Source organism: Semicossyphus pulcher, unplaced genomic scaffold (genome assembly GCF_022749685.1).
Source record: "Semicossyphus pulcher isolate SPU_LCO1_2020_fin unplaced genomic scaffold, fSemPul1.0.p SCAF_13, whole genome shotgun sequence".
NCBI lineage: Eukaryota > Metazoa > Chordata > Actinopteri > Labriformes > Labridae > Semicossyphus > Semicossyphus pulcher.
This window is the reverse complement of record NW_027211637.1, coordinates 20,154,002-20,396,098: the sequence shown is the minus strand read 5'-3', so window position 1 is coordinate 20,396,098 and position 242,097 is coordinate 20,154,002. Positions and strand designations below refer to the sequence as shown.

General features: G+C 43.6%; 6 protein-coding genes and 1 long non-coding RNA gene across 16 annotated transcripts; 3 read left to right on the top strand and 4 right to left on the bottom strand.

Annotated features, from left to right (window-relative positions):
• Positions 1-585: 585 nt before the first annotated feature.
• zbtb46 (zinc finger and BTB domain containing 46) lies at positions 586-61,818 on the bottom strand. 2 transcript variants are annotated; one of them, XM_069660590.1, is made up of 9 exons: positions 61,367-61,818; positions 41,137-41,360; positions 40,072-41,005; positions 16,401-16,682; positions 11,975-12,318; positions 10,247-10,289; positions 10,028-10,144; positions 6,508-6,683; positions 586-4,963 (listed from the first exon to the last, which is right to left on the bottom strand). In XM_069660590.1, the coding sequence occupies exons 2-9, from the start codon at positions 41,320-41,322 to the stop codon at positions 4,520-4,522; spliced, it is 2,526 nt and encodes an 841-aa protein (XP_069516691.1). In that variant the 5' UTR covers positions 41,323-41,360; positions 61,367-61,818; the 3' UTR covers positions 586-4,519. The 2 variants fall into 2 exon arrangements, with proteins under 2 accessions (XP_069516691.1, XP_069516690.1); XM_069660589.1 differs by lacking the exons at positions 10,028-10,144; positions 10,247-10,289; positions 11,975-12,318.
• Positions 61,819-82,030: 20,212 nt separating this feature from the next.
• Positions 82,031-98,963, bottom strand: uckl1b (uridine-cytidine kinase 1-like 1b). 5 transcript variants are annotated; one of them, XM_069659818.1, is made up of 15 exons: positions 98,888-98,963; positions 93,489-93,682; positions 92,848-92,954; positions 91,601-91,771; positions 90,299-90,370; positions 89,034-89,223; positions 88,823-88,884; positions 87,104-87,120; positions 85,166-85,264; positions 84,989-85,082; positions 84,459-84,521; positions 84,196-84,318; positions 83,834-83,941; positions 83,597-83,753; positions 82,031-83,480 (listed from the first exon to the last, which is right to left on the bottom strand). In XM_069659818.1, the coding sequence occupies exons 1-15, from the start codon at positions 98,959-98,961 to the stop codon at positions 83,401-83,403; spliced, it is 1,611 nt and encodes a 536-aa protein (XP_069515919.1). In that variant the 5' UTR covers positions 98,962-98,963; the 3' UTR covers positions 82,031-83,400. The 5 variants fall into 5 exon arrangements, with proteins under 5 accessions (XP_069515919.1, XP_069515918.1, XP_069515921.1 ...); XM_069659817.1 differs by lacking the exon at positions 87,104-87,120 and adding an exon at positions 85,930-85,949; XM_069659820.1 differs by lacking the exon at positions 98,888-98,963 and adding an exon at positions 95,772-96,106.
• An 886-nt stretch (positions 98,964-99,849) lies between these two features.
• Positions 99,850-127,205, bottom strand: znf512b (zinc finger protein 512B). 5 transcript variants are annotated; one of them, XM_069659973.1, is made up of 18 exons: positions 126,971-127,205; positions 126,253-126,473; positions 124,442-124,576; positions 114,754-114,833; positions 114,463-114,591; positions 113,966-114,141; positions 113,567-113,850; positions 113,392-113,463; positions 112,549-112,674; positions 112,043-112,170; positions 109,482-109,574; positions 106,155-106,253; positions 105,360-105,605; positions 104,891-105,226; positions 104,627-104,728; positions 104,418-104,480; positions 103,920-104,018; positions 99,850-103,683 (listed from the first exon to the last, which is right to left on the bottom strand). In XM_069659973.1, the coding sequence occupies exons 3-18, from the start codon at positions 124,572-124,574 to the stop codon at positions 103,339-103,341; spliced, it is 2,511 nt and encodes an 836-aa protein (XP_069516074.1). In that variant the 5' UTR covers positions 124,575-124,576; positions 126,253-126,473; positions 126,971-127,205; the 3' UTR covers positions 99,850-103,338. The 5 variants fall into 5 exon arrangements, with proteins under 5 accessions (XP_069516074.1, XP_069516073.1, XP_069516075.1 ...); XM_069659972.1 differs by having other exon boundaries at positions 126,253-127,205; XM_069659974.1 differs by lacking the exons at positions 126,253-126,473; positions 126,971-127,205 and adding an exon at positions 126,111-126,197.
• Positions 127,206-132,911: 5,706 nt separating this feature from the next.
• On the bottom strand, positions 132,912-185,870 carry samd10b (sterile alpha motif domain containing 10b). Its single transcript, XM_069660601.1, has 5 exons — positions 185,759-185,870; positions 163,726-163,910; positions 150,138-150,306; positions 141,895-142,035; positions 132,912-133,003 (listed from the first exon to the last, which is right to left on the bottom strand). The coding sequence occupies exons 1-5, from the start codon at positions 185,769-185,771 to the stop codon at positions 132,981-132,983; spliced, it is 531 nt and encodes a 176-aa protein (XP_069516702.1). The 5' UTR covers positions 185,772-185,870; the 3' UTR covers positions 132,912-132,980.
• Positions 185,871-201,947: 16,077 nt separating this feature from the next.
• On the top strand, positions 201,948-215,491 carry prpf6 (PRP6 pre-mRNA processing factor 6 homolog (S. cerevisiae)). The gene is made up of 21 exons (XM_069660803.1): positions 201,948-202,151; positions 202,721-202,883; positions 203,034-203,152; positions 203,272-203,350; positions 203,443-203,619; positions 204,088-204,201; positions 204,293-204,387; positions 204,488-204,644; positions 205,433-205,595; positions 206,390-206,508; positions 206,636-206,854; positions 207,647-207,769; positions 207,892-208,013; positions 208,168-208,306; positions 210,215-210,334; positions 211,378-211,554; positions 211,671-211,804; positions 212,783-212,874; positions 213,361-213,475; positions 213,602-213,728; positions 213,961-215,491. The coding sequence occupies exons 1-21, from the start codon at positions 201,964-201,966 to the stop codon at positions 214,111-214,113; spliced, it is 2,895 nt and encodes a 964-aa protein (XP_069516904.1). The 5' UTR covers positions 201,948-201,963; the 3' UTR covers positions 214,114-215,491.
• A 313-nt stretch (positions 215,492-215,804) lies between these two features.
• LOC138590282 (uncharacterized) lies at positions 215,805-217,727 on the top strand. Its single transcript, XR_011307940.1, has 5 exons — positions 215,805-216,092; positions 216,242-216,376; positions 216,642-216,698; positions 216,936-217,076; positions 217,221-217,727. It is a non-coding gene; the product is annotated as an uncharacterized lncRNA (long non-coding RNA).
• A 464-nt stretch (positions 217,728-218,191) lies between these two features.
• aar2 (AAR2 splicing factor) lies at positions 218,192-221,134 on the top strand. Its single transcript, XM_069660502.1, has 3 exons — positions 218,192-219,287; positions 219,389-219,618; positions 220,251-221,134. Exons 1-3 carry the CDS (start codon positions 218,522-218,524, stop codon positions 220,416-220,418), a joined length of 1,164 nt encoding a protein of 387 aa, XP_069516603.1. The 5' UTR covers positions 218,192-218,521; the 3' UTR covers positions 220,419-221,134.
• Positions 221,135-242,097: the final 20,963 nt, after the last annotated feature.

The window sequence follows — 242,097 nt, the reverse complement described above, 5'->3', positions numbered from 1 at the left end:
ACTCAATCCTCTGCTTCTTCTTCTTCTGTGCTCTTATTGTTCGTTGTTATTTTTCTCCTTGTGTTTTTACTGAGCCATACACTGGCTGCTGTGAAAACATGCTTGTTTTCCTTCTTGTTTTCTCATTGATTGATTGATTGATTGTCTGGTTGAGTTTGAGGTTGTTTTGCATGTCTAGCATCGCTCTTTTTTTTCCCCTGTTCATTTTTTTTTCTGTTATAGGAGATAAAACACTGAAAGGTTTATGTGTTAGATTTCCCCTTTCAGTATCTGATAACCCAAGGCTGATGTTTTCCCCCTCTTAAAGTAAAAGAGAATCCTCCTCGCTGCCTGAAACACACAACGGCGTTTTGAAGGAAACGTGACGTCAGCCTTGGGTCGTCACTGGAGGGCAAGATTTCTCCAGCGTGTGGGCTCTGCCTCTGCTCTTCATCAGCGGTCCCACGCACACGGAGGAAGCACTTTGTGAGGAGTGGTGCACTCAAGGAGTATTTGTGTGAATGTCAAGCCTATAACTAGTGCTCGAAAAGATGGATGACCATGTATGATGCTGATAATGTGATCTATGTGATGTAATGTGATGGAAAGAAAATAAACCTGAATGGAAGAAGAGGGCTGCTCTGGTTCTTAATTTATCTTTAATGCGGATGAATGAGTGCAGGATGTTTATAATCGAGTAAGATCGATAGACAGGATTCATCCTTTGTGTCTGCTTTCTTTGACTTGTCTATTCCGCCCCCTTGTGGACAGCAGCCGGTAATGACACGGAAAACAAAAGGCACAGCACACACGTTTGGTCACTTCTTTACAGCAGCAATTTCAAAATTTATTGAGACTGATTGGTTTTTGCAAATAATAGTCAAGCTAATTCTTCCACTAAACATGAAGTTAGAAAGAGGCTTGGACGGCCGCCGGGCCTGCCCCAACATCAAAACAGGAGGCTCATGGTTGGCTGTAAAAATGTTTGTGATCAGTACTATCAACCGAAAAAAATATCTGCACAAGAGCACTTAAATCTGCCCGGAACAAAAACAGGTGTAAAAACAGGACAGGTTTTTTTGATTATTTAACACATTTTGTTACAAACACAGGTTTATGATAATCATCAATATAAAGTCAGTATCATATTGAACAATATTCCCAATGAAAATAAACAAAGCTCAAGCTTCAAGTGCGACCTTTTACAAATCAAAGACCCTCTGAAACTTGAGAGAGAAATAAATAATATATAATAGTAATATAAATTCATATATATGAAGGTATACACACATCACTCTTAGTAGAAGAACAAAATCTAAAGTAAAAAGCGCCAATTTTGAAATATAGTATAATATAGATATACCCATATCTATGGCTTCATGATTTGCACGTGTGAATCAAGCTATACAGGCTAAATGAGGATTGCAATTTGTACACGTCTAAGAATACCCATATTCATCTGCAAGAGAGAAAACAGTTCCAGTTTTGCATCGAGTGGAATGAGACAGTTGTGTGCAGATGCCGAAGACGTCGCTTTGGTATGACAAAATGAGCACAGGCATGCAAGTTAAGACCACAGAATCAGGGCACAAAAGGTCATCAAACACACGGTGGGAAGGAGAATCGAGTCGCCCATCATGATTTGTCTCTAAAAACTTTTTGCACCTCTAATCTGATCAGTCGCTATTTTTTGTTTTCTTTTAAGTAAAATCTCTATCCATCGTCGCAAACACGTCTCTCGGAAACAAACACTCGCACAAGCACACAAGGTGAAATGTCATTGAGGCACATATTGAGGGGTTGATGGCAGACGTTTTTTTTCCTGAAGTAACAACCCAGTATGAGGAAGAAGACGTACAGCACAGGTCGTGAGAAGAGCGCAGGGCCGGGGAGTCACACATTCATCCACATGTCTCTCAGTGGCCACAACAGCACCACAGGACAGAGATTTGTCACCGATCATGGGCTCCTTCCACACCCACCTTTGACATTCATTAAAAAAATCCTACCCCATTGTCTTTACAACTTTCTGATTAATGGGTCGAACAAGAACAGAATAAATAACACGATTAAAACAAACACAGTTGCCAGAGATGAAGAAATCAGATTGTGCTGAGGGTTTCTCAGCGGGGGTTGATAGGAAGTGCAGTCCATGGCAGCTGATGTGTGCAACCAGCACTGGCAACAAAATGTTTCCCAGAGTTAACTGCTGCAGTGCTCACTTTCCCCATGATGAAGTACAGCCAGTAAAAGCACCGGCAGATAGAAATACAGCATGCAGACTCAACACGCGCGCGTCTCGTCTGCAGGCTGCATTTCTGCTTGATTGTGTTTCATGCGAGGCGTGAGACAGAAGAAACTAGAACCTAAATTTAAAGTCTTCTAAATCTAACTCGTCCTTTCACACAGCCCTTCATATTCACAACACCGTAACATGTGCACTTTTTTTTTTTTCAAACTGTGACAAATAGTGACAGGTTCAAAAAAAATAAAAACAACAACAGAACTGGTTAACCACGGCAATAAATCCAAAAAAGTCACCTGCACACACAGAAACAAAAGCACTTCATGTATACAAGGTACTAGATTGTTTTTGGTTCGATAATAATCAATTAGTGTACATTAGTGATGCAAAAAAGCGTGTGCGGAATATATGTTTCAATCAATATCTAACAGAGAGGTTCGACAGTGACGTTGTTTTTCCCCTTGGTAAAAAAAGCAAAAGTACGACAGAAAAAAGCGTAAACTGGCACGAGAAAAGGTCGATAAAAGCCCCATGGCTTGCTGTCCACAACAAGGCAAAGTATAAAAGCTTCTTTTTTCTTATACAAGATATAAAATATCAAAAAAAGAACACACAGTAAAGCTTAGCATCCAGCACTTAATAATAATTAATAATAGGAACATCAACAACAGTAATCATAGTTCTGATAAGAATAAGACTTCTGCCTCACTTCAATTGTCAATAACATAACAGGAAATAATCTGAAGAAATCAATAGACTTTTTTTTTGGGACACTGGACGCTCACACATTCTCGCGCACACACACACACACACACATCCCGTCCGACCACACACACACACACACACACACACACAAAGAAAGAAAAAAAGGAAGGAATGACTTCTTAAAAAATTAGGCATCCACAAACAGACTTTTCAATAAATAGCTGTTAAACAAAACAAATTAATATTACACTTTTTTTACGAATTTCAAGCACAATTTTTGATCCTCTTCTTTAAACCTCACAAAGCCGGAGAAAATATACCACCGAAAAAAAGAAACCATAGAAAGAGTCTGCATATTCTGTGTCGACGAACTGGAAATCACATGACTGACCGAGAAGAAAAAAAGAAAACAAAAGGCTGATCCTCCTTAGGTCCGATTATCACGCCCTCCGCTGTGAGAGGAGCTTGCACCAGAGACGGGGAGAGAGACTGAAAGAGTGTGTAGGTCGCGTGGATCGAATGTGTGCTTGTAATGATTTTTCCAAACAGGGACGCAAAAAAACTGAAGTCCACTTTTTCCATATAAAGAGATTTAAACACTGTAAACGTCTCTTTCAATCTCTCTCTGTCTCTCACACGCTCCTCTCCCCCTTTGAAATCCCAAAGATCGTATGTACATTGGTCAAATCTTTGTATTTGTTGGAATGGATTGATAGAAACCGTGTGGTAAACTTAAGTGAAGAAAAGATTAAGGACCCCACTGAAAGGCATAGGCTCTATAAACAGCAATCTGCACAAAGATTCAGTGATTTTTATATCGTGATAACAGTCAAGAGGACATAAAGTATATCCTTAAAGGTAGGTGCGGTCACCGAGTTGTTTTAGGTAAGCAAAGATCGGATCAAAAATGTAAACCACGGGTTCAGGGCTTTGATAGGAGTCAGTTGTCGTTAAAGTGCAAGTCTGTGGCAGTAGGACTCTGCATCAACAGTGTGCCGTCGGGCTGCCCGCTCCTCTGACACACGTAGCATTGCAATAGATTCAGACTCTCCCTTCACTCGCAAGAGAGACGTTACAGCCTCTCCGTTCCCTTTCTGGCTATTTCCCTACACTGTCAGTGATCCTTGGTTTCCATGGTGATTGTGATGGCAAACATACAAAGTTGCAGTCTTAGCGTCCTTGGCAGCGTCCTCGTTGATTCCTGTTGTGACAGAGTAGAAAACTACCGGACTCTGGCCTGAACCCTTCGAGAAAAAGAAACACGAAAAACACTGCATCAGAAGTAAAGGAGGTAAGCGGAAAAAGCCTTGCACTCGAGCCATCTCTTCTCCACTCTTCTTCTACTATGGCAGTCAAGGAAGAGAGTGGCCTAAGTGTGTGTGTCTGCGTGTGTGTGTGTGTGTGTGTGTCTGTTCTTCATGATGGTTTTAGATCATTGTCGCGCATCACCCAACAGCGTTTCCGTTCAAAGGAAGGCCTTTATCGCCACGCTGGGACGAGTGGGTAAAAGGAGCAGAGGATTCTGCTGTAAAGATCGTTACAGATCTTCAGAGAAGGTCGGAGGAGGTGCCAACAGGAGCCGGGCGGATTCTAGGAGATCCAGGCGAAGTCCCTCTCGCTCCCGTTCTGCTGCTCCCCCTCCTGTGCCGAGGAGTCGCTCTCCTCCTTCTCATTGTCCAGTGCTCTGTGTGCCTCAGCGCCCATCCCTGAGTCCTTCCACTTCCCCCCTCCCTCCTCCTCCCCCTCGCCCATCATCTCGCCGTCCCCCTCCACCATCATCTCCTCCTCCCCCTCTCCGTCACCGTCGCACTCCGCCTGGTCATCGTGGAAACGGTCGCCGGGATACAGCTCCTCCTCCGGGGAGATGTCTCCTCCCACTTCCCCGTTGTGGTCCAGCAGGGCGGCCATCCCCCGGCCGGAGCAGTCGGCGCAGACGCCGTGGCGACGCGAGCCGTGTTTGATTCCCACGCTGGCTGCTGACATGAAGACGCGGCTGCACACTTTGCACACGTACTTCTTGTCTTTGCTGTGGACCTGTTGGACAGAAACACATCATTCAAAATAAATTTACACTTCGGTTTTACAGCAAGCGGCAACCTCAGGGGCTGAGAAATGAAGCTAATGTGGAAGTGCCAAAAACTGCAGTTCCTTGAGTGGCCACTCGAGGCTGGTTCAAACAGTGAGACAATCCCCATTAAGCTTCATGTTAAAATGCCCATTTTTACAGCAGAAATAAAATGTACGGGAGGTGAATTCTTATAACACTCACCTATTTAAATTATATTTAGCCTTAAAGTTGCCCATAATAAGAAGCACTGTCGCTTTGAATGTCAGGCCGGTGCAGCTAGTAGTCTGCTAGACGTGAAAACAGCCAAACAGTCACTGAACTGAAAGTTTGTGCTGCTGCCATCATGCAAATATCAAACAAATTAAATGGCTTTGTGAGCTGTTTATGGCACCGACCGTCCGAGAAGTCTGTGTTTCAACCTTTTTGGGGAGTGAAAATCTAGTATTAACTCATTAGCAGGTATCGTTGTCAGCGCTCACTGAATCTGGCCTGTTATCTTGTTCAGTCTTTGTTATATATAGATATATATTTGTTCCGGCTGATTTATTCATTCTCCCACAGTTTTGGTCAAGCAAACAGCGGGTCCTCTAAGTTCAACACGCTCTCGTAGCTTCTTTAGTCTAATAAATAAACAACTTAGGTTAGCGACCATCATAAATAGAATCTCATTCTGTTGGAAACACGGTAGTTAAAGATATATTCTCGAAGTTCTCCGTTTTGTTCAATTTGGCGGCACCTAATGGCGATTAAAGGCTATTACAGGCGCATACGTCCCAGATAACCAGACGTATAAGGTTGGCTCCCTTTGTTACCGTTGTAACTCTTGATTTTCCTCGCTGACGGTCGCTTTCCTTGTTTGCCTTCATCTGAGTGTCAAACTTTTTCACTTATTTGTGAAGTTGTATCTGTAGTCATTGATCTTTTCTTTGTTTGTTCAGCCATAGAAGATTACTGTTTACTCACAACACTTGCAGAGAGCGGAAAAGCAACCACCAACCACTGCTGGGTGATGGAAGACACGTCACTAACTGGGCGCAGCTTGTGATTTTTTCCACCCAGTCCGTAATAATACTATATACTGCAAATGCAAAGGCTTTCATCAGTGGGCCGTAGGCTCAGTCACCATTGTCTAACCTCACTCAGCGATAGTGACTTAACAGACATTTATTTAAATGAAAATCTTCGAGATTATATCTTTAATAAGCCAGCTAACCAATGAGCCATGGAGGTAGACTGTTTAACTTTTGAGAACTTTTGGTGTTTGCCAACCCCTCGCTCCTCTGGAGTTTCACACTCTCATCCAAATACTTATTATTGTATTAAATAGTTCTGGCTCCAATAAACCAACATGGCGGCGGCCAAATGCCGACTTCAAGGCCTCAAAAAGGCAGTTTGACAAACCAATGAGTGACATCACCGCCATAACGTCCATTATTTATATGGATTATATGGTGTCTGGTTTACAGTGTCACTTACTGCCCCCTAGTGGTGGTATTCGTGCTGCACTCACCAGCGTGTGTCTCTTCATGTGCTCCCTCCTGGTGAACTTCTTGCCACAGATTTCACAGGGGTAGGGCCTCTCGCCGGTGTGGGAGCGCATGTGCCTCTTCAGGATGCACTGGTGCATAGCAGAGAAGCTGCAGTACGGACACTTGAACTTTTTACGGATCACCGTGAAGTCGTTCACTGCGGAGACACAAAGGAGGGAGGGCGAGGGAGAGGGAGAGAAAAAAAAAAGATTAGTGTTGAATGAGTCTCGTTTAAATAAACCCAGACGTCACTTTTCAGTTATTACATTTAATTAGCAGCATGGTCTAGAAATGTACCATCAATTCCCATGGCCACCCCGATCCCAGTCAAAGCTACAGTTGCCCTGGCAACAGCTCTTCCTCCATACTAAAGCAATAAAGGCAAAGAGATACTATAAACACGACACAACAGTCAGTCTGCCTCGGTTTACTCTGGAAGGTCTCTGCTATGGACGGCAAAACACAGACAGAGAGACAAACACAGACGACGACAAGGAGGCTGAAGGCTGGGAAATAAAACCACACACACAAAGGGAGGCTTCAGCGGAAAACACAAATAATAAACAAATCATTTTAATACCGTGTCCCAGTCTAATGTAGTGGTCTGGTAAGCCAATTATCTCAAGGTCTAGACTTAAATAGTGTTTAAGCCAGGTGAAGGGCACCCGAGGAAACAGGTTGTGTGTGTGTGTGTTTGGACGTGTGTGTGTGTGGTTTACTGTATGTGGCCATGAGAGATCAGGACTGGATTTATAAGGGCACAAGCACAACACACAGTACTATACGCACACACATCTACTGTCCATAAAGGAGGGGGTCCAACACATTAAAGGGTTATAAGCTGGAAGTGACACAATATAATTACCTCCAACTGCAAACCGACTTCTGCTCCGAATAAACTCACAAAAACACGCAGGCACGCATCAAACAGGTTTAAGCATCTTTTTTCACATGTTTCATATGCAAAGACAAAGAAAGGAACGACTGTGCGAGCACAGGCGCCTACAAAAGAGACGGAAACTACACACAAGTTTGCATATTTTCCATCACAGTTTAATTAAAGCATCAGAACTACAAGCAGAATCTCATTCTGTTAAGAAAACGTACATTTCTGTGTACAGTACATGTTTTTTTCCAATCAGAAAAAACATAATCTAGCCTGAAACATCTTTAAAATATTTACAACACATATTCAAACTGAAAAAATGCCCTCGAACAGCCACGCGGCGTCTGCTTCAACCGCCCTCGGTGGCTGAGTGTGCGGAGTTCCTGATTGGACTTCCCCGAGCCTGCCAGTCTGTTTCAGCTGCTGGACAGGACTCGGTGTGCTACCTGAGAAATGGGATTTTATATCAGAAAGGATTTGGCATTCGGGAGTTCCCTTGGTATATAAACACAACAGCATGGGTGGGGGCTGGCGGGGGGATGTTCCCAGTAGACACCAGTTCTGCTTTGAAGGAGCCCCGAAGAATTTGAGTTTCCATGTACAGGAGTGACCGTGGCATAATAGAGAGAAACACAGGTGGATGTTTCACAGTATGGGTATACACAATGAACCTTTTACGACTGAGCTGTATCACGAACAAGCTGCAGGGGATCGGCCTGCTGTAAACTCAATTTGTTTTAGGCAGAAATTGGTGTGAGTTCACATTAGTGATGATTTTGAAGCCAGTTGATTGAAAAATATTCCGACTCTGTCTTCACCATCCTCTCCCGTTTCCCCCCCCCCCCTCTCTACTCGCAACCACATCACTATCAGCCTGAGGCGGTGACATCACTAAGCTCGTCTAGTTTAAAGCGCATCATCTGGCCCCTCGGCCCCAACTTCCTCTTCAGAGGAAAGGTCAGGGGGTTAAGAAGGGCCGGAGCCATGAAGGACCAATTACTGTCCAAGCTCCAGCCACGCTCAGCCTCTCCAAGACTTACAGATCTGGGACGGAGGAGATGGACGCAGAGAGAGGGAGAGAAAACGACACCACCCAACCCCCCATCTGAGCCGCTACTGCTCCATTGTTTCTGCATGCTTTGTGTCGTTCGGTGCATCCCCTCCATCTGCACTGATCTGACAGCACTGACCGGAGGTAAGATGACTTTCATGTCTCCAGTGCAGGTTACAGAATTACCTTTTTAACTTTCTTTTAACTTACAGAGTTTTATACGTATAAGTGTTGTTAAAATTTTGCTCCATTTCTGGCAGGAGAAATATTCTGATATGGGTCTTCTGCTCCCCTCGCTGCAGTTCCACAAACATCCTGCAGGGGGTGTGGTTGTGTGTGTAAAGCTTGTGCCTTTCTAAGTGTCTTTGTGCCGCCAGTGATGCAGGGCTGGACACAAAGATAAAGATCCCTCTGCCTAAAAGGGAGAGTTTAGTCAGGCTGGTGACTGGCGACAGAGAACCAGACAAGTGGTTTGGGTCTGGGAGGCGGAGAGACGTCACCCTCCCCTGTCTCACCTCCCAGCCGGCACCGACACGTACAGTAATTCACCTGTTTGAGTGTTCAGAGATTAGACGCTCAAACTACTCGCACAAAAACAGACCTACATACGATTTGAGAGCAGCTTTGCATAGCAATTGTGCATTGTTGACATGTAAGCTGTCATTTTTATATTAAATCACCTCTTAAAAAATAAAATAATTACATGAAATTGACAAGTTGTAAAATAAAAAGACTCTATAACTATTTATAATCATGTCAACAGACATTTAAAGTTAAGTCGAACGATTCTTTCCAAGTGCAATGACACCACAGTGCTGTTTTTTTGGCATGAGCGAGCGTCCAACGCGCGAGGGTACGCTGCTAATTGATGGGTATTAACGTGCGCGCACAAGCCTGCAGTTTCAATTTTCCACATTGATACTGAGATTATGATCAACTTTCATCTCATGAGAAAGCCTCCACAGAGAATCAATAACCCCCCCACCCTGATACATTTCCATCCCGCCGCTTCCTCCCAGCACGCCTCCCTGCCCCGACCCCATCTGGCAGCACACTTTAACGTGTGTAGCCAGGTTCTTCTGGGTGCTAAAAGCCTTGGCACAGGCCGGGCAGGTGTGTCCTCTCTCTTTGGAGTGCACCGAGGACAGGTGCCTGTGTAGGTCTGTGCGGTCTCGGAAGTGTTTCAGACAGTACACGCACTGCATCAGCTTCTTCTTGAAGTGGATGGTCTTCTCGTGGCGGTCCGCGTTGGATTTGAGGGTGAAGCTGGCCGGGCACTGGGAGCAGAGGTAGCGGGCGGGCGCGGGCTCGGCCGCTGATGGGCGGTAGAGAGACTGGTGCAGGTGGAGCGGCTGGGGCTGCGGCTGATGAAGGGACTGGGTAAGTTGGTGCTGCGGGCCCTGCATGCTCTGCCAGTCCAGAGACAAGGCCATAAGAGACATGGTGTGGCGGTACTCGTGTTCCCTGAGATGCTGCAGGCTGCTGAACAGCCGTTTGCACAGGGAGCAGGCGAACCCCTGAGAGGGCCAGGCGCCGGACTCTGGCAGGATCCTTTTCTCTTCGCCCAGCACCATCAGCCCTTTAGACCTTCTGGCCACTGACGCAGGCACTGTGGAGCCACCAGTGCAGCTCTCCTCGCCCATCTGATCACTCTCGATAGGAGACTGGTCACCTTCCAAAGCTGAGAGAGCAACAAGGCGAGTGAGAGAAATACAAGCCACAAAAGCTCTCTAAAGCTATGTCGACATGCCATGCTTTCAAATCCTAACCTTTTAAGACATACCTGTGCTGTTTTCCTTCATGTTTTCTTTGTCTTTCACGCCTTCCTGTAAGCACAAAACACGCCGTTATGTCTCACACACGCACATCTATACACTCTGTATGGAATGTTGTCTGGGCATGCAGGTGGCAGGCAGGTGAAAGAAGCTGTGAAGGCAACCTTTATTCACACGTACGGGAAAAACAGAGAAACAAAGACGTGAAAACAGAAACGTAGGACAGAAAAAGAAAAGCACACATCAGAATGATTTATAGACACGTACAGTTTGTTAAGATTCAAAAGCAAACAGAAAGAAAGTCTTTTAAAAGGCTCCTAAACTCCTCCCCCTCTCAGGTGTCAGCAAGGTGCACCAAACACCTGTCCCCCCCTCTATCTCCATCCCATCTAAACTCCTCCATATACTCCATGTTCCTGCCATTCCTTCACCCCCACCCATTTCCTCGTCCTCTACACCCCACCTCCTCCTCCTACTCCTCCTCCTCCTCCTCCTCCTCTCTAAGAACAGAACACCATGCACTGGGCAAACAGATGGCTTGTCCGTAGAGATAGGGAGGCTTGTTGGGAGGCAGGTCCGCTGAAATCAAACGCTGCTCCTAAATGCTCACACGCACACTAACACACACAGACTGGCACAAACTCATGCTCATACTGCCATGCTCACACACACGCCCACACTCTTCCTCACACACACACACACACACACACACATACACGCCGAGCAGAACAAACAATTTCCTGGGCTGCGAGAGCAAACCTCTCATTGTCTACTTGTATTGATTCTACTCAGTCTCATCTCACCACCTTGCCCGTTATCTGCCATCTCTGAGCACACGCCGCCATTGTGACTGGATGTGTCATCTCTAATGTAACCACTATAAACTACATTACCGCTAATGCTGAGCAAAGACTCCCGGCTTTGACGGTGAATTCGGGTCTGGCTATATTAAAAAAGATTACGTGAGTGAAGAATTGGAAAATCTGAAAGCAAACACAACACGGAGAAAAAGAAAGACAGACACAGGAAACAGCGTTTCTTCTAGAAGGAAAGATGTTAGAGTCCTTACAGAGATGACATACAGAGAGGGGTTGAGCGCTGATGTGCTTTGACTGTTTTTAATGGTAAAATAACCTCATTAAAATCCGCTTGTCCTCATGAGCAGGGGCGTATCCAGAATCTTTTGGGGGCCCAACTGGGGCTTTGACTTCTGCAGGGGTGGCCCCAAGCAGAGAGCGCGCACAGACGCATGTATGCACCATTTGTGTCTCATAACAATGAGGTTTCATACAGTTGCTACATACCTGTGTATAGTTTTTCTTAATGAAAAAAAATAGCACCAAAAACATAAATATTCTATAATATTTTTCAAAGGACTCAAAAAGAAGCTGTAGCTCCAAAACTGACAGTAAAAAAGTAGCAACAGAAGCTTCTCGAGCTTGTTGCAACAATAAGTTTGTTTGAACTTAAGTCCCGCCTCCGACTGGGCAGCTATCCAATCATAGTTGGGGCCATGCCACCCTAGGCCACCCATTGGAAACACCCCTGCTCATGTGTCGTCCATCACTTCCTGTTCTCCATCAGCTCAACCCCCGCTCTGTGTGTGTGTGTGCAGAAACAGGGTGAAGCTGCCCCCTTGGATGCTAACTCCACTCTAACAGTTTTATCTGCCTGGTGGAGCCGTACCCAGAGAGCAGCCCCGCCCTGGAGAACAGCCAGGCTGTGTGTGAGCTTACCTCAGGCAAGGTGGAGGGCTCCGGGCCCTCGGGGGCCTCTTCCACTTCCATGTCCAACCCTTCTGAGCGCAGCGGGGTCACCCCAGCCCGCAGACCGGGGGCCTCCAGGGGCCGAGGCTCAGAGGGGTGCAGTGGCGTGGGTGGAGTGGGTGGGCAGTATGCTGATGTTGAAGATGATGATGATGAAGATGGCGGCGGTGGTGGTGGTGATGGTGGAAGATGAGGAGGAAGAAGAGGCAGAGGAGGAGGAGGAGGAGGAGAGGAGCCAGCCCCCTGTTTGTTATGAATAGTGGCCCCCGTGGCCCCTGGCCGGAGTGTGCTGCAGTAGTTGTTGGAGCGGAGCCCTGAGGAGCACAGGAAACGAGTCTCACCCACCCACTCACGTACAACTGCAAGTCTGCTAGCAGCTGGCCACCAGAACACAGCGGGAGAGAGTGGGCAGGGGGGCACACAGAGGCTGCCAGTGCTACGCTATCAAACACTACGGAGAGGGGGAGGAAGAAAAACTCTGAAGTTTCACTTTCCACCAGCCGAGGGGAAAGGGTTAGGGCTTCTCTTCTCTCTTTCTCTCTCTATTTCTTTCGCTCCTCTGCTCTCCTTCTCCTTCCACCCACATGCGTGCGCAGAGGATGGCAGCGTGTGTGTGTTTTGTGAGAGAGTGTGCACGTAGTTGTGTGAGCGGGTAAAATGCATATAAGGAAGAGGGCTTGAGGATCCTGTGTAGCGTGGAGGGAGATTGTTTTGGAGAGGAGCCATGTTGCAGCTCGAGTGAAGACTTTTTGTACACGCAGGGTAAAGGACAGCTACATGGACCGTGTAAGATGTTTACCAGCAACAAGTTAAGGCCCGCTGGATGCAGAATTTTAAATTTCTTACAGACCCTTTAGCACTCAGAAGCTTTTTCTGCTACATTAATATCACCATTAGCTGCTACAGAGAGTGCATCTCTGTCTTATGATGAATCAAAGCATAAAGTGCAGGTTATTGCGGATTGTGTGTGTGTGTGTGCGTATGAGCATGTGCATGTGTGGGCAGTGTTTTGGGGAATGTCTCCAGAGTTATGCAGTGGGTTAGCCATTCATCGCCCTCCTCTGCACAACGGACAGAATCACACAACCATGAGGCTCGACCATGGACCGATTCCTGGAATGTGAGAGCTACCGCGCCCGACACTCCCCACTCCCACTTACTGAGAACACACACAAACGCTCAACTCCCCATCTCCTCTTTTTTTGTCCAAACCCCCCCCCCCGGCAGAGACGGGAGGAAGAACATTAAGAGGGAAATGGAGACAAGGATGTGCTACAGGTGAGGGGGAGCGTCTCATTAACAAATAGAGCACTGACAGAAGGAGAGGAATAAATATGTTCAGCAGTCTCGGTTCAAAGCTCCTGCAGGATTCAAAACATACGACTGTAATTTTTGCAATCTTGTCTCGGTGAGTTTAATATTGCGGTCGTGTCTGGACAGCTGTAAAGAATACAAATAACAGCAGGCTGACTCACTGCAAAGCGACAAGAGTGAGAGAAACAACCAAAAGGATAAGATGCATGAATGCAGATTAACTGAGTTGTACTGCAGAGGGAGGGATATGGAACTTACGTGACCTCCACCTCCCCGTCAGGACGGGGTTACTATAAGGAGACTGAACTATTGCCAATAGCTAATCAACTAAAACTTGGTAAGCCTGTTAGGAGAAAATAGCCACGTAGGATTGGACCCTGAGAGTTTAACTCTCCTTTTATTCCTTTAAAAAACATTAAAATGGAAAAATCCCTCCTTTAATTCTCAGACTTAAGTCTTTTAAAAAGGAGGGAAATTTTAAACCCTTAAAGTCTCGCGCACCGCAAAATTTGTGTACGTAAAAAATGAGCTTCAAAAATGATCCGACCCAGACTCTGGAGCCGCTCGGAGCTGCCGTACAGTCAGCGCGAGAGTCCATTTTCAAAAGTAGCTGTGAAGTGAGGGAGAGAAAAGTTCAATAATGTCAGAATGATCCCGATACTTAATTGGATGTTCTCTACAGCCGGTACACGGTGGCACTGTGGACAGGTGCGCAGGGGATGGTCCAGCAAAATCCATTGTCTGGCATTGATCGTCTAAGGCAAAAAGGTGTGGCAGGGGCCAAATCCAAGTGACCTTAATTGGATTCAGGAGTCTGATTGACAAACAGGCGGGTTATGCAGGATTTAGGCATTCCGAGCGCTGGGAGGAAGTAGCCCGTGACCCATGCAAAAGACGGAAAAATAAAGGAGGCGTGCGTCTGAATCTCACGACCTGTCAGCAGAGTCTGGGTCGGATCATTTTGAAGCGCTTAATTTAAAAGGAGACATGTGTTCAGAGTGAAAGTGCACAACATTGATTCACCGTTTGGATGTATGAATCTTTAGGAGGAACATGTTTTATTAAAGAGTCAATTACACGGAAAAGAGAGAACGAGAGAGAGAGAGGGGGAGGAGGGGGAGACACGAGGTAAGTCAAGGCCTTTTCTCTCTTGAATTGGACCAGGTGACCTTGCTCTACCTCCTCTCCGCATTGATCAATACTTTCCCAGGATTTCAAACCGACACACTTTGATGCCGCACAGCTGAAGTAAAAGTGGGGGAAAGAGACAGGAGTGAGACAAATACGGAGGAACTGCAGGGGCCGGCCGGAGGAGGAGGAGGAGGAGGAGGGGGTGAGGGATGGGTGTTAAGGAGGGGTGAAGGAGAAATAGATGGAAGGAAGCGGGGAGGGATGGATGGCGCGGGGGGGAGTACGGGAGGGGAAAAGAAGGACAGGAAGGATGTTAAGCAGGGGTGAAGGAGAAACAGGGAGGAGAACAGGAGGAGGGGGAAACAGGGCTGAATGGAGAGAGGGAGGGAGGGAGGCAGGGAGCAGCGATCTGTCAAAGCAGGCAGACTTCTCCTCCGCCCAGTAATCTGAGGTACAGTGTTTGTTTATGTTCTGTCCTCATTTAGACACAGGGACAGACTCAGTGGGGAGGGAGGGAGGGAGGGGGAGGTTGTTGGCCATCTCGACAAGCCCTTTTCCCCAACAGCTATTGTGTTGGGAATTCAAAATAGGGTTCGGCTAACCAGAAAACCTCCCCGAGGGTTCTCTGGTGACAGCTGAAATGCGGCTATAAGACTCATTTAACATGTTTTCTTTCCAGTGATGGGAGCAAATGATTAACATTCTCTAAATTCTCTCCGAATCTCTCTATTCATTTAGTCAAGGCTGGGTGTATCTGTAAAGTGTGTTTCGAAAAGCCTCTTCTCTTCGGCGGAGCGTGTGAGGCTGTCTATCTGTGCTGTGACAGCATCTGATTCTGCTCTTTAAGCCAACAGAAACATCTCAATCCCACACACTTAACACTTACACAAAAGGGGTGATGCGATGTGACGTGCATGCGCAATGCGAGCGCCCGATGTGCGACTGCAAACGTGTGTTTTGGCCTATTCAGTCTTTTATTTTGAAGGTGAGTGGGGCTCAGCTCAAAAGGCATGACTATGCTCCGAGTTGTACCCTTCCTTTGCTTTTCTTCCGCTCACAAAGGCAGGCAGAACTCAGGACAAAAGATCCAATTACTAGCCAGTAGAAGCAAAGAAACACAAACACAAGAGTTGTACACACACACACACACACAAAATGTGCCCACGCGGACATGGACTCAAGCAAATATACGCTCACGCTGGCACACACACATGAAGACACACTGACAGTTTAACACCCTCACTGAAGGGAAAGAAAACTGACTGCAAGAAGAGAAAATGTCTTGTTAACGTGGGCAAATCAGGCACAAATGAGGATGTTTATCAGCCTAATATTGATGTCGTTATAAAATAAGAGTTTATTCTCAAGTATTTCACATTTGAACATTTGAATAAAGCTTTATTTATTCTTTATATTTAAGCATTAAAATGATTCTTTTCAGGCGTACAAATGGAAGAAAACACTCTTTATTTTGAAAGTGCTTCTGACCGGAAGTCGGCGTTCGTGCTGCAGTTGAGTCGAGCAAATCGCTGCGTCTTTTTTGTGTGTGCGCGAATAATAGTAAAGTAATGTGCTGCGGCTCTGTTGTGTTCTGTTGCAGCCGCAGACCCACTGATACGCACAAAGAACCTGTCACATAAAACCAAACAAATTTTCTCACGACAGCGAGAGCGATCCCAGCAAAATGTTCTCTCACTGAGTCACTGCTGACGAGTCATCGCTGGCATTGCCACACAAACTCTTTACACACTGGAGTGGCACCACACGCACGCACACACGTATGCATTCACATTTATTAACACAGAGGCTGATAAGGGGAGAAGAGGATACTCATGTCAAAAGTGGTCAAGCCTGTGTGCTGTGTTTCTCACGGGTGAGCACACAAGCTGTTTGGAGGTAATATTAAAGTGTGTGTGTGTGTAACAATCAGTGTTAGTAAGTGGTGACTTACAAGACAGGGAGTGTCCTCCTTTGGGCAGGTACTCGTACAGTAAGGGGTTATCATCTCCCATCATCTCAGCCCGCAGCGACAGCAGGCTGTTCTTACTCATCAGCGCCGCCTTCAGATTGGCCACGGACGAGATGGTCCCGCCCCCGGCTCCTCCCCCGGCCTCCTCCGATTCGCTGGGGCCCAGGTAGCTGGGCTCTGTGGTCAGAGTCTCCTCCTGCTTGAGGAAGAAGTCGAGGCGTTCGCCGCGGCTGTCTGAGCTGTTGGGTTCGGTCACGTCTGCCCCTGAAAAAGTAAGAGAAGATGGGTGAGGCTCGTTTGTGGACATCATTTACTAAAATTAAAAAGTTTTTTTAAACAACAATACGTGAAGAATGGAAATTGAAGCAGCTGGTAAAAGAAAATGTCTTGAAACTTTTCACACAGCTTCATTTTGGGGATGTTTTTCAGGCTGAAAAATTCTGCCGCTTTCAGATTTGTGAAACATTTTCACAGGGATAAAAAAAAAAAAGGGATTGTGGGAAAAAAAATCTGACGTTCTACTTGAACAGATGTAACTTTTTAAAATTTTAAGGCTTCACCCGACAGTTTCACAACACAAAAAACACCATATTAAACCAATCCTTTCAAACCTCTCAGCCCAGTCATCGCTTACACCCTGTGTTTTCAGTAGCAACACGTCACACTCTGAATCATCTCCCTCTCTCCTCAACTCCCGAACATACCTCATCATCACCAGTCAACAAAAATACAGGGAGATCATAAGGAGACAGCCAGAGAGAGAGAGAGAGAGAGAGGCAGCCGTGGTGTGTGTGTGTGTTTGTGTGTGTGTGTGTGTGCGTTATGTCTGCACCAGTGTGTTGAGCCGTCAGTGTCGTTGAAAGCAGAGTGTGTAGAGAAGCTGTCAGCAGCAGACATGTCGCTGGAGGTTCCACTGTAGATCTACAAGACTGTCAGACCACACTGCTGACGACAGCTCCGCTCAACACACACGCGCACACACACACACACACACACAGGCAAACACAAGACACAAAACACACTTTCATTGCCTCCTAATTGACATTTAACTGATGACAGGTTTCTTTCTCCAACAAAGACTTGGACAAAAATACACATCACGCACATCACAGACTTGGAGGCTTTGAAAGAACTGCTTGTCTACACTTAAAACAAAAACACACACACACACTTCTGACTGCTAATGCAGACTCACAAGAAGGGCTTAAGGGAGGTGTGTGCGCATAATTATGTGCGACTGTTCTGGACAGAAACCTTCTGACATCCTAATGTATGAGTCTACAGATGAAATGACACATAATGAGGAATAAACGCACAGTTATACCGATAAGGCCTCATTGTATGTGTCCATTTAAAGGGCCGGCTACGCAGGTTGCCTGCTTAGAGCTGGTGACATAAGGGGGTTAAGTTAATGACCGCAATGACCTGCTCTTTCTGTAAAGTGTCTCGAGATAACCCTGGTTATGATTTGGCGCTATACAAATAAAATTTGATTGATTGATTGATTGATTGATTGATGACCAACTTTTATAATAAGATAACAGTCTTCAGTAGGTAAAGAGGACATCTTTAACATCTCTTAAAAATGCCATTTTGGAATGTTGATTTCCAATTTTCGCCTAAACTTTATATGTGTTTAAGTGCATATATTTTAAAGATGGGCAAAGATACTGATAAAGTAAGTGCTTTATTTTAAGTAATAACTTTATTTAAACATCCTCCCAAAATTTGGCGACATTCTGATATTTATTTCTAGAAATGCAGCGCTGATTCTTTCGGCGAACATTTTTCACTTAAAACAACCTTTTTGGGGATTTTGTCTGCTAAAAGTAACGTGTGATGCAGAGGCACCGGGAAGCGAATTAGAGCGGAAAAATAAGGACAAAAATGGAAGCGTTGGAACAAAAACAGCCCTATTGTCCATTCTAACTACAGTCAGGTAGTGCTAAGTGTTTCCTGTGCAGCCCGGCGCTCGTCTGCTGCAGGGGGAGTCAAGGTGACAGAGACAGTAGTTTGCCTCCACGTCTGGAATACCGATGGGTAATGCAGCCTCTTCACAGCCTGCTGGGTCAATGTTGACCACTCTGTCACACACGCACATGCAGACACAGTGTCAGTCATTTTTCACGCTCAGTATAGATAAATGATCCCCCGATCAGATGGATGGATACGCTGCTCTGTATGCACATACACGCGTCGATCTGAAAGGTGTAGAAGATACGAGAGAGATACGGAGGACGTGGGGGGGAAGGAGATGGGGCGCGACAGATAAGAGTGACACACATACGAAGTAATCAGCGGCCATCAAACTCCTCGCAGACGCAGAGGAAGATATAAAAAGAGGAGATAAAGTAGGAGGAATGAAGAAAGAGGAGAGGAGGCACGGACACACACAGAAAGAAAGAAAGAAAAAAAAAAAGGCAGGGGAGTGTGGAAGCGGGGGTGTTGAGCTGTGGAGGAAGCACAGAAGATACACACAAAACACACACGCACACATGCGTCCACACACACCCACAAACACACACAAAGTTAATTAAGGAGGGGGTGTAGGGGTTGGCGCAAAGGGGCATGAGGTGCAGGAATTCATTAGAGCTCTGCCCCCTCCTTCAGTGGGCAGCCCAGCAGCCACAGGAGTCAATCAATAACATAGATCTGCTGTGGGCCAACAACAAACACACACACATGCACAAGCACACACACACACACACATATGGAGAGAAAGGAGAGGCAGACAAATGGAAGGAGAGGAAGCAAAAGGGGAGAGAGAGAAAAGAGGGTCACCTCTGACCCCCATCTCCCTCCACTCATCTGTTCATTGGGCGAGTGAATGACCCCTGACCATATTTCCCAGCATCCCCTGCACGCGCGCATGTACAGATGGAACATGTCCGCCCTCCTCGCTGTCATACAGTAACAATGCTTCAGTCACACACACACGCACACACGGAGGATTACATGGCAGAGTTTTTAAAGGCTTCGTGATTTTCTCGCTTAAAACTGTAAAATTCTGTAAATGTGTGAAATTAATATCCGTGTTTTACACTTTAGCGAAGGCCTCCCTCTGTGCTGCTAACACACCCCGCCGTACTACATAAAGCACGCCGCTCTCTCGGGCTTCATCCACATTTCTGCGACTAATCGTGAGATATTAGAAATTAGTATTCATCTGACCACAAACAGGCTTCCGCCGCCAAATAATCGGAATACACTACATAATCCTCCCTCACTTATGTAAGCTTTATCGGGCCCCGGCGTAGATGGCGGTGTGTTACTTAAACCTCATCCTGTTCCGACAGATAAAATCATTTACCACACCAGAAACAGTCGCGCCTAATCCCGTGCACGCAGCTTATGGATTTCATCATACGTGCGGTGGCTTTTGCCGGGGATTTGCAGACACACATATTGTGGCGTCTTTTCAGAGGCAATAGGTTTATGTGGAGTTTTAGAGACACTGCGGTTACATCATTCCTTTGTGCACATATGCTGAGTGTTAACATGCAGGCTGTCATGAGACAACCTATGAATTTCAATCACATAGGATATGGCTTTGAAGTGCATGGTCAAATACAAAAAAACAATAGCATCTTCCTCATCTTTCCCCCCCCCCACCACCACCCCTCTGCTTTTCTTCTGCCTTTACAGGGCAGCGGTCTCAGTACAGTGAAGGGAATTTTCATTTTCCCCTTCATAAAAGAGTCCGAATAATTTAGATTTCTGCTTTCTGAAGAGATCCTCCGTTTAATTTAGTTGCCATGGTAGCCGGGCACCCTTGGCTTCAACATTTATGCTAAATAAAACCCCCTTTTAAAAAGGAGAGACAAATATGTGGAAATGGTGCTTCTCTTTGTTCGTGTGTGTGTGTGTGTGTGTGTGTGTGTGCGTGCGTGGACAACGCTGCAAGCTATGTGGGGGCTTGAGTGGGAAAAAGCAAAGGCGGAATAAGACTTGGAATAAAAGATGTGTGTGTTGAACTATACTTCAAATGTGTTGTGAGGGATACTGCATTTATCATCCATTGAGAGAGTTACAGCTAATGGATAGAAGATACAGTGTTATGTGCCGGGGTTGGAGGCTGCACTGTATATCTGAATGTGTGTGTGTGTGTGTGTGTGTGAGTGTGTGTGTGTTTCAAAAGGGGAGTTGTGTTATTAGAGAGAGAGCGCTTTGACGCAGTAAAGGAGGAGGAGAGAGAAGGCCTGAAAAGGGAGGAAAGGGTCGTGTGACCTGGTTTGACCTCTGATCTTCTGTTCTGATTGTGCTCAAGGAGTGTGTCGGCTTGTGTGTACATGTGTGTGTGTCTCAACAAACGCTCGCCTTCCCCTCTAGATGCGGCCAAACTTGTACGAGGGAGTTTCTATTTTCCAAAAATACCGATTTTAGACGGATAAATGGACGTATAAATTGATATACGCACGCTACTTGTGTACAGTCGCACGACCTGAATGTTGACGGACGCACCTCCTTTAACACCTCCACTCACACACACACACACACAGAACACACCACGCCTTCAAATCAACAGAGACAGTAGCCAAACACAATGGAGGGAAAAAAAAAGTCCGGGGTGGTTAAGCAACGAGTTACTGAGGCTTGTCGACCACAAGAGAGCTGTCAGAGAAGAAAGTAGGGCTTGTGTGCATGTTTGAGTATGGGAGTGCAAACAAAAGAGAAAGACTCGCACACTGTGTATCCTTGTGCGTGTGTGTGTGTGTGTGTGTGTTGCCCCGAGTCAGCCTTGTTAATGGCTGGTCCGGCCCTGAGGTTGAAAAGGACAAGAGCCGTGTTGTCACAAGACTCCAACGCACGGCGTGTTGTCCCCGCGACATTGCAGCGACATGCTTCCACGAGCGCCGGCCTCGCTTTCGCAAAACAGGCTCGGCCGGACTGTACGTGTGATTAGCGTGTGTTTGTCCTGGAGTGGACAAAGAGAGGGGAGGGAAAGGTGGAACCTGCTTCCTCAGCATGCCAGAGTTTGAGAGGGTAAAAAAGTAATTTCAGCCGAGAAGGGGGAGTGAGGCACTAAAACAGCTCAAGAATTCAGAGGCAATTTAAAAAGCAGTGTGGGAGAGGGGAATGAAAAAAATGCTGGGTTAAAAAGGAGGGAGGATGGAAAGCAAAAGAGGTTGTTATTCTCCCTCTCTCTCTCCCTTTCCTTCTCTCTCTCTCTCTCTCTCTCTGTTGTTTTTAGGGACTAGTCGGGCCACAACCTCCAGGAGAGATAGGGAAGGGTGGGTGGTGGGTGGTGGTGGTGTGTGTGGATAGGGAGGGCAGGCATAAATCAAGCAGAGCCTGAAGGCTTTAGAGGAGGGAGGGACAGAGGGAAGAGAGTGGTAAAAGACAGGGTAGAGAGAGACAGAGAGAGAGAGATGATGGTGCTGGTGGTGATGGTGGTACTGCTGGGGGCTCAGAGAAAAAGAGAGAGTGTGGGTGGAGGGGAGGAGAGGAGAGAAGAGAGGCACAGCGATTGTAAGAGTGGTGGGGTGAGAGGTGGAAGGTGGGGGTGATGGAGTGTGGGTGGGTAGGTGGGTGAGTGAGTGAAGGGGGAGTGAGGAGAGGTGAGGGAGAGGTTACAGAGGGTGTAGGAGGGAGGGTGGGTAGTGATGGTGGGGGTGAGCAAGTGAGTGTTTGAGAGGGAGTCTACAGTAAGGCAGCTGAATTTGAAAAAATGCATCTTTCTCTGCATTTTGGCGCAAAGTGTCCGAACAGTGCGCAAATTTTAGACTCCCCAGAAAACTAAATGAGCTCGCTTAGAATACAACGCTGCACCTCTAAAAAGATAGACTACAATTAAACACGTTAGAAGTATTGACATTATATCAGTAGGCTATGTGAAGCCTTAATGCTGCTGCCTCCTTTTTCCTGCCATTAGCTCTTCAACAGTAAAGTTACCTGTGTATGTGTTCTGTTAAGTTTAAATGTTGCTATATGTTTTGGTATGGCCCTGACTTCCTGGTGTATATTCGTTGTTAAAGGCTTGGCCCCGGAGAGATAACTGTGCAAGCTAGCCCTGCTAGCGTTAGCAGTGTTGCCAACTATTTCCCATTGAATGTAGCTAGCACTAGCTCCAAAAGTCGCTAAAAGTCGCCAGATGACGCTATACGCTCATTTGCATATTCGTGGTGTCATCGCATACTCATTTGCTTAACGCTTAGAGGCCTTGAGCACAGCAGCCCACTGCCCTGACAAGCAAGAGGAGAGAGCAACTGTTGGCAGAGGAGCCGTGAACTGCGATTACTCTTAGCAGTATACATTGGCATGAACGACAATAAAATATATGTCACAGGTCTGAAAATGTCGCTAAATTTGTCACTAGTCGCTTTTTACAAAATAAGTCGACACGAGGGTCTAAAAAGTCGCTATAGCTAGCGAGAAAGTCGCTAAGTCGGCTGAGCGCTAGCGGGGCTGGCAAACGAACTGTTAACAGGCTATCAAGCTAACTGTTAACACGCTGGCCGGCCTAGCTAGTGCTAGGCAGTCCGGTTAGCCATGTTAGCTTCTTTCTTTGCTGTATTTTTCCATTTACTTTCTCTTTTCAATGCATTCATTTGAAAAGGAACTTTGTACATTAATCAACATCAAACAGATGTAACCGATTTAGCTGACAAGCTAACAAGCTAGATTCAGCTGCAGTGACTTTGCCTGACGTTGTTGGGGCATCCTAGAATTGTACAAGCTATATAATGTACAATAGTAATACAATCATACTGTACAATAGTAAAAGAAGCTCATAAAATACAGTAAAAACAACGAAATGAGCAGATAAGGTCCAAGTTAGAGACGAGGCAAAGGCGCATACAGTCATTTTAGAGGTGGATTGCAGCTAGCATCAGTGTTACCGTTTCTTAGCATTACACTGGCATGTTCTTTTCAAAATGTCACATTTCATATTTAATAGAAGAGCTACTGAAGAGGCTAAAAAAGCTTTATGAACATTTTGTTTGGTTGTGAACAGGAAAAATAAGTTCACAGTTTATTCAGACTTGTTTGTGAGCTTACCATTGACTCCTGTCTCAGAACTCTGCAGCTATTTCTCTGCCGTTAGCCACCTTTTACTTTGACATTTTTATTGAACAAAAGGCTAACATAAAGTGGACTTTTATTCAACTTATGTTGCCTGGATCCCATTATCATACAATATGACATCTCAGCTCAGACAACAGAGTCCATGTGGTTCAGCAGCTCTTAAAACACAGTACAGGTGATCATGGAGAGCAGGAGGTGACAGACTGGGCTTAGTGTGGCTGTGTCTGTCCCACTGCTTACCAGATGTTGGCAGTGACGCACAGTTGTATGACACACATTGGTCTAGTTTGCTATTACGTATGTAAGTGTGGATAAAGATCAGGAGTCGTCACAAGTCCTTTTAAAGCATCAATCAGGTTTCTTAAAATTAGCCGCCTCGGCGTGGACGTAGTCCGAGCGAGCGAGTGAATGAGTGAAGGAAGGGAGGGAGGGAACGAGGGAGCGGTGAGTGCGTGGGGGATGGAGGATTGCAGGGCTCAAGGTAATCTGGGGAGTTAATGCAGCTTAGAGGGACTGAGAGGAGTGGGAGGGAGGTAGAGAGAGAAAGAGAGAGAGGGAGAGAAGGAGAGGGAGTGATGGCAGAGGGAGAGAGAATATAAAAATAATAGGGTCAGCAGGGAAAGAGAGGGAGAGAGGAATAAATGAAGATGTATCAGAAACAAAAGCCGAAGCAACTGAGGGGGGAGAACGAGAGGAAAAAGAGAGAGTAGAGGGAGTGTAAAAGCTGGCGAGATAGGAGAGTGGAAGGGGAGAGAGCGAGCCGAGTGAGTGTGTGAGATAAAGAGTGGGCTAATGAAAGGTAGGGTGAGGCTGAGCGAGTTGGCGGGTAGGAGGGAAGTCGACAGAGAGAGAGAGAGAGCGAGAGAGAGAGGGAGAGCGGGGGAGAGGTCTGCATGGGGAAAGAATGCTGGGTGGGGAAGGAAGGCAGACACGCAGGGCTTTGTGCTAAAAGCAACGAGAGGGAGATGGAGAGATTGAGGGAGAGAGAGAGAGAGAGAGAGAGGTTATGTCTTGGCTTTATGCATGCTCAGGGGAGGAACTGGTGAGCGGGCGCGTGCCCAAAAGCCCCCGTCCAGCCCGGCGCGGGGTCGCGTTTGAAGGGTGAGGTGGGAGAGAAGAGAGAGAGAGAGAGAGAGGTTGAGAGGAGAGATAATGGAAAGTGGAGGAGGGAAACAACAAAAGGCTCTGGGTGGGGATGCTGTACGGAGCCGGTGGGTTATTGGTGTGTGGGTTAATACTCTCTGACCAGCTCACAAGCTCGGGGCCGCTAACTAGTCATAATGACTTCTTTACTGCTCCCTGGAAATGAATTTAAGAGTTTGACAACCCAAAAAAAGTTGGCAAAGTCGACGTATTTCCAGCTGGAAATTCTGGAGTGGATTACACAAGTATAAATGAGGGAAGGAAAGTCAACGGTAAGGCACATGAAATTTAAATTGGACACTGGTGAGGAATAATTGTCCCCATCTTAAACCCAAAAAGCACTTTTCCTGGCTTAGGTTTCATCACCTTCCCGTGCCTGCAAAACCCCTGACCGTGTGCGCCTTAAAGGACGGCATGTTCGACATGTCTGAGTACACAGACACCCGAAGCAGGATGTACAAACAAGTGTGCACACCTGCTGTGTCCTTTATAGAGCGTATCAAGGGATGTCAGGGTGTCAAACCTGACAGGTGTCTACATAGCCAAATTAATGCGGCCAATTCCACATAACTGAATGTTAGCGGTTTGATCCCAGGTATTTGCATGTTACATCCCCCTCCCTCTCCCTTTGTTCTCTCCCAATTTACTGCCTTTATCAAACAAAGAAAACAGACACATTTCTGTGTTGCTTAGTCATTCAACACCTGAGTGTGCACAGCCTCCTTCTTTATGCTCAACCTTAACTATTCATAAATGTTCCCAACTTTAGTGTCACACACAAAACAAACCTCATTAAAAACCCTTCTCAAGTTAGGAAACAGTTTGATTTATATTGTAAATTTGCAGACTATAAAACACACTATGAAAGTCGTACTGCAGCCGCAGGTTGCTTCACAGAATGTACAGACAGGTGTCGTTTAGTAAACCCTAAATTAACCGTATAATTGTCTCCTATGTCCTCAAATGTTTTCCTCACTTTTTAAAGAAGACATGTTAGGTAAGCCAGCCGCTCAGGTGCCCCCCTCCAGCGCCTGCCTGCCAAATGTACAAAAACTCAACACATAAAGACGCACACTGCAGTCACAACAGGCGAGCAGAGAGCAGAGGACCTGTATAAAAGGTTCCTCCACAAACAGGCGATGTCACTGTGCTCCATCCACAGAGGAGGGTGGGGGCAGGGGGCTGTTGCGTGTCCTCTGTGGAGCATTATAGTGTCGTCCAGTGCCCAGAGAGTACAAGAGCTATTGCCCCTCTCCCCTCGCTCTCTCTGCTCATCTCTCCCATCTTATAACATTAAGACTGTGCCTCTCTGTGCTTGTATCCTTGGCAACCTGCCTCCAACAATGGAGAGAGAGCTCTGGCCTCAGCATGGGAGGAGTGCGGTGCCATGGAGAGGAAAAAGCAAGGGCGAGGGAGATAGTGGGAGATGGAAAACTGGCAGACAGGCGAGGCAGAGTGAAGGAACGAGGCGTTTGAGGGGCGAGGGCGCGCGCGGGTCAAAACGAGGGAGAACGGAGCGCGGGGTTAAACCAGGGGAAGGAAGTAAGACAGATGAGACGTGGATGAAGGAGCCAAACCTGCGCAAGCTGCGGGCTTAGTGTTAGTGGATCATCGGAGATCTGTGTCACTCGTAAGCTGATAAAAGTTGGATGCATCTCAAGTCCACAGCAGGAAAGATCTGGACCCTGAACCTCACAGCGCTCCTCACGCCTCTCAGCTGTGCAAAGCCTGTGAAGATGCCACCTTGTTTGACGCAGCTCTAATTCCCTAATCAGAGTTCCTGATCTGCAGCCAACACGGAGCTGATAAGGAGCAAGGATTGTGTCAATCTAAGTTTGCTTTTACAAGTTTGGATTTAAATCTCTCCAAAGCCCGTGTGTGATTGATAATTCGTGACCTTAGAGCTCATTAAAACAGTTTTAGACACGGTTAAGTGTTTACGCCATGTTCAAACTTTCTTGGGAAACCACACAGTTCTGCCGAGGGAAAAATCATGCGCAACAAGAGACAGAACAGCCACAGAGCGCTACCTCTATGTGAGAGTGGAAATCACATTGTGTGGACAAACCAGAGCAGGGGGACGCATGCATGCAGAGCGCTGTGCTCATCTTCTCTTCCCCCTCTGCAGCCGAGCCGAGCCATTGAGATTAATTGCTTATGATCAAATCAGCAGAAGCTGTGCAAATTAAAGAGCGGTCCCCACCCCCACAGCCACCCTCCACCCCTCTCCCCTTACCTCCACAGCATCTCCCACCCACCCAGTCCCCGAGTAAGAACCAGTGGACGCTGCCTGTGACGAGCCCCGGCACTTATTCGAGGCTACAAACGTGTCATTTCCTCTTTCCCTGGAGAAGAGCACCGAGCTAAGAAAGGGCCCCGAAATGGAGCAAGGGGTCAGTCAGACGCGGCCTCGGCTGGACACACACACGCGCGCACACACACACTCGGGGAGAGTCAGTGCCCCTAAGCAGCACTGCTGTTATCTCACCCTGCTACTTTAAAGCGGCTCCTCTCTCCCTCTCTGACTCTCTCATTAAGGAGCCATTAGAGAGAAGGGCAGCGCGAGACCGCACGACCCCTTTCTGACCCCTGCAACACACCCCTGGAAGAGGGGGAGGGAGGAAGGAAGAGGATGAGGGAAGGAGAGAAAGGGGTAAAATATATGAACGGTGAGGTAGCTGAAGAGGAGTTACAGGAAAAAGGGAAGAGGGTGAAGGGAGAGCGGGGGAAAGTTGAGGGTGGAGTTTGGGAAATTAGGCGAGCAGAAAAACATCTAAAATTAAAAGAACATCTGAAATTATGGTTTTGAATTTTACTTTTATGAAATATTTGGATTATAATGAGTTAATTAAATGTTTTAAATGCAGTTTCTGGTGTTTTTCTAGTAATAAATCACGTTAACGACCATAAAAGTGACACGAGACACTTTTAATTCATCGATTTGCGCTGCAATAAGTCAACATTATGTTGTCATACACTCCACTTGCTCTAATAGAACATTTTCCCACTCACTCACGAGGTGATAAGACATCACAGCGTGCTCGGCGGAAGAATAAAAAGGGACTAAAACTTTGTAGATAGACGAGGTATGCGTGAGCCAGATTGGAAGAGAGAGGTAGCGAGGCGTGCGATAAGTATGCAGTGACTTTAGGAGAAGGGGATAATTTGGGAGTGGAGGGGAAGACGGCTAGGCTGCTTCCTTAGTCGGACACAGGAATGCAGAGCGGGCGGATCCCTGTGTGTGTGCGCGCGTGTGTGTGCGCTTTTCTTATGTGTGTGTTTGTACCAGACAGGAATCCCTAACCCCCACAGACTCCGGCTCCGCTTATCAAGGCCCGAACAGAGGGGTAAGGACGGTGGTGGTGGGGGGAGAGGGGGGTGACCTGCGCTATCAAAACCACCTCTAACCCCCCCCATGGCTCCCTTTCTCCCTCTCTCCTGTACACACACACACACACACACACGTACACACACTAAACCTTGAAGCTGGATGTCTCTGAGGCTGGAGGAGCTATGGGAAGGACAAACAGTCTAACCACGAAGAGAAAAAAACTGCCAGGGTCACAGACAATTACACCATATACATATGCAAACACACACTCTGTCTCTACCTCTATCACACACACTTGGAATAAACTCTGACACACTTTTTTCGTCACCCTGCTCCGGGCTGGCTCCTCAAAGTATTTTCAACTTGGGAATACATTTAGATTACAAAAAAACAAACACCTGAAACAAGCCCATGAAGCTTTTTAGATCCAGAGATACTGACTGAAGAGGAGGAGGGACGGGGGCAGAGGAGAGAGAGGAGATCAAATGGATCAGATGGAGTTATTCTTTGCATGCTGCTGCTGGTGTATGAGGGTCGAGAGAGGAAAGAGTTACAAAGAGAGAGAGAGAGGTGGAAACAATGAGGAGTACGGGCAGGCAGGCAGGTGATCTGGGGTAAAGGGGTTGGGGGGGAGAATGCGTAAGACAGAGGGAACAAAGGAGAGTTCGGCCTCTTTTTGTGAAATCATGTTTAACGACAAAAAGCAGAGAGTGTAGAGAGGAAAGTCCCTGCATGGGCTCTGTTATCTGTCTTAGTTAAAAGGTTAGACATGTCAGTTATCAACTACAGCTGATGCAAAGATTAGCATCCAAAAAACAACTACAGCTCCCATGATGCTTTTCCAGAGTGACAATGCTCATTTCATACGACATCTGTTTTTCCCTTATGGTATTTTTTAAGCTGGGCCTAAATTCAGGGGCTGCATCCTTCGAAGGACGCGCTCTACGGAGGATGAGTCATTCGTAGCCTGGGTACAACCGTTAAGGCCGAACTGAGGATTTCCTGTTTGCGTCGCCAGCTGTTCCCGCCCTTAACCTTCGGTCACCAAACGAGGCTCCTGTGGCCTAGCAACAGGTAGCTAGCAGGCTAACTACCTAACATAACCATCGTTGCGTAATTCAACTTATTTAAAGATAATTTGTTTCAAGGCCACTTTCGTTATCTTGACTGTACGAAATTGAGATTGAGTTGAAACCAAAAACGTGTATTCCTCGCTGGTTCAAGAGTCCCCCATCTCGTTCGAATTGGCGTGCAATGAATCTTGGGATACCTTGGAGGACACATTTGTCAGCCGCATCTGAAGGAGCCTTTGACATGCCGCTGTGACGCAATCGGCCTCCAAATACATCCTCCGTCCTCCGACAACATGCTGCAATTCAACTTTAGTATTCATTTGATGTCGAGTGTTAGTTTGTTTTAGCTGTTTTTTGGCGCCGACCAACTCCTGAGAAAAACGTCTGTCTTTTTATTTGCTTAATTTCCCCTTTGTTCACTCGCTAGTCACTAACTTTGTCAGCTATTTGGTGCTTAGCAGGCAGCATACATTTGGTTTTCTACAGCTTTTTTACAACCAGCAGCTGATTAGACACCGTGAAAACCAAAAGCAGTAAGAGTAGAAGGCCAGATAACCAAAACAATGAGCTGAAAGGTGCTAAAAAAAAGTTCCACAGAGCCGAGGGGAACTGTAGAGTGATTTTTTCTCTGCGAGTGTCTCATTACACCCAGTTAACAGAACCTGGAAGTTTTGGTTACACAATAAACAGACCCAGAAGCTCACAGATCCTGATAATGAGGAGGAAGTCACCCACAGGCTGCCTTTATTTGAAGCCCCTGGACTCGACGTGAAAACAAACACACACACACACGCACTGTAGTGAAGCAGCAGCCGTAGCTCCAGTGTACGCGATGAGTCTAAACAGAAGTGACAGTGTGAATTTTTACGGGATGGAGAGGAAGGTTTAAACAGACGGAGGGAAGGAGGGATAGAGGAGAGAAGGAGGGGACAAATAGTTGTGAAGGACAGATAGTGGCTTCCAGGACTGTTTTCAACGCCTCTCTAACTATCAAACCCAAAAAGAAGCGCACACAAATACACACGCACACACTTGTATGTACACAGCCCAAGCCATAATTGTCCCCTGTGGTGATTTTGGCCTCTCCCTCAGAGTTTCTCATTGCTGTTGGCCAACTCTTCTGTATCTTTAACACTTTCTTTTTTTCTCCTTTGCTAAAGGAGGAGGAGGAGGGTGTCACAAGAGAAGGAATGAGGGATGAAGGAGAAAGAGGAGGTGTGGAGGGGTGTGACGGCGGAAAGGGGGGAATGGAAGGGAAGGGAGAGAATGAATGTGTAAGAGGAAGGGAGACTTTGCCCTCCAGCAGGAACACTCCCACGATTGTGTGTGCATGTGCGAGCGAGTGTGTGTTTGTGTGCGAGCTGAGCCGCGGCCAAACCGACACACCCACAGGCTGTAGACCTCTATATCCTGTTCGGGTTGTCCGTTTGTCCAAACATCATGCACCCTCCCCTCTCCCCCTCCTCCTCCTCTTCCTCGCCTCTCCCCTGTTTCTAACTGGTCTGACGGGGGTAGAGGCCGCAGAGGGAGTGGGTACGGTAAATAGAACAAAGCCACCTTTCTAAAATAAACAGAGCGGGGAAGAGGAACTTCAGGTTGACTGAAAATGAGAGAGAAATCCAGCCAGGGGCTTACTGTAAAGCTGTTTTTTTTTAAGGTTAAACTCTTCATGAAAGTTACAGTTTTCTGCTTCTTCCTGTCAGTCAGTCTGCCAGCGTGTGTACCTGCCTCTCTGTCTCTCACGCACACACTCCACCAGTCTCCATATCCCCGGCTGCTCGCGCTCGGCTAACTCTCGCTGAACGCTGGGTACAGTGTGACACATAAGCCACAGCGAGCAGCGCTGCCAGGCTCACGGCTACAGGGCCCATTACTGGCTATCAGATCACTGGAGGAGAGAGGAGAGAGGAGAGAGGCATCCCAGCTCACATCACATCACATCCAAATCTCAGATCTCCAAAAGAGGAGGCTCGTCACGGATCTCTCATCGAAGAAGAGGAGGAGGAGGAGGAGGAGGTGTGGCTCCTACGTAATGCACCGAGATTGGTTTAAGACTATTTTTTCACAACGGTTTACGGCTTCATCGCACAAAAAAAGATCCTGCTGCAAGAGGACACGTTTAAAGAGATCTCGTGTGAAAGCTTGAGATCAGAGGCGCCAAACTTTATTGACTTGTCTCCCCTTAACAGAAGCTGTGCCTACCTGCGACTGCTCCACACAAGTCGAATACTTCAACCTCTGACTGACTCTTCCCTCTCAGATTTATTCCAAATACTATTCAGAGCCTTGAATAGATCAAATCATCCAACAGCTCACAAGCAATAAAGGAAAATGTGTAGAAATGTGTGTACATCATTGATATTCTTTTCATGCATGCTATCATCTTCACTGAAAGTGTTGGACACAAGGCGATACGACATGACCTGCCTTCTTATCTATGTTGCCTCCCGACGTTCAGTGGCTGCAGCCTTCGCTCGCACGGACACATTATGTTTGTCATTCGTCGAACTCGCTCTGCCTTTGGGAAAGATGCTTTTAATGTTGTTGCTCCCTCGTCTCAGCTACAGGGTCACCTTAAACTGGAGCGATTTATTAGCTCGGAAGATTATAAAAAACAGGTTTAAGGATCATTTGACCAGTGAATGCACCTGTCTTACTGCTGGTTATTTGATGCAATTTCAGCTATTTGTTCTTTATGTGACACTTTTTATGCTGCCGTATCGCATTGGAGTTATTCTGGGTAATATAAAGGTAAAATAAAATGTCTCGCTGTCATGGGGAACATGCATGAGGTGAGAGGAGTTATGGTACTTTTAAATCCCCTTCATACCAGATTGCAACTATTAGAGGGCAAATTTAAACTTTCAGGGGTTATCTCCAAAACTTGCATGAGAATCAAACTTTTGTTCAGTTTTTCAGCCTCAAAGCAGTCGAGCAAAAGTCGTCTACACATCGATAGTTATATTGAAACACAAACTGCTAATTTGGCACTTTTTAGTTGCCAAAATGTGAACATATAAAGCAAAAGGGCGGGGCTAACGTTGTAGCGCACAGTTAACTATAGCTAGCCCTTTTTACACAGCGGTGCCGCCTCAGCGCCGTAACAAAGCTCCACTGCCATGCAGCCTTTTAACATTAGACCAAGCAGCGTTCCAGCATTGCGGAAGCAAAATGTTCCCGAGGTGTAAACAAACAGGGCATGCTTCAAATACACAGACACGGCGCTGTTTTGCCCTGCCAACTCCACAGTCTACACAGTCGCTTTGTCGCCTCTGTTACTACCTCCGAGGTCGGCTCAGAGGCCAAACGACTTCGCCCCACCAATGCGTTCCAACCACTCCTCCATGCGTTCTTCATAGAAGACGGAACGCAACAGAGGCGTAATAATCCCGCCATGAACCGGCAGTGTACGAGGGGCAGATGAGAAGCCAAACTTTGAGAGGTCATCAGATCTCCAAATCTTTTCTTCAGTATTTTCAGTGTCAAAGCAGTTGAGAGGAAGTTGTCTGTTTATCCATAGTAATACTGCAAACACGAACTGCTAATTTGGCATATGTTAGAAATAGAGCAAACAAGCGGAGCTCAAGTTGTAGCGCACATCTAACTGTATCTGACTCGACTGCAACGTCATATTTCCTGTCTGCAGCTCCCAAAGCATTATGGGAACCGTGATTACAAAAGTTGGAGCATGCTGATCGAGTCAAAGAAAATCCTATATAACTATTTCATGTTGTCATTTATTAACATCACACAGGTGTTTATAAAATCATAGTTTTCTTTTTTTGCTATAAAAGGTACAGTGGGTTTGCAGAGCGAGCGGGGCAGCGAGGGGATGTAATTTTCTTGATGGAATTGAGCGTTAGAATAAATAACTGCACCGACTTTTAGATGACGCTGAGTGTGTACTTATGCCTGAGTGTGTGTGTGATCTACAAAGTTACCCACAAGCATTAACATATCTATATATAGACGTTTGGGGTAGGTAGTGATGCAGTTTGAAGTGTGTGTTGACGTGTGAGGGTGGGGATGTACCTTAAGGGGTACTGCTGCAGTGAATGTTCAACCACAGAAACCTCCTGACCAACCCACCTCTGCACTGTGCCAACAGGACATCCTGTCAGGATGCATTCTGGGTAGTTTGATTCTTAGATCCGAGCAATCAATGTGCAAGTTTAGTCGCAGACCTTTTAAAGTGAAATAAAGGGATATGATATTTCCCTGCATGTGTTTATGTATTTGTGTGTACGTTCGAGGCAGGGTGTGTGTGCAGTCTGTGTGTGGGCCATGGCTGAAGAAAGCACACACATGGGCCCAACCCAGGTGCACTCAGGGTGGGATGGCTAATCTTTAACCCCCCCCTTAACACACACACACACACACACACTCCTCCTTCTCTTCTCCACCCAGCAATTCTTCTTCGGGCCTGTTCCAGGGGCAGGAGGTGGAGAAGTGGGGGGTGTGGACGTTTTTGGAAAAAAGCCATGGTCAGGAGTTGGGAGGGGGCAGCTTCCTGCCCAAAATGGCTCTTTTAAAGCCAGAGAATTATAAATAGAGCAGGTGTCAGTATAGAGGACTGAGGGAGGGAGATGGAGAGTGCTGCGAGAGAAAAAGACAGACAGCAAGAGTGTGAAAAATTGTGTGAATGTGTGTGTGTGGTGTGGTGTGATGGCGTGGTGGTGGTGGTGGTGGTGGAGTAGGAGAAGGGGCTTTTAGCTGGTGGACTGCCCATAATGTCCACCAGGATGTGAGGTCATATGACAAAGATGGCTGGTGGGCGGTGAGAAATGATTGGTTACCACTAGGATAATGGAACTTTTTTTTCTCTTTAATTCAGAGGCTGACAGGAAGAAAGACAGAAGGAGGGAAAAGGGGTGAAGGCGGATGCTTAGTCCAAAAAAGAGAAGCGTTCAAGCCTGTAAGACACAAGCGAGGGGGAAACGAGAGCGCACATGTGGAGAAGATGGAGGGAGAAGGGGAAACTGAGGGAGGTGGGGTGAGCAGGCCACAAAAGTCAATAGGGTGGGAGGAAAGGGCTGAAATCATCTGTGCAGTCAAAGGGGACAAAGAGGCAGAGCAAATAGGGGGTGGGGGAGACAGGGTGAGACACACAGAGAGGCCGGGAGTACAAAGACAGTGAGAGACGGACGAGATAATAGACCGACTGCGGGAAAAGTGAGAAAGATGAACCAGGAGGCACAAAAAAAAAAGGAAACGGAGAGAGGCCTAAACACGATGTAGTTATCTAACCCGCAGTGAGCCAAGAAGCAAGGGGTTAAAAATTAAGTCCACACAGTCTGAAATATTAAATCTATTTTGGTTTTTAATGAAGGAGGAGTGAATTAGGGAGGAAATATGAGAGTAGATTATTAAACTGTGAGGCGAGGAAAAAAAGGGAGAGAAAAAGCGGAGAGAGACGTGCGAGGGGTGAGGGGGGCTGAAATGTGTTCAGGTGTTTTAAATATTAAACCTATTTCAAGTTTAATGAAGTGCAAATACTATGGGGAGAGTCTTAACTGGAATACAGAGAGGAAGGGGGCGAAAGGGGGATCCGATTCATTATTTCAAGTGTTCACCTTTAGACTGCCGAGACTTGGGGAGAGCAGCGCAGGGAGGGAGAGGAGAAAAAAACAGAAAAAGTTTGTGCGGAAGTGCAAAGTACAGAGGGCAGACTCAGGAGCGCGTGTGTGTGTGTGTGTGTGCAGGTGAGTCCAGGAGGAGGACAAGACAAAACATGCAGCATGAACTGCAACAGGAAACAGCTCCATGGAAAGATGATTTCACTTTCTGAGTTCCTGCGAATTTGTGTTAACGGTGTGTGTGTGTGTGTGTGTGTGTGTGCGGTTGAGTCGGGGAACTCTGAGGCCGCAGCGAGCAGAGGAAGAGACTCAGATAAAGATGTTGGATTTCAAAAAAGATTTCTCGATGTAATCAATGTGCAACAGCTAGAGGGAAATGGAAAGAACAGCCCACGTGTGATTGAACTGTTCACGTCTACATAATCACATGCTCTAAGCTGTGTGTGTGTGTGTGTGTGTGTGTGTGAGCGAGAGAGAGAGAGAGAGAGAGAGAGAGAGAACATCACACCGGCCATGTACCGGATTGCCAAAATCCCCCAAGCTGCCACTAAAGGTCACCATGTGTGTGTGTGTGTGTGTGTGATTTTTAATACCAGGGAAAAAACAAACAAAAAGTATTTCCAGTGCTGTTATTATGTGGGATAAAGATCAAGTTGGTGTTTGCCCCAAGTATACAGGAAGTAGGAGAGAAATCAATCGTTCTCTTGTGTTTTCAGCGGCTCAGACTTTTACTCGGTGCGAGAGAGAGAGAGAGAGAGAGAGGGAACGAGCTCTTCCTCGAGATGACACATCTTTTGGAGAAGTGACACCGACTCTAAATACATAAGAGCAGTGAATGTAAAGAAAGTACTTAATACATTTTTATTGGCAGACGGTCAGGGGGAAAGTGTCGGAATAAGTGAAATATAATGGCAATGTAGAGGAGTATATTTAAGTCAGAATATGTAACACACAGAACACAAGGGATGCATCTTGCATTTTTGTCCCCTTTCTGTTTATTTGATCACTTTTTTCAATGGATCAATTAAATTCTCAGTCATTAAAATGTCAAAAAAAAGATGCTAATCTGTTCTTAAGCTTGTTTTCGACAGCAAGAAAGCAAAGAATGTTCAATTAAAAAGAAAACACAGCCCATCCTCGCACTCGACAGGCTGGAAATGTTTGACAAGTCTGCTTGATAAATGATCTTTAATTATCTAAATTTTCGTCAAGTAATTTCTCTGTTGATCAGCTAATGAATTACAAGAGCAGAGGCAGATTTGAGGCATCAAAGAAGGATATACTGAATTATTTAAACAAGCCTTGACGCTTGATTTTCAAAAAACACTCCCCGTCTCTGATTTGCAGTCGCTTTTTAATCCGGGTCTGGGAGAAGCAGCGGGGGCCAAACTAAAAATAATTTCAGGTAATTATTTAAAGGCATAAGCAGACAGGAGAAGCAGGGACTATTTTAAACTCCCCTCCTCCCAAAAATGTCAACTCTAATATGGTATTGTGCCGAAAAGTCTGCGCACATGATCAGATCACTGGAAAGCAGGCGTTCGCTGATTTGTTCTCCAATTCACATACGTACGATTTCAAATATTTGTGTCAGCAGACAAGGTGAGCGGAAGAAAGAGGGAGATCAAGCGTAAGCAGGAGAGAGAGAGAGAGAGGAAAGGAAGTTGAGTGCTTAGAGGCCTCAGTAATGACATCAAGTGAACACAGCAGATGTTTGCAGGGGAAGGGGATCTAAAGAAAACAAATCCTAATTCCTGCAGCTGTTTATGTCAACACGGGCACACGGCATTTTCATAAAAAAAAATCTTTAAAACGGCCGCGCGCTAATACACTGAGCCTTTACACAGCCATATATTATCCTTATATTACACAGTAATCCAGCCAAATCCTCAGTCAAGCAGCCCCTGCGTTGTATGTAATAGAAGCGTTTCTAATAGTAAGGCATGGACCTGATCACAGATGAATGAGAGCGTGTGTGTGTGTGTGTGTGTGTGTAAAGGCACTTCTCATCAATAAAGAATGAAGCAATTAAGCTAATCTCAGACTGAAGGTGCCCTTTCTACTTTCTACCATATCCCTATGTGGAAACCAACAACTGGACTTCATGGAACAACAGCCCCACAACAAACACACACACAAACACACACACACTCTTTTTCAATCAGTGCAATGCATGATGGTAAATAGCGCTTGATAAGAGAGGATGGCTGTGTATTGGGAAACATTTTCACAATACGATACGCATCATGATATCACGATATCACGATACAGGGGTTATGATACCAAATATCGCGATACATTAATACAGTTTAATATCTATTTTCCAGATTTACATTATTGCTGTCTTTTTTTCCTTCAGTGCAATGCATGATGGTATATACTGCTGGTAAGAGATGACGGCTGTGTGTTGGGAAGGAATTGGACGATACGATATGTATCACAATATCACAATATCACAATACAGGGGTTATGATACCAAATATCGCGATACAGTAATACAATTTAATATAAAATTTCAGGATTTTTTTTTATAGTTTTAATCACACAAGACCATTATAACACTATTTTTTGTGCAATCTGAGCAAAGGAAGTAACATTTGTCTGTATAGGTAAAGAAAAATCAATTTAAATTTAAAATTGAGACTATAAAGAACATAATAATTCTAAATATACACTGGGCAGCAATATTTAAAATGTCTAACTCACTATAAAGTGGCCTACATATTGAGTATAGACTGGTTTCAGGCACAGCACTAGACGTGTCACGGCGATAACCCACAGGTGTAGCTAATAGCCGCATTTTATTCTGGTGTGCTTCTTCCTGGATCCTGACTGCTGTATTACTGTCTCGGCTTACTGGGACGCTTAATGGAACTGAGCCATCGTTAGCAAAGCCAACGTTAGTGTTATTAATTACACCTGTGCCCTTCCTGCCGCGACGAGTCTAAATGTCAGCCGCAGAAATGGTCGATCGACAGAAGATAAATTGACGGCATTTTTAACAATCGTTTCATTTATCAAGCAACATATGGCGGATTTTCTCCGTTTTAGAACACACACACACACACACACACACACACACACACACACGTAGATAAGTACAACTTTACATGATGGAAACAATGCGGCTTGGGCCTGGATAATCAAACTATCACATGGATATTATTTATACCCGTCCATAAGCTATTTAATTATTTTGTGTGCTTGTGTTTCTAGTGTTCAATCATGAGACAGAAATCTTGAAATGTGGCCAAAAAAACACAAACTGTGTCATCATGCGTAATAGCTCTCCGCTGCCTAACTTGCTTACGTCCGAAAGCAGCGCCGTGTTATTAGAAACTTTAAAATAGAATCGTACATTACTTTCTAATTCTTCCCATATGCTTGTACATCTGATTCGGATCTTCTACCGCAGGTGACAAAATCTGTACTTAAGGAGACTTAAGACTTAAGCAGACAAACTCTCAAAAGCCCATCCAGATCCTGTGTATTTTTGACTCTGACTTGGCAAAAGTAAACACCAACAAAAGTCACCTACTTAAAAGGTTTTTCATTATAAGGGCATCGCAGTGGTAAAAGTAGAAGAGCTCTTCCACAACCGCAAATCACACTGCCCCCACGTACAGGCTCCAATAATGACCTCACTAAACCTGTTCAGCAATCCCCCAAACCTTCTCTAAACACACAAACCACCTCCTGCAAAGTGACTCAACCCACAAGCGGATCCTCACTGTCATACACCACCTCTCTTTAACGTCACATAAAGCCCACTGGTAACATGATATCGTACTGCTAAAAGGCACGGTCAGGCCTCGAATAGTTGATCACCTCATGATACAAAGGCTCTTGTTTCCTCCTCCAGAGCTCAGTCTCAAGCTGAGAGCCGGGTAAAGGGTTGGTTTTTGGCGAACAAGCGGTGCAGGAACCCTACACTTCCTGTAACCTTTAGGCGAGGAAGCGGCTCTCTTGGTAACGGCTGCCTCACCACAGGCAGACTTAAACTCTACCTTCTACCACAGCGCAGAACCAGAGGGCTGGCCGGTGGGCTTAATGGTGCCAGTTGCTTTGTTAGTGTATGTGTTAATGCATGTGTGTGAATCTGCAGCTCAAGACAAGATGTACTTGAGCAGCTTAGAAAGGCCTGACTGCAGGTCACAAAATCTGGGACTAAGGACACTTAAGGCTAAGCAGACAAACCCTCCTAAGCCCGTGCGGATGCTCCGTCTTCTCTGCCTCTCTTTTCTCGTCTCCGTTCCGTTTCTCTCTCTCATTACCCCGCTCTCTCCCTTTTCCCTCCTCTTGCCCTTTCCAGAAGGTCCTTCCCTAAACCCCAGAGAGAGGGGGAGGAGCCAGGGATGGCGAGGACGCGCTGGTAATCCGTGCAGTGACCCAGGTCAATTCAATTATCCTGTTTTCTTTCGCTGTGCGACGCGTGTGCCCATTTCACAGCCAACTCCCTTAATGCGCCCAGGATTAGCTTCTCTTACTTTTAATGATCTACCTATCGACGCCTTGGGCCCGCTGGTGCAAACATACGCACACACCCACGCACACACTGACACAGAGCTAAGTGTTTTCTAGATTAGTTTTTAGTGTAAAGGAATTCACTAAACTATTCTGCAACGCTCAGGATCAAGAGACACTTTCTCAAAATAAGTAAGCCTGAGTGTGTTTGTGCGTCTATGTAGGAGTGTGTGTTACATAAACTGCCGTAAGAAGAGGATTGTATTATCCATCTGCATTTACCCAGGCTTCACCTCGCACCTCCAAGATTTGAGATAATCATCTTAGGCCTCACACGTTAGTGTAGCAGCTCGCTAATCTCGACCCCGGAGGAGGAAACTAGGTCATTTTATACCAGTAAACTGTGCGGATGGCTAACATGCACTGAAATAACCACACGGCATTAGAGGCATATGTACAGCGTCACGCACACTGTGTTGAACTTGAGTTCAACAAAAGTCAACAAAGGAGTTTGAACGCTTGCACGCAACTACTGCTAAAAAGAGTCTTTTTATTAGAGAAGCAAACATAAATCAGACTCTACCGAGTGCTGAGACAAGTCTCACCTATTTATCGAACCTAATCTTATTAGCTCACCAGTCATTCTCTAATGACATGATGGGATAACTAATTAAGTAGGTTCCAGCCTTATGAAACAACAGTAACTCCAAGAAAGCCCTAAAGTCATCAAATCAGCACCGCGGAGCGCTCTCCAAGAGAAAAGTGCAGATCTGCTTCCTTTTGGCTCGCGTCCATCCTTCCAATTCTGAGAGCTAGTCCAAGTTAAATCCACCTGTTGTTGTGCCGCTAAACTCATTATCAAACCCACAAATCCACTATAAAAACAGGATTTGGATCTTGAAAACACACGGATTGCTTTCACCATTGCCAAGCGGTGACCCAAATCCGCTGCTGTGTCAGTTTTATCTACATGAAAAAAACGGATAGGCAGCAGGACTTTCAAAATAAAAGGAAACAGGAAGCTGTTGGGTCGGCCTTACCTGGGATTTCCTGTCCGTTGTAGTTCCATCCAGCCACAGCCAGCATGGAGGGCAGAGGAGATCCAGGCCTACTGTCCCGGTCTCTCTCCCTGTCCCGCTCTCTGTCCCAGTTCCTCTCGGCCTGCTGGGTAATATGTCTGACAGTGTCCTTGTTCTTCCTGTTCTTCCTCCGCCCTGACCCTGACAGGGGTTGCCAGGGCCCGTCTCCGCCTCCTCCGGCAGCCCCTCCAGCACCTTGCTCCCCCTGGCTCTGCGCAGCCCCCCTGGGAGTGTCCCTGGGATGCGAGGAGGAGGCGGGGGACACCTGTTCCTCTTTGACGGTGACGGGCCTGTAGTCGTGCGGCCAGGCGGGCTGGGAGTCATGGCAGGCTTCCTCCTGGCTCTCGTGGCTCTTGGGGGGCTCTTGGTCCTCCTTTCCGTACGTGCTGCCTCCCTCGTGGCAGCTGGCGATGGCTGAGTCCCCAGAAGAGTTGGCGGGGCTGGTGCGGCGAGCCAGCCAAGGAGAGGTGCTGCGACCAGACATGATGGAGGCCAGTGCTTCAGACGCCATGCCCACTATCCCTCCTCCTGCTCCTCCACCTAAACCAGCTCCCGCAACACCCCCTGGTCCTGCTAAACCCACCCCTCCACCACCTCCTCCACCTCCGCCGATGCCAACTGCGGCAACAGCCCCCATCTCAAAGTCGGCCAGTTCGTCGGCCATCTCGGAGCGGATGCTGATGTCCAGCGCGGCCTTGATGAAGCTGTGGCACGCCTGGACGATGTCGGTCATCTGCAGGTAGCTGGCGGCGGACATGACCTCGATCACGTTCTTACTGGTGAGGGCGAGGTGCGCCGAGTACATGAAGTCCAGGATGGCTTTGAAGCCTGTCGCCGTGACTATGTCCAGGTGAGTGACAGTAGTCTGGTGGTGAGGCTCTGCCCCTTTTTTAACCTGGAGGGTGAGAGAGAGCGGTCATATTTTCTTGCTTATTTGACAAAGCTTTATTGGCTGGAAAGTTACCACGACCCGACAATAAAACAAGTGCTTAACAGACCCTGCGCTGCCAAGCGTAGCGGCCTTACCTGGCAGTAAAGAGTCTTGAAGTAGCGCGAGGAGCCCAGGAGGACATTCTTATGGGCTTTGAAGATCTTTCCGTCCACGATGACACAGGCGTCGCAGAGGATGCCGTGCTGCCTCTGCTCATTGAGCTCTCGGAGGAGCTGACGGTAGTGAGAGGAGATCTCCATGTCCTCCTTCCTGTTGTTCATCTGTGTAGCTGAACAAAAGCCTCTCCTCCAAACGTCTGCTGGGAAACGAAGGAAATATATTTCAGGTATTTTTTTTTCAATTTCAAGAAAGCAAGGTTTCTGTCAACATATGAAGGTGTTTCTCATTCAAGTCCAAATATATGTTTGATGGCTGTAGCTAAATTCACACCCTTTGTTTAGAATGATGGTTTCATTTTCACGTAAGGGGGGAAAAATAAGCAAATTTAGCCGAACCCATCCTTTAAAGACGAGCCAGGGTAAGGATATCTCAGTAATGACTGTGACATAAAAACAATGACATCAATAGAAACCACATCTCAACTGCTGTAGTTTGATGTCTAAAAACAGCCCAGTTACAAATAGTCAAAAATCTCTGCTTAAACCGTGTCTGACAGGTTCATTTGTGTGTGTGCGTGTGCGAGAGAGAGAGTGTGTTTTAAGCTCATTAAAAATGTCAGTTAAAAAGTATAACACTTTCACAAAACAGTTGAGAGAGAGAGAGAGAGAGAGAAAAAAACACCTCATTTAGCACAGACCACTTTACCATTAAATTTATCAATAAACACAGCTTCAGTTCCTTGTTATTTTTTCCCCATCTCCCCTGCGACCGTGAATATTCAATCAACTGTCTAGTTAAGACGAAAATTCACTCTTGAACCCTCACCTCCGTGTTTCTGATCTTGCACGGTTCAGTCTGGGTTGTGAACACAAAGTTTTTCTGAAAAACTACAGAGAGAAGACCCTTAATGACAATTTGTGAAGCTGCTCAACTGTCAGTGAATGAAGATCCAACTTTTCTGCATTAATTGACAGGATTCACGGCTGCGTGACAGCGACGCAGCCATATTTTATTATGTCTCTTACAAAATAAAAGCCTCAGAAAAGTTGCGGATTTGAATTTCTGCATTTTATTAGCCCATAACTCAACTTCTGGCTTTCGAGGTTACAAATATTGATCCGGGAACGTGGAGGTTTCTGCTCTGGTGTATTTAAACCTTATCGTCGGCGCTGTGTGCCGGGAAGATGACATTTTGAGCTCATACAACAGAGGGAATTTAGGTGAAGACCACAGAGAGGAGAGCAGGAGGAGACAAAGGGAGATGTGCGCATCGCTATGTTGAACCATTTAACAAGGTGTTGGAAAAACAAAGAGAAACACACACAGGAAGAAGCACATGAACACACGCACACACACACACACACACAGGCAGTGCATTAGCCGGAGCATTAGCAGCCGCCGCTCCCGCTCTCGTCTTGGTGAGGGCTAAATCGCCGGGACGCGGAGTGTTACCAAACGCAGCAGTGATTTGTTTTGGGAACGCCACAGCTGTCAGCTCTCATGGGCCGTCCGGAGAGATGACAGCTCGGGTTGGCCGAGGTGACAGCAGCGTTTGCTCGGGGGCCGGCACACTTCAGGTCATGTTTAGCAAAGCTCTGCTCAACCTGATGGCTTGTAAGATCAGATAAATCCACAGTGTCTCCCACGTCCACTCGGACAAACACACCTCCTATGAACAGCGGTGGACGAGCGGATGGAGTGATGCTGACAGCCGCTCTTCCCGGGTCTGATCAATGCATGGCGAGCTCACAATGTTTCACTTTGACTTCATACAAATACAGAACGGTGAGGGGGAAGAGACTTCGACGTGAATGGAGAATAACAGAGTCTAAAAGGCAACTTTTGACGCAAGAGTTTTTATCCTCCTGCTCGCACACCTCTTAGAAAAAATCCATTGGCATTCTAACCTTGAGATAGTTCTTTCCTTTCTGCGCTGCCCTGATGGAGGTATTGAGAGTCTTCACCTCTCACCTTAGGAGACAAAATGAGCGGCTTTAAGGACACAGAAGCTCCCCTCCTCCTCCTCTCTCTTCTCTTCTTCTCTCAAGGCCACTGGCACATTCAGTTTGTATAGCACGGTCTATAAGATAGACTCCCTCGCCGAGCCACATACACAACACAGAAGCAGGAGTTTATTCACTGAGAAAGCCTCAATACGCTGCTATTCCTGGGCTTTTCCTGTCAATGTGGACGGTGAACTCAAGGGTCGCTGTGCAGCACATTTTGGTCAGCGTTTGAAACGCATGTCTGTCGGTGGCTTAGAGGAAGCAGTGAAAGAAAGACAGCTGAAACTTAATTCAAAAGCTGGGATGAGAAAGATCCAGGATCCTCCAAATCTCCACGTCTATCTCTGTCATCATTTCTTAATAATGGATGAAGAACGTCTGCGACAAGAACTTGAAGAAACAAGCAACATGCTAATGACAGCTGCAGGCCTCCAAGACGCCACAAAACAGGTGAATTTAAATGGTAGAAAGCATATCTTCTCACTTAACTCTGGTGTTTTGCAGACAGAGTTCTCCAAGATATTTGTTCTAAGATTTGCTTTAATGAAGAACATGAGTGAGTAGAGTATAAAGTATAGTGGCCAAGGAATTGAAAATTTAAACAGCTGCAACTCTTTCCAGGAACAGTGTCCAAATCACTCAACACGAACCGCAAACCAGAGGAATCTTTTATTGGTTACAAAGTCGATCCAACAAAGTTCCATTACTTTTGTACAAGGGTGGAGGCAGAAATCTCAAGGGGATATCTCAAAATCTGGACAAATAAATCCCAAACTATCTGCAAGGCTAGATAGTACGACGGAGAATAAGGGCCACGTTAAAGAAAAAAAGATTTTAAGAATAAAGTTGTTATACCACGAGAATAAAGTTGTTATATTAGGGGGGGAAAGTCGTAATATTACCAGAAAAAAGTCGGAATATTAACACAATTAAGTCGTTATACTACGGGGGAAAAAGTCGGAATATTACGAGAAAAAAGTCATAATATTAACAGAATAAACTCGTTACATTATGAGAATAAAGTCGTAATTTTAGGCTATTGTTAGCCAATATGTTACTATCAGGGGAATATCAGAGCAGCCAGCCGCCTGCGCTAGCATCCTGTGAAGTTATACCTACATGTGAATGATTGCACAGGATTAGGGTTAGGGTTAATACAACTTATCAGCCTTAGCTATACTTACTGAACACACCCGGTAGCATGGACACATAGCATACATGTACCTGAGAACATGCAAGATCTCTTTTAGGTTTTGCTGCAGACTGTGTTACCGTATAACACGTAGTAATTCGATTACAGCACCACACTGTCACAAGTATCAGGACTCTGGAAAGTGATTTGATTTGAAGACTGTTTGATTTTAGTCATTTTAGCACAGGCGTCTGGCTGCTCTTCTGATATTCCCCCTCAAAGTAACATACAGGCAAACCAAGGCCTAAAATTACGACTATATTCTCATAATATTACGACTGTTTGCTCGTAAATTTTACTTAAAATTTTAATGTGGCTCTTTAATGTGACTCGGGGTTAAGATAGCGCTTAAATAAGTCAGAAGTTTGCCCAGTGTGTACGGATGGAGCAAGTCTGGTAACTGGGACTTAAGTTCATTACTGCAACTTTTTATTCTGTGTGCTAATGCGTGTCCAACAAGCTAATGATAATGTCAGCGCGGCGCTGCACTCCGACACATGTTTCTAAGGGAGTATTAAAGTTTTCGGCAAAGTGTGAGCTTGCGTGTTTGTGTCGTGCATGTGTGCCTCGGATTTTTACCCAAAGTCGTGTTAAATGGTGCCTCAAATGTAACAAAAACAATGATCAGCGGAGGGTAAAACAACAGCAACAGTCTGAGAGAGAGAGAGAGGGAGAGGTCTAATCAGATTTATTGCTTCAATAGACTCAGAGACAGACTGAGTTAGTAGTTAGGCAGAGAAGAGGAACTTTAATGGAGACTGCTTTGACCTCTAAACTCTCTGCTCGCCTAATTGGCTTGTTTAATTTCAGCATGTCCAATTCCCTCCAGTCAAAGACCCCTTTTTACAGAGGAACCAATCCAAGCGCTACCCCTCCGACAGTACATAAACACCCACAAAAACCTCTTCAGTGCTCATCCTGGCTTTTCATTTCCTCAGAGAGCTACTCCATCTCTAGACCATCAACAGGACCAAAACCTCGCTCCCTCTACTGTGCCGGTACGGCCTTGATTTATAGCGCGTTTTTTTCCAAATATACACTTGACACAAGATGGGAAAGTACGATAAAATGAACTTGTCAGACAATCAAGTAAAGAGAGAGAGAGGCAGAGACTTTTGTGTCTCCTCCAAAGCATTAGCAGTCGCACCAAGGCTACAGAAACTAAAGCTTGCTTTCAGGATGTCACGGAGCAGAAAAAAAAGCTTTTCATCCCTCTATGAAATTTCACAGCAAAAAAAAATGAAAAGGAAAAAGTCGTCAGGAGGCAGGCTGACAGTCTGCGAGCGCTTATTCGTGGTCAAAGACGATTGTTTCAGTAAAGCATGCCACCAGAGCTCCAAGTCCTTGTCACCCCTCTGAGGCCAAATCAAAAGTGAATGTCCTCCATGACTCCCCTCCTCTTCCCCTCATAACGCACACATTTATTCAGCCCCCTGCCCCTAAATACACAAACACACGCGAGAACTAAAAACACACACGCGTTCACACACTTAGCGGAGCCGTCATGGCGTCACAGCCAGTTTGTCCTGGTCACATCAAAGCAAAGTCACTCTAGGCCGCAGCCAGACGACTAAAGAGATGAGACGTGTGATGGAGTGAGAGATTGGGGCTTCCTCCTTCTTGTGTTTCTCCTAATGCGGCCTGTCCCTCCGAGCCACTTCTCTGCCTCCTTGACCGCACAAGACCGTGGGGAGACGGAGCGCAAGGTCCTTCTGGATCAAAGACAGAGGCGTGCTTTATTTGTACGCTTTCGCAGAGGGCTCATGCTGGGATTTCACTGAAGATGCTCGAACATGCAAAACATCTTCAAAAACCTCGACAAAGCATGAGAACACAACATATTCCAGCTTAACTACACTTAAATCTGTCTGATTAACTCGCGCAGGTACAAGGTTTAACAGGCTGCAGATTCCTTCATGCGTGCTGAAACAATCGAGGCAGTTTGACGCATTTGAAGTTATATTTATTTTGAATTAAGGGATTTCCAGTTGGTCAGGGTGAATTATCATTTAGCGGCCAGTGTGCTGCTCGCAAAATTGCCACCCTCAGCTAATCACTCCACATTCAAATTGTGGCCCTCTGCTCAACAAATGTAACAATCGTGCTCATTATTTGATAAAGTGACTTTGGTTGGACGAGCGTGACAAACTGAGTGAACACAGAGGCCCTGATGTGGGCAGTGAAATAAATAAATAAAGGAATAAAATCCATTAGGACATAAGGAGGGAAAAAAGAGGGAATTGTTTCTGCACATGCTCGTGCACAGTTGAGGTTAAAATGAACCGACGCATTAGTGTGTTTTTTGGTCATTTTAAGATTCCTGACACCTTTGCAAATGTGGATTAACAGTTGGTCAAATGCTTACTTGTACTGTCAAAAGGGCTACTAGAAACACACCACAGATAATTACCCCCTGTAGTGTGTTTCATCACGTTTTCAGCATCTTTCAGCTCATTGTTTCAGTTCTCCCCGAGCTTGCTTGGGTTCTTTCCGGGTATTCCAACTTCCTCCCACAGTCCGAAGACATACTGGTTAGGTTAACTGGTGACTTAATTGCATGAAAGGTTGTCTGTCTCTGTGTGTCAGCCCTGTGATTGACTGGCGATCAACCCAGGGTGTACCCTGCCTCTCGCCCAAATGACAGCTGGGATTGGCTCCAGCCCCCTCCTTTGACCCTAGTTGCAGGGTCGCTTGACTGTATAGATAACGGATGGATGGCGCACCAAATGGCCAGCTAACACAGTGAGTGACTTGCTAGTGAACATACGCGACTATTTAGCTGCTAAAACAGCAAGATGTCTTTCTCAGGAGCAGGTGGAGACCAAAATAGAGCAACAAGGACGGACACATACATCAGACGGGCAGAAGCGTGGTCCAGATGAAAGTACCACGTTGCACCAGACCTGCTGGATGCATAAATAATCATCTGTTTGTCGACTGATTCAACCTGTCAAACTTATGATGATGGCAACTTGTTAACGTGTTAATATTATAATGATGATGATGTTTAATGGTTAAGGTTGCCCCAAATGGCTAAAAATCAGTCAATAGAAGTTTGAATTGAAAATGTTCTGACTCTACAGTACGTTGCCTGACTGCACTGTTGTGCAGAGTATGACTCACAGAGCACAGAGCTGCAATAACTCTCCAATCTTTATGTACCAACATATTATCTGCTAGTTTTATTTCCTCTATTAGCAGTGAAGTCCCCCCTCTTTTCACATCCTTACTTTCATCCTGCCGCTGTCATTGACAATCAGCAGGGAGGAGGCTGCAGAAACCGGCCTGAAGAAGTGAGTGAACATTAACGGGAAGGAGGAGGGGAAATGAGGTTAGAACTCAGAGACCAAGAGATCTGAGCTTCGCACCTTAGTCAGAAATGTCATCAGCCACGTTAAAATAGCAACTCCTTCCTTTTTGCATATCCTCTACTACTGACATGTACACTTCTGTGAGGTACAAACATCTCTTACATTATATGCTAATATATATGAAAAATGCAAAAGGTACAAAAGGAGGAATTGCTTGGAAGTGGACTTTTTAGCATACAAAGAGAGAAAATAGTAGGAAAAAATGACGGCATGTATAAGTAGAAATAGACTGATATTTAGTTGGACAATGGAGTCACTGTTCTTTAAACACACGACAGTATGATAGAGGACGGACATTACTTTCCGCACTAGTTTTTCTTCTCTAATATTAAATAAAGTTGTATTAAATTAGAAAAGTTAACTAATATTCTAAATTACTAAATTTGTGCTAATGTTACTGATGTTGACAGAACATGACACGGAAATGGAGCAAAGAGAAAAGGAGCCAAAGAACGACACAGATAAAGACGAGTGAAAAACAGAGTGATAGAGCAGAATCGCAGAGACAGCGCGACTAGAACGATAGAGACTGAAGATAGAAAGAGGGGGAGACAGGAAGAGAAGGGAGAGAGTGACTCAGGCAGCCAATATTTTTTAAACAGCTTTGCTTCCACTCAACTGGGCATCAAGGCCATTATCCCGGGGTTAATCCCCAATCCGACGGAGCTGGCAGCCTTCCGGGACAAGCCAGGGTGGCGGGCCCATCAACAAGACAGGCACGGACAAAAATAACACACACACACGTGCACATGACACACGACACACACACACACACACACACACACAGAGGCAGCTAGACGGAAACATGCATGCAAGCTGCAATTAGAAAAATAACACAACAGAACTCTCCTTTACTTTCTGAAAATAAGCTACCGTCTCTGTTTTATCCGTCTTCTTTATATCTCCCTGCACGTGTTCCTGTCGCCTTTTCCCCTTCTTTCTTTTATCCAACACCCTCCATCTGTCCACCTTTATTTTCTCCACCTTCCCCACCAGCTCTAACCGTGCCACATTTTGCACCTCCACCTCGCTCTCCCTTTCTCTCTGGCCGCTCTCTGTTTCTCTGGCCGACGTCCAAGGAGTCAAGGTGGAGGAAGAGATTGACTCAAAGAAGGATAGCCATGTCATGTGGAGAGGGACCAAAGAGGATCCAGGAGGCTTAGGAAGACTTAGCACTACTCTCTTCATCCCTCCGCTCCCCCCTTCCTTTGTCCCCTCCCAAACATAACGCCTGGAAACAACACCTGGACACTCCACATCTACACCTGAACATCTCCGTGGCGCACGTCATGCTGTTTGTTTACGTTAAGTACCTGCCAAAATGTCCGCCTCTATAAGCCTCCAATCCAGCTTATGTCACTTATGTGAACAGTTCAACACCTCCGACCCTCTCGGCCATCTTGTCCTGTCACCTTTAGCCAAACAGGTGTTAAGCCTAGAGTGATCTTATGGAAATCCAGCCATAGTAAGGATGGGTGGGGATCATCCTAGTGTGACCGGAAAACAAGTGTGACGTTGTGGCATGGTGTCAACGTCACCTCAAGTTCCTCCAATGGCCCGCAAAGTGTCACTTGAACTGTTTGCAGCATTGAAAGCTTTGAAAAAGGGGCGAGAATTTGCCATATCACCATCTCTCCATCTGTGTCTACCTCCTTTATACTCGTGCATATGTGCGTGTATGTGTGTGTAGTTTCTGGGCTATCTTTCTCTCTAGGCCCCTAAGCCTGCTACGTCTCCAGTGGTAACTCCCTGACTGACGACCCGGGGCTTAGCCTAAATTCTCTCTCTATTAAAAGCTGTGAAATGCAAATAATGAAACATCTCATTACCACTGTCGGAGAACCCAAAATGAAAGGAGGAGGGAGAGCAGAAAGAGGGGCGGATGAGGAGAACAGTAAGGGCTGTACGTGAGGGAGGAAGAGGAGGAGGCAAGGTGAGAGCTGGAGCTGGAAATAAAGGAAGGGGAGGATGTGATAGGCAGAGAAAGTGAGAGGGGGAGGACAGAGGTAAAGGGACAGGAAAAGATAGCCAGACAGTAAGTCTTTTGTTTGATATGTGTTGCCGTTAACATGGAGAGTAGGAGGGATTGGCCACCAATGCAAACAGGGGTGGAGCGCTGATGAAGGAATGGTGAGTTAGTGAGTGTCATTCAAATGTGAAACGACCGGTGCTGGATGCTTACACTTATCTTCTTCATACTAAAGTTAAGAGTAAAAGCAGACCAGCTGCAATGAAAGTAATGTATTAGGAAAAGGATGGTGTCGTCAGCGTATGGGTTTACATGCATTGGTAGATAACTTTACTCTGCCTCAAGAGGACTGTTAGTAACTGAGTTTTACGTTATATTTCTAATATATCTCTGCCATTAACCACCTCAGAGCTACACCAGCGTAACAAAAACACAGTAATTTCCCATAATTCCTCAGGTTAAAGTTTTATTTTAAAGAGGAAAGGACTACTTCTTTGGAAAAACGTATCTGTGAGCTACAGGGAAGTGAAATCCCCTACAGCAGGAAGTGGCTGTATTTGGTTTTGAAGATGGGGGTAGATTGCTGGTAGGGGTAGTAAGTGATGGGTGGGGATCTCATGTGACAATGCCCACATTAACCGATGGCCACAGCAACACTTTAGAGACTCATCTGCTCACGTACAGGCGTGATATCAGGAGGGAATTAAGGGAAGGTAGAGCTTTAAGGTGTGACATTGTCTAATTGCAGGATTAGTTCCTGACTTCTAGGAACTCCGGGTTGTGTAAGGTTTTTTTTACTTGTCACAGATGCATCTAACTTTGTCCTTTTGCTTTCCTAACCAGGGTTATTAGTGTAAAAATATTATCTGGGTAAATAATGAATACATGTTTTATAAAATTCAATTTGATGTAGAGGCCAACAAACAAGAGCGGTCAGATGATAATAAAGATGTTACTGAAGATTGCATAGATTTTGAACGCTGACCTTCTAGTTTCAATCTTTTACTTTACACAACATACATAAAAGAATGCGGACATCCAAACAGAGCATGGGGACACCTGAACATTAAATGCCTCTGTGATTGTGAACATTTCATTCCTACAGCAAGGTCATGAATAAGCTGCTTCAACCATCTCTGCTTGTCTGGGAAAGTTTCCACGAAGGCCAGTCGAGTCGAGTTCTCTGGCACAGAACAGTTTCTTTTTTATGCAGAACCAGAATAAGGGTCTTTTTAAAATCGAAAGCACTTTTGTCCAAAATAACAGTAGATTGAATATTTCCTGTAACTCGAATGAAGAGAGCTAACCCTGACAATGACAGCCCTCAACCTTTAATACAAGCATACCGTCTACAGGATGGAGAAAGGGTCGTCCACATGCTTCCGGCCGTGTTGAGTCTTTTACAATCTTGGATTACAACTCACATTTGGGGGAACTTTGGAGTGCACCAACTGCATCAACAAAAATAAGATTCTGAGTGTTACATCTCCGCCTTTTCTCCTCCAGCTTCACTCCATTTTATCCATTTGGCAATCTCCTCTGTTTTGAAAAGCACCAAATGGCTTAGTGGCAAAAAGTGCTGATGACAATATAAGACTATGAAGCGGCTCAGAACTCGCATTTAACACCCACCCTGATCTGTCGCTCTGCCAGCCAGCCACTCAGAGTGTGTCTGTGTTTGTGTAATTGCGTGTCGTTGTCCGAAACCCTTCCATAGGTCTTAACACAAAACCTGTCGCAGCGGAAAAAAAACAACCTGTCACGACTCAGCTAGACACGACTGTACATGAGTGTACCGCGCAGAACGCAGGCAGCCTGTTCCCGAGCTGTTAGAACCGTCGCTGCAGCCACCAGCAACAAAGGTCTCAGACAAGAGCACACACACATATAGAGCAAAAGAACAGTATAGGGGAAATGAAACAAAGGGTGACCAGAAGGAGGGAAACGTAAAAAAATGTATGGAACAACAGAACCCTAAAAGAAAAATCTCTGAAATGTCCGAGGACTGAAGTGTAATTGTTGTTTGTTAAAATGTGTGGTTTTTGAATGACTGAACGCTGGTGACTCACTGCTGGTGGCCAGTCGCTATCTGGTGCCGAGGCGGGTGTCCAGAGAGAGAGAGAGAGAGGGAGAGTGTTTCTGTGTGTGTGTGTGTGAGGGTAACTTGGTGTGACTGTCGCTCTGTCAGACTGCAAACAGAGGCATCTTTCTCAAATCCACACTGGGCCGCGGCTTACAATGAGCTCATGCAAAGAAGGGAGCAAAAAAGGCCGCAGATTAAGTGTGTACTCACAGGGACAACAGGCACGCCCTCCATCCCCCCCTGAGCAAATATTAAAAGAGACTTCACTCCCGGCTAATCTAATTCACAAACACTCCAGAGCACACGCAAACAAGGAAAACACATCATTTAACTATATTAACTTAACCCTCAACATGCAACATTCACTTAGAACTTCCTCACTAACATTACCATGCAGCCACGGCGCAGCTCGGCGATTTACATTTAGATAGAGAAGTGTTTATAAAAACACATTTGTATATAATAGCCCGAGGCTGCCTTGTCACTCATCAAGCTGATCAAAAAGCAGCTACAATACAACACTGATGAATCTCCGAGCGCTTTTTCGCGAATCCGTCCTTCAGCAGTCGGAGAAAAAGAAAAAAAAAGGAGGTGAGATAAAGGGAGAGGAATCAAGGGGAGAGGAGAGGAGCAGCTAAATATAGAGAGACTCACATTTTGGAGTCAGAAAAGAGACAGTGAAGGGTAAGAAAGAGGGAGGGAGACGGGAAAGAAGAAGAAGAAGAAGCGGGGAGGGAGAGATGGGGAGCGAAGCACTGGAGATGGAGGGAAAGTAGAGTTGAATGAAAGACGGAGCTTCAGTGCAGCTCACGATCAATGTTTGCAGAGCCTCGCTGGGTTTCTCATCTACCGTAAGGGTTGCTTATAGTGGACTACGGGGGAACTGGACTTGGAGGACACTCAATTTCGCCTGTGAGACTTGAGAGTTCAATACACTGCGCAGTGTATCACCACAGACGTTCATCAATACGTAGTGTCGATACAGAGGCTGTGCCCCTTCGGTGATCTTTCCCGGCTGCGGCCGTCTGATGGGTAAATTCTCAAAGCAACAACTGTAGATGCAAAGTCGTCTGTGTTTCAGCGCTCTCTTGTGATTGGCTGAAACTAACAGACAACCCTCCTCCCATCCCCCACCCCCCAGCAGAAGTTTGTGCGACTAAAATGTAATTCCTTAAAACAGCGCTCTTTCTTATGGAGTTTTGTGCAGAAGTCGATGTCGCTTGAGGCCGCCACGTCCGCTGTGATTGACGAATTGCGAGGTTTGACCAGACAAATGCCTCACCTGCATCCTCACTTCACTCCTGTCCTTTCCTCTTCTGTCACCCCACCTTCCTCCCTCCCGCCTTATCTGTCTGTCTTTTCACTCACCGCCTGTTTACTTCGATAGGGTTTGACGTTTGACTGTCACCTGTTGACTAACATGAACGGCCGCCGTGGCTCGCAGGCTTTTGGAGCTATTGCTGCGTTCCCCCCTCCCCGATGGAAAGAGCTGCCAGTTCATGTACCAAAGTGTCATAGGCAGAGACACAAAGAGAGACGGAGAGACAAAAGGACCACTGTGTAAACTCTCATGATCATCGCTGAGGACAACACCCACCTCGGAAACCTAATTTTGAAGTTACACATTCCCACATTGTGAGACAGTGCCAGTATCAGGTGTCCGTCCAAACCACCAACCCACCAATCAACCGCCACCCTCCTTTCGTGACACACCAGCGCACACACCAAAACAAACGGGAGAGAGGGGGTGGGGGGGGGGTGAGACAGAAGACAGGAGGGAGGGATGGGTGCGGGGGTGAGAAAGTGAGAGTAAAAAGGAGAGGGCAGGAGAACGAGCCAGCAGAGACAAAGGCAGGGAATGACAATGAGAGAAAAGAGGGGGGAAAAAAGAAAAAAAAAAAGAGAGGACGAGATGAGGTATTGTGAGCTCACCGGGCGCTTTCACAGGGCAAGAAACAAAAAGACAGAAACAATGAGACTTCCACGTAAATTCGTGTTTCAGTTTGTGCAGATGCAACGTTGGAAAAAGCGGCAGAAGGCCGTTGAGGGAGTTTGCCCCTCGCCACTGAAAAGGGGATGTGAACCTACTCACTTCTGTTCACCTTGTTTGCTCGTAAAAGGGAACCATACTTCCATGGGAGAGCTCATAAAATGTCCATAAGATTTCATTATAATGATACAAAAGGTTCTGTTTTTACGGCGCGAAAAAAAGTTGTGAATCAAAACAAAAACAAAGTTCCTCTTCGAGACGTCACGTTCTCACCTAAAGAGAGAAGTTATTCTGGCTTTCTCGGCCGCATTGAGCCAAACTAATGTCTCTATTTTCGCCCAACGCTTGGACCCTGGGTGCGTAGCTTCTCACTGTTGAATTAAAGGAATGTCTAAATATGAGCGAGGGTCAGGGGGAAGGATAAAAATGAGAAAGAGAACAGGGAGAGGGTTAAAAAAAGGAGAAAGGGAGTAGAGGAAGGGTAAAAATGAGAAATGGAGTAGGGGAGGCCACAGGAGGCACCTGGCCCACTTACAGCAGAGGAGGGGGTGGTGGAGGAGGAGGAGGAGAGGTGGAAGATTAAGGAGTGGGAGGGGAAAAAAAGGAGAAGGAGGAAGAGAAGAGGAGGACGAGAGAAGGGAGATGGCAGCTGGGACGGAGCAGAGGGCACGGGGAGGACGGGGTAGAGGAACGGGAAGAGGATGCGAGACGAGCGGGGAGGACGGGAAAAAAAAAAGAAGGAGAGATGTAATAATGGGATGGGGGAGGAGGGCAGAGGGGGAGGTGAGAGCAGAGAGAGAGAGAGAGAGAGAGAGACGAGGTGGGGGCTTGAGAAGAAGAGGTGGCCTTGTGATGCTGAGAATGGAGGTGGTGTATGAATGTGCGTGTGTATATGTGCGTGGGTGTCTCAAATTATGACGAAAAACTAACACCTCACCCAAAGTATGAATAAGCGACCACAACAGGCCAACGTAGGTTCAATCTCTTCTGCACAGCCTGCCTATAGCACTAATATCCCACTAATACCACCCACAGTCCGCGCTCCACCTCACATCAATGAATATTTCATGTCCTGATGGCACTTTTAAAGCAAAAACTAATTAGCAAATCCAAGTTGATCTGGCATTAGTCATATCAGGCCAATTAAAAGCCCAGTCCTACTGTACATGTTAATGGCAGCGAAGTGGAATAATTGTATGTTGAGCAGGGGAGAGAATGTTAAACAGGCCTTGTTAGCAGCACTTTAGCACTCTAGCCAGAGTCCATGGCTGGATTACAAAACTCTACAAAGCGGGATAATGTTCGCCCGACACGCACACACTCACACACACACACACACGTCTTTGAAAAGTGCCAAACGAAAACTCTATCCATTAATTAGAGTGTCGCCATCAATTCCACGGGGTCAGGTCTGATACTTATAGCTAAAGAAGAGAAATATTTCCAGGGAAAATGACGGTTTTATGCCTCGGTAATAATATTAAACAGGGATCCAAATATTGGCGGCGGCTCGCAGGTCAGATGTTGCTGCAGTGTTGGTGGGAGAGGAACCCTTCTCTGCTCCTGCGGTCAGCACCAGTCAGCATAAGGTTGCAGGGAGACAGCTTTGTGTGGTTTTGAGAAGAGAAAGGTGTCGCTTTGTATTCGAGTCTTTCCGACCTTCCCTCTGTGTGTTTTTCTACGCAGGAGTTTAGATTGAGACAGACAGCACTGACACACACAGACTAAACTGTGCAGCATGGGGAGAAAAAGAAAAAAAAAAGCGACAGAATAACAAGGGCTAGAACTCTTTCGGATCGGAGTGGATGTCTGTTTCATCACCCCCTCTCCCTCTCCTCCTCCTCCCTATTCTCTCTCCTTCACGTTCCCTCTCCTCCTTCCTTCCTCTCTCCCTCTCTCTCTCTCTTTCTCTCCCCCGTCTCCCTCTCTCACCTGAGCTTTGATATGGAAATCTCTCACCAGCCACAGCCTGAGGCTAGTTGACTGTTTCTAAAGATGTATTTGCTCAAAGCCGCTCAATTTCTCATCAAATGCTCACACTGTGTGTATAAAAGACAAACTCTTTCAGTGGGAAAAAAAACAACTAACAAGCGCGTACTTATACGAGGCTTTCAGGAGTCTGCAGAGCCCGGACTTCAACAAAGAGGTTTTTCTACACCCGAAACCTTCAAGTTCTTCATCGCTTGTAAATTTGTCTAAAAAGATAGTGAGGTTCTGCAAAGTGAGGATGGCACTTGTCGATTAAGCACTTGAGTGAGTGTGTGTAAACAGTTTTTCCTCCGCTTCACCGGCCAGGCCCCGCTCGGTAATTATGCGGCATATGAAAAAAAGTGCAAGAGAAAACAATTAAATCAGGGAATAACTTTGGAACAAGTCAGTTTGGGAAGACAAAATATTTAGTCGACTTCTGGTGAAAGAATGCAGATCATGCGAACAACAGTCAGTCACCCCCGTCAGCTCATTATCAGGGAGAGGTCGCATCGGTGGTTGATGTTTTAAAACCTGCTCATGTTTGTCACGCGAATCTCATCTTTGGAAGAGTATTTAAAAAGTTAAAAAGGAAGATTTTTAACTTTTAAAAAATGGCGATTTCTGCAGAAATATCAGCCTATAACGTAAGGCAAGTTAAAGATTTAAACTCATAGGAGGGGACTGAAGACATCACGCACAAATGGAAAGCCAATAAGATGCAAAACAGAGCTGCTATCGCTTCCTGTCTTCTGTCATCAACACCAGACTAACTGCAATGTTAATACGTGCATGTTTCCTATCTGCCTTGCATTACCTGACGTGCGATACAACCGCCGTCGTCACTTGTTGCAACATTTGTTTTGACAGCTTCTGAACTGGTGAAAGCATCCACTATATGAAGCCAACGATTAGCAGCGCCTGAAGGAGGATCAACAAGAAGAGGAGGAGGAGGAGGAGGAGGAGAAGGGACGGAGGATTTTTCAACACCCCCCCCCCCACCGACTTTGGACATTTATGCAATTGATAACCGGAGTTGGAGAATGTCGCAAATTCCTGAAAATATCTCATGACGCTGTTAAGCATTGTGTGATCATGAGGCTCTGCTTGGAAGGATCCGCTCCGCATTCCTAAATAGAAGAAAAACACACCCCGATGAAAGCACACAAACTGAAATCCCTCATCTGTTTGCTCAGGAATGTGTGATCCAAGAAGGTGTTTTGCAATATCAACAACTCCAAAGAGAAATCTGACATCTCGCCGTTTTAGCTGCACAACCCCCCTCCCCCTTTCGTTTTGCAATTATTTTTAGCAACAATGAAAGTATAATTTCTGCTTCTGGACTTTTAATTCCTCCTCGTAGATTATCAAAAAATTAGACTGAAAGCTGCAAATTACCTTCAAATTTAAATTCAGGGACAAAAGAACAAAAGAAAAGAACAAGAGGGCTTATTGCTTTCATTGACATCCTATCGAGCGCGCGCACACACACACACACACACACACGCGCGCCTATGAAATATTAACACCTATGTGAAAAGACAAGTGGGGTTGTGAAGAATATATCTGTGTGCGTGGTTGGAGAGGGGATGGCTTAAAGTCACCTGTTCTCTCTGCTGGGGGGGGGAGGATGAGCATATCAGAAAGGTGGATAGGGAAGACAGCTGTTACACACAAACACACACACACACACACATCCCCCACAGCATCCGTGTAACCCCATGGGGATTAGGAACACCTGTATTCAGCGCTGCACAATGAGCTATAGAAGCAGCTAGGCTTAAAGGCCCTGGGAGTTATTAGTGGACGGGGGGGATGATGGGGGATGGTTTGGACGCGGGGGTTAATGTGTGTGTGTGCCGCACTGTCTTGTCATGAAACGCGACGTGAGAATGATAATATTCACGACGTGGAGACAGAGTTGTCAGAAAACTCCGCAGAGAGGTGTCATGCGAGATGAGGACACGCGAGTGTAAACGGTTCATTTTGCAGCGTGTTAGCCAAACAGGTGTTCCCATTAACAAGTGAGCTCCGAGGGGGGATCGGGACGAGGAGGCTGGCAGAGAGAGAGGCACAGAGATGAATGGAGCGCAGGGATGCTAACAAGCAGTTTGAAACATTTCAAAGGAGGTGAACTTACAGTACAGTTCATCAGGTTACTGTCATGCTGTCTTAATATTTCAAAGGAGGGTAGTTGTACTCTCGTCATATCGGGTCAGGGCGATCAGAATAACCTGCGCCATTTGAATGTTTGCATTAAACAAATGCATTTCTGGGATTAACAACAGACGATATTTTTTCTATAAATTAAAATAGTTATATTTCTATAAATGATTAAAGAGCCAGATAAGGGTTGTTAGGGAGGCTGATCCTGCCTAAAGCCTGCCAATTAAATAGGTCATTCAGGTTGATATACGTCCAAAAACAGCAACAGTGTATAGGGAAACTGCAGTATAACAAAATCGTATTACAAAAGCCACACTTCCAGACATCTTTAGACATTAAATAAAATGCATGTAGTAATCAGCACCCCCTAAAAATATAATATAAAAAGTAGGAGGACAAAAGAAGAGGAACATGTAGGAACCATGTCTTTACATCCCTCTATAAAAAGTTTTCTCCATCTAAACTTCACAAACTTTTAACTGACAAGGATCCAAGTAGAATCGATATTTTTTTGTAGCATGGAGTAATTGTGCAGGCTCGCCTTCTTTCATTGATCACGTTGTCTTTATAAACACACACATACATAGGCTACTTGTGAGGGGGTAGTGTGCTGCATCTCCTGGGTGTGCGTAGTTGAAGCAGACTAAACTTCTACCACACAGTTCAGCCCACAACCTGCATGGGAACACTGAGCACCACCTACATACCAGCAGGCTTACACACACGCACGCACACACACCCACATGCACAGCAAAAAAAAGGCTACGCGCTTTAAACTTGACTACCACCCAAACAAAACCTCTACGTCTCATTTTCTCCCCCTCTTTTCAGACACACCTTCGCTGTGAGATCTGAAAGCGTGTGTGTGGAAAATGTTCAGCGTCAACACGTCCAACAAACACCACACACAACTTTCGCTTGAAACTGAAAGGTAAATTTAACTCACTTATTGTGTATATTCAATTCCTAAAGTCCATTCATGAGAGATAACACAAGAGAAGCGCCTCAAATCCTCCTCCTGCAATCCCATAAGCACACACTGCTAATATTTTTTCCATCTTTCAGCCGATCTCGCCTACACTACTCCTCCTCCACTCATCCTCGTAGCTGTTGTCTTGGTCTGTGTTGCATTTTCCCCGTGGAACACACAGATGGAGATGGTGCAGACACACGCACATAGAAAACATGCTCATGCACACACTAACGTCCACTGCTTTTTAATACTATGTAGCCCCTACTTAAAGAGGCAACCTCAGTGAGGCATCAAAGCAACCCTCAGACACAAAGCATTCTGGGAGATGCCAACGTGCAAAGATGTTGCAAGCATTATTTTTAATGCTCTAACAGTTGAGGATTGTCTGTATTAAAAGCAGAAATGCGCTTATCTTTTGCTCAGGGTGACATAATGTGTACAGAAGGAGCACCATCCAAACATGCACACAATCCTGCAGTAATTGAATAACTGAATAACAGACTTTGGAGGGTTTATCATATCAAGAGCCTACCCTTAACTCTATAATAGGAAGGTCAAAACAAACACACAAATCCAGGAAGGGCCTAAGACAATTTGGAAAAATCAGTAGATGGCCTCTTAATCCCAGAGATCCAGTTAGCCATTGTCAAACACAGGAAAATGCTTGGATCTAATTGGATGTAACTTGCAAGCTAAGAGCTGAGAGGGTGCGCTTTAAAGCAAAGTCAAAAATGGCTTCTTGGCACCGCAAAGTTGCTCAAACTATACAAACAATTACAAAAATACAGGCACACACACTATATATCTGATAGCCCTCGAACTGAAGTGAAGAATCTGCTGAAACAGGTTGTGGGGTTTCATTTGCTTTAAGTTTGGTTAGCACAACAACTGCTAGCTAAAAGTTTTGACAGCTACTAGCTTTACTTTGAACTAAATTAACGTTAATTAATCATATAACATGGTGTTAAAAATGTAAAAGTCTTTCTGAAAAAAAGTTTGTTTCACATGTTACAAAACATGACATGAAAACAATGTTACTTTTATAGATTGTTGGTTGCAAACGCACCTGGCTGCAGGCTGGAGGTGCACGCGGACAGGCTGTACGCTGCCTACATGCATAGGGAAATAAGTGGGTATGTTCCCCCTCTCACATGGTAAGCATGGTAGAAAATGGAGGAAGACGGAACTGACCGGTTTGAGAGGGCAGACACAGACAGTAGACACACACACACTCTCTCTCACACACAGCTCTACAGGAGACAGACAGAAAAGCGGCGAGGAAGAGTAGACGCTTCCAGCTTCAGTCGCCAATAAACAGAAACACTTGACGCCACACTTTTCAACTCTCAATGATCATCAGAGGCAACTCAACAATTAAGGCTACAGACAAAAATCACCCGAGAGTACCATCTGCACACCAAACCCCCACCTCCTGTCTTCTCGTCTGGTGGTGGTACTCTAGGGTTGGGTGTTGACGCAGCAGAAATTTCCAGCTGGAGAAATCCCCCTTTTGGAGGTTAATCGAGGGGAGAAGGAGGAGGAGGAGGGTTTAAGCCCTTGTCTTGCAGGCTCTGAGCGCTTTCATTTTGAATCCCCTCCAGACGGCTGCACGGAGGAGCATCACTCGTGTTTTATGTGGCACGATATCTGTCTGTGTATGATTTCCCCACACAGCAGCAGATGTGGCAATAAGGTTGTCATGCTGTTGAAAACTTTGCAGATTTCGCCAGGATGCAAAACTCTATCAGCTGGGATGAAGCCGAACTAGAGGATGATTCATGTGTCTGCAAGTGTCACATAATATATCTTGAACATATATTAATAAAAGTGTAGAAAATTTAAATGTCCAGGTAAGCTATATGACATTTATTTCAAAATAATATTCTACTTCCGGAGCGCCGTTAAAATCAAATAGAAAACTATTTAGTCCACTTAATATGAAATTATTTCCATTTTAGATCAGTTTGACTACATTTATTAAACCCTTTACTCAGACACATTATAAAGTAGCATTTTCTCCATGATAAGAGAGCTGTCTGTGTTCCCTAATGTGTGAAATATACAATGTGCGAATGACAGCTTCTCCTAATATCCGCACGCGCAACAGACAGCTGGCTGTCACGTATGGAACAGGTAGGCGGACTTTGAGACTGTCGCCTGCTCACTCGCTCGGCTATTTAGCTGTCAAAATACTCTCACGCCGTGGCTAACATGATGCCAATAGACCAGAATATATATTAAAAATCAGACAGACAGGCCTGCATACAGTAGCTTTTCCCCATGGTAAAAAAAATATTAGTGGCACGAGTTGCTTTGTGTCATGTCTCCAACCTGTGCGACCACCAACTAACAGCTCCGCGAGGCACAAAACTAATTGTTGTCATGATATAAACGCATGGAAACCCCGCGATACATGCCGCTCCTGAATGAAAGCTGTTCGCGTGAAAGCGGGTCTCAGTGCTGATAATACAAGGAAGTCAGACATACCTGTTACCCCATGGGGTCTGGGGTGGACGCGGTGTCGGTCCTTCGGAGTCCAATCTGCTGTGACAGCCCGAGAGAAGAAAGGAGGGGGATGTCCAAAGCACCAGGTACTGTCCTTCCTCTCCTCTCTGCGCTTTCTTTAAGTGTTATTCCCCCTGTTTTCTCCCACTCCCCGCTCCTCTTCTTCCTCCACCAGCCCCTTTTTTTCTTTCTCTCTTTCTCCCTCCCCTGCTTTTCCGTGTCTTGGTATCAGGAGCCTCCCCCTCCTCCTCCTCCTCCTACTCCTCTGTGCATGTCTATGTCTCTCTCTCTCTTCGTCTCTCTCTATCTCACTCTCCCCCTACACACTATCTCTCTCTCTCTCTCTCTCTCTCCGTGTCCCCGTATCTCCTCTCTCTCTCTCTCTCTCTCCGGGCAGAGTCAGGAAATGAGACAACGTGAACGCACACACCGCGCGTATCCATCTCATCTAGGACGAGTCTCACTCTTATCAGAACACTCAGGACAATTTTACATACTTTTATTAAGAATAATATTAGTAACTGTAATAATGATTATACATATACAATATTCAATGCTAATTTATGTGTTATGATGTAAGCTGGGGGGTTGCCATGATGCTCTCAGCGGTTCATGGGGGCTTTTGGCTCGTGCGTCTGTTGCCATAGGGCCCAGTAAGGACCAGGGGTTTACTGTAACTTACCCCCTCTTGTGGCAACAACAAGAAAACACCAGTCAGTCACACTCACACAAAAGGAGTATGACATTTACAGTTTGACACTGTTTAGCTGGAAAACACCTCTGGGAGCCATGTGATGTGTAAGAGCACAAGCCAGTTTTTCTGCAAAAATTTTGGGGTAATTCCACCCAAGCCTGGTGTCTCCCTTTCTCACAGCATGGACTTTTCGTATTACACTTAATTTTCAAGTTAGAAGGGAACCTTGAGGTGAGAAACTTGATGAAACGCCTGTGAGAGACAGAAGTGGGAAGTGGATTCCTAAACAGCTAGAAAGAGGTACATATTGCGATGTACTTCCTGTTTTTAAAGTTCAGGGCTGTACCTGCAGGTTTAGATTAAGAATCAGATTAATCTTTATTAGGTGGAAGAGGAAGTTGCCCTTAAATGTAGAACTACAGATGTGATTATTTAAAACTACAACACTTTGATGATGTAATCCCTGCAGCAAAAACGTTCTTTGCGACATTTTCTTCAAGTTTCAAAATAAAAGTACTTGTTTGGCAAGAAAAAACATTTTTGATGTTTTTGAATTTTACAAGCTGATGCATCAATTAATGCTACGTTTTATCTGCTTTGTGTAAAATAATGCATTTTATTCCATTGATTTTCAAAATAAGGGTCAGTTTCCTCTAAATGGCCAGATAAATCTGAGGGGTCATTAAATAATTAATGGGGTGAAAAAAGTACTTCAAAACTCCACTTTTTGAGTAACTGTACACAAGATGTTACTTTCCTCCACTGCAAGTTTGACTGTTGTCAATCCCGATGTGCTTACACAGACTGAGCTGATAGCAAACATACAGTAATATAATAAAGGGTCAACTCCTACAGTGGCAAGAAATGTTGTGAGTTGGTGTGTGTAGTCATGTAGTCCACCCGTGTGTGAACGCCTGCAGTTAAGAGGAACTGTGGAGGGGCTCGTTTCTTAGGAAATGAGAGTATAAATGCTGTGAACAGGAATCGTTGTAGGTTTGAGGAAGTGGGAGAAGTTTATGGGGAAGAGAGCTGGGTGGCACAGTGAAACATGTAATATGTGTAATTGTTTGTGTGTGAAGAGAGCGATGTGTGGCCTGACACAGCGGGGGGTAGATCCATGCCTCCATCAGTCTGGGTAGTTGGCTGCGGAGGGCCTGGATAACGGAGAATGTCAGGCCATGTGGATTAAGGCTGTATGTCTGTAATGCCCAGGCACAGAATCTCTCTCTCTCTCTCTGTCTCACACACACACACACAGATTCACACTGGCTCTCTCTCGGAGCAGAGTCCGCAAACACAATCCCTGCCTGAAACAAGCTGCTTTACTCAAAGCTGTGCTCCCACACGCCAATGTGGCCTTCCAATCCGCCTGACACGACAAGCATGACCCCCGGCTACCCCTACGCCACCTCCTCAACCCCATCCCTCCCCCCCTCCCCTCGCTTCTCTCCTCCTCTGTCTGCTCATGGATGGGTTTAGGCATCATTAGGCCACTTACACATGTATTCAGCCCGAGGAACACTCGTCACGGCAATCCACTCAGGAGGGAGAGTAGCTGTGTGAGGGGAAATCGAGGATTCTGTGCGACTGGGGATTTTGTGCCAGTGTGTGTCTGTGTGTGTTTGTGTGTGGCACTTATGCTCACAAAGAGTCCTTGAAACACAAGGTGATATTGTGTTGTGTGCGTGTTTGCATTGAGGAGGGGGGTCAGTACATGAGGCTGAATTGCTGCTTACCCAAAGGGACACTCACTCTTCTACTGTATTCAGTTTTCCCCCCTCCTATTTGACTTTTAGAAAACGAGCATAAACACGCTGTCTCCTCTTTGAAGTTTGTCATTCAGGCCTGAGACAAAGCGTTGAAAACAGGAAAGGAGGAGAGGCATCTTCGGGTCTGTTTTTGACGGCTCGCGTTTGAACCGCAACAAAAGAACGAGGTATGTAAACGCACTTTTAGGAGAACTTTTTCAAGTCGCGCAGTAGCTCGCTCTCCCAGAGTCTCCCCCCTGCTGAGGAACGCAGCGGCGTAATTGGTCACATCGAATTAAACAGCAAAAAAAATCTACAACTGTCATAAAAATAGCACAAGGCGCTTTCAAAGCCCCATCCACTACCCTTCACTATCAATTTACCGAGGGGAACAGCTGTGTGCTGCTTGTGCCATCCTAGACCGGCTTGTATAGAAAGCAGAGCCTGCAGCTGAAAGAACACTATCTCTACCAGGTGCAGGCAGGGGATGGGGGAAGGCTGTACAAAGGAATATTTGGCACAAGGTGTGAGGCAACAATATGTGTGAAGGTGCAGCTTAGTGATACTCAAATCAGTATTGGGAACCGACAAGGCCTTTTTTATAAAGAGTCCTTCCTCGGAGAGAAAGAGCAAATTAAGAGTACGGGCAACCGAGAGAGGACGGAGAGGATTGAGGAGCAGGAGGAAAGGAAGGAAGGATGGAGTTAATAAAGGAGGAAAGGAAACCAAAGAGTGAGCCGATTTCTCAAAGAAAGTCTTAATGAATGAATTTCAATGAAGAATGACACCAGGAGAAGCAGAATGAATCGAGGTGATTGGATTTAAAGGATGTATAATCATCTGGAGGATACAGAGAATGTGTTTGTGCCGGCTGCCCACACATTTAGTTCCTGTGTGAAGGCGACGTGTAGGGGGGGTGTTGGGGGTATTTGCACCGCTGCGTGTCCTTGTGTCACCCATAGGACTTCCTGTTGTCTCGACAGCGGCCGGCCTCTGTGTGTCTATTGTATGTATATGATGGAGAGACGCCTCTGGACGTGGATACAGATAGCGCACTCGTCGTCCCTAAAGTGGTGGTGTTCTTTGATAAGGACGACTCCTGGCTGACCCGCACAGCGTCCATCTGTGTGTGATGAGAAAACACATGTATCCCCCCCCCCCAGTTCAGGGCAGAAGGAATCTTCCTGGCAAATGAAAAATAGAGACTCATATTCAGGCTTTTCTTGGCCTGGATTTTGTGAGGTTTCATCCCTTGTCTGCCTCACTCTAACCCTCGGAGCCGCTTTACTTTAGGGCAACTCAGATCTTCCCCTGTTTATCATATCTGAGCTCCCTGTGTTATGAATCCTACATTACACTGCCCTCTCTCCTTCTACGTCTCGCTATCTCCGTCTCTCTTTCTACCCTGTCTACCCTCTTGATCCCTTCCTCCTCTATCCTACCCCCCCTCCAAATCTCATTTACTCCATTGGAAGTAGTAGGAGAAAAAAAGAGAGAGAGAGAAAGAGAGAGAGAGGAGTACAAAACAACCTTCTCTTCCCCGAAGCAAGAACATCTTCTTATTGTGGAGGTCACCGTCTCAGTGCAGCCCCACGCTCTGAACACTACTCTGCTTGTTTTAATGATGCACAGAGCGGAGAGGGAGGGAAAGAAAGAGAGACACAGAAGGAGAGAGAGAGAGAAGAGGGGAGTGGATGGAGATGGGAGGATTGGGCTATTTTTTTTCTCCGACTCCGATCACCCCCACCCCCTCTCCTACCTTCCCTCCCCCTCTTCTGTGCAGAAAGTGCACCTCTCTTTCCACATCCATCTTGAAAGGTTCTTCTAAGCTGTCTAACCTCTCAGCAATATTATATATTATTGCCTGCCTCAACCCACACTGAAACCTGGGTTGCTATGCTACAATAATATGACCTCTCATCTCTTCTCCTCCACTACATTTCCTCTCTCATTGCTTCCTCTCATTTCTGCAGCGAGGCAGGGGAAGGGGTTAACAGCATTCCCCGCTCAGCTCCCCCCCACGTCAGGACTCTCTGTCTCTTTAATGACCTTCTTGGGCTCAGTGCCGCTGTTTGATTTGACCCCGCTGACCGTGTGGGGTCACGACCCCATTCCACACCACAACAAATTATCTTTGACCCCTAGTATCGTTTTTTGCTAGTCACCATTTATGTATGTAATTAAGTACAGTATCTATCTATCTATCTAACTATCTATCAGTGTTAAAAAGCAGACATGATTGATATTTTTATGCAAATGTTTTCCAAATTACGATGTTAAAACAATGCAAAAGGGGTCAACGTGATCCCTTGAGAATTATCTCCCATATTTGCGCCTCCACTTAGCTTTTATGGAGCTTCATTATGAGTTTCTGCTCTATGTTTAGCTAGCTGTCTGGACCACAACATTACCAATTAGCTTAAATCTCATTCGCAACGTTTTCAGCCTTCGCAGGCAGTTGTTTGAATCTTAAAAGCCCCTAAAAATACTACAATAGGCTACACAACCGGTTTGAGAACCACGCAGTAGATAGTCACAGTTAGCGGCTAGCTGGTGAACATCAAGGAGCATTTAGCAGCTAATGCTTCAGATATTTCCCTCAGAAGATGGTAGAGACCAAAAACAGATCTTAAAGAGAGTGAATACTGGACTAACTTCGCCTTTGCATGACACTAAATGAATGATAATGTTTCTCTGTAGCTTCTGGAGGAGTGAAGTAGCAACTATTGCTAATGCTATGAATGCCATATCACCTTACACTCTTACGATGCGTTAGCGACTAGTTTCAGCTGTCCACAGGGGCAAAATAAAAAGAAAGGAAATTGCTTATTGTAGCGTAAGTAAAAGTAGAAATACCACACATGAAAAAAAGTGCACTTAAGGTATTAAAAGTAAAGGTAAGGTAGCTGCGTACCAGCGAAAGGTTAACCTACAGATGTGTCAGTGCGCATGCGTAGCTAGTTAATTCAACTAGCAAGATGGCAGAGAGGGCAGCGTTTACTTTGTGGAAATATTCCCATTATTTAGAATTTTTGGGCAAAATGGACGAGAACAACATGACTGTGAAATGTAAGTTGTGCCTGGAGATTAAGTGCTTGTCAGCTGCAAAGAGCTCCACTTCAAATTTGAAGTTTGGACACTGGTAGCAACGGAGAGCTTGTGTTGTATTGTTTTCACTGAAACAGCTGTGTGTAATACTGTGTGCCTCTGCCCAGCTCACTGTCAGATTGTTAGCAGAATAAAGAGCTGTAAAGGTTATATTGCGTCTGTCATTCCTGTTATTAGGCTGCAGAATGTATTATGGGCTGTAAGCTATGCGATGACTGTAGAGTCACTGTAGATGTACAGCAGGCTACACGCCGTCCTGACAATAAACGACATGTCTAATGAGTCGCAAAGGGGTTTTAATTTTTGTAACACGTTACTCTTCTAAGTAGGTAACGCAGTAACTTAAAGAGTTACTTTGTAATGGCAGTCATCTTGTTACGTAACGAGTAACTTTTAAAAGTAACGTTACCGGTTATCTACATCTGTTAAATGACGATAGTGAAGTAAAAAAGTGCAACAATTATCTCTGAAGTGTGATGGAGTAGAAGTATAAAAGTGGAAAAAAATTAGATCTCAGTTTCGTTCTCTTTAGCGGCACCTGTGGCGATAAACATGAATTGCGGGAGCACACTTCCCAGATATCCAGACTGTGTGACGTCAACGGTTGGCTCCGATTGTAACTCTTGATTTTCCTCGCTGACTTGTTGTAATTTGTAGTCATCCATCTTTTTTTTGTTTGTTCAGCCATAGTAGATTACTGTTACTGTAGATTACCTCGCAACACTTGCAGAGACCGGAAAAGCAGCCTCTAATCTCCGCCTACCCTCTCTGGCAGACCAACCACTGCTGGCTGATGGAAAACGCGTCAACAACTGGGCGCTGCTTGTGATGTTTTCAGCGAAGTCGCACCAGACACCCAGTCTGTAATACTGCAAATGCAAAGGCTTTCATCAGTGGGCGATATAGGCTCAATCACCATTGTGTCACCTCATTCGTTAGCGACTTAACAGACATTTATTTACATGAAAATCTTTGAGATTACTAAGCGTAGAACATGAGTAAATATACTCTTTACTACCCTGCTACCTTCATACCCCACTGACTGCTTTCTGTCTGCAGTGAATAATTTGAAATGATGGCGAGCTAGAGATAGATATGAGCTGATATGAACTGCTGGTTCTGAAACTCTCAACCCAAATCCTAATGCACAGCCAAAATTCCCTGTTACATCATCCATCTCCAATCCCTTCCTCCTCCTCCTCCTCGTTCTCTCCCTCTGCCATCCTCTTCTTTCTCTCTCTTATCTCTGCTGGCCCCGTCTCTCGGGGGTCGTTCGTTTTTGTCATAATCACCTTGGAGATTGGGGACCGGTGCCCATGGCAGAGCTGTGCAGAGCTGAGCTGAGCTGAGCGGAGAAGAGGAGGAAAGAGGATGAGAAGGAGAGAGAAAGAGTTGGGGGGGTGGGGGGTGGTGGGGAGGTGTTGTGGGGGGGGGGGGTGACGGCTTGTCTGGCTCAGCCCCGGCTAATGTGAGGGGACAGCCTTGGCTTTGCCTTAACCACACTTGCGCCGCCGATGCCAGGCGGAGCAGGGAAGGAGAGAATAGACGGATGAAACGCTCTCCTTTTCAGCGCTGCCTTCCTCCCGCCCGCACTGACTGCATTCGGAGGCGCGTGGGGCCCCGATGTCACACCCTGTAGGTGTTTAAGCTGCTTACTTACACCAACCAGAGAAAGAGAGATGAGGCAATCGAAGACAGGGAGACAGAAAAAGGGAGAAGGATCTGCAGAGAGGATGAGAGAGGGAGAATGGGAGAGAGTTAGAAAAAGATGGGGGCGGAGGTCACGGTTGTAGGAGGTTGTAATGTGTAAGAATCCCAGTTTGACTGTTTTTCTCAACCGAGGAAGGGTTGTTATGTGTGGGGGAGATTCATCACTCTTTATGTGCAGTTTGAGCGTGTTTAGGAGTGTGACGATTATATTGCATTGACAAACCGGAAGAAGCAGAGTCATCAGGCTGATAACATGATAGGTGTTTTCCTCCAGCCCCACCTTAATGACTCTTCTTCTCTGTAAGTTAAAATATTTCCCAGATTTTTCCACACTCTTTAAAGAAGGGAGCGACTGACTGGGAAGGCGTGGGATGAGCCGCCGAGGAGGGGGTTTCACAGGGGGAAGGGGGAGATGTTCAGAAAATCCTATCTTGCTGTCAGGCGAATGTGTTTGTCTCGCTGAGGTGTGAGGGGGTGATGATGACGCATGTCTGGGGGGGGGGGGGGGTTAAGCATGGGGGCAGGGTGTGATAAGAGTGGACACAAGACAAGCTTTTGTAGGGATCATTGTAAGAATACACGCTCACGTACGGGGTCAAAAGGTCACGGCAGGACAAAGATGCCCTCGCGACAATAACGTTGGACATTCTCTGTGAGCCGCTCTCACTGTTTTTACTCGTGTTTCTGTCCTCTCAGCAGCCTCCTTGTTGATGCATGCTGGGTAAGTTCTCAGACACTCCCTCCTCAGGTCACTGGCTCTGTTTGTCCTAGCCCTCCTTTCCTTCAACCCTCCCCTCCCTCCCTCTCTGCCTCTCCTCCTCGCCTGACCAGTTCCTCTAATTTGGTTTCTAATTTTTTTTTTTTCCTGTACCTCATCTCCTCTCCCTTCAGCTATGTGGGGGTAAAGTACAGCCCCTCCCCTCGGCTGTGTTTGCTCGGCAAGTGTGTGTGTGTTTGCACCTCGTGAGTGTGTTATGTGTGTACACTCGCTTGCATGTAAATCCCCTAAAGTACTTGTGATTTCTAGCTGCGCGAGTCCTTCCACAAAATGATGATTTAACACCGATGGCCTTTGGGAAAACAAGCCCAACGTACGTTAGCATGCAGCGAAACATGTGGGCTTATGTCATGTACACACACACACACACACACGCATGCACGCACACACACACGGTGATAAAAAAAAAGACTAGCAGAGCAGACAAATGTGTTAAACTTGAGCCACAAGTCAGACTACAGCTGTATTTTGTTTTACATCTGAGGCCTGATAGTGTGTGTGTGTGTGTGTGTGTGTGTGTGTGTGCGCTGCAGGGAGAGGTAGAAATTGAGCGCAGCGTGGTGGAGCTTACAGTAAATGGAGACATTTAGGAAAGCAGTAGATAGACAGACACAAACACACAGATCAAAGAGGTACGAGCATTACAGTACACAGGGGAACAAAAGGAATAGAGAGAGAGAGAGAGAGAGAGAGGGAAAGAGAGAGGGGATGTGAGTGAAGGTGAATAGAAACCCCAATCAATACACCATCCAAGAACAGCTTGAGCCGGCGATGGAGCAGAGAAACTAAAAGAGGGAGATAGAGAAAGAGAGACGACGAGAGGAAAAGTGGGTCAAATAATGAGATGAAGGGATGAGTTTTTGCATAGAGGATGGAGAGAGAGAGAGAGAGAGCTGTGATAGAGCAAGAGCAGGGTCAGGAGAGAGAGAGAGAGAGAGCACAGAGCATGAACGAGGGAGTCATGAGCTCCCCGACCCCTGCTGCTGACCCCTCAGCCAGGAGGGCCCGAGGAGCTCCGGGCAGGGACAGGATGGGATGGGGGAGGTCGGGGGGGGGAGATTTGGAAAGGGGAGGAGGTGATATTGATGTGGTCGAGAGACGAGGAGGTGGGATGTGATGTGTTGAGGGGGTTGGGGTTCAGGCAACCATCCAAGGACAACGAGGAGGCCTTTTCTCCTCCCTTCACAACACAGCTAACATTAAGTGCCCTTTCACAATAAAACAGCCTCTTTAAAGGAGAAGTTCGGTATTTTTAAACCTGAGCTCCTTTTTTTTTTCAAATTTGTGTGTCAAAATGACTCATAGGAACAAAAACGTTTGGAATCTGTCCAGTAGATGGCCTCCGCCGTAGCCGCAATACGGCCTCAATGGCTGCAACATAATCCACTAGGGCAACTGTGCCCGATCAAAGTACGTCCACTTAAAGTGCTTGTTTTTGCCACTGACAGGCTCAGATTGTTACTCCAGGTGTCCGACAACATTACGGAAATGATCCTTATAAAGATCGGCCTTTTTTTAAAGAGTAAGATCCTTTTTGTTTAACCAGAAACATAAGTCTCGCTCACTAATTTCCCGAGCTTCACGGCCTGGCAGCTGCTGGTTCACCCTCCTCTGCCTGTTGCCCCTCTCTCTCTCTCTCTCTCCTCGCTCTTCGTCTGTATACTCTGCCTCAAATAAATCGGGACCGCCATCGAATTCAAATGCCTCATCTTCATCGCCGAAATCGGGTAAATATTCAGCCATGGCTTTTGAAATATATTCCTCCACATCCTCTCTCCGACTCTAACTCACGCTTCCACCGTCCTGTTCAGTTAACATCTCACCACCCGCGAGATTTCAGAGCGAGACTTCTCCTTGAGCGAGACTTCCGTTTCTGGTTACACAAAAAGGATCTTACTCGTTAAAAAAAGGACGATCTTTGTAAGGATCATTTCTGTAATGTTGTCGGCCACCTGGAGTAACAATCTTAGCCTGTCAGCGGCAAGAACAAGCACTTTTAGTGCACTTACTTCGAGCGCAATTGCCCCAGGGGATTATGTTGCAGCCATTGCGGCCGTATTGCTGCTACAGCGACGGCTGCCTTGTGGACTGATTCCAATTGTTTTTGTTCCTATGAGACATTTCGACACACAAATTTGTAAAAGAAACAAGAATAGGGCCCAGGTTTTAAAATACCGAACTCTCCTTTAATGCACCTTTATTCTCACATCTGTTGCGCACCTGTTCGCACAAACACTTCTGTCATGTCGCATCTTGTGCACGTTGGCTGGATGACATTACAGTCTGCTTTTTTTTCCCTATTGAGAGCACTTTACACCAAACTCCATTTGAAAAGTAATCCAATTTAAAGTGTCTGCCATTTTGCGGTCATGTCTGATTGTCTACAGTGACTCAAATTATCCCGCAGTGTAGTGAGTAATTAGAAGATTAGTCGTCATTAATCAAGTGCCAACAATCATAATGCACTGTTAAGGCTGGATTACCAACTTAGCACAGGCAACTTCCCTCTGGGGCCCATAAAAGTCACAGGGAGCTCCAGGCTCGCTGCGTCGACTACTGAGTTAATTTTGATGTTTTAATATCTAACGTGTATTGAAGTGGGCCCATTTGGCGCGGGGAGCATGCAGCAGATCCAGGTAGTATTCTAGCATTGAGCGCTCTTTAAACACAGCACAAAGATTAGGAGGAAAGGAGCGTTTAAAGGCGCCCCCTTGCAGGTTAATCCGCCTCATTTTTGTTTGAAAGTTGCAGCAGGAAAAGCACAGGTGTAATAATGAAATTAACGCTGGCTGAGTTCCATTTAGCTGCTTCAGTTTTCGGCTCCTTGTTTCGCACACGCTGGCTCACTGTCACTCTGTCACGGCTTAAATAGAACAGAGTCGTCGTTAATGTTATTAGTAACACCTGTGCTTTCCTTTATGAGTCAAAGTGTCTGCTGTGAATAAGGCCTGCCATGCTTTTATTGACAGGAAAGCAGCAGAACAGTTATCTATAACCAACCGAGAGCAGTGTGTGTTATTGTTTGCCAAATGCCACACTGTATTTACTTCACACTGTCAGACTACATCTTTAGAAAACACATGAATCCACATATTTGAACCGTGTAAGCGAGCATTTAAAGGGTCCTCCCTGTAGCCTTGTGGTTCAAACATAACATGTTCTACTTGTTCTGTTATGCTCTTCTCTCACACACACTTCCTGCCTAAACTCTGTGAACTATTGATATTTAAACAACTGCACATTTAAAGTGAAGTTAGCTGATTCTCGCATCAAATTTAGGAACTAATTTTGATGGAAACTAGTTTTGTTTTGTTGTTTGGCATGTGTTTTCAATCTGAAACTCAAATGACCAATCAGGGAAGAACACTCAAAATGCATCCATCCATGCATTATCTATATCGCGCATCCTGTTTGATGTCGCGGGAAGGCTGGAGCTGACACCCTGGACAGATCGCCAGTCAATCACAGAAGCTCACGTTCACACCTACGGGCAATTTAGAGTCACCAGTGAACCTGACGAGCATGTCTTTGGAATGTGGGAGAAATCCGGAGCATCCGGAGGGAACCCACGCGTGCATGGGGAGAACATGCAAACTCCACACAGAAAGGCCCGAACTGGGATTCAAACCAGGAACCTTCCAGCTGTGAGGCCACAGCGCTAACCACTGCACTGCTGTGCTGCCCAATCCCTCGAAATGTTATTAAAATTCACGTAGATGAATTATCTTTATAATGTTTGTAATACATCTTATCAACCTGTTGTTCAGCTTGGGCCTGTAACCATCCAACGGCTAATTATATACAGGCCCATGTGTCCAGACTGTTGGTTACAGACTGTCCTCTTTCAGCTGGGCCTCTTACATCTCTAAGACATACTCTAAAAGTTTTATTCTTCATGGTTTTACCACTGGAGTAAATCATCATCAATATGCAGTCATTTCTCTTCGATGTTATCCATTGTACAGATTCTTATTCTAAAGTATGTGTGAAAATAATACACCCACAATTTAAGTTTATTGACATACAAAACACAATACATATCAAAGTTTATTGTCCGAACTAAATAGGCAAAAAACCAACATGTTTTAACACCTTCAGAGTCTCATGTTTGTACCTTTAAAACATGAATTAAGATGATTCACGCCGATTCACGAGCCTGGGGACATCCTGTATGAGAGTGCATGTGTTTCATTCAGTACATCAGTGCTACCATGAGTACAATAGCTAAAGCAGGCTAACGCTATTCAGGATATTGTATCACAGAATTCTTCATGTTACTGTAGAGAATATTGACTGTGTGAATGTGGAGGCTTAAAAACACAAGTGTCTTTTCCTCAGCCTCTGCTCACACGCACACGCACACACACACGCACACGCACACACACACACACACACACACACACACACACACACACACTTATTGTGTCTCTATCAAGTCAAATCAATACATAAAGCAGGAAGTCGACTTCTACAGTAGAAACGTTCAGCGGAATGACCACAAGCAACATTCCTCCCTCTGTTGCTCTTCACGCCATCCTTTCTCCCACACCTTCAATTTCGCCTCCCTCTCTCCACCTCTCCTCTCATCCCTACTCCCTCCCTCTCTCTCTCTCTCTGTCTCTCACACACACACACTCCCTCTCCCTTTCTTCAGCCTCCTCGCAGTCCAGATGGCCTAACTGCCCCCACACTCACTCCCCCACATACACTCACTCGGTGCACTCCACCCCACTCCTCCTCCTCCTCCTCCTCCTACCTCTCTCCCCTACGGGAACAGCACTCCCTTTAGAGGAGTATACCTCACCCCACCTCCCCCAAAAAACACCACAACCACTGTGCACACATTCACAATGTATACACACTCCTCCCCTCACACACACACACACACTCATCTCTACTGTCCCTCCACAGAAGACCACAGGCCTACATACGCCCACACACACACACACACACTGACACACACACACACACAATGTTGTTCAGAATTCTCTTCTTCTGCAACATAACATGAGTATAGTGGTAATGCTGCTATTGTACAGTACAGAGTGTGATATATGGCACAGTGAGGCGTAGCCATTAACAAAATAAGAGCCTTTCCTTATCATTTTTTTATTCCTCTCATTCAGTCAAAACAAAAAAGATAATTTAATCTGTTATTTATGTAAAATGTTTATATATCTGCCCCTGACATCCTTTGTGGTGACTCAGCTGTTGCTAAGTAGAAACAGGATCTTTAGGATGTCTTTTAACGAGATGCACACAATCAAAGATGTGATGAGAAACCGACACTGGGAGGATGTTGTGACCTTGCTAAATTAAACTTTATATGGTTAGCGGTTTAGAAGCTGGTTTGGAAAAGTGTGGGCGCCGGTTTGGTTCGGTTCGTGTAGGGTTAGGGTTAGTTAGGTTTCAGCTCTCGGTCTGCCGATCGTTTGGTGCGTGTCATCCCCCACTGTCTACTGCCCACGTTTCCTGTCTCCATTCAGCTGTCCTATAAATAAAGGCAAGAACACCTTTAAAAAAAATTACAAAACAATACTTCCATAACTAACAGTAAAAGAAAAATCTTAAAAACAAAACAATTCAAATAAATGATGAGTAATATGTGAGGTCGGCAAGTACTGCTACAAACGTATCAACTGTCACAGATACAATTTGAACATTTAGGCTGGTTTGCACCAACACAGATTAATTTCTAAACCTGATTAAATCATTCTTTAACTTTAAATTATATTGCACCAAACTTTCTTAAAATTAAGAGATTAAATTAAACCTCAGTTTGGTTTTTACTCTCAACCTAGATTCAATTTAATTCTGTTGCACCAAACATTTAAACTGTGATCTGTTATTAACTTTAAACTTACACTCGAGCAGGTTCGACTGTTAAAACAGCTGCTTTATTGAGGCCGATTGAGGAAAATAATGAAGTTCCTTGAAGGAAATTGAGGGACAGACTCAACCCGATTGAGTTTTAAGATGCTGCTGAATTTCATTCAAGATTTTCTCAAAGGAGGAGAAATGAGAGCTTCTCTGCCGAGCCATCGTGAATGAACTTTTTAGCTAACGTTAACATTAGCTAGCAAACAATGTGGTGTTTAGTTGTTAAATGTTAAGGAATACAGAGCAGCCCAAAGTTAACAGTTCCCCCCCTTTTTACTTACAGGTCCCGACCGCACGGGGATGTTTTTATTTGTATTTATTTATGGATTAACATTTTCTTTATTTATCTATATATTTTAATTTGGGTAAGCAAGCAGCTCGTGTTGACTAAACTCTGTTTAATTTCAGTTTACGTCAATAAATTTGGATTTATTCAACAGAGATTAGTTTTTAATTGTGCAACAGAGATGTTCTCATATTAAACCAAATTTTGCTGAACTCTGATTAGAACCAATTTTAGATTCAATTCATCCTTGACTAAAAGAAATAATACAAAAACACGTTTTACATAAAACCCTGTTTATAAAAGTGTGTTTTTTAATGGGATTTAATAGATGAAACTGATTTCTTCCAGCAGGCCGTAGTATGAACAGAGCAGGCGGCCTAACAAAACTACCTGTGAAGCCTAAGCAGGTCAGACACAAACATGCCGACGTACGCTCGTGTTAGCTTTATAATTAGCTGGAAACAGAGAGAGGGCTGTCAGGAGCAGAGAGGTGTGACTACTACAGCATGAGGGGAGGGCTATTGTCGGTGTGTGTGTGTGTGTTGATTAGCCAAAGAGTAAAGGAGAAAGCTGAGTGTTTTTTAGGTTGCTGATAGTGGTGGTGCAAAGGGGGGGTTGTAGGCCAGGGGAGGAGGGTGTGGTTAACGGTTGCAGCGCTCACAGGAAGCCGTGAGGCAGGGAAAGGGGAAGTGAACCACCCCCACACTGTTCCAAGGCCGCGGCGGCGCTCTCCTCGGGGCTGGAACTAACTGACCTCCGCTCGCAGCTTTACCACCACACCTTTTAACCCTTGCATGCACGCACACACACACACACACACACACACACACACACACAGGAAGATAGACGTGGATGTGGTCATTTGTTCACCTAAATATATTGATTGCAGGAGTAGATTCCAACCATCATGTAAGACAGATCGGTTGCACAGAGTGCACGCTACACAAAAATAGCACAACAATAATGTAAAATTAAAGATGATTAAATATTTATTGTGATAGATGAGGTATCTCAAGCAGTTTTCATGATCATAGGTATTGATTTTAAGACTGGGGTAAAAGCCAAAGTGCCTGGATGTAAAAGAAATCAGTTTGAATGTGTAACATTTGCAGGAAATGTGCTAAAATATGTCATCTTTCATGTTTTTTTAATGTTGAAACCTGCAGAAATTCCTTTCCTTTGCTTCCGTGACACGCCGTGACCCGGACTCCCTCCCTGATCCTCAGCCCGCGCTGTAAGCCGGTCCACCTTGGCTCACACTTGGCCACCGTGGTCGGGCTTTTCAAGTCCACACACACATGTTCATTCAGCTCATTCATTCGCAGCCAGCCGACCCCGGGCGACATGGCTCAAACCCTTCAACTGTGCTCGGCTGACTCACAAACACAAACACGCTGTGGGCCAACAAAAAAGGTTAACGTGGGGAGAGCGGGCGTGAAAAGACACACACGCGCCAACAGACATAAAAAAAATCACGCATACACTCCTTGTGCTGCACATTTTTTTTTATTAATTCTTCTTCACCTAAAACATAAAAGTCAGTGGTCCCAGATGTGACCCCTGACATCCTGGTAGCACAAAATGTTACCTTGGTGACCGGGTTTAATCTCTCCACAGAGAGCTGGATTTCTATCTGACCCTTGACCCCACATGAAAGAAAGGTCAGCGGGGTCACACACTCCACTCGTCCGTTTTCTGCACGAGCGTTTTCCTCTGAAAGGGTGTTTGTAAAATCAGTTTTCAGGGGCAATAGGGGCGGATGTTCGTTACAATGTCATTGTAACAAACTTGTCCTGATAAGATTACTGCAAATCAGATTAAGATCGTAAAAATAACACACACAAAATTAAGATTTCAACACTCTATTATCTGTGGAAGGGGTGTGACAGGGTGCACCTGCTGCCTCTTTAGCCCATTGTCAGACAGATTTACTTAAAGGGAGATATTAACAAAAAGAAAATACGCTTAATATACGACTAAAATATCACACACAAAACTAGAGGCACTCGGCAACAGCTTACATCCACTTAGTTTTTAAGGCCACATAAATATTTACACACACGCTTAAAAAATACAAGATGCTTTTTTGTAGTCCGATCATTGCCAAAAACACAGAAACGTCTGCAGATTTGTCGGACAAAAAAAGGCACGATTTTCAGAGATACCAGCGTGTTTTGAGAGGTTACATCTGTTTCAGTTGTTTATTTTTTGCTTCCTTAATTATACGACTTTCTTGTGTCGGCATTTTAGCCATAAATGCTCTCTAAGGAGGAACATAATCTAAAGATAGTTTCTTATCTAGTATCTAGTTTCCACAGTTAGTGGAAAATAAAACTATTGTGCTAATCAACTTTTGAAAAGTCTGTTACATCAAGGTTCTTCCGTTTCATTTTTTTGCACTTTATTTTACACTTGTGATTTTTAGATTCAATATATTAATCTGAGCGAGAGGTCAGATTTTGTTCCCTGAAAGAGTGTGCACATGCCTCGGTACGTAACTCTCCACTTTATCCACACATCTCTCAACCTTTTCAAAGCAAACGCTCTAAAACGTCCTTCCTACAGTGCCGGCAGACTCTCTGTTTTGTCCAATTTCCTTTTGATAAAAAAATATTTTAACAGAATTTTTGATTTTATTAAACAGCTCAGAAAAGCGACAAGGCAAAAAAAAAAAAAAAGATTGGATGTAACAAGCAGTTGGTAAAAGAAAAGTCTGTGAGAACAAAGGGAAACTGAAGTGCAGCATCAGAGAAGCTGCGGATGCAGCAGAAAGACAAAGAAGAAGGTGAGACTTTAAACATAATTTCCCTGAGTGTCTAAATCCAGAAATCGTTATTATATTAAGACCCGTTTATTTTACACAGGCTTATATTCAAGCTCACGTATCTGTGATTTCACACCCTTTCTGCTAAGTTCTGTTTCATGCAAAAGGATTCAGGAAATGTTGAATTAAAAATATTGAATTGGTTTAAAAAGTTTTAAGCTTTCAAGGATTTAACGCACTAATCTTTGCAGCATCGTTTCTCAAGTGAAAATCTTGGAATAAGCGAGCAGTAACGTGTGTATAAGTATAAAGGCGTCGTAGGCGCGCATTCAAAATCCTAGATTTGCAACTCCTATTAAAAAACTTTCACAGAATTTGACTACATTTGAAATTGCATATATGTCCCAAATACATTATGCAAGTACGAATACAATAACTATAATTTCTTGGACATGAATCATATCTTAAGTCTGAAACAATAAGATTAATTACATTGCTGCAAATGCCAAATAAGACCAGCAGACACGTACACAGCTTTAAAGCAGTCTTAGAATGGGTATGTGCATCACTACCGCTCAAAGCTCTGTGTCTCACTGTTTTAAAATAAAACCACATTTTAGCTCTGGCAGGTGTCAGTGAACGCAGCACGCGAGGCGACCTTCAACAAGTCTTTTTTCCCCCCATCGTTTCCAGGAGCGAAGTTGTCATTCTTTTATACATTAAAGCAGAAACACTGAATTCATTATTCAGGCCATTTAGCTTTGAAAGGTGAATTAAATATATCAAAGTAATTTGTAACAAGCAGCCGCAGCCGCCTGGTTAGTGTGCGCATTGCTCCCTCTACTGGTTAACAGGCAGCGTTAGGCTGCAGGAAACTGTTGCTCTGTGCTGCTCGGATTCTGAACACTGACATTTATAAAAGCATGCAAGAGTGTTTCCACATGATGTTGATCTGCAATACTCAACTTGATTGGATATATATAGGGAGGAACATGAGATGTATATTTAAACAATAAAGCAAAGCAAACAACAGGAAATGAAATATTCAGAAATAACTTCATTGATCATTCATTCATCAAAATATAAACCAACAAGAGTCCAGGCAGGTTCTGCGGCCTTTTTGTTTCTCCTCTCCGTAATCTGCCGAGGCGAGTTAGCGTTTCATGGGCTGACGAACCTGAGATTGAGCCTGAGTCACCATTCTCAGGTTGGACAGTCCTAGAAAGAACCACTCAAAGGGTTAAAGCGGGACCTGGAGGGCCGGTCAGGCTGCTCCGTGAGTGATGTGTGCACCCCATGTGCGCCTTCTGGGTAGTGCTGTTTTCTGCATAAGTAAACGCTTTTACATGCACAGAGGTCAAATGACAGAAATAATATAATATGGTAATATTGTACAGTAATAGCATTGTGGCTGTAATTTATTGAAAGCTTAACTTTGTTGTAACGGTTACTGCATTAAAAAAAAAAGCTGCAGCGGTTGTGTTTTTATTTTTGTGCATTAAAAGCAATGTATTGTTTTTGTTGCTGTGTGTGCAAACGTATAACATAATTATTAAGAGCCCATAATTTGGGGCGCTGGTTTAGCTCAGTGGGTAGAGAAGGGGGGCTACAGCCCATGATGCAGCGGCCACAGGCTCGACTCCCAACCTCGGCCCTTTGCTGCATGTCATCCCCCTCTCTCTTCTCCCAGTGCGCCCTGTCTGTCTTCAGCTGTCGTATAGATAAAGGCAGAAATGCCTCAAAAAAGAATCTAACAAAAAAATTAATAAAAGAAACATACTTGAAATAATTTAGATTGTGTGCTGCACACATATTAAGTTATGGCGCCCGATAAAACTATCGATCCATCAAGAGTCAAAGTGGGAAAATACAAGAAAAAATACCAAAAATAAAACAGTGGTTAAAAACCTGTTTCACTTCACTTCCACAGGTAAAAAAACAAACAAAAAACTAAAATAGCTCTTTATGTTTATAGTGAGGATGCAGACGCAGTTGCCATTGTAACATATCATCTCTAATTTAAAAAAACTGGAGGTGATGGAGCAACAATTAAATGCATTTCAACATCATATCTGACTCTGATCTGAAAAAATCTTCTCATTCAGAAAACTTTGAGCACAATTTAAGGTCAACACCCCGTCTGTCTTTATCTTGTTATCTTGTAACCTCTGAGAGAGCACGCAGCCTACCAACAACGCACAAACTGCATCTGACACTAAAAAGATCTCAATCACCCAGGCCTGACTTCATAAGGACAGTCCAGTCTGTTAAAAGTCGTGCTCTTGTGATAAACTATGCAGATGGAGAACACACACTCAAACACACGCGAGTGAAAAGTGAAGGACAAGACAATACTTTGCCCTCTTCAGCAGACTCATCCAAACCCTCTTCACATGATTCAGAAATACCTCCCCGTCTGAATTATTCATCCTCAGCTGTCTACATTAAGCCGCCGTATTGTGTTGGCCTACTCACACCATCACTTTACGTTTACAATCCAGACACAGTCACTGCCAAAAACCACATTACCCCGACAAATAACAACCATAAATACACACTTACTCTCCATGTTTCCTCCCTTTCATCTCACAAAACAATCATTACAATAATGGAGGGCTGTGAAGTCTGCCTCTGTCTGAGTAGCTTTCAAAGTCTCCTCTGCGTGCTTCTTACCCACATGGCAGACCCTCTCTGACTCCTCAGACGGGATCTTCATCATGTAAAGTCGAGACCAAAAAGAAGGCGCCTGAAAAGAGAGCAGACAGGAGAGCTGAGAGGATGAAAAAGAAGTTTAAAAGAAGGCCACTCCTGCTCTCTTTACTAGGCTGTGACCTCATCATGCTCGCTGCTACCAATGGGGATGCAAGTCACACACGCACACACCACCTTCCTGTTTGTCAGTGCTGGTGGTAAACTTTCCACTGACATCTCCATTCAAAGGACAGACATTAAGATTTCATGCGTTTTGTAATTAAAACTCATCATGCAAAGGAAGTGAGAACTCATTTGTGTGTGTGTGTTTGTAGAGGGGATAAATGCTGACTTAATCATGGCAGGCAGACTTTTTAAACAGCTGCAAATTTTAAGACATTTTCACAAGTTAAATGAACTCATAAATTGTTAATCAGAAGACAGCCTTGCAGAAAAACAAAAGCTTATGACAGCTGTGCATTTGACACCAGATAAACTAGAGCAGCACAAGAATAAAAATGCAGCTTCTGAGCTTCCTGATATTCTTAGCTCTCGCACGTCTTTTGCCTGTCCTTCTCGCACCTCCTCCCCCAGAAAAAGATGCCTCCTGTGGGTCAATATCTGCCTAATAGGCTGCCCGTTTGTAATCGTCCATCAGCCTCATCAAATGAGTGTCAATCATACTTTAGCGTGGCTGGCGTCTTGACAGCTGTCAGAGTGATAATTATGGAAAGTGATGGAAGATATCGAGGTTGCTTTCCATGAGAAGAGGACGACCACAATATCCTTCCTGTTCGTGTTCAAAGTGGGTACTGTCTTTCTGTTTTGATGTGTTTGATAAAAGCACAAGTATTCTCGACGTGGTGAGACGTTTAGGTGCTTTCAGGTGCGTTTTAATAGCCCTGAAATTTTCTGTGACTAAGATAAGACCTCTGTGTGACTCGGGGTGAGCCTCCTGAACTCAAATAAATAATGCACAGTAAGCAATTCAAAAAGCTGGATGGCACTTTTATTAAATATATATATATAAAAAGACATGCGGCAGAAATGGTAAACACAAAGCAGCACGCAGGCTGCAAAAACAATCGATGGACAGAATGAGTCACTAACAGTTGTATTCAGCCGTAAGCACAAACTGTACAGCAGCAGGTGACTGAATGGGAAAGTGAGCCCGAGAGTAGTAACAGCTAATGTTACAACATCGTATTTCCTTTTATGTTTGGCTCCTCTGATCTTTTAAATATCACTTTAAATGTGTATAAATGTGAGCTTGTGGAAGAGAAAATAACATGAACACAACATGATGATATTGAATGAGCTTTATATGCAACAATCAGCTCCTTCTGATCGATAAACCAGACGGATGAGTATTGTGGAGTGGCACCAAACATGTGGCTTTAAAGGAAAAGGCAATATTAAAAGGCACCATTAACAGATACATCTTCCTCATTCCAATACTGACAAGTAAAAACATCAGGCACTAATCATATGCATCCTCAGCTCTACAGCCCTTTTAAAAAAGAAAAAAACAAGCATAAAAAAACAGGATATGTGAGACAAAAATAATCTGTGTTGGTTAAACGCATTGACCCATTTTTCATAGCGGTAAAAAGACGTCTGACTCGCCTGCTGACTGGTCAGATCTCTCCATAGCAAAAATATGTAAATGAAGGACATGCCGCATACCACAAGTGCATACTTTAAGCTGTATAATGAAAAACGGCTTTTAACACCCATTTCGACTGGTTAGGTCAGCGTCAACGGAGAAGGAAGAGGGTGAACCAGAGAGCTAAAAAAAAAAAAAGAGGCAGAGATACACCTACACATTTTCCGATTGAATGGTCCTTCAGAAAGCGCTCGCGGCGATGGAAGTTGAGCAACACGAGTTCGTGTTCCGATTTAACTTTTGTGAAAGTTGTGAGGAAGGTACGTGGTAGAAAATAACCTTAAAAGCGGGATTTTTTTTTCCCTTTCACTGCACGTGCAAATTCACATTCACCTGTGTCGGCCACAGTTCACGGCTTAAGGCGAGATGTATCTTTTGAAAAACAACATGCCGCCAGAGATTGTCACAATTTAAACACTGAATTAAAACATTTGGACTGATACTGTGCATATAAAAATATAACACAACTTCTTGCAACACAACATAAGATTATATAACTTAAATCTCAGCAAAGTGACTGTACAATATCTTTGTGTTCGTTCTGTTTTCAGTTTGTTTTTCACGCCGCCTTCTTTGGCCCTTGAAGGACGCACATCACAGCCCGACAGAGCAAAGAGTTTGTCCTCATATTGTCCTCCGAGGAGCACAGCCCTCAATCTCCCAAGAAGTCAGTGCAGTGCCAATAATTTAATCAGTAACTTGGCTCATCCATCTCCTCGTCGCTCCAGTCAGGGGGTGCATCTGTTCCGAAGTATCGATCGCCGAAGTTTCCTACAGGGACAAAAAACATGTGGCAACATCAGTTAGAAATCAGAGCTGACACCATGTAGCAATGAATAACATACTTTAACAACTAAAAGTCTTACACAAACTTCCCTACAACTCACCTATGCCAGGGATGATGTGGAAGAGGTCATTGACCTTCTTGTCCACAGCGGTGGTGATGATTTTGACCTGTGGGAACGCGTAGGCCACTGAATGGACTCCCATCTCTGCCATCAGCAGAGACACCAGCAGGATCTTGTCCTCCTGAACGTCGTGGTCCTGAAACGTGAAAACAGGAAACGTGAGGAATGCGATTCACTGCGGGCGACTTTGGGTTGCGAACAATCGAGCGCACCCACCAGTAGGACTCGGACAGCCATCATGGCAGCAGCTCCAGTTGACACGGTGCAGTCCATCAGAATCACGTGATCTTCACCGATGTCCTTGGGGAGACGCAGGTAATGAAGCTGAGAAGAGACAGGATGTGGGTGAATACATGACCAGTACCATCGTGTAGCGATATCATAGATGGTATTATGCAGAAATCCCCCAAACTAACAACTTCCTGGAAAGGACATCTACATACGCAGACGGGATGATGAAACACACTGTGAGATGTTATCAAAGAATGTGTTCGAAAGATGCCCTTTAAGGTATTTGCAGGACGATTATGGTGAAATAAATGTTTCTATTGCTCATAAGCAACAATGTAAAAGTGCACCTCTGGTTCCCCTGTGTCCTGGTTGGTCTGGATGAGGATTTTGCCGATGCGGACGTCTTTGCACACGGCCCTCAGAGCCGGCTCCATGGTCTCCCCGGCTCGCAGGATGGACACCCCTGTGATCTGAGGGAAACCAAAAAGTAATAAAGACACGAAACAGAGGTTAATTGCACCAGTTTGGGTAGAGACAAAAGTCTTTTAAATGGTCTGCAGAACAGAAAAAGAGTTGAGGAGACGGCAGGCGGCAAATGGAGTTCACTCACCCTCTTCCCGTGGAAAGCCCTGCCTTCATAATCCTCTCCCTGGGGGGTCTGCACTACGTGGACCTGAGATAGTATTCAAAATCATAACAGTGTGAGAACAATGCTGATCACAGCGTGCTGTAGAAGTGAGGAAAACAGTTTGTCAATTTAGCAGTCACGTGTTTGTGTCATGCAAACCTGTCTCATCTTCTGGTTAAAGTATGGAAACTTTCCATTGTGGTGACTTGGTAAGTTTCCATCCTCCTGCTGCAGGCCACTGTGTGCAGCTCTGTCTGATTCTCTTTTAGCGAATACAAGCACTTACTCTTTTTCCATTTATCTTCATCTTAATGCACTCTGTTTCACTCTGCTGCTGTGTCCTGCTAGCCTCCGTCTACCCATCGGGTATCTCACCCTCTTTCTCTCCTACATGTCTTCCTCTACACGCAGGTATCTAAATGTTCAGAGCCAACGTCCTACTTAATACAAAGGATTTCAGAGCTTCCACGCAGTGCTATGAATTAATTAACAGTGTGTTTCAGTGTTTGCACCTGTGAGGGGAGGAAGGAGAGCGCTCGCTCGATCAACAGACGCATCAACCTCTTGGAGTAGAAGATGAACTCGTCGCGGCTGGTTTCCTTGTTTCTAAAACACAGTTTAAAGATTTGCTGCTTTTATAAAATCACGTGGTTTTTTTAATGACACAAAAGAGGTTTATTAGCTTTTACCTGATGATGGTGTGCATGCCCCTGACCTGGGGTGTGCTCTCCAGAACGCTGAGGGTCTGGGGGAGGGGTTGGGCCTGGTGTGCAGAGGCCAGGGCTGCCCTATAACCACAGCAACAGATAGCAAAGCAGGGGGGGTGATGCAGGGTGAGAGGAAGATGGACTCAATACAACACACGCATGTGTAAAATACGAACTGAGTGCATATTCAGAAAACACACGCAGACACGGACGTGTAAGTACGAGCACAACACAAAATACATACCAAGTATTTTTCAGGAGTGGTTAAAGCAAAGTTTATAATTCTAGTGCGTTTAATAGGATAGCATGAGGGAAAGGCAGACACACAAACTGTAACACATACAGTGCTGGTGTTGAGTAGTTAAGAGGAGAATTACAACAGCGAGAGACCAGGATGATGGAAAATAATTTAGACTGTTTTCTGGATGAGTCAGGAATTTAAATAATTTATTATTAATTAAGAAATTATTTTTAAGGGTTGAAATAAAAAGGAAATTTACTCATAAAAATAAAGGCATGATGGCTATTTTCCATAACATGTCTCCACTGTTGTAATAATTCCCCAGGACTCCACTCACGAGCGTTAGGTTTGAATATCTAGTTAGCCTCGGTCTAGCCGTGGCTCTAGAGGAACAAACACGCTGCTGTAAATACTCAGTGAGGCCGTAATTCAAGTATCCACACTGTCACTGAGATGAACATTAGCCAGATGCAAAGAAAGAGAAAATCATAGCAAATCTGCTCACATATCCCAGCGAAGTTTCCTCTATGGGGAGATTTTTTTTTTTGGACGTAACACAACAACAATCACAACACAGGGGACACAGAAAGACGACAGATAAGAGGAGGAAAAAATGAAAAGAGACACAACATCAGGTGGATGAATGGATAATCAAACACAGCGAAAAGTGTGACAGCCGAGACGACACAATGTCAAATGTCTCGTAAACACGCTTAAAACTGCATTTTAAAGTAAATCAATATTTCCTGGTTACTAATTAATGTTTGCTTCATGATTCAGAGAAGATTTAAAGTGCGTGCTTTAAAAGATCTTTTACAGATGCTAGAGGAAACAGAAAACAATTTTGAAGAGATTTTCTTATGTAGACACGTGCATCCATTGCATGATTCGCGTGGGAGGTGCACAAGCTATTGTGTGGCTGTCACCCTTTCACCGTGTAGAACGGTACAGGTTGGTATTTCAGCTCACAGGCCCCAGCACATCCTGTGTCTAAAGACAGACACCGAGCTCACTTCCTCTCTCTCTGTCTCAGATACTGTGGCCGACATTCAATGGAAAAACTCAGCGCTTTGTAGTAGGGTATTGGAAACTTTCTCTGTGGCTGAGGTATATAATAGTCGACAATAGCAGTAGCAAGAGCTTCCTCCCTCTCTCTCTCTCTCTCTCGCTCGCTTTCTGTTACACTCACTCTCTCTCTTATTCTTGCTGAGGCTGAAAGGAGGGGTCAGTGACTCGACTCATTGGTGTATTTTTAGACACAGAAGGCAGGAAGAGTGTGAGTTGTCATTTCTCTAAAAGGTAGAGAGAAGGAAAACCAACGTCTTTACGTTTAATGCTGGCTGCACCACACCACGTGCAAACTTTTCATCTCAGAGCCGCTTGAAAATGTGCACAGCAGCTTCAGCGCACTTTTAGAGATAGAATCCACGCTGGTGTGGGGTCTTTACAGTATTTTGGCACCGTGTCATTCTCGTAGGACTGATCGCTAATTAGACACATTTGCTCTACAGATACAACAGTGCCGCCTGGTGATGTGCCATGGCAGCCAGCAGATCAGTGGAAAGGTTGGTTTTGCTGGCCTCTTTTCCTCTCTCGCCCCGTAAGAAGCTGGAGCAGTCGGGGGGGGAACTGAACAGATGGCGAGGAGAGAATGATAGACAGGATAAAGGCCACTCTACCTGACGCTGAGCTCGCGCTGTGAGCCACGGAGGGATTTTGGGGTGGAGGGGAAGTGGGGAGGGGGAGAGAGTGAGAGAGCAGTCCATCAGCAGCGTGTGTGGGTTAATGTGCGTGTGTGTGTGTGTGTGTGTGTGTGTGTTTAGTGGGGAGGAAACAAAGCAAACTGCACTGTGGCACAAAGTGCTCCCCCTGAGCAGAAATGTGCCTTTGGTGTCAATAAGTGCACGTTGCACAACAAACCCAAAAGTCAAACAGCACTCTGCTTCAGTATTTAAGGGCTCTATACGGGCTGTGCAATTAGGGATTTTACTGTTACACTATAATGAATGTTATGTGATTAATTCAACTGAAAAGTTTAACCTATAAAGCAATAAAAATATCTTTATATGGGTTTGTAAGGTGTTAACACTGTAATATCAGTCTTTCTGTTTGAAATTAATGATGAATTGCAGCAAATATCTGAAGACTCGTGTCTTTTCCCATCAGTAGTACTTTTAAGACACTAAAGAAAGACCGGGCTTAAAGGAACAACATGTAATATATTGCCTGGAATGTATCATAAAATGTTAAAATACTGGCTTCTCCGATAACAATGCTGAGCGGAACGTCTGCGTGTGTTTTGGCCCGCGCGATCCCGCCCACTGCTCATTTCGTCAACCCGGGTTGCCAGATATGAAACAAATTGGCGCACAGGACTCGTCGCTTGTCAGTGTCAAAGTGCACGTCTTGCGCTCGGGTGGGTTCGGTGTCTGGCAACCTGCGTGAGCTTGGTGTTGTACTCGAAGCGTAGCTCTGTTACGGAAAAGCTGAGTGTGCGAGTGTGGGTGGTGGAGAAAGTGATTGAGAGACACAGGAAGTGAGAGTGTTCGCATGAGTTACGAGAGTGAACGGGGAACGGAGCGGATCAGCGAGAGTGTTTTCGCTAACTGAGAATAACAGATCGACTGTGCAGTAAGGCTGCGTGTGTAATAAAGGCACGTACTCCTCAAGACTGAAGCCGCGCTCACGTGTCTTGAGTCCTGCTCGCAGGGAGTTAGCCCCGAAGCTAGCGGCAGCTTCGGCCCCGGGGCAGACGGATAAGGCCGGAACGCTGAAGCAGGAAAGGCTAACATTCGAATCTGGGGAGGAAGGGCGGCGGGGGCAACGCTCTCCAGTATTTAGAATTTGGACTGCAGTACCCTTTTTAGACGCTAGCTGCCAATGTTACATATTGTTCCTTTAAGTAAATATAATTGATTACCAAAGTAATGAGATTTACTAAACCACCTTTGTGCTAAAATAAAATGCTTTGGTTTTAGATTCAGACTCTTTCCAGATGACAACTATCAAGTGTATAGTCTGTGTTTCTGGGCTGAAACTGTTCTTAGCAAACATAAAATACTACTTTGTAAAATTAAGAGCACATTAAGAAGCAGACAGCAAGAGTGAGAACTGAATAGTTTGTCTTATTCTTCTCTTAAAACCTTTTGAAGAGGCTCCTAACAATCATATACACTCACCCTTCTATAAAATCATTGCATTTTCTCTCCACTAGAGGGAGTAATAGAGCTTGTAATTACTCATTGTTCTGCAGATCATTCCTACACTTCACTTAATGTACATTAAGCTCTAACAGGAGAATGAATGAAGAGCAATAATGGGCTTGTGTGCATTAATATGTTCTTAACACGTTCTCTGTGCGTTAATGTATGTAGGTCTGTCAGTGCAACCTCTCTTACCTCCTCCAGCTGACTGTGGACGTGCTGCACGATCAGGTCTATGGCCACCATGTTGCCTCCACCTGACAGGAACACAAAAAGTGCATGATGTTAACTGAGAATTATGGGAGTTGATTGAGTTGACTGAATTTTATAATATAGGTTTCACATTATGCATTACATAATATTGAATGGTATGTGTAAATATGTGTGTATGGAGGTGTGAACGCACCACGCGGCACCACGATGTCAGCCAGGCGCATTGTGGGCTCGATGTACTGCTCGAACGCAGGCTTGACAAACTTGTTGTACTGTTTGATGACGCCTTCGATTTCTCGGCCTCTTTCTGTGATATCCCTCCTCAAGCGCCGCACCAGCCGGATGTCCGAGTCAGTGTCCACGAATATCTTCATATCCAGCAACTGAGATGAGAAAACGAAACAGAGAGAAAACCTTTAGCTGAAAATGAAACCTTACAACAAGAGTTCACGCAAAGACGAGCTAAATATAGCTTCTTCGTTGTGTTTCGGGGCAAACTCATGATCATAGCTTTGCTTACAGTTATGACTAAAGTCAATTTAGTTTGCTGTGCTTCAAATCGAGTTTGATTTTTCTCGACCAGCGTGAAATTCTGAGAACAAGAATGTTTTGTGAGTTTCGGATGAATGCAGAAATGAACCCTGACAGGGACAATTGTTGTGTTGAAACAATGTTTTCTTTTAAAATAAATAAGCACATTGCAGCTGCAAGTGTGCGGTGACTCTTAATTAGTCTGTATAATTTATTCTGTTCACTTCTGTCAGCCGGAACCTTATTACAACAGAGATATGTTTAGTCTGCTTTTGTCCTGAAAGCGAGAATGTGTTTTAAATTGAATAAATTGGAGCTTCATCACATTAATAAGTACAACAAACTGTTGGACTTGTGGATGTTTTCAACTCATAATTATGGAGAAATATTGTTTTTCTCCAAAGCCTATAATTACCTCTGCTGTCAAAGAGCCTTTTTCAGCACCTGAACACATCCACTTTGTTGACTAAAAAATACCAGTCCATGTATTTGAAGGGAAGGACGTTGATAAAGATAAATCCATTAAATCAAAAATAAACGTGTAATTGCTCTCTGGTGGAGACAGCACAACATGTGATGCAGACACTGTTTCCGAATCACTCCAAACACAGGAATATTTGGCATTTCAGTGCTGAAATTTCACGTCATATACTGATAGATCATATCGAATTCAGCGTTTTAAATTGGTGAACTTTTTAATTAGTTTACACTGTAGTTGCAGTTTGCACATTTTAAACCCCTCCGTTTGTTTTTGCGTGAACACACCTGGTTGTTGTGAGTGAATTACGCTGTAAATAAAAAAACCAGCCCCCTCCCACAGATAAACAGAAAAACATGTTTGTTCACGTGCAGAGATAAAAATAAACCTGACACCAGCACCTTCTGCTGACCAGCTGCACACGGTAGAAGAAAATAACCTTGCCCTACCTGCAAGAGCTTTTTATCAGCGAAGGCCATGATTCCCTCAAAGATGATAACGCTGGCTCCGTAGACGGTTTTCTGTGGGGGACAAACATGCATGTTGTATAACTGTACAATGTACATACACAGTATATGGATATACAGACATGATATCATTATAAATCATGATTTGACATTGGTGACGGATGTGTAACTGTTTTAAGTATCGTGTAATTCCTTATAATGTTTCATTTATCAGGATTTAACAACACATTCCTGTACACCTCAAAGAGCATTATCCTCCTTACAACATGATCACGCTCTGAAGAAATCAATAAGACCATTAATGTATCTTTTTTTAAATCTCAAGTCTGGTCGTCTCAACACATTAGGGGTTGTTCACTCATCCAAATAATAGAACAGATTTTAGATCAGGCAATGGGAGATATCTCCAGTCTGCTCAGCTCATACAACTGAGTGGCTAAGCTATTAGCCAGAAAACTTACTGTATGCTAGCAAGCTTCAAAGTCAATACCACTGTGTACAGTCGACATGAAATACATATAATTTGGCGCTATGTTTTTCAACAACACTAGTCGGCTAACCAGCCAACCGAAATCAACAAAAGCCTTTCAGCAGCAAAAGAAAAACCATGTTTACTGCTGGCTGCAGCCTAAAGTGTAATAGTGAGATAGTCACTGATTTAATCCACATTATCAGAGGGTGAGTGCACTTTTTGCAGCTAATGTTTTCAGGCGCGATCTTGTGGTGTTTAAGGAAGGGATGAGGCACTGACGGACTACGCTGAACTTCTTCAGTTTCTTTCTTCATGTTAAGCCCAGTCGTCAAAGGTGTCATATTCTCAAACAAGGTGATAAAATAGCAAAAAGTGCCGTGTTGTTGTACGAGTTAGCTTGTTAATATGACACATAAATTGCTGGTACGTTTTCTCATTTAAGATACAGGCTGGCAGTGTATAGCAAGCGCACGTTAAATCAGATACAGCGCTGAACAGACAGTTTCCCCAGAACTACTAAGTAGGTGTCCACTATCAGAAATGAATTGCCACCCTGCAACCAATCAGAATTGAGTACTCACGCAGACCACGCTATGACTGTTGATAGTGGTTGATAAAAAATAAGAAGACAGAAATCACTATAACGCTTTGTTACTGAGCATCTGGAGTAGCAGATTTGCAACGTGTCTCGACCTCGAGCGAGGGAGATTAAAACCCTCTTAGGTAATCGAGAAACTGAGATTATATGCTATGTTACTCCAACATGCTACTTCACAAAGTGCATGAGATTATATTTATGCGTTCATCCTCACCCACTCCTTCTGTCTTCCATGAGTTGTAAAATCATACACGGGGATTTTCACGCTCTTGCCCTGTTTGAGTTTGCGCAGGGTGTGTGTCAGCAAGTCAAAGTCGAAGGCATCAGGGTGGTCGAAGTTATAGTCGTTACTGGCAGCCAGGATCTGCTGCTCCGAGGACAGGACCTGAGGAGTGCAGAAATGATGGAGTTAATTTACAGACAATCTATCGAACAACAACAACAGTGGTTTTCGTGGATAATGAAAAAGAGGAGCAGGAGCTCAAACAATAGTTTTGCAGATAATTTATCTTTTGCACAAACACTTTGCAAACACAGATCGCTGTTCAAGAGCAGTGGAAGTTACGGGGGCCTTAAATTTAGGAGAACATCATGCGCTACTGTGACGTCTGTACCAGGTGGTGTAAGTGTCTGTGTGTGTGTGTGTGTGTGTATGAGCCCTGAGGGTGGCTGAGCATTAAAACCCCAGATCTGGTATTTGGCAGTTTCCGAGCAGCAACACCCCCTTCTCAAGTCAACTGATTATACACTTAATATGATCAACCGGTGTTACAGGCTCTCTGGAGGCTGCGAACAAACAGGAGGAAACCCCGACAGAGGAACAGGAGATACGGATTTAAAAAGACATAAATATAAGACGAAGTGTTTTGCATGCCAACCTCGGATATCTCTGTGTGCGCTGAGGGCTACAGCACCAGTGGCCACTGGTAAATCCCTCCCACTCTGCATAGTCTGAACCGCTGCTGTCAGATTGTGACAGGATTACATAACCAGAGAGTGGGTGGAGGTATAGAGGGGCAAGAATGATGGCTCTCGCTTGATTGCTCTGCACCACCACTCTTTTTCTCTCCCCAATTCGCTCAGCACAGAGCTCCTCTATTGACTCATCCGCCTTCTAATATTTTATCCTTTCCGTCTCCTTTTTTCCTCATTTCCCCTCTAGGACCAGAGAGCAATCCTATTTTCTCTCTTTCACTCTGTCCTCTGCTCCTCTCAGTCTCGCTCTTCCTTACCCTTCCTTCAGGCCACTGAGGGGTTGGCAGCCAAACAAGACGGAGATGAGGAAATAATAAAAGCAAAGATTTTTTTGGTCTTAGTTTAATCTGTAGAATCTTTGCAGAACCTCAGGTAACCTCTAGCTTAAGCTATCGTCATCCAGTACCTTAACCTCACATGAAACAAACAGGTGCGTTGCCGCACGCAAATAGACACACAACACTTAAACTGGACGCACATGCACACCTTGTAAAAAGAGTCCATCGAGAGCAGTACGACCCACGGAACATCTAGAGCTTCGATGATTTTCCTCGCTACTGTCGTCTTCCCCGAGGCGCTGCCGCCACACAGACCTGTGACACAAACACACGTTTGATTAAAGAGGTAATTTTCAAATACCTTTGCGTGATGGGAACATACTAGTGCTAGCATGACCCATTTTATGTGCATGTTGAGGCTGCTTCAGGGTTTTATTTGCATGTAGAGAGGCAGGTAGAAACAGAGAGCAGATTCTTATGAATGCAAATATTCACAATAACAGGTGAATATATATGTATGTTAAAAAATGCACAAAACATACAGTATGTTCTGGGTACAACCTGTCTCTGTCACGTAGAGCTACCTCTAACTCAGTAATGACTCTGAATGAGCTTGTCAATATCCATTAGCAGTAAGTTCAGTTGCTTATTTCTGCAAAATTGCATTATTACCCTGCATTATTGGCTTTTACAGGGTGTAAGCATTCATAAATATACCTCCGAACAAAAGACCTTAAAAATATGTAGTTGCACAATGTGTTTACATGTATGACATTCCTTTCTACGGGAGACAACAAAGAAGGAAAGAGAATAACACTGCCGTAGCGTGCGTCTCTTAAAGTGTCCTACCGATGACGAAGGCCTCTTTGGACTGTGTTCCGTGTTCGTTGTACCAGGGAGGGCGGCCAGCGGTGTAGATTGTTCGTTTGGACGTGCGTAGGAGAGGAGGCTCCGACTTACACTGGCTGGTGGTCCGTTTCCTGGGCGAAAGGCCCGTGCTGACTGAGGGGAGAAGCCGGTCCAGTGATCCCTCACTACCTCCACTGGAAAGCAACAACAGAGCACGTGTTACTATAAGCAACCCTTAAAAGGAGCAATTCCTTGTTTGTTTGATAAATCATGATAAACAGCCGCTTTTCATAAAGTGATATAATGAAAATGCTTTTGTTTACATTGTGACTGAGGTTTTTGTTTTGATTAACAAACTGTGCAATGAAAGACGTCTAAGCACTACTCATTAAAGTTATGTCCTGCATATCGTCTGATGAAAGCTCGTAAAAACGTAGTGTTGTTTTTTTACTTCCTGTCATGAGTTAATGTTTAGTTTTTTCATCTTAAACAGGTGAGCATTGCCCAACCCTGTGCCGTACAACTACTGAAGGTACCAAAGTACACGCTAACTGGGTGGGGAAAGTATGTTGACTCAATGACATGACATGTTCTGATCAGACGTGCGACTAAATCATTCGTGCGTACACATTTATGTGAGGGTGTTGCCAATGACTAGGAGCATTGTTATGATGTGTTATTACAGACAATAATGGAATAAGATCCGCGTAAACAAATGACAAGAAGCTCATTCAAAGCAGGTATGAGGCTCTTATGGCAGCTGGGCCAGAGCCAGTTTGCTTATTCAAACTAAACACAACAACAATACAAATTCACAGGGAGAGGAAGAGAAAGAAAAAGTACCTGGTGCAAAGTGTCAACACCCAGAAAAGGCATTTTATTGCGTGACTTTACAAGAGGAAGGAAACTTAAAATTCAGTCAAGGGTTTAAGCTAATTAAGATTCAGAGCAGAAAACAAGATCACAAAGAGCTCGTCCAACCAAATGCTGAGTAATCTGTCGAGGACAACAACCCCGGCCTTCAAAACACCTCACAAAAGTTTAGTCTGAATAACTTTAAAGCATCTGTGGTGCATTATTATCTATACAGAATATTACACACTGAAGAAAAAACTACTGGTCATTGAAGCAAACATCCAATAATCACTGGTGCCATATAAAAAGAAATAACACCAGGAAGCATCAACAAAACAAATGCAGCCAAGTTTCATTGAGTGACAAGCGTGCCCAGGTAACAGTTGCTAGCAACAACTTACTGCAGTATCCGAGACATCCACACTTCACCTAGCGAGGTCTGTAAAAATCCAGCCGCCATAACTACAGTATGCTGCCACAGTCCTATCAGCCCCACTGTCTTTTTCACTCAACTCTCGGCTTGCACCTCTCTATATAGGCCATACACCTCCCCAGGTGCAGTGGCAAGAGGACAGAGGTGAAGCAAACAAGCGAGAGCAAAGATTTATCTTATCGCTGCAGGGTCACCGGGGCTCGGAAAAAAGGCAGGGAGCGGGGCTCAGAAAAGTCAAAGAAACATGCATGAGGCAGCGCACACTCAAGCTGGGTTATCAGTTAAAGCCAAACCAGGGTGCTATAAAAGATTAGCCTGCTCGACTTTGCTGAATCATTGCCTTGTTCTGAGCTTATAGCCGCAGTTCTCAGGGCTCCTAAGTGTGACGCAGTGTAATCTATGAATGCAATAAAGGAAAAAAGGGGTCACAGGGCAAGGTACCTGGGTTTAGATAGTGAAGAGACGCGCGAATTAGTGTCGGATATTAGAAAAACAACCTAAATCTACAGAGCATGGCCATAACGTCTCAGTGCAGTTGAAGTTAGTAAGTTATATTAGAGTACTGATACACATATATGTTATAATATGGCATGTTTTTGTTCATTTAAGTATCAAACTGTTCATCTAACTGAATTTTATTCTGCTGTTATTGTAGTTGCCAAACTCTGTGCACACCTGAAATTAAACTTAACCAATCTTCAACCTTTGTAAGATCATCCTGTTATTATTTCCCACACAAAAGCACAACTATTACACCTGCCCAAAACAGACCTGTGTCAGTGAGTGACAGATGCAAACTTTCCCAAAGCATATCAACCTGAGCGCTACACGCCGCAGACGCTCACAGACCGGAGTCGTCTCTCCTGTTTATCCACATTTGTAAGACAACAAAACTCTGACAACTAAATTAGTAGTACCTGGTAGGTTAACCTGAAGGTACTAGAGTGAAATAAAATACATAGTAGTAAATAAATAAATAAATTGAATGCACTTACCTGCCATCCGATCTCAGAGTCCAACAGCCAGATATTCTAGCTCCTGAGTAACCCGGTAGAGAGTTCATAACTGGAGAAAAATATAAGGGAGGTTTCCACTGTGTGTGTACTCCACAGGTTGTGCTTTAAACCTATAGTACTGCCAACAGGTATGCTCAGTATATATACACTCTAGCTCAACAAAGCACTGCCCTCTGGTGCAACACATCCAGAGAGAGGGACAGATAAAGGTGTGGGCAATATAGAGGGGACTGAGCTTAGATGAGAAAACGAAACTTTAAACAGCTGTTTAGCTTTCTATTCTTCCATTCAGTGAGGCAAAAGAGGGAGAGAGAGAAGGCACTGCAGCTTAGTGAAGAGAGCGCACTCAGTGTGAAACTACAGCACAGCTTTTCCCTCCTCTTTCCCTCGCTCTCTACTCCTCCCCTCAGTCACTCGGCCAACAAATGTAAGAGGATAACCTACCCTCCAGATTATGTTCATTAGGTGATATTAATAGCATCAGGTTAGAGCCAGACCTTCCCACTCCTGCTACACACACAGACACATGCCAAGCTGGGGTCATCTGTTTTTGACAGCCAGTGCTGCAATATGAGGCTGGAGGTGAAAGAGGGACCAGAAGGGAGCGACAGAGACACCAGGAAACAAACTGGGGGTTGGAAAAAAAACAAAAACAAGAGTGGGAATAGAAGAAGCTTTTATTCTCCTCTGATGTTGACGCAAGTGAACAAATTCACAGCAGAGACGCTTCAGGCTGGGTTGGGGAGGTGAAGAGAGGGAGAAATGGAGAGAGGGAAGAAGACAGCGGGGAATGGCAGAGGAGAGGCGAGAGTGCCTCTCCCCCTGCAGGGACTCGCCATGTCTCTATGTGCCTTACACCAGAGTCTGTAGACGTCAGCACGACAGCAAACACACACACACAGAGACACACAGCGATATCCCCTCCCTGACTTCCCTCGCAGTGTAGAGTGGGGAATAAACAGCATGATGAAACCCAACACTACCTCTGCTGCTCTGTCAGCTGACAGTCTGAAGAGCAGCCCTTGGCAATGCACACATACAACTCATAAACACACACATGCAAACACACCCGCGCTCCTCCCGGCCCACAACTTGTACGGACAAACAAATCATTATTCTCAGAGATCATAGGTTGCAGGCAGACTAATTGTTTTCCAGCTGAGCGAAAACAAACCAAAGTCACAGTTTAAGAGCCGCACTGCTTACAGAAGCTACTGGATACGACTTAAACCAACATTTAAAGTGTTTTTCAAATATTTGGATCGCGGATTTGACAAGCCCTCGATGCTGTTTACTTCCTATTTAAAACCACAGGGGGAAGACACAAGGGGATTCAGTGTTTTTCCTCCAATCTTCAACGTAGTTGTGGGATTGTCGCTGTTGCTTTAAAGACGACAGCTGCAAAGCAAGAAAGCCGCACCGAAACAAGAAGCCTGAACTGGTTGCTATGCCAAACATTCAGCAATCTCTAATGGCTACAGAGACACACAGAAGGGTTACAGGCCTGAGCCGAAATAAAACTCACCAATAATAAAAATCCAGCAGAAGAATCGACTATTTATTGTAAACAGAATATAACTTCCTAGGACTCATTCAAAGTTTCTTTTATGATCAATTCAATCGTAAAAGACAGTCTAAGTCAGAGTTCAAATTTCAGAGGCCATAAAGGTATAAAATATGTCAACATGACTCAAATTCCAAATGCTTGTTCTAATCTATTTCAGAAACTAGGACACAGTTATGTAAGTAGATATATATACAGGGGGTGGACAAAATAACTGAAACACTTTTCAGGCTGCACAATAAATTACCTTTTGCTCCATGCTAAATGAACACATACATGATAATAAATGCTTAATATGCCCAATAAAGACATCATAATAAAAGCTGCTGCTATTTTTAATTGTTTTATATTCATGAGGGATGGCGTGCTGGGAACAAAGTTACTGTGTAAATTTTGTTTACAGCAGAAAGACGTAACCACTGTTATGTTACAGGTAATTTGCACACTTGCATATTTGTTTGTCATATTTTCCTATCGTGCAGGCCTTATACCTTGTACAATAGTTAATTCAATGCCATACATTTCAGGCTAAATATTTTCTTTACAGACCTTTAATGTTATATTTAAAAGTCTTCATATGTGGTTACACTTTCTGGGGTGTCTTTTTGCTTTTAATACATTGCATGACTTCCTTTATGCAGGCTGTGTTTAGAAATAGTCAGTTTCAAATGGTCAAAATATATTTCACTCACAGCACCTCAGTGAGAACATTATATCTCATTTTCTGCTGCTGTACGGATGTCAACAAGGCTTTGCCATGTTAAACACCATTTGAGTGTAACTATAACTACAGGTGTACTAAGCAGGAACAACCCCTCAGTAGTCAGAGTAGAGCAGTAACGACCTCTTGTGGTTTAGTAGGGTACTTCGTTGAAGGCTGGATTTACTGTGCGTGGTTACAGGGAGAACTGACATTAACTGGGTCAATATGACAGCATTACATCCGTGTGTATGTTCAGCTACAGTATTAGTCACCAAACGAAGTGTAATTTCGTTCAGTAGCCTCGTATTTCCCAGAAGAGAGAGGCACTTCAACATGAGTCACACTGCACTTGTGCCAGACAGAAAACGTCATGCCATGCTTCTCTCCTCCTGTGCTAAATTAAAGCTTTATCTTTATGTCCTTTCGGGCTATTAATTTCTTTCTAGCTGCAGCTGCTAAACGTTATGCTCGCATTATTTGGTTTTAAATATTTGGTATTTTCACGGTTTGGGGAGATAAAGTTATGTTAAGAAGGCACCTCGTGTTAAAATGTTAACTGTTACAACATAATAAGGCAGTGGACAGACGACGGACTGAAAGTAGGCCAATTTGTATGACATCCGTAATAAGCTAATATTTACACTGTAACTTCCTGGTTGTCGTTACAGCGACACGATACTTTTATATAAGAGACTGTACCCATTAAGGCACACAGTGTGACAGTTCCGTAAAGATGCTTTACCCAACTGTCAGCGAAAATGTCGCACAATAATTGCAAACATTTCTTACAAAATTCCTGTAGTCTCCGTAAAGCACCAAAGTGTTTACCTGCTCGATACAGAAGAAGTTTTTTCTTCGTTCTCCATCTCTGAAAGCCTTTCTTCCCTGCTAACGGCAGACATTGCTACTCTGTTGACAATCAGGTGGAGAGAGCAATGTAAGCCCCAAAGCATCACGGGGCTTGTAGGCGTATCGTATTTCATTATTGGAGAGATACGCCAGCGTAGCCTCCTTGATGGACTTCAAGCCCCAGAATGCATCTGTTCCGTTCTTTGGCACATAAGCCAACAGCATGTACAGTATGATAATCGTGCAGGGCCTTTCCCAAAAGAGGCAATGGGTGAGGTTCTCTTGGCCACGTGTTAGATTTAGATATCATATGAATATTGACTTTAATAGTTTGGGTTTTATTTTATAAAATATATACACACATCATGTTGTTACATTTCGTGTGATTTAGTTTTATATAATAATTGTCAATAGATATCATTATCACAAAACATTTTCTTTTACTTGATACAATGACAAAATGAGCCAACACAAACTTCAATGACGACTTAAGTAATGCATTTTTAGACATAAAAAGATATTGCTGTCAAAAATCACATTTTTTATATCTGAAGTCTAGCAACTCCTACATTACAAAAATACAAGCCAACATAAAAAATATGTAATGCCTCATATATATAAAAGTTTATTACTATTTATCACCACATTTTAGTAATACAATTATTTTACATTTTAATATTTTATATATTATATTTTTGATGTTAAATGTTTGCATGCCATAGCAGGAAAATGGCATTGAGAGAGCCGGCATGCACAAAACAGAATCACAGACACTGACACAAAGGAGTAATGCCATTATTAATCTTATTAGGTATACCTGTGTCTGCTGAGTCAAAATGCATGCCCTGAGATGGGTATACTTTTGTTATTACATCTGTTTTAACCTTAAGCATAAATAACTGCTCTCAAAAGTTATTTTAAAGTTGACACATTGACACAAATTTAGTCAACAAACTTTTATTAATTAGTTGAGGGATACTTACGCACAGGTAATACAACAAGTTTTGGAGAAAAATTGTAACAGTTCAGACTCAAAGAAGGCGTTGATGCCTCCTATGTTAGGTTCTATACAGCTTAATTTCAGATATGGAAGTCTTTAATACATCATTAGTCTCATTTCACCTGTTACTTATATATCATAACCAGTTATGAGCTACAACATCATCTCTTTAAACTCTCAACAGTTTCATCACAATGGCTCCCATGACAGAGGCGGATACCATTTTGAAGTAGGTAGCATACAAAACGAACCACTGTTGTCCAAAATAAAAGGATAAAATCATCAGGCTGTCTAAGGGGATTTCTAAGGATTAACCTTGGTTTTGGAATTAACATTGCTGACAAAGGGAAGACACTTGAGCCTGCTGTTTCCCCAGGTACAAAAGTCACACCACACACAGTCAGGGTAACTAGAAAGCTCCAACAACACTCCTATTTCAAGCCTATTTCATGGTATAGTAAGTGCACTAAATACAGAAACAAACACACATACATATGCCTTGTTGTCCCATATTGAGTAGGTAATAATAAAGGACTCTCTCAATGTGTTTGTCATCGTGTACTGAAAAAGCTCAATTTATGTGCATCCTCAAAATGGGTAAAATAACAGTGTATGCCGACACATAGGCCTACAATGTTCTTTGTGGTCTACAAATTTTTTCAACCTTTTTTTTTTTTTAAGATTTAGTAATATGTAAAAAGCATTTTCAAAGCAAACAAATAAAAGAAGGGGAGTAGTGAAAAAAGCCATACAATTTTGAGAAGACACATCAATATCAAAATATCAGCAACAAGCCAACAAAACCAGCTAAACATGGTGTATTGCTGTACTCTCTAAACATGTTGCAGTTAGCTCACACTGCGGGATAGATATGTGTTTTCCACATCGTAGGAAGACAGATAGTAAAGGGTGTGATAAAATATAAAATACCCACTGTTAAAAGCAGTGCCTAACTATCATATTGCAACACCAAAGCTTGTCAGGTAAACACGGTCAATGTGACGTTATAAATGAAACGAGTAACAAGCAGCTGATGAACTGATTCTGTGCCACAGCATAACACTCAACAAAAAAGTGTCTCTGACGTCCAGTCATTACAAAGGTGCTAACTGTTTTATACACACACACACAAGGTCTGGACAACTCGAATCGAAAAGGTCCGAGGACCAATCAGTGCTTGTCTAACTTATCCTCTCCGTCAGTTTAACCTGGATAGAAGATAAAAGGTCCGTCCCGCTAACAGGGACGGACTCATGCATAATCACCCCTACCTGAATTAACTCCATCAGTTGATTAATAATGGAGGTATTCAGCTCCAATCTTTGCTTTACAATATAAAAGGTCACGGCGTAGGGACCACCTGGGACACATACATCTCAAATTCAATGTTTCTTGAAAATGTTCCGCTGACATCAGTGCTTCATTTACATGATGACATTTGACATTTGTTGGTGCAAAAAATTCAGAGGTCTTGCCTATAAGGAGAAAATGGCAGGATGGATTAGTGGACTTACTGATGTATCAGGTCCTTAAGGTAGAGTGGCAAGTAAAGCACCCTTATAAACGCACCAGAATATCCTCACGTCACAACTTTATCCAAAGCTATCAGATTACTATCTAGGTAATACATATAAGAGAATATAAAATAGATTTATGTCTTCTTTTTAAGCGAGCAAGTCTTTATTTTTATGGACATAGACTGCAATTATAAATCAAATCTTCTTGGAGTTTTCATTTGCTCTAATTGTTAATATAACTGTGGATTCAAGTATCGACTTTAAACTTGTTAAAGTGAAAATATTCTCTGATTGCACACGTTTTAGATTTATATTATTTTTAAATTATGAAGCTAGCTTAAAGTGATAGAGCAGCCTTAAAATTCAACATTACTTATGGCTTTAAGTATCGAGTCATAATTATACGCTCCTGTTGGATTAGAGATAATATCTAAAAAGAGTTAACCATGCTGCTCATCACCCATGTAAAGACAAATTTAGTTTTCCTTCTAGTTTAATTTTCCATCAGAGTATAATATTCACGCTCCTGTTGCCTGACCGCCACTAGGTAAGGTTAAATACCCCCGGAGTGCAAAAATACAATAGGGGAGCGAGAAGGGTTAAGGGTTAAAGTGCAAGGTAATAGCTTTGAGCATCCAGGAATTAATTAATATACATCAATATATGTGAATCTTCATTTGCATTTTTTTTGTTTAATAAAAGATTATTCTCCTCGACCTCTCTATAAAAGATAGCAATTTTATTCTCTCCTCAGCTCTTTGATTCAAGCTAAAGCGGGAGCCAAAACATGGCCTCCTTTAAAATGGTGTCACATCATTTGATTGTGCTGCAATGGTGCAACAAGGTTCACACGAAATTCATTCTTCTGTCCAACGTTTTGATTTCAGACAGAAAGCTTCAAGTTTTTTGTTGTTGTTTAAAATCAATTAAACAATGCCATATTAAGTATAATGGTAACATATACCATATAGATGGAAATCTTAAACGATCACTCCTGGAAGTTCTGCCTGTTAACTTCAGTGTAAAAGAACTGTGGAAATAATTCTCTCACATTAATTATGGTTGTCAAAGCAGATACCTTTCATCGTCATGTGAAGCAGACAACATAAAATACATGTCACTGAAGTGAAAGCTACATGGCCGTCGGAATAGCAGAGTGGAATTTGATAAAAACAAAAAAACAACTGACCAACATTTTAGCTTATACGATGTTTGCTTAGTTGAAACATTAAAAATAAAAAAAACATTAAAGTAAATCCAGAAAGAAATCAGATCAAAACAACATTGCACTACAGCACACACTGCAAAAGTTTGGATTGCTCATCGTCCAATTGGACATGTCAGGCTTGGAAATAACAGATGGCATCATTGTTTTGAGTATATAGATATATAGATATAGATATTGTTTATGTACACAGTACAGTATATCTGTGAAAAAATGTGAAAACACTAGCTATCATTAAATGACTTCACCATGCTAATAGAATATCCTTTTTAAAACCTCTCAAACACGACATGAATCTTATAGAGAGAATTGCTCTGCAGCTGTTTGGAATACTACTGTACCTCGGTTTAGAAACGCTATCCGTGAAGAAGTCAGGATCTTTGATTACGACTGACGCTCCGGCTGTGAGTACAGAACTGAAATGTGTGCCTTATAAAGGAGACAAAAGTGGAATGGAGAAATGAAACACTACTGTTACATGAGTATTGTTTAGAACAGTAGACACATTAACTCTGGGGTTTGAAAACTAGGATTTAAAGTCCACGCTAAATGTTTTACTTTGTAAGGGTTGATTTAACTTTCCTCTCAGTGCCAAGTCCTTGTAGAGTTCGAAAAAAGGTCTTTAAGCTTCCTGGCAGAACATTTACAGTAAATATCCTCTCTGGCTCCTGGGTCGACAAAAGCAGAGCTACTCTGAAAACGACAGCCTCTTGGGTTTGCTTCTTCTGGCGGCGGAGGGGGCGGGCTGTCTGTTTTGGCCTGAATTAGAGCTGTCCGTTGGGTCGGGGATCAGGGTTGGGGACTGTGTTGGGCACAAGGAGGGGTTAGCGGCAGGGGTTGAGTTTTGGGTAGCGGTAGGTGCTTCAGTTTTTGTTTGGAGAGGCTCTACCACAGGTGGGCGCTCTTTGGGCTTGCGGCCCCTCTTCTTACCAGTGGTGGCACCGTTCCTCACCTCGGCTTTTATCCCGTCGTTCTCCGGCACTTTGCTCTTGCTACTGGACGCCATTTGAGTGGCTGCTGCACGAAACCAGTTCTGAGGCAATAAAACACAGTGTTAGTGATCAGCTCAACAAGACATACGTAAAGCAAACCCCATTTCTGAATACAGTAATATGGAGTTCTGGAAGTCCAATACTGCGCTAATTATTTATGATACTAACCTTGTGTGACCAAGCTACTATATTACAGCAAAGAGTTGTTTTTTTGTGTGCACTAAATATCTTTATTGATCAGGATTAGTATGATTGAGATCTTTCTAAACACACCCACCTGTGAGTGTGTCTTGCTGATGTGATACTTTACTCCGCTCTCTGAGCTAAACTCCTTCTGGCAGATCAGGCAAGTGTACTTTCCCAGCTCGCCACCGCCCTGCAAGACACACAGATACAAGCGCAAACATAATTAAAGAAACACAAGTAATAAATACTGTACGTTCGTCAGCTGAAATGTTCTCTATAGTTATATATAATTGATGCTCATCATCAGTTAAACATCAGATTATATCCTGTATGTACCAGGAGTTAGAAATTAATCTACGCATTCATGTTCATATCTTATGTCTTCTACCTGTTAGGCTGCGTTGCTAATGTGTGTTAGCTATTTAAGCCATTATTATGATTTTAAATGAGATGAGCAAAGTCTTTAATATGACACTTTTTTAAGACTTTTTTTTCTCTAAGATCGCCTTTTTGATCCTTGTGTTTTTTCTACTAACTAATCGACTAATGACATCAGGTTGGTGTCATGGCTGCAGACGAGTGTTTGTACCTGGCTGCAGTTGGCGAGGTGCGCTTTTAGTCCCGACACGCTGGAATAAACAGCCTCACAGTTCTGTGGTAAATGGGAAATAAACAGTCAGTAATCAAACTTACTTAATCCATATTCTTGTGCAACAATAGCCGCATTATTTTAGACAAAGTGCCCAATATTAAGACAATCGATAAATGGTGGCATGTTAAACTAGTCAGTGTTCTTACCACGTTGGTGCAGCAGATGAAGCCCTTCTCCTTGACTTGGTTCTTCCAGGTCTCTAGCAGCTCTGGGCTGAAGTTGGGGAGGCCAGGACGGGTGTAGTTTAACTACACAAAAGAGGACATTTATATTAGTATTCCTTGTAAAGTTTGTGTCTGTACCTGTACCTGTGTGCGTGGTGAGACTGCATGTGTTTATATCTACTTTGTTCATGTCTACATCATCATATAAGCTTGCATTATGATGCATCCAATCATTTCTGTCCTCACCCTCTTGCTATCGGGCACCAGGTCATCCTTGATGCGTCGCTTGGTGCCCCAGTCTTTGGCCAGCTCGTCCTCCGCTATCTCCTGCAGGTGGAACACTGCCACCTGAGCTGACCGGCGCCTCACTCTGCCACTGGGGGTCCGTTCAAAGTCGTCCCCCTGGCTCTCATTCTGTGCTGCTTTTTCTTTGTCCCTCTCCTTGTCCTTTTCCCTGTTCAAGTCCCTGGCTTCTCTTTCCTTCTCCTTAGGCTGGCCGGATGGTGCTTTCTCTTGCCAATCCTTCTTCTCGGGCTGGCTCTGCTCTTTCTTGCCTATTGTTGGAGACTCCTCAGAGACCACCTGGAGGAGTAGAAGGACAATTTTTGGAGTGAAAACTAAACTTTGGCTACTTATTACAGAGAAATCTAGTAAAGTGCTTCAAAACAGCAGGAAACTGGAAAAGCTCAGCCTCCTTTAATGACTCGTGACTTACCCTCTCTTTCCCGGTGTTATTGTTGGTGTCAGTGATATTGTCCTTGTTGCTGGTGGCCGTCATGGCGGTGGTCATAGTCGGGGAGTGTTCGGTACGCACATGGTAGTCTCTGCCAGCTTTCGAGCGGTAGGTTTTCCCACAGTGCTGGCACAGAAACACAGGCTTCTCATCGTCAGAGAACTCTCCCCCGCAGCGTTTCTGGTGGTACTGGTAGCCCATCAGACTGGAGAAGTGAGCTGAGCATCCCTGTGAATGTGTGTGCGTTTACACACGTGTTGTGGGAGTTTGTGAGTAACAGAAAAAAAGACAGAATGAAAACACACATTAAGCAGGGAACTTGGTAAGTGGAAGAGAGTGTAGGTTTAATGGAATAATATTTATTCAGTGGGTCAATATTTTGTGGTTACGGTGAAAAAGACTGAAAAACAGGAGGAAACTGCTCGTTTATCTGCGTGAGGACAGTCACAGTAGAGAGTCTATTTTCTGCAGCTCTTTCCCTTTCCCTCTCTGCTTTTTGCACTCTTGTGTGAGTAATGGGAAGCAGAGTGTTGATGTGGTTTTGGGCAACATGTCAAGAACAAGGCATAAAGGAAAAAGGAGAAAGGGAAAGGGAAAAGGAGGCAGACACAAATAGAGGAGCCTGGAGGAAAAGGGAGAAAGAAAATCTAAACTGGTATACGCGTAGAGAGGAAAATGTGACATGAAAGATAACACAGTTGTACCAATGGAAATGAAGGAGTAAGAATCAGAGACAGCACAAGAAAGGGGACACGGGGAGAAAGGTGGAGTGCATACCTCGCGAGGACACTTGATTCGTCCCATCTGTTTGAGCACTCGGCGCAGCCTTTCTCTCTCGTTGTGCTTGTCGCCCGTCTGGCCTTCGCTCCCCGAGGGCTGCGGGGGGGAACAAACACAACGTCACATACGCGCGGCCCACCGCCACACCTCACCCTCCCCTTTCACGGTGATGAAAATGTGTTTTCCATCTCGGGGGTTCACACTCTGCTACGATCATTAAATGGTTTCATGGTGAGGCTGTTACTCAAGGCGTGTTTATGACAACTGTCAAACCCATGTTTTCACTCGAGTATTAGCTGGTGCCAAACCCCAGCCTCGACCAGAACAACAGATGGCGTGGCTGCCAGGGAGAGGAAAGAAGAGAAGTGCAGGGGACTGGAGAGAGAGAGAGAGCGCGGACATACTGGGAAATCCCTGAGGAGCGAACTTCATGTGTTGTCTCATGTGTTAACACACAGAGAAGGAGCTGAGATGACTGAAACACAGCCTCAGCTTTCTGTGACGGTAAGAAGGAGAGGAGATACTGCCAGAGTACTTCACTGCTTCAAGTGAATCATGCTCAAGCCTGCAGGCAAGAGAACAGACACCAACTCAGCCATTGATTTACGCTGAGGAGGGGGGGGACCATGAAACTACATCAGCATGTATTCTTAATGCCTCTATCAGAGACAGAGGGAGAGCCAAAGAGCAAGCGCAGGAGGCGGAGAGCGAGAGGAAAGGCGGCAGAATCACAGCAGCAACAGCAACATCAAGGTCAAAGTCAGTGGGTGACCTCTGCCCTTCTGTCAGCCCTCTGTGTTTTCCCACAATGCACTGGGGTCTTTGCACGTGAGCACACTGACAACAAACTGGTTTGCAAATTTCGGTTTAGTGCAAAACGCCAAATCAAATACTAGCCTATAAAAAAAATTAATCTATCCTCTTTTTACAAACAGCTGCGTAAAAAATGATTTAAAGTAGTATAAATAGAGTCAAATGAAACTGTTTCCAGTATAAGAGCACACTACAGGTACATAATACCTCATAATAAACGGTGGCGTACTGTTTGAGGAGCGGGGGCACAAATTAAAAGGGCACCAGTTGTATGCCATGGGGCACTAGTGCGCAGAAAGTTGTGATGCGAAACAACAGAGGCAACTAGGGTCAAATAGGCATCCCATGAGGGCACATTGTCTCACACATAGTAGGTGCGGAGGCTCACTCATTCTCCAACATGTATCAGTTTTCCACTGGAAGGGCACCCAATTAAATTGTATCCATTGGAAGGGCACCTGAGAGGGCACTTTATCATTTTTTATCTACTACAGTAGCATCCATGAGGGCCCACTCACTGCATTTTGTCAATCATGGGGGCACCAAGTGGGTCGATTGCCCCCCCTGCCCCCTACTGAGTACACCACTGCTTCTATATATACTGCAGCAACTGTATGAAACACCTAACCAAGACTAGGTCAAAACCTAGCATGTGGCTGACCGCGTCAGGTCAATGTGCGCTTTTGTGGGCAATGTGTTACAAGGACTGTCCTTCTGAGGCCGATGACAACGTGTATGAAAGCAGGTGCACGCCACAGACGTAGGTGAGGACAGCGGACGAGCAGCGGAGGAGCAGCTTCGCCTACTCCCCGAACAAAGTATCCAGAGCCTTATAGACAGAGAGTCACGTCAGTGGAGGTCCAGTATGCTCCATGATCTGCCATTGCAATGTCGCAACTCTCTCTCTCTCTCTACGGCTGTCAAAGTACCGTCAGTCAGTCAGTCAGTCACATACAGACCCATGTGTAAGGCTGGCCCCGGCAGTCAGCCAAAAATACAGTATCTCAGTTGCAGATAAGAAAACGCCCTGTGCACTGCCTGTCAGCACCAGTGTCCGATCGCACTTGAAGCTGTTTGTTGGCACTTACTGACTTTGTTCTCTTGTTGATTTTTGCTTGTGCTGTATTAACTCTCATTAAAAGCGTCTGCTAAATGAAACTGTAACATTGTTGTAACATTGTAAAACCTCCAAGTATGTCCTCTGATGATGAACGCGTGTAGGAAGTTGCTTTGTACTGTGGCCACAAATAAAGACACCTTCAGTATCGTCTCTAAACTAAGGAAAACTTTATTCTCTTTGTTGCCCCCAAAAAACCCCCAACTGCACTAAATAAAATGTGGATTATGTTTCTGTAAGTGCTACAGGGGCTAAGGGCGTGAAAGGATTCAATGATTCACAGCTCTCTCCTTCTACTCTTTGATGTTTTACATACTTAAGAAACTTTTCTTGTACATAGACGAGAGCATCACATCTGTCAAACCTGCAGATGATAAAAGCTCTCTTCAGTGAGCAGCTACGTGAGTCTATAGCTCAATCACAGACGCTAACAAGCTAACACAAAACGAACACAATGAAGGCTTTGAGCGCGTCACAGACGACTTAATTATCGGATCTGAAAAATGTTGCAGGAAAGTTTAGCAGTGTGCAGATTAAGACGACGTCGGGTATCTATGTTTTAACACACATACAGTACAACACTGCGGGACTGGAATGATGCCAATAGGGTCAGGGCACGACACGTCCAGACGGAAGACAAATGGCGGCATCAAAGTGTTTAACTTGGCTGACACAGACGGCACAGTCATCTATCATCACTATGAAACTGACAAACACACACACACAAAGCCCGCGCACGTATACTCTTTCATAAACGAAAGGTGCGCTCACAGAGAAACACAATCGCACATGCTACATGCTACAAGGTTTGGTGCACGTACATTCATTAATCTTTAATGCTACCTTTTTGAAACAGGCAGTGTTGAATAATTTAGCAAACTTCATAGCATTGCTCTAATGCAGGAGTGTCATGATAATATCTTAATGAAGCTCTCTGCTGTCAGAGTTAAGACAGCTGCAGGAGGAAATTTGAGCACTTCAAGGACATAAAACCAATCTCCGGGTTGAAATGCGTGATAGTTTACAGACTCCCAGCGCACATGGGTGTAGGAGCTGACAATAAAAGTGCTATAGATCAAATTTAGTACACGTTTTTGACCCTGGATACACACCGTATAGTGGACACGCCTCACTAAACACAGTGAAAGCTGATGCTCGCAGCAGCATGCAGAGGATTTCCATACATAGCAAGTCTAACCGCCTCCTGAATGCTTGTAGCGCTTTGGTGTGGTGTCTTTTAACTAACCAGCCTGTTCAGTGGGTCAGTGTGACAGCGGTGAAACATTAGCTCTCCGAGTCCCTAAAGCATCCTCATCTGGAGTTTGGACTGCTGAGTGATGGATCTGGGGCAAAGAGGAGTCAAAAAGGGAACCAGAAATAACGTGTGGATGTACCTTGGTGCTGTGTTCAGCCATGGTGTGGTAGTTGAGGCCGGCCTTTGACCTGAACTGTTTGTGGCACTGCTGGCACTTCAGAGCGTCCTGGAGCTGCAGAGGTTGAAGGCCGAGAGTCAGTAACATTTCTATGAAAGGAAACTAAGGCAAAAGAAACCTTATTGGATAAACTCTTTATTGGATTTATGAAATAGTGCACATTTCATCTGTAACCTAATAGAGTTGGTTGTAATTTGGTCAAAACACAGGCGACTTCAGGAACGCAGTGTTCCTTTCCCGAGCTCTCTCTATCGACGCTCTATTGATCTGACAGAGGTGTTTTGATGGTGACTGACCCCAAGGTAATGTGGTGATTCTGTCATTGCTTAACGGTGCAAGCTGTCACTTTAATAGAGTCACAAGGCCATTCGGCCAAGAAGCCATTAAAACAGCTGTTGGATGAGTCGCCTCCAGGCCCTCAGAGCCGTTTATCTGCGGGCCTGGAGACCACTGCACCACTCCAGCTGGTTTATTCTCAAGGGAAGCTCAATAGAATGAAGTTGAATTAACTCACCCCTTCCTAATTTATCACTATATACCACAATTGAGTGCAACGCAAACAAACCACAGTGTGAAGTGTTCTTCCTCGAATTCATTAGAGTTGCAGAGCAGTCGGAGCAGATGAGTAAAGGATATTACACGAGAAAACTGGTTGAGATTACTGTACTGAGATAATGCCTGATGTTATTTCCAATCAATATCATTACTGTGAAGGCTCCCTGGACTCTGCACGATGGGGAGCTTTGGGAGACGTATCTAATAACGTCGAAGGCAAACCTTTTATCCACTGAGGAAATTCCAGCTCTGGATTGAGAGAGCGTTATGTCATTCTCAGATGGAGAAAGTTGGATAATGATTGTGGTGTACGAGGTTTTGTCGATATGTAAACTGTTTGCTGATGTGATATACAGAATGGATTCCACTGAGGCATTGTGCTGGCTGATTGGCTGCCGTTCACATCAGGATCAAGATCAAGACTTTAAACGAGAACTACACAGATTTGGGACTTCATCCAACTGAACTGTGTACCCGTAGCATTCAGCAGGTTTACTTGATGGTTTAATATTTAGGGCATTCCCCTCTTATTCAAATCTGCAGAGGGCAGGCTGCTCCAAAGTCAAATGCACTGCATGCAAGCTCTACTGGAGCGTGTGTAGTGACATTGCAATAAATAGTCGAACAGGAAAACAATGTTTGGGGGTTTCACAGCAAGCTCTACCATAAGTTTAGTATATACAATGACTGTATATAAAGACGGACGACGCGTCTCCATCTGTTCTGAAACTGAAGCGCTGCCATCTTGCAATAGTGATGTCATTTGGAGCCAGAGCAGCGCAGTAGAGATTGACGGCTCCTTCCGCGAACCAAAACACACACTCACATTACCGAAAATAACCCCCCAGCAAAGATCCCGCACGCCGGCGTGTTTAACAGCAGAACATCTTGTGTTGGTCTAAAGCAGACGGTCACAGATATGTAAACTTGAATAACTGTAGTGATTGTTTTAGTTACGTCTCGTCTCGCTGTTCCTCCTCTACTCTGCTAATCAGGAACAGATCGGCTGCAGGAGCCGTATTTGTCAACAGAGCTGTCAATCATCCTTTTTACAGCATCAAATAACTAATTAAAAAAAAACTTGTCAGAAAAATGAACACTTGGACGTAAATCAGCGTGATAATAACTAACTATAATGACAGAACCCATGTTTGGGAAAAATTGATTTGGCGTGTATTTTCATTCAGCCAGTCAGGAGGGGGCGCTCAAAATGTTTTGGCTTCATTTTTAGGGAGCTGTCATGTCGTCCATCTTTTTATACAGCCTATGGCACTGGTTTCCAACCTTTTGTCCTTGGAGGCCCCCCTGCTTGTGTCTAAGAAAGGCTGAGCCCCCCTAGCCCGCACACACGTACACCAAAACAATTAAGTGATTAATTCCAAAATCTTTATTGGCAAAAATTAACACCAATCAGCCGACAGTATAGTTTGCAGAGGTGTGGCCTACAAAGTAGCGACTATATTTGAATGAGGATTCAAAAATATTTATTTTTTAATAGTTGAACAGACTTTTGGTTATCAATTAAGGTTTTTTTTAATGATTTTATTAGGGATAGACCGATTATCGGCCGGGCCGATTATCGGCGCCGATATTTGGCATTTTGACGCATATCGGCATCGGCCGTTTTTTTTTTTCTTTTTTTTTTGTAATCCGACGGCCAATAAGAGATCAATTTAAAACTGGGTTATTTTGGCTCTGAAGCATATGCTTAAAGGCATTTAAACAAAGTTGGAGTTTATTATTATTTAAAATTTTGACGCCAATATTTTCACTTTTACTGCAAATGAATATCAAATTCAAATATCGGTTATCGGCCTCCTTGACTACTGATAATCGGTATCGGTATCGGCCCTGAAAAAACCATATCGGTCTATCTCTAGATTTTATTTAACATGTGCAAATCTAATCTTGACAATCTCAGTGCAGCCCGGATGCCAGGTTGGGAACCACTGGTGTATAGTACTGACCTTCTGGCAAATCTCCATATGTTTCTTGAGACCATGAATTGTTTTCCTGGTGACGATGGAGCAGGTGGGACAAACCACTTCACCTCGATCTGAGATGGTTCGCTGCCACTGGGTGTCAGCAACAGCACCTTAAAATACAGGTGGACACATTTCACTCCGTCAGTTATTGATTTAAGAAATTAAAATTCAATGATCTTAATTCTCAACTGTAAATATTTGTTGCACTTTCCTGTTTTATATCATTTATATCTTTCTGGTTAAGACGGCCACACAAAACAACAACAATTTGAATCATAATGAGCTCATTTTTAACAGTTTTCTGAAATTTCACACACTAAATTAACTATCGATTGCCAGGTTACAAATTGGGTTTTGTAGAAAAACAACCAAAACTCAAGTGTAACATTTGCACCTGTATCGCAGTCAACATCTTGGAATGGCACAAGCCTAAAAGCCCAACATTTTATGGACAAATTGACAAACAAGAAAAAGATCTATGTGTTCACCGGAGCTGGTTGCGGCTGGATCTTTCTTCGAGGACTGACTTGGAGTCGGTCTTCTCTGTGGCTCCTCGCTCCCCTCTGATCTCTTCGCGCGACCTGCCTTCAGCTTCTCCTCCACTTTAGTCATACCTACAACACACACAAACACACATTCATATAGACTAGGTCGTAATTAATACTCCCTTTTTAAGCATTCAAGGTAAAGAGATCCAAGCAGAGAGAGGGACACATGGAGGACAATGCTGAACAAGAGAAATACTCAAACAGGAAAGTTGATACTGGATATAAAAAGACAAAAATGTGAAAGAGAGATTCTGCAAACTGTCAATAATGTTAAGGTAAGTAGTTTACAGCCCAGTGCATGAATGAGTCACTGAAAAGGTTCAGCATATGAATAAGACAGAACGAGAGGGAGAGTGGAGAACCTGTGTGTAAGTGATGTGTGGTTGGTGTGTGAGTCACTGATTCACTTAGCCGGATATGAAACACCTCTACAGTTTCTACTTCAGCACTTAGAGACCAGTTCCATTGATCAGCGGCAGTAGGCAGCATTCACAATCACACACATTATCAATGACACGACCTAGTAAAGTTCTTCTGACGATCTTCAAGCAGCGCTACAAACAGTTTGTCCTCCATGGTTCCCTTCATGAAGTGAGTCATCGTAGGGTTCCTGTGGCCTTCTATATTGTCAGTATTCAATGATGAATCAGCTCACAGTAACAAACCCTTCTTCACAACTTCATTTATTTATATCTTTCAGAGGATTACTTCACAGGTTATTGACGAGCGTTCTTTAGAAAATGTCAACAAACAGGATGAGGTGAAAGAGATGTTGGTGTTCACCTTTCAATCCAAACGTTCCAGATATAGACGGCTGCTCTCCAGTGAACTTCTTCGGCGTTTTCTGCTTCCGTCCTGGCCCAAGAGAAAAACAAACAACAAGGAACGGTCAAACACAAACACCGCAAGCATCACTGGGAATATGCACTTCGTTAGGAAAGATGGGCCGTAGTCTTACTGTGCCTCATTCTCTCAGGGTCCTCGTCAGGGTAAGACGGGGGAAGGCTGCCCCCCTCGCTTTCGCTGCCCCCGGCGTCGGACGACGTGCTCTGGGCCTGCGACTGCTGCGACTGCGGCTGCACCGGCTGGGACTGGTGAATCTGCGTTGAAGGCAGGCTGTGGCTGTGCTGTCTCCTCTCGCTCCTCTGGTGGGCGAGCTCCCCGTTCTGAGAGGGCGTGGACACCTCGTGGGTCTTTTTCACTTTGAAGAACAGCGGCGAGGGGGGACTGTTCTCCATCGGCCTGCATTCGCACACCGAGGAGGAGGAGGAGGGGGGGGAGAATTTGGGCAGTCAGCATTATGACAGCATTATGTGTGTCAGTGTGGGAGGGAATTTGAGCTCTAAATCCAAGTCACCTTTTCTTGGTGTTGAACTTGACAGGGGTCTTTTGAAGCTTTGCCTGCTCGTCCTTGGGCTCCATGCTAACTCTGTCCGGGTGGTTCCACAGCTTGTGCTTCTGCAGGCGCACCTTTGTGGCAAACACTGCCTCACAGTAGGGACAGCCGTGACTCAGCTTCTCGGCTACAGTGGCCTGATACAAAGAGAGGCATGAGGAGAGGGGATTAAGAGTCAGCTCCCTTCCAACGCAAATAAAATGACAGTGGGTAGCTTGTCATTTGTGCTAGAAACAGCAAATAATCACTTAATATTTGGGGTGTGGGCATTTTAAATTCTCTGGAAGTTAAAGCTTCAATTTTAACGGCCTAAACAGGACATGTATCACCGTCTGCTTCGGTCTTTCCTTTGATTCTTTTTTCCAATATCTTAGTTAGTGATCAGCTGTTAAAGTCTACTCTAAAGCATAAGTAAGAAATAGCCGCATAGCAGGAAAGAACAGAGGTTAGTGACTCACCCCCTGGCAGCGTTGATAGTGGTACTTGACGCCATAGATGCTGGGAAACTCTAACCAGCAGCCTGAACACGGACACTTAACCCTGGAGCGGCGCTTAAACTCTTCCTTCCATTGTACTATCATATGGGCCTGCTCAGGGGTGAGGAAGAGAGAGTTCAATACAGGCAAGATTTATAGCTATACTGTACTGTGTAATGTGCATGTTAACGGGGCTCTGCCTACTCTGTGCAGGGAAGAAAAAAAAAAGAAGCCCACTTCAGACACCCACTCGGTTCAAAAAGAGATACTCACAGGGATGCTTCTCAGTTCCTGCACTTCTGCTTTGGGACGACCTTTCCTCTTCCCCTCTGCTGGCTCATCACACACCGGACCTGGTGAAACGAGAGCGAAAAAGCTGAGTGCTGCAAGTGTTTCACATTCATGAAATAGACTAGAAGCGTTCAGACCTGCAGAGTTCATGATCTAAAGTGCAAGGGCACAAATTGCCTTTAATTCCTGGATGTTTCCTCAGAATCCAGCTTTAACCCCCATTTGATCTCAAAAAGTCCCAGATTCTGCTCACATGTTCAAACTAAATAAGGACACAAACAAACAGCTTATGTGCAGCTTCAGTGGTGGGTTTGAACAGCGAACAGTGTTAGGTGTGACTTCCGGAGACACAGAAAGAGAGTGCATGTGTGAATGTGTGAGCGAGAGTGAGAGAGAGGGCAGTGTGGTTAAAGGCCTTCTGTGCAGCCAAATAGATCAGCTATAAATCGCTAGAGCCTCTGTGAACCTCTGACACAGCACACAGCAGACCGACCGCCTCAGCTCTCTCTCTCTCTCTCTCTCTTATTGCTCGCTCCCTCCATCCCTCTTTCTAGCGCTTTCCTCTTTTCTCACCCCGCGTCTCGCTTTCTCACTTTCCCCCTTCCTTTTTCCTCTGCTCACACCCTTTCCCCCATCTTTCTCCATGTGCACTTCCGCAGCACTGGCTCATTACTGCTCTCTTCTCTGCTACAATTAGACCTCTGCTCTATCAGCGCTGCACTCTATTTCCTCTATACAGCGCCACTTGAGAGAGAGATGGGGGAGAGCTGTGTATGCATGTGGAAGAAGAGCAGGAAGAAGGAAGGGAGGGAGGGGGGAGTTGGCAAAGGGGAGGAGGGCAGAGGATGCTGAGGGGAGAGAGGAGAGAATTGCAGAGGCGGATGACTTCTTCCTCTGACCAAGCAGAATGCTGAATGACAGGGGTGCAGGTGGGAGCTGGGGCTGCGCTCGGCTCTTCGGAGTGATATATCTTTACATGTTCGCTCGACGGCCGTGCATTGATCTGGCAAGACCGTATAGCAGCTGTGGAAACAAAGCAGGCAGGAGACAAGAGAGAAAATGTTGTCCTCCTGCATGTTCACGTACACATCGTTGCTTTCCTCCCCTGTATTGACAAGCAGCGACAGGATGCACGCATGCCTACTGCAGCCCATTTGTGGTGGCTTCCAAACTGGATCAGAGCGCTCCAAGCCTACCAGGATTATACTAATGGTTGGAGGATTTTCCATCAAATAAATGAACTGACTTCCTGCCATCGCCGCTCGTACAAAAAAAGAGGTCACGCTGGCAAAAGGACAGCCCCGGCTCAAACAACCCCCCCATCTCTCTATTTGGGTGATGTTAGTATGAAGAAACACACTCCGGGCCTAACCTAGCAGAACCGTCCCTGCTCGTTTCGCTGGGTTTCATTACCCAGTCTACACAACTCTTTACCTCATTTGTCTTCTTTTTGTTTCTCACTCAAGCACAGACACAAACACAGGCCGACGGATTATATGTAATCTTTTACTTCAGATTCGCAGTAATAAGGTAGAAGGAAAATAAGGCGAGGCTGAACGCGATTGAATGAGAAGCACTGCTGGCTGTGTTTGGAAATAGTTCATGACACAAGGTGTAAACACACGCATAAAAGCGCACGCTGATACACACACACACAAAACCATTACCAGTGTTTGTGTGAGTGTGATGTGTGTGCATAGATATGAGTGTATTAATATTCTCCAGGCGACAGAGCGTTTCTCTATTAGCTGTCTGGGTAGCAGCTGGAGAGGTGATGCAGTCGGCGGTGCGGCTCTTGTGCTGAGGAGGAAATTGAGCATGCATTCTAATTCCTGTCTTAGAAAATAAAGGTCTTGTAAAAAAGAAAGGCATAATTAATGAATTCTGCTCTTGGGAAAGATTTGTTCTTGTTGCTATGGGAATAAGATCCTCTTGTCTTAGTTACCACTATCAGAGGCCTCCTTCCTGCAAGCAGAACAATTAGACCCATATTTAGAGTTCTACAATGCAAATGGGCAAGTTCACGCACAAGCCAAGGCGGCGCAGGTGCATATTTACAGTGAGAATGAAACAAACAACAGCAGACTTGTCTTTCCTCGGGTGAAATGTGCAAGCGCAACAAAAAGTGTTCAGTATATTTCACTTTGCTTTGCTTGTTTTCGTTCGGAAAAAAACACCCTGCTGCTCAGACGCTGAAGCAATCACAGCCATTGTCTTGGTATGAAACAAAGCGGGCCCATTGTGTCAAATCTAAAACCTCTGGTTCTCAGGCACAGGCCACAGGGATAAAACAGCTGTTCTACTAATGTCAGCGTATGACTCGCTCCCAGCTGTCTGCAACTGTTGCTCCACACTGCTTAATCCTGACAGAGGAGAGGAGAAAAGAAGAAGAAGATTCAGCAGCCAGGAGTGCTGGCAGCTGCCTAATGATCTCAAATAACCTCTGAGTTCTCCTAGCTACGCCTGCAACTGCCTCCCCCTGAGTGCAAGGGTGCACACACACACACACACACACATACACGTTACCCACAAACACACACACAGGCGCTAGCACAGAACAGTCATTTGTTTTCCTCGACAAACACTCACACAGGAGCCTTTGTCTGCATCTGCACAGTAGGGTTTAGACATACTGTAGTTCAGAGAGACGACACACACAAATACAAACACCACTGACACGACGCCATGGAAAAGAAGATGTAGTATCACTACTTCCTCAATCTCAACGGACAATAACGGGAGAAATTGATACACCTGGACACACTGCAGGGTACACACACTCACAATGCAACCATCTGCTTTAAGTGTAAGCTGGTTTACAGTGAGCGCAACCTTAAAGGACCTGACTTTGTTGCTTTAAAGTTGATCCTTTTACTACTTCACAACTTTCTCCTCTCTCACACGTTCTCTGCTCAGCGTCTGTTCACACACCTCCTACTACTTCCTATATTCCAACATGTTATTTTTCATCCTGTACTCTATTTTCCTTCCTTTTCTGCACTTGCACACACACACACAAACACACACACACACACACTGAGTACAAATCATCCCATCATATACGCACCTCTCTTTGGAGACGTCCCCATACCGCCCTCCCAGTCAGGCCTGATTCCAGGCAGTGAGTAATAAGAGGAAGAAGAAGAGAGGTGGAGCAGCACCAGAACAGTCGTTCTATCCAGACACTGACTAACTGAGAGAAAACCAGACTCTCTCGAATCTGGCTCTCACTCTCTGTCTTTGTTTTTTCCTTTCTCTCTCTCTCTCTCTCGCTCTCTCTTTCTGCCTCTTCCTGCCCTCCCTCTCTTTCTCTCTTTCTCTGTAACTGTGTAACTATGCAAATCTCGTACATAGATACACATGTAAATACATACACACACAAACTATTTGTTACATGTATTTCAAATTGTTTTGAAAAGTAGATTTTTCTGAGCCATTACACTTCCTCCAATATCAAAAGAATGTTTTACAGAGGAGGCCATTAAACATGGTTTTATTTTATGAGGTCATGAGCAGAAACCACAGAAACCCATGAAAACAAAATCTTTGAAGATCTAAAAAAACACATGATGTCCGTGCAGCATGCTGCCTTCTATGATTTTTAGCGCTTCTGTGAGTTGGATAATGACCAACTGGTTAAACTTCGGGGCTGACACACACTTTGTCATCCCAGAAATAATGCCAACCTGGTTTGTGTCTTGTTAGCAGGGATCGAGCTTAAGGACCCCCTGTCGCCCCGGGGGCCGAAAAAAAATAAGATCAGGGAGGATGAAATTTAATTTTGGGACGAATTCAGGACGAGAGTTGGATGAAAAAAAAGGCACATTTTAGACGAGGGTTGAATGAAAATAAAAAGCTGTTACTGTACAATGAACGGTGACAGTTGTCACTCATGGGCACGGAGCTAGACCCGCGAAATTCTGTCAGACGTGGGCCTGTCGTTGATGTCAGACGCACAATCCTGTACGGTATCCTGTACGCCCTGTATAACAACACTTTTACTTATTAGTTTCAGATTGCCTCAAATGCCTCCAGTGTAGTGATTGATCATTTAATCATTTGTATAATGTATTATTTAGGTTAAAGGTCAATTTGAATGTTTTTCACCAATAATAATGTAAAGAAACATATTTTACATTTCGGACGGTCCAGATTCTTTTCGGGACAACTTGCATTTTATTTCGGGACGTCTCCGGGAGGATAGGGAAAAAGAGCCTTGATTGTCAGTATGTTTTAAGAGTAAAGATTTGCCTATGATATAGAACGCCAATATTAATACGTAATGCACAATGTTTGGATTGGCTGTATCAAAAAAGGGGAGTGAAACCACACAAAAGTAACTACAACTACCGCCTTGCTGTTGTATGCCTCCGCCAACTAGTCAAGTTGAAGTTACATTTCTGTCTGTGTCGACTCCAGATGTTGGAGTTATTAAACAAAAGGCATTAAGTGTATGCTGGTGAAATGGAAGTTAAGATTATAGCGACATGTTTGATTCCAGTACATAGTTTCCAGTGAGAAATATGCTGCCCTCACTAAGAGACTATTTTTCCAGACAGAGTACTGATAAAGAGCTCTGACACATGATGCAATTATCATCACCTTAAGCTCAATATTAGCAAGATCAAAGAGCTATTTGTGGATAACCAGAGGAACAGGAGGCCCTCTGTCCTGGTTGTCATCCAGTGAGAGGAAGTGAAAAGGGTGGATTCATACAAGTACCACAGTGAAGTTGGCCTTCATGTTTTGGGTACAAAATGTCATCACTTCATCACTTTAAAGAAACATGTGTGAATTGTGTCATAATTAGTATGTATGAATTCTTGAGTTATAACCAGATGTGTTTTGTGAGGTCACAGTTACCTTGACCTTTGACCAGCAAAATCTAATCAGTTCATCCTTGACTCCAAGTGAACAGTTGTGCAAAATGTGAAAAAATTCCCTCCAGGCGTTCCAAAGATATTTTGCGTTCACAAGAATAGAATGGACATGAGATCACAGTGACCCTGACCTTTGACCTTCGACCACCAAATTCTAATCAGTTCATCCTTGACTCCAAGTAGACAGTTATGCCAAATGTGAAGAAATTCCCTCATGGCGTTTCTTAGATATCGTGTTCACAAGAATGGGATGGACGGACGGACAACCCGCAATAAAACCGCAGAAAGACAGAACACGGAGGGATTCCTCTTCAAACGCAGCACAGACCAACATAAACTACAGAGCAGATAATCAGGATAACAAAGTTGTATACTTTAACATTTATGAAGAATGATGCCAGGATTGGGGCGCTGGCTTAGCTCAGTTGGTAGAGCAGGCGCCCCATTTGCAGAGGCTACAGTCCTCGACGCAGTGATCGCAGCCTCGACTCCCGGGCTGCCGATCCGTTTGGTGCATGTCAAGCCCCACTCTCTACTCCACACATTTCCTGTCTCACTTCATCTGTCCTATCTAATAAAGGCAAAGTCTAAAAAAAAGACAGTCTTTTGTATTTAGTACACCAGACTTGTGCATTTTAAAATTCTATACTGGCTTCAATGGATCTATTTGTTCAGGACATTATTTATTTATAGTAACTTACTGACACACAGGCTTGATTAGTGCCCAGTATCAGAGGTGGAGTCTCCTTTGCAAAAAACAACCTGCACTGCCCTCACTGGTCTGATCTACACTTTATATTCTCACTTACTTTAGGCAAGGAATCGCCAAACAGACCTGCACTAAGTCTTATCAGTTCACTGGTGACGCTACACCACACTCGAAGCTGCCACATCATAGAAAAGTGCTCAGGCTTATGATTCCCGCTACATAAACCGGTGACTCACAGAACCTCGATAGCCTCTTCAGACCTGCATTGATTTTACAGCTTTCCACATCAGCTGCACGCTTCATATTATCGGAAACCTAATCTATCGCCTGATGCCCGTTTGGCTCACGGCCAATAGTGTGTTTGGTGACATCCAATCACAACAGCTTCGGATGACTGACCACATGTGTGACCGGTGAATCCCAAGGGGGGCGATGCTGACAGGTAAACTGAAGGTAGAGACATTTTTAAATGGAAGACTGACTGGACGGGAATTTAGAAAGAAAGTTACATGCAGCGAGGCATGTGGTGCATTTACCCGCAGCCGTGAAACAAGGCATGTGTTTATGCGACAACACATACAGTATAAGCGAGCCAGACAGACAATGCCTGCTCCAGACTGTTTGCAGTGCCCTCCTTATGGACTGTGACTCACCAACTCAATCTCTCTGCTCGCCCATTTCCCTGTACTCGCTCTCATCCGCCATCGCCAGGCCTGCCAACTAAAGGTGTGACAAAGATGACAAAGGACTCTCCTCAAAACGAGATGCAGCATCAGGGCCGAGAAAAGCACCAGGATTCAATTTCATCCCAAAACAAACATTATCCGATCTATAGCTCTTTATCGATTCTACCTCTCGGTAAGTCACCAATTTGGGAGACTCAAAGCACCAGCAGGCGAGGACTACAAAATAAAAGAAGTATGAGAGGAGAGGAGGGTGAGGATGGGTCGCGGTGCTAGTTGGGTGAACAGAGTTAAAAGTTACGGGATAAAATTGACGATGGCGGGGATGGTGAGGCTGGAGGGTCCATCGATTCACTGCAGCTGTTAATACTAAGTGAAATAAAGGAGAGAGGAGTTTAAGGGAGCTGGGAATGGAAATGAGTGCTGTTTTTTTTGTGGAGAATGGGGCAAAAAACAGTGAGAGGAAGTGAGAGAAAGCAATAAATAGAGAGAATGAGGAAGAGATTGCTGCTGAGGCAAATATGCAGGGTCAGCAGACGGCGTATGAGGGCCCGAAATGAAGGTCCTGCAGTCGGATTAGTGGCCTGTCATATGAGATGCATGCGGGCTCGGATAGACATGTAAACGCACACAGAAACAGCCTGAACTAGCATATTTAATATTCACACATGGCCGCAAGCATGCAAACCTATGCAGGCATCTCCACTTCCACACCAAGTGCCAAGTACAAAGATTTTGTCCAGGTCGGGTGCTGCACCACTCTCCATCAAGGAAGGAGCATGATCCCGCGCACACACTTGCCTCTCATTTATTCTTGCATTAATGTCTGCAGAATGGGGCTTCAAGCATTTGGCAGAACAGCGTTCGTTCTGTCTAAATACTTTCACTGCAGGTACTTCGACAGCGAAAAAAGACAAAACAAAAGCCTCTGATAAGATATGATGTGAGAGCAAGAACACCAAGAGAGAGCAAGACAGAGCGAGTCACCCTCAAGGACCACATCCTTCCCTGCAAGTTGTCTGGTGTGGCAATGTGACAGCTCAACCACACCGCTCTAGGAAAGCAGACAAACTCAATTTGCACTCTTTGTTTCCAAGAGCATGGAGAGATTTCAGGAAACCACAAGAAAAAAAAAGAGAAGAAAAAGAAAACAGCCCAGCCAGACAGGATTTCTACATTGTTACATCATGCGACGCTTCCAACAGGGGCATTAATCCCTCACAAGTGAGAACTGATAATACAGCAAGGTGCAACAGTCCAAACTTTCCACGTACATTGAACATAAATAAGAAATGACCAGCAGGGAGAGGGCAGATAGCGTGGTGCCTACTTATTCACACTGTGAACAACGGACATAGATTGAGCGCTGAATAACTCCACAGGGAGCCTTAGATATTGACGCCTTTGTTTCCCCAAACCGAGGCTAACGGCTTCTCCTGGGATAAACAAGCTAGCTCCACGTTCATTATGATTAGCGCTGTAGCATTACTCCTCATCTATAGAAAGCTCAAGGCGGGCACTGATTAGCAGAAAGCTACAGAGGCTGGATTGGAGGAGATGGCTTGTTTGGAAAGTTAAAGCATTCTGATGCAGACAGAGCTGATGTGATGCTGAAGGCAGAAAGTCAATGATTACGTCCTGGTTTTAGCATTAGCTACATCTGAGTGAAACATAACACACGCAAGTTATGCAAAGGCATTTAGGGAATACAAATTCCATTGAACTGAAGTCCCTTTCAGGAAAGGAAAATTCCTCCTACTCTGCTTCATGTCCTAATCAATTCCTAGTGTTACACTAGTTTCTTGCTGTTTTCCAGAAGTCTCGTGTTTCCCCGTAAGGTTGCTGGATGTTCTTAGAGAATCTTCAATCCTCATTATCACATAAAATTCAGTCCACTGGCAACGCTACCAACTAAGCCTCTCTTACAGCTTGGGAAACCCCTGGTAATGTTCCAGATAAGAGCAACTTTCCAGCCAAAAAAGACAATTGTTCAACTACAACATAGAGGATTTAAATTGCTCTCTTGTGCAATCAAAATGTTGCTGGAAGCCGTCTTTAGAAGTGAGTTAACTAAACAGTCTCCTTAGCGCAGATTAGCTGTATATAAAACACTGATATAATTACTACTTTAATGAGAATCAAAGCAGATCAACTGTGCAGACAGAAAACGAAACAGGCGAGCAGAAACGGTCTCCAGTTACAAGAGAAAGTCCCGTAAAGACCAAGCCGTTGACTGTGATAGCATAACTGAACACACGCTCACACGCACACGCAATCATCGGCGGTGCTCATTAGTGAACCTAAGCCAAGATTGTTTCTCTCAATTATAGCCTTCAGTCTCAAAACGACCAGCTCAGAGCTCACTAGCAACTTGATTGATTTATAAACACATCTTGTTTATTGAGTAATAAAGTGTAGAAAGAAAATCTATAAAACAGGCTGCAGAGAAAAACCTGTCATTCAAATACACTGTGCGCGGCTACAATAAATTCTTTAAGAGCAAAAACAGCACATCAGCCTGCACACATGAGGACATGAAGGCCTTAGTGGGCTTAAGCTATCAGGCTAACTATCAAAAGTTAAAGACATGAAATGAAGACAATCTAATAAAAAGCTTCTGGCTCTGTTTCACACACGCACACGGACACATGCACGCACCCACACAGGCACGCAAATCCAGCCTACGGGGCTGAATATTAACAAAGCAGGAAAACAAATTGAAGCACTTACTCTAGTTTGGGTGCTGTGTGTCTGGGAAAGAGAGGCTATTTTCTAGCAACCAAAAACAACTGGGTCATATTAGCACAGCCCCAGTTTTTCCAAGTCCGCCTGACTCTATTAACAAAGTCATGATGATCTGCTGGTTATTGGATTGAAACATAATTCCCCAGTCCGGCTCTCTCTTTCCAAATTCTTCCATCTCCGTCCAGATGGCTGGGGGTTTCACTCATGTCAGTACTTGGCACCGCTTGTTTGTTTGGTTTTTCTCACTGTAAGGCAGTCTGAGGAAAAAATTCTGTAGTTTCCAGGCCCTTCTGCGGCGAGAGAGGTAAGATTACACTGAGGCTGGGCAAACTAATGATTCCTAGTGAAGTGTAACCCATTCAAAAAAAAAAAAGCTGCAGCCGCAGTTGTATGTGTTGATCAAACCCTCGAGAAACAGCGCTGTTGTTCAGGGCACCTAGCCTTAAGTCGCTTAAGTCTTGCTAATGGAAAGTTAATTATTTATAGGCACAAATGTACAAACAATACAATTCTAATCACAAATGTGTTAGTGTGCCATGTGTTATGCAATCCTGGAATCGGTCGAATAGCAAACCTGGATCACCCAAACAAAAGCTTCCCTTGTTCCCACATTTAAAACAGATCTTAAGTCACACTGTTTTCATTTCACTCACTGTGTTTGTTGTTGTTTTCAGGGCCTGGCGTGGCTCTCACAGGCTCCTGGGGATGTCCATGCTTGAGGGTCCGGCCCCTTGGCAGCCCTGATGAGGACAGCTTCCCGAGCCTGGGGCCGCTTGGGCTCTCCATGCCTGCGATGGCAGCAGAGGGGGTGTAAAAACACAGGAGAGTCAGATAGCTGCAGGTAACACCGGGATGCTGTCTGCTGCTCATTAATCCTGTTCCCTTGCTTGTCAAAACATTATTAGCAATGTCCGGCGCGTCAATAACTTGTGATGATGCTGTCTTCCTTGTTCTACGGCGCACTTCCTTCTTGTTGGCCATCGGCGCTATCGGACTGAAGGTTATATCTGAGTGGAGGCACACACATCATCTGCGGTGGTAATGAGGGTGTGACCTTCCATGTTTCATTTCAAAATCAATATCCTCACTTACACGCTAACTCCATGCTCGGCCCATTAGACAAAAGGTGAGTCAAAGAGGGGAAAAGGAGGCGTAAAGCTCCTACTCTTAGCATCGATGCCTACTTTTTTACTATGAAAGCAGGTCACGTGGTTAGCAGCTAACGTTTTTAGCTTTAAATGAAAGCTAATCCTCATTTGTTGCATGCTAGATAGTTTAATTACATATATTAATCTCATGCCACCATCAACCTCAGTAAGCCTATATGCTCGTTTTGGCCTCCGCGTGTGTTTCTGAACCCTCTTCTCCCCACCAGCATGGGACGATCTAATGGATGAAGGCTGACAATCGCTAATTATGCTAAGTGGGACTGATTAGGATCCAACATACTTTCTCTTAGCACACATTCTCGTCACTCTGCTAATGAACTACAACAGCACACAAAGGGTCACTCAGCAGGGGTCACGCAGTGTCTGTTTACACGCCATGCTATTCACTGTACATTGAGTGTCCACGGCTCATCCATCACAGGTTTAATATGCTCATAGTTTGTTACAGGCTATGGATATGGAAGTTGGAGTTATGTTTTAAACTGAATCTGAGTTTACGCCAGGTGTTGTACTTGTCTTATCTAACTTTTTATTTAGGCTATCTTCTACTCTAAATGTTCTACTCTTGCAAAGTTGTATCTATCTTTGTTCTTATTTTCTGTCTTTATGTTCCTATGTGAAGCACTTCGGGCTGCACAATGTTATAAAAAGGTGCTTAAAAGTTGAGTTGAGTTAATAAGTGTAACTTTTAAAGGCTCTCTGCACACCACGTAGCAAGCTGCAGAAATATTGCACACACTGACAGGAGACATCTTCCTGTTCCTGTTTGATGTGTCACAGAGTTCGGAGGAAACTACAGACTAGCATTAAAACTTACCACACTAACACGAACCTTATTGTTAAACAACCACAAGGTAACTACTACATTTATATGCTTGTAAATATTGCATTTATTAGTGAGCTTCACTTGCATTTTTATAAACTGTATTATGAATTTGGCATTATGATATTTTTCTTTAGGATATAACACCTAGCTCTGCTCTGGTATTTGTACAACATCCATCTATTGAGAAAAAAATAACATTGCAGCTGGTGTTTTCATAAAAGAATAACTCTACGTCGACAGTGCAACATTACCATACATTTAGCTAGACACAACAAAACCTGGTGACACCCACTCACATCTCCTCACACAATCTGCTGACAAACCAACCTGGAAATAAGTATTTTAGCTCCGCACGTGGCACGCTGCCATGCTGTGTGTGTCAACCACAACAAGGTTACAGAGTTGCTTATTTATGTGGTAAAGAAAGACTGCCGTTACACTTTTCTTCCTCCCGCTCGGCCACACCTACCTGAAGTGTCGGGCAGTCACCCAGCGCTAGGGGCCGGGTGGCCCCGGGTCACCCACGTGAGGGGAGGAGGGGGTCAGGAGACAGGCACCTAAGTGGGCGTTTTTCCACCAATGTTATGTTACATGGCAATCACACCTGCTGTGCGTCAAGGACCGGTCAGACTGGGGTTGGGGGGCCTGAAAGGAAGCGGACAGCCGTCACCGTCGTCCGGTCCCCCCTCTCTGCAGACGACGACGAGGTGGAAGAAAAAAAGAGCAGGGCAGGAGAAGAGAAAGCACAAATTCGTCTGTACATGAACAGAAATCCAGGATACTTTCACCTTATTCCCAGTTTCCAATAGCCTTGCCCCCCTCCTCCTTTTCCTGCATTAATATGTACACCACGAGGCACTTCTTCAACCCCTGTCTTCTCGTTAAACACTCCAGAAATATTAGAAAATGCCAGCAAAGATAGGTAGGTCCCCGGCTCCTTGAGGAAAAATATTAGAATACGGGATGGTTTATATAGGCAGTGAAGCAAAATGGCGACTTTATTACGAAGGAGGAGTAAAAAAAAATCCTTGCGCTGGCTGGAGCTAAAGGGAGGCACAAAAATATGTTTAGTGCAGTAATTTCGACGGCTGCGAGACAGTTGGTTAGAGTAAAAGGAAACGAAGCGAAGGAAAATCAGCAGAAGCGACAAATCTCGGTCGGTTTTGGTTCACTCCTCGGTTCCTTACCTCGGGATTAATTCGTTTTTTTATACGGATATTATCTCGGCGGCCGTGTACAGTATTACAGTAATGTGTGTTGGGTCATGCGCGTATCCACTCCACCTTTGACAGTTGCAACTACAGTCTTGAGGCAACTTGCAAACTCTCGCGTTATTATTATCTATATCGAGCAGATTAATATTGGGGATTCTGTCTAATAAACTCGCTGCAATACCGGCTCGCGCTGCTCCTCCGACGTAACGGCGCTCGTTCCTGACGAAAAAAAGGGTCAGGGCTTAAATTCCTTAAATCAACCATCGCCAAGTATTTTAAGGTAGATGCTGCGAAATTCGTCCTCCTGGCGATAGCAGTTTTATCAAAGCAGTCAGGGGAAATAATAATAGTCCAGGCAGTGGAGGGCTATTCATTGTCATTGCCTTACTGTAGGCCAGTGCTTTAGTCAGTCACTGCAAGTACCCCTCTTCAAAAACCACTGGAATAACAAATATGCCCCAAATTTGCTAAAGCTAGAGAGTTTAAAGCGAAAAGCTCCACACAACAGCTACATTATGTGCTAATGAACCTGTTCAGCATTATACAACCACACTTTAAGAGCCTCATTTCCTAAAATACAATCCCAAAATTCAAGGTCAACCTTAAGGCATTAGAAATAACCCCTATTGGTGTTAATAGCAGCTCAAAAATACTTAATGACGCCGTAAATACACTATTAAAATTTTAATTGCTACAGGCAATGTGAACACTTCAGGCATTTCCCCACTTAACTCAGCTAATAATAAATGTTTAACATGTGGTGTGAGGACACATCTTCCTTGTATCACAGCTCTCTAAATGAATCATTCATGGTGTCATTACCACCTCCCCCACTTTCTGTAAAACAACAAAGATTCTCTCTTAGTCTTTGATTGGTGCCAGTCATCATGACCTAATATTTCCTATTAGTGGAAATCATCTGAAGCCATGATGTAATGTATGTGTAAAGAAAAAGTCAGTTCCCAGTGTGACCAGTGGAGGGCAGGAGAGCCTCATTTATGTACCATGTTTACTGTGATGAGACGTGTTAGCCCACTTTATCACCTGTGTTTAAGGTGTTAAACTAACTTAACATTTTCTTTTAATTATATGACATTTTATCATTAATACTTTCACACACTATGACACAATGACACCAACAGCTGCTCGGATATGAGAGTAAAGAACATTACTTGATAAATTGAACATGTCTGAAATATGAGAATAAAGCGTTTATTACCAAATAACAACTAATATATATGAATCTTATTAAGTTTAATTTCATTTTTGTATGCTTCTTTAATCTGCTAATAATCAGTTCAAGAAGGAAAATATGTCATATCATTGACTCTTATCAAATGTTAATGTTAGACTCTATATTTAGTTTTTTCTCTGTTTTTATATGTATCTTTATTTGATATTTATATGTCTATTATTACTGTGATTAATATTCTTATTTGTGAACCCATGTGTCATTCAGGGAGGGGGGCTTTGAGACTGGAGGGGCAAAACACATGTATTTAGAGGCTAATGAATCTAACATCCAGTATTAAAAAAATAATAAATAAATAAGTTCACTGTATTTTTGCGCCTCACTAAATATGTGTCAAGTTGAGGTTTGTTGCCATTAATCTTCCACTAGGGGGCAGTGCTGTAATGTAATTTGTGAGGAGCAGCTCTTAAAATATGAAAACATGAGGTTGTAGCATCTTTTGACGTTTACATGTGTAGTTGATTTTCATGGCATTATCATGTGTGTTGGGACTATTTTTTATCTTCCTCAGTTTAAGGAGGTGGTTAGTTGGTTCCTGGCACATTGAGCCTCTGGGGTGTTTTACTCAAAGTGCCACTCTCCTGTACTCTAATAGTCCTACAGATAAAATGAAATCTTCCTCCTGCTCTCTTAAATGGTTGCTGATGAATAGTTCACATGGGGCCTTATTTGACCTGAGATTAATCCTTTAACAGAGGCAGTGATTTATGTTCACTATCTTCCTCTGCTGAGTGAGCAAAATGCCCGTTTAATGGTTTTTAAAACTGTCCAGGTGGAGTTGTCTGTGCTGTAAAAGCCTCTTCAAGAGTCCATCCTGCAGTTGATTGTGTTATTTATCTTCTGACCTTTCCAGTAAAAGTTGAGTGTGCATGTGCACATTTTTCCATACTGACTTGCTTTGTAGCAGCATGCTGAATATTAACACTTGGGTGTGGGCCAGAAAAATTACAGTCTTCAGCTGTTTATGCCACTGAGCGACTCCAGTGGAGCAGCTGCTTAAGGGCTCCACAGCAGTAACTGATGAGACAGGACAGAGTGTTTCTCGTATTATTTCAGTGCTGTCAGACCACTGAGATCCATCTGATCAAAGCCACAAGCAGATAATGATAAACACGCTGAATGGAGAGTTTTTGCGTTTGGGTCTTTAGGAGAATAATAACAAAAGATGAGAAAGATACTTAATAATAGACTGCCACCAATTAGCTGCACCATCCAACCATCTGCTCCTCAAATTTATTCAGGGGTGAGAAGTCCACTGTTCACTGAATCTGTTTATCATACATGTGCCTTGTTATCAACTGGTGAGATGCTTCATGCCTCTCAGTAATTGGATCCCAGTGTGTATATGTGTGTGCGTTACAGACAGAGACGGTGTGTCTTTCCAGACGCTGTTTTGCATTCAGGGTGACAGTCGTGCCTCCTGCACCCTGAGTGACAGGTCAGAGCCGAGGTGCAAGTTCGGAGACAAACTCACTTTGTACCAAATGTAATATGCATCTTTGTAACGCACAGATTTATATGCAGTTATGGATAAGCTGTACTTTCTCTAGAAACTTTTTAAAACAATATTTCTTTTTGTGGAAGATTTTCATATTTATTAGGAACATTTATATCAATGTGCAATAATAGATAATAGATGAATGAATTCATGGATAAAGTAAGAAAGAAAGAGTGGAAGAAATGTGCGAACAAAGCCAAGAACAAAGAGCAGAGGGGTGGTGGGAATAAGAAAGCAGATATTGAATAGAATATCTAGGGATGCTTTTAGGATTTGAGGAGGGGGCCACTGAAATAAATCACTTTTTTTGCAATTGGATTTTAATGTGTAAAAAGGAGAACTTAAATGGGGGGAATGAGCCGAGTTATAGTGTTTCCATATCAATCAATCGATTCAATAGATTTTTATTTGTATAGCGCTAAATCATAACCAAAATAGCACCCAATTAATGGAGTGTTTTCTTATGATATTACCCAGAGGCAGCATGTATGAAGGTAAAAAGAATCGGCCCGAGCACAGAACCTTGTGGAACTCCATGACTAAATTTGGTGTGCATAGAGGACAGATCATTAACATGTATGAAGTGAGAACAATCTGATAAATAGGATTTACTGATAAATAGGATTTAAGATGCCCAGTAAGTTTATATGATGAAGCATTTTATACCTTATTTTGTTTTTTAAAGGATTTGTCTTTCAATAAACATGTCAGAGAAACGTAAAAACAAAATCAGAACTAATTGACATAAGTCTGTAAACACCAGGCATAGGCTGATCAATAATGCAACTAATGCACTAAAGAACGCTATTACCTTCATTTTAGGATTGTCTGATACTAGATTTATAATAGATTCAGATAATTCTCGATGTATCCTTCCCCACAGAGACAGGTCTATTTTTGGATGCTTGGAGGACACTCTATCGCTTCCCTCTCATATCCAATCAGCTTTGATGACGGGAACACTGCCAGACAAAAGGGAAAAAAAAGGACACTCAAAAACTGGAAGACAACGACTATATTGTTTCCAAAGATGGTAATAAGAAGTGATTTGTGTCACACATTTGGAAAATGTCTGGGTTGGCTTTGGAATGTCTGTCATTCGGGGAAAAATCTTGGGAATCTTTTTTAATATCCTTAAGCAAGACTAATGATGGCGGACATGAAGACATGACGTGTTTGTGGTGACTTTTGTTACATTTTCTCCTCTATTTTACTTCTGTCTTGATTTGTACACATTTTTGCTGAAGATGTTTCATGCTTTTATAATGTATTAAACATGTCCCTGTTCCCCAGTGTAATGTAACATGTAAGTAGTAACACACTAAAAATCAGGACCAACAATTTCAATTTGTTTATTCTAAAAAGACAACTTTTGCCACGTTCCATACTCTTTGTTTTCACATCTGTAAAGCAGATAAATATTTTTCATGTCGACCTTTTTTCACTTCAAACAGTCCATCAACCAAAAGAGTTCATATTTACAGTACAACTGGTAATTCAAAAATACAGTGTTTTCTCCCTCTTAACAGTCAATTACTCACGTTACCCAAAGACTTCCTTTTAAAGGACGAATGGGAGGATGTTGGAGGGGGACGTTATGTTGGCTGAAAGTTTTTATTCTGTCTACAGTGAGATCAAAGGTGCTCGCTTCAGTCACGCAGGGAGTCTTGAGTCACGGTAGCTGTCATGGTATCTTGATTTTTGAAATCACAGCGGGGACCAGAGAGTTGGCAGAATACAACAGAGACTATTTTTCTTCGTACCTGCGTGCAGTCTATGACGCACAGTATACAGCATCACACGCTAAGGACAGAAGCTATGAGGCTGTCACTATAACTCCTTTCATCTCAATAAAAAATATTTGATTATTATCCCGTACATCTACTCCTGTCCAACTTTTACCATTTAAATTATTGCTTTACAGATTATCACTTTAACTCTACGTCCTCTAGATCCACTCCATTAACAAAGGACTAAGGTACCGTTACAGTATACACAGATTTATAGTGTATGTTATTCTACAACGCTCATACTGTATATGTAATTCTAATTTCTCACCGACTTACAGCAGATTAGTCAAAATACAAAAAGACTGATTGTTGGAATGACATTCTGCTTCAGATGCTGACCCTCAAAACTTTCAAAATAAAAGTCCTGAGAGGAAAATGCAGTGTGAGCTGTGGACGAGGAATTGATTAGAATTCTATCGGCAATAGTTAAATGCATTAAACAGCTCTAATTTCTTGATCGGCTGGAGGTTTCCTTCATTTTAGATCCAATGGGCGAATGCCGGCACTGCATTTACATCTTCGTTTACACAGGACCATGGTTCTCAACTGGTGGGTCGGGACCCAAACATGGGTCACGGAGCTGTTTTTAGTGGGTCGCAGATGTGTGCTTGAAAAAAAAAAAAGTCTATGCTGCGCTTTTATTTTGAAGGACGTTTCCTATGACGTGCGTACAGTAGTAGAGTATTCACACTCCATGTATCCACTGATTGGGTAATCCCAGCTCCAGTTAAATTTACATTCTTGAAACTTGAGGAGCCCTAATGTACTCACATTGATGTTGCACTTTTTCTTAGTTTGTTTCTGTTGAAAAATTAAATGAAAAACTTTTCTCTTATGCACTACCACCTGCTGTTCATGACAAACCGTCATTTCCAAATTGCATTTTTCATTCAATATATTGGAGTGGTTGAAAAATGTTGGTCTGGATTTGTCATTAAAGAGGTGGTGGTGGGTCCGGAGGCTAGACCAGTTGAGAACCACTGCTTTGAGAAGGTTCAAAGGTGAAGATGAAATTAAAATGCCAAGCAAAGAGAGGAAAACCCTTAAACAAACCCAAGTGCTTCCCAAGCAGTCCGATCCAAATGAAACAGGAAACAAAAGGAGATTTTCTGCGATCAAGCGTATACCAGTGACAGGCCTACATCATCACCCGTGTTGTGTATCTTACGTCTCATCACTATGCTACAGTGGGCCTCCCCGCCTTCAGCGGGTCTTTGTCTCTCGTCTCAGTGTCTGTAAACCACGTTTGGCCGTGTTGAATGAGAATCCTCCAGACTGTGTTGGCATGTCGTCTCTTGGCTCGTCCTGTCCCCTTTCACACGCCGATTCTCTGCTCACATATCTGAAGACAGCAGCTCTTCTGTGGCTCCTAGAGATGTATTGTGAAGGGGGGGGGGGGGGGGGGATGAGGGAGAGGGGCTGCCAAATGGATCCAGGGATGAGCTAAGAGAAGTTTCCAAAGGAAGCTGCAGAGAGAAGAGAGGAGGGGGTCACATGGGAAGAAAAAGCAGAGGTTAAAGTCTCATCTAAGAGCCTTTTGAAGCACAAGTATTGGGTTTGTAACCCTCCTGCATCTGTATGTGGCACCTTACTCCCCGAAACTCTACTGCATTCACTGCGGCTGGCTTTTTTCATGTATCCCGTTGTATTCAATCACAGAGCGACAACCTTATCATTTTGTATGAAAAACACTGTCTGACTGAATAAGTTAGAAAATAATGGCAGTGCATGACAATTGCTGCAATGTCGCTAATGTAGTTAGAGAGAAAGACACAAAAAATAGACACACAACGGGATTAACAAAGACTTTTCAAAATAAGGGCGGATAATCCTCAAATGCTGACTTTTAGTTCATAAAAAGTGTAAGGTTACAGGGCAGGTGCACAGCTGGGTTTATAATATATACAAATATTATACCCAAAATAAAAGGAGAAATACGTACACAAAGATTTATATACATACATAGTTTTATTTCAACACTTTGCAGGTATATAGCAGCTTCACAACAAAGAGCAGAATTAAGAGATTAAGCTAATCAGCGTGTAATAATTAGACTTTATTCTGAATGTCATTATCTCTCTCAAAACAACAGATGCGACCAGGTGGTTTCCCTGACAACTAGCCAGCTCGTTCCATCCCGAAATGACACCAAGTGTCAGCGGGGAGGCACACTCTCCTCTTCCCAGACTGCTGGCATTTCAGCTCTAAGCTCCCCTCTCCTGATAGCCCAGGAAGACGCCGCGCCACCTGTCTCTAGACTCAAACAGATGTAACGCGGCTCTGGTATGAACCTGAACCAGGAAACTGCAGAGAGAGACAGAAGGACGGAGGAGCATTGCAACGACTGGAGGCTTGCACACACACAGAGGAAACAGCTTCTCTGATAGAAATCCTTTTAAATGAGCTCCCGATGGAGTCGTCAGAGCCGAGGTGCCGCAGAGGAGGAGAGGCGGGAGGGAAGAGGAAGGGGGTGAGGAGAAAAAATTTGTGCTGAGGAGAACTGACATGTTCCTACTTTTTTCTCTGTGTCACGCTCAGAGTTCATTCATATTCTAATTCAGAGCAACAGTTCAGCTGGCAGACGCCACATGAAGCTCTGAGTAAAGCTTTACCAGGATGGGCAACATCACAGGAGCGTTTCAGGGAAACAAGGTTACCACGGCCGTCTCCAAAGGCAACCAAAGTGCTCCTGACAACATGACGTCTGGAGTCAAAGGTCGCGTTGCCTGTTTCAGCTAATTACTAATGAGAGTTTGAACATGGCAGATGGTTACACACAAAGGAACAGGGAGACTTTGATGAAAATTTGATGTGTTGGGAAGAGAGACTGACAGATTATTATAAAGATATACCAACAACGAGAGGAGGAGAAGAAGAAGGAGGGCAGACCCCCCGCTGGCTTATGATCTGAATCCTCTCTCCCCGAGCTTTCCAGATGTAACAACATGGTTCACTCTACCCTGAGAGAGCTGTGGAAGACAACCCTTACCTTTCAGAGATCGACTCATAACACAGCCCATCCTTCTGACGATACAAGCCCTACTGTAAGTCAAGTTTCATGTACAAGGATATGAAGGGAGCAGCTTTCCCGACCATGAAAGACTTATGTTCAAGAGAAAATATAAACAGGCTGTGAAATGCAATAAAACCATAGCGGTGAAGGTTGAAGCGGAGGATGGGCCTGTATACGTACATTTGCATTCAGCTTTGATGCTCTGATTTGAATTTCCACACTGCATTAACTTTAACTGTAAGTGACTTTGTTGTTGTTTGTTAACCATGACCTCAATCTTTTCCCAAAGTTTGACGCACAACTAACATAAAAACAATGCATGTTTTGAGTTTCAAACACTTGACTCTTTCACTCTTTCAAGACTTGAAAGGTGGAGAGGTGAAATAGTTTGTTGGAGTAGCAGTGGAATCCAAAAGTTTGCCAGTTTGATGCATCCCAGCATTGATTGTATGTTCGACAAAACTTCTCAAACACCGTTCCAGGTGTTAAGCTATGTTTTGGCAAATATATGACAGTCATTGTGTTTAAGTAAGGATAAAAAAGCCTGAATTGTAGTGTAACACAGTGTCACTTCGCTGATCTTTCAGAGAACAAAAAACCTAAGCTCAAAGGTCACAATAGTTGACCTTAAAGGGGCACTCCAGTAATTTAGTATTATGCTTCCATAAAGTTGGAGGACTTGCAACAGGCAGATTAAAACAAAGCCGTGTCCCAAACCCAGGCCGATTGCGTCACAGCAAGGTGTCAAAGACTTTCCCAATTTTAAGGCTCCTTCAGATGCGACAGACAAATGCGTCGTCCGTTTCCTGGGCCACGGAGGATCCATCAGTCACATCCTTCGCGGCCCAACGTATCCCGAGATTCATTGTGGCGGCTGAGGAATACACTTTTAAATGTCAAAGTTTTTGGTTCCAACGCAATCAAATAACTAGAGATACAATTATTAAAAAACAAAACGGGCATTGAAACAGATTAAAATAATAGGTTATGTGACGTTAGTTATGATAGCTAGATAGCCCGCTAGCTACCTGTTGCCGGGCTACAAGAGCTGGGTTTGTTACACAAGGTTAAGGCCGGGAACAGCTGGTGACGCAAACAGGAAATCCTCCGTCTCGTTTCAGTTAGGCCTTAGCGGCCTACACAGGCTATGAATGACTCATCCTCTGTAGACCGCATCCTTCAAAGGATGCAGCCCCTGAATTGAGACACCGCTTAAGAATGATTAAATTAGGTTCAGCAGAGGTAGTGTGGGTCAAGCTCCAAAAAACACTGGATACTTTAATTCCTATAATGCAACTCGTCATCTCCACGCATCTTTCCATCTCCACACCTACAGATTGTGGTGCCAGTTTTCTGTCATATATTTTAATGCTTCATTCTAGGAAACCCTGAGGACATCATCGGGGTAACTTTGTCAGACTTCAGAAAGCTTCCATCAGAGTCGTGTAAAACACTATATAGCTGTTCTGACAGGCTGCATGGTCATGGTGAGTAAGATGACCTTTACGGGAAAAATTGGTGCAGAAAAAGCACCTGAAACACAAATTTATTTTGATGTAAAATCCATTTCCTAGAAGCGTTCCAATTGCTGAACTTAACATCAGTAACACAGAGATTATAAATTCTATTGACTCCATGAAACAAAATCTCTTTCATCCACTGAGACAATTTTCTTCATACTCTCATTTCTTGGTTATTGTGTGGAGAACATTTTTAACAGTAATGTGATTCCATGTGTGAAATGTGCTGCAGAGCTTTGAGCAAGTCAAGTGAGCCTGCTCCGGATTAGCACGGAGTGTTAAGTACGAGCCCACAGCCAGGGAATGAAAGCGCTATTGGACCATGCTCTCTTTCACTATACATGTTCCTTCATTAACCTCTTTGCTCATCTCTATTCCATATCTCTGATCTGTCGATTTCATCCCTTGATATTTCTCTCTTTTAGCCGTGTCACCTCAAATTGCAGCTCTGTGTCCATTTTTTTTACGCTTGCCATTATTCCCTCTCCATTTCCCAATCTTCTCTTTTATGTTCTTTGAGCTCCTTCCTGTCATTTATCCTTTTAATTGTGTGCATATTTTATTTTCAAAAGCAGCAAACGCGGGCACTTCGGGTTTAAGAAATCACTGAAGAGAGCCTTTTACAAAGCTGCTGATGTGATTAATCTGAAATGCTTGTAAGGGTCGTGTTAAAGCGGCTATCATGGCTCAGATCAGAAACAAACTCACGTCACATTCAGGCTTATTCGCATTTTTATCCTTTTCTTCAACAGTTATTGTGAGATCAATATTTAATTTTTGGTAGATCCATTGGAGATGAATCAGACCTGACAGGCGCAATGACACAAGGCTTCACTAAATCACACCAGAATGGTTAATGTGTTGGGAGGAGCGCTCAGGGAGAGTAGCTGTGTGTTAGGCTGAAGAGAGAACAGTGTGAACCACAGCCCGCTTTAAGCACTGCTTTGAAAAATGAGCATGAGGGCAAGGTGCATTAGTGTGGCGTCCTACTCTCTTTCTCACCTTTAGCCCTCACACTTCCACGCCGCCATTACTTACTCCATACCTATCATCGACCACTTTCCCTTCCAAACACCAGCATCTTTACCTTCCTACCCAAATCAGCCTCTTGTTTTGCTCTCAATCCAGGCCCACAGAGGTCAAGCAGCCATGCTAGTAGATCTGAGAGTGCTTTGAGCTAAATGCAAACATCGGCATGCTGACATACTCGTGTTAACATGCTAATATTTTCTGGTATTTTGTTAACCATGTTCACCATCTCAGTTTAGCACAAGAGCATACTTAAATTTCTTATGCTACTAAACACAAACCATCTGTCTTGCATCATTCCCAGTTGATTTACAGTTTGGGACTTTCTTCACTTTTGCAGGAATGTGTTCAAAACTCAATTATTGGACAAAATGGAAACTAGACAAATCTATTAACAGAGTTGTTGCAAATCCTCCTGTGAGGAACATGAATGTTTGTACCAAACCTCATAGTGATAATAGGCTACTTGTTGAGGCATTTAACTCAAAACCATGAATGTCAAACTCATGGTGGTGCTACAGAAAGAGTCAAGGGATCAGAAAGTTAGCAAGCTTCAGCCTCTGGGGACCATGAACATGTTCATGGGAATGCATTCAATGCATATTATCATAGTTCAATGGAAAAGTGATTACTATGACCTTCTTTAGGGCCTGTGTCCACTAACGGCACTTTTTGCGCTGGCAGCGTCCACAACCTCAATTTCAGATCGCTTCTCACAGGCGTTTTCTGTTGCTAGGGTCTGGCAGCACTTCTGCCCCCTGGTAGTGACCTGTTTTAAATTACTATGTATGATTAATATTTGCTTTCATTCAAGGAAATGTTTCAAAGAAAACACAAACAATGGAAAGGAATAGAGTCCTGGCATTAGCAGCAGCTCTACACCTGGAAATTGTATCCCTGAAAAAACTAAAGCATTAGCTTCTCCTCCGCCATTGTTGTTGACAAAGTTGATGTCAGAAGTCCCGCCCCTTCTTGATTTTGACTGGTTGGTGAGGGAGAAGTGACATTGACGAGCGTGGCGGCGTTCCAAACGTTGAACTATTTTCAACTGAGAACGCAGCGAGAAAAAACAGCTGATGCCGAGGGCATTTTAGCGATGAGGATGCTGAGTGCTGACAACGCCGCGTTGGTTTTGTAGGGAACATTGGCGCTGTTAGTGGACACAGGCCCTTATGATCACCAAAGTTGTTACAGTTCATCCTCCCCACATAGATTTACCATTTTTCTGCTAATAACCATATCGTTTTTTTGGGATGGATCTCACTCATTTAAGTCGCTTCAAAGTTTCGGCTGAGATGCAGATACCTGGGTTAACCTGCTGGTTCATGAGTGTCAGTTGTCCTACTGTAGATAATGACAGGACGTTAAAGTCCACTATCAGACCTTCATCACCTCTGCCCCGATCTGCCCAATTATCACCACCTCATCACTCTTCTTCACACTCTCAGCCCTGATACAACCCCCATCATCACCCCTTCAGACTCTTCCCACCCAGTCCTACCTTCGTCACCTCTGAATGCCCTCCAACCCTGTGAACTTCAGGTGTTTCATGCAGCCACCAAATTAGCTTGCCCTTATAGCTTAGAGTCAGAGTCTGCTGAACTGGCAAATTACATTTGCATTGCTCTATTAATAGAAGTGTCCAACAGCAATTGAATTCTGTCGCTTTACCAGTCAGATGCAGTCTGCTCTCAATTTAAGTCAGTTCCAATTAATTCAACATAATTGTTTGGCATGTTTGTCATAAAATACCAAAGTACTAAGTGTGTGATAGGAATGAGCTAAAATAATGAGGAAACAATAAAGTAGCACTAAAAACAAATGAGGTTTGGTGTCCTGGTGATCCACTTGTTTAAAGCACCTGCCACCAGGTCATTTTGTGTCTATGTTTCCCTTATGTCACTCTCTTTAGAGACTTTGTTAGCAAGTAGCTTAGCAGTGCTGATCCTTTGTGTCAGCTCAAACCTCACCACATTTATATGACTTGTTGCACTGTGTTCCTTATCTTTTAAATAACGTCGTCCTCTTTCAATCTTCCTCTATCTCACATACGCTTAATATCGCTCTCACGAAATCTGCGGCTTCAAACGCCGCCGATGTTGTGTGTACAAAAACACTTTCATGTCCCAAAGGTGCTCCGAAAGAAAGATTAAAATGAGCGTCAAACTGAGCTATTCCTTCCATTTCTGTCGAGCATTTACCTCAGCAGCATGAATGATCTCAAGTGAGAGTGTGAGCCTGTCAGATTGCAGAGACCACTTCATTTACTTGTTTGAATGTAGCTGGTGATTGTAAGAGCCCTTCCATCAGTGCATAACGATCAGTTGATGGCATAAACAACTTTAGAGCTCATCAATCAACAAGATATTCTTTTTCGGTCAGACGCACTCATGCCAAGGATGATTGGACAGTTTGCAAGTGGTTACGCAATTATTTTCTTATTTGCCAAAAAAGGCTTGTCTTCAGGGTGCTCCAGGAATAATAAGGGAACATTTAAAATCACCAGACATGTTTTGCACTGAATTACTAGGGGGTGCATTGGGAAAAATGAAAGCAACAAGTAGGGCTGCATGGTTATGGCCAAAATGATCACAATTATTTTTGATTTTAAGGGCAATTTTCTTTTTTGTACTTTAAAATTTAAATAAACAGAGCAACACCTTCAGTTCAATTTTGGCTCATGTACAAATTTTGCATCAAAGTAAGACTTAAAATTATGTTCTTTACCTGAATTTGGTGCATCTTATAGAATAATATATCATAAATTATAGAAAAAAATAAAATAAAATTGTACCAAAAAACTTTTTACCCAAAATTAAATCAACAGAGGTCTGTTTTCCCGTCAGTGTGCCACATTCCTGCTAATATTAAAACCTTTCCATCAAACTAAGACTTAAAATAAGGTTCTTTTCTTTGAATTTGGTGTACCTTTGCATTGGTGCATCATGGGTAATTTCAGTCTGTCTTTGGGAGTTGGGTGGATAGGGAGTCGTGCGGTACAGCGTCGCTGTTATGGATGTCTGACTTGACGCTGGACAACAACAGGGAGTAGCGCCGTTATTCCTCTCGGCCTTCACACACTCATCATGCTGTACTTTGTGGTGTTTTTTCAGCTGGTTGAACAAGTTAGTTGTGTTGCTTTGCGGCGCAGACGCAGGTTTCATGCACTCTTTGCATATTACTTTTTCTTGCTTAACGTCACTTGCCCTAAACGCGAAAAACCTCCAAACAACCGATGACGAGCCGTTTTGGGGGATCACTGTTTCGGTTTAAAGAGAGACTTGCTCTCTTCCTGTTTTAGCGTAACAACGAGCAGCGTTCAAAACGCGACAGAGCATTAGTAGCCTACGTGACACGTTTGCACAAACAACACTTCTAAAGGTGGCTGCACACTGCCGAGCCGATGCCCAACTCACCTCAACATCCTAAAGTTGACGTGAGTTGCTGGTTGCAGTCTTTAGAATGTTCTGAAAACCAACTGCCAGCTCCACACTGCCCAGACTTGGCAGGACAGACTTTTGTTGCCTACTTTTCCTTATTTACGTCACCACAAGAAGTAACAGAGAAGTATATTTTGAGCTCGTAATGAAAAACATCAAAGAGGCATTCACAAGGACAGCAACATATTCTTTTCCCGTTTTCAACAGCTGCTGTAACTACGACAACCACAGACGCATTCCGCTGAAAGTCACCAGTTAACACGGTCACTCGTTGAACTGAAACACCACTCTCTGTTCTTTACTCTTCCACCCTAAACTGCCGCTGCAAAGTAGGCGCTTGAAATGCCAGCTCCCCCAAAAATGAAACCAAAACCTCTCAATCTCCCCCTGGGGGAGTGGCTGTTACTTTAGGGAGCGCTTGATTTGATATGCAGCAGAGTTTTAGTTTTACGGGTGGAGCAATAATTTTAAACGCCAATATCCCCGTCATTCAATTATTCAACTTTGAGGAACCCAAAATCGTGATCGGGATTAATATCCGATTAATTGTGCAGCCTTAGTAACAAGCATGAAGCACTTCCTCTAAAAGGCTGCAGATTTCTCTTTCGAGACATGAACTCAGTCGGGATGCTGCTGCTGCTGAATATAGGTCATGATCTTGAAGATTATGGTACCCAAAGGGAAATCTGAGGGAAATAGCTAGAGGACGCTGAGTGTATTTGGCTCTGAATATAAAATCACAACAAAAACGAGACTTTTCTCATCTCTCAATACATTAAATCTTCCTTTACTAGGTTTAAAAGTCAAGAGTTACATTTGCTACACTTGAATTAAGGTGAGTTTTTTCTCTGATCGATATGCTGCAAAGCTGTAAGATTAAAAAAGAAAGTCTACAGAGACCCAGTTCTAGAGCAAAGTAAATAGTGTGGATATTTCACTTTAATGACTCAGACATCAAAGAACACAGAAAACAACCGCCACACACAGCCTCGAAAGAAACAAGCCACGTCACCGGCTGAATCCAGGTCAGCGGTGATTGACTGAGCCACTTTATTGATGGCCGGATAATAAAAGTGTTTACTGGAGCCGTTATTCAGAGTCAGGGCAGCAAATCAAGAGCTCCCATCAATAAAACGACACACAGCCGCTAACAATTGCACCTTGACGTCCAACACCACGTATGTCTCAGCAGGCCTGCATGTTCTCAGGCTGCCTCCTCGCAATTTAACCACACGCAGCTGCTCTGCACATGTTTGTCACTTTCTTCATCTTCCTCTCTCTCACGAAAATTACTAATTACACAATTACTGGTAGAAACACACAGAAAACATCGCAGACAGCATCTTGTTACTTACTTCTGCTAAGGAGCTGCAGGTTGCGGACCTCTTCTCTGACCTGCAGCTGGAGGACTTGTTGGAGGACCTCCTGCCTCAGCGTCTCCTGGACGATTCCCATTCTCTCTAGCTTCTCCCCGTTCAAACGCAGCAACGCCCGTCCTGCCAGGAAGAGGAGAGCATATGGATGATTGAGTGAGTTTCTTCACCAATTTAGAGAAATAGACATCTTCCCACAGAAGTATTAATACCAATTTAGCTGATTAGTTTCAATTCGCTGATGTGTATTTATCGTTTCAGGAACCCAGATGGTAAAATGATTTCCTAAATTGTTGTTGTGTAATGAACAGACCTCTGAATGTGCTAAAACCACAAAACAGCTTCAGGTAAATGCCCTTTAATTTGCTACATACACTGGATACAACATTTCATTTCACTTGGCAGTCCCTCCAGGATTTCGCAGGTTTTTTTTTTCAGGTTTGTTGCAGCCAAAAATGCTGAAGCTGCCGAATTTAAAGCTTGTTTTTCCTGTTGAACACATCAAACATCAACTGTGAGGGACTGGGACAAACACTCCAACAAAGCCCTTTATTGACTTAGCAAATTGCTTGTCTTCCGATGTCACTTCTGGTCTATTTCCCTGTCAGGACTCCAAATGAAATATGTTAAAACTGAAGGGAACTGAAGTAAATGCACTGTGTGCATGATCATGTTTGAGAATCTACACGTTTTTTATTACATTTACGCGGATCTACTTGTTATTTTGGCTTCTGCGTCAGAATAAAAGAACTGACAAGAGACAGGGGAATTACTCACTGTACAATGACTTCATGTGTAGGACAGCTGAAGAGAGACAGGAAATATGGAGAGAAGAGAGTGGGGGATGACATGCAGCAAAGGGCGGGAGACAAACCTGCGGCCGCTGCGTTCGAGGACTGAAGCCTCTGTATATGGGGCGCCTGCTCTACCCACTGAGCTAAACCAGCACCCCGACAATGACTCAAACAGAGCCTCTGGTTGGTGGAAAGTTAATCTCTATTTACAGATTCTACATAGAATAGTCTACATTGTAGAATCTGTAGGCAGGGACGTGGATTTCCCTGAAGGTTCTGGTTTTCGTTTGAACTACGCTTGTAGTCCGAGTAATACTGACCAATCACGTATCAGCAGGCTGCTGCCGGCGTATGCAAGAAAAACAGTCCGTGAGGAGAGCAAAAGCAGGCGGAACGTCATGTGTCATAATGACATCCCAGCTCCCATCAGCGTCATCTGACCACGATTTAGCTTCTTATTAATCTCTATAAAAAGACATCTGCATGTAAGTTCAGCTAACAATCCGTTAACGCTGTGTCACGAAAACCGTTCAGCGTTCAGAGACCTCCGTTCAACAAACAAGTATTTTAAAAGCTTGTATTATTACTTCTTACAAATCTTCATCACGGTGCTGAAATTTCGGCAAAGGTAAGACCCGTTAATTAAAGTAAAACACAAGAAAAACGTTTTCTCTTTCCGGAACAACGCAGCACCCGGAAAAGGAAGTCTTGACGGGAAGTCGCTTAACGCCCGGCACGTTCACCGGTGATCCCAGAGGCTACATCGTCTCAGGCTATAGCCGATGGGAAAGTAAGGAACACAGTCTCTGATTGGTCAATGGACGGCTAACAGTTTTAACATGGAAAAAATTGCAAAGTAGCAAAAGAAGATGCGTGGGGATTGGTTGAATTTGCTGCTTTGCAACTTCCTTAAGGGACTGCCTTGGGGTGCTACCCTGAAATACAGATGTGTTGCAGTCCCGAAAGATAAAACTCCCTTGTTATATTAGAAAATAATTTGCAATCATGAGACATCCCCTTTAAATACTGATTCTGTGTGTTCAAAACTCAGGCCTCAGGGAAATGGGACTTTAAATATACGTTTACCATTTCATGTTGTAAACTCACTATCTCATTTCCAGGGTACTGTGTTTATTTCCTGGTTAGCGCTGCGGCTCCTCATCTAGCAGCAGTAAAGAGGCGGGCAGGGGAAGCACTGCTTAGGCTGGCTGCTTTTCTCTGACTGAGTTTTACTACAGAATTTGGCAGTTAACCCTGGGGACACACACATTTAACATGCCATTACCCACAGCAAACAGCTTTTACAACCAAGTGCCACTCGCGCAGACAAAAAGGCTAAATGAAAAAACTTGGACATGCATGTGTGGCGGTGCTGGTAAACACACTCGCAGAGGTTACAATGGGAAGGGGAGCAATGTCCTTCACTGGTGCAGAGAGAAAAGGAATCCATCATTTCTGCAGCGGCTCTGTTGCGATGCCCAAATCATAATTAGACTCATTACTCATGCAGCTCACTCGCCATATCATTCCATTCATTTCCATTTCCTTCCTATGGACATTGGTACATCCTCTGTATCTCCATCTTTCTCAGTATCTCTATGAATGTACGCTTATTATATCTGTACTGCAGAGAAATAGCCCCTCCCCAAGTTGTCTGTATGCATGAAAAGTATGTACCTCATACGCACAGAAAACAGTCTTTCCCTCAGTCGCTTCCTCTCTCTAGAGATAATAGGACACAATTATTTAAATTGTTTGTTGCTCATTTATCCGCAGAAGCTAATAAGCGTGTTTGATGGAGCAAGGGAAGAGAACAGAACGGAAGAGAAAAAAAGACGAGAGGTGATTGAAGGTGAATTACACTCCTGTGTCCCTTTTCTGAGCACATGAAATATAAATATCCCAGGAAGTAAGAAGTCATATTTCATAAAACAAGCTGCAGGGTGGAGAACAAATTTGGTGGTTCTGTTGGTACTCTCAGAGGACCCCGGCCTGGGCTAAGTGCCTCTAACACCATCTGTAAGAGTTAATGTAACACGCTCCAAGCCATCCAAACTTCTTGACCTCAGCAACACTAATGGCACTGCATCAGTCCTTTGCCCAATTCCCTTTAAAGCGACAATAGAGCGACACAAGAGTCAAGGTTCTGTCGTGTCATTTGTTCGTGTGCGGGAAGTAGCCGTTAGGAACAAAGCTGGCAAAGAGAGGCAGGAGAAAAGGGATCCACAGCAGACAGTGGCAGAAAGAGTGATGCAAAACAGTGATTTATTATCCAATTAAACGCTTATAGGCAGGTTGTTGAGGATGGAAGGTTGGCACAAAGACAGTCCAAAAGACAAACACACATCTGTATGGCAGAAAGCTCACAGGAACAAGTGGTGACAACTTAACAGATAAGGAAATAGAGTGGTATATATATGCCATGAGACTGATTAGTAAGTGGCAACAGGTGTGCAGGTGGGGTGGAGAGTGTCAGGTGATTGCATGGCGGATAATAACAGGGAACAGGTGTCTAGATAGGGGAAGGAGGGGGAGTGTGAGGGCATCTGGTGGAGTGGTGGAGAATTGCAAGAGACCTTGGGAAGCGGGGGAGTGTGGATGAGATACAGGACAACATGCAAGATCACAAGGTACTAATCCCAGTTTCCACACTTGCAGACTTTGTTCATGGTAAGTGTTTGAGTGCTTAGTGCACTGTCAAATCATCAAAAGCGTGAGAGCTCTGATGCGGACTTTTCAATGCTAAATTACACACTTCCTGTGAGTCAGAATATCTGCAGACTTTCCTGCGGGACTTAAGCAGAGTTCATAGCCAACTCGATGACGTATACAAACACTGATGTCCAGCCCCACTGAATATAAACAAATGTTTGTATATTGAAGTAATATTTAATAAACAATAAAAGCATGGATGTGATGGGAAAAATAGCAAATTAGTTTTCAGTTATTTACTTCATGTTTGTAGATTTGTTTATGTTTTTCAATTGAATAGTGGCAAAGAATTAAAATTCCTTTTGCTATTTCGCTAAAATACGGACACAAAAATACAATAACATTTCAGTTATTTACTATATTGTTTCCAGGCAATGTTTGCTGTTATGACAGTGAGTCCCATCCCTCGTTTTTATACAGTCCTTTAGCCCTCACACACTTACGCACTCACGCACTGCACGCCTAACTTCACTAGAGTCTGTGAGTGTTCAGTGCTGACTTAGGCTTTAGGGTGGAGATTGGGATTGGGCCATAGTAATGTAATCAGTTATACATATGACATGAAAATAATTGTAAAAATGGGCTGTTACCATCTGAAAAAGCACTTTCCTTTTGAAGTACACTTAGCCCTCATATTTCTCTACTGGAAACCTTTCCCCCCTTCGGTTAGAACGGCCGCACTTTTTAACAGTCTTCTCATGACTTTTAAATGTTTGACCCAGATGACTCATATGCTGGTTGATGCACTCTCACAAATCAAAGTGCGGCTTGGTCGGCTTCAATCTTCATTTTGTGCTTTTATGTAACTACTCCACTGTGCGTAAAGCCGCTGTACGTATCCTCGGGACGTACACTGATGTAGGATTTTAGCTTGAAAAATACATTTGATAAAAGTATTGAACGTTAAAGAAAATTGTTCAATCATTCAGGAACCGGTTTGTATTTCTGACTGCATCTACTGCATTAAAGAACCTTTTTTGTCAGCAAAGCTTTGTTAGAGTTGATTGATTTTGTAGCTCCAGACGGACTACTGAACATTAAATCAGAAAAAAGGAACAATTAGATTTTTCCCCACATTCCAGCTCTTTGAGACATGATATATAGCTCTCAGTGCAGCCGCATGAGGACAGAGCAGTCCTCCAGCCAGTTCTCGCCTGACAACCAGCTGGGCTGGAACAGTACGGACAAAAGCTACCTCTGCTGTGGGCAAGACTCCACTCCCTGTGAGACAGAAGCATGACAAACCAGTTAGCTTTCATTACGGTTTAATGGGTATGTGTGTGTGTGTGTGTACATGTGGTTTAAACACTGATTATTGACTTTCCTCGGTGTCCGGGCGCTCTCCATTTCAAGCACACAGAGTAGAACAACCCATTTATCTGTGAGCACAACTGTCTTGGGAATTGAACAACAATAATTTTCCATTTATTTTGTGCACAGTTTAAGTCATTTCTTTTCCACACACACACACTTTTGTCTGCGTGTACACAACCATCCACCTCTTCGGCCCTCTCGTGTGGGCTTGCAAACAGCAGTTACAGAACGCCCTAGAAAAACCACTGCCCTTGATCCGCGTGTGTGTGTATCTGTGCATGTGTGTACAAATGAGACAAAGCAGATGAATGGAGCTCAAATCAATTCCCCTCAGACAGACTTAATACAGCCCCTAATAATTGCCCGCAGATAGGGAAAGTAGTGCTGTCAGAGGGAGAAAAGAGACACCAAAACAAAAGCCGCCTCAATAGAGATCGCTTCTCTCAATTTGGCTTCAAAATAAATTGCTTATTAACAATGTCTGTGGGCGAACGGGCCGCAGTTCTGCCCGGGCTAGTACAATAATGACACTTAAAACGGTCTGAGAAGCATTCCAAGTGGGAGGAAGGTAAAGACTTCCTTATAAAAGAACAACCTTTAGATTAAAGCTTTGATAGCAGACCAATGCAGCCCGTGCTGTCCCAAAGGCCTGTACTGTATTACATTTTCTTCTGCTTGTATACAGAGCGTATCCCTGTAGCCACATTTATTATAAGGGTTAGGGTTAGAACTATACCTGACTGTATCTCCTGCTATAAAAGTGTGACCTGAATCTGGATGTATAACCTTGATAAGGAAATAGGATATAAATGAAAGCTGTAAATGCATACATCAGCAGCTAGAATGCAATCCAGTCAGCAAGAACACATCTGGAGGTTACTTGTTGATCATCTGTATCTAATCTCTTCAGGCTGCAGTCATGAGAAAGTATTTGTACAGCAGCTCACTTAGAACCCGACGGACCTACAGCCTTGTTTGCAATTTCCTTTGACAGTATGGGCTGGACGTAAACAACAATAACCCCCAGAATTATTGCTAGACCAAGATCAGGTGTCGTTATTCTAAAAATTCATCTTGATACAGATCACATTATTGATTCCAGGTCAAAAGAGGGTCTCGTCTACTTAATCACATACACACCACGCCAATGTTTCCACTGCCAAGCGTTAGACTTTAGCTTTCTGCCAGTATTGAGTGTAACACTCTGCTGTATGTATGTAAACGTCAGTTACTGTAGTGATTGTTTTAGTTACGTTTCCTCTCACCGTTCCTCCTCTACTCTGCTACTCTGGAACGGATCGGCTGCAGGAGTCGGATTTGTCAACAGAGCTGTCAATCATCCTTTTGACAGCATCAAATAACTAATCAAAAATAAACTTGTCAGAAAAAATTAACACTTGGACATAAATCAGCATGATAAGAACTAACTATAACAGACACCGTGTTTGAGTCCATGTCTGTTAACATGGAGGAGGTGGGCTTTATGACCTATACTGCAGCCAGTCAGCAGGGGGCGCTCAAAGTGTTTTGGCTTCACTTTTAGGGAGCTGTCATGTCGTCTATCTTCTTATAGAGTCTATGCTACAGCCTTATTTGGCTTTGTAGCATGTAGCTTTTGGTGGCTAATGTTAGCATACTACAGTTGGTTCACTGACGTATGGATCTTCTTCACTGGTGCTAAGGTACACGTCATTTTTACACTGCGTTTACTATTGTCCTGCAATTGCCACTTCTGGCCATAGTGGCCGCTGTTTAGCAGAAGTTACATAAATGTTAAAATATACATTTACACCATAGATTCCTGCATTCCATTCAGGTAGTGTATTGATTGACATTGAATTGTGAATCATCACATATTGAGCACCTTCCCCTGCAAAGTAATTTGTTACTACAGCTGTAAATAAATGTAAAGAAGTACAACATTTCTCTCTGGAATAAGGAAATTCAAATACCATGTTTGCCTGCTCCAAAGAGAAAATCAGATATAGTCTGCTTGATCAGGCAATCAACTGTCGCTTTATCAATGAATATTTATTCTTAGATTGAATTAGGGGAAGAAATCACAAATACTTCAGTCGTCAAAAGCTTCACAAACACTCCTGTGTTGTCAAACAGAAAGAAAACCACAATGCAAACACAGGCTGAGTCTATGTTTGGATTGTGAGTCTATTTCCTGCTTTTGCCGCCACCCAAATGATACTAAATCATTCCTACTTCACAGCAATAAAAACAGGCAGGATGCAGAGAACATAAACAAGCCAAAAGATGATAGCATGAATCTTAACACACAAATAAATGTAAAAGCAAGAGACAGTCAAGAATCTGCACTCATCTCCCCAGGCAGCTTTTTTCCCACTGTAATGGTGCCCTCACTGAGAGACTGAGAGAGATACAATTACTTTTGGGTCACTGAACTCAGATGATACAGACGCAGAATCCATTTCTCGACTGTTGCTGAGAACAGACATCCCTTTGTGTGTGAACAACTCTGAGGATCTGTATGTAGATCACTTATTGATGTGGATCTTTGATACTGGCCATATGCATCGACAACAAAAAGACATATTCAACCAACATTTGCACAAGAAAACACAGATGCTAATAACACAGGCAGCATGGAATCCAGCTGGACATCAGTGAGTGAATAAATAAGGATAATAGGATCTAAGCCTCTCTGCCTCTCTCTGTCGGAGAATACATAAATAAAAATGATCAGATCAGAGCTGCTGTAACTATGACGCTGGCAGCATTGTTAACCCTGAAGCCAGTGTGCATGCATGCTTCTGTTTGCATGTGCACGTGCATGCAAATGTGAGTGAGTGGTGGCTGACCTTACAGCGCAGAACAACAATCTGTTCTCAGAAAGACACTAAAAAATAAACAGCTCCGCCGTCTGCTCTGTCAGAGCTGGGGATGTGTGTGAATAAACTCCCATTTGTTAAACCTGCTCATGTGTGTCTATTGGTGTTGTGGTTTCTGTGTACATGCAACTGCATGCATCGGGCAGGGTTTGCAACAAATAAAAGTGTGTATGTGTGCCCCTGTGTGTGTGTTGTTTGAACTTGAAACACGATAACCCACCATTTTTTCCGCAGCTTTTCCTTTCTTCTCCAAAAATAGGCTGCACTACTTTTGTTACCTCACATGAATGCCTTTTAAATCTCCTTTGCAGAGATTTGGGTGTAAACCTGTTTCCAGTTGAAAAGGCTAAGCCGTGGAACCACCAACCTAAAAATAAAACTTGTGTGACATTTGGTAAGCCTTTTATGGCTTTGGTTTGCAATGTCAAAGCAGCTCCACTGCTGGGCTTCTTAAAGGAGCGGAGGTCAGAGAACATGTACAATATCTATATAGACGACTATAAATAGTTTCTACTTAAATTAAACTAAATCTTGTGTAACGTACCTGTGATGGCGTGATGGGAGAAGGCCTCTACGTAGGTCAGGTAGTTGTGAGGACAGTGTTTCTTAAGCCACTTGCAGACGTCCTGCTGAGTCCACAGCACCACAGGTTTGGACAGACTGGACAGAGTAGGACTGGTGTGATACACAGTGAAGGCTTCGCCCGGACGCAGCTGCAACACACAAAGAGCAGAAAAGTTAAAGTTCCTCTCCTAGCTTTAACTAAACCCCTTGAAACTCATCTATGCTCATCAAAAAGAGTTATTTAGAAGTTTAATGCTTAAAATGGATGGTATTTTATTATAGTATTCCTTTGCCTTCATTTAGTATGCATGGATCTATAAATATGGAAATAGACCCCGCCTCTAAATCTTGAATAGATCAGTTGCGTGCCTGCAGCTCTGTTCAAGTCGTAGTATCAGAATGTCAATGTGTTCTAAGTGTCGCTTTAATACGTTAGAAATGTAATGGTGAGCCACCTGCGTGTCTACATTTGTAACTTTTTTTTTGCCTCAATTTGTTAGGAAAGTGAAGAGCGACAGGAAATATAGGGTGGAGAAAGTGGGGATGACATGCATCAAAGGGCTGCAAGACGGAGGCGAAACCAGCGCCCCTTAAAATGGGTTTCTAATGTTAGAAAAACCCTGGTTCAAATCGCCAGCTCTGTTAAAAGTTAAAACCTAACTTGCAAAATAATGATACATAGCTACAACTAGCTTCTCTTCTGATAGCCTTTGTTTTAGCTTGGTTCTTCTTTGCAAGATGAAAGGACGAGTTCCTTAGAATCTGGATTTTAGAGACCATTATTGCTAAACTGCAGTTTTAAAGCTATATATATTTATATATATAAAAACACCAAATGGACATGTTAAGTGTAGAGGCCATCTTTGCATTACTTTAATCTGTATGGTAATTTACTTCTGTCAATAACCTTGTTCTAGGGATGATATGAGACGCTTTCGAGTCGCCTCTGTGGCAATGCCAAGGGTTAGACAACCGCACAGCACATGTTCCCACTTGTTTGCTTATGGTAAATGTTCCATGGACTGAACTTAAATTGTGCCAGACTACCACTAAAAGCATGTTACAGTACAGCCACATTCACCCTTTCACTGGAACATTCATTCATGTGGCTGACAAACAAGAAGCCAATCTGCCCATCAGGATCTGATCTAAGTCACTCACACAGACGGCTATTGAAGCAATTAGTGGTTAGTATGATGCTGAGGGGAGGGACACTTTAACATGTGGACTGCATCAAAAACAGCACACGTTGAATCTCCTCCATACTAACAGGCTAACCGTAGTGTCGTACAAATGATGACGCCGTCACGTCCGTTACGTCCGTCACATCCGTCACGTTTTATGGCATTTTCTTTGTTTTATGGCCTTCATCTTCTTCTTACTGCCACCTACTGGACTGGCGGTGCAGTGCAGTCACTTGTATCGCTTCTTCAAACGTCACTTGCCTGATTTGCTCAATCTTCCCTGGTCTTTAATCCGCTGTGGAACCGCAGACAACAATGGGCCACAGGAACCATTAAGTTCCTTGAAAAAATGGTTCCTAGTACTTTTGGTCAAAAAGCACCTTAAGCAGCCTAAACTGAACCGAACTTCCTGTACCTTGGTTATGTAAAGAAGCTGCACAGGAAGTCGACTAAAGACTACAGAAGGCAGAAAATACAGGAATGAAGTCACACCACTGCTAGATGGCACTTACTCAACTTTCATTGGAGGGGGTGTTTCATCCACGCACTGTGGCATGAGTTTGTGTTTGGTATTAGTAAGACGGAGCCGGTAAGTGTGGGTGTGTATGTGTGTTTTAATTTCACGAGGTACTATACGACAAGTTGGAACATTGCTTTTTTTAATAATCACCTTGTAATTGCTGCACGTAAATATGCTACATGCTGGATTTTCTCATTAGTATCAAATTAGCTTGGATAGTGTTTTCTAATGCCGCAGTTGGCAACCAAATCCCTTCTGGTCGTCTGGGGAATTACACACAGAGGATGCAGAGTGCAGATACAGTCCTGTAAAGGGAAGCAGTAGATTAAGGGCCTATGGAGTCTTATAAAGCCTGTTGGCTTTTTCCTCATTCATCACAGGTACAGGCCATAAATGTACATGTTACCCTTAACAGCTCACAAATTTGAAAAGATTATGCTGCGTGAAAGAGATGAAATTCACATAATGAGCTGAAATGTGACCCAAATTACCAGCGAACATAAGGTGTAAAAGCTTGCAGGCATAGAAGGGAAAACAGATGCTGTACTTTGATTAAAAATGAGCGCCCTGTTCTTCACCTCTCAGCCCTAATTTAGAGAGACGGATGATATTTCCACTGCTTTACCAAATATTCTCACATCCTACCGGTCTCAAACTCCGTACAATGTGGCTCCTTACTTTCTATATGTCAAGAATATATCTTGATACAGTAATTACATTCTATAAACAGCATTTGTTGCGTTGTATTGTGCATGGTGTGGAGGTAGTTGTACCTTCATTATGCAGTCAACACCGCATTATTGTGAACCGTCAACCATATTTTTCAACTATGTGAGCACATCTTTATTCCTCTCATACTCCATTTCTTTCTCTGTTCCTCAGACACCTTCCTCTGACCCTGCGCGATGTCAGACAGCCGGCTCTCTTTTGTTTGTCACGGCCATGTGCGGGGAATTAATACAGACATTAATAAAGTCACAAGCGGTTCATATGGACAGAAAACACAACCACTCCTCGTCCCCTCAGCTCTCTCTGTCCCTCTCTCATGGGTCATACTCTCATATCTAATCCATTCATTCATGCCGTGACTGAGCCAACTCTACAACAAAAGCTTTGGCTGATTTTCAACAGCAAAACACAGAACCGCTGCCAAACGTTCCTCTCCATAACTGACTGCATTTAATGGGATTATGTATGCTGAAATGTCATACACACACATGCAACTAGCAAACACTCTTGAAGCTTAATATCCAGGGTTCTCCCAGCTGATTTTCTCGCTAATGACACAAGCTCCCAGAACACATTCACACCTCAATATGTGATAGACGACAGTTTACATCTTTGCTGCTGTAATAAGATCTCCTCCTGTCAATTTGAGCACCAATCAGCCCTATCAGGTTCTGCCTGGTGTACCGGCTTTAAGGGTGTTCTGCTTTGTAGGCCTTAATTGAAAACAACTCAATTTCTCCGCTCCAGTGTGTTTGCTTGTTTCCTAATTACACACATACTTCTAACCTGACTCAATGGAGCGCTGAAGCAATTTTTAATAACCCAAATTTACTGCTTGCCCCAACCATCATTAATTGTGATTGAGTTGGGGAAGTGTAGAAGTGCTCTTTCCTGCGATGATTGAGTGTGGACAAGAGAGGGTAAAAGAACTCCCTCTTCTGCAGTGAAGTTGCAAACCTGCAGATTAAATCCCTTTAATATCTGTAGTACTCATTTATACATCGTTAAGAAAATCTGAAGAGTGAGGAGTGCAAATGCCTGATCAATCATTAACTTTATTAACAAGACAAAAAGACAAAAAGATTTTGTCTAGAGCAAGTCAGTGGTAAAAGGAAGTGCAGTTTGCTGCCTCAAAAGTTAACAGAAGAGGTCTGTATTCACAGCAAACAAGCAGGATTCAATTTTTCAAGGTCAAGAGGAGTTTATTTGGGTGCTAAATTTACATGTTTTATTCTATAATATACACCGATCAGGCATAACATTATGACCACTGACAGGTGAAGTGAATAACATTGATTATCTCGTTACAATGGCCCGACAGTGGGTGTGATATGTCAGGCAGCAAGTGAACATTTTGTCCTCAAAGCTGATGTGTCGGAAGCAGGAGAAATGGGCGTGCGCAAGGATTCAAGCGACTTTGACAAGAGCCAAATTGTGATGGAAGACTGGGTCAGAGCATCTCCAAAACAGCTGCTTTTGTGGGGTGTTCCCGGTCTGCAGTGGTCAGGACCTACCAAAAGTGGTCCAAGGAAAGAAAAACTGGTGAACCAGTGACAGGAAGCAAAGGCTGGCCCGTGTGGTCAGATCCAACAGAAGAGCTACTGTAGCTCAAACTGCTGAAAAAGTTGAGGCTGGTTCTGATTGAAAGATGTCTGTACAGAATATATGATGCTAGAGCCAGCAGTCACTTAGCTTAGCTTAGCATAATAATGGCAAAGGCTGAAGATTTTTCCCATTGCTTCCGGTCTTCATGCTATGTTATATGGATCGAGACCACAGGACACGACTGTGGTTGTTGTGAAGGTAAAGGAACTGTACAAAGGTCAATTTTTCTTCCATTGCTTTTTTCTGTATTGGAACTAGAAATAGGCCAACACATATTCTAAAACATGTCATACTGTGTAAGCATTTGACATGACTTTGAAGAGGACTCATATGTCAACAGGAGATGTGCACAACTCATAGGCACCACACATTTGTGGTGTCTTGTTGCTCGTCAATACTTCACTTTATGCAACTGTACTTTTCCCCAACAGTGACACGCATCAACTTCTAGCTTTACACACCAGAGAGGAGAGCAAGATAAGATTTCCCTGTTGGATCTACAGCCCATAATATTAACACATAAACCAACACTATCACAGAGAGGGCAGTTAAAGACTTAGCAGGCAGATTTATATTAATCCAGGGACCTATATGTATACATATTAATAAGCAGTGTGTGTATGCTTCCAAGATAATGACCTGACTGTCTCAGTGACTAAACTACAAGCTATTGCATCAACACTGAAGATATACAATAGAGTACTTTAGATCCACTGAGGCATCATTTCCAAACAAATCAGGACAGCAGAAACAGACTTTTGTGCACAAGTTTAATGACTCACAACTGTCCTGTATATGTCTTGAAAAACTGAACTACGCAGATGATAGTCAGATAGAGAGCGTAAACAAAGGCGGTCAAAGAACAACCTAAAGATAGAGAAAAGTGTGCAGAGGAGTGGGGTAGCCTTTGAGTGAGTAATGGCCGTCATCATCAAAAAGCCAGACAGAAGGGAAATAGACCGATGGCTCCCCATCATCCCTCCTTCTCTCCTCTCCCTCCCTCGCTCCTTTTGCACCGCTCTTCGGCCATCTATCAGGCTGTATCTCCTCTGCCCAGCTCTCTGTCGTCCCCGTTCACCCTTTACTGCCTCCCCCACTCCTCCCGAGACCTACTTCTGTCCGGCGGGAGGAGCTCCCTCATTTATTACGGACAGGAGAGGAGAGGAGGGGAAGAGATGGAGCTGGAGGGGAGGCCAGGCATAGGCAAAGTCGAGACTGTATATGGAGCGGAAGTTTAATGAGAGGTGGAGGAGAGTGAGGGGGGAGAGAAAAGGGGGAAACCTAGTAGATATGTTATCATCAGCACTGAAAGAGCTGGGACATTAAGCCAAAATTAAGTGTATTTAGCCTTAATCTTTATATAACCTGGATTTAACATCAAAATGCATGAGTGTGCTTCTTCACCACTTTTAAGGGAATACGGTTATATTCTTTCTTGCTGAGAGTAGGAGGAAAAGGCTGATGCTACTCTTATGTCTGCACAGCAGATAACAAGCTACAGGCAGGAGTTGGTTAGCTTAGCCTAGCATGGAGGAAACAAGGTGAAACAGCTAGCCAGGCTCAGTCAGAGGGTTATAAAATTAGCATTCATTCATTTACATATTACACTATCAAGATATTATTTAGTAGGGCTGTGACGGTAATTATTGACACGAGTGAACACAGCATGAGCGGTGGAGAGGCGAGTTTATTATCACTACTAAGTTCGTATCCTAATTTGTTAAAATGAAATCCTTGGTGACGGGCTACTTATTGTTGTAGCGGCTAAACTAGCATGCCGCGAGACGGGCTAGTCTGCGCCGATTAGATATGCAGAGGGTTGAAACAGCAGTGCACTGACAGCAAGGTTTCTTCTGATGATTACTGTGATTTTCAAACTTTTGTTGCTCATAATGTATGTTCTATATGGGAAAGATGAGGTGCTTCCCTTGGACGCACGGGTAGTAAGTGTACTGCTTCCCTTTACATTTCAATGCGTAAGAGACGCTGGAAGCGTACCTAGCAACATCACTGGGTCTATATTTAAAAATAAGTGGTGATGACGGTCACTGGGTCCACTCCATGGTTGGCGTCACATAACCGCGGTATTGCGGACATGCGGTTACCATGACAACCCTCATATTCAGTGGCCTTTAAAGGTGCTGGTAAAAGATGACAATGAAGCCAATTGTTTCCTGCCTTTTATGCTAAGCTACAAGCTAATTGGCTGCTGTGTTTATATTTAGTGGACAGATATGAAAGTGGTTTCAATCCTCTCATATACCAACCCTCTTATTAACCCAAAATGTTGACCTATCCCTTTGAAATATACTCTAACTTGGAAACAATCACACTTAATAAGTTCTGAAAAATGTATACGGACTAATTCGTAATTCCTCCTCACATCCTTCCCTCCTTTCCTTCTCCACACACTCTGATTGTCTTCGCTGCACTTCTCTATTGATCATTCTGTTTGTATCCTTGAACAGCTTATTTGTCCTTCCGTGCTTACTTTGTTCCATCATGTCTCTAACCCCCCCTCCTCTACTTGCTCCTCATAAATTTTACTCTCTCCCTGCATGACACCTTCCTCCCTATCTCCCTGTCCTCCCTTTATTTTCTCGTTTCCTCCCTTCGATCTCTCTTCTGCCTTGACTTATGTGCACCTAGCTACTTTTTTTGTCCATTTAAGAGCCTGTGTTTCTGTGTGTGTGTGTGTGTGTGTGTGTGTGTGTGTGTGTGCCCTGCCTCTCAGTGAAGCTAAACCGGGGATTAGCTGGAAGTCAGGGGAGCGTGGGGAATCCTTAAAACTCACTCTTTGTGACCGATAACACTTCTCTTCCGATGCCTGCCTCTGTCTCCGCACATCCACGCCCTGCCTGAGATTGATCAATGATGCTACGCCAATTAGCAGTAAAACCGTGAGTGTGTGTTGAAGTGTGCGTGTACTTGAGTGAGTGAATCTATAATCTATAAATCATGTACTGCAGCCAACACCTGCCTGCTCTTATCTGCTCTACATCTTTCCCTGCTGTCACTTTGTTTCTCCACAGGATGCTAAACACTCCTCCTCTATCTTCTCTGTATGCTCGTCTGTCTAAGCGAACAACTCTCTCTGTCTATCTCCCCATCTCCTGCCCCGATCTATCTCTTGCTCGGCTGTCATCATCGAATCAGATCTTCAATCGGTCTCTCCGTTCCCAAAGACCCTGACACATCCTGACATTTCATCCTTCATGTCTCCTTTGCACCTCTCCTCCCCACTTCTCATTTCATCCTATCCCTCAGTAACACCGAATCCTCCCCCTTGTCCCTGGCAGCTTCCGCTGCATCATTTAGCACCCCTGTGTCTCCCACTGCTCTGTCTAGCCTCTACATAAGAGTGTTTGACTGTGTCACTGTGATTCAGAAAATGTTTATTTGTGAGCTTTTTCTGAGTGTATACTCGACTGTGCCTGTGAAAGAGAGTGTGTGCGAGTGTGTGAACTGCCAGCCTCTGTTAGCTGTTTTTACTACTCTGCCTTTGGTTGTCCTCAGGACTCAGAGTTTGTAAATGTCTCGCACTCGTGCGAATGTGAGCGAGCGCTCAGTGGGAGGACAAAGGGCCAGATGGGATTTTCACAAAGCTCTCTATTTAGCAAGAGTCAAACATGTGTCTCGGACAGAGCAACACATCACCGAGGGGCAGGACAAGGACGATACAGTCTAAAGCATTTCTGCCTCACTGCCCTGCAGCTCCTTTATTTTCCTCTGCTGTGTCTTTCAAACCCCTCTTCTGCCCTGCATCATCACAACACCGGCTTAGCTATCAGCAACCCTTCATACCTGAACAACAAATTACATAATTCATCATCGCCTGCCAAAACAACCTATACGCTCTTTTTGTGATCTGGTACTCCCATCAGCGGGATGACAGCGAGGATAAACCTATAGTGATGTATATCTGCCACCTTTATGGCCAAAGTTTGGTTCAGTTGAGGCAAAACAATCCTTAAAAGGTGCAGGTTAAAGATGGAAGAAACCTGTGCTGCCTTTTAGTGTTAAAATCATACGACACCCGCCTCTCCTTCTGAGAGAGGATAATCGTTATTTGCACATGAGGGCACTTGTCAGTTAAAACATAAGGTTTCAAGCAAACAAGCCATGCTGTCGTCTGTCTGGTGAGGACGGTCTCAATGGTTCTATTAAAACCAGGACAGCTGCTCCACCGCCCACACTGGCCAAATTGCAAATCAATAAGACTAAATCATTTGCCTAACACTTTGGCTTGGGAAGATAATAACGATTATAAGAGATGTAAATGTATCAAGAGAGTGCTCCTAGCTCTGCGCGGCTGTAATTAGGCACAGCAGCGCTTTGAGCTAATGCTAATAGCAGCATCCTAACATGATATGACAATGCCAACGTGCTGATGAGAAGCATTATGATAATATGTTCGCTGTCTTAATGTAAGCATGCTAATGTTTTATTTTTAGCGCTAAACATACACAGCGGAAGATGACGATTTGGCAGGTTTATACACAATAACAATAAAAGTTATACTTGTGACATATGTTGGTGTGTCTGCAGTCATGAAGATTTAGTGGCAGATCAGCAGGACAATCAGAACTAATAGTCCAGAGTCCATATAGCCATCTGATTGATGGCTGAAATAATGAGCAGACTAGAGACATCCGCCCCTTAAAATCTAAAGGTGAAAGTCATTCCGTTCCTTACGAACTGTGGTCAAAGTTTGAATCCTCTGTGTTGTCTGTTTGTGTGTTTTCTTTACTTCAGTTCACTGCTTTGTGTTGATGTCATCTGAAAAGGTCAGCCGCTGTATTCTGTAATGAGAAGGGTAAAATAACCACAGACTGATCTTTCTCCTTCGCCCACCCAGCGCGACAATTTAGAGAATAAGGGCCTCGTCTCCTGTATAAGCTCTGTTCTGATATAGGGAAAAAGGCAGTGGCTGCTGTTAGTACCTAAATTGCGTCTCTGTTATTCCACCTATTCCCCAACCTCGTCTAAAGGCTCACCCACAAGCTGTGTGTCAGACAGCAAAATAAGCCACCCACAAACCCCCTCCCCTCACCCCATCTGGCTACCTAAACAACAGCCAATTTAAAGGATGGCATTGAAGTCATTGTGTGGAAAAATCCTATGAGCAGATAGGTCTGCATACAGGACAGGTCCACCTGCTGCAATGTAACAACACAAATAAGTAAGTATCCTGTAATTCCTCTGACAAGTCATATGCTGTCATTCGGGTTGCACAATTAATCGAATAATAATCCCTATTAGGATTTTGGCTTCTCACGACTAAATAATTAACTTACGGCAATATTGGCGTTTAAAATGCATGCTCCACCTGTATAAAACTCTGCTGCATATGAAATCAAGTGCTCCTGAAACTAACAGCCTCTCCCCCAGGGGGAGTTTGAGAGGTTTTGGCTTCACTTTTGGGAGAGCTGGCATGTCATGTTATGAGCGCCTACCTTGCAGCGGCAGAGTGGAAGAGTAAACAACAGAGAGCGGTGTTTCAGCTCAACGAGTGACCGTGTTAACTGGTGTAATGTGCCTGTGGTTGTCATAGTTACAGTAGCTATTAAGAGAATACGTAGCCGTCCTGATGAACGCCACTTTGTTGTTTTTCATCACAAGCTCAAAACTTAACTTATGTCTTAGACGTACTGTTTGTGCAAACGTGTCATGTCATTTACTAATACTGAGTCGAGTTCTTAACGCTGCTTGTTGTTACTCTAAAACAGGAAGAGAGCGAGCCACTCGTTAAACCGCCCACAATAGTTGTCCACCAGTGACAAATTTGTTCATGAGCCTGAATGCAGCACAAAGGTGTTGCTGTGTTTATTGAAATGTGAAAGGACAATCAAAGAAATGTGTCACTAAATTGAAGTTTTGAGTGCCATTTTTTTTTTACCTTCGAGTGCAGAAATTAGCCTCGTTCTGTGTCTAGGATCGCTCTACAGGACATAAACAATATTTTACCACCTGATATTTTTTTGTGTTTGTTTCTTTGAAAAAATAAGTGATTAATGCTGAAAAATACATTGTGAATTTGAAAAAAATGTGCATCCTCATCATAGGTGTCCCTATACTATGTCAGTACAGCAAAAACATGCTGGTAGATCTTGACTATGACAGCCATAGCTATATATGCATTGACACCCCGACCATCTAGTCTGCTTCTACCTAGTCGTGTTTGCATATGTGTGTGTGCGTGCACAGGAGTTTGCATAGGAGCACAATGTGTTATATTAGCTTCGTTAAACAGATAAGGAAGATTCCCCAGGTCCCCTCTTATATACAGAAGCCGGGCTGTGTTTCACTTAACCGGCTCCCTCATTACAGCTGATGTGTGCACAACCGGTGTAATGGAGAATAATCTAATCATCACTCCTGAGAGAGCTGGACACACACACATCAGTCCACAAAACCTGCACACACACATACACACACATGCATGCCCATAAACACAGAGAAACAGATGCACAAGTAGACAATGACAAATTTTGTGAATGCACAGACACACACACATCACAGAGAGAGCTGGACTGCTCCCCCAGTTGTTGAATTATGCATTAGGAGGCTTGTTGCCACAAGGAAATGATAAGCCTAACTTCTCATGGTATAGCGGAGGTTTAATTATCCAGTCTCTGTGTAATCACATGGAAACAGCTTCCCACTCGTCTTTTATTAAGCCTTTTATAGCTTTTATAGCTGAGGGGGCACTCTTTTATGAATTATTGAGCATTGTAGCAGTGCATATGTACATCTTACAGCCTCACAGAAGCAAAATGTCTAAAAAGGCAGTGGGGAGACTAAACAAATGACCTCAGCTGTGCTATCTGCTGTCTTTCATGTAAAGAGTAGGTTGTCGTGTCATGTGCTTTCAGGTCAAACACAGGCGGAAAGCCTTAAAATAGATGATGGTCGTCTTTGTTTTGCCTCTCTGGTGCTGCACAGATGGGATTTGATTTTTGCACGAGAGCAATGTGTGCTGCTATGCTTACATTTTACAGCTGTGTATCCAGTGTTTATACCAGTCAATTCTTTTTAAAGCTACTGCTGAGCTTTTGGGAAACAAACACATCTGGAGAATAATTGAGATTTCCATGTGAGCAGGACATTAAATATATATTTCTGAGAGTATGTGCTCCTTCATACAAGCACTCTTACATCACAAGTAGAGAGGTAACATTTCCCATACTACTACTTCAGTATATTACATAACCCTTTTCTCCCTGGTGGTAATCTTACAACAACCAGCCTACATCATGTACAAGATTTAACAATTAAGACTCCCTGATAGCTCTGAGGTTTGACAGCTAGAGATGCAGCACAGACGTTGATGCACTCATGTTCTGTCTCGTCTCTCTGATATTAACAGATTATCTGCCACAGTGTACACATGGCTTTTTTTTTCTGCTCCCGAGTCTTGAGGGCTTCATTACAACACTCTTTTATATAGTTTGAGCCACTGCTTTAAAACATACATAACTTTTATGAGTTGCTAGCTAATTCACACTGGACCTTATTTAATTAGAGCAGAGCTCGCCTCAAGGGAAATAATGTTTTCTTTGCTAAGCTACTGTAAAAAAAAAGTTTCATCTACCACAGTGATGCAATTTAATACAAAACCATACGTCAACTACAACATTAATTAATCAGAACTTATGTTACAACATAAAATAAGTTATGTTGTACTCTGGGTAATGAGTTGAGATGATCACTGTGTTTATAAAGCCCACAAAACTGGAGAAACTATCTGTTATATTCTAATATAATGATAAGATAGCGCTTAGTAAATTTCAACTTCAAGTTGCTGTTTCACATTTTAAGACATATATATAATTTTGCAATGTTGGACGTCCATACTAAACGTGTGTGAAGTTTTCAAATCTGTAGGTAAAAGTATGCTGGAGTAATCACTTTGTGACGTCGTAAAATGCAGCCTCAAAGCTTCGGAGAGCTGGCCAATCATGTGTGTGCTTGTAGGGGCGGGGTTTCTTAAAGGGACAGAGTGGACTGACTCGTTTCAGGCAGAGGCTGTATGAGGGCCTGCACAGAGCACCAGTGTGAGAAAAATTAGGAGTTTTTTTAACTGTAAATTATGCTAAGCTACTCCACAGGTATCACAGAGTGAAATATGAAACTTGAAATGAGCATAATACCCTCCCTTTAAGGAAGGTGTTTATTTATATTGCTTTCATACAACAGTTCTACAAGAAGCATATACAAGTGAAAAGTTATAAGCAAACAACAGATTATTATATTTTTTTGGTTATTTACTCTTTAATTTTGTTCCAACATAACTAGTTCTGCAGCTCGACTCTGACAAGACTGTTTTCAAGCAACACAAACATTTTCCTGCACACTTACTACTTTGTGTGTACGAAATATGTCCATCTTTGTGGTGCAAAGTTTACTACAATATAGACAATGACCATTTGCTTTCAACATTAAAGGTGGGCTTTATGCTACCTTCAAGCTTCATATTTCACTCTGTGATACCTGTGGAGTAGCTTAACATAATTTACAGCTAGAAAAAACTCACACTGGTGCTCTGTGCAGGCCCTCAAACAGCCTCTGCCTGAAACGACTCAGTCAGCTCTGTCTCTTTAAGAGACCCCGTCCCTACAAGCTTGCTTTCTTTTGATTGGCCGACTTGACAAGCAGAGCCGTTGAGCAGAGTGGTGGAGTGAAAAACATTTCTAAGGCAGACTGAGCTGCTGGGCGGGCATGTCATTGAACTGTGCCAGGGGCAGGAAGTTCTGCTGTGTCTCGTGCAGATGCCCAAATATAGAGTTCCTCCACTTTGTGACATCACAAAGTGAAGTGTCTGGAGAAGTCTGACTGAAACCTGGCATTCACAGCAGCCTGCAGACTGTGACTTTTTTGAAGGGGATTACTCCAACATACTTTTACCTGCAGATTCGAAACTTCACCCACGTTTAGTTTGGACATCTAACATTGTAACATTATATATATGTCTTAAAATGTGAAACAGCATAACACCCCGTCTTCAATAAGTGGTATTTAGAACACCAGAAGCTGAGTGATAAATATTAAAACTCCCTGTGCTCTATATCAGCACTCAGGGCTGCCTTGGTCCAATCAGATTACTTGGTTGGAACCAACTGTTGTATAAGAATCTTAACACCAGAGCTGAACTGCAACAAAAATGTGTGTTTGAGAGGAAACTCCTTTATAGATTGTGACAGAAACAAGACATGTTTTCTTTTCTTAAACTGCTGTGATTACCCAGTGGCCTACTCCCTCTGGAAAATCCAAAATCAGTGACATTATGTGCAAAGAATTTCACAGCAGATTGCTTCACTTATTCCTTTAAGTATGGCTTGAGCCTTTAAGCCTTCTTTCTCTGTCCATGTTTGTTACGGTCCAACCTGCCCAATTCTGAGCTGTACCAGCCTTAACGATTTCAGGGGTCTGCATTCTGTTTCGTATGTGAAAAACATTTGAAGGTCATTCACATGCAGAGTATGCACTCCTCCACACGCTCTGCTCTGTTTGTGTGGACATCTTTATACCTGGATGCCCTCTGTGCCGGGCTGCTGCAGCAGCTTGACGGTGCGCGTGTGCGCTGTCTTCTGGCCGCGGCCGTCGTGCCAGGTCAGGTTGCTGCCTCCGGCGCGACGCGGCAGCTGGTAGCTCAGCTCTTCAGCAGACAGCGTGTGCTCCAGGGAGGCACGGCAAAAACTGAAGCTGGACGCCGCTGAGAGGAGAAGAGGGGGAAGAAGAGGAGGCATAAGGATCAGAAGCAGTCAAACAGAGAGAGAAGAACAAACACAGATAAGCTTTCACTTTGTATTGTCTTTGTTTAAAGGGGTTTGCATACACATTGTCCATGAACTGAGCAACAGGAACACCAAAAAAAGTACCCCAAAATAAATAATTGAAAATCCTCTAAGAGCTTAACAGGCTGCATTCACTCCAGATTACATGCTTTGTGTGCCGACTCTCGTACAGATACAAACAGATGCCGGTTTTGGGGATATAGTGGGCAGCAGTGCTACTCTCCTGTGATCTCCAATTATTCTGAGTACATATTCACAGGGGCAGCGCAGGATTTTTGGAATTGTATCTCTCTTACTAGATTAGTCCTTGATTATTTAAATCCTACATCATGAATATTTGATTTCTTTTCTTCCCCATTCTCTCCATTCTTCCTTCCTTTCCTCCCAGGATTGAGCGTTAGCCGCGAGACAGACAAGCAGATAAGTTGTCAAAGCCGGGTCAGAGTACAGTTCTGTAAGAGCCATTAGGCTGAACAAGCTACTGTGCTGTGGTTGGTCATCTGAGGCAGTGGGTTTATTTAAATGGGACAAATATAGACATTGCTCCACTTACCCTAGCATAAACTCATTAGTAATATGAATGATAAGAGGATTTGATTGAACAAATGTGCATGCTACTTCAGATAATAGGCGGATGAAGCATGACAGGAAGGATCATTAGTTATAGAAATAATTGTGCCAAAAGCTGAGGTCACAGAACAAATAAAATACAGCCTCTTTCTTTGAGCTATAACATCCAAAACCAACTATAATTAAAATGATTACTTTTGCTAACAAGCTGCAGTTCATGTAAAGTGCTCAGATTCATTACCTGGATTTCTCCCTAAAATCTCCACCTCCTTGTGTGCATGTAAACTCACTCACTGACAAAGAGACAGAATTACTCATGATGGAGCTAAGAGGAGAACAAGGCATCATAATGTTTGCATTCATTTATTAATATGAAAAAACTCTCTTTAAGACAGAACAATGCCAAAGCATTCTTCCAAAAGAATTTCTGCCAAAAGCCTCATTTCATCCCGTAAGAATGACTTCTTAATTTCTGCTCCTCCATCCTCCTTGGAGAGCAGATTATTAAAGAAAGAGATGGGAAGTGTTTGAACGCAGTGTTTGAAGTTATTTAACATCTTTCCAGTGCGTTCATCCATTTGTCTTTTTAATATGTTACTTTTGTAGGTGATTTTTGGCCCTGTAGTCATGGCTTAGACCAAAAACCGTATTGGTCCGAACATAAGACGACCCCTGATTATAAGACGACCTCCACTTTTCAAGACAATTTTTTTTGAAAAAGTAAGTAAAATAAGTAAAATTATGTTTTCTATATGTTTTGGATTAAATTGTCACATTTAAATTAAATTAAATGCCTTTGAAAATGTCAATAAATCATAAACCATCAAAGTGAGGTCTATTTATAGAGCTGTGTTGAAACAGCTCTGGTAACGGGCATACCTTTAGTAGCATCCTCAAACACTACTACTGTCAATCTCTTGAAAGCCACCACTTTAAGGACTATGGTACGATTTTCTCTGTTACCATCTGTTAGCTAAGACTGTTAGCATTTTTAAGACGTGGCAGGGGGAGCTCCTGGGGGACTCCCAGGAGCTTAACCAAGGTGTGGAGGGCCGGGCTAAGCTCGCTGAGAGCACAGGAGGACGGGGCACGGAGCTACACGGCTAGCCGCAGGGCTAAGCGGCGCTACGGCCGGCCCCTGATCTTTTTGGGCTCGCCATTTTCCGACATTAAACTCTGCCACAACAATTATCTTAAAATTGACATCATTACTCCGCCTCAGTTGTTGGTTAACTTGGCCTACTTTTAAGCCATTAATTCCTGATGATGACCGTTTCTCTTCATCTTTCATCCCCTGGCACGTTGATAGTTGGCTGGCCTCAATCACGAGGGGTACACTCGCTTTACAGAGAAGTGGCGCAGTCTCCTGTCTCTTGTGAACATAATATATCTGTCTTTAAAAGTCAAGACTCCTAATGTATGACATCCCCGCTTTTTCAGATGTATGTCAAGGGGAAAAAAAACACATGTCTTTGCGGTAGTTGATGTAAAAACATCATAATGCAAAAAAACAAGCCTACCCGGATTATTCATACATTTAGAAATGCAAAACAGACTGATGTACCCTTGTAAGGAAGTGTTTCACAATTAAACTAACACACCTGGAATACAACCGGATCTCTGCCTCAGTTTGTGCCTTATAGCCACTTTCCATCCATACAGACCTGCTTGCAGGAAACACCTGGATGCCGTTGAGAGGAGCGGAGGAGGGAAAAAAACACTTTTTTCCAACCGCGGGGCTCTGATCAAGTGAGCAACGCTGAATACAGAGTTCACACAGCCATGATGGAGGAATGAAAAAGAGGTCCGAGATGGAAAAAAGGAAGAAGAAACAAGAAAGGCCTGTCAGGAATCACTGATGTGTAACCTTCTCTGCCTCTTTCCCATCATATACCGCCTTCTTTCTCTGCACGCCCTCTTTTCCTACTTCTATATGTTGCTTTTTTTGTATCTTCCTATGTGTTTTCTTGCTCTCTCCCTCTCAACATGTCTCTTTCTGGTTGGCAGGTCTTCGGGGTCGTCGGGACAAACCCACCCCAGCCCTGGTGTAATTACTGCCAGTCAGACTGAGAGGGAGGAGACAGGAGGAAGGAACGTGGGAAGCTAAGCGCCTCGCGACCCTAAAGACCTGCCAATCTCACACGAGGAGACAAGAGAAAAGCGCAACAGCAAGAGCAAGACAGACAAGAAATGTAGAGGGAGAGTGGGGCTGTAAATTAGCAGCTATCTCTCTCTAAACTGATCAGACTGTAGCGAGGTAGAGGAGGAGGAGGAGGTGGGTAGACACGTTAATCGACCACGAAACAACTTCATTTCACAAGCGGTTAAAGACAGAGCTTTCCAATTATTAGACGGCGACCACCCTACACTTTATAGACCTCACTTTAAAGATCAAGATATGCAGGATCATGACTCCCCGCTTTCAATGAAACCTCAATCTCTGCCACAAGTCCGGACCTGGCCACATCCAGCAGTCGTAAAACGAAGACAAAGTGCTCGTTCTGCGCGCTTAAATGGACTCGGCTGGCTTGACCTCCTGGCACGGGATACGGCAGTGAATTTAGAATCAGTCAAAAGCCATTAAATATCCATACCTTCCAATGACGTCTCTTCTCAAATGACATTGAATCGTATGCATCTGCTGCCTGCTTTTAGCCGCAAAGCTTCGAGAAAATGCAATATATTCTAAACGATTCAGAAATGAGGGGATTTAGCCGTGGATCTAGCCGTGTTAAAGCTGCATGTCTTGCGTTCTGGGGTGATTACCATCCTCACCGTTCAGCAGGCAGGAGGGGTTATCTGTCACCTTTCCTTGTCTGTCTCAACATGCATTTGATCAGCCTGGACAACCGCCAAATCTCCTCTGTCCTATTTGTCGCTAACTGCTGTTGTATTATCTCTCGCTGCCTTTGCCGGCGACTTTTATCACCTCCAGTCGAGGGAGAGGGATGACGAAGGGAGCCGTGGAGGGAGGCAGGGATAAAAAGTGAGAAAAAGTGTGACATGTCTTCTGAGTTACAGTCGGTGGATGAAAAAGGAGTAGATATGATGTAGTGCAAATTTAAAAAGCTCTGGGATCTGTAACTTTACACATTCAGGTGACAGAAAGTGGAAGGAAAGAGGAGGAACTGTTGGTGTTTGAGGTGCCAAAATAAAGGGCAAAGTGTCAGCCAGGTGTTTGTGTGTGTGTGTCAGTGTGGGCGCGCAGAGGGTAGGTAGGTCAAAACGACTCAGCCCAGTGAAGTGTAGCCTCATATCACCTCCTCTTGACTGAGCAGCATATCTGCTGTGCGGAGTGGCTGCTAAATCTCAGAGGTATTCCCTTTTTGAAAAGGTAATTAAGCCGTGAGGTACGGCGCCACGGAAGGTCGTTCCAAGCCAAATCACACAGTAGATTAACATGGCATCACTGGACATTACTCATTTGACTCCAAACGCCGGGATCTAAATTAGTCCGTGTGGACTATTATGCTGTGTTGGCTTTTTAGTAGAAGTTAGATGGTTTTTTTTGCATAACCTTGGCATCAACTTCAGGGCGCGTGTTTGCTTCATCCTCTTGCATGGGAGATGAGGCAAGTGGTCTGGCTAATCCACTTTAGTTCAGGCGTCACAGAGCGGGTGCCACGGTGTATTTCAGCAGCATGATATTGGCATCGACTCCCTCCCTCCCCTGCTGAGCACCTCTTATTCAAGTTAAAAGATAAAATTTCTATTTACAGTCCAAGTTTTATAGGAAAGATGAGAGAGGGGGAAAAAAACCACAGTCATCCTCATTCCTCTGTAATCTGCGATGGGGTGAAACTTCATCATGCAGTGATTTCATGCCTTCACACATTAAACCTGACGTCCTAAATATAGCTTCCAACAGACAAATGCTGCCAGCTCCCCCTATGTCTATAACATCTAGCAATGAAGCAGATTTGTTGGTTCTATAAGGGGTGGAAGCAGGAGGCTATTTACAACTCTTCCACTCCACCAGACCTGGTCTTAACCTCAGGAATGAGCCATGAAATTACTCCAGTTTGAAAGAGCAAGGAAGGGGGTGAAGAAGGATTCTGGTTGAAGCTTAGAAAGTAAATATAAAAACCCAGGAACCCTGGGGGCTTTTCCCATGATGCATTGCAGTCTATTACCCACTTTTGACATGAGACACCATCGCAGAGGCTGGGGCTGAGGTTTACCTCTCACTAACTATCAGTGTCAGGGGAACATGCAGGAAGGAAACAACGGACATATCCAACGCAGACAACACACCAACTCTCATCAGGACACAGACGCGGGAAGCTAAATCTGTGTGTGTGATTGTGTGCGTTAGCAAACGCTCACGCATACTCGAATGTGACTCACGATGCCAGCAAGAGGCCTCGCATTTCCGCACATCTGTATAATCCCTGTCTGCTTTCGTTTAGGCCAGTGGATTGGAATAAAGCTGCAGAGTTTGTGTATGCAGCCATGTGTATGAATTCTGGATGCAAAATGCAGGGCAATTACGGCTCGCAACGCACACAGGTGGAGCTCTGTTATGATTCTGCAAGTCACTGTACAAGTCCCGCTGAAGCCCGAGAGCACAGAGGGATGAGAAATGCCACGGCGACCTTGGCTCATCTCTTCTCTGTGAGGAAAAAAAAAAACCCTGGAAGGTCCAACAGCGAGGACAGGATGACTTTTATCCTCCAACTCCGCAGACAGACAGATCTATTGATTATCCATCACGGTGTCAGAGAACATACAATTACAGATCACTTTGGATAAAACCCACACACACAGAGACGGGCACGCACGCAAACACAGCTTCCCCCTTACTCCTCCACCCGAGGCCGCTGGCTGTCATATCCACTCCCGCTCAAAGGATCTCACTGCATGCTTCACACAAGAGGAGGAAAAGGAAGAGTGACACAGTAGGGAAGATGGGATACAAGGGTCTGACATGGTCGTGCCCTCTTAAGAGGATGAAGGAATGAAGCCCAGGGTAAATGTCAGAACACAAAGACGGAAAAATGGGCAACATGACGAGGGGAGAGAATGGACGGAAAATTAAGCTTCAGAGCAGAGCGTTAATATGAATGCATGGAGGAGAAAGAGGAGGAGAAATGAGATGCGATTGTTTTCCCCTCTTCACAGCCAAACCCTCTTAAGATGACACAGGAGGACAGATTAGATCTCACTGACAATCGATAACTGAGAGTTGAATGCACGAGGAGGACGGAAAAGGCAGATAGGTGGAGTAATAGGATTTGAGTTGTGACACAAGTATTGTGGTTATCTGGTGTTCTGGGATGTGGAGTTTCCTGGTCATGTGTTTAGATTATAATGCTTTAATCAATCTGAAATACTCCATAAGACAGGCTGGTAATTAGTGCAGATGCTTTGCCGACTCAAGCTACATAAAGGGTGGACAGTAAACTGGAAGATGACAAGAGACATTGATAATCATCATATATATATATAGGTACACTGATACTAAGATTCACCATGTTCAATGCTGACCAACATATCAGTATTGTTATGATAACAATGACAATTTGCAAACAATGTGACACTATGAAAGGGGTCACCCGTACCGATGAATTAACAAAGAATTATCACCCAAATCTGCCGCGGCCCACAGAGCTTAATGCCGAGTTTCAGCTCATTGTTTAGCTCTCCAGCTCACAGCTTTACTGTTATGGTTCACTCTGATGGTTCTCAGAGCTTCGTTCTTGGTCACGAGGCAGCTGGTGTCACCAAATGGCTTTTCTATAGCACTTTTCTAGTCTTCCGACCACTCAAAGCGCTTTTACGCTACATGTCACATTCACCCTTTGACACTCAATCACACACTGATGGCAAAGGCTTACATCTCCAATCAGGATTCTATGCCCATTCATACACTGAAGGCTGTGACTTCGGGAGCAAACTTGACAAACTTTCAATTCTCGTAAGTCCATCCATCAAATTATCTTATCCATTAGCTTGTCCTGTTCAGGGTCATTAGGGGGCTGGAGCCTATCCAAGCTGTCATTAGGCGAGAGGCGGGGCACACCCTGGACTGATCGGCAGTCAATCACAGGGCTGACACACAGAGAAAGACAACCTTTCATTTACATTCACACTTATGGGCAACTTGGAGTCACTAATGACCCTAACGAGCATGACTTTGGACTTTGGCCATTGGAAGACGTAGTATCTAGAGGGAACCCAGCATGCAAAGGCCAACTTCGTGCAAGCTGCGACTCGAACTAGGAACCTTATAGCTGTGAGGCGACAGCGCTAACCACTGCACCACTGTGCAGCCCCAAGGAGAAGGGTAAACCTCAAGATGTACTGAGACAGACTACAGCAGCCATTTATTGTAATCAGCTACTAGACCCTGTGCTTCTGCCATGTAAAGAACATTGACACAAGCTGCAGTTAGCTGCATATTCAATAGTCAATCCACAGCAGCATTATATCTCTTTGGTTATTCTAGTAAAATCATCATCAGTGTTTGTCTAATGAAGCTGTAACTGCTGCGACCTTCAAGGGCAAACAGCATCAGAGTGTATTAACATGATCTTGTTCGTGAGATATTGAATTATTATTCGACAAGCCGGCCTAACTAGCAGAGTAATCACATGATCAATCTGTTCACACACAGCCACCGTACAGCGTTAGCATTCACAGCTAATGAAACCCTTCGACAAATCCATCCTAATTAGACTGTTTCCAAATGGATTGAGGCATCAGAGAGGAGGAAGGAATAGAATATCAGGACATATTGTCAATGTTTTAAAAACCAGGAAACATCATAATGGTGATGATTAATTGTATCCGCTCTGATTGGTTGAATAATTTAAGACTGCGGAGTCTAAACGCACGAGGTTAACTGATCAAACACCCCTTCCAAATGTTCCCACTTTGACTTGCCGATGTTTCAGAGCAGTTAATGTGGGAGAATGTGGCATTATGTTCTTCTATTATGCTGAATCACAGTCATTTCAGCTGTCACATAAAAATAGCACGTTAGTCCTCAGCTTTCAAATCTCGATGCCTGCTGTGATCTAAAGTGTCTTAACAGCACTCTGTCATGAAGACCACCGCCTCTGTATCCTACTGAACCAATCCAAAATAATGGAGGGAATGAAATGAACAGAAGCGCATAACTTCTCAGCTCAGATAAGATTGGCTATTTAAATATTTAGTGTTTGTTTACAGCTGCTCCTGAGTGGCAAAATGCTCTGTCTGAGTGGATTAACACTGTTTGGGTACATTATATAAAAGCCCTGAAAAACTCAGTTTCCATCTTAACTAAGCACTGCGGCCTCGATGAAGGCACACACCAAATTAACAGCAGGAATTAGGCAGTTTAGCTTAATTTATGTTACCACAAAAGCAATGCCTGCATCCATTTTAATATCAAAATCTAATATTCTGATTTCAAGTGCGTTTTAAGCCGATCATTTGGAACCAAGAGCTATAAGCCAGATGGTCTGCTAATGAACCCTAAATTCATTCAAGCAATCAGAAAAACAGGTTTTTGCCATTATCCCCCTTTCTCTCTAAACAGGAATTAAAATGAGGAATACACGCGAGTAAAATGAAGCATGCTGGGTCTTTGAGTTCACGAATACCTTCAGTGATAGCCTGCAGAACTGTCCGGCAGGGATCCACCACGCTCTGTCTGCTCAACATAGAGGAATCAGCTCCTTTTACTTTCACATTATGATTTGCCCACAAGGAGATTCCATCATCTGCGGAGGTTAAAGTGAACACAGCGGAGTCTGTGTAACACTTAACGCACACAGTATGATAATGGCAGTGGACTACAGTTCATTGTGATGGTCACATGTGGTCGGTAAATCGATGGGGTGCGCTCACGCTGCGGCCTGCCGAGAGAACGGGATGTAGAAGGCTTCAGCACTCAATACTTTATTGAATGTCCTTAAGCCATCGCACAAGTACCCTACTTTGTTCCTGCATGTATATCACTGCTCGTAGACCTCCGTGACATATAAGAGGAGAAATGTCTGAGCAATGTAGCGTGGCAGAAACAACAAGCAGTCGATAGCGCGCACCAATACGCAAAAACACGAAGGTTATTGAGCACAGAGGGGTTTGCAAACAATGAAGTGGATAAATGACCGTTGCAGGAGTTAGTTGATAATCTGTTCTACACTATCCTTGTATCCTCTGCACAAAGAGACCAGGATGAGGGGATAAAGGAAATAAAGAGCAGGGAAAAAGAGGAGGAAATAGGCTTATAGGGTGGGCGGGGAGCTGGTGGGGGGGAAGGAAAGATAAAAGTTAATGCTCCACAGAAGCTGAGAGGTAAACAGAGAGAGAAAGGAGCGCAGGGGAGAGAGAGAAGGGAAATGTGGCAATGAATTTGAAGCTTAGACAGACAGGGAGGGAATGAAAACGGCAGACAGGGAGTTAGTTTGAAGATTCACAAGCAGCATGAATGATTAGAAACAGCAACACAGCAGAGGCTGCGGCGGCGGCGGCGCTGATGGTGGTGAGGGTGCCGCTACTTCTTTTGTCAGCCGACTGAAATATCTCCCACAGCTTTCAGGTTTTTAAAGTTTTTTTTGTGCTCCGTTGTGATGTGATCCAGGAAGCTGCCTCTAATCTTTCCCGAGAGAATGAGTGAGAAAGACAGAAGAGGTGGGTAGAAGATGTAGAGGTTGTGGCAGGGGGCCACCACACAGAGAGGCTTATAGGCAATACTACAGAGACAGGTGAGTGTAGAATTGCAGCACCGCCACTGGCAGAAACCATCAAACGGAGACATAAAATAACTCTGCTCTATTTCCTGCACGCTTTACTTCAACAAGCACACCCAAAACTTTGCCAGCACTCTACTTCCTTTTAAAGCGTGCACTTAGAGATGGGAAAAAATGATGCGACAAGCCCAGGGTCCCTCAGCAGCAGAAGCAGCAGGTGTCTTCAGTGGGAGAATGAACGGTATGTGTGCACAATACAGTCAGGCATGTTTGGTACAAGCCCTTCAGGAGCTTCCTTGTTTTCATTCAAACGGCGAGACAAATTAGCTCACACCTGGGGGGCACTCGCCCGTCCTTCCCCGTCTCTGGATCCCCTCTCCCTGCAGTCCTACCTGTCTCTGCGAGTCCCCGCAGCATGCTGTGCTGATTGGGGGTCTGTCTCTCACGGCTTAATTGCCATGTTATCAGCTCCACTCCGGCACTGCCACTCCGCTCGGGCCTTTCAGTCAGACGGACATGCCAATTACCCCTCCTCCGCTCACACACTTGTTCCTGCTCACTCGCATGGTTTCCGGAGGCTGCGCTGTCAGGTACAGACGGCAGCTGGTACAAAGCGGGCAGTTTGGGATCAGACAGAAATAAGAGAATCAAAGCTCTTTGTAGCCCTCATGCACACATGCAGACACACATCAATACACATAAAGTCCCAGCAGGACCCTCTTGTCCAGGCCGAAAGATCCCAGGGGAGCCTTTCCTCTTAATCCTTCTATTCTTAACACACTCAAACCGTCTTTCATTCATCTCCTCTCTGGTTCTTTCCATTTCCTCTCCCTTAAAGCCAATGTTCAACATTTTCAGAAGTACACTTTGTTTCCCCATCATGTCTGTTCCAAGAGTAATGAGAAAATTAACACCACTCAAATGTTCGTGCAGTAAATATGAATCTAAAACCAGCAGGTGACTAGCTTAGCTTACGATAACATGTTAATTAGTGAGCTACGGGGGAGCTGGATTGTTAAACGCAGGTGCGCACAAAAACTATTACTAAAGATTCAATTATCCCAGGTTGGATTGAAATGCTTGTTAATAAAAGGTACCACGCAAGCAAAATAAAATTATGTGCAATACTCTGCCACCACAGTCCAAATCAAAGTCACTGCAAAAAGCATACAACATACTTTAGTACAGTAACAGTAACCCAAAACAACTGTAGCACCGCCGGAGTTTGCTACTATAAAGCACATTCATAATGTTACTATAGATACATCAATGCACAACTCCTGCTAGCTAGCAGCTGCCTGCCAGCTTAGCTCACGTTAGCCTGAGACACACAGCACATGACAGAGGCAGCCTTCTTTCAGCTCATGACGCTAAGTTACACTTGTTTGGCATCAGGATGACCTCCACAGAATTAGCAGTCCGTGATTGTTACGGTCCACTATCAGCTTTATCAACACACTAGAACGCACAAAAAAAAGTTGAATTTCACTGAATCGATTTGACACTTGTTGTAACTGTAAGACAAGAAGCTGCTAAAGTAAAGCACGTATATGTCGTTTTAATCTACACATTCAATCGGAGATGCAATGATACGACCCAACCAATCAACTCACACAAAAACTAGCATAGGTCAACAGTCATCATCACACACGTTACTGGAATGTTGTTATGTTTAAAAAAAGATTATAGTTAGTTTAGTATTTATTAATATTATCCAGATGGATTAGCGGTGGTATTGGGGGGGGTTTAAGACCCTGCTAGCCACCGTTTATGCTAGGCTAAGCTAACCCTCAACCTTAAAGGCAGACTGTAGCATGACATTATGAGGGCGGTATCATGTTCCAATCAAACTCTCTGCAGAAAAGGACATGAGCGTAACTCCCTCCACAAAGGCCTTAGTACTAAATGCGATTGTCCAACAGGAAATTATTCAACAAATATTTTGGTATTTCATCAAATAATTTTCTCTTTATATGAATATGTTAAGTGAATAAGGGATTAGACTAGAGGTGGGTAGCTCACGGTACGATACGATACACGATATGTGGCCCACGATAACGATAACATCACAATACAGCGATAAGTCAATCATACAATGATACAGAAAACAAAATGCCCCTAAAAGGTAAAGTGCAGGATTATATTTATTCACTGCAGTTTGGTGTCAGTTTCACAGAATTCGACACAACCTGAGATAAAACATTGTCCATGTTTTCAGTCTGTAAATCAAATTCACAGAACTATAGAACAGCTGTAAAAACAAATTAGGCTGGTGCATCTATTAACTTATTCTCACCGCTGTCCGACGTTATCCTGCTGTCTTTTTCTTCTTCTGTTATCCTGCTGTCAACCTCTTCGGCCCAATCATTTCTTTTCATGTTACCATCAATCATGTCATAAGCGCCACGGTGAGGAATCATGAAGCAGTGACGTAGTGAGCCAAAATCGCAACATATTTGTAAATTAAAATATCAATACTTGACACCAGCCTATCGATAATTGTATTGCAGCAGTCAGGACGATGATATATTTTGCTGTATCAATATTTTGTCCCACCCCTAGTTTGGACAGTCACAATCTAAATGAGGCACTCTGAGGAAGGTTTAGACTTAACATTTATTGAAAAATTTAATGAATGAATAATGAAATAATCACTTGTTGTGCTTCCGTATATTGATTCAAAACACATCAGAACAGATAACATTCATATCGCACTTCATATAGAACCAGACTCTACAGTTTGTGTGTTATTTCTGACTCTTAATGTGAAAGGATTAGCTCCCACCCACAGCTCAAACTGTAAATCTCCTCAACAATCCCTACAGTAATAGTCAATGTAATTAGGTGATTTACAAACCACTTCCTTTACCCATTTGCTGCATCACATACATCACAGCACATCATCAATGTCAGGTTTTCAAACACTATTAGCTCTCTATTGATAACTCCTCTAATGTCGACTTCTAATGACGCCAGATGTCTCTCAGACAGCATCGTGAAGTGGAGGCTGCTCAGGGCTCCTCTTTGGGACCCACCAATTAATCAACCTCTCTGTGTGTGTGTGCTTCCATGCCAACGTGCGTGTGTGTACTTGCTTGTTAAAGCTGACACTGCCACTTCTCATGGTGTGTGTCACAGTGATTTTCAGCAATTCTGCTCCGACATAGCAGCACCGGGCCAGCTCTCATCCCTGCTCTCTCTTCCACTCCACTGAACCATTTCCTTATTATCACCCGGCTACTCAGACGTCACAGGCAATCACACACACACACACGCAGACACCAAATTCTAAAGATACTCCAAATGATCACACAGACACATCATGTTAACAATAGGGCATTAATAGCACTTGCACAAGCAACCCCATTTACACGCCTTTTCTCTTTCTGAGTCACACACACACACCGACACACACACACGCAGCCTGTGCCATCACATGGAGTGAAATTACTACACTGGCTGATTGTGGGTAATTTTCACTTTTGATGAGCGAGAAGAGCTTTATTATCCAACCCTTAATTATTTCACTTTCAGCCAAATTAGGTGCACCCATCCCGTCAAAAATCCCTCAGTACAGTAGCTGCACTTTGCTCTGCTGTCACGCATTATGAAGGCATCTAAACCAGTTTAAAAAGTTTCAAAAGCTCTGTCTCATCTCTTGTGATCCCTCTTGAAAAGCTTTTATTCCATCTATTGACGTCTTGCAAACTTAATATGTGGCTTTTGTCAGTTTTAATCCCGGCTGAATATCTTTCCCTGCTCCACAGTTGGCGACCCATCTTGAAATGCAAATATGCATTTGTGGGCATGCACGGCATGTATATATGTATGTAGTTTGAGTTGTGCGTCTGCTCTTGTGTGTTTTATCCTGCAGAGACCCAAAGCTGGCAGAGCACCAGTGACCTGATATGTAGGGCGAGACCGAAACGCTAGGATGACAGCTTAGAGCCCGCCCCCACTAACTCTGACTGACAGGCCTGTAACCACGGCTGCCTCCTGTGACAATTGCTTGGTCTTGCTTCTACTTTAACGTCTGTCATTTCAAGCTCAATGTAACAACTATTTCTAGGGCAAAGTTCTATAAAAGCATTTCTAACAGGACTGGAGGACAAGACAAAAGCATGAGGGAAGTGAAATGGGAAGAAATAACTGCTTTTAGGGCGATATAGCGGCATTCTGACAGACTGATGGCTGTTCCTTAAAGTGACTGTCAATCTGCAAAAGTCTTACGTTGCCCTAGGTGATTGTCAGAGTCCAAATATACACGTCTGAACATGAATCACTCCATGGCTTTTCTGCCTTTTACTCCTACAACCTCTGCGACCAACGCAGCACTTAGGCAATCACATCCCACTGCCTCTATCTCCCACTTTAACGGCACAAATCCCTCCTAATCTACGGATAAGGTACAACAGCCGCATGTCTCAGTGGATTTCTACAAAATCAGGTCAAAAGGGTGCTGACACTCAAAAGAGCATTATTGTACACAAAGAGCGCACAGAGTCAAAGCGGATTTCCCACCACTTGCTGCAAAAAGACCAAAGTAAAGGATTAAAGCGACAGCGAATCCAAAGAAAACTCTAAAAACGAATGATGTAAAGAATAATTTTAGCTCGAGCTGCACGTCTGGGATTCAGAATCAAAACAAAAAAAAGCTTCTTGTTGTAAAATATCATCAGTAGATGTTGAACAAGAGGCAGACTCTGGCATCATAGCCCTAACATCTCTCTGAGAATGAATCATTTATTAGGACGACAGGAGGGGTAACATGAGGTACTGGGTTACATTCAGGCTAAAAGGGATCTCTCCTGTTCAGCCTCCAGGATATGTTCTGAGCGGTGACATCAAGAAATCAGAGTCACTTCTTATTTGTGCCCAAAGGCAGGAAAATCAAATCACATGAACATGTGCATGTCACGTCAAAGTACTCACAAATACCCATGTAGTTTGAGCATGTTGTATATCTCTCTTGCCATGGCGTATGACTTTAATAACTTAGCCAGAGCTTGAGCTTTGGGCATGCAAAGGATTGTGGGATTGACATGACTGGGGAATGTGAGAAATGACAATGAAATGACAAGAGCAGAGAGCTGAGATAAGGAGGAATAGGAGGATGAGAGAAGGGAGAATAAAGAAGAGAGGAATCATTAAAGGGCCAGTTCGCCAATTTTCAACCTCTAGTCCTATAGTGCTATTATGGGGAGCTAATGCTATCATGGGAGAAAAAAAATGCAATTTGGCTCTGTGCCTTTGGAGGACGCTATCCGCTTCTCAAATGGACCCCTGGAAAACCTAGGCCAGGGAGCCTGCTAAACTACACTTCCTCAATCAAGACGCCCACCTCTGACGTCATGTCTCGTTCAAAATCATCAGGTTTGAAATGTAGACTGCAGACCTGAAGATTTTTTAGACGATCCATATTTCGGATTCTGTACCGCTCTGAGCCATGGCCTGCAGCGAAACGGTAGTATTTCACTCCAGCGTCTCTCGCAGGGCCGGTCCTTTCAGAGGGGGGGGCGCAATGCACGCTGGGTGTTGTAGGAATGTAGAATGGGCGAAACCCAGAGCAGCTTGTACAACTTTCTCCACAGCTATGGTGCTAATTTCAAATATCATTGCTTCTATTGATTACAGAGAACACCAGCTTTGATTGACAGTGGCTTTTTCCAGGGGCGAATGCGAACATGCAGAGAATGAGTAGAAATTGGGTTATTGTTTCAGAGGTTAAAGAGAGTCACAGAGAGAGAGAGAGGGAGCTGAGCTGCATTAAAACAACTCTTTATCCCCACCTCAGCTGTGGAACTGACACGCTGACACTTGGATGCCTATTGACATGGTAAATTGAGGGCCCATTCGAGCAGCACTGTGACAGCCAGCCTCCATAGATGCTGTCAGAGCTGTATATTCACAGGGCACTATAACAACACACATGAGTAGAGGAGAGGGATACAGTCAAATGTGTACAAAGAAGCATGCATCAGAAGGTGAACAGTATGGAGGTAGGATGGTTTTTAAAAAAAAAAGTGAAATATAGGCAGCACGACGGGAGCAGAGAGAGAGAGAGGGAGCGGCTAAAAGTCTGATAAGACTCGAAGACAGAAAGCAAAATTGATTTCTATTTTTGGGAGAGGTATGACCGATGGCTGCAATGAGTCTAAAACATGTTCAATTTTAAAGTCACACAACCTCACACACACACAGACAGTTTTGTGTATGCATACAAACCATAGCCCCAGATCATGCTCCTAGATTGCGAGTGGCAATGTAATTGCTTTTGCAGTGGACGAACGTGACTTGCGCTCCTGAGTGCGCGAGGACGCCTGCCTTGTTACGGTGAAGCCGGAGCCATTAGCCATTTGGTTTAATGGGCAATCTGAACCACAGGCTCCGCTGACCCCCCTGACACTCGGTGGGAGGAGCAGGCCAACCTATTAACACTGAGTGAAAAGCTCTGAGCTTACCCTATCACACAAGGCCACACTTAATTAGACTGTTTGTTTAGCAGACTCTAATGGGAAGGAGAGTGAGTGGGGGGAAAAGGTTGACTGCTCTCCTTGAAAGTGCGGGGCTGAAAGACATCTGGCCGAGCACGGGATGGAGGACGCGAGGATATCAGTGGGACGTGGTCTAATCACGTTGGGCGCTATCTAATTTTCAACAGACAGATGGTTATGATAGGGAGAAACAACGGGCAATATTCAGAAATAGTACGTTGACATTACAATTCGACTAACATAATTACAGCCTGAAATAAAGCTAAACAAATCCTTTGTCTGATAGGGCGAAAACATTTTGATTAAGCTGATTAAGCCAGAAGCAGAAAGAGACAGTGACTGAGTTTATGTGACTTGAGTCAGTAAGTAACAACATCATGGTACATGGGGGATACAGCCCTGTATGAAATTAGACCCAATTAGCTCAATCTTTCAGAAAAATCACATCTCTCTTTATCATCCATCCACGCACCCTTTCAGCCCCTCTCCCTGATCCCTCTCCCTGTGCAGAAGGCTAATTAAAGGAGAGAAATTGGATATGGGCCTGTGCGCACTCTAATTCAGGGAGAGGACGGCGGGAGGGGGAAGATGGGGAGGAGGGGGAGAAGTCGGACCCGGGACAAGGGCACTGGATCATAACTGTGAAGCCTTGTCGTTTTTTGGCAGTATTAAAGGGTTGGCGGGGTTGGCAGCGAGGGGCGGACAGGATGAGACAGTCGAAGTGTGACGCCTCAGGACAGAATCCAAAAAATCCACCACACTCTGCTCCCGTTAATCCACCGCTGATTTACCGGGAGGGGACGCTCCTCTTTTACCACTTCATCAATCTGTGAAAGGCCTGGAGGACCAGAGCGTAAATGTTTATCTACTCAATCATTCGCTTCCTCCTCACGGGGTCAGAGGTCAAAACAGTTTGAGAGGACACTTGACAAATTCAGTGGATCAATAACTCAATGAAAATATTCTCTATCAATACCGGCAGTCTCACACAGATGTCTACTGTGGGGTTTGTTTTCATCCTGAGATACATTTGTTAGGCACGGCTTCCTTTAAAGAAAATTAGTTTTAATTGCATATTTGCTCTTATTGCTTATCTTTATTTGGCTCATGTGATAACCTGCTCACAAATTATATTCATGAGCCTTTTGTGGCTCCACAGGGGGGTGCATAAAATGTGATAAACTGCCTCAAGCGACATCAACTTGAGGCAGTGCTAAAAAAAAAACATCTGGGGTTGTGGAGTAGGGAAGACCAGACCTCTGTAGCCAAATCATCTGCTCTGCTTGAAGCTAAGATTTGATGCTGTATTAGCTACTAGCGAAGAATACCTGAATCTCTAACCAAACTGTTGCATTGTGGGTAAAATTGGTGCTGTCTTTTGACAATAATGTGTCGAATAAGAAAGTGTATCACTGGCTCTGCTGCATTTTATGTGATCATTTCATTTTTGAAGTTCCCATTGTGAGAGCAATAATGTTACTGAAGTGCAAGCTAAATTGCTAACACATGGTAACTCGTAAATCAGCTTTAAATTTCAAGCTTCATATATCACTCTGTGATATCTGTGGAGTAGCTTAGCTTAAGTTACAGTTAAAAAACACTCTGTGCAGGCCCTCATACAACCTCTGCCTGAAACGGCTCAGTCAGCTATGTCCCTTTAAGAAACCACGGCCCTACATGCCCGCTTTCTTCTGATTGGCCAGCTCTCCGAAGCCTGCTGAGGCTGCACTTTGTGACGTCGCAAAGTGTGTAGAAAAAACTGTGTGAAACCTGGCGTTCACAGCAGCCTGCAGACTGAGCTGAGAAGCCTGGGGATTACTCCAACATACTTTTACCGACAGATTTGAAACTTTTAGTCTGGACATCCAAAATTGTAACATTATATATATATATGTCTTAAAATGTGAAACAGCGTAACACACCCTCTTTAAGGTGTCACATAATTGAGATTTTAAACCTACTCGCAGTTTAGTAAAAACTTTTTTGGAAGTGAAAAGAAAGACAAACCATATATTCCAACTGTGAATGTTTTATCTATCACCCTTTAAAGTCTTTGTGCCTTGGTCACCTCTGACCTACTGAAATTAAGGTAAATGGGCAGGCACAGTAAAGAGCAAGAAAAGTGGTTTAGACTGTGTCACAACCAAAGTTGTAACAATAATCACATATCTTTTAGGGTGTCACTCAAACAAGGGAACAATTTATAAGCAATTTTCCAGTCAAGGCTTTTGTCAAGACTTTTAGAGAAATGGAGACACTGTACTCGTTTATACAAACACATATCTCTCTCTATTCTTCTCTCCCTCATCTGTCCACTTTGTCTTTATCCCTCGCTCTGCGAGTCTAAAATCCACGGGCTCAGGCCAGGTGCAGCAGAAAAGCTGCGGTGGATCAGAGAGTTGATGATGGATGACAGCAGGACGTGTGTGTGTGCGTGTGTGTGTTCAAGAGGATTCTCCATGCATTATATTGAGTGACACACTCCCTGTGGTGAGGAAGTAGGGGATAATGATGGACTGGGGAAGGAGGTTAACAGCTTGCACGCTCTCTCACACGCACACACATAAAACGGCTGTATAACCCTGCTGTAGCTGAGAGGGTTAACACACTATTAACATATTACTTTACTACAGAGGCCAGAAACACATTTGGCTCTAACACCAATAGCGCCAAATGGATGCGGTCTCCAACAGGCGACGTAACACATGCCAGAAAAACAACAAAGGGTGTATTTGTCTGCGTAAAGCTAACAATCCGGACCCCTGCCTCCCCCATCGTCCCACCCACTGGGGCTCTGGCTCCCCTTCTGCTTCATCTGCATGTGCAAAAAACACAAATATAAACATGCACATGATCCAAAACACACGCACACACACACACACACACACACACACACACACACACACACACACACACACACACACACACACACAGATTGGAATCCTGTGCAGGGCAGAAGCACCAAACTGGAATGGGGCAATATTTTCACAGATGAATGAGCATGCGGCTGTGTGACCTGATCAGGAGAAAGGGTGTGTTTGTGTGCTGCCGGGGGTTTAAAGGAAAGGGTTAACAGCAGTCTAGAAGATTGAAAGTTTCTAGGGTTTAACATAGTAAAAAAAGATCAATGTTGGCCATTGAATATGTAAATATTTGTCCATTAAAAACATTTTTCAATAACTTTGTGTCCAACACAACTGCATGCAAGAAACCCATTATAAAATTCTCCCCTTATGCTGGTAACACATCTCTTAGAAGAGGCACCAGCGCTTTTTATATTTGTGTCATTTCAGATTCCTTTAAGGAGGAAAATCTCATTAAATTTCCTTTCATTGGGAGGGAGATACTCTATACAAATAACTCCAAATCTGTTACCCCACTTCCTCCTCACATGTCCATCATGCAGACAGCAAATAGACACCATCAACCCTCCTGCAGAGAACTATCTACCCACATGCCCAGAGAGACATGGGGTTGGGATAAATAAATAGGTTGTTTTTGGATGCCGAGGCTTGTATCCATGTGGGCCTGTCAGGCCGATGGTGAGCACATATGTCTAACAGTATACGGATGGGTGGAAGCCGCGCTGGAATTCTCTGCACAAGCCCGAATCTTTAGATATTCTGCATGCTGAGCTTAGCCAGGCCTGCTTCTTGGAAGGGACGCACATGCAGGGATGCCCCAAATGCTTATTCTTGCTGCTCTCTCTCTCTCTCCCTCCCTCTCTCTCTCTCTTCACCCTTTGAAAAAAAAGCCCCTGCTCCTGCATTTTGTTCACTGGACAATAAAGTGGCCCTGTAGGATCATTTGTATATGGCTGCTTATCTCAGTTATGACAATACAGCCAGATGTCCCGGGCGATTTACGCAGACATCTGATGTTTTTTTCGCCACTCTGAAAAGCCTTACATAGAGGGGGCATTATTATATAGGGGGACTCACAGCAGTAACCAAGAAGAAACAGCAATTTACATGAGGTGAGACAAAAGATGTGTTAAATGAACATTCCCCTTTGAGCTTAATAGTGTCACAATCCTGCAGCTGACAATCCATGCACCGAACAATACAAGCGCAACCAAATCCATCTAAACATTATCAATCGACACAGCCATTACACTGTACACACACAGATCTTAAGCAAAACTTGTGAAATAAGCATCTGTGCTCTACATACATGAGCAGTGTTAGTAACTCTCAGGGGTCCCTGGTACCAGCACAGTAAATCAGGCCCTGTGTATGTCTTCTAACAGTGCTACACTCTTTAAAGTTTAAGTAGCACAGCACAGTGTCAGGCTGGCGTCAGCGCCCAGGGCTCTGACTAAATTAATGATGCTTAAGTAAACTATGGATTAATTATAAATAACCCAATGTGTCACTTGGCATATATGCACATCTGACTGCGTGTCCTACCTGCAGACATGCTAATGAAGAGCTAACCTGCTTCAGCAGACAGAGGACATATGGAGAACACACTTTGCACTACGCTGCTGCTCTCACATGTATTATTGCCCTTGAGCAGAGAGGGGCTCTGATTAGGCTTCACTTAGAGAGGGACAAACAGCAGACGGCACAGAACAGGGATGGGAAAGTGGCAGGATCACAACAACAACAATAATTACAACAATGGTGCAAACAATGCAAAAATACCGTCAGCTATGAATGTACAGTTTGTTAGTGGCATCACAGCTTTGTAACGGAGGTTGGGGAAATGGACAAGATGTCTGAGAGATCTACAAACAGAAATGTGTTTTCTAGCTAACGCTGCATATATCATATTTTAAATCTTAGATGAAATTTCTGAATGCTCCGTCAGAAATTAGCAGTTTGTTATGAAATCCAAGCTGACCCTGTTAATCAATAATTAACATTTTTGTAGTTTTAGTAATTCGGAGCCCAAACAGCTTCTCAAATGTGACAATTAGCTTATTCTGGTTGTTTTGTAAGAGAAAACTTTGTCATAGAAAATTCTATTGGGCATTTATATTGAGAAAATAAATGCCAGATTACTTAAAAATGAAAATGAATGTGACTTGCAGCCCTTATCCAAGCACATCAAAGAGAAAGACGTATTTCCTACAGTCTACACTACAGAACATGATGCTCCTTTCTAACATGATTTGCTTTTACAAAAGGACTAGCTCAACGTGTTCCACTTTATTTGACCTTGTTTTATGTTACACAATAGTTCAGATGATGGTCAGGGTGTGAGCTTAGTTACGATATAGCTTACCACACGGTAAGCTTTCTTTCCATAGACAAATAAAAACGCCTTTGTGGAGACCTGAGGCTCCTGTCTTTGATTTCAACCACATCAGAAGACCATGATATTCACTTTTTGAATAAAAGAGCACATCTGTTTGCTGCATTTTGTGTCAACTTTTAGTCCAACAAAAGAATAAAATAACAAAGAACGCAACCTCATTATTAAATCCCTTAGCTGGATACTGGCTGTACTATATCCAGGTAAGATATAAGTAAACAACGGGAAACAATGAACAAGTACACCAATGAAATTGTGGGCTACTTAACTGCAATGGATATTAAAATATTCCATAACACTGCATCAGTGAGAGGCTAAACTGTAGATGCTCTGTGACTGCATAGTTTATTCATAAGTTTCAGAAGGGAAGTGTGAAGTTAACCTGACAGAGGAGTCACTTTTTGTTCTGATAGCATCTGAAATCCTGTCAGAAACAACTTATATGCTTCTTTTTGGTCAGTGGTCAGGATAATTAAGATTCAGTACTCCAGGATAAAAGAACATCCGATACAGTAACCTCTATTGACTGCAGCTTACCGTTTAAATGAACCATAACTCCGTCTTGTGCAAAAACAGCATTGTTAAATTTCAGAATAAGAGCATGTCTCTATTTTAAAAACATATTGTTGGGGTCTAATGTGAGATATAAAAATCCCAAAGTGCTGTAAGGTCGTTGTGAACTCATTATTGAGTCATACATTAGGTCCCTGCATTAACATTATAGGGCTTGTTTCATGCTTTAGCAATAATAAGCGCTCTTACCGTCCACAGCCATAGTCGGTCTCAGCGTGTATCTCTCCGTGGTGTCAACAGGATTCTCGCATCCTTCCGCCAGATGGATTAAACGTAAAGAGTGTGGAGATACAGAGCGCTACTTGCCCTCTCTAACCTACTACGTGAGCATGGAGACAGCTCTCACTTTAGTCTTATACTGAGAAATAAAGAGAAACCTGGTTCACACTCTCCCTCGCTGTCGGTTCACGGCCATTTGTTGTCCGGGACGCCACCGGGACGAGTCCGATATGAAGCGGCTCCTTCTGAATCTCCGCCCCCCTCTCCGTACCTGACCGCCGGGAGACAAAAGGTCATTACGCCCCGACACCAGCTGTTACTGGATCCAGACGAGATACTGCCCTCTCTCTCTCTCTCTCTCTCTGGCGCTCTCTCCCTCTCTCTCTCTTACAACATGCACAAACGGTAACACTCTTACCCGCCCCATTTTATTATAATGACAACCATAGACTACAATAGGAATATGACTATAGGTATATTCCAGAGAAGTAAGCACAACTTATTCCACGTATTTCTATTGAACAAAACAATGCATGCAAAAAGTATACAACAAGATTTAACAATGAAAATTCGAATCAAAATCAGCAAATAAGGCATCAGAGCATATGCAAAACCCTTCCGCTGTGAGCAGCACAGACTACAGCTCTGGCTAGTGTTAAATACTTAATGATAAAGCAGGTTTATCTTGCATTACTATGGAGAGTAAAGACCGCAATATACAACTAAGGCCAGCTAGCAGCTGTATGCGGTGTATTGGTTTAACTGGTTATGTTAACTGGCGTCTTTGAGCCGAATGCGTCTGTGGTTGTCATAGTTACAGCAGCGGTTGAAAATGGGAAGCGAAGTTGATGTAGCTGTCCTCGTGAATGCCTCTTTGTTAAGTTTTTTATTAAGATCTCAAAATATACTTATCTGTTACTTGTTCGTGCAAACGTGTCTTGTAGCCTACTCACGCCCAGCCGCGTTTTGACCGCTGCTTGTTGTTAGGCTAAAATAGGAAGAGACCAAGTTGCCCTTCCTGCGAATGTGTATCTAATCAATGTTTTAAATACACCTATCCGTCTTTGGAGTGTCTTGTGTGTAACCATGTTAAACATAAAGTTATTCCCGTTTTCAAAAGATGCTGTAACTACAACAACCACAGATGCATTCGGCTTAAAGTCGCCAGTTAACATGGCCACTCGTTAAACCGAAACACCTGCCAGCCATAGCTAACGTTAGCCCGACGCACACAGCACGTGACAGATGTAGCTTACTGTTAGCTAACAACGCTTACTTACAACATTAATGCAGTTCATTCCAATAGTCCTCATCTTTATCCTCCATCTGGGACAATTATTTTCCACCGCGTTAGCATCCTCAACACTGGAATTAGCAGTCTGTGATCACCACCGATTTCATCCACTTGCCCTCGTTTCTAGCAAAAACAAAAGTAAAGCGGTTCCTGGTCAGGTGATTAGGTTTTTGGTTTTTTAGATAATTTTTTTTGGCTTTTTGCCTTTAATCATAGGACAGCCGGAGAGAGACAGGAAATGTGGGGAGCAGAGAGTGGGGGATGACATGCACCAAATGGAACGGCAGATCGGGAGTCGAACCTGCGATCAGTGCGACGAGGACTATAGCCTCTATACATGTGGCGCCTGCTCTACTAACCGAGCCAATCCAGCGCCCCAGGTGATTAGCTTTAACAAGCTAGAGAGCATGAACCTTTGGTATTTCACTGGCTCGATAAGATATTTAGTAACCCAGCCTCTTGAAACTGTTTCTGAACAGTTTGTTTTCCCTACACATTAAAACAAGCTAGCAACAATAGTACAAACCAATCAAATCACATGAGCTGCAAATGCTAACGTCATTAGCGCTTTACTGGAACGTCATTATGTAAATTAAAAATAGCCAAATATTACTTTTTCTATGAATATAAGCCAGTTCGATGATTGTATTACGTTTCATCTCAAATTTACCTTGGGTGGGGGTGAGCTTTTTCAAGGGGGGCGTAAGACCCTTCTAGCCCCATTCTCCTGTTGTTTATGGTAAGAAATTATTTAAGACTTACAAAATGGCACAAACAACCCTTTGTAACTTTAAAGTTAATGTTTTAGCCCATCATACACTTTACCATCTACAATAAGTATAATGGTGATAATCGCTGTAGTTATTGTGAGCTGAAACTGAGGGCTATTGATAAGACTGAGCCTCACAAAGCAGACAGTTTCCTGTAAGTAGACCTAAATCAATGGTTGCGTCTGCCCCTCCAGTCCACTCTTGCTTAATGTGGTATTATGAAATTTAAAGGTTTTCCATATATTTTTCCTCTATTGACTTTTGGTCATGATAAAATATGACTCAAATATACATTGCAGAGAATTGTGATGTGGTAAAAATGTTGATCAGGGCAAGGAATCCAAGCCATCTAGTTTTTAGAAAACTTAAATAACAAAAATGTTTTGAAATACTTGTTTTTGAGACTGACTAGACAACAAAGCAAGAAGTCCCCTGAGACTCTCTCTGTAAGCCTCCCTTTATTGTACGTATACTGGCAGCGATGAAAACTGCACGGTATGTATGTTTTCATTTTACTGTTGCAGGTTGCAAGCACGAACCATCGTCTTGCATTCAACACTACTTCTTTATGCAAACAAGCTAGATCAAAGACGCGCTCCATAACATAAACAAACCTGCACGCATTCATGAACACGGCAGCCTGCAAGTTAACAATATGGATCAGCTATTTTATGCAGTCCTTTGTGGTTATTTTCAGTCAGTTTCAAAGACAAGTGCAGAGTTTCTGTTGAATTTATTTTCTTTTTCAAAGCCATAAAAGACTTGCACTCATGGAACCCAAACTTTATGGAGAATATTAAAAGTGGACATAAATATGATCCAGGTTGCCTCCAGATGTTTCCGTTAAAAGGGCATTGCTAAAGAAACAGAGGCTGAGATATCCTAAATTTTTGTCCTTAGTAGAGTCAAGCTTCAAACCACACAAAATGACGCTCATTGGGAACGTCAGATTAGCCCACGATATTATTAATCGTTCTGGATGCCTAATAGGGCTTGTTTAATTTGTGGAGTACAATCCCAATATACTACGAAATAACAACTTCATTATTATTGGCACCTCATCTTTCAAACTCCAAACCTTTAGTACTGAATATTAATTCTGTTGATGCTGGCTTTCTGTCTCAAACACGCCATGAGATAACCCTGACGACGTGGAGTACCCCTTTAAGATGGTGAGCTTCATTAAAACAGTAGAGAGAGCATGTGTGGGCAACCGTTATGCAAACACATGGCCTTTGCACCGACCAAGAAACAGAAACAAGAAGGAGATCCACTGACTGCTTGCAGAAAAGCCTAAAAGCAGCCGTTTCCCTGGTAGACACTCGCGTCAGCCGCTATTTGCCCGTCCAACAGCTGAGCTTCACTTCAAAGCCGAGAATTTTGGAGCGAGTTGTGTGCGCGTCTTTGTCAATGTAATCTCACAACACACCCAGCTAATTGATTCTGCTGGCGCTCAGATTCATGCAGACTGCTCTGCGCCGGTGCCTTTTTTTGTAGAACAGTGGAACGATATGTCCCTGAAAGACTTCAAGACAGTCCGTCAGGCTGTGTTGGAAAGATGAGGGCCGTCCCCAAAGCCCGGGCTCTGTATCATCAAAGAGAGAACCGCGAGGAACAAAGGACTATCCATGATGCATCGGGGCTTCACTGGAACACATGCTGCGGAGTGAAAGCACCACAAGCTTACATCCACAAACACTCATACACACTCATATAGATCTATACGTGATGGTTCAGCCACACACATTTGTATGCGCTCACTCATTCTCAGAGACACAGCTTAATTTAGAAGTGTGCTTCTGTGTGCCTGTAAGGACATTTTGTCCTGTAAAAAATTGAACAGTCAAAGCTTGTATCTTTAATTCAGAGGATGGTCAGTGCTGTGAATAATGAAAAGGCAGGAATGTGCAAAGATCAAGAGGTAAGACAGGTCCTTTGGGTGTCAGGTGGCAGAGAGGCAGCAGCTAAAACAGAAGCATCTCCTGTAGGAATAAATGTTCGCACCGGGGCGTGTGGAACAGCACAGATAAACATGAGGGAGTAGGAGCTCAAGGGAATATAAAATGTTGTTGTTTATGTTCATTCTTTACTCTGTGGATATTCATTCTTCACGCTGTAGTCAGGACTTTCCTCTGAGAGTTTGGTTAAAACATCCTTTCTCGACGATAAGCTGTAATAGGAACTCAGCGAGTGTTAGTATCTCCATACAGTCTATTCATTACATCCTGTAACTAGCAGATGATGCCATTAAACTTTTATTGTCAGTGTTATTCCATCACATATGGCCCGCTCTCTGGATGCCAAGAGACCTTTGTTCTTCTGCTGTGACAATGCAAAACAAATGCTTAGAAAAGTGCACGTACACACAATCACACATAAACCCACACTTTCAATTTTTTAAGCAGCTGTAACACAAAAACACAATATGTTTGAAGTGCAAACAGCCAGATTGTGCCTGATAACGTGATGAAAAAGGAGAGGCTTGGGCTAAGAGAGCTCTAGAGTGAAAGAAGAGTCTTCCTCAAGAGACACAGAGAAGCTATTGATGTTGGAGTGTGGCATCAGCCTTGCCAAAGCTGGTGTCATGGTGAATGGCCGTCCCTGAGTTGGCAGCTTGAAATAACAGAGCCAAATTGGACAGGGGGAAAAAATGGAAAGAAAAGAGCAGTTGAGGGAAGACCGGACCAACCTTGGGTGCATCTAAATGCTTGGAAAGAGAAAAGATTGAAAGAGGTTGGATTTCAATAGAACATAAGCGCTCTCTTCTGCCTGTACTTAATCTGACCTGAAAGCGAGGGCTCTTTCAGGTGGAAGTGAAAGCAATCTAATGAATTCCCACAGGAAGCTATTTACTCCGCTGAGATGAGTGCAGATGATAGAGAGGAATCCACTTTATAGTGTTAAGTTGTGGCCCTGAGCTGTTTTCCTAATCACAGGCCTGGGGGAGTTTTGTGTAATTCCGCGCACATACTGTGGAGCGGCCTCCTTTGAAAAAGCTGTGTCGCCTCTCTGCACTCGTTCAGTATGTGGAGCAAAAGATGACAGAACCTATTCGAGAGATATATTCCCTGTGCCACTCCCTGATCATCACCTCTGGTCTCCTGCTCTGCACCCAGTGTGTCTAATGTGTTTGTGCTTCTTCTGTGTGTGTGTGCGTGTGTATGTATGAACATATGTGCAGGAGGAAGGGTGGGGCGTCAAAGGAAAGCATTCTTATTCCACTCACTCTCTGACGGTGACCTCACTGTTATGCAAATGACCACAGTGTGACAGACAGTGTTTAAAGCCGAGCTGTGCTACAAACACAAACACATGCTATGTATGTAGGCCTATATATCATAGGCTGTATATATGCATCTATTTTCTTTAAATTCTGCCTGTTTCCTCCCTTGTGAAACAAACTCTTAACAGAAAAGGATGAATGCCATTCTGAGCCTGTGGCTGAATGTCATTCTTTAATCCTTTGGCATGACAACAAATGCTCTAGATGCGTGTTAATGTGTAAATGTCACCATAGATTGTATATAACAAGTGGACACATCCACCGTGACATCACCTAATGGTCCGTGGACTGCTGTTTTGAAGCCTTGAGTTTGGCATTTAGGACATCGCCATTTTGGATACACACAGCTATGTTTCGAAAAGGTTGCTGTGCCTTGTAAATCATAGGTAGCCGAAGTAATAATCTCGAAGATTGTCATTTAAATAAAGTCTTTAAAGTCACTATCTGTCTCTGAATGAGGTAACACAATGGTGACTGAGCCTATGGCCCACTGACGAAAGCCTTTGCATTTGCAGTATATAGTATTATTACAGACTGGGTGTCTGTGGCGACTTTCGCAGAAAAAATCACAAGCAGCGCCCAGCTAGTGACACGTTTTCTATCACCCAGCAGTGGTTGGACTACCAGAGAGGGTAGGCGGAGCTAAGCGGCTGCTTTTCCGCTCTCTGTAAGTGTTTCGAGTAAACAGTATTCTAATATGGCTGAACAAACAAAGAAAAGATCGATGACGACAGATACAACTTCAAAAATAAGTTAAAAAATTAAAGAAAAAGAATCAAATTCGTCGCTCGGACGAAGGCAAACAAACGGAGCCAACCGTGGACGTCACACATGCAACACTGTTTGGATATCTGGGAAGTGTGCTCCCGCAATTATCGTTTATCACTATAGGTGCCGCCAGAGAGAACGAAACCTTCACTTTCACCTTCACCTTCATGTATTGAATAACACTTAAAGCCAGCAATTGAGACATTAAACTCATCAGGAAAATGTTTAGTGAGGTAAAAAATCTACAGAGAAGTAAGGACATTTTCCTGTCTGTTTACAATTGAACTTTTTTTGCAACCAGTGCAGACGCCCCCTGCTGGCCATTAGAGAGTATGCAGGTTTAAGGCACTTCCACATTGGCTTCCCGTTTGAAACCAAGAGACTAATACCTTCGCTTCTTTTATTCAGTGGGTCAAAGAGTGAGACGAAAAAAAGATGTAGATAGCAATGTTCCCAAAACAGATGGGGACAAATGAAAGAGATTGATTGATTAGTGATTGTTTTAGTTACGTCTCCTCTCGTCGTTCCTCCTCTACTCTGCTCACCCGGAACTGATTGGCTGCAGGAGCCGAATTTGTCAACAGAGCTGTCAATCATCATTTTGACAGCATCAAATAACAAATTAAAAATAAACTTGTCAGAAAAATGAACACTTGGACGTAAATCACCATGATAATAACTAGCTTTAATGACAGAAACCATGTTTGAGAAAAATTTATCGGGCGTGTATTTTGATTTTATAGTTTGACCCATGTCCCACCTGTTAACATGGAGGAGGCGGGCTTTATGACCTATACTGCAGCCAGTCAGCAGGGGGCGCCCAAAATGTTTTGGCTTCACTTTTAGGGAGCTGTCATGTCGTCCATCTTTTTATACAGTCTATGGTATTGAATGGTACAGGCCTGATTGCCCGACCCTACAGCGAGGGGTCTGGTTGCTCTGTTATGCTGTGGGGGACATTTCCCAGCATGGTTTGGTTCCACTCGTCTCCTCAGACAGAAAGGTCACAAATCAATACAAATGTATTCTGAGTTATCTTAATTCTGTGGGGAGACATTTCCATCCTGATGAGAGCAATCTCAATCAGAGTGACAGTGTCCCCATTCCACCGGGTGCCAGGGGTCACCGAATGCTTTGATGAGTGTGAAAATATTGTGAATAATTTGCAAGTGGCTTTGCCATCATTAGATCTCAACACATGAACAGCTACGGGATATTTTGGAACATCGCTTTCCATCACAATCATCAAGATGTCAAATGGGGAATATCTCACATTTTTAGTTTTGTAGGATGTCCTCGACTGTAGCTTACTGAAATTTGTACCCATCTCTATCACTGTCAGTTTGGATGCAGTCAGAAGCTTTAAAAACAAACTAAAAGTAATAACTTCTTTCCACTGTGACCTTTGGAAAATACACACTGGCCAAACCTAGAACATAAAACTCTCTCTGTAATGAAAATGGCTAGCTCTGGAGGTCAAGAGGAAAAGCAAGACAAGATTTGCACCATCACTCATTGTCCCTTCTCGGTCACTCACTATACCTTTTTGTCCTTTCCTCTCAGCAATTTCAAAATAAAATGCTTTTAATGTCTTTACGAATAAGACCCATCGAAATAATAAGAACACATGAATAAAACTTGGTTGCCAAAAGTACGGAAGCCCTTAGCAGACATGCATCCATATAATTTATTTACTCCATTTTTTGCTAAGTTATTTCTGGTCGTTTTCCTGAGATCTCGACTTATTTTTCTCGTTATCTCAGGGAAACAAAGCTGGTTTTCCCATTATAATCGATTCATTTATCTCATTATCTCGAGATAACGAAGCTTGTTTTCTTGTGATAACGGGATAATTTTCTGCCGATCTAGAAAACAAAACAGGCTGGTCACTGTGATATTACAGACCAGGACATGCCATGCTACCATTGCCCACACTAATGAGGTAAGTCCAGCCTGTTTCTATGTTTGTTTTGTGCTTTAACTCTAGGGATACGAGTTATGGTCATCAGATGTTATGGTGGTGTGTTACGCCCCACCCTAAGGCGGCCCTATGTGGCTAACAACTATCCACAATTGACCCAAATATAATCATGTGAACACCTTAAGACACTGAAATACATGGGATTTGTTAAATGACAATTAAACAACCAAATTATTAACTGAAGGCTAACAAAAGCAACTAGAAGACAACAACACAAAATCCCATTCTGAGAGGCAAAACCACCACAGTCCCCACTCCAGAAGCCTCTCTCTTCAGATGCCATGTCTGGGGGTTTTAAGCACCCAAGACCAGGTGAAGCTCATTCTGCAATTAGGTTCACCTGCAGAGTTGAGAACAGAAGGGGAGAAGGGACAAACAGAACAGGGAACACATACAGCCATAACAGGTGCCATGTTGTTATCTCCCGATAACATGATAAATAAGTCAAGATCTCAAGAAAACAACGAGAAATAATTCCTTATCACGGGAAAATTGATTAAATATAATATATGGATGCATGTCTGCTTAGGGCTTCCATACAAAAGAACCCCAAAATAACAATTTAAGTGGAACATAGCTTTTTTTCCATCTATGTTCATTGAGAATTTAAAATGTGAACACATCAAAAATACACATTATGCCTTGGCTAAATTAAGACAATTGTAGACAGATTTTCTGGCACAGAATGGCAGACAAGAAAACAGCACTACATTCACTTCATCGTATGTACAAAATCTCTTTGTGACAGATCTCCCTGGAGGATTCTGATTGGAGAGAATCCAGGTGTATTTAAGCTTCATACTTCTGGCCATGAGCCAGACCTCCAGAATTTGGCCATCATGCCAATTTGGAGGGACCATGTCTCATAGTGATTTTTTTTTTAGAAGGTCTATATCCCTAGTGTTGGAAAATGTATGACAGCATTGCAGCAATGGTAGGTTTTTATGTGCTGTCACTCCTTTTTTCAGTCCGCCATCATTACGATTTTTTCATGTTTTTTTTTGCCATTTTTGAAATAGAGCCAATACAAAAGAGGTTATCATACACAGAATATCATGAAGTCATATATCATTGTAAAGCTTTTTCATGACACTGAGGGCAACATAATTTGACCTTTGACCTCTAACGCTGTAATAGGGCAAGTTCTGCATGCCTCCGCAAATGTCCTTATAACTACCTTCATATTGTAATATGTGTATGGATAGCTCCATCATAAAGAGCACAAAGAGATTTAAAATGACATATTGCATGAATAACAACAATTACAACATTTCTTATCAGAATAAACTTAACCTTGTGCAATTTGGTTCTGAAAGAATGATCACAATGTTGCACTTGGTGTATTTTCTTTTTACTTGCATGTAGTAGGTTCACATGGAGTTTTGACTTCATTTCAGTTGTGCATAATTGTGTTGTTAAATAACTGAGGTGGAATTGGAAATATTGGCAGAGGTCAGATTGGAACTCAAGTCAGAACATGCCCTTTGATTCAATGTTCAGGTGCTCTATCCATTGAGCTAAATGCTTGCCCAGAAATTGAAATGTTGACAATGGTCAGATTTGAACCCAGATCTGAACATGCCCTTCCTTTCAAGGGTCATGCACTCTATCCATTGTGCTATCTGCTCGCCTAGTGTGGTTATAGAGACAGGGGTCGGCACGTAGAGCCTACTCGCCCTACTCTCCCGGAGGCGGGGGTCGGAACGTACCATTCTTTGCAATGCGGGGCGGGAGAGCCTACTCGCCCTACTCTCCCGGAGGCGGGGGTCGGAATGTACCATTCTTTGCAATGCGGGGCGGGAGAGCCTACTCGCCCTACTCTCCCGGAGGCGGGGGTCGGAACGTACCATTCTTTGCAATGCGGGGCGGGAGAGCCTACTCGCCCTACTCGCCCTACTCGCCCTACTCGCCCTGTAGAGTAGGGAGAGGGGGTCTCCCTGTACTCAGAGGGGGTCAGAACACATCATTCTTTTAATACAGGTCAGGAGGGCCTACTCTCCCTCCTACTCTCCGAAGATCTAAACAACCAACCTCCACTCAGAAAGGCCACAGCCAACTCCAAACACAACTGATGACAAGGCCCCCACCAGCCTTGAACACAACCAAGATCCAGTCAGACAAGGTCCCCGCCAGCCTTGAACCCAGAGCCTTCATTCTTCGAGGACACCATGATAACCACTGCGCCACCCTGCCACTGTTTAGTACTTGTCTTTTCAAGTTTATCTATTTCCCATGACATTAGGATAACTTAAAGAAATACACCAAGCATATGGTTATTTGTTTTGCCCAGGGTTGGATTCGAACCAGGGTGCAAACGCATGCTTCATACACAGGCAGGTGCTCTTTCCATTGAGCTATCTGCTTGCCCTGCCTTAATGGCTTCATTTGAAGTTTTGACAGCATTTCAATTGTGCATAATTGTATTGTTAAATGACTGTGGTGGAATTGGAAATGTTGCCAGAGGTTTGTCTTGAACCTGGGTCTGAACATGCCCCTTGATTCAAGGGTCAATTGCTCTTTCCATTGAGCTATCTGGTTGCCCTGCCCTCTTGGGTTCATTTGCAGTTTTGACATGATTTCAGTTGTGCATAATTATATTGTTAAATGATTGTGGTACAATTGCAAGTGTCAGCAGAGGTCAGATTCAAACCCAGGTGTGAACATACCCTTCGATTCAAGGTGCAGGTGCTCTATCCATTGAGCTATCTGCTTGTCCTGCCTTAGTAGGTTAATTTGGAGTCTTGAAATCATTTTATTTGTGTATAATTGTATTGTTAAATGAGTGTGGTCAAATTGGAAATGTTGCCAGAGGTTGGATTTGAACCCAGTTCTGAACATGGCCTTCGATTCAAGGTGCAGGTGCTCTATTCATTGAGCTATGTGCTTGCCCTTCCTTAATGGGTTCATTTTGAGTTTTTAAATCATTTTAGTTGTGCATAATGTATTGTAAATGACTGTTGGTAATGTTGGCAGAGGTTGGCTTTGAACCCAGGTATGAATGTGCCCTTTGATTCAAGGGTCAGGCACTCTATCCATTGAGCTACTGAGCTTAGGTGGCACCTTTGGAATTTGGAATAGCATTAGCTACAATCAATGTAGTTTCCTCGCTTAAAACAGCAAGGAAAACACACACTGCGGCATATTGTAAATAGGAGATGTTTTAGCGGCTTGGACCAGGAAACTGTTAAATGTGGGGATGTGACGTCACCACTTAACCGGATAGCGCCATCGTCTGGGTAAAATACTGTAACACAATAACACACCTCTCTGCATTTTACACTGGTATATTGGTCACACCGGTATATAGGACGCAGCCCACTTTTTAGATGAAAAAATGTATCAATAGTGTGTCTTTCTCACTGAATTTTACCGTACTGCAAACCAACATGAAATGTTTAATCAGAGTAAATATGACATCATACAATATAAAAACAAAACAAAAAAATGTTCTTGTCTTGTGTTCTTTTTTGATGAATTCCTGAGGAAAGGTTTTGAGTTTTTGCATTATTTTGTGTTTCTGTTGTTTACAGAACCATTATACAGCTGCCCCAATAACAGAATCCAGTGCCCAATTCTGAACATTTTATCAGAAACAAATTGCACAAAGTTAAGTTTATTCTGATAAGAAATGTTGTAATTGTTGTTATTCATGCAATATATCATTTTAAAGCTATTTTTGTGCTTTTTATGATGGAGCTATCATACATTAGATCAATATGATGGTAGTTATAAGGGCATTTACAGTGGCATGCAGAATTTGCCCTATTACAGCGTTAAAGGTCAAAGGTCAAATTCCGTTGTCCTCAGTGTCTTGAAAATGTGACTGGTAGATAGAATATAATCTAAGCTTTACAGTGATATATGACTTTATGATATTCTGTGTATGTTAACCTCTTTTATATAGGCTCTATTTAAAAAATGGCAACAACAAAAAAAGCCCAGAACAAATCGTAATGATGGAGGGATGAAAAAAGGAGTGATAGCACATAGAAAGCTACCAATGCTGCAATGCTGTCATACATTTTCCAGCACTAGGGACAAAGATCTTTATAAAAATCATTATGAGACATGGCCCCTCCAAATTAGCACGACCAACCCCCTGGCTCATGGACTATGAGTAATGGCAGAATTATCTCTCTCTTTACTTTAAATCCAACTCATCTCTTCTCTCTCTTGTCTCTCCTGCTATATAAATCTGTGTTTTACTGTCCATGTGTTGAAACTCAAGCAGTCTCTTCTCAGGAAAGACAGGGTTAAGCATCATGTTTTTTATCCACTGTGTCTTCAGCTAAACAGCCGCCTCACTCCAACAACAGGTCAGGAGAACAGCTTCAGTCAATAATCTCATTTATCTGCTCAGCCGTCAGGGAAACAAATCAGCTCTACTTTGGATCATGCAAGCTGTGGGGCTTTTAATTCGAAAAATATGAAACCCTCTTACTAACCCAGTGTGAGTGCACTCCTCTGTCTTCTCCTCAGTGTAAAACTGAATTCTTACAAAGGGAACATGTAACATGGCAGCAGGGGGATGCTGTGACAAGTGAAGTACATCCACCATTCATCATTAATGCTGCTGTACGTTAAAGCCTCTGCTGCACGAGCCTTCTTCCTTAGACTCAAGTTAAACCTATCACTGAGTAAGGACTTAAAGTGGTCCTTTATTTTACACGTCAATCAGCCTAATGAATCATTTCCTATATTACTGACCCACATATGTCACGTTAGTGCATTAGTATTCACAGCACTAAATCTTTTCTCCTTTGTACAGTCTCTCAGAATCTTCCCCTACACTGTTTATCAGACTGTCCTCATTTAACGCTCAGCTGTGGATCAATGCAGCTCCATTTGAGCATCTGTTGCCCAAACGACCGGTTTCACCACTCCTTAAGGAAGGCCCTAATAGCAATTTACTGTTGTCCTTTCCCAAGGACACTTCCCTTTTGTTCCACAATAATACACACTCCGTAATCAGTCCTAAATAAACCATTAATCCTCTCAGGACTTCTCTTGTGTATGAACGCAAACTTCCTGCACGTAGCCTGCTTTCAACTAAGAGACGATAATTGAGTTGAGCATGTGTGTGTAATAGTGAAAAATGATGATGTCCATGTCCTATTTTGCCTTTTTTTTTTTCATACCCTGCATTGTATTGTTGAATATAATTAGCTAAAATTAACTCACAATGCAGCTCAGGCAGCATGAATGATGCGTCTGAGTTCCTTTGTGTGTTTGTAGGTGATGCATGGAAGAATATCAATAAACCTGTCATCCCTCCTGTGCTTCTTTCACACAAACACGTTTTCCTTCAGTCAGGGGACTATAAATGGGACATTATGTTATTTTCTGGGATGTTTCATGTTTAAATTCTTTGTATCTTCCTATAGACTTCTGCATCCCTGCTGCAGCTCCACCCACATGCTGCATCTACATTTATCATCACACTGTATGGACATCTGCTGTGACAGATAGGACAGATAGTCCAGTGGTCCTCTCCTCCCTCTATCTCGTGTCATATGCACTGAATAAACAGATTAAACGGACTCATGCATCCATGCAAACTGGCGCACACATGAGTGAATAAACATGCAGATTTCTCCCTCTTTGCACGGAAATACACACACTTTCATAACCCAGCTATAGTTTGCCTGATAGCACATTGCACTTTCCCACGCATCCTCCTATCAACACATCACAAATTAAAGTAATAGTCGCAAAATGAGGGACGTTATTTTGTGAATCTCCCTCTCCTTAAATGCAATTCTTTCCAAATGAAGCAATTAGTCTTTGTTAAAGAAGAAATAGGCTGAGCTGTTCAATGATTGTCTTGCAGCTCTGCTCAAAACGAGAAAACACACTAATTGCTTAATCTAATTTATGAATATTTTTGCCTGCATTATAAAAAAAAAACTACAAAATGGATAGTCAATCTGTTAAAACCTTTGAACTGTGTTTTGAAAAATACTTACTCCTTCAATCAGACGTAGCTCACACTATGAATAACTCATTTTTAGCCGTCGCTTTTAGTAATGCAGGTAAACTGGAGTATTCTCAGTCTACAGCCTGTTTCCAGCCCACAGCTGCTTTTACTGGAAGCATTGCCAAATGTTTTATGGCTGCACATCAAAGGGAATGATTATAGTATGATCTCTGGCGAGACCGCAGTTACTCAGTCGGCCTTCACGACCCCCGAGCTGATATCAAATATCTTCTGCTGCCGCTGACACAATGATTGTACATTGTAATTTTTAATATCGGTGTGTGGTCAACGATCATGTGTTCATGCGTAACCACATAGGATTTAATTCACTGAAGTTACAAGTTCTCAATTCCTGTTTTAGCCATTTGGTTGTAATATCGGGGTTGCTGCTCATGTTTTAGTCACAGAAGGTGTAAATTAACCCATTCTTGTGCAAATTAAGCGAGGGACTACACTTGTGCTTGGATGAGGCTCTGAAGGATTTTATCATTGTTAACACTAGCCTGTACTACTAATGATTTATTCATCACTAATGAGACTGACCTGGATCGCTCATCCATTGGTTACCTATGATTTGCACACAGGCATGTTCGCTGTGGTTTTGTTTACTGCTTTTACCCTATTGGACAAATAATATGGTGTGAATTCAAGCTGCACATAATGCCGGTTTCTATACGTGTCTAGAGAAATCTTTCATCTAAAATGAAATGATGACTGAAATAATCCCAGGAAAGTAAAAGAGGCTGTGTGTTAGAGATGAAATCAAGGCTCGAGCTACGCTTCGTGCTTAAATTGCTCCTCGGCTGTGTGAGCTATATATCTTCTAATGTGCCTGACAGTCCATTTTCATCATAACAGTCTTCTCCCAGGAGTGAAATAATGTCTGCCCTCCAGGCGATGTAAATGAAGAAAAATGTAAAGGCCTGGGCCGAGGCTCAGACTGCGGGTTAAGTTAAAACGTGTTTGAAACTAATTGACGTATGGCCTCGCTTCATCTCTAGAGATGAAACCCAGAAATGTCACGTTAGATTGTAATTACCTTTATTGCAGTCTCCTGTCTCATGTTTGAATAAAGACTCTCCGACATGGATATTTTCATTCATAGTTCAAGAACTTATTGCTGTAACAAACTAACGTGCCTGCCACATTTAATCCAAAATCACATAAAATATATGACTCAATCAGCTCTATGCTTTTTAATATCCTCTGTGAGAAAAATGTCCTGAACTCTACTTTTATAACCTGCTCTTACTCAGCCCCGGAGTATGCTTCAGTTGGATCTGAAAAAAAAAATTGTTTAACAGGTGAGTACATATTGATCTTCTTAAATGCAGGAGTCCTTCTAAAAGACCTGAGACTATGAATCATGGGAATTACGCAACATGATTGTTTATTTAAACAAATGTCAGCTGAGTTACACAAACAATGATTGGGGTCACAGGTGTATTTATGATACTCTGTCCAGGGAGGAAATTAAATAGTCTCATAAAATGCACAAAGAGCACATTATGCTGATGACTAAATTGAGTTTAATTACCAGGAATATTATATATGCCTTTTAAGTTTGCATTCATGCCCTTAAGAAAAGCAATGGTGACAATATTTCATCAAAATAGATTAATAAACTTTAATTATGAAATTATGAAGTTAGTTCAGAAACATGAAGAACATCATTAACTAACAGCAACAACACTACATTCTATTAGAAATACTAACCTTTAAAGACCACAGGCCTACTTTAAATATGATTAATTAGATATTTCAATACGGGCTCTTTATTTCTTACGGCTGTAGCGCCCTCTCGTGGCTTTGTGGAAAACTGATATTAAACTGAAACATTCTTAATATCCAAAAGTAATCATTTCAATTACTCAGTCACAGGCAGAGAGGTGGAAAAAGAGCACGTTACATAATTTCCTTTAACAATTTAGAAATTATTATCATAAGAAGAGTGGAAATAAAAGAAACCTGCCTGGCCTGGTGGGGCGCTGTTACAAACACCAACGGACATTTCGAGAGGGACCCGGTCGCTGTTTGCTGGTACCGGAAGTCCAACTGTTGTTTATCCGGCAGTGCGCGTCTTCGTCGTGGGAGCTGCAACGATGGCTAGCGCTACGATAAAGCAGGCGCCCAAAATTGTGTCCAAAACGTCTGCGGGAGGCGCCGGGGCGGCGGGGGTTGGCGGTGGGCCCCCGATAATGCCCCTCGCCTCTCCGCTTATGGGGAAGAAGAAGAAGCCGTTTCTGGGGATGCCCGCTCCGCTGGGCTACGTCCCCGGTCTGGGCAGAGGGTAAGCTAACTTAGCTAACTAGCTTGCTAACTATTTATCTTCATGAAGTGGGTGGTTTAGCAAACTATCATTCATTGTTAAACGCTCATGCAGGATATTGAGTTTAAAGAATTATATAACAGCAACCGTTACCAATGCATTAGTCATACAAATGTAGCTTTTCAACCTTCGCTAGGTAAATTAATACAGATATCGGCTCGGTATTATCCATGGTTGCCTTGATATCCAACTTCTCGTCACGTCAATGTAAGAACGTAGTGACGTAGGCACTCCAGTTACTATTATTTGCAACCCTTTAAACTGAGTTATACAAAGGAAGTTGAAGCCTGCTAACAATTTGCTGCATAAAAGAGCTGAAAGAGAGAGACTACAATGGTTACATGACTGCTGGTGTCTTGCTGGCAAAAGTGCTTGACACAAACGTCAGTTAGCCAATCATCAAAAATGATCAGACTATTGCTATTATTAGTTTATCTGCTAGTTCTTCATTTCGTTTGTAGTCCCAATGCTTTACTATTACACCTCACCATTTTATTTGTGTGACATTTTAATGTATTGCTCATTTTTAGTGCCACTGGTTTCACCACCCGATCGGATATTGGTCCTGCTCGTGATGCCAATGATCCTGTGGATGACCGACATGCTCCCCCAGGGAAAAGGACGGTTGGGGACCAAATGAAAAAGAACCAGGAGGAGGATGAGGAAGATCTGAACGACACAAACTATGATGAGGTGCCTATGATGAGGCTTACTGTTATTTGATGTTTAAATGTTGTAGGGCTGTTGGCAAGTACTTACCTGTAATTCTTGAGTTGACTGTACAACTGTGCCTATGATGTCTTCGGTCAGTCTAAACACAATACTGTCACATTTTTCTTGCAGTTTAACGGATATGCCGGTAGCTTGTTCTCCAGTGGGCCCTATGAGAAGGATGATGAAGAAGCAGATGCTATATATGCAGCACTGGACAAGAGGATGGATGAAAGACGCAAAGAAAGAAGGTTTGTTAAAAAATAAAAAAAATACCCCTCATAAGTTTGAAACAGTGTGTTCATGTTGACATCATATGCCCTTAATACTACATGTGTGTGTAATTCCAATGCCATCTTTGCTTTGTCAGGGAGCTGAGAGAAAAGGAAGAGATTGAGAAGTACCGTATGGAGCGACCCAAAATCCAGCAGCAGTTCTCAGATCTAAAGGTACAAAAGTACCTTTTTTTAACCTGCCTTTATTACTCTCACTACATGTCTAAACATTCTATGTAAACACTCAAGCATTTTCCTTTACACAGAGAAAGCTGTCAGAGGTGTCAGAGGAAGAGTGGCTGAGTATTCCTGAGGTGGGAGATGCTAGGAATAAGCGCCAGAGAAATCCCCGCTATGAGAAGCTCACCCCTGTCCCCGACAGCTTCTTCTCCAAACACCTGCAGACTGGAGAGAACCACACCACTGTTGACCCTCTGCAAGGGGTCAGTATACCTATAAATACACATTCACATATTGTAGATATCACTAAAAACACAGGATGTAATTTTGGCCCTGAACCAGCAGGAGTCAGGGTATGCACTGAAAACAAGGGTATAACTTAAACTGTACAATTCAGTAATCTCTTTGCACCTCCATGCTTAGTCAGGGAGCACAGTGTGCATTGGTGCTGAATGGATTGCAAAGTGCTTAAAATAATTATAAATACAGCCTGTTGATTAAATCGTAGTATGTACTGATAATGTTATTTTCATTATGACTATAAGATAACTACACTACAGTTCTTCCTGCAGCATAGCATAGTCCTCACACTTCACAGGTATCAATTACAGTGGCGAGAAAAGTGTCATATGATCTAGGCCTGTGTTTGATAACCCTTTCCATCACGCCATAAAATAATTCTCATGAGTATAATTGTCTTCTCCTTTATCATTGCTTCCTCTCTCAACTAGCTGGGAGGTCTGAACACACCTTACCCAGGAAGCATGACACCAGGGACAGGAGAGCTGGACATGAGGAAAATCGGTCAGGCCAGAAACACACTCATGGATATGAGGCTCAGTCAGGTAACTACCCCATACTCGTATTCTGCTGGTGTTATCCGGATTCAAAGGATTTGTTTGATTTTATATGTGTCTGCCTTTTATCTACCTCTAGGTGTCTGACTCAGTGAGCGGACAGACAGTGGTGGACCCCAAGGGTTACCTGACAGATCTCAACTCCATGATCCCCACACATGGAGGAGACATCAGGTACAGACACACTGATAACACAAGACATTTCTAGGGTGTGTTTAAGTAGAAAGCTTTTTTGTGTGTGTCTGACAGTTTTTCTTTGGCACCGTTTTTCCAGTGACATCAAAAAGGCTCGACTGCTGCTGAAGTCAGTGAGGGAGACCAATCCTCATCACCCGCCTGCATGGATTGCTTCTGCCAGGCTGGAGGAAGTGACTGGCAAACTGCAGGTGGCCAGAAACCTGATCATGAAAGGCACAGAGATGTGTGTTAAGGTAAAGGATGATGGACGCAAGAACATTAAATCAATTTTGGTCCTTTGTGTCATCCAGACCATAGAGTATTGTCTGATGTTAACGCTGCAGTAGGTAAGATGGAGAAGAGAGTGGACTTTGCTTCAAAATTTGAAATATCACAACCTCCAGGCCCCCCCCCCCTCTCTCCGTGGCGCTCAGTCCTGCCTCCAAAGCCCTCCCTGCAGAGGAGGCTGTCATGTGCGCACAGGCTAGTAACCACGGCAACTGAAGAAGCCAGATATACAATGGCGGACACACCGGTAAAAACGTGAAATGACATCATCAACTCAGCCATGAAACAACGCTAAATAGCAGCAACAGCGTAAACAAGCTAACGTTAGCTCGACTGCAACACCAATGTTACATCACAGTAACCGCAGACATCTTAGCAATGTGGAGACATTTTTGGAAAATAAATACAGCAGAAATTAAGCGGGGGTAATTACCTTGTGAGCATGTGCGGAGGAGTGGTGCTGCGAAGCGTGTGATTGACAGCAGCCTGAGAGACTGCTTGGCTCTTATTGGTTGTTGTGTTTCGGGAGTGTTGGATTCTTGCAAATGCCATTAGGAGCAGTAGGAGGAGCCAGAGGAACATGATGTTTTTCCCAGATTATCTCTCTCATGTATGACTGCATGTTTAAAGTGAGAGTTTGAGCAAATATAACAAAAAACTTGGTTGTAATAATGTTGCCTACTACAGCTTTAAACTAAGCCAGAAGCAAGGCAATGCTCATCTGTTGATAAAAGCATTTCTTTTTGCCCACCAGAGTGAGGATGTGTGGTTGGAGGCAGCTAGGCTCCAGCCTGGTGATACAGCTAAAGCCGTGGTAGCTCAGGCTGTCCGCCACCTGCCGCAGTCTGTCCGCATCTACATCAGAGCTGCAGAGCTGGAGACAGACGTCAGAGCCAAGAAGCGAGTCCTCAGGAAGGGTAAGGCTCCTGTATGATATATAAATGTAACTTGAAATAAAAAACAACGTTGTCTTCGAATGCTTTAAACTTGTTTCCCATTTATGTGTAGAAAGACTTGAGCTGTTGTGTTCTGATGGGAGGAGAGTTATGTGTTTTGTGTGAAAAAAATGTATTCATTAATATGCCATGATTTCCTGCCAAAAGATAGACACTAATTTCTGCTGGGCAAGAATTCACCACAAGTCTTCATCTGTCCATTGTCTTATGTAAGCACCCGCACACAACGATTTCATAAGGGTTACATTTGGCAGCTGTTGTCCTGGCTACATATCAAGGCCAGGCCCCCTATTTGAACCATCATGTCAATGCTCTTACACACCCGCACACACACATGGATATTTCCCAGCAGCATACCCAACTGACAGAGATGGATGGGGAGCTTCCTTTTTGGAAGAACTTTCTCCGTCTCTACATGTTCAGCTGCCTTTGCGCTAGCTTTATCCGTTACATAAACAACACTTCGCCTTCCCACCCAGACAGTATTAAATATTACTGTGATTGCAGGATATGCTGTTTGTTTTCATTGAAGGCGTGTTTACTGAAATCACTAGTGTATCCATTTACCGCGTATGAAGTGTTGCCAGAATAAATATTTAGGTCTCTGTATATTTTTAGTGTTAATGATTTTGCCTCATTGGTCAAACGGAGAGCATTAAAAAGGCAACGGTGCACTTCCGGTGACACTGACCAGCTCACATACTTTAACTCACTCAGATCATCACTCTAAAGTTGTTTATTTGTTACCCGTGCAGCCCTGGAGAATGTTTCCAAGTCAGTCCGGCTGTGGAAGACGGCTGTGGAACTGGAGGAGCCTGAGGATGCCAGGATCATGCTGAGCAGAGCTGTGGAGTGTTGCCCTACCAGCGTGGAGGTACGCTTATCACACTTTTTGCCACTCAAGACATGTCATGTAGGACTAACAGCGTTTCCCACACTGCAATGCGGCATATTAAGCTTGCGCCTACCTCCTCAACTAACTATTTGTCTGTCCGCTCTAGTTGTGGTTGGCTCTGGCCCGGTTAGAGACATACGAGAACGCCCGCCGCGTGCTGAACAAAGCTCGAGAGAACATCCCCACCGATCGGCACATCTGGATCACCGCTGCCAAGTTGGAGGAGGCCAATGGTAACACTCAGATGGTCGACAAGATCATCGACAGAGCTATCACTTCTCTACGCGCCAATGGTGTGGAGATCAACAGAGAGCAGTGGATTCAGGTGCGCTTCTGCGGCTTTGGTTTCTTTGACGTCAGAGAGAGTGTAGGGTTTTCTGCAGCTGTTTATGCCAGAGAGAAACAAGGACAGAATAATTCTTTTTATCTACAAAAGCCTAATATTTGATGACTTAAAGGGTTTGATGAGACTTCTTTATGTAGTCAAGATCTGTTTATAAGCAGGCTAGTGCCTAGCGAAGTAACTGCTGTTTTTATGCTGTAAATAACACGAGTCATGTTTAAAGATACTGGAGTAATTCCAATGTATAGCTTCTGTTATGATGTGCCGATGAAACAGCATTGGAATTTTTTTCAGCTAGGTTGTAAATAATCCAAACAAACCTGTGAATTATGTGTCAAAACATGAATTATTGTGCCTTGAAACTTTGGGTGGAGGGTGTAGAAACTGCGTCATGAGTTGTCAGCTTTGATTGTGTGCCAGAATGCTTTGGCAATGCTGCCCTCTGCTAGTTCATCTGGGGGCAGCGGAACCGAGCCAGCACCGTGACTGACATTTTCTTTAGTGCAGTTTACAGTTGTTTTGCAATCACGAGCCTTCACTGCAATCCCTTTCACATATTTTCATCTTATATTTGACTGCTGAGCTAATCCTTCCTCTGGTAGTGTCAGGTTCTTTGCCCTTTGCCAGTACTGAGTAGCTGATGAATGAAAAGATTTGGCAGAATCCAGCAGTCTTGTGTGTGTACTTACTTCTACTTTACTATTGGGGTCACTGGTTTATCCCTCAACTCTCTCGCCTTCTCTATCTTCTGAAATGTTTGTCGTTGTCCTACAGGATGCGGAGGAGTGTGACAAAGCGGGCAGCGTAGCTACCTGCCAGGCCGTGATAAGGGCCGTCATAGGGATTGGCATTGAGGAGGAAGACTGCAAACACACATGGATGGAGGATGCAGATAGTGTGAGTACTGATTAGTTTTGGGTTTGTTTGTTTTTTAACACAGGACTGCTTTTAGACCTTGTTCACATTCTCATTTGCTGTCATCATTTAATGAATTGAGATGCTTGTCTGTTATTTTTCAGTGTGTGTCCCATGGAGCTCTGGAGTGTGCTAGGGCGATCTATGCCCATGCTCTGCAGGTATTCCCCAGTAAGAAAAGCGTCTGGCTTCGAGCTGCCTACTTTGAGAAAAATCACGGCACCAGGTGACTGAATTTGGTCTCGTAACTTAACAAACACTAGTTCCTTAAATCATTATTTGTTAATGTTTAAATCAGTCACTTTGATAAGAATCTGTCTTAAACATATATATATATTTTTTTTCCTTCATTGTCTTTGATATCTCTTTGTGTATCTCAGGGAGTCTTTGGAGGCCCTGCTCCAAAGGGCCGTGGCTCACTGTCCCAAAGCAGAGGTCCTGTGGCTGATGGGGGCCAAGTCCAAGTGGCTGGCTGAGGATGTGCCTGCAGCCAGAAGTATCCTCGCTCTGGCCTTCCAGGTGATGATAACGTTTTGCAAACTTTGACTTAGCCTATGTCTAAATTAGGCTTGCCGCGGTAGTCAGTGTTACCGGTGTTACACAGTGTTCAGACATACAACCCCTGGCAAAAATGATGGAATCACCAGTCTCGGAGGATGTTCATTCAGTTGTTTAATTTTGTAGAAAAAAAGCAGATCACAGATATGACACAAAACTAAAGTCATTTCAAATGGCAACTCTCTGGCTTTAAGAAACACTGAAAGAAATCAAGAAAAAAGAATGTGGTAGTCAGTAACAGTTACTTTTTTAGACCAAGCAGAGGGAAAAAATTATGGAATCACTCAATTCTGAGGAAAAAAATATGGAATCATGGAAAAAAAACAACAACAAAAGAACACTTCAACACACCACTAGTACTTTGTTGCACCACCTCTGGCTTTTATAACAGCTCGCAGTCTCAGAGGCATGGACTTAATGAGTGACAAACAGTACTCTTCATCAATCTGGCTCCAACTTTCTCTGATTGCTTTTGCCAGGTCAGCTTTGCAGGTTGGTGCCTTGTCATGGACCATTTTCTTCAACTTCCACCACAGATTTTCAATTGGATTGAGATCCGGACTATTTGCAGGCCATGACATTGACCTTATGTGTCTTTCTTCAATGAATGTTTTCACAGTTTTTGCTCTATGGCAAGATGCATTATCATCCTGAAAAATGATTTCATCATCCCCAAACGCCCTTTCAATTGATGGGATAAGAAAAGTGTCCAAAATGTCAACGTAAACTTGTGCATTTATTGAAGATGTAATGACAGCCATCTCCCCAGGGCCTTTACCTGACATGCAGCCCCATATCATCAATGACTGTGGAAATTTGCATGTTTTCCTCAGGCAGTCGTCTTCATAAATCTCATTGGAACGGCACCAAACAAAAGTTCCAGCATCATCACCTTGCCCAATGCAGATTCGCGATTCATCACTGAATATGACTTTCATCCAGTCATCCACAGTCCACGATTGCCTTTCCTTAGCCCATTGTAACCTTGTTTTTTTCTGTTTAGGTGTTAATGATGGCTTTCGTTTAGCTTTCCTGTATGTAAATCCCATTTCCTTTAGGCGGTTTCTTACAGTTCGGTCATAGACGTTGACTCCAGTTTCCTCCCATTTGTTCCTCATTTGTTTTGCTGTGCATTTTCTGTTTGCAAGACATATTGCTTTAAGTTTTCTGTCTTGACGCTTTGATGTCTTCCTTGGTCTACCAGTATGCTTGCCTTTAACAACCTTCCCATGTTGTTTGTACTTGGTACAGATTTTAGACACAGCTGACTGTGAACAACCAACATCTTTTGCAACATTGCGTGATGATTTACCTTCTTTAAGAAGTTTGATAATCCTCTCCTTTGTTTCAATTGACATCTCTTGTGTTGGAGCCATGATTAATGTCAGTCCACTTGGTGCAACAGCTCTCCAAGGTGTGAGCACTCCTGTTTAACTGCAGACTAATGAGCAGATCTAATCTGATGCAGGTGTTAGTTTTGGGAATGGAAATTTACAGGGTGATTCCATAATTTTTTCCTCAGAATTGAGTGATTCCATAATTTTTTCCCTCTGCTTGGTCTAAAGAAGTAACTGTTACTGACTACCGCATTGAGTCCCAAGGAACCCACAGATGGTGATTTGAGTGGGTCTGTGGGAAATTGAATGGGTTTAATTGTGTAGATCACAATTTATCATTCTTCCTCTTTGATTTTAATGTGTCATCAAGTACTTGGTTTTTTTTTTTATGGTTGGCGTAGTCGGTAACACCGGTGCTGTCACAAGTTTATTAACCGGTGGCATCCCTAGTCCTAAATTTGTTTTCCCATTTCCTCTTTCTCCAACTCCTAACCTTCCCACTCCATCCCCTTCTTTTTATTTTACCCTCTAGGCCAACCCAAACAGTGAAGAAATCTGGCTGGCTGCTGTCAAGCTGGAGTCGGAGAATAATGAGTATGAAAGAGCCCGTCGACTGCTGGCGAAGGCCCGCAGCAGTGCCCCAACAGCCAGGGTGAGTGTACGAGTGACAAAGTGAAGGGGAGTTTGCTTTCTCAGGATGTTCTGTTATCATATATTTAGATTTCTATACAAACTGGAGATAGAGGCTAACAAAAGAAGATCGATGGAATAAAAACACTTTTCCCTACCCTTCATTTTTGGGATGTTTTTTGTACAGGGGAAGATTTCATGTGTATTTAACTGTCCTGTGTTTTTACTCTCTAACTGTCCCTCTGTGACCCTTTGTACCAATACAGATATTTTGTTTTTCATTATGTAATTTTGGTATGAATGGAGCTTTGACTCATGTTTTAGGGGTGGCTTAGTGTTTAATATCCAATTATTACAACATTGTTCTTGAAGTATCTTCTACAAACATGCTGTCTTTCTCAGGTTCAGGCTTGCCATGTTTCTACACTTTAAACCACTCAGCCGTAGTCAGGTTGACAGATGGTGTCAGCAGTGCTCTTAAATGATCTCTCCCTCAGCACACACTCCCTTTAGTTATCTCTATTGTATTTGTGGAGAGATTTGACAATGATAGCTGTTTTTATATTGGCTGGACTGATTGTCTTGTCTGATAAGACAACTTTATGGTGTTAAAGAGATAGTTCAGTTTGTTTGAAGTGTATGAGATACTTATAAAGAGTGTACTACACACAGTATATGCCTGTCAGCACGGCCCCTGTATTTAGAGATCAGCGGCATATAGCCTAGAATCCGTGCCGACACTCCGGCTGATTTCTAAACACCAGGGCAGTGCTGACAGGCATCCACTGTGTGTAGAGCACGTACTATTGATAAGTATCTCGTACAACCCCACCAAACTATCCCTTTAATGAAGCAGATAGGAATTTGGGCTGTGCACTTGGGTGTTGGTATTTGTTACATTTGATAGCGAGTGAGGTATTTGCATCGCTTAGAGAGGTGCTACAGAAAAAGCCTTTCAGTTTAATACACGACAAGCCAAAAATCCTTTGAAAGAGGAATTAATGAGCCTGGTTTATACATATTTTCTGGCTGAATAGCATGTTTGTGTGTTTAAAACTTCTACAGGTATTCATGAAGTCTGTGAAGTTGGAGTGGGTGTTGGGAAACATTGACGCTGCACAGGAGTTGTGCACAGAAGCCCTGAAACACTATGAGGACTTCCCCAAACTTTGGATGATGAGAGGCCAGATCGAAGAGCAGTGTGAAAACATTGACAAGGCCAGAGAGGCCTACAACCAAGGGGTGAGTCAGGGGAATTGTTTATTATAATGGCAAGGGAGCTAGGGGGCTAGGGCTTTTGCTCGTGTGTGTTTTTGATGAAAAGGAGTTTCATTCAGTGACTTGTGTGTTTGCTGTAGTTGAAAAAGTGCCCCCACTCGGTGTCCCTGTGGCTGCTGCTGTCTCGTCTTGAAGAGAGAGTGGGACAGCTCACCAGAGCCAGAGCAATCCTGGAGAAGGCACGACTCAAGAACCCCCAAAGCCCTGAGCTATGGTGAGAGGATACACAGCTGAGTATATGTGACGAGCCACTTCAGTGCAAAAGTTTTAATCTGTGAAAAATAGATCCTCTTGAATCTTTATGCTCTTCATTTTTAAGTAAGCGTTTACGTGCTAGCACTTAAAAGTGTTTACTTTGGCATTCCAGTGTATTTACATTTTCCTTCGTTGATATTTTAGTAGTAATATTCAGCCCCCTCCGATCCTGTAATGTGCTCCTGCTCTCTCCTCCTGCATTAGGATATGACAAAGATCAGTTTGAATATGAGCTCTATTGGCCACCCAGATGAGGTACTGACATATATCATAGTTATAAGTATGTCCTAACCAAAAAAGATGAAACTCTAAAACATCCCTTTTTGTGGTTTAAAAAGTGGTTGAGATACCTTCTTCAAATCACACATTACAAGCTTTAATTTAAAGACAGTTCAACCTGTTTTATTGTCTTCTGGGGACAAAATAGCAATTTGTATTCCTTCAAACATCTACGACCCTCTGTTACTAGCAAACACAACATTTTGTTCTTCAGAGCCCACAAACCAACAGCATGGGGGTCCCTTTTTCTTATAGGTACAACAGATCAATTCAAATATAAGAAATATAAATATATATAAAAGAGCTGATACCTTTTGGGTAAAGTGGGGGTCATTGATATTGAACACAAACCCACCTCACCCCAACTTTTACAACCCACACCTATACCTGATCACCCCCACATCACATGAGCCATGTGAGTTACACATCATGTGAGCATGAAATGCGCACGAATGGTGTCTGTACATTACTACTTATATTGACCGATTGTTTTTCTTCTGTAGTTGAAGGCAAAGCAAATGTACGCCTAAGAGGAAAAATTGAGTTCAACACAGAAAACGAAGCTGGGATTGATGTCAAATTTAAAACCAAGCAAATTATGAGGTTGAACTGTGTAAATCTTTTTCTTCAAATTTGTGTTTGTCATCATGTTAACCAGGTTGGAGTCGGTCCGTCTGGAGTTCAGGGCTGGACTAAAGAACATCTCCAACACACTGATGGCCAAAGCCCTGCAGGAATGCCCGAATTCAGGTAAGAATATATGTTCCTGCAAGTTTTCCCATTATGTTCCACAACAAGAAAAAAAGACCGCTTTACTTTGATGACAAAAGATCTTGAAGGGACCTTGTGGGGCTCTGAATTATTTCGATCTATAGGCTAAATGGATGTCCAAAACCATGCTAATGTTGGCCCGGAATTTATACCTTTTATTAAAGTTGTTACATCGTTCTTATGGAAAAATGCATGTTCTCTATAAGCCTTTTTTACCTGACATACTGTCTACACCTGTAGTGAGACTGGCAGGTAAATAAATAGCAAAATAAAATGAACTCAAAAACTAAATTAGACTTCGAGTATATATTTTATACAAAATATGTAGAATCGGCTTGTTCGTATAGATGTGAATGTTTTTATTGTGAACAGTACTTTCCACACATTTTCCCCCTCATTACTGTATATATGTTTCCATAAACTCAAATGCTCTGTTACACCCTCCTCCTGCTTCCTTCCTGTAAGGTATCCTGTGGGCTGAGGCAGTGTTTTTGGAGGCCAGGCCCCAGCGGAAGACTAAAAGTGTGGATGCACTGAAGAAGTGTGAACATGATCCCCATGTCCTGCTCGCTGTGGCCAAGTATGTTTTTTTCAATGTTTTCCACTCTCCTCTGCTCTTAATGCAAATCTTAAATATATAATTCTCTGAATTTCTCCATCCTTGAATTTGTATTAATTTCAAATGCATCTTGTTGACGCATTTTAGGTTGTTCTGGAGTGAGCGAAAGATCACCAAAGCCAGAGAGTGGTTCCTAAGAACAGTTAAGATTGAGCCTGACCTTGGAGATGCTTGGGCTCTCTTCTGCAAGTTTGAGCTACAGCATGGCACAGAGGTAAGGGTCTTATTGTTGTCTTTTCTTAACTGGGAATAAAAGTATGGTTTCGGGCTTCTTTATGTGGGATTGAAACGCAGATGAAAGTGTTGAGTTGTTACTGAGACCAACAAAATAGCTTTCATTAATATAGCTGGTAATCAGTCCCCAAAATCAGCATCTCTCTCGACGTGTATGACTCGTGCATGCATTGCATGATGGGTATCTAACCTCACATTTCTGCATACATCAGGAACAGCAGGAAGAGGTGCGCAAGCGCTGTGAGAATGCGGAGCCCCGCCATGGAGAGCTGTGGTGTGCCGAGTCCAAACACGTCCTGAACTGGCAGAAGAAGACGGGAGAGATCTTAGCGGGGGTAGCCAGCAAGATCAAGAACACCTTCTGAGACTGAGGAAATTTGGACTGAAAACACCTGGAGGACTCTGGCAATCACCAGACTATCTGGAAACAGCTACGGACATGCTCAACTGTTGTTCTCTATCAGAACATTGCCATCTGTGGCAGAGTACTCACACATCGCCCCCAACCTTTTTTATGTGTGTTTAACAGAATGCAGTCAGACTTTGTGTTTGTATCAAAAAATGTGATTTACTTTGAAAATGAAAACAAATTTAAATGGAGTCCAAATATAAAACCAAAAATCAACGATAACCCAGTTAAAATGAAAACACTGTGGCAACATTTGAAGGTTTTTCAGTCTGTGGTCTCGCAGGTAGAGACGGTCAATGTACTGCAATTTTCAACCACTCAGATGGATTGACATTTGGTCTTTCATTCAGCCATCCCAGACAATTGTTATTGGTGTATTAAAGCCATTCCTGTGTGGCTTTGACTTAATATTTGAGTTATTAAACTTTCTGGGAAGTAAACCATCTCCCACGTCAGCTTGCAGACTGCTGCAGGCTGCCCTCTGGTATTTAAGAGTATGTTGCTCTAAACATCTTACCCTCTGCCTTCAGCAGCCCTCCAGAGTCAGCAAGAGATTTCCCACATTATACGTTACCACCAGCGCTTTAAGGTGGAGATACGTCTCACTAAATGTGGTTTAATTTGATTCTCTTACAACATTTTTCTTCTCCCTGCAACACTGCCATAAAGCTGCACCTGGTGGATCATCCATGCAACAGTTGTAACTGAAGACACACAAAGCTATCCCAGAGTGCAGGTTAAATTCACGTATCAGTAAACGGCTTTAATTCCATCTTATAAAACCTTTTGGCATTTAGACCCTCTGGTCTCGACTTTTTGACCGTACTGTTGGAACAAGTTGTATTTTGCCACATTATGAAAGTTTGAGGCAATCAGTTTTGTTTTATATTTGTACCACATTCAGAATAATTTGTGGATTTGTGTTTACTTTGACGGTAGTTTTGCTGATCACAGTCAGAGTTCAGATTTCAGTCATGGTGTTTGTTGTAAAAGTTTGTAAAGCAAACATGAAATAGCAGAAGTGAAAGTGAATCATTTAAATAAGAGCTGTTATACAAAAAATGTACAAACCACACGTATGATGATTTCACCTTTGGAGTATGTTCCTAAACCCCCACAGTATCCCTTTTAAGAGTTGTGTTTGTGAAAATACACCAACAATCTGCATCTTACTTTAAAGGTATTAAGATTGATGTCTCCTGTCTGTTAGCCCTTGTCAGAGACTATTACATGACTTCTCACGCTGTAGTAATAAACTGTCTTTTTTTACTTAGTTTGCTGGAAATGTGTTGAAATACTTTGCAGAAATCCAATAAACAAATAAGTTTATTGCACCATGGCCCGTTTTTCCCACATTAGTCATATGCTTTGAATGTCACATTTAATCCGAAGCGCCCAGTTTGATTATCTGTAAACTTCTCAGTCCAACAGCTCCTCCCATGCTGTCGTTCCCATGAGTGGTCAGCATTTTAGTTTGTTCCTTATTTGTTCTCGACGTGACTTTGTACCTTTTAAGTTTGTCTCAAGCACACGGTCTGAAAATTGGTGGGCGCGTTGAATTAACACGCTTCTCTCCACTCCTCCTCTGTATCACGTCTTACCGGCGAAACCGAAAGGATATAGGCAAGTGATTGATTGCAGCTTGATCAGACTAGAGTTTGCTGAAATCCCAACCCTGTCATCACCAATCCATGACGGGGATGAAACCGGAGCAGCGGTGACTTTGGTGATGTTGCAAACCACGCAACACCACATCGGACGTCTCTCCACCACCGTGCCTGTGTTCACCTATCCAGAGAGAGTACAAAATACGTGTCAAAAAGGGGCTTGCATACAATGAACACGGTCGGATCGGGAGTAATTCCAGGGGTCCCTCTGCTTCTGATCGGGATGGCTTTGTTCGCCTGAGGATTCTGCAGAAGAATATGATAAATGGTACGTGTGGTTTCAATATTTCGTGCGTTTTTACGCAACAGGTGCGTCCGAGCAGGACCCAATTCTATGGTCTATTTATAGTGTGTTTTTTCCCACAAGAGTTAAACAAGTGTTCAGTGTTCCTTCTCTAACCCTTGTCTCTTGTATAGTGTCTGGCCGGAACTCTACTCCGTAATGTCCTGGTGGTTCTCTTGTTGACCAACTCTTGTGGTAAACGTAGATGTAACTATAAAGAAATACTGGGCTCCTACAGAGAGGTTATCTTCGTTGAGCTGCAGAATCTGGTATGAGAATATTGCTCCAGTTGTATCTGTTATGTTCGCCTCATGTGTGACTTTGATTGAGTGACACTTAACCTACTTTGATTTCATTTATGTAATTGCTCTTTTTACCACTAGGGTCTTAACATTTATTCGTCTCAGTTGCAGCGGTTATATACATTTATAAACACATGAAAGCAAAGCTTAAATATCCGGTCAATTATTATTTTTTGAATGCAGGCAATTGTAATTTCCTTTAATGAGTCCATATCTGGTTGTTCTTTTGCAGAGTTTGATTGGCTCGGGTAATAACACCAAAGAGAGAGACATCTGTCCCTCAGGAAAGGTAAATGGCATAACAGCGTCTGCACATTCAGCACCATGGACAGGGTAATAATGACAGATGCCAGTTTAATTTGTCCTGATACTGATGTAATATGGGTTTACAATAGCATGTTGCATAGTGTGGTTGCCTTGGATCAAAGTTTTGTTGAAATGTAACTTGAATATGCACCATCAACAGATAAACTATATGTGCAATATTAAACTATTTTTCATGTTTTGGGATATTATCCCATGGTAGGCACGCCGCATCCTGGTTTCCATCTATGGTATGACGCAGCAGATGCGGTGTCAGAGGAATGGAAAGCCTCTGTCTGACCTGGAAAAGCCACTGGAGAGAATGGAGCAGCTCATCATTCACAACTGCAGCCCTGAGTATCTGGTGAGGAGAAGGACTTTAGAGGGCTAAATTATTCTTTTTGTATCAAATTAATCTATCACTTTTTCATTTTGGTAACAAAATATCGATTATGAATTTATAATATAATATTTTGCTGCATAACACTAATTATAATGTGTGTTTCAGGGGAAGAAATCCTCCTGTTCAGCAGTCCGGAAAGTTCAAGGAAAAAAGAGAAAGAGGATCAGATTAATCAAAGTTATAAAGTCACTGATCACCTGTTGGCAGAAGCTTCAAAGTATCTTGGTGCTCTCAAAGTAGGACATCCTGTGTCTTCCACTTTCATGTATGTCTTTGCTGCTTTCTCATGACAATATCGGGTACATTTCTAGAAAGTAAACTGCATCAAACAAAGCTTATTACATGACCCTTGACCCACTCTATTAGGTAGGTAGCCGTTTTTCAAACGTGTCATAAATGTTTACTGTTGTCAAGTTCTCAGTTTTTTTGTGTATGAAAACTATAACAGCATGTAAGAATTTCTCCTTGTGTAATGGAATAGTTTTAGAGTAACCACAGATAAGCTAAAAAATATCCGCAATGTTCAAATATTTTCAGTTACTGCACATTTTCCAAGTCCCTCTTTTTGTAACAACCATTTTTGTTCTAAGTCATATGTTAGTATACCCATGAAATATGCAATATAATAAAAACTTTTTTTTTTTAAATGTCTGATTTTCACTCATGTGACATCTCAATACCCTGTCTTTTATTCCTATTATAATTGGTGGTGATATTGGTGAAATATTAACGATGTTAGAGACTTTCCCCTCAGTAATCTTTTGTTTTGTAATTATCTAAAATGTTCATCATGTTAATCAATATCCAACAAAAACACAAAGCAGATAGAGACCAATTAAATAAAAGATAAGTCATACTGATAAATAATAAATAACTGATTAACTGATTAACAAGCACTTCATGTCAAGCTTTTTATCAGTTATCAAGATGAAATAATGGGAGATGGCAGCTGCAAATAAAGTCAACGCAACTAGTTTAGGACCTCCTCCGTACAGCCCTTACTATAGAAGCGGAAAGCTTTGAGCGTAGCAGTGTTTCCGCCCGGAACAGAAGATATGTTGCACAGCCGCGACCAAACGATCTCCTGACGACACGAAACATCAACAACACGCAGCACAAGGTATCATTGCTTTAAACACGCGCCACTACCTACACCGTACAACAGATGTACGTTTAAAAACGAGTTATTCAGAAGATTTATTTCCGTTATATTTTCTTGCTTCCGGTTTTTTTCCCGCATTCACCCAAAACATAATAGAAGTAGCGTCATTCGGTGTTATACACGTTTTGAGGAATTTTTACTGAATATTCTGAACATTTTAAATTCTCAAAAAAAGAAGTTTAGTTTTTGTGTTGCATGGTGTGTTTTAGTCATCTTAAGTCAAGTAGCCCTTTCCATAGCTGACATGGCCTCGAGCAGCAGTATAGACATGGATCCAGATGTTGCTCGGAGGCTGTTTGAGGAGGGAGCCACCCTGGTGCTGCTGGGGGTTCCTCAAGGTACAGAGCTGGGCATTGACTGCAAAAGTTGGCATGTTGGGCCCCGTTTTAAGGGTGTGAAGATGATTCCTCCAGGCCTGCACTTCCTCTACTACTGCTCTGTTAACCCGCCCAGCTGTGGAGGAGAAATTGGCCCAAAGACAGGACTCTTCCTCAATCTCAAACCTAAAGAGGTCGTGTTAGCCAACTGGGATCCCAAAGAAGAAGATCTGGACTTCTCAGCCTCCCAGAATGAAGAAGAGGTGAGCCGGATCAGGGCAAACTTGCGAGACCTGGATCCTTTTCTGGGGCCATATCCGTACGAGGTGATGAGGAAGTGGGTGTCCCTCACTGACCGTCTGAGTGAGGAGGTGGCCAATAATTTACAGCCTCTTTCAGGGCGAATATGTGCCTTCAGTGACGTCATCCCTGAGCTCCAGCTGAAACACACCAAAGACAGGGCAGAGCAGCCGAGGAACGACACAGCCTGCCAGAGCATGAAAGAAGGACTTGACAGGCTCCCCAGGATGAAGCAGAGGGAGGGGACGGAGCTGCGCTTCTCTGTTATCCCTGAGAAGACTTACCCTCCCGGGGCTACACCGGCCGAGATCACCCAGTGCAGCCTGGACCTGAGCTATGCCCTGGAGACTGTGCTGGAGAAGAACCACGAGCTGCAGCCTCTCAACCTGCTAGGTATGTGTTAGATATGGCACGATCAAAATAGCAGAAATTTACATTATATATATATAGATGTATATATTTATAACTACACACGTTTCTCCTTCCCCTTTCAGGTGAGCTGCAGTTTGCCTTTGTGTGTTTTCTGCTTGGAAATGTGTATGAGGGCTTCGAGCACTGGAAGGGTCTCCTAGCTCTGCTGTGTCGATCAGAGGAGACGATGCGAAAGCGTAAAGAGCTCTACCTGGGGCTCATCGCTGTGCTTTACCACCAGCTTGGAGAAATACCTCCTGACTTCTTTGTCGACATCGTGTCGCAGGACAACTTCCTCACCTCCACGCTGCAGGTAGATGCACAATTTCCAGAATAACATAACCTCCGAGTATGTGCGAATAACAGAAAACAACTTAGTAGAAGCCTAATCAGGAGGTGGAGAAATTGATTGAAATTTTAGCTTGTAATAAAACAATAAAATGAGTGAGAGTGCAGTAGTGTTTAATGTCCTACAAAAGTTTTAACTCTCATTGAAAAAAATTTAAAATAATTAGCTTAATAACCATACAATTGTGAATGTATTTGTCCTTTGTAATAATAGACATGCTGAAAGAGCCAAGTCCTTGGTTTTCCAACATCAGGGCTCCTATTTATCAAAGGTCTCAACAGTAGCTAGGTGGTCCTAACGGTCCTGAATTTCTCAAATTGCTTATAGATCCTACTTTTTGGGATTAACTTTCCTTACCCAGGAAAGTAATCTTATCTCCACTTTGTTTTGAGAGACCTTGAGAGCTGTCCTCACACGTTAGGAACTCACAGAAGGTAGCAAATGATATGGAAAACACACATCGAACACAGCTGGTGCGGAAGCATTACTGTGTAGATTTGTTTTGTTTTATTTTGTTATTCAAGTTATTTTTGTTGTAAGGGACGTTAACATTTACACCCACAGATGATTTCTTTGTGTGACTTATTTTCCCACAGGACTTTTTCCAGTTCACCAGTGGACCCGGTGTCGACGGAACCCTGCAGAAGAGAGCGGAGAAGTTCAAAGCTCACCTGACTAAGAAGTTCCGCTGGGACTTTGACGCAGACTTGGACGACTGTGCCCCCGTGGTGGTGGACCTACCTGATGGTGTAACGGTTGACTGAGACTCTGCTATGGACTCTGTGTACGTGCTGGAACCACGGTGGAAAGAATCTGACACTGAGGGACGGCAGTGGAGCCTGGTGTTTAAAACAATACTGCTGAAAGTCCACATTTCAAATGAACACACTCTTAGCTTCGGTGACACCAGCGTGTTATGGGTGTAACATGTGGCCTCTACATCTTCTTATTCTCTGCACACTTTATACCATGTTATGAAGAAAGCAAACATGTTATTTAAGTCATCCTAAGTGATAAGTTATTGTGCTACAGTAGTAAATGACAGTGGCGCCCCCTGGTGGACATATTCTCCGAGCTCAGCACGCACTTAGTCTTGTATTGCTTGACTGTTGTAGAAACCCAGACAAGCAATATAAATAGCCCAACACAATTATTGCCAAAATCAATCACCTAATAGTTTAAACCTCACTGTGGTTGGTATAAACGTAATAAAGTCCTGAACAGAGCTGATTTAAAGTCATAACTGCATAGATGAAGGTATTACAGTGTTGCCTTTGAAAGATCTAATGTTACAAGAATTGTACATATACAGTTATTTTTTCCAGAAGAAAACAGAAGTGTTATAGACTGTATTATTAGTGTGACTGTAGTGGTTCTATAGCTCTTATGTTAAAAATAGATAATTATGATGAGTCCTTTCTATTGCCAGTTTAGAACATGAAAAAGTCATTGTTTTTTAACGGTTAATCCCCCATAATAAAAACACTTCATACAAAATGGTAGTGCTTCATATCGTCATCTATTGAGTGTTGAAACAAATTTCAAGCTGTTAAGAGTCATCTCCTTTTCTCCTCCACTAGATGGCATTCGTGAGCTTTTAGTGAACATGTCCAGCTTTGCGTCTCTTTCTAAGAATCAGGAAGAATTGGGAGCTTCAGATCAGCACTCGCACAGAAAGAAAAGCTCCCTCGAAGCTGATCTGGTTGATACTGGCAGTGGGTACTGAGGGCAACTTGGCGGTCAGGGTGGAAATCATCTCTAAGCTTCCTCTGAGCTCATCAGATATGATTTGTGGTGAGTAACAGGTGGAGGAATAAGTGTCAGTGGATGTCATTATTACGTGCGGTGTGTGTTAACTGTGTGTGTGTGTCACTTCTCTGACAGCGATTGATGGGACCGACCTTGTGTTATAGCCTGCCGCTCCGTCAATCCATTCACGTTACTCTCTCCTCTGCCCTTCCTGAACCTTCTTTTCTTCCCAGCTGGGTGCCTCTGCTTTGACGTGTCCCGGCTCCGTGAGTCCATCTATAACCGTAGAGCTGCTGTGAAAAGCACTAAAGCCATCTAATGTAATTATGTGAATCAATGGAGTCTGGGCCTGTTGATGGAGATCCAAATGCCAATACAAGAGAGCCATTCTCTTCACCAGAAGACAGATGGTATTGTGAAATTGATGGTAATGCTGGGCTTTATGACGAACACTCCCCTTTTGATAATTTACGCACATCTTAAAAGAAGATCAGTCCAGTATTTGTGGTCCACCTCGGAGACCGCTGGGGCCCCTGCGCTGGTTGTGAACTTTCCTTTTGAATGCAATTAGATGCAGAAAATGGCTTGGAACACATGGTGGAAACATATCAGCACAACATGGAGGGAAATGTACGCCAATTATTTGTAGATTCATTTTCCTCTCCGGGGATAAAAAAACTATACATTGTCAATGAAGATAGTCCCAGAAATTACACTGTTGGGACGTCCTTGGCGCTCCAGCCCCTCTATTAGTGCTGGAATTACAGTGTGCGGCAACTCGGCGGACAACTCATTAATTTCCAACTTTGCTGCACTGCATGCACCCCGTCACCCTGCCATGCTCCCCTGTATGACAACCTTTTTCTTTTTAGTCTGCTTTATTTGTTTCGTTTGGTTCCTGCCGCCTTGGGGAGTAAAGCACTCTGGGAAAGCGCTGATGAGGAAAAACCTCAAAGCCAAGCAGGCCCTGTCAGTCATGGCGGAGTTTTCTCTGTTCGATGGGAGCAGGCCATTTCAAATGGGGCTCACGAGCCGCTCGCCCTGCCAGTGTAAACACAGGCCCCTCTGTTTCTCTCTCAGTCACTCGCCGCTCTCCTCCCCCCTCGCTGCACCAAGGAGGATGGATATTGGTGTGTGTGTGTGTGTGCAACGTCTTGACCGAGCGACGACTCTGGTTTTAATATAAATGATTGTTGACTGAAGATATCAGATGTCTGATCATGTTTGTATAATTGAACATTAAGAAATGTGCAGGACTGTCGAGCCCTTTGACTGCGTTCCCCTGTCATTGCATTTCTCCAAACACTAAAGATTTCATCCAGGATTTCTCTCTTCTTCTGCACAGAGTACTTGTTGCCATTTCCCTCCTCCGTTTGTGTCTTTCTATGACCACTTTGATGCACAATTAAAATGAATAGCTTGTCAAAAAGTGGCCTCTTTGCTAATTGCCCGTGTCCTTAGATTACATGTGGGGAGAGATGTTGGTACAGAAGTGGGAAGCGTGTTTACGCTCTGACCTCCTTTCACTGTTTTTGTGGAGATTGCGTAGGCAGAGGCGTAATTACAAACATTTGGCAGTGACAGTGTAGCTGTGGTTATTTTCACAAGTCAAGGCCTCACTTTTAGCGTTTTTGAAAACAAAACAAAACTTTCCACATAAAAGTTAAATGACTAACTCTCTTAAATTAAATATGAAGCATGAAGAGTTTGTTGTGTGTGGACAGGAAACAGATGCACGAGTACAAACAGTTTCCAGCTGCTCCGTCCTCTCACCTCTCTTCTCTCGTACATCTCCTTCGGTTTCTGCCTCATATATGTGAGTGTTGATAAGCGGGCGATTCCTCTGTATTCCCTTCTCCCCACATGGCGCACTCACATGACCTAAATGTGAGGCAGGCACGTGTACATTTTCCCAGGATGTGAAGCATATATGAGTGTGCGGTTGGGGGGTGCCCAGACATATGGACGAGGGCGGGTGGAGGGGGTATTAAAAGCGAGGATGGACGAAGTTAAAAAATCCCTCCTGGAAATTTCAAAGAGAGAGTGTGTGTCTGTGTGTGAGCAATATGTTCTGTTAGAGCGATCGACTGAAGGGATTAAAGGCAGGGGCTAAAAACGAGGCGGTGAGACCTTTTGAGGTCTTGTCAGCAGGCATGTGTGTCTGTCAGTGTCTGCCTCTCTGAGCGTGTACACGACAGCTGGCCTATAAATGTCCCAGGCTAACTAATGTGGAGGTAAAACAAGTCTAAGCTGTGATTAGCTCACACACGGACACAAGCAGCACAACAGAGACGGATAACCTCCGCTGTCGTGTCTCCCTGCTGTCACAGAGCTCATAAAAGTGTCCGTGCCGTAAATCATCTCTGAGAGCTTAACGAAACATTTGGACGAGTCATTTTGAATCAAGCAGCAGTTAGACAAACCACAGCAAAGATCCTTTCCTGCTCTCTATTTCCCGTCTACACACTCCATCAGATATCTTTCACTTTCCCCCCCACCTGCCCATCACATGACTGATCTCTGACTTCCATTTATAGTGTGTGTGTGTTGTCTTTGGCTGTGGCACTCGGAGCGTGAACTCTGGCAGACCTTGTCACAGCAGTACGGATTTGAATACCCGCTGCACCCCAAATACACACTCGCGCAACCTCCTGCTATCGCGCCCTTTCTCTTCCTTGCCCTATTTTTCTTGAACCGTCTGCGCGTCTCTGTGTGAGGGTTTTGATGTGAAAGCAGACCCCTCCTGGTAGCCCCACACCCAGGGGAGAACGCGCTGAATGGTAACAGGGCGGAGAGGAAGGGCAGGAGGGGGAAACCCTGTGCAGACCGGGCCTTTCAGACGGCGCTCCGAGGAAGATGAAAACATTCATCACTCACTGTTTTCTACAGGGTATTAATCCTGTTTTTACGTCCTTTTCTTGCTTTCTATCAATTTTCTGTGCTTTCTCTTCACCCTCTCCCGCCTGCACCAGCACCCTCCACCTTGTGAATAATTCAGAGATTTCTGATCTATTATTCAGACTTTTCTCTCCCTTACACACACACTTTTTGTCTGCTTTGATTTCTTCCCCTCAATGTTGAAATATAGAAGCGTCCTCTTTGTCCATGGCCTCGGTGAAACTCTCTCATGGATCAGAAGACTAAATGTAGCTCAGGTGGTAGAGCGGGTCAGCCTTTAATAGTTTGGGTTGGTGGTTCAATCTCCGGCTCCTCATGTGGGAATATAAGTTGCTTTGGACAAAAACATCTGCAGAACTTGCTTTTTTTAGAATGACTTTTAGAGCCCCATAAAAGTAAAATTGTTCCGCAATTTACTAAGAAAACAGAGTAAAAAGCAATGAAGGTGTTTTTTCTTCTCCAGTCAAATTTGTCTTGCAACCCACCGCAGGGGTCCTGACCCCTGGTTTGGATCCAAAGCTGTAAAGTTTAATAGTTGGCTGATTTTACCTTAGCTATATTATTTTAGTATTTACATGTGGAAAAATGAAAAGGGAATAAAAACGTCATCACATTATCCTTCTGTTTGAGTGGGCAAAGCTGCCCATATAGTATATGTCTTCTTATTCAGGGCTTAGTCTTCAGCCCAGTTCAGATCAATGATTCGCTACACAACAAAACAGTTTTAGAATGTTGCAGAGAAAATTGCAGAGACTTAAGATTTGACTTGTCGAATCTCCAAATGCAGTTTTAGAACTTGATGATGTACCTATTTCACTTAAGCCAATCAGGAAACTGCATAAATTGGCGTAGGCACCCTGTCTCTGGCGCTGCAGTAGCCAAAGACAGCTCCAGATCCTCTCTTTCCAAACTCTCTGTGTTCGACGTTTATTAATCAATGTTACAGCTAACATTGTGTGAGCATGTCACCGTCACTGTCACCCACTTCTTTTTATAATGATAACAGAAATCCTGCTAGATAATTCATTTAACCTGGGCCTAATTCTAACATTATATAGTATTGACGCAGAGGTATTGGGGTATGTCAGTGCATCGTTGCTATGGAGACGGTCAGCTGTGTCTGTGTGCGTTGCGTTCCATTGCTTTGATGCGAATGGCCCAGATGTCAAGGGATTCTTTTAGCAGTTGCATCGAGTCTCGTTGCGAATCATTGATCTGAGCTGGCCTTTAGAAGACTGATTTTCTGTTGAAATAGTGATGAATGTAGCGTGAAAAAGTTCATTCTTAACCTTTGAAGTTGGAAGTCTAACCTAATAGTCTCAGTAAACCTTAACTCAAGGTTTAATAATTAAGTAGGACTCCACCCTCCAATAAAGACTGTGAGGTGTGAATTCAGAGGCTGTAAAAAAAGATGGAGGACATGACAGCTCCCTAAAAGTGAAGTCATAACATCCCTATCGGCCCCTGCTGACTGGCTGCAGTATAGGTCATAAAGCCCGCCTCCTCCATGTTAACAGGTGGGACATGAGTCAAACTATAAAATCAAAATACATGTCATTATAGTTAGTTCTTATCATGCTGATTTACACCCAAGTGTTCATTTTTCTGATACGTTTATCTTTAATTAGTTATTTGATGCTGTAAAAAGGATGATTGACAGCTCTGTCTACAAATCCGGCTCCTGCAGCCGATCTGTTCCGGATTAGCAGAGTAGAGGACAAACGGCGAGAGGAGACGTAACTAAAACAATCACTACAGTCACTGAAGTTTATATATCTGTGAACGTCTGCTTCAGACCAACACAAGTAGCTGTTCTGCTGTTAAATACGCAGACGTGCCGGATCTTTGCCAAGTTTTGTGTGTGTTTTGGGTAGCGGCTAAAGTGGCTACTGGGCTCCACCCACCGATCGCTACTGCGCAGCTCTGGCTCCAAATAACGCCACTAGCGCAAGATGGTCGCGCCCGTCACGGCAGCTATTTTGGGTTCAATTTCGGACAATGAGAGCAGATGGAGACACGTTGTCCATCTATATATGCAGTCATTGGGTAAAATCCTCTGCAAAAGCCAGGAGACCCACCAGCGAACCATGAGTTAAGAGAATTTGATGTGTCTGGCACACAGCTGCTGTAATGCATTAAAATGTGATCTGACTAATTAAAATCAAAGCAAACTGTCCCTCTGTTTGATAGCATTCCTGCTTTGTTTCATCTCTTTATTCTCACTTTCCTTTCCGTTTTTCATCTCCTCCTCCTCTCCTAGCAGCCAGCGCAGGTGTGTGTGGTTCTCCCTCATGCCTCACGCTGTAGCTCATTCCGAAAGGCGCTGGATTTGTTTTGTGACACAGGGAGCTTTTAAAAAGCAGCCCAAAAATCCCCACCTCCCCTGCGATATTCCCGCATCTCTTTAATCGTAAACAGTAAATCTTCCTCTTCCTGTCTCCTCTGTGTATTTTTTCCCCACCCCACTCTTTCCTACTGTATCCCACTTCCTCCATCCCCTCCGCTTCTCCGTGTCCAGGCTCGGGTTGAGTTATGGGAAGATCATACAGAGTAGCAGAGCAGGGAGACCTGTGTCTGATCTGTTATCAGTATTGTAGTTTCTATCCCTTCTCATCTGCACTAAATGCACGTTTAATCATACACAGACCTGAATGAACAATCAATCCTCATCAGGGAATGTTTAATAGGGAGATTAAGTTAATAACCTTTAATTGGCATTTTATTTAAAGTCTTTCCGTGCGTCTCTCCAGCTCTTGCTCCTTCAGTGTCTCTGGCCAGAATCCCAGACTCATCTCAGCTGATTGTCCCTAATCGGAGCGCTCACTGTCTCCTTTCCTATCCTGCCGCTGTCACCACTGTAATTAAGTCTGTCTAATCGGACAGGCTTCTGTCAGTGTGTGTGCATATGTGTCTGCATCCATGTTGTGGCCAGGCTTACTGGAGCCAGGTGGCCACGTGTTTGGCTCATTTTTCTTTGGATGTTAATGCACAGGCAATAAATAGGGCCATGTGACCATGTGAAGGTTTGATACGACGCCAACGACTTGGCAGATGATGCATTGGAAGACATTAGATCTTAGCAGGAATATTCTGGCCAGTAAGTAGTATGTTTGAAATTTGCTCTTATGCAGATGCGACCAAAGCGGGTTGAGTTTGTTCCAAGATGTTAATGGAGTGGTGAAGAAGAGATAATGGCTCTGGATCTGAAATAAGTGGCCTATAAAGCTTAATACTGATAAGCTCTGGTTGAGAAACGAGCGGGTGTCTGATGAGTAGTTTTGGTTTTGAAGCTGACATGAGGTTTGAAGAGCCTGGGGGTCATGGAGCACTTAAACTTAAATCATTAAATCGTCTGCATAAAAAAGCATGTCTGACTTCAAGGACCATCCAGCAGCATGTTGGGTAACATCGTAGTATGTTGCATTAAGGATAATTAAGGGGCTTAGGTCACTCAACCCAAATCACTAACAACTTGCAGAAGCTGCTCATCTCCCATGATGTCACTATAACATCTTTCTACCATAAACACTTTGGCGAACAGCTCGCCCTCTCTGCAGAAGACCCTGAAGGATTATCACTCAGATGTTTCCACAAACACTCCTCCATCCATGCTCTTTCCCCCCCTCCTTCTTTTGTTATGTGGCTTTGCCGGGAGCTGCTGCTGATGTTTACCTCTTTGACCCATGGTGTCTGGCCAGCAAACACACAATCCTGGTCTGGAGTGGCTCCATGTTTCTGCTTTGGGCCTTGTCCATATACACATTACCACTGAACCACGGCTGGCTAATGAAAGTCAGGCCCTGGCTGCCCACAGAATGCATGAACACAAACTACTGGAGTGTCCTGAGAGGAGTCCGAGGCTGTTGATATGCTCTTGATTTTGTAGAGCGCAGTATAAACATTCAAGGCTGGATGGAAAACAGTAACATCAGGACATGATATTGCTCAGAAACTGGAAATATAATTATACAGAATATTAGTAAATCCAATTTCAAACATACTGTAGTTGTACAAAATAAAGCATTAGTATTACATAAGTCTTCACTGATGTCTCAATCCACATCTTGAGACTGTCTTACACTGATGCAGAGCTGCTCTTCATTCAAGCAATGGAGTCCACAGTGCATATCATACGGCCTTTAGACAAGTGTGATTTGTATGAATGTACATATGCACACTGAAACCATTTCCTCTGTTTTGCCAGGTGGGGTGTCAGAACCTTGACGAGGCTTTCCCCCCGCTCTTGTCAGAATCGGGGTGTCTTGTTCGTGTAGTTTCTTCAGGGAAGACGTCCATTCCAAAGTAAACATCTGATCTGAGGGCTCACTCCGTCCCCATGCAGCTGCCTCTACGGTGAAGACGTCTCCGGCCATATGTTGGGTTTATATACAGGGATGCAGAGTGAGGATCTGCTTTATGGCTAATGATATTCTACCCTCACAACTTCCAGTCTGCGTCCCTTCCTGCAACCCCCCAACACAAGAGCCGCCTGGATTCATGGGCAGACAAACAAAGTCTTGTGCTAAGGCGGAAACATGTGCGGTGATCTGGTCGCATTTAATGGTCAGAGAGGGGAAAGGAAGGGGTGTTTTTATACAGAAGATTGGTGCTGGCTGTCAATCCCCAATCTGTGGGGTGCACACACACATCCAACCTCAGTTTTGGGGTTACTTGTCTTATATAGGCGTGCCTAAATCTTTATCATGGCCTTTTTTATTTACAGGATATTTTACAAGACTCTATAACAAATACTTCTACCCTCAAAGGAAGTTTAACTAATAAGCAATTTAACACAATTTTGCCCAAAATCAGTGCATTCAGAAGTTTTCTACAGTCTGACTTGATCTTAAATGACCAGTATCTTATAGTAGCGAATGTTAACAAACTTTGCAATGCGTCTGACAATAGTAATTTGGCTCAATTACTTTGTGACGCGTCTCTACTCGAAATACTGTTACACTACATCTTAGCTTTTGCCGTTCTACGCACATTAAGCGTTCTCATATTCACTTGAAACTTAAAGGTATAATAAGTAGGATGCTAGCTATGCATGCTAGCGCAACAATAACCAGCGGTTAGCATGCTAGCGCAAAGTTAACTGTGATGCTGTCGGTGTTAGCTCGGTGGGGTGGGCGTGTTCTCGCACGAGAGAATGAGAGTGAGCTTCTGGTGATGAAGAAACTTCTGGTAGGTTAATAAATAGGAAAATTAAATGTATTTAGAAATGTATTTAAGAGAGAAAAACTATTTAGTTCTCAGCATGCTAGGTACTTCAAATATGCATGTGCCAGGCAACAGCTCGAAGCTGTGTTCCGTTTTTTAAGTTGCGGTTTTAAGAAGAGACAGAAGAGCTGTGTCCCATTTCAGGGGCTGCATCCTTCAAAGAACGTATTTGAAGGCCGATTACATCACAGCGTCGCATCCAAGGCTGTCCCATTTCGAAGGCTCCTTAAGATGCGGCCGACAAATGTGACCTCCTTTTCAACATATCCTGAGATTCAATAAGCGCCAATTCCAACAAGATGGCAGACTCTTAAACGGCAGAGGAATACACTTTTAAATGGAAAAGTTTTTGGTTTCAACTCAATCGAATAACTGGCGATACAACTACGAAAGGGGCATTAAAACGGATTATCTGTAAAATAATAGGCTAAGTTACATTATGACATAGCTAGTTATCACGCTAGCTACCTGTTGTTAGGAGGCTGGAGCAGCGTTTGGTGACGCAAGGGTGAGGATGGGAATAGCTGGTGACGCAAACACGAAATCCTCTGTAGACTCCACAGGCTATGAATGACTCATCCTTCATATACCGTGTCCTTCCAAGGATGCAGCCCCTGAATTGAGACACAGCTGTTATCTCATTGTTTAAAGACAGACAGGGAGATCATCCAAATGTTAAGCTAATTTATACCTGAAGCACAGTTTCCTGGCTGATTTTGCATGGTTTTATATTTGTATGAAAGTACTTCTTCTTTTTTCCATCTTGTTTAATTTGAAGGCAGTCTTTAGCTCTCCTTGTCTTTTGGCAGCCCTGTCAGTCCCATGAAAGCGAAAGTGGAATGATTGGCAAATCGGTGGCCGTCACACCCTATCAATTTGGAGTCCAGCTTTTCACAAAATTATTTCACACGCCCGGGAGAGACCTCAGTTTATAGCAAGGACATGGGAGCGTATTGTAAATGTGTTTGTTTGGGTTTTAATGTTAGGAGGGAAATATTTCTTTTTATGAGACAGGGGATTTGTGACTGGGACATGAGGCCATATATTAAATGTATGCAAACCATACAAAGCAATGCATCCCCCTTTCCCTATGGGATGCACTGCTGACGCCTACATGCTTTTGGGGGATTGGGGACTAATCTCACAGGATCCCTGAAGGGTCCAATTGAGACTTGCCTTAGTCATAGCCAGTGCTGAGGGCACTAAGTAGATACAGTTTACCTCAAGTTAGATACGAGAGGTCACAAATGCACAAACTCTTACCTTAATAACCAAAAACCTGAGAAAACAAAAGGCAGTCTCTAGATCAGCACACAGGGTTTCTTTATCTAGACCACACAAATTTACTTATATGTGCATGCATTCTCAACCCACACACACACACACACACACACACACACTCACACGTGTTTGAGTGGCACATGTTCTGAGATGCTGTGGCAGATATCCTTCATATCCTGTCCAGTAAAGAGCGCACATTTGTTAGTCTTTGAGATTCCTGGATGAGGGGCTAAATCCATACTGTCACTGCTCTGAAGGGCTGCTGATTTTTTTTTCATTAAACAAAAGCATCTCCAGGGCAGACAAAATACCCCCCTCAAAGCCGCATGATACACCCTACGAGCTAAAGACTCGTCCTCTGTCAGATCACACATGTGTGTGCCAGAGAGGAGCTGAAATCAGAGCAGAAGAAGATATTCTTTGTTTTTGAGGATGAATAACTTATTCGTGTGCACAAATAATCCAAAACTTTAGCCTTGATACCACCTAGGGTTAGTAATTAAAACCAAGTATTGCTGATGAGGAAAAGCACTGATTTGGAATTGGCTGAAAGAGAAGTTCATTAGTACTGCATGCCTGTAGTGAAAACCTTTAGAGCCAGCTTAATAGGCATGAAGGTATTTTGTATGATTAATGGGCTTGGTAGGTGGGGGGGCTTTGCGTCAGGGGTTACTGCTGACCTGACGGAGGCTGTTAACCACTCTCAGAGAATCTCAAGTGAATTTTTGAGAATATGAAAAAATGTAATCTAATTTATTTTCAATTTAATTAATTAAATGCACCGTGAAGAGTTCTTGTCTGGTTATGAAAATCATTCAATTTGACTTATGCCTTTATACAACCAACAAAAGCAAACCACACCATATCTCTTGAACAAATGAAATCAGCAGCTGAAAAGTACTCAAACTAGGAACTGTTGGACTAAAGCAATAGAAACCACACGTACAGTTTAACTAGACAATAAAAGTACTGCACTCCGGCAGCCCTCAGCCTATACAAACTTTGTATGAGGATCCTCCTTAGGTGCGTCTCCCCAGAAGACCACTGGCTTTACAAGAAACACCTTAAACATCAGATAGACCTGGGGCTTTAACCAGACCACCACAGGTGTAGCACCTTCTCCATCGGGAACAGGGCAGTTATTAAGGGAGCCAGTGGGCCCTGCAGTGGTAGGTCCCTCAAATACAGCCAGACCTTCTGCCCTGGGGGGCAAATAGGTGCAGCTGAACAATTGCAGTGTGCTTACCTCTCATACCAACCAACAGTTTTATGACGACTGCCCTGGCACAGGGCCACATGTCATGGAGCTGCCTTATATGTGCTTCGACAGAAGGGACCTTCAATCCCTGCTTCTGGGAAGGGAACCGAGTTGGCTGGTAACCATAAGGACACTGGAATAGTGACATACTAGATGCGGTCATACGCAGAGTATTGTGGGCATACTCTACCCGTGGCTGGTAACTGGACCATGAAGATGGGTTTTCGGAGACAAGATACCAGGTCCTGGCTAGGACTCTCAGCTTGGACATGTGGATGGAGACCTTAGGTGATGCTTGTCGAGACAACTGTGAGGGAGCAAGAGGCCCTCTACATTGAAGGGGCAAACTGTGACCCAGAGTCTAACAGTATGTCAGAGGGCACACCATGGAAACTGAACACCACCTTAACCAGGAAATCAGTGTAGCTGTGTTTTGCGATGGGAAACTTGAAGGGAGAAAAAGTGACAAAACATGGGAGCCTGTCCTTCACTGTATGTCCCTCAGAATGACAGTGATAACACTGACTCTGGCAGGCAGGTGACAAATTCTACCAGGATGTGTGACCATGGCTGGCGGGGCATTATCCAGAAAGTACTGGAAGAAGATCTCCCTCCCACATCTGAAGTGTCAACCTCAACTAAAACTGCAGAGTGGAATCTGGAGGAGATCAAAATAGGCTCCTAAAAAAAGAGGCTCAACCTTTCACACATTGAACAACCATTACAACCTTGCTGTGAGGCCTGATGAACCAGCTATATAAGTTTGCAATGCAAAAGAACATTTGGAGTTCCTGCTTACCCCGGAGGTGAGGCCAATCGCTCACTGGACCTCACCATCAGCAAGGATGTAACCAAGGTCATGAGGAGGGATTGAATTGACGCTTCTATGCCTTCACAAACAGCCGGTTCTCTAGGAGACTTTGGAGGACATTGCAGACATGCTGCTCAAATGCCACAACGTAGTTGAGCATGTCGCAAAGCACATCATTATTTAGCACTTGAAATACTGCAGGGGGCATTGGTGCTTCCATGACCAGGCACTCAAAATGGCCCAGGTGAGTATTAAGCACATCTTTCATCGGCCTCTCTGATCTACAGTTGGTAGGTGTTCTGTAGGTCTTATTTTGTGAAAATCCAGGCCCCCTGGATTGGACCGAAGGCATGGTCAATAAATATAACTCTCCATGGCCTTGTCTTGCTTCTCAGTACAACTGTCTGAAGATGACCACTGAGTCATGGCCCCTTTGCTACAATTAATCTTTGGATAATGAGACTTGGGGAACTAATAGCATTCAAGCCCAACTACTCAGAGTGGTTGCGAGACACCGGTAGGAAGATAGATGAGAGTCTACCCAAGCTAGATAACAACCATCAAGGGCGCTGGCCTCAATACTCATAGAAAGGGACTTAATTGGTAGACCTAATTAATTTAGTGCTTTCTATATAAAAATCAAAGATGGATCTTAGTCTATATGGGTTGTTACTCTGATACTCTGAGATCGTCATGATGGCCTGTCACCAAGGGAGTCTCTTTAGGGGAAGACTGGGATCAACAAGTCGGTATGCCCCTTGCTGCTTATGAACCTTGTCTTTTGGCTGAACGGGGTACATATCAATAAACTAACCCATCTTACAACAATAAATGCAGCTACAGCTTGACATCTAGGACTTTCATCTGTCCTGGTTGAATTCATTCATAGCTACATTGAGAGCTTTAACTCCTTAGTGATGAGGGTGTTTAATATCAGACTCTGCTTTCCCTGTTTCAGTCTCATCAAGTGCTGGCCTGTCTGCCCTGGTATTGGGTCATCATAAACATGCTTAAGTTACTGCAAGTTACACACACACACAAAGTGTAAGTTACTGCAGTTATTACTACTTGATGAGCTGGTTGAATGGCTCCTGGTGGTGAAGAGGAGGTAGATGTCAAGGCTTGGTTTAGTTAAGAACAGAGAGTTGCCATGGCCATGGAGATGTTCTTTAACTGGGCCAAGACCAAGTTTACAATGTCTGCTCATTGTGACTCAAACTCCGTCCCTGGACGGAGATCGCCTGGCTCAGGATGTCGTCTGCTGGGTCGAGAATGTGCTGACACAAGATAGATAAAACGATCCAGATGCAGACCCTGAGACACAGGAGAAAGTAAGTGGAAATTCTGTTCTGAAAAATTTAAACTACAGGCTCAAAAGAACTCAAACCAGGAACTGTATGTCTTCAGGTATTAAACCGTATTTACAGCTTTCTGGCAGCAGCATGCCATCTGGCTCTCAAGTTCAAGGAAGGATCAGGAGAAGGTAAGTGGAAAGTTATTTTCTGAAAAATTCTCAAACTAAATACAAAGAAAACTGATACCTATCAAAAATTAAAAAACAATTAAGGGGCTGAAAAGTTCTCGAACTTGGAACTGTAGGCTTACAGCAGTGAAGACTGTTTATACACTATAACTAGGCAAGAGTTAAGATGTTCTGACAGCAGCTTACTGCCAGCCCTCAACTTATATAAACTTTGTATAAAGAACCTCCACAGGTGTGCTCCCAGCAGGAGTACACTGACAACGTAAATTCTCAAATGTGAGCTACTCCACCAGAAATCAGCCAACTAGAGAGAGAGAGAGAGGGGTAACTAATACATATCAGGCACACAGCATTCATGCTAATAAAAAATTGAACACTAAATAAAACTAAACTACTCGTTTAATGTCATGTTGTTCCAAACAAAACACTGCTGGCTGGACTTCCTCAACCTCTGCTGGAAAATAGTGCATTTTAAATTAAGTTGGGGTCAGAATGACCGCATGTACAGACAGTATGGGAACAAGAACCGTGGCACAATCATGGACCCTCAAAACCTGTGTCAAACCAATTACAGATTCGCCCTCCACACTTGCACAAACAAATGCATTACGCATTCCTGCCAGCATCACACCTAATCTGGACTTGGTCCTCTTGCAGTCTTGAGAAGAATTCCTGTCTTTATTAAAATGTGAGATTTGTTTGGATAGTACTGTGTCATATGAAGGATTACACTGCCAGACAAAAGAGTCTGTTTAAACCTCCCTGGGCCTATACTGCAGCTCTCTTTTAAACCAACATGCTCCAGCTCCCATGCTTAAACTGCCCTCTTCATTATTGATTTATTGACACTGATCCACCTATCAAGTGTGATTACATTCCAGACTGTATTATGGCAACAGTCCCTTTGCACTGTGTCAAAACCCAGTGTGAGACTCTGAGGCTCTCCTAAAATTACTGTACGTGTACATATGCATGCTTGGGATATTTCAAGTGCACGGTGAAGCGGACATACAGTATGGTAAAGGCACCGACAGCAGCTGTTGTGTGTTTGGTATGTGTTCTATGCAATATAAAGGCATATATATCCTTCATTAGGTCGTTAAAGCATTCTTTAGGAATGGGCACCAGTGGGTCCACAGTGGATATGAGGACAGAGACCACTGTTAAGGTCATGTGTATGATTGTTACTTAGCTGTTAGGTTAGTTAGGTTTTACTAGCTCACTATAGGGATTGTCTTCAGTGTGGTCTATCCTGCAAACCTCAAAGCTGCCAAATGGTTTTGGATGAAAGTCGAGTTATACTTGTGCATTACAGCATGCAGCTGTCCAGCTGTTGTTGCTCCCGGCTTAGGAATTGGCTCATAGTTCAGTTTCTCGTATCAACCTCTGGTAACAACACCTCGACTGTGAGCTCGCCACTCGCCGGGCTGTGAAGCGTTTGCAATTTCCTTAATGCAGAAAAATGCCATTTTGGCACAGCAAAAGCCTTGGATAGTGGTGCTGTTGTCACGTTGTAAAGGGCCCTAACAGATAAGTATAAATCTAGCTTAACATGAGGACTATCACATTTGACTCAAACACACAAATAAAACAGCCAAAATGCAGAAGAGCTGTTGAGTTCGAATATTACACACATTTTTGGTATTATTATCCCTGGTACAGCAATCTTGGAACCGTTGGCTATCGTCTTATGATAGCCTCCTTGAGCGACGGCCAGCTTTTCGGGGCTATTGGTGTAGCCAGCGGTTAGAGCTTAAGAACTTAAGGTCAATACTTCCTTTTCAGTGCATTAAGAGGCAATTATCAGCTGCACCTGCACGCAGATATCAGTAAATAGAGATTAATAAAAACCTAAACCGTGGTAAGATGAGCGACAATGGAAGCCAGGATGGACTGTTTTTCCTGGATGCAACCAGTGCCTGCTTATAAGTTATTGGTCAATACCACTACGACTACGAGCAATCTAAGAACGGAAATCAGAACACTTGCACTACCAAAATGTGACTCTGCGCCTACAGATCAGCATTTTTGTGCAGAATCTGTAAAAAGAGATTACAGGTGCTGCAATAAGCTTAATGCTGCATGTGTGAAGCTTGCAGCGGTGTGTGTTTCAGGAATGTATTGATGCTCAGCTGCTTGTCCAAACTGGCCTACTCAATAAAATCTTTGCATGCCCTTAGGTGAATCAGACATAGACACACTCACATAGCAACAATCGATTGCGGTTACAGTTGATAAAAAGGTGAACATTCATGTAAATCATTTGTGATTGGACAGTTTCTGCATGAAAGTCAGGACGTGCTTTACTCTCTTCCACCACACCAACCTCCCCATGCCATTGACTCTGAAACTTGGCCTTGGGTGTAATCGTGGTATGCAGAATCTTCTGAATGATACCCTTGCTTTTCTTACAGGAAAACACCCCAGTGCCTCAACAGAGTACAGGTTCCTAATTCACACAAACACACACGTACACACACTTACACACAACCATGTGATCGTGACCTCCAGCTTTCAGAACTCTCCATGCATCTCCTCTGTTCTGACCCTGTGCCAGAGGCTGTGAAATGAGATTATTATGTGTGAAATGAGAAGCCCTCTCACTTCTTCTAGTGTTCCAGGCAGGACAAATCAGGGTTAAAGACAAGACGATAGACGGTGCTGAGAGATGGCTGCAGGCTAACGCTGCACCACAGGGGGGAGGGACCATCCTGGACTAAATTGTTCCACATCATTACGCATAACTCTCTTTGTATCCTGTAGCCTGTGGGTGAAAAGCTTATGCAGCCTGAGATAGAGATGATGGAGGCATAACCTTCTTTCCAGCTCGGGCTCCTTTCATAAATGATCCCAGGTTGAGTAAACATTCATCTGGGCGTGAAGTGCGGTCCTAACCTCCTAACCTGCAAATCCTCTTGCTTGCAGCCTTCTGCAATGTCTGATTGACTCTGCTGCAGCGGCATTCCCTGCATACCTGTGCTCTCAACTGACGGGGGCACATGTGCAGGTCACAGGGGGCGGATGTACGCGCATTACCTCAAATCTCCATTGACAACCCTACTTTCCAGTTATTGTGGATTAATATTTCCCAGGCCGTGGAGGTAAAGGGAATATGGGTCAAGCTGCTGAGTGAACAGAGGGTGATTAGGTGAGGCAGGGTTGGGTTGGAGGGCTGGTATTTCAGCGAGAAAGTTTCGACCCTGGTCAGCTGTGACCTCCTGACTTCCTGATGTGAACCTGAGGCGAGCTCTGCAGAGGGCGACCTCCTCCGACGGAGTAATTAGCGTGAACAATAACGCACAATTGGTTACAGTTGGATTAGCTTGAACTCATCTAATAAGGCATGCGAGGCAGCAAGTGGCTCAGTGAAGCGCTCAGGTTGGGGAATGATACACACTCTTTGAAGTTTTAATGAAAGGCATCGCTCTCTCTCAGTTCACTGGCTGTTTGATGGCCATATGCGCTATAGATAATGATAGAGGAACAAAGACTTAATGACCAACACAAAAGGACTTTTCACTATTTAATTTACGTTACACACTAAAATATCTTGATTTCCTTAAGGCCTGTCTCTCTTTAAGCAAAGTTTTTGCTCTGCTTTCCATTGAGCGCACATTGTGTTCGCATGAGCTTCTCCATCTGTAAGTCCTTTATTTGTCATTCTCTGAGGTCAATTCCTTCTTTAGATGAGGCAGTACAATCAATGATACCCATTGTGGGCCTTCAATGTATTTCATTGTGATGCTCTTTGTAGACTTTTTTCATTTTCAAAAGCCTCCAATGGGAAACAAATTATTCCACAGATTCTCACGCATTGACATTTTTCCATGGGACCACCAACTGAAGAGAGTAGGCAATGCTTGTTTTGTTTTTTTCCATCAGGGTATATGTCTACTGAGTGTCATTTTATACCATTGTGTGAGTCCATTCAGTCTTTGTCAGCGAAGGATTTGGAGGACAGTTTGATTCAGGGTTTGCTCTCATCGTTCCAAATGTACAAACATCTAACTCCCATATGTCGCGTTTCCAAGAAAGTGTGATTCATATGTAATTTAACCCTGCGATGTGAGGGATAAGCCTGGACAGCCATCAACAACTCACTTTTCAGGGTTACTCCCTGTAAACATTTTGAAAGTCTATATGTAGAGACGATCCAAAGCTCCACTTTAGTCTCTTGCATAGGTGTGTAGGACAGTCTTGACGCGTATCCAATAACAAATGACCAGAATGCAAATATCTTTGGGTGATGTTCTTGTTTATTGCAGTGTTGAAACAGACGTGATGTGATGGAAATGATGCTGTTGCTGTTGCTGTTACGTTACGTGTACGTGTACGTGCTTACGAGCTCCCTCCACCTATGCCCAACAAACTTGTGGCCTTTAAACACATGACCTCATCATATGACCCCAAAACAATACACACCTTAGTGGTCAAAGTGAACCATTCTAGATGTATTAATACAAACGTATTTACACGAGACAACAGTAACAAGTTAAAATGGCTCCTACACTATATGAAAAGTTAAGACCTATCCTTAAATTACGAATCACAATGATCAGGTACGACTTTATATTATTCATGTGAAGCAAAAATAATCAATTGTAATCTCTGAGCTTAAAATGTAGCATTTTGCCATCTGTTTTTTGGACAACAGCAGAGTAGTTACACTGAAATGTAATATTTTTAAAACATATGTATAGTGGCTTGCACTGCCAAATACAATAGGATTTGCTGCTGTTCAAAGTTTGTCTGTGAGAGGTGATGGACTGTAATTAAATGTCACTAAATTTACTCAAGTACTGTATCCAACTTCAAACTTTAGGCACCTGTTGCACTTTACTTGAGTCAATCATGTTATGCAACTTTATACGTCTGAGAGGCAAATATGGTACTATTTACTCAACAAAGTTTTGTGAATTGATTTTGAATGTTTCTGATAAAAAGAGGGATTAAGTGTTCCTTTTATGGGTGGAGACACTTGTCGTTTTCCTAAACTAAATTAACAATTCAATAGAATAAAACATTGGATTAGGTGGATAAAGAAATGTCACAAATCTGAAAACAGCTGTTTTTCTGAGCTCATGAAAAGAGGACTTTTTTTGTTTTTTTGGCTGACCGTCGGGGTCAGCCCTACACACGGGTCTGTATGTGACTGACAGAGTGAGTAACTGACTGATTGACTGAGTGACGGTACTTTGACAGCTGTAGAGAGAGAGAGTTGCGACATGGCAATGGCGGATCATGGAGCATATTGGACCTCCACTGACACGACTCTGTCTATACGGTTCTGGACACTTTGTTCCTCTGCTGCTCGTCCGCTGTCCTCCCCTACGTCCGCTGTGCGCACGCACTTTCAAACACGTTGTCATCAGCCTCATAAGGACAGTCCTTGTAACACATTGTCCACAAAAGTGCACATTGACCTGATGCGGTCAGCCACATGCTAGGTGTTGGCCTTGCCTTGTTTACAGATAAACACGTATAGACCTTAATTCAGCAATATTAATCCATAATCAACAATAACATCCTAACATACTTTCTTATATATGTTTCTGAAAGCAGAACTTTTAGTAGTACTTTCCATAAGTATACGGTCTGAATACTTCTTCAACTGCCGAAAAAAAATAAAGATGTCATCAGGTCAGTGGGGTCAAAAGAGTCCAAGTGAAAGCATTAGTCATTAGTGTTGAAGTCACGTGAGTTTCTTTTCTGGTTTTGTCAAGTCAAGTCTAAAGGCATCAGCTTAATGACTTGAGCAAGTCGTGTGACCTGAGGCCACATGTCTGCAGTGTTCTTGTTAACCATGCCTTGTCCATTGTAAAAGACTTTGGCCTAAATACAGAACTCCAACTTTTAGTTCCTCATGCTTTTTGCTCTCAATACATTTCATTCTTTCTATAAATTTCTCTGCTGTGTCTCTCAAATGTATTTCCCCCTTTTCCCTCCCCATTATAGCTAAGTCCCACTGTTGGCCTGGGGAGGGTATGTCTCCCCCAAAACACATGGTGACCCCTCAAAGTTATTTTCACCTTCAAGCAAGAAATTTAGCAGGAGGGCGAAGCACGCAAGGATGTTGATGGTATACACCCCCCTCGGACTCTTTTCCCCACCCCCTGTGGTGCTCTGCTAGTGCAGTAAACAGTTGTGTTCGATTAGACCCTAAACAAAAGCAGTACTGCTCTCAACTGAACCTGGTCTCTGCAGGGGGGAAATGTTTGTTCCCTGCATCAACCAGGCACCCCAATGTTTCTCCTATTGGACATAAAAAGTGAACTATCAAACTGAAAGTGAAGGAGTGTCCCCACAAAGACCTCTGGATACTCTCTCACAATAAACGGTACCATAGTTTATTTTGCCGCTTTCATACAATACTGTATAATTTAATATTATCTGCTTTACACCACCGTAACATTCCTAGACACATTGATGATGTTGACCATGCAATCACATTCACTTCCACAAGGCCTCCAGTGGCAATTTGGTCTGTTTACAGCCCGAAGCGCTGATTGATTGCAGCTCTCAGTGTTTACTTTTGTTGAGCTGGCTCCAGCATCATCAACAGAACCGAGCGGACTCCAGACCTCTGCAGAGCAGCCTCTGGTGAGCATTCAGCGTGTTGCTGTCCTCAGCTCCTGACCAGCATCCAACAAACTGAAGCCTCCCTTCCCTTTTCCCTTTTCTCTCGCTCCAGTCCTCCTCCCCTGAAGCCTGAACGGAATGCACTTGATTAATTTCAAATGTTTTGTATCTCCTTTTTTGATTATCCAACTTTTCATCAATGTATCATATCATCATGTTGTAAAGTAAATACTTTAAGCTTCTTAAAAGGATTATATAAGACTTCCTAAAATTCATCCAATCAACAATGGCAGCCTAAAATGGAAAGGAAATAAAACATAAGAAAGAAAGCATCCCTGTTTCATTTACAGAGATTTAATCCTCTGCAGTGGTGGACTGCCAATGGGCAAAGCGGGCCAACTTGGTCCAAATAGACTTTTTCCTTGGGAAACGACTCTGACCGGGCCTTCTGGCTTTCTGTCTGTTTGGATCAGGAGCATATCAACAGTAACACATGCTGCCCTTATTCTCTCATGCTGCCTCAGGTTCACATTTGCAGTCCCTTACATTACGTGAATAAAATTGGGATGGAGAACCTTCATGTTTTACAGTCTTAGAAATTATAAATCGTGAGACAGAGATTAAGCTGATATGCAACTACTTATCTTGATTACTTTGCCCTGGTGCAAAACGTACACACTAATTTCATGTAAAATTGCAGCCTGATTTGTACGATTACAGGGTCAGGGTCACGTGTGGTCAAATTGGAGTCTCAACTCACACCAAGGATTCATAGTGTACACCGTTGTATTACTTAATTAAAACAGGGGTGTCAGGGGAGGAATAGCCTCTATTACCTCTGATTGGTGCTGCTGAAATTATTTCCATTCCTCCATCAATTAAGTGGTAAAGGGCCCATCTGTTTGTGGTTACAGGCCCTGGTTCTGAAATATATTCTTCCCTTTCCTATTATTTTATTTAATGCTGAATAGGCTGTGTTATTATCAGAGAATGCTGCAATCCATGCTTTGGGTTAAAAAATACCACTAAGTACAGTAAGCGTACATTTGTGTGGGTGCTTGTGCGTGCTCATAACTGAAAGTAGCCTCCTCCCATTTGGCAGTTCAGAGGAGAACTTCTCCAGCAGCACTGCATGAGATTTCATCAAGTGATTATGTTGTT

Bases quoted from the DNA above. Each gene is read 5' to 3' on its own strand.
- zbtb46 (XM_069660590.1), bottom strand. From the start codon at position 41,322: ATGAACAACAGGAAGGAGGACATGGAGATCTCCTCTCACTACCGTCAG. The intron at 41,006-41,136 runs GTAAGGCCGCTA...CTCACCCTCCAG, and splicing joins TCAAGACTCTTTACTGCCAG to GTTAAAAAAGGGGCAGAGCC. The intron at 12,319-16,400 runs GTAAGTCACCAC...TGTGCTCCTCAG, and splicing joins AGGAGGACACTCCCTGTCTT to GGCTCCGCTCCAACAACTAC.
- uckl1b (XM_069659817.1), bottom strand. From the start codon at position 98,961: ATGTCTGCCGTTAGCAGGGAAGAAAGGCTTTCAGAGATGGAGAACGAA. The intron at 93,683-98,887 runs GTAAACACTTTG...GTTGCTTTCCAG, and splicing joins ACTTCTTCTGTATCGAGCAG to TGGAGGTAGTGAGGGATCAC. The intron at 84,522-84,988 runs GTGCAAACACTG...ATACTATCTCAG, and splicing joins TCTCCTTCCTCCCCTCACAG to GTCCACGTAGTGCAGACCCC.
- znf512b (XM_069659972.1), bottom strand. From the start codon at position 124,574: ATGGAGAGCCCAAGCGGCCCCAGGCTCGGGAAGCTGTCCTCATCAGGG. The intron at 114,142-114,462 runs GTGAGTCACTAA...TCTTTGTATCAG, and splicing joins ACTATCAACGCTGCCAGGGG to GCCACTGTAGCCGAGAAGCT. The intron at 103,684-103,919 runs GTGGGTGTGTTT...TTATTGCCTCAG, and splicing joins TCAGCAAGACACACTCACAG to AACTGGTTTCGTGCAGCAGC.
- samd10b (XM_069660601.1), bottom strand. The intron at 142,036-150,137 runs GTACGTTACACA...TCTTCCTGGCAG, and splicing joins CTCCCATCACGCCATCACAG to GACGGGCGTTGCTGCGTTTG. The intron at 133,004-141,894 runs GTAAGTAACAAG...TTCTCTCTGCAG, and splicing joins CCTGCAGCTCCTTAGCAGAA to CTTCCTTTGGAAACTTCTCT.
- prpf6 (XM_069660803.1), top strand. From the start codon at position 201,964: ATGGCTAGCGCTACGATAAAGCAGGCGCCCAAAATTGTGTCCAAAACG. The intron at 207,770-207,891 runs GTGAGTACTGAT...GTTATTTTTCAG, and splicing joins GGATGGAGGATGCAGATAGT to TGTGTGTCCCATGGAGCTCT. The intron at 210,335-211,377 runs GTGAGTGTACGA...AAACTTCTACAG, and splicing joins GCAGTGCCCCAACAGCCAGG to GTATTCATGAAGTCTGTGAA.
- aar2 (XM_069660502.1), top strand. From the start codon at position 218,522: ATGGCCTCGAGCAGCAGTATAGACATGGATCCAGATGTTGCTCGGAGG. The intron at 219,288-219,388 runs GTATGTGTTAGA...TTCCCCTTTCAG, and splicing joins GCAGCCTCTCAACCTGCTAG to GTGAGCTGCAGTTTGCCTTT. The intron at 219,619-220,250 runs GTAGATGCACAA...ATTTTCCCACAG, and splicing joins TCCTCACCTCCACGCTGCAG to GACTTTTTCCAGTTCACCAG.